The sequence below is a fragment of the Falco rusticolus genome, chromosome 2, assembly GCF_015220075.1.
Source record: "Falco rusticolus isolate bFalRus1 chromosome 2, bFalRus1.pri, whole genome shotgun sequence".
Taxonomy (NCBI): Eukaryota; Metazoa; Chordata; class Aves; order Falconiformes; family Falconidae; genus Falco; species Falco rusticolus.
Window position 1 is genome coordinate 80,379,028 of NC_051188.1, and position 285,991 is coordinate 80,665,018.

Sequence of the window (285,991 nt, forward strand, 5' to 3'; positions counted from 1 at the left end):
AATTCAAAACTGGACAGAAGCAAATGGGTGAGGGGTCATATGCTGCAAAGGGAAAGATACTGAGCAGGTGACTAGGATGCTGATTGGCTTTATAACAAAAATTAATCCTAACACTTTTTTCTTTATTATATACTTAACAAAAATGTTGCTGTAAGTATTTTGGAGTGGATGTTCCAGCCGATGCTGGGGGACATGTGCCTGCAAAGTCTGTCCCTCTGCAAGGACTGTGTGTTATGTGTCACTTTTCATTGATAGTTTACAGTAAGGGTCAGAGAGGGGAAAAAAAAAAAAAAAAAAAAAAAAGGGGGAAAAATGGTTCAACTAGTGACTCTTCACTGCCCACTGCAGCATGATCTGATCATACCCAAACAGCTCATGCCAGTAGACATCTAACACCCTGGAGGAACAGAGTGCAGCACAAGCTAACTTCTGGTAGAAAGCAGGGCACACCAGCCTGTGCAAGTGTCTGTGCTGCGAGCGGCCACGTTATCTCATGTAAAAAAAGTTCTAATACATCTACACGGCACAGAAACATGCAGCGTACATACGTCCATATGGAAGACACTGTGGATCCAAATTATGTAAATTCCCTTTGCCATCTCTAAAAAATGAGCAAATGTATCTGACAATCAGACCCTGTGGCTAGCTGAATTTTGGGGAAGGCCCCCTTTGGAGGTGCCCAAGAAGAGCTAGGAAGTTTTATGGCTAGGCTGGTGTCCTGCACTCTGCGTAGCAGATGATACTGGCTTAAACCCGTTGCAGGGGAGCAGTGGATTTCCTTGACCAGGAAGAAAAGTTTTGCTAATCTCTCTCCCAGCACAAGGCAGCATTCAAGCATTCAATCCTTCTTTCTCACCCTGTTCCCCCAAATTCTCTTTCCATCTTGCAGGCTCTTCTGATGTACATCTGATAAAGCCGCATAGCCTGTGGTCATTACATGGCTTTGCTACCCTGCTCTCTCTGCTGAGTCAAGCATGTCCTGAAGCAAGGCTGGGACTGCCACCTGGGCCAGGATGGGACATCCCACCAGAGAGCCAACCCCACCACGTGGGCAGCCAGGCAAGTGAGGCAGGTACCCCCCTGCGGTACTGACAAGTCACTAGGGGCTCTCCTTTGGTGCCTTGCAGGGTTATCATCTGCTGCTGGTCTTACAAGGGAAACATCAAACATGCCACTTTTCTTTTTTCTGGAAAAGGTCTGGTGGGAGAAAACCCAGTGATTTTTGTTTACATTCAACAAGCACACTAGCTCAGGGGTTGTGTACTGCATGAAATCTTACATTTCCATTCAGAAAGAAGTGCCTACAAGGAGTGATATAATTGCGGTATGTGGGTAACTATTTACCTATATGAAAACCAGTGGTGCGAGGGTATCTTTGGTATCAAAGTACAACTGATCGAACAGTGCTGGAGAACCTGACATCTGACCCCTTTCTGTCCTCGTTTCTCTTACTCTAAAAAGTGCCTTACTCACTCAGCACCCTACTCATGTCAGCATGACTCTGTGGGGAGAGAGACTCTTCAGGTCAAGGAAAGGTAAACTTGAGCCATTCAGTACTGAAAGTTCTGTGACACGTCCAGATCCAAACAGATTATCAGGCACTGACTGCTGCTCATGGTTTCTAATGAGGCTAACCACGGGCATGTAACGTGTCAACGTGGTAAGAGGAGTAAAGAGCAGTTAGAAACAGATGGGTTCCAAAGCTATACTGCAGGTCATCATTTTAACCCAGTTTGGTTTGAATTCTTAAATTTCAGTGCTGCCTTTTAAGAGCTCTGTGACTCTAGATCTATCCGGGGTGAAAATTGTGGGATGTCCAGAAACAAAAGTCTGACAAGGAGACTCTCCTCCAGTAATGCTGTCAGTGCTTGAAGCCACAGTGACTTTATTTATTTATTTTTACCCCGAGCAGCTATAGAACCAATGTAGTTGTACTGATATGATAAGAAGTCAGCAGAGCTTGTATGCAATGAAAACTAGAGGACCTTAAATCTAATATGCAAAACCACAGAGAACTCTCAAAGAAAAGTGGCTGTAAAGTGAAGAGAGAAACAGTTCAGTTTCAGATGAGGTTTAGAGCCATTATTCAGAGCTTTATCTAGCGTGCCCCCTACCCCCCCCCTTTTTTTTTTTACCCCAGCAAATAACAGCACAATTATAACAGAATAGAAAATCTCTTCAGTATGCTCATGGGCAACAAGAATCTTTACAGCTTTGCAAAATTCACAGATAGTAAACCCATTTTTTGCCACAGACCATTGCAGGAATAATTACAGGAGAGCTACAGGCAAAAGATGGAACTGGAAAATCCTACCATCCTAAAGTAAACTTCCTGTCTCTCTCTTCCCCCTTTGGAGGCTGACCAGAAAATGAATCTTGAGCACGTATGTAGGACTGTTTCCAGTCTCAGTGACGCTCAGAAGATGCACTCATAGGCCTGGTAGGGGTTCAACCTGAATCTGGAAAAACTCTCCATATGTGAGGCAGGAATTAGGGTTGCTTGAAAAAAGAACAACTAGGATGGTTGTTCTATGGTCTATGTAGGTGCCATGTTATCATTTTCCAAGTGAGTACAGGAAAATATATACTGTGCAACAGGGCAGAAAGTACTAAAGCAAGAGATTATGCTATGCTATGCAGCCAAGTCACCCTAGGGATGCAAAAAAGTGTCAGAATAATTTTAGGCTCTTCACTAGAGAAGATTCAAGGGATAATTATCCCTTGGTTTAAACCTGGATGCAGCTAATGGTGTCTCTAGTGTTGTCTGGATTAATACTACTGAGAACTGTTGCTAACCTGCCAGATTAAAGTACATGCTGTTTATTATAGTAGGATCCAGATATTCTGGGAAGTGAAAATCAACCTATTTTTTCCCCACACAGCCACTGAACAAATTAAATGTGTGGATACATTGAAGCTTTGATTTGGTAAAATATAAGAATATTATAATGCTCTGGGTTTAGAAATTAACTTTGGATCAAGTGATTTCTTCAAATCACATGAAAGGAATCACAGGCATATAAACAATGCTTTTGATCTGAGAGGGTCAATCTTTGGGAAACTGGCTGTTGTGGTGTGTTTAAAAGCTAAATTGCAGAGTGGGCTTTGAAACTTTTCACATCTTTGATTTTTTGACAATGCAGAGTTTGGATTCGAGTAAATGGAGAAAGATGTTTAGGAAAAGGCTAAGGTCAAGAGAGGAGAACAACAGCCACAGGATAGACATTAAGAGTAAACAGCCTATAGCAAGACTGATGGCTTGAGATTAACGAAGTGCAGGAAGAAAGTAAAAATTACCAAGAATCAAGCTGAGGTAGGTGTTGCAAAGAATATTAATAGAAATAATAAGAAAACCCCACCAAACAAAACCCAGCAAAAACAATATAAAAAACTTCAGACATCAGGAAAGTGAAGAACAAGGGCTGTCACATGGTGAGGGCAGGATGGAAATAAATACGACCAGTTTGTCACCAAAAGGAAATTAATATTTTGCTTTTGTTCTCAGCAGAACCAGTGAGGAATACAAGTAAGGAAAAGCAAGGTCACTAGTGGGAATGGGAGCAGAAGACTATCATTTCTCAGATGAAAGCAAATTAGAAATTGCTCAGCATGCTCATTTCCAAGAAATGTTGGGAACGGTGGTGTCTGAGGCAGGTGAAGAAATGGCACACAAACTCTGAACATCCTGCCTCAGAGCAAAGGCAAAACAAAAATAAAGGAACTGTTGATCTGACCTTACAGTGCACAAGAGTTCAGGTGGTTTGGGTTGTTTTGTTTTAATGGCAAGTATGATGGGAGACGTAACAGTATTACAGCAAAGCTCAACACTCCTTCATCGCAGTTACATGATAGCATGCTACCCTGACAGATGTCTTGGGAAGACTGCTGTTTTCCCCAGCCAAGGGAGATGCAGTGAACCTACCTGGAGTGCTGCAGGGTATGAAGTTGCAGTAGACAGAAAACGGCAGCTTTGGAGCTGAATGAGACTTACCAGGGCAGCCAGTGACCATCTGGGAGGAGGCAATGAGTTGGGCTGAAGGGGGAACAGGGATGCTTTCCTAATTACTAGGTGTCTATCCTAAGAATTCCTGCAAAGCTGCCCAGGACAGATCTCTCTGTGACACTGGTAAACCCAGAAAAGAGAGAGGTGCTGCACCTTGCACTTGAGCAAAAGCGAGGTGGGAATGCAGAAGCTAAGTCCTGTAGTTACAGGTGACTCAAATTTGAGCACTTAAGTCCCATTAGTATCTCATTCATGTGGTTTTGCTCTTGGGCTTGAGCTGAGGGCTGGCAGAATTTCCATTCAGGAGTATTTTAAATCTGTCTTTCTCCCTCTCTCCCATAAAAGTGATTTTAGAAGGCTAGAAGGATTTCTTCTGAGCCATAGGTTTTAAGCGGCATTGTGCTTCAGGAATCCTTTATGCAAGAGTCTGAAAACTTCACAGATGTGTTTTACATTGTTTCACATTTGACTTCATCAGTTTTGAGATTGCTCTGGAGGATAAACAGGTGTCAGAACAGGGTACTCGCCACAGAGGCCATCATCAATCCATGAGAGCCCTTACAGTGTGGAGTTTCATGGTTTGCATTCACATGTTGGCAAATGTGACAACACAGCTTTTTCCTTTTCCAGAAGGGAGGAAAGCAGTCCTAGCATTTCACCCACCTGACCATATATGACAGCAGAGTGGCCAGTCCTGCTGGGTCTGAAAGTTCCTGCCTGCTGTCTCTGTTGCTCAGCATTATACAGCTCAGCAGGATCTTAAGGCTTGCAGAAATGGCTCTGGTTTTCCGTAACAGGCAGCAATGCCATGTATGATTTGCCTCTGCTCTGTTGGCTTTTTTAAAAATCTAAATGGTAAGACTATTCCCCCTGCCCGTGCCAAACATGCTCATTTTCAAGGCTTCAATTAATTCCTGATACATTTCAAAGACGACAAAATTATCTTTAATAGCGAAAACACTCTGAGATTATAAAATGGTTCTCTCTTATTTTTTCTTACCTGAAAACACATCTTCTCTAGAGAGAATATAATTATACAAAGAATAATAAACTGTCTGTATGAGAAAGACTGAGGTGCTAGTTCAAATGATCACAAATGAAGCTCAGCTGGTCTAACAGAAAGTTTCCGGTGATGCTGATGAGAGCTGGGGCAGCCAGGCATTTGTTTCCTTCAGAGAAGTGTGAGAGGCTTATGGAAATTCTTTCTGAGCAATATTCTAATAATCTTAATGTCCAAACTGTGAAACAGCCAAATTGTATAAACCAGTGGTTGTAGACCAGGCCACTGGTCAGTCTTAAAATGTCTGGAGGTGGTACAAAAAACAATTGAAAGCGTTGTGTTTATTTTAAGTAAAATAAGATGTAAACACACCAATGCATTCCAGTAAGTGGAAAAAAGAAGTGAAGAACAGGAAATCGGCACATTTTAGTTTTGCTGGAAATTAAAGTCCTTGTAGTAAACCTGTCCAGATGCTCAGATGTTGATTTTTTTGCTTTCCAAAGACTGAAGAAGCCTTTTAATTAAAAATTACTGAGCAACGCTGGTATGAGTGTCCAATGAGAGAAAACTGATTTGGGTTGAAAAATTATGTGGGATAGCCTGTTGCTTTTTGTAGCATGTGCAGAGGAATGAGGCAGAGCATGTTTATGTTCTGGCTATTTAAAGTCACCGACCCTCTGCTGTTATAGATTTGCTGCAAATCAGCTGTGATTTCTACAATAGCAAACCTATCAACAGCTCAGCTGCAGAAAACTCTCTCCAGACCTTTACCATTTAGCGTCCAAATGTTACTCAGCAGTTAAAAAAATGAAGCAAACCCCAACCCCTCACACACAGAAGACATGTCTCCCGTGGTATCAGCAAGTCTACGTCATGTCTCTGATATTTTGAAGAAGCAACTTCCTCTTGTGTGGGTTTGTAACACACGGTGTAGAACAGTTGCAAGAAATAATATATCCATCCTATTGTTCCAGAAATGTGAGTGCTGAAGAGATGATTCTGTCTTTTGTGGCTCACAGGAGTTCTCACCTTCTGAAAATTATTGGAGAACTGCAAAGTTGGTTTTTTTTCTTTCCATGTAACATGAATAATTCGGGAGGGAAAAATATCTCTCTTTAACCAGAAGTACAATAGCTGCCACAGATGACTGTGTGGTCCAGAGTGGTAATATGGATTATGAGAACTCAGTAACATTATTATATAGCTGAACTATTACATAATTTACACAGGTTCAGGTGAAAGTAGGTAGAACTGCCTTCAGCTTGGGGAGGCATTAGCTTTAATGCCTTGGCGAAGTTGAGCCCTGGCTATATCCTTATTTAATAATACATATGAACATTTTCTTCTAAAGTGATGTGCTATCGTGCATACATAAATATTTAAGATGAAATGTGAAAGTTGCCATTCTTTCTGGAAGGCCTACCATTGTTGTGATAGAAATACTCCACTTCTACCGAGCAAAGACAGGAATTTTCAAAGCCAGAACTTGTTTCTACAAAGCACCTGGCAAGTAAAGACATAAAACCATTCTTCTCGGTGACTGCCGTGAACTGTAAGTTTGCACTTGCACAGCCTTTTCCTTAGCCAGACTGCTTACATTTCTGCAAGCTCATGCTGGATGCAAACTAAACAGCACTTGTATTGTCACTCCTTACCGGTAGGTACAGGGAAGCACTGACGGGTTCGATTAGACAGAGTCACGGAGTAAGTCTGTGAAACAGGCCGGGTCAAATCAGGAGGCTTTTACCTGCTCCTACCATTCTGATTTACAAGAAGCTGCAGCACAGATATAACACTTAAAATCCCCCAGCAGGCATACAAATAAGGATTCATATAGGTGATTTTCTGTTTAGATGCTCGACTTGTCACTATTGTACTCTGCTGGGCAGCAAGTAAAACTCTTCGCTTCAGTGTACAGGCAAGAGAGCGGGAAACTGTGCAGGGTCTCAAGACAGCCATGGAAGTCTTCAAGAGGACAGGGAGGAATGGGGAGACAGTGCAGTTCTCTCAACAAGACACGTGGTTAATTGTGGATCACCTAATTCTGGATCAACCTAAAGTGACCCCTAAAGGGAGGGGAGAGGGGAACAGCCGCGGAGAGCCAGGAGAGCTGTGGGTCATTCTGGTGAGCAGCTGAGCACAGCACAGTGGGTGCTCGGTGGGGAGATCTCCCACTTTGTCTCAATCAGTTCTGAGCTCTGCTAAATGCCTTTGTCCTGCTCCAACTATGCCATGTCTGTGCTTTAACTGCTTCATGGTAAAAACCCCTTTCACGCCTCACGTTAAAAGACGGGAAGATGCCCAGCAAGATGGTAGTTGTTCTCTAATGACCCTGAATCTCCATTTCCTGAAACAGGGAAGAGCCGCTGAATCTAGGATTACTCTGTACCTATTAAGTGGACAAAAATGACCGATAACCCAAGACATGGGGTTTGTGTCTTATAAATAACTATCATGGGACATTGGAGATTACATTAAGCATTAGAAAGACTCAGGTCAAAACAGAGTAGGCACTCTGCAGGAAGTACTTGTTTTGAAAGGCAATTAGAAGAAGTTGTCAGAGGGATCTGACAGATCACAGCCTGATGCTTCAGTCATCTTGATGGAAATCTGGCTTCTTGCAGGTCTGGTTTTTTGCTGCCATCAGCAGATGAAGGCAGAAACGGGAAATGTTTAGGATCAGTTTCACCCAAATTTGAGAGATGAGTTGAAGACACAGTGGTACTGAAGTTCCCTTGTTTGCCTCCTGCTTTGGGAAAGATTGCAGTCTGCACTGGTAGTCACTGGTTTTGTTTGACCTGTGGAGCAGTCAGTCGGCAGGTGCATCCTGCCCAAGGAATCAGCACATCTGTGGCCTGGGACTGGTCACAACAGAAACTGCCTCTGACTTAGTACATATGCACATGGGAAGAGGTTGGAGGTAGGATCTGCACATCCATGGGATGCAACGAATAGTAGATGTTGGGAGGGGCTGAAGAAGTAAAAGGGAAAGGGTGAATAGCAGGGGACATAAGGAAGGAAGAAGGGGATATTGTGTGACGAGCAGAGAGCAGTGTTGTAGGATGCAAGACCATAGAAAACCAAACTTCCTCAGCTCTGCTTCTCGCAGAGCAATGTTTATTTTCCTTAATGTCAGCTCAGGGAGCTGTAGCTACACAGCCTGTACCTCATTAAGGATTATGACTCAGAGGCGCAGCAAAATTGAGGTATTTGGTCTCTACCATTGCCGAGTTTTGCCTGTGTGTGCAGAGGCACCAGCCTAGCTCTTGCAGAGTTATGCTTGTCTTGCTTGCAGTAGGGTAGCAGGTTTGGAGCCAGATACAAGTTACAGCATTTCCATCTTTCTAGGAGACTTGCCACATACATTAGGAAAAGAGACTTTCAGGGGCTTGTTCAGAACAGTGCTAGGTCTATAGCCATGCTAACACCTATCGCACAAGAAGGGAGCAATGAGCTTCTGGCTTTTTTTGAAGAGCACAAATGATACAAGTCTTTTCCTCCTCTTCTTTCCACAGTCTTCCTAGCTATTCAGCTCACATTGCCCTTTTCAGCTGGTGAATGGGCAAAGCATATATACTGTGATTTTTTCCCTTCAGCTCCTCAGAGATGTGACTTGACACAGCCAAAGCCCTGGTGCCTGTGTACAAGGCATTCCTCAGCTTTGTCCTTTGGATACCCCTTCTCTCTGCTGCTCTTCTTGCTGGGACAGAGAGCAGTAAAGTTGTCTCCTCTGTGCTGAAGGTAGTTCTACCTTCACCAGGGGCTGTCGGACTGGGGTTGCCAAAATTCCTGTTTGTAAACTTTTCTGTGATTTAAGCTACATGCTCTGAGGAGAAACACTCTTGCTCAGTGGCTGCAGGGAAGGTCAAGGTAAGTGGGAAGCTGGATTCCTCTGCCCCCTTTGCTCGTGAGGCAGGGACTGTCCAGTGATAGCCAAAGGAAAGTTGGTTCCCCTTGCCAAAACTCTGTTGAGATAGAAGAAGATGGAGAAGGTGGTATGACCACCTTCATATTCAGAGCAGGGGGTGTGCAGCAGGAGAATTTGTCACTCCCCGGGTAGCTAAATGGTGCTGTCTGGAATGCCAAGGGTGTTGGTGGGCTCTTCTCCACGTGATCTGCTGGGCTGTGAGAGCAGGGCTGCCCTTAGAGGGCTGTTACCAGCCTCCTGTCCCCATTCCCTCCACAGACAACAAACTCACCCTGAGAGCTGGTGGCAAATGACCTCCCCCTACACAAAAGCCACCAGCTTCTGTCAAGAATTGTCCAGGCAATCCGTGTACAGTGCAGTTTGAGGGCTGCCTGGGAGTTTTGCTTTTAGGCTGCTTGCTCAGCTGCCAGTTGGGGCGACTGCCGCAGCGCACCAGGGCTCAGCCTGGTGCCCAACATGTCTGTGCCTGAACCACTGGCCTGGCTCCTGCTCTGGCCCTGCCTCGTCCCACCAGCCTCCCCCTCACACGGTTCCCTTCCTAGCTTCAGCTCCTGACTTCTGGCTCACACTGGCTCCACTTTTATCCACCCGTCACATAGCGTGCAGAGACTCTCAGGATTATTCCACCTGACTTCTGCTCTGCTTTCCATCTCGCCAAGCCCCTGGACATCCTGCTGACTGTTGACCGTAAGCTCCTGGTCTAGTTGCCCACTTCCTGGATGGGAAGACCTCTCAGGAAACAATTTTCTAACCACAGTTAACTGTTTAATCCAACAAAGGTTTGTATACTTGTGGGGGGAGCAAGGGCTACTGCATGTAAGGGAGTTGTAAACAAGGTGGGAAGGGAGCAAGGGATGCCAGAACAGGAAGCAGAAAGGAATGGTTTGTGTGTCTTTGCTGCTTGTGTGTAAGAACACACACCTGAGTCAGACAAAAGGTCTGCCCAACCTAATAACCTGTCCTCAGCTCTGGACAGCAGTAGATACTTAGGGAAAGAGCATAAGACATGAGGCATTCACAGATTTTTAACATGGTAAACAGGCAAGTTCTTTGCAAAACTGTGAGCATTGCTGTGGGTTGCCACCTGGCCTTCACTCAAACATTTCCACTGTTACTACATATTTTCTTCAGTGAGTTATTTATTCATTATTAGCAGTACAAATTAATGCTGCGGTTTTGGGGAGGAGTGACCTGCTGCGAGTTAAATTTTCTGTAGTCTTGTTTCCTGCAGCCAATGGGACACACAGAGAAAAGTATTACAAATGTATATAACATGATACAGTGCCTGCACAGACTACCTACCTGGTCTTCAGGTATCAAAAATGCTTACATTTCTTATTGCCACTGTTGTGCTTTTACAACATCCTGCTCAATCTTTATAGCCTTACAGCAATCACTGACACAGCTTTTGAATCGAGGCTAATAGAGGAAAACTTGTGGTGGCTCCACCACCCACAACTCACCAGTTGTTTTAAGATAGATTTTTAATTAATTTAATTAAGTAAATTAAATTTAATTAATTTAATTTAATTAAGATAGACACTTATGGAGTTGTCCATTCAGTGCTGCAAATATGCAGAATTTGGAACGTGCACATATGATTTACCAAGCTAGTTGAACTAACTCATTAGAAAAACAAAAAAAGGTAATTATCCTGCCACAGAAATGACTTCTCTGGAGAAGAGGACCTACCAACAATATCACACCATCGGATTGTTTTCCCTCTACTCAGCCTCACAAAGTCAGCAGAGGGTTATTACTGACTGCTATGAGGTCAAGGTTTCAACTAGGAAATTTATCCAAATCATAAGCTTTCTGCAGTAACTAGTATTACTTAATAAAAATCCACGCTTTCTGCCTGTGTATTTTAAAACTACTTTACAAAGGAGGAAGACGCTGTGCAGCTATAGCAAAATGAAAGAAAAAAATACTCCCACGAGTGACAACAGTGAAATTTTTCAGACACATTTTTTCTTTTCTCTGCTGTCCATGCTTGAAAAACAAAGCAGGGAAATCGTCTGAAGAGCCTGGAATAACAGCCAATTTTAATGCAAAATCCTCCATGTGGATCTACTGGGCTGTAGACAGTGCAACCCATACTGCCCTCAGAGGAAATGTCAGAGTAGCTCTCACAGCTGCCTAGCCTTCCCAATTAAACCCTCCGCAAGACTATGCATAAGCAACCTTAAGCCAGGAAAGTTAAATGGTAGTATGTGGCTCTGCAATCTAACAACAGGCTTACATTAATATTATGAAGTTATTGTTTACATTGCAGTAATACCCAGATTCTCCAGTTGAGAGCAGAGCCCCTGCAGCACTGCTCCGTTGTAGATTAAAGTTCAATTCAGGCCCTGGGGAGCGTGCTTTCTAAAGTACAAAAGAGACTCCCCGCTGGTGTACAGAAGGAAGTTTAATTGCCTTCTGCTCAGGTGTGCTGCACGACCCCTGCTGAGGGCATAGCCCCAAGGAGCTGGGGCAGAAAGGGGATAAATGCTAAGGGCTTGAGCTGCTTACATACAAGCCATATGCATTTTCTCCTCCTTCTTTATGCATCAGCTATGCCATCCCACCTCATCCACCTGTTCCTCTGTGTCTACTCTGAACCTCCCTTCTCCAGCTACCTCACACGTGTTCATCATTCTTTCTCTTTATACATATGCTTACCTTCCAAAGGCATGCTCTCCTACCGAGGCCTCCTCCAAACAAGATTCTGTCCCTTGCCCACAGTGGGAATCCTCTCCAGCTGACCCCTCTCCCACCAGAGCTCCTTCCAGCAGGGATTTTGTGGCAGTCAGGGCAGGGGCTCCTGTATCCCTAGGGAAGCGTTGCGCTGACCCCAACACCAACATGTTTTAAGGACTCAGGACTTGTAGAGGAATGAAGCTGGGTTAATGAACATTGATAATATGCAGCTGTGTCTGGTTCTGTTGAGAGGTCGGGCAGCCAATGAAGACAGAGCAGCCAAGGAGGAGAGTGGAGGAAGAAGGAGAGAGGGAGAGAGAGAGAGAGAGGGAGGGAGAGAGAGAGAGAGAGAGAGAGAGAGAGTGGGGGTGGGGCGGGCGGATGGGCCCTGGGTGAGGAGAGACTAGGAGAAGGCAGCAGAGGGACTGGCATGAAGAGCATGCTGGTATGAGATGGTAAAAGACCTTGTTGTAGCCGGTTAGTTTGGAGAGTGCTGTAACAAGGACCCATGCTTTGTTCTGAGATACAGGGTTGGCACCTGGGGCAAGATTTTGCGTAATAAGCGGGGAGGAACACGCCCTCATCACCATGGATTGCTGCAAATCATCTATTAATTGTGCTGAATGAAAAGTAAATACCATGACAGTATTGCTCAGCAGGCTCTCATCCTGGGAATCACAGCCTTTCTAATTGAGAAAAAATAAGGGAAATAAAAGGGGAGTTTGACTTTTGTTTAAAAAAATAAAAAACCTTTTTTTCTTTTCCCAAATTATGGAGAGCTCAGACACAGCTGCTTACACAAGCAGTAACCCCACTGTTTAAATGACAAGTTAAAGCTCCAGGGCTCAGCAGCCACGGCTGCTTAAAAGTACCACAGTGCTTGATTTTGATTAATATGAGTTTTGCAAACGGAGCTGGTAGAAATGTCTTATTCCCTGTTCTTTCCTTGGCTGCTGATATATAATGCTGTAAACTGACTGGTTGGTTATATTCCTAGGAGAGAGAAATAAGATTGGTAAGAAAATATCCCAAAATATATCAGACTGTACTAGGGAAGAAAGTGAGCTTCAGTTTGATACAATGGGTGGAAACGTTCCTTCTGAAAATCTGACTGTTACCACATTTTTGTCTGATTTTGTAAGAAGTGCCTAATTTTTATCTTCCTAGGTGACACAACATGACTTTTGCTATCATCCCAGCAACCCAGCAAAATCCTAGCTACCTTTTTAGCGCTGCTCCTTACCTGCTGTGACTCACACAAGAGCTGCTCCTCCAGTATTCTTCACAATCAAAGCTAAAAATAATTCTCTAAAGAGACAAAGACGCTGTCAGATAGGAGTATTTATGAAGCAATGGGAGTTTGTTCTGTTTTGTTCCTTTTCTTCTTAAATTTTAGAAGACTCACTTAAGAGAAAGAGCTGATGGGTTTGTACACAGTTTGCCTGGGAGCAAATCAATACATTTAATTTGATTTTGAACCTTGCTGCACAATCAATAATGCCTCAAGTCTGGAAGCAAATCTCATGGAAAGTAACTTCAATCTGAGATTTTAAATCAGTATTCCTGAAATTCAGATATGAAATCCCTCTTCCCCCCAAAAACCATTTGCTTTTGACTGAATTCATATTAAGAGGAGGACTATACATGCTAGCTAGAAGAGGCCAAACTCTGGTACTGTTCTGAAAAGCTACAAAATTAAGGTGTAGAAATAACCCAAGGAGGGCAGCCCATGCTTTGGTAAGTCCTATAGGGTATTATACATGCACATATACATCATGTGCCAGTGATGGTCACGTGTGTTTGCCCAAACCATTGGGCTCTAGACTCCGTAGCAATCTGCTTCTACATGCCTTGGACGGGGAGGAGAATAGGGGCAGAAAACTTCTCCTGTTCATTGGATCTCCACCCTGATTTTTTGCAAATCAAGGCAGATCACGGACATGTTCACACTCTGCATGACTGGGCAGTGCTGTCAGTCCATTTTACCACGTGATGGCATTGTCCACATTACTCACTGCAGGCTAAAGATGTATTCACTTATGCTGGGACTGGATTAAGCTACTGGCCAGTCTCTGCAGAAACTTTTCTTCTTTTTCTAAAACACCAGTTTATCAAGCGTTTTAGCCTTCCCTTCACCCTTTGTCCAATTTCATCTGTTCTCTCGTTACTAACATTATGGTCTGTTTAGCCCAGCCTATCTATTTGTGACAGGTAGGTATCTGAGCAATTCTGGGTTAGTGCAAACTGCCAGGTTTACCTCTACAAATCTGGTGGATGTAACAATTTCAACTGCAGACCCTCCCCTTTGTTTTTTGAAAGATTTAACTTTCTGTTCAGATATACTTGAGAAAAATCTCTACAGAACACTGAAATTTTACCAGTGATGGTCTGCATAGTTCTGGGTTTTTCCTCACACACATTTGTGATTTCAAAGGGAGCTATATTTAATGAGGATGCCTTAGTAAGGAGCTGCCAATATTTTGACAAGCAGTTCTCACAAAAATTTGCCCCTTTAACCTGTGATAGACCCTGCTAAGCTCCTCGAATGGTTGAGTTTGCACAAAGGAGGGATTTGTAGATTATAAACCACATGGAGTTCTGATTATGTAGGGTGAGCATCTCTACAACACAACACATCTTCCCAAAAATCTTGTTAGAACCATGCCTTTTTGGGGAAAACCCACTTAACTTCCCCCACCCCCTAAAATAAAGCCCCACAGCTTTTGTTTTTTCAATTTTAAGATTGTCAGAAGTAGGAAATTCACCATACCATTGTGACAGCTTTCTAACGGATTGCCAGAAATGGGAAATCCAGCATTAATACAGCTTCATAATGGTTATCTATCCTCACGTTTCAGATTTTGCATGTCATTTTTAGTTTGAGTTCAAAGCTTCAGCTAGTCAATTGGACTTTTTGGTTTGCTTATCAGATTTCTGTTCCCAATGTAGACAGATATTTACAGCCTATGATCTAATTACCACTCTCCTTATTAAGCTAAACAGGCTGAGCTACTTGAGAAATCCCAAATCTTATTTATTACCCAGTCATCAAGAGCTGATGTATAGGAAACTAAAGACACGCTTCTTGTCATGTGTTTGGTGTCTTGATTAATTTTGTCTTCAGGCATGATTTTGTGCTAAACCGATGCTTATTTAGGTCTTCTTTTTTTCTCATTTTTTTGTTGCCAGCATATTATGCCAGCATAAGTTGTTGCCACGTTGCCCTCCTGAATGATTCTGTCAGGTTTACTTCCTCTGAAGATAGGTCCTCCTGCTGCCGCAATGAGGCCACCCTGACTGCACGGGTTTCTGTCTACGTAAAAGTTGGAGCATCAGAACTGAAACCCTCAGCCCACACCACACTTGCTAGGTGTGCATCACTTCCAGAGCCATTGGCTATCCGTGCTTTTGTTCCTAATTCAGAAATTATTTTCACTCAGTAGCCTCCAAATTCCCCAGAAGTCCTAAGATTTCTTAAGTGTCACGTGAGGCTGTGATGCTAATGCTGGTGTGCACTGCTGCAAATGAATGGCCTGTTCAGTTTGGAAAGCTGTATGATCTGAGTTACAGCACCAGGCTCAGCCCCAGGAGAGGAAGAGTGCTACTTCTGTGATCTCTGTATTTGTCTTGGACAGGGTATTGGTTTTCTTTTTCTTAAGAGTGAACTTCCCAAAAAGTATTCCCTTGGGTAGTCTGGTCGCTGTTCTGAAAGCAGACTTTACTATTTCATGGTTTCTGTTAAGTAACCACCAACAATTTTATCCCATACCGCTCTCCGCTGTCTTTGATCAAGTGTCTCATCAGTTATTTTTTGCTTCCTAATAATGGCTTCTGGCTGTGCAGAATTCCTGCAGCCTGTGGGCCTCTGTTCAGCCCCACCACACAGAATACTGCCTTGTCTCCTTGACTGCCAGGACAACCTCCCTGCCTTCCTCCGTGATTCGTTCCTTTCTGCCTTGAGCTTGGGAAGCCAGTGGTGTTCAGAAAGCATCTTTTGCCCTTTCATTTAATACAGACTTTATCTTAATTTTAACTAGTGGGTGAATTCAGGCAAAGGGCAAACCAAACTGCCATATACTGTGTGTATTTGTTGTAAATATTTGTGCATTTTTTCCAACACATTATAGAATATAGCACTACCATGCAAAGTGCTTAGTGCATACAAAATGGAGAAGAAAGAAAGGGACAAGTGGACAAGAGGGAAAATGAAGGTATTTTCTTTGGAGAGAGTTGTAATACAGAGCTCCTTGGAGCTGCCTCCCGCACTCCCTGCGCTGTGCAGTGGTCGCACGCATGGCAGAGATTACAGTTGTCACTGTTGGGCACAGCCACAAGATCATAGCCAAATAGGACCTGTGATTGCATCAGTTGCACTTAATTCCATTTCTTAATTTAGAGGAAGAGAAAACAACAAGAACATGACATTCCCTTGCTCTTTCTGACAAGGCAATTACACTGAATTAATCTTTCTTAAGACCTGTCTTAATTGTTTCTGGTTTTCTGCAGTACATTTCAAATCTACTGTGTTGCTGGCTTTTTTTTTTTTTTTCAGACTACTTTTCAGACTACTTTGAACGGCAGGTTTTGAAAAACAGCAGCTGTAAAATTCAATGCTGCTAAGGGAATAGTTAGGTATATCTATATATTATGATCATAAATGCATATGATCTTCAGACAGTGAACATAGAAAACCTTTATTTCAAGATTGCAGATATTTCCTCTTATCTCAGTGACATTTCAAAGCATAACTTAAGCAAAACTCCTCTCTTCTGTGTCACCCCATGCTAATGGCCATAAACTCCCTGCACAGGTACAGCACTTCACAGTACAACATTGCTGGTGAAGCTTTGAAAACCTTTTATCCACCCAAACCCAAGGAGCCCAAGCCTGCTGGGCCTCCTAATCACAGTCAAGGCAAAGGTTCTTATTGCTTTAATAGGTGATGAATCAGGCTTGCAAGGAGCAGGTATGAGTAAAAAACCCTCCTTACAGCAAGGTAAAAACCACCTCCATACAGACACCCACTGTGAGAAGGTGTCTGTATCCCCCCTCCCTGATAAGCAATGGCTGTCTATACGGACCAGTGACAGGGCCAAGGTGCGGAGCACTGCTCGGTGACACAAGGCAGTTGCCAGCAGCTAGAAACACAGCAGAGAAGGGTAGATTCAGTACACAGAACATCCTTGAGTGAAGTTAGGATTGCCTTTCCATTTAACTAGGAAGGTGGCCACACTGGGGAGGCTTGGGAGAATTTACTTAAAATGCCATCAAATGGCACAGGATGCGTTTTTCAGGTACAGGTGTCCCACTGTACTTTACAATCAAATAATTAACGCCCACTGAAAATGCGGAAGACCATTCCAAGTTTAGAGGGAGGTAAATAAACATTAAGATGTTGGTGTGAATCATCATTGACTTAATGACTGCTATCACAGCAGAACCCAGGAGTCCTGAGTAATTAAACCCACGGAAAAATATAGAAAGCAGAATAGGTTTATTTTTAAAGTCTCCAAAGAGTAACTGAAAACATCCCTTCAATGTCTTAAATTCAGAGCAAGGCAAATAATCCATACTAGTAACAGACTACCTTGGGATATTTTTGCCTTCTTGTTTCTCCCTCTTGGCAGAATTTGGGCTGATCTCATGCCTTTTAATGAGCTGTCTCCCAGTTGGAAATGGCAACTTCTACAGCTTTTCCCAAAACCCCATGTTCAGATTGTTTTATGAAACACTCTAATCATCAGTACTTTTTCTGTGAACAATATATAGTATGGAATATATTGTAAAGAAGTAATATCTTCTTGATCTGAGGAAAAGAAAATCAGTGTATTAACTTCTACTCTCTACCTTTTTCATACTTTTAACAGTTAGTCCTATGAGTGGAAAGCTGGTCTGCACACACATGAAACAAAAGCAGGTTGATATATGACATAAGGACAATGTTTTTTGTTGTTGTTTCAGGATCCAAACCAGGATTTGTGGTTTACTGCCACTTAAATTAAGTTGGGAGAAGCTGATGGCATCACAGCACCAGACCTCTAAGATGACCTTTCAGAGTGCCAGGAGCCATGGCACATTGCTCAGCTTCACTTCAAATTGCTCAGCCAGGTGGAAGGCACAAGAGGTTGCAATCGATGGTTCATTTTGACTAGTTTCTCTCTTGCTTTGTCACACCTCTTTTCCCAGATGTACGACACAAATGCAACTGGAGCGGCCAGCCTGGGCAAGGCCACGGCTCCCTGCAGCACACCACAGCAGGTGTGCAGGCTGCTGTGCTACCTGTGCATATGAGCCTCTGCTTCTGGGCCCCAGCTGGCTCCCTGGGCTGTGTTTTATAGCCTGTAGGCAAGAAGCTGCCTGGGCTGCCTGTGAGGTGGGGATGCAGTTTGCTCATGCCCAGTCTATGTATTTTTTCTGTCTCGAAGCAGAACTGCAAGCCAGGCAAAATGTACCTGCATATATGCCAGGGTGTGTGTACCTGCCTGTATCCTACCTTCAGCATTTCAACAGTTAGGGTTTTAAAAGCTCTGCTGCAAGAAATACTCCCATGTCAAATTCTGTATTAGGAAAAAAGCCCTTTTTTATAGGCAAAAGTTTTTCATGGATGGGAAATTGTGGTACCCAATAATTCTAATTTTGAATCCATTGTCATTTCAATCATGATTTAAGACACAGTTTGATGTTCACCAATTCATATAATCCATCTTAAGCTTTTTTTTGGTCCATCTTTTTGCTCTTTTCATTTTGAGAAGTTGATTATTATTGCATTAAAACCATTACATAGGTAATTTTGCAATCTTATATAGTTTTACACTACTTCATATTTCTTGCTGGGAAACAGAATCTGTATATATACTTAGTAAAATAATTACAGACTTTACCATACATTTATCCAAATGCTTAATTTTTGCATTCCTAATGTACTGTGTGATATAATGTCAGTAAAAAAAGAAAATTAAATTGATACTAATTTGTGCCAAGCACTTTTGATAAAAAATGGAACTAAAAAAAAAAAAAAGTGGGAAGTCAATTATTTCATATTTGTGATTTATTTGCTGTAGAACCTTCTCTGGTACTTGCCTGCATTTAAATTATTAAACAAAGGAAAGACTACACACTCTTTTCATCTAACTTAAAAACCTCAGAAGGTATTTTTCAGATGTTCTAATTGCTCAAGTAATTGGACTTCTTCACATTTTAAGACTACGCCAAGACTTTATTCAGTCACTGGGTAAGAATATCTTTCAGCTACATACCTTTCAACTACAATACCTACAATATTCCAGTACTGAACAGCTGCTGATTTTAGTATCTTGCATGTGTTCTTTTTTTTCTCTTTCATGTTTTGATGATACTGTCTTTTTATGAAATTCTGTTGAGAGGGCAATCTAATAGCAGCAAAGTCAAAGTATATTGCTTCTTTTACTCTTTAAGGGTCATGCAGTCAGTGAGGCAAGTTTGGAAATCTCAGCTCCTGGTATCACTGAAGGCAGTAAATTTTAAAGATGCTTTGTTGGAGACATCTGGTTTTAGGCTTGGTTTAGATATGATAACCTTCTTTTTGTAGTAGTTTATCAATAATTAATGTTTTTATGGTGACCTCCTCCCATCAGTGACAAATGTATTTGGTGCAAAAATGCTTAAACCTCACATACTTGTAGATAAAAGAGAAAATTTTAACACAAGTAACAATAGTCATTGTTTCAAATGCACCATAAACAAATGGCATATGATTCTCCCTTGATGAGCGCCCATAATGTATATGGCAAGGCACTACTATGATGCAAGATGTATAATTCAAGCAACATTGTAATTTTTCTTCTCCAAATCTCAATTGAAATTAACTGGTGCACACCCTAGGTGACTGTTAGAAGTCTCTGGTCTGGTCTGGACTGATATCTTGCACAGCTCGGTACGCTTTCGTCTGTTTGCTAAGGTGTCCGCATCCATCAGTTACTGACCCATCTCACCAGCCTGAGGGTGGCTTTGGTTTGTGGTGAGCCTGTTACACATTGCCTGCATGTCCCTCAAGAATCCAGCTAGCACTGACTGGAACCAGCACAGCCAGTCCCATCCCAAGGACTGCCTCCAGTTTGTTACTTCCAAGCACCTATTCAAGGCATGCTAAGTGCTGGTAGCTGGTGTGTGGTAATAAGTGGCCGGAGTTAATTCCTATCTCCTGGCTCTCCCTGCATCCACATTTGGCATGGGGAGTGTCCAGCAGCGCCCAGTGGCAGCATCCACTGCACTTCACACTGCAACATGGGAAGCCCCATGATTATCAAAGTCAGCAAAAAGTCTATAAATAGTGGGGCTCCTGACGTTGTGCTGCCTGCAGAAACACTTACAAGTTATGTCTCATCCCAAAAGCCACACATCAAGAAATATGCATTATTATTGTTACTGAATCTTGCCCCGGACTGTGTTTCAGAAAAAAAAAAACAACCAACAAGAAAGCAGCAACAGTTTTCCAGTACTCCAGTGCAGTAAAGCACTATGAATCTGAGGCATCATACAAGGCTTTGTGCCTTTAGTGATGATTGGTTTGGTCCCATCATCCTGGAGAACACGTGAAATAGTACGGCTGCGTGTATCCTCCCATGATGATTTCAGAGGCTCAGTTTCCCCTCAGTGGTGTTGGCCAAGACTGAAGCAGGATTCATGTGTGGGACACTGAATGTTGTCATGCAGCTTCTTGCAAGTATCTTCTCCATTCTTCAAGTGATAATTTGATGAATCCTGACTTATAAATAGGGCTGTATAAAAAAGGTCTCTGTTCTTAGACCATGTGCCTTGTGGGTGTGTTACGGAAGGGAAGGATCCTTTGCTTCTTGCAGTGCCCTTAGGTCTCTCCTAGCACATGCCATGTCAAATCTACAGCTTTCAGCTTCCCTTCTGGAGTGCTAATACACAGAGATCTTCTGGAAGATCCATGAATATTGACTCATCCTTCTGATTAGATTCACTCTGTAATGTAGAGCTATTTCCTGGGATGGTTTCAGCTGGCCTCTTGTTCTCTTCTGCCTGTCCTGTTTCTCTCATAGTGATTCACATGGTGTTACCAGTGAAGTCAACTCTTAGCTATAATGCTACTCTACTCAAAACCTCTTGCCTGTATGTTGCTTTGGATCTGCTTGGTTTGAGCTCTGAAATGTTAACTATGTCTTTACCACCAGATTATCTATAGGAAGCATATTAGAAACAAATTATTTGGATGGGGGAGGGTTTCTGTCTCGAGAAGGCTGTTTAGGAGTAGTTCCCCAAATTCAGTCTCTGGTTTACAGTGCTTCTTCCATCTAATTACTTTAATTACTGACTTATAGATACAATTTCAGAGGTATAAGTCTTACTGTGAAGTCAGTCAGAGCTCTTGCACTTGGATTAATGGAAATACTATTTCTAAACAGAAAATGTTTGCATTAAGAGCGCTTTCTAATCTAGACTCCAGATTATCAGTCCCACACTTACTCTGCTATAACAATCTCGTCATTCTGAGTGTATATATGGGAGCAACCACAGTGATAACAGGTTTTGCAGTCCCAGTCTCCGTACTGAAAGTTGTGAAGCACCTGTTTTCTTTGCAGCAGATTTTCTTACTTGTGCATTACACATAACCAGAACTTCATGGATCCCTGGTTCTTTCAAATAGAGGTGTTTGGTTTTTTTTTTATCTGGCAGCAGAGACAGTCTGCTTCTTATGATGATCCACTTAGATCTGCCTCAGAGACTCCCTACCAGTAATTGACACTTTTCTCTTCTGACACAAGTGCATCCAAACGTTTCTTCCCAACTGCAGATATGCTAAAGCACTGCTGATGACACTGAATCTGCTGTACCTTACTCTCATTTCCATTTCTGGCAAATCTAGGCTGTAACATGACTGTGGAACTGGCATTTCTCAGAATTTGTGGTTTGTGAATGTAGATTTTGAAGCGACGATACATCAGCCATGGGATTTCTAAGGCTGTGTGAATTATAAATGCCTTTCATGCTCTCGGGGTGGGGGGTGGGGGGGAGCGGAGAGGGACATCCACTGGCTCCTTTATTTTCTCTACTTAGCTTTGGAAATGCAACAATTACATTGAAACCTGCAATAAAGAATGTATGTACTCTAAACTGCACAACAATTCACCACTGCTATGTAAACCAGAGCATCACTAACAGACGTACAGACCAAACATACTGTGACATTCAACTTTCTTTTTGGTGATGTCTTGAGGAAAAGCTCATGTGGAAAGATTAACACAGACAGAAAGACTACCATACAAATAAGCCTGTCTAACGGACATGTTGCCACAGCCTTGCATACTAGCTCCCATGTGGCTTTGGGGGCTTATCTAATACCCTTAGCCTATGACATTAATTGATGGCACAAATAGAGTTTGTGTTTCTTCTTGGTAATATTGCTGTAATGCTGACTCTGCTAGCATCACCAAACCACACCTGAGAAACCAAGGAGTCAGGTCCATAGATCAGGGATTGTATACAATGATGACAGATAATATTGGACAATCTTCTCTGGCTTCATCCATACATTAATCAATCAAGGGAAATTTATTTTATGATATATAGAGCAGCACCATTAAGTCTTTGTCCTTTTAAAACCATGACTATTGAGTTTCGGGCTGGCAAAGCCATGGATTACTCCAGAAAAGCATTCTGAAGTATATCAGAACCACAGTAGGAAAGCATATCTCCTGCCATGTAATAGCAGCTTACTGAACTGCAAATGCTTCCAAAACCAGAAAGAAGCAACCTCTTCCAGAGGTAGGAAATCAAGTTTTCATCTATATTAGGGATCTAGCACATGGCAGTCTTTTATCTTTTCATGTTTTACATGTTTATACATAACAGGGCAGCCTGCCAGCAGCTCCAGCCAAAACCAGCAGCAGCAGCTTAGCTCCAAGTGGGTAGGTTTTTGCTGGAGCAGCGCATGAAATAGGTACGTTGGTTTGTCAACATTTGGTTCCAAGTACGGAGGCACTGCCTACAGTGCTGACCAACATTACAAACATAACAAAACTGAACGGTATGCGAGTGCCACAAGAGCTAGAAAGCAAGGTACTGCAGTTGACTGAGAAGCTCTCCTAATGCTGTCCTGAAGCTGAGGAATCTCATTTGCATTCATATTTTGGCCCCCATCCACCATTCTGGCAATGCAAAGGAAAATCGATTGACTAAGCTTCCAGAACTGCTTTAAAGACACAAATAATGTCAAATCTCTTTCCCACATCCATGGCAAATATCATAAAATTCAGAATTAAGAATCTCCAGTAAACTGAGCTCTGTCTCTTTCATCCTATGTGTTTAGTAGGGTTTTCATTACCCCATCTTACTTCTTTGTATAGATGTTTCCTATAGGTGAACTCAATCATTCTCACACTGTGGTCTGGGAACCACGTGCAATTCGTAAGCTGTCAGAAGGTGGTTGGTGGAACAGGCCACCAAAACTCAGTATCAAATGTACATGCATCTTCCCACACATGCAAGTGAGAAAGCAAGAAAGTTCACGAAAGGAAACCTAGTAAAGGGATACTTAGAGCTGAACCTAAGGTGGCTTCTCTTTGGAAATGAAAACCAGTGTGGATGCCTACAAGATCCCTCAATTTTACCCGAGGTGGTTATGTAGCCCTTGGACCAGATAAAAGAGCACAGGCCTAAGTGTTCTCCAAGGTCCCTTCCAGACCCACACTTCTGCAGCCACACAACACAGCACGTGTGGGATTCATTTTACCTAACACTCAGCATCTACAGTACAGATGTTTACACTCGTCACGATCTAACCCCAGCTGGTAATGTAAGCACCACACAGCCGCTCGCTCATGCCCCCTCACCCAGAGGGATGGGAAGGAGAGCTGGAAAGGAATGTAAAACTCGAGGGCTGAGATAAGAACAATTTAATAATTGAAATAGAATAAAAATGGAAGAACAATAATAACAATGACGACAATAACAGTTATAATGAAAAGGGGAAGGGAAAGATTAAAATCCAGAGGGAAAGGAAGAAAGGACCACATGGTGCACAAGGCAACTGCTCACCGCCCGCCGACCGATGCCCGGCCAGTGCCCCAGCAGTGACCTGCCCTCCCTGGCCACCCCCCAGGTACATACATATACCAGGCACAGTGTCCCACGGTATGGAATGCCTCTTTGGGTAGTTCGGGTCAGCTGGCCTGGCTGTGTCCCCTCCCAATTTCCTATGCCCCTCCAGCCTTTTTGCTAGCAAGGCCTGAGGAACTGAAAAGTCCTTGACTTGGTATAAACATTACCTAGCAGCAACTAAAACCAGTGTGTCATCAACATTGTTCTCACATCAAGGCCAAAACGCAGCACCATACTAGCTCCTAAGAAGATAATTAACTCCATCCCAGCTGAAACCAGGCCAACACTGAACTGGGGTCCCTGCATTATCAGGGGAAACAGGCCTTGCTAAGAAAGCGAGAGTTGCTCACGCTTTTGAGGTTCTAAATATACTGCTAAGTGAGAGGTTAAATATATACAGCTAAGAGGGGGCTAAATCAAAGTAGTGTTTATCCAACATTTTCTCAGATTCAATTACATATAGGACTGTGATCCTGCTTTCCTTGTACAGAAAAAGTCCCAGTAGTGTTAATGGGTACTTCTTCCTTAAGATGTACAAGATACAGCCCTTAGATTACAGGGGAAAATATGTGATTTCAACATCAGTAAAAAATGTTTCGTTTAGGTTCAAGTGCCTTGTGAGAAGAATAGAACTAAAATTCACCTCAGGGCGTCCGAAGATAACAATTGAAATTTCAAGAGAAAGTATAGGGATCTGTAATTACAGCAAAGAGAGTATTGTGTATTTGCATTGTGCAAGGTTTTGTTCTTTGCTGAGTAGCATGACCTATTTCACAGCATCATGTAATTTTTGTATTGGAAGACTCTTCCGTAAAGAAATAAAACTAATTTTCCAGTGGAAAAGAAAAAAATCTTATTTTCCTTAATTCTGCCCAATAAAATAGTATGTTGCATTTTTATTCATTTATTTATTTAAACTTCATAAGCCTTTTGAAAGATACATATGTGTAAAGCATACGCACAGACTTATCTGTTGTTGGCAGTATCCAGTTTCATTAAGTTTTTATTCAAAAATTGTACGAGGCATCAGGAAAAGCCAAATTAAATTACACTTGGATTTAATATGATTTAAAGTTCATCTCCCATCACAATGGCAGTTAAGCACTTAGGCACCTAAAGTGAACAGAAGGAATTTAAGCTGCCTGCTGTACCTCACAACTCACAGTGGTGCCTAAGTTTTCTGCTTAATTTTTGCTTAGCTGCCTGAAGTTTTTTCAACTATGCACACAGAGATGAAAATCTAGGGATGTCACCTCTGGATAAAATGATCTGGCATTCCTAAAACAGGAATTCCTGTGTCACAGTTTCATAAGCAACCCTGTCTATCAGACTTTCCCAGTCCATTCCTAATGGAGACCAACACTACAACTGAGAGAAGAAAGAAAATCAAGCTGTAATGGAGACATCTGGAAAGGAACTGTTTATACAAACTCAATAGCTTTTGAAAAGCTGCCCTCTTAAAGTATGCACAGTTAGGCACTTGAAATCAGCAGTCCCTCCTGAAATTCCTGCTATATATGTATTTTTAGCTTGTGGCTTCTTTATTATTTCCAGTCGTATTTCTTCTACCATACTGGAAGTATTCAGAATTATGGTGATAGGACTTTTTTTAATGCTTGTATAACTCAAAAATGACCAAGTGAAAGCTGAATACACTTTCCCAAAGGAAAAAAAACCAAAAAGTTCTATGCACTAATTTCAGCTTTAACATTAATTAATTTTCAGGTAATTGTTAGAAAGCTGTGTTCATAGTACAGGTTTCTGACTATTTGTCAGTATCAACAGCACAAAACTACAGAGAACACAACAAAGCTGAGAATACTGTAGTAATGATTACAAAGGCAATGTTGAACATTTGGTAAGCTAAGCGGATATTCAGTTAGGTTGGATTTAAAGCATTAACCTCTTCAGGAGATGAATTCTGGCTTTCTTTATCGTCTGTATCACATGCACATTAATGCATTGTGTTGGCATGTGTTTTTTGGTTAAGACCTCAAATTAATTGGAGCTTAAATTCAGGACAGGATGTGTCAACACTAGAAAATAACAGTGTTGTTGCTATATCATGCTTTTGCTTAAGTGACCAATGCTGTTTACCTGCACTCACTGGAGCATGCCCAAATTTTCAAGTAGAGATGAGACCCAATTCAGCATCAGCTTTAAGTCTCCTTGACCTTTGAGCAGCTGACGTTATCGCTGCTCGTGCAGTACCTGCTGTACAAAACTGCAAATGGTTGCCTTGCTTCTGCTCACTCCAGAAGTTAATTGGGGCTTCACTGCAGATGGGAAGTAATGAGGAGCTGCCTTTGGACAGAGACGTTGAACATGACTCAGACACAGCTCAGTACTGAAAACTAACATGGAAATGTCCTCCAGTGATTTCTAACTGATGGTTTGAGAAATGAGAATGAGATTTAGGGAGGGGGGCTATAGCAGGTGCAATGGGTTCAAAAATGATAGATCTCAAAAAAAAGAGTCTCTTCAGGTGGAGAGAAAATCTGCTTCTAACTATATTTGCATTTTCAGAAAAATTGACAAGTGAAGATCAATGTAAGAGACTTTCTTTCCAGCGGATCCTGTAGACCTGTTGGGGTGATCTGAAACAGCTGCTTTGCTGATGCTCTTAAGTAGATTTCACCGCTTTGATATGCCTTAATGTGTCTTGGGCTTTGCTTAATAGAAAAGGCTAGTAGTGCTTTATTTGAAATTGTGCTTCATGCACATAGCAAACACTACTATGCTTCCAGGCTGTGGAAGAGCTCATTTTAAGCCTGGGGATGATAATGTACAAGTATCAGGACAGTTGCTCTCAATTTCACTCCAGAGGTAATGGTCAGCCCTTCACAGAGCTCTCTTACGAGCTGACAAAGAGAAGATGATATTTGCCAGTAAGATGTCAGAACACAGCTGAGTAGGAAGGTGGAAAAGAATTTCTTGGCAAAATTTATAGGCACTACCTTTTGGTTTTGTTTTTTTTTTTCTTCTTGCCATTTCTGAATTCACCATTTTTATTCCCAAACTTTAAATGTATTTCTTTTCTTTTTTTTCTTCTTTATCTCTCTCATGCTAAAATACCCCACGAATGCACCACCCTTTCAGATTTTAGTTTTGATCACTTGATTATTATATGCACAACACTCTCACTGGACACTGCAAGCACGTAAGCACTGCAAAGTAGGACTGCCAGTACATTAAAAAAATACAGAATTTATACTTTGCTGGAGCTAAAATCTGGATAGACCAGAAATGGTCAAGGCAAGCTTAACTGTCCTCCTGTTAGTGATACAATCTGAAAAGCCTTCTGCCTGAAGAAATTATGTTATGCTCTGTTTCTGCAGTCAAACAATCATAAGCTACTTCTATTAGGTCATTTCCTTGAATGAGCTATTTCTTATTTGGAAACAGACTTGTGAGGTATGCTAGAAGTTCACACAGATAAAAAATGGAAGCTGTACTCTATGTGCATCCTTGTGCAAACCCAGAAGTTGCAGAAAAATAAGCTGCAAATACCTGCATACTATCAGTGTGGAAAATGAAGACAAATGAGAGGCTCAGTGCTGGGACCCTTAGAGGAACTCTAAATTGCCTTTGTCCTGCCTCAGTTCTGAGCAACACGAGGCACTGAAATCACCTGCGACTTTCTCCAGGAAGCCACAGAGACTGCTGCAATTTATGGCAGCCTACTATAAGGCTACACCAGCACAGAGGACCAGCCAAAGGTTTTGTGACTAGCCAAGCCGGTGTGGGCTGAGCAGCACTAGATAAGGCTGATCAGAATGGCCAGTAAGAGGCTGTGCTAGAGGAGATAGGGAGAAGAAAAAGCAGCACATGCACCTGACATAAGGGCTGGATCTCTGCTTTGAACTAGACCTCATGTACAACTGGAAACCAGTAGTGAGTTCTGCAATGATAGGAAAAGCACAGCAATCAAGGGGTTTAATGGCACTTTGAGTAAACACAGAATATACAAATTTAGATATTACTTGTGTGTACTTTTCTAAAGTAGGTCATGTTATGATGTTCGGAATGTCACGTAGCGCAGGCAAAAAAGGGGAACATTCGGAACCTCAGTAACTGTTAAACCCACTTTGCTTTAGAGGTCTCCTATAACTATTGAGGGTAGTATTTGGTTTACTGTGATGATCCAGTGAGCACTGTGACTGCTGTCTGTCCATGTTACTGCCTAACATTAGATCTCCTCAAAATCCATATTCTGGAACCAAATAAAAGGAACTGACTTCCAGAGGTAATGAACATATTCACAGTCTTGAACAAAAAGCTTTGAGAGCTGCAAACCCCCACCATCTTGGAAAGTAAACCCAAGTGGCATCAGTAAGGTGTTTGAAGGGTAATGGTAGATACTAGCATTTGAAAATGTTCTTGCAACTGTGAAGTTCTGGCTTGTTGTTTTTTTTTTTTTTAAGTAAAAGATTAGCACCTTCCAAGCTTTGATGCTTCCTCACGCTGCACCCTAGAGAGGAGAGGAAGCCCTGCTCGGCATCACCCACAGAAACCTCACCAAGGCGAATTTCTCCGGCCAGGCCAAACGCAGCTGCTGCAGCCCCTGCACGCAGTCCTGTCACACCCTGAGGAGAACCAGAAGATTCCGAACAAAAACGTTACCTTTCAAGATTTATTTTGAAAAGCAGACCAAACTTGTGATCCCTTGGGTATGTTCTGACCTGCTTCTTTCTGGTACTTGTAGGAACACCAAGATACCGTCGGTCTATGGCGTCATGTTTGTTTGAAATCAAACGGCCGTGGTGGGAGCCCGCTCCCTTGGTGAAGCGCCGCCGTGCCGGCCACCCCCGGCAGGGCACCCCACACCGCCCCGGGGCGGCCCCTGCAGCCGGGAGCCCCCACCCGCCTCTTTTCCCTCATTCGGACCCGGGACTGCGTCTTTATTTATGAACACCGTTATGTAGCGGTTTCCTGCGTTACCGAGAATTTCCGTTATCGATTCCTCACGGTGCCATCTTCGCCCTTCTCCCACACGTATCCCCCCGTCCCTGCGTACGCACCCGGGAGCGCCACTGACAGCCCGCTCACAGCCCCGCGGGCGGCAGCGCCGGGCGCCGGTGGGGCCGGGCCCGCGGGGGGGACGGACGGACGGACGGGGACGCGCACCTCGCTGCCGCCGCGGCCGCGGGACGTGAGCAGCGCGCGCTCCCTCAGGGCAGCCAGCGGCAAAGCGAGCCACGGCTCCCGGGGGCGGCCGCGCCCGGGCAAGGCGGCTCTCCCTCCTCGCAGGGGGGCCGGGGGCAGGCGCCGCCGCCTCTCCCTGAGGCGGGGGAGCGGCGTTTCGGCCGCGGCTGAGCAGGGCGGGGCCGCACTGCCCTCCGCGGTCCCGGCGATCGGGTCCACCGGCTCCCCTCCCCCGCCCGCCGCCAACGGCCAACGGAGGAGCGGGGCGGCGGTGAGGGGCGGCGAGGGGCGCCTCGGGCGGGAGCGGCGACGCCCCCTGGCGGCCGCTCGGTGGCGGGGGCGCAGGCGGCAGCTGGGCGCGGGGCGAGCGGCTCCTCCGCATCGCGTCCCGCTGAGGTGCGGCGAGAGCGGCCGGCGGGGGGTCCCGGCGCGCTGGGCGGGGCGGGGCCGGGCGGGGCCGGCCGGGAGGAGCGGCGGTGGCTGCTACCGCCCCCGCTATCTGACCCGACCTTCCCCCTCCCCTCCTCCTCCGCCCCCCGCCGCCCGGCTCTCCTGCCCCCAGCGGCCCGGGAGGAACTGAACCATCGCCGCACAGGAAGTAGCGGCTGCGGGGAGCAGCGGCGGCGACAGCTGGGGCTGCCGCACTCAATGAGCGAGGCTCCCGCAGCCGCCGCCGCCCGCCCCGCTCGCCCCTTCCCCGCCTCCCGCGGGCAGCGGCGCCGAGCCAGCCCGCCGCCGCCGGGGGGGCACCGCGGACAGCAGCAGGCGGAGGCGGGCAAGGCCGCCCGCCCCGGGCTGGAGGCTGAGGCGGGCAGAGGCAGCTCCGGCTGTTCCCGAGGAGGCGGCGGCGGGGACCGCAGGTTGGTGCCGCTCCGCCGGCGAGAGCGCGGGTGCCGGGCTGCGGGGGGAAGGCGGCGGCTGGCCGTGCCTGGCAGCGCCCCCGGCCTCGGCGCCCCGCACGCTGCCGGCGCGGACGGCGGCGGGGGCTCCGCCGGGCGCCCTCTCGGAAGGCCCCAGCGCGCCGCCCCCCGCTGCGGCGGCGGCAGGAGGAGCCGCACCGGGCCCGGCTCGGTGCGCCGGCCGCGGTGCCGGTGCGGTCGGCAGGCGCAGCCCTTTGTGCGCCGGCGGGCGGCGGGGGGGGGGAGGCGAGCGGGCCGGGCCCGACCTGGGGCGGGGGGGCGGCGGCGCGGCCGGGAAGGGCACGGTGGTCCCGGCGGCGCGGGCGGGCCTCGGCCGAGGGGCACCCTGCCCTCCGGGGGGTGCGGGCTGGCGGCTCGCGGCCGGGAGGATGGCAGCAGGGCTCCCCGCCGGGCGTGAGGGGAGGCTGGGAGAAGGATGGGCGAAAAGTGGGAGAGTGGTTGAAAACAATTAAAAAAAAATAAAATAAAAAAATAGGAGGAAAGCCCGTTTCTGAAGAGCCTGGCTGCACCTGGGCACACGGCTTGCGAGTGCAAAATGGAGAAGAGCAAACCCTATTGATCTGAGAGCGGCAACCAAACTGGATGCAGTTGTGCCTGGATTCTGTTCAGGTGATGCTGATGGGTTTAATAAGCCACTAACCTCATGTGTAGGCATCTAAATCAATAAGCATATCGATTATCCCCTTATAGCTTTTAATACGCTGTATTCTGAGGGAACTTTTGTGTTGAGACTGATACCTATTTGATGCCGCGCTGGTATGTTCTTCTCATGCGATATCTTTTCCTCTTTGAATCTTCATCTGCCTTGAGTATGCAGAGAGCAGGTGTTGAATGAGAAAGCGAAGTGGCAGTTTGTAGTCATCTTGCTTTGTTTGAAGATGTTCCTCCTTCAAAGCAATATTATTATAATCTCATTAACTCATCATGTTATCAAATTAATTTCAAGTCCAAAATAAACTTCATGGCCTTTCCTGCTCTAAGGGAAACAGGCTAGGGTCCAAGATTGCGTGTTTGCCATCAGTGAATTGCTGATACGTACAAGCATGTTTGGGAGTGAAGCCGTAAGCTCTCCACTTGTCTTGGCAGTGTTTATTTTGCGGTGACGCTCTTCACTTGAGGCTCTTTGTTTGAATTACAGATCATTGGGGTGAAATTAAACAATCACAGATAGGTACGTGTATTTGTTACAGTTTTTTCTTTTTCAAGCTTGATTCTACAAGCAGCGAAACCTGTGCAGTTCAATTCATTTTCTTTCGAGACTGTAGCTGTATATGAGATAATGAAGTTAAATGGAGTTGTTGTAACCTGCAGTGAACTTACTTTGCTGTGGTGAGTGCTGGGCTGTTACAGAGCTCCTTGTGCTGTGGACAGGTCAGGCCCTTGAATTGTACACATAAATGTTCTGGTCTTACCTGTAACTTTCACAGGAGCTTTAGCTTTTGGTTCCCTTCTGTGTACTCTGGTCGTCTTCCCCTTCACATCTATTGTTACTGAACCTTCATGATTAAAATTATGTACATTACGTTCAGTAATTTTTTCAGCCTTTTTTAAAGGCAGTCTTATGTACTTTAAGAAAGTGTCACTATATATTTCTCTCTTAATTCCTGCCTTCACCTCTCCACCCTTATATATACAGTTGGAGAAAGCAGGACAGAGGATGGTTGGTCTCCCAGTACAGCTTGAATTCCACAAGCACTAGAAAAACACCTGATGAGATCGTCCCCACTGAGCACAATTAAAATGGCAGGACAGCTTATCGAAGCTTGGTACTGCAGTTTTAACAATACATTGCTGATAGCTCAGTGGAGGATATGTGAGTTGCACCAAACAAGGGCTGGAATCAGAATGAGCTTTAGTTGAGGTAATGTTGGTCAGAAATAAGCATGCTATTTCCTCTTCTCTGCGTGATTTCCTTTATCTCTGAAGAGATGCATTAACAAACAGGACAAAATTCCACTTACAGGGAACTCTACTAGTACAAAGTCTGTGTTCTTTTCCCAGCCAGAGCCAAAGCTTTCTGCTCTGTGTTAATCTTCTTACAAAATGAAACTGTTGCATAGTCCCTTGCTAGCTTCATTTTTTTCCCTCTTCTGCCTCTGTTTGCAGAAAGATGCATTGTTTTCAACTCCTAAATGGTATTTTGTTCACTTACAGAACTATTTTAGAATAATTGGTTTTGAGGGTTATTTTATAGGTAACCAGTGTGAATCTTTATTCTGTTTATTGCTGTTACCTCTAATGAGTTCACCTATACTAAATATATGATAGCCATAAATTATGGTAGGCTGCTTCTGTGCTTTATGCAAATACAAAAAAAAACCACCCCAAGAAAGGTTGCATTCAGTCTTGCTACTTTGGCTTATAAGATCGTAATTCTTGATAGGAATGGCTAAGGTACTGACAAAGAAATGTAGTTATCATCTGTAATGGCTAAAAATGCCCTGTTCTTTCAGTGGATTTTTTTAATGTTAATACTGAGTGTTGGTGCGTGTGTATTAGTCTGTTTATAGTCAGTGCCTGAACAAAGAACAGGTGTCTAGGCAATTGGTACCTTGAGTGTTACAAGATAAAGAACAAAATAAATGACAAAAAGCAAAGGGAACCCAACATTTCACTGTATCTCAGACTGTTCCACTCCCTTCTGGTGCTGATCCCATAGTAATAAGGGGTTCTCTGTCTAAGCTTGTGTTTCAGGGTAATACCTGGGAACTTTTGCTTGTGGGTAGCTCTTAATAAGTAATTGATACCATCCTTTTAAGTAAAACTAAAAGGAAGGGAAAAGCAAGCATTAGATGGCGTTATCTAAATTTCTTGTTTAACTACGATGTTAACCAACATAAAATGAGAAAAAGAATCCCAAGGCCTCTGCTGTGTGCTTGATGAAGATACTCTTAAATGTGTTATGTGAAAATCAGTTTGCCATCTGATGCATGATCATGTCAGAATTCCAGGAGTCAGTACCTAAGTTGGGGACTGATTATTGCTAGGACACAGGCACATATAGGTAAAATCGGGATAATCTAGGAGGTGTTTAATTTCCTGGTGCACCAAACCAATAGTCTGTTTCCTGTTTTGGTTGATTAATTGCAGAAGTCTAATTTTCGCATGGTTCAAAAGGGAACAAACCCTTGCTTACGTATTTTTTTTTATGCTTCTAAAATCAGTGGATACTTATGGTTTACCTGTGGAATTTCCTTGTGCCTAGGAGTGTGCAAGACATGACAGTGATGAGAAGCTAGGCACTTACAGCTGTTACACACAAGTTATAGTAAAAATGAAAGAAATGCTTGTCTTTTGTGTAAAGACCAATTAACGAGTGCTACCTTGGATCTAGTCTTTCACAAGAGCACCTCCTTGTGCTGTGTCTTATCTGTAGCTGTCTAAGTTTGCAGTGGATAGACAACTGTGCAGTGTAGTAGGCAGGACGTTCATTTTGGGAAGCAGGAGGCTTGGGTTCTTGTCCTCATCCAAATAAGTATTAGGTGTTGTAAAAAGGAACAGAGTGCCACAGGGACTCTTTTTCTGCCTGTAAACCCATGTAAAAACCCGAACAGTTTTAGGAGGAGAGTGTGGTGACAGGCTGTGCCAGGGTACCATGGTGCATTACCAGGGAAGTTCTGGGAGGAGGTTGTGATACCTTCCAGGGAAAAGGCATGGAGAGGTGTATTGAAGTGATTTATAGCTCAGATTCTGTGAGGGTGCTGCCCATCACCCGTCAGACTAATGGCCAAAGAGCCGATCAGTCTCGCCTTTGTTTCATGCCTCTGTTTTATGAGGGGGTCAGTATAGTCTTTGCACCCTGAACTTTCCCCTAAGTTGTTGATCTCTGAGACATAAACCTGGGGAAAGCTGGGAGTGGTGGTACATCTGCTTTCTGTGTGCTACTGGTAAATCAACCCAGCTGCTCATGTTGCTTACCCCCACCCCCTTCCATCCCCTCCTCTGTTTGCTATTCTCTGGCACGCGGCTTCCTTCATATATTTTGTAGGGAGAGCTGGCTTGTAATTTTGGGCTGCCACTTCCCCTGGGAATTGGGGAACTTGGGACCTAGGCTCTGTGAGGCTTGCTACTGCAGTGCTGCGTTTTATTTGCACACGCATAGTTGCCAGTTCCTTGGTAGAGAGCTAGGATGAAATAAAGAAAAGAAGAAACTTTCTGTCCCATTTTGGATGGGGAATGAAAGCCAGTGTACTGATTAGTCCTAATACTATTGATTATCTTGCAGTAGTATCGATAATGTGGTGTTTGCTCTCCAAACAAAAGATGTGTTCTATGTCCTAAAGAGTTTAAAGAACCTTTGAAGCTTTGTGTAGTGGAAATGGTAGTTCTGTCAGCCACATCGGCCTTCACCCTGGATACGGCCTTGTTGCTTAATTGAGATTACTGCTGTAGTTTGACTCTGCTCAGAAAAAAAATGCTTATCCTTGAAGCAGGTGTTGAGCTCCCTATGTTTTATGAGAATGAACGGGCATGTAGAGGCCATAAATGTTTGGAGGGAAGTGATAGAAATTTCCTTTTTGGAAGAAGTGGATCCAAGTGTATGGCAGAACGTTTAGAATCCAGCACCTCCTTTCTATTGTGTATTCATGGGGAAAAAAACCCCACCCTCTTAAAAACCTTTACAATGCTTCTGCATCTGTGTTGAGCTCTTTAATGGTCAGGTGTAAGTGGTATGACATTGACCTCATTCTGTGTGTAACACCTCTTCTCTGTGCAGGCAGACTTGCTCACTTGCTGTAAAGGAAGTGGTATTTCAGTGAAATTTTTAGTTGCTTTTTTCCCCCCCTGTTGTTCTCATGCATTAGCATTACTTAGGTAATTATAGCGTGCTTGTTAGGAGCTCTGACAGCCTAAACTGAGTTCTTTGTCAAAAATGCAGTGTTTCCCTTAATTAAGAGAGACTAGAAACAGCACCTGAACCTATTAATTAAATAGTCAAAGTTGATATCTATTTAGGATGTATTAATGAGCAAAACAAAATACATTTCTGATGGAAGTGTTGCCCAGAGTAATTGAGCTTCTGTGAGGATTTTTTGTGTAGAAAAATAATCTATTGGTGCCGCAACTGTCACACATGCGCTGTTGTGCAAAATTCATGTGAGATCTTTCCAAATTCTATGGTACTCAGAACAATAGCCACTATTTCTTCTTCAAAGCTCTTCAGAGATGTTAAATAATCCTTGTGACAACCCTATGAAGTGAGTATTGTAGTAATTTTTTATGGATGGCAAAACAATTAATCGGCATTGTCTCCAACTGCACTGCAAAAGTGGGATTTTCAAAGTGCCTGAGACTTGGCCTGCACTAAAACTTGTGGTTGTGTGAGCAAGGGGTGGGTGAGCGTGTCTTTCTGCCTCTTCTAGCTGTAGCTGTGCTGATGAAAACATTTTTGCAGATGCGCAGTGGTCATCGGCATGCAGGTGCGTACATCAGGCTGGACCCTGTGTGTCCTCATAAAGGATGGATTTAGCTTGTTCTGAATTATTCTGCCCGTGTTACTGGCATCACTTCTTGAAGGAGAGATGTGTGGAGCTGTTGGCTGTGCTTGTGTCTGTAAAGTTCATCCACGTGTGAAAGGTGGGCTGCTCAGACTGACTTCTGAGCTCAGGTTTGCTCATTTGTGGGATGAGGTCCTGGTCAGACTCTTCCTGCTGGGCTCTTGCCAGGCTGGGGTTTCTCAGGGTTACGAGTTGCCTTAAGGCTGGGCTCCTAACTCCCTTTGATCTGAAAAGGCTGCAGACCCAGGTGTTTCCTCCACTATGTGAACACTGGTGGTACCTGCAAGCTGAAGGAGGTCAAGATTACCAGGATGTGAGCTCCTGTTTGGGTCAGACCAACATTGTGGCTTTACTGTGCAGCCTAGCTTTGGTTGCTGAGATATGTGTGTCTCTTCTTCTCCTCCACCAGCTCTGCCTGCTGCCCTTCCAGGAATTATAAATGCCACAGCAGATGGCTTAGGGAGGCAGTGTCTCTAATTACTGTTGCTAGATTTGCCTAAGCTTGACTCTGTACAAAGAATGCTTTTTTTCCCTGGATATTCAAAGTTGTTGGTACTTCAAATGCAGATTCGGTCTTTTCAGGGGAACATTGATGGTGGAAATGTGTGCGTTATGTGCTGGTTCAAAACCAGCCTCTTTCTTCTTAATACACTGATGGTTTAGTGCTACCAGTTATCAGTCTTCTCCCATTGGGACAGCTTTCAGGTTCCTGGTAGGCTAGACTGCTTATGGACCCAAAATTTGGTAATGGCTGACTCACCATTAAGTAACACAGCTGTAATCAGTTTATTTGATAAAGGTTTTACTGCTACCCCACCTGAGCAGAGGTGCGTGGCTATATGATTGACACATGCATCTTTAATGCCTAATGCAAGTGTCCATCTCACGGTGGCAGTTGTGATTGATTGATCCAACGTTACGCTGCACAGTGGTACTTTTCTGCAGGCCCCTCGCTCCAGATGCCTTCTTGCAGCCTTGGGCTCTACCACTGTGTTTGAGCTGAACTTCTCTTGCATCCATCCGTCTGGTGTCTGTGGCCCTTGGGTTATTAATCATATAGCCAGCCTGTGCTTTAAATTTGAGTTGAGAGGACTGACACCAAAGGGAAAGAAAGGTTTTCATTTCTTGAGGTCAGTGAAGGTGCTGTGACCCAAGCCGTGCAGGCTCGCTGAGCAGTGTTGTTTTTCCTTCTGGTGGTCACAGCAGAGGGTGATGCCTCTGGTTCCTCAGACAGCTTCCTGGGGTTGCTTGCGGTACAGAGCGTTGAAGCTGCTCTCTTCCTAGGGAGTATGAGTCTCTCATCTCTATTTCAATTTTTTTTATTCTTTTTAAATTCACTTTGCCTCTGAAGTACTTTTGGCTGAAATTACAAGCAGCAGTGGGAATTTGGGCTAGATTCCAGATTTTTTCTCCCCCCATTTCCAATGACTATCTTCATCACTGGGATCATGGGATTGAGGTGGCTCTCGGTAATTTGTGTTTTGAGGTTTTTATCCTGCCTTTTGCTTTCCTGACCAAGCTACAGCAGGGTGACAGTGCCGTGCATTGTAGCAATTTCTGCTCATAACTAAGTCTTCTAAAACTTGCTAGTGTTTTTCACGTTGAATTTGTGTGTGGTGTCACTTTTATCTGTGGAGAGGGCAACTGCTTGAAAATGCATGTTTCATATATAGCTAGCACTGCAGCAAAGATGTTTACGTGATCTCTCTTAAGAATTGAGATGGCTTAGTCTGAAATGTGATGTAGTCCGAAAAATTCAGTTTGCTTTTTGTCATCTCAAGTTGAATTGGTTTTGATGGCAGAGGCTGAACTGGCTACCTTATCTCTCCAGTTGCATTTCCCCCCAGCATCTTTCTGTCATGATACAAAACCTAGGACTGCCAAATGCTGCTCGATACCTTTCAAGCTTTCCTGCCCAAATACTCATCAGAAAACATTCAGTGAGCCCCCTCCCTGTACTCACTCTGAAAGGATTGAGTTTGCATTCATTTTCTAACAGCCTTACAGTAGCGTGCCTTAAGCTGAGCTCTGAAAGCAGTGGCACTACTTCTGCCTGGAGAAGTGCCTTGGCTGAAAACCACTAGACACTGGGAGGTTAGGTAGCAGCAGGGTTACAACAAGTTTTCCTTGGTCCTCTGCTTTTCTCTAGCCAACACTTGCTGGCTGCTGCCAGGGACATGTCGAGATGGGGTGGACCTTGGCTCTGACCTGGTACAGACATGCTTGTTTGCTGCCTGGGTTCTGCTCAGCCCTAGAAAAAGCATTCAGCGTTGCATTTGAAATTAAAACTTTGGTTAAAAATGGCATTGCTTCAGCTTGCTTGTTGCAGCTGTAGCCATGGCTGTGAATTGAGTGCCATCACTTAATTCATGGGAAAGGTTTTTGGAGTATGTAGTCTAAGAGTGTAAGCATACATACATGTTTAACAGACATATCTTCATTATGATCTTTATACTGCTAGCAAGCTCTCCTGGGTGCAGCTGTGCCTATACCAAAGCCCTCTTGATGGTACTTTTTTTTAATGTATAGCTTTTGCTAGCAACTTAGCAATAAGGAAATAAGTTTTACTGGCTGAAAAGTTTAATTTTAGTCTGTGTACTATAGTTTTTTTATGGTATACTCCAGTACACTGCTGGAGTAGTATATTGGCTTTTCAGTAGCAATATCACGCTGGAGAAAGAGCTGACTGAAGTAGTGGTGATATTAAAGGGAATTTTATGTATTAGCTTGGAAAGCAGGCTTTGTAGCTTTCCAGGATCCAAAGGTATCATTAGCTTTCCTGGAAAAAAATTAGTTTCCTTGTTTTGCTGTTTACGTGATGAACTGGCATTCACAGCATTACCTTGGTTGTATTTCACAGTGAAAAACAGATAGTGTTCATCACTGAAATAACAGGACCTGCTGTATGCAACCCACTATGAGCCTTACCTCATTCAGGTAATCTGACTGTACCTTTGTCTACAGCAAAAGAAAGTGGTACGATCCTTTTCTTTTTCTCTTGCATTGTTTTTTTTTTTCCTGTCAAATTTTTGTGTCCTAAGCCTTAAATGTTTTCAACAAATGCAGTGATCTCAGCATTTATCAAGCACCCCTATTGTGGGTCTGGTTTGAAGGTTGAACCTGTGGTTTTCTTTCAAGGCGTTATGGGTGGAAAGGCAGTACTTTTAAGTCTTATCTGCACTAATTCTTCTGAAGCCAATTCAAAGGTGTCTTGATGGATCCCAAAGGAAGCTGTGAACTACTGGGAAGGTTTATCTATGGGTAGCTTGGCTTGCTGAGCCTGAGAAAGGCAGAGGATGTGTTTTTGTATGAAGGAAACAGGCAGAAGCTTTACTGCACTTGGTGTTGAGTTTGAAGTTAGTGCTGGTTGCTCTTCACACCTGCTGCTGCGAAGGAAGGCACGTCTATTGAGGACATGATTGGGTTTATAATGGGAGAGTGAAGACTTGCTTTTCAGTGAAGGAACATACAAAAAGAATGTGGGTTTCAGACTGGTTTAATGAGCACTTCCTTAGTTGATTTGATTTATTTTAATAAAACTTTGCCTAGATAGCTTTTTTAATTGAATATTTAAGGAAGTTGAAAGCAGGCATTTTACTGTCTCTTTAATTTGTGCTGATACGTGGTTTAGCATAATTATTTTTTAATGTCCCTTTTAAAAGTATGGTGCCCTCATCCTTTTGACCCTCCTCCTTCAAGAAAAAGTGGATTTAATTTGTTTGAAGAGAAAGGTCTACTGTATCACAACTCTGTGACAAGGAGGCAGGGGCGGGGGGGGAGTGTGTGAGCTTGGTGAAAAAATTGCTGGCTTTTAAAGTGGTGGGTTCAGGCCAAAAAGCTTTTAAGAATGGTTTGAAGCTTACTGTGGCATCTGTAAGCTCCCTGAACCTCAGGAATTCAGTTCTAAAGATGAACCTTGTGGCATTACAGAGATGCTTATTTTAGGTCACCCAGTAAAAACCAACTTACAGCTTTCTTTTTTTTTTTTTTTTTACCCCTGCTCTTCCAGCAGGCCTGTCCTTTTCTTGTTGATTGTCATTAACTTTCCTGAGACCTGGGTCCCTAAAGAGGGAACAGAGCCATATTCTTGTGTCTTCAGGCTTCTGTCTGATCCAGTGTGGGGAGCAGTAGAATAGTGGAGTAGTCCTGGGAGGGAGCGTTTTGGTTGCCACAGGGCAGATAAAACTGGCTGCTTACCGCCTGTTTAGTTGGCTCCTTGCTCCTCCACAGTGTGATAGGAATATCAACACTGAAAAAAGCTTGGCAGCACCTTTTCTAGTGGGATTGCAATTTAGTCTGCAAGGAGTCGTCTGCTGGTACTCTTAATCTCTCTCTGAATAAGATCAACCGCAGCAGCCTCAGTTTTCGGTGATATCATTGCCTCCATTCATTTGTGCCTTTGTTTATGCTGGAGTCTCTTCTTTAATGCTTTTCATTAATGCAGCTACGTTAGCCAAACATCTAAGGCGAAAGAAGGCCTCAGGTTTGCCTGTATTCCTGTCAAATACCTGTTTTGATAATAACCAAAAATGTAGTGCTTCCACTTAACAGTTTGAAAACTTGAATGAGTTAGTCTTCGGTGGTTGCAAAAAAAACCCAAATATCAAACAAAAACCCAACACGCAACCCCAATGCCAAACCCTTCTCTTATTTCTGACCTGAAAAAAAAAAAAAAAGCAAACATGCTAGATGGGTATGCACGCACACTCCTGCAGAATGGCTCTACTCAGCATGAGCTGGACTAGGCATGCAACTGAAGGCATCACTTTTAAGAAACACCTTTTCCTGCAAACAAAGCTGTAAGAAAAATTGAGTGAAAAAATTCACAGGGATGTCTAGAAAACATTACCAAATGGAAGGTTTACAGGATGAAGGTTGTTCTATGTGGAGAACACCTGACAACCTGCTGCAAGAGGAGAAGGGAGTGAACTGCTCTCCGTGCCCACTGTAGAGAGGACAAGTTAGGGATTTAAGATGCAGAAGGGAGAGCTGGAAAGCTTTGGGAAAAGCTTTCTGTTGCCAAACGGGAGTTGTGAAATCTCTGTTGCTGGAAAGAACTCAAGAAGAAAAGATCCTGGCAGATGCCTGTAGGAAGGGTTGGGCTTTGGTGCTCCTGCAGCGGGGACTGGAGTGCTGGGACCCTGGTGGGAAACGCGCCCTTATGAGATGTGGGCAAGGGGCAGGGAGGAACCAGGGAACTTAAGTTCTGGCCATCCCTCCTCATCACTTACGTTACCATGCAAAAAATGGGCAGAGGGGGACATGACAAGAAATCAGTGGTCATGGTGAAGAAAATTTAAAAGTGATGGAGAGGCTTAGCTGTGAAAGTTTGGGGACAGCTTAAGTTAGGTGACCTTTTGAAATCCCCTTCACCTGTGCACACTACAGTTTTAGTTTGGTAGATATTCATGCTGCAAGCCTGCTCTGCTCTAGGAGCCTCACATGCTGTGAATTGCAGCACAGGACAACACTGATCAATCTGTGTGTCAGACAAAATCATCCCAGGAAGGATACTGGTATTTTTGGTTTTTCTGACAGAACATCCTTTTAGTTGATGGCTGCTTCGTATCTTCCTCTTTAAGTATATGAAACAATTCACTTGCTGTCCATGTGTGTTTCATGCAGAAGGTGGAGCAAAGCCCTGAAGATGTTGACTTTAGAGATGAGCCTCAAAACTGGAGCCTGAACCATAAAGACCTTGGTGCCTCTTTCCTTTGGTTTGCTATTCTGTTAGCTCTTTGGCTCTCGGTGAATTTCTGTGGCACAGGATTAATTCCTGAAGACCAGCCAAAATACCTTGGAGTTGCTCTGGCCAGAAGCGGTAACTACCAGCAATGCATGGACGGCAATAAACAAAAGCTGAAAGGCTGGGTAAACCTCATTCAGAAGCTAGCCAGTATGTGCCTGCAGAATTTAAATGCAGGCTCTGGTTTTCTCTACAACAGAGTACTGCTTGCCTTTTTGATATTACAGCCATTGCATGAAGCTGGTGGGTGCTGAAGTAGTTTTGCAGAATGATAAGCAATGAATTAAAATCTGAGTCAAATTCCTGGCTCCCTGTACTGGCAAATGCTTCTCTAGCAAGTATTAGAGATGAAGTACCAGAAAAATTTGTGGACTGTGATGGTCTGTCACTCTGTATGAACAGAAAAGAAATACTGTCTGGGTTTGTGAAATGCTTTCTTTTACATGGTATGCCCAAAATTGTTTGGCAGGATGTATGGTCTTTGTGTGTTGGTAAACCACAGGCAATCTAGGATGCTCCACACAAGAAACTTCTTGTTCTTTGAGTTCTCTCCCTAGCAATGGACAGTGCGTAACCTTGACAATGCTAAGCTGTCATCGACTGTGTCTGAAAAACCTCATCAGAAGTGTGTTTATCTTTAATATAAATGAAACACAACGTACCTCCTTAAGACCATGAGGAACTTCAGTTTTCCCGTCACTGACTATGGATCGTGTGCCTAGGTAGCAGAGAGAGAACTAAAATAAATTGAGCCTCTGTTGAATGACTCAATAGCTGTTGGGGGAATTTGTAATGTGCTGCTTTTTAAAATGCCATATGCTCTTATGAGAGGGGAGACCTGCTGTCTTTCTGCCTTAATTCCAGGACAGTGTTAAAATGGGATTCTGTATGTTGGAAGCATTTTGGATGTTACTGTTTGCTAAATGGACCCCATATCTTAGAAAACTCCATCTTTTGTAGGTAACGTAGTATTGGAGTTCACAAATCTGACGTAATCTGGTGGAGTTACACCTATGAGAGAGGGTGTGAACAGCAGAGAGCCATACTTGCGTTTTGCAGTATGCATTTTCTCTGGCTAGCCAGTGAGTCTCCGTTAGTTATGTTCTTCTAAACCTAAGAATAATTTTCAATTTGTTATACAAATTAAAAAAACACTGCACTGATACCGGCCCTCCCTGCAGGGGTGTCTGACAGCAGTTGTGTTCAATAGGTCATAGCAGCACTGACCATGTGCAACTTGGTTATAAAGTGGGGATTTTTTTCCCCTCTGATTTTTTTTGCTTGAAACTTTAGCTTGCAGATGTTCTCTGGAAGAGTGTTGATTTCTTCAGGCAGGTGAATTTGTGCATCTCCAGTTTACCTTGATCTCTTGGTGTAATTTTCTCTTGTTCATCTCCACTTCTTCATTATTTCATCCACTTAATGTGGGTTTTGTTAGGCTCTTTTTAAGCATTTAATTCAGTTGCCAAATTAACAGTAAGGAACAGGTAAGTTTAATGCTGCGTTGCATGGCAGATGAAGTATTAGCAATGCTTAATCTTTGTGTATTTTGGTTTTGTACTTCCACTGTAATTAGATCAGTTTTTGTTTGTTGTACCTCTAAACATTTTTCTTTTATACTAGGCATATTTGGGGAAGGGAGGGGAAAAAGGAGGAGCATTAGGGGAGTTTAACTGTTCCTGGATTTTCTTGGATTTACCTTTAGGTAAGCTTGTCTGCCTTGGGGGCTGTGGTTCTTTCCTTCCTCAGTCCATTGTAGGATTAGGTAGGTAGCCAGCAAGCCTGAATGTAACATGTCCATGTTCGGGTAGATGCTGCCGTTATTTCAGCTATGTACCAAGCCAGCAGGTTTTGGAAAGGGTCTGGGTTGAAATAGAGGAGGGAGTAGGGGTGGGGTGGGGTGGCTGTGCGGGTTCATCTGTTCAAACCGTCACTTTCTGGGACTGCCTGTGCCTGCTGTGCTCCAAATTCCTACAGTGCATCTCTCACAGCCTTGCTTACTGCTTCTTGGGGTCTGTCTTTCACATCTTGAATTTGCTGTTTGTCAGATTTCTTTATTTCCCCACCGTGAACTCTTGGGGTTGTTTCTGCTGCTTCTTCCCCACGGTACCCTGCTGAGGCACTTTCCGCTGCCCTCGCAGAGGGTGGGAGGCTAGGACTGCTCTCCGGAGGGCTCTTGCAGCCATTTCTTAGCAGCTGTCCATTTTTTAGGATGGCAGTATCTCTTTTTCTCCGCAGTGCGAGTTTTCTGCTTCAGGTCTGGATTCAATCCTGATTTATGTAGCGATCCTATCTTAAGACTTGTTCAGATGTTAACGTAGCACAGCCAGCTTTGCAGTTCTTGTGATGGAAGTGATAGTTCCCGTGCATGGAGGAAGCTGTGTGAGCTTGCTGAAGACCCTGGTTATATTGGCCAGTTCTTGACTGCAGCCTTCTTAGTTGTTTGGTGAAGGGTTATTTTGGGACGAAGAATGTAATTGGGTCAAAAATCAAACTTCAGCCAAGGATGATTTATTTCGTATGGGTATGTTTTGGTTGTTGGGAATCACTCACAACAGAAGTTGGAGGAATTGAAATGTTCAAACTAATTTTTACTAGTGGTCTTTCCTGTTGGCAGTAATTGGCTTTCCTGACATGGTTTCATTTCAGATTCCTGAACACTAATTTCTGTTTCATATTAAACATATTTTTGACTGTCTTAACAAAAATGCTTTGGTGAAAGTAATAAAGTCCAAAGGTGGAACAAAAACATTTCCTTTTGGCTTAGTGTTTTTTCTGTGGATCAGCTGTGGCTGTGTCTTGTTTTGACCTATTTCATTCCTGGTATGAATTTGAAATTTCAAGTCCTGCCAGTGAGTAAACTTAATAAAACACTTGGATAAGGTAAATTTGGAGTAATTGGAGTACTTGGAATCTTAAGCCATGCCACAGTCACCTTTGTGCACAGGTCATTCCCATCAGTAATCGTAGTGGCCTTGGAGAACAGCATTAGCAGCTCCATGCAGGTAGAAAATGGTTTCTGAAAGTTTGCGTATCAGGTATTTAATGTCTACAGTTAACATCTTCGATACCTAAAACCTGAGATTTTTAGTTCCTAGTGTACTCTTCTATATTGGAGCCTGATTTTGCTCTTTTCTTAATGAAAAGAAACTGTCATGATCTCTCATAAGGCGATAGCAGGGGATAGTATTGTTAATCACTTGATATATTTTGAAAGCCTAGTGCTTTCATGCTGCTATCTTCTGGTTGCCTTCTGCGCAGCTCAGCTTTTAATATGTGCTCTTCCTCTCATGGTTGCTGTTCTCAAAAGTTTCTTCAGTTATTTGTTGGACAGATACCATGCAAAGTATTCTAAATGTTTCCTCTGAGAAAGCAACTTTCTTTTCTGCACACTGAAACAATGTGGCCATCCACCAAATGAAGTGGCTGGAAGGGGGTGGGATGTACAGGCTGGGCTAGTTCTAAAGCTAGTTGTAGCTTCCCTGCTTTAGTTACATGCTGTAGACACTAGTGGGTTGACTCAGGTATCTGAACATCTGATGTCAGTTTGGGCATCCTGCAGGGTATTTCTCCTGGCCTGGAGCCACCACTCTCAAAGGGTATAGGTTTTCCAGTGGTCTGGTGTTACATCTGCAAGGCCCTTGTGGATGTTGTGGATTTACCTTGGAAACATCTAAAAATGACACTTGCTGCCTGCGTTTAGAAACTTAGATCTTTTCCATAAGTGTTGGTAACAATTTTGAGGAAAAACTTTCTTCTGCCTGTTAACCTAGAAGCCTTCATTACTGATGTACTTTTCCTCAAACTTCAGTTGTCTTTTCACTTTCTTGCCTCAGTGTTTGTATTTAAAGCCAAAACCTTTAAGTATCAATAAGTAGATACAACCAGATGTCAGTGTGTGGATTCAGCTGGATACTATTTGACTCTCATGAAGATGTAATTTCATAGCTGTAAGGCTTCTTAAAATTACTCTCAATTGAAGATGGAGTAATCTGTAATAATGTTGCATGTATTCAATGCTGTAAAAATGCAGGTGCGTAAATGTATGAATAGTTTGCCTTCAAAGACGGATACTTACAGGATTGCAAGTGCTATAAACCTTAATATTTTCATTGTTGGCAGGATCAAGTTTTTTATTATGCATTGGTTTCTAGGCTGCTGAGCAAAGTAGTGTCTGATTGTTTGCAGTCATCCTTATTCCTGGCCCACAGCGTCATAGCCGTTTCAATGAAATAGCATGCCTCTGCTTTGATGAAGGCAAAATGAGTAAAGTAGTTATTGGTACAGTGAGGTTTTATTTTTTCCTAGTTTCCCCAGTGTCCATTAGCACAGTACTTCCAAACAAATAAAGTGAAATACTATGTGATAGCTTTGTAATAACTCTGATACTCTCCAGAAACAAAAGAAAATCTCTCCAGAGGGTTTCCAGCTTTGGAAAAATATTTGTCATGTGAAAAGCAAGGCCATTCCCTAGCAAAAAGTACTTGCATCTCTGTGCTTTCCAATCCTGTTATTCACCAAAACACTCAGGTACATGTTTGTCCTCTTGATTTTCAAGATTCTCATGTGTCTTGAATGAAGCTGTTTTATTATCAGTCATAAAGAATATTTTGGACTTTGGCCATAGCTGTAAAACCACCTTCGAATAGAAAATTAGAACCATCTTGAGCTGTGGAAAGGATGATTAGTGACGATACTAAGAGAGAGTGCAGCCTCTGAAAATCAGTCACATCAATGGTGCAAATCCAGATAAAGATTCATGGAGTTCCTGAATGTTGTTGATCTTGGTGTCTGAATGCCTATCTGAAATGAAGGTGATGCAAGCTACTTGGTCGCTAAGCATTGAGTTTTTTATTAAAACTCCTTGTATGTAGGTGCATATAAAGGGTCTACACTACGGAGATTCACTTGGTTTATGTTTTGAGTAAGCATTTAATGTTTTAAATACCTTTCCAGGAGGGAAGGCATACAGTAGAAGGAGAGAAGGTGTTTTTTTAGTATATATTCTCTTTCTCTTAGTTTTTTCCATGTCAAGAGGAAGACAGGAGCGTAGCTGGCTGTTTTTAAGAATCAAGCAATAGGCAGAGCTCTAAGCCTAGAAATAAATAATTAGAAACCTTCCTCCCAGCTCAGTAACTCATGCCCATCTCTGTAGTAATGCCTAGCACTTCAAATGATGTTTAATCCAGGTTATCACGCTGCCTGAAAAGCAAACATCCTTTCCTTTGGAGTGCATCAAATGCTGGTTGCAGTTGTAATTCCTGTGTCCAATCTCAGAAGGTGTTAACTGTGTGCTTATTTTTACTGTTTCTTTGTCTGAAAATCAATGAGTACTTTGTGTATGGGTCAACATACATTCTAGTCATCAGTATGTGAACTGAAAAGCAGAAAGCCTTACTTGTGACAGCGTGTTATAACACTGTAATGAAATAGGTAAATAATACTATAACTAGTGCTTTGTAAATAGCTCAAAGGGTGTTTGAGGATCGTTATCAAATGCCACTTTGTGGCACAACAAACCACTGGCCGTGGGGCTGAGTGTGTTTCCAGGGGCTGGATGTAGCTTGGGTAGGAGGTAGCAGTGGAGCTTGTGGTGCTGCGGTCGGGGTTGGGCAGCAGGGCAGGACGCTGGATTGAGAAGCCAAGTCTTGTACTTGGTGAAATCCACCTGTGAGACATTACTTGTTCCTTCTGACTGTGAGAAATATGCTTATATTGACTTGTGCTGGTCAGTAAAACTTGCTGAAGTCTATGACAATTTTTTTCAAATTCATCTGCCTGCATATGGGCGGTGCCAGGGCTGGCCGCGGCAATCCAGAGGGCATTTGTATGTTTGTTTTACCTGTGCGCTTTACCCTGATTATGTGACTTTTCCAAATGGTATTTATGTTTTAAGCAACATGAGATTGCGGCTGGCCCTTTGAAGGATGCAAGTGGTGTTGTGCACACATAAGGGTCAGTACGTACTTGCTGTTCCTCTTGGGCGTGCTCTGCACCAGCATGGGCTGGTGCCAGCCATTTTAGCAATGCCTGCCTAATCTTTTGACATACTAGCGGCGCGTGTGGCTGGACACATCTGGCAGTAGCAGGGTGTGCAAACATGCAAGCATCTGACCAGCTGTCTCTTGTGCTGGTGATACTGTGGGGTGCTTCATCTGCAGAAGAGCCCTGGATTAAGGAGAATGCCTGAACATTGAGTCGGCTGTGCTGTTGGAGCAGAGGTGAAGTCTTGTGAGCTGTGTGAGGTGCAGGTAGAGGTGAAGTCAGGGAGGCTGCTCCTCTGGCTGTACCTGGGGATCCTGGCCCCATCTGGGCAGCATGTGGTTCCTCTGCCCCTGGAGCAGCAGCCCTGCGGTGGGGCAGCCAGCAGTGCTTCTCAGGGACCCCTCTGCAGACCCAAGCCTGCCTGTTAAGCAGCTGCAGGTCTTTGGTGCTGCAGGATTATTTGTGGTCTAGGAAGGGTGTTGCAACCTTATTTCTCACTTTACTAAAAGTGGTTTGGGATTTGATATTTTAAAGTGTTGATTGTTTGGGGGGGGCGAGGTGAATGGGGAAGTAGTAAAAGAAAAGCTGTAATACTGCAAGGTATCTCCTCTGAAATGTATGAGAACTTAATCCCTTTACTGCAGAACGCACTATACTTAGGATGTCCTATCAACGTGAATTTTTTTCCCATGTGCCAGTAGATATTTTAATCTTTAATTATTCATATTGTTTTATGGGTTCTGTATCCTTGAAGCAGCAATTTTTTTTTTTCTTAAATCTCTCATCCACTTAGAAGTCTTTATGTATGAATTTGTTTCCTGGGAGGATAATGAGACAGCTTTTGCCTCCCATGATATGTGGAAATAAATGCATGTGGTGAATGTAGAGAGGCTTTTCTTTTCTTTATTCTTTCAGTTTCTTAGCAGGGTAGGAAGTGGCTCTGCTGTTCCATTTTAGCCTCTCATGGCATCTGGGAAATGAAAATGAGAGGAAACCTAACCCCATGCTTAGGCTGACAATGGGGTGTGAAAACAGGCTTCTGACATGTAGATGCCATTGACTCTCTTTCTTGCAGCTTGAAGGCAGACGTTCTTATAGCAGGACCTAGATCTGTCAAATTGAAATAAGAAAAAGTCTTTTCTCAGGATCTGACTGTTCATTTCTCTCTTTCCTTTGCCTGCCTTTGTGTTTAGAAATTTTATACAGAGGAAAAAAAAAATATATTAAAAACAGGCTTATTTGGATAATGTTAGTTTCTTAGTCAGATGTTGTGTGTTCTTTTTTTATCTTTGATTTAAAAAATCATGCTGTGAAATTAATCTGAAAAGCAGTAGGTAGATTAAAAAGGAAATACTCTTTTTTTTCACACAAGTAAATGGAGCTCCCAGGAGCAGAGCGACTGGAAGCAGGGGTAAGTGTGCACACGAGAAGGAATAAATCTCTTTGACTGTGCTGTTTAATGCTTAAAAGGCTTTCTGCATGGGGCGTGAGTAAACTGCCAACTGTCTTTAGCATTTGGGAAGATTTATTCCCCTTTCCTTGAGTCATTCTGGAGTCACTTGTGTATATCTATACATTAGCAAGGTTTCTTCTGTCTCTTTTCCCAATACCTCCAGAGTGAACATTGCTTGGGACTAATTCATGCAGCGTGGGGGTCGCAGAGCTCATCCAAAGTAGTATTACACGAATTGTAAAGGGTCTTTGGGGAGTGATGGGGGAGGGGGGAACATCTTCAAATGTCTGTCATTATTTGTCTTTGGTTTTGTCTCCTGGTTTTTAAATCTGGAATGGAAGAAGCTATGTGGATGGAACATAAATGAATGCAAAAGGGGCTGTACCAAATCCCCTGTTTTTACTTCCCTAAGACTTTTAGGAGGCTTATTTTCCCTGAGTTTGAGTTTTGCCCATGACTTTTTGTGTACATGTATAATGCTCTGTGCGTATTCTGCCTTTTTCTGCCTATGATAGTTGCAGCAAATGTAAGCTTTTGTGCAATGTTCATCCATATAGAAGTTTCTGGGTTTGTGTATTCTGCTGGGTATGATTTTTTTAGAGGAAAGATAGAAGTAAACCTGAATCTGATCATAGAATGGTTTGGGTTGGAAGGGACTTCAAAGATCTCCTAGTTCCAAGTCCCCTGCCCTCTGTCCGCCTCCCCCAGCAAGTTACCATCCCACACCTAGCAGAGGTGAGAGAAGCCTGGCAGTGCTGCCCTAAATAAACTTTCTTGCTGTGTTCAGAGAGGCTGATTGCTTTCATTGATAGAGCTGTAAGTGAGACAAACCAGCCTGCTTTAAAGCTTCTGTGGATAATGAATCAGTACATTTTGGTCTGTCCTGTATTGTTTACCACCTCAGCTACTCTAGACTATAAAGATCTGAACTTAGACTGTTATGTGGCAGACACTTTTAATTTGGTTATTGTTATTTGATCCTGTAGTTGTTGCTTAAAAAAGCCAACAGAAAGAGCCCAGAGCGATAGGACCTTGCTTCCTGTGCTTTTGTGTATCTATACCTGGTGTCTCCTTTCCTTTCGCGTAGATCACAACGCCTGCGCACATCTGATCCCCCACAGACCTGGTATCCAGGTAAAGTTTCGCTGCTGTACCTTGTCACGGAGCTCAAAACAACAAAGTAAACGAACAATGGCTCTATTGATCGTGGCAGCGTGCAATGGAATACAGTGACTTTAGAAGAGCATCTGTTTGCCTGTTTCGCTTGGACAGGGGATCACTAAGTGTAAGGATTTATCACATGGAAGAATCAGGCTGCGAGTGAGTGTGGCTGGGGGCATGTCTTAGGTTTAGCATTTTTCTGGCTTATTGTTGTGTGGTGTTGTGTACTGCCTACACAATGTGAGGCTGGTCAGAGTACCATGTGGTAAGCTGGACCTGGGTTCTCTGGTACAGCGAGTTCTGTGCTTGGAAAACTCACCCTTGAAATACTCAGTGACCTAAGGAAACAAATAAAAGTTCTTTTTCCCTCATGGTCGCTCCTTGCAGACTCTCTAGCCCCAGTCTCCTGCAGAATTGGTTTCTCTTCCTGTGTTTCTTTTCTTCCTCCAATGGACCTTCAACTAATTATAATTATTATCATACCATAATAATACAATTTTGTGCATCCTTTTTCTTTCTCCTTTTAGGTTGCTTTTATTCATTCTACTTCATTACTGGTATGCTTTGTTTCTATGTGTCTTTTTCTGTACTTTCTCTTCCTTTCTTTTCCTGCCCCTTTTACATTCCCCAGCTCCTTCACACTCCCTCTCCTTGGGTTCTCAGGTCACAAGACACAGGTAGAGGGTGTAGAAGTGATCCCAGGGTTAACCCTCTGTCACATAAATCTGTATGCAAACTATAGCTTGCCTCCAAGAAAAAACTTCCAGACTTGATTTAGAAAATGGTTAGTCATGAAGACTGTCCTGCCCTTGGTAAGTTCTTCTGGTGGGTGGTGATCTTTGCTAAAGTACTTGTGACCTGAATCTTTTTTAATTTCATCCAGAAGCTGGTGGCTCTGTGTTTACCAAGCTTTAGTTTCAGCAGTTGAGGTTTAATCTGCCACGGAACTTGTTTCCATGCAGGGACTTAGGCTGTGATCAGGTTTGTAGTTTTGGGTTTTTTTTCTTTAAGGTTGAAACGGCTGTCCTTGTTGGGTTTCCTGCTGAGGACTTGTTTTCTGGTGGTTGAAATTGTTTGGGAAGCTTTCCCGTGCACGCTTTTCAGTCTGTGAAAATAAGAGTCCTTGAACTACTGAAGGCAGAACTGGACATGGTGGTGTGGATGTGTGCAACCCTGTCTCCTGTTTGTATCAGCTGCAGCAAGTCCCTGTTTCTTTCTCCTGTTCCTTCCCATGCTTCCTGACCACCACCCTGCATCTTCAACATCTCTGCTCTCGCTTCTTCTCCAGCCTCTCTTAAGGAATTTCCTTTACCTGCTCTGCTTCCCCTCGCTCAAGGACTGTCCCAGCTTTCTGACGATATGCATATTTTCCTCTTCGCCATTTCCCCAGGGGCTAATTTTCATACCTTTTGGGTAGAGGGACTGATGGGTCTAAAAGCCATTGAGCAAATATTGGAGGACTGTTAGTATGCCTCTACTCTTTGGACTGGCTTTGGAGGAAGCAATGATTCCAAGTCATGAGACTCACCAGGCTTGGAAATGAGCCACATACATAGTGTCCTCCCTTTGTTTTCAGTGGCTCAGTATTTAGAATTAATGAAAAGCTATCTTTTTGTCTTTCCAGGTGCCTGTTAAGGCTTTTGTGGGGAAAGCAGTCCATTTGGTCACCTGCAAGAAGAAAAACAGTGGGGAGAAAGAAGCAATAGGGCTCATACACAGGACTCTGTATGGTTAAGATCTTGATAGATAGGCAGTGTGTAATAGTTTGTACTACAACAGTAAGGTCCCATTTTCTTCAAGCCTTATAGTTGGCTGGGCTTGAAATAAGTATTTGAGGCTGTTGATTTCTCAGTTCACAAAGGTAGCACTGGAAGGTATTTGAGGAGAGTGAGTGCTTTTTTCCCACCCTTCAGTCTGACTGTCGGACCAAGCCTCTTTGCGGAAAGACTGTTGCTTGCCTTGGAAAGGTCGTTCATGTATTCAAATAACAGTGCACAGGAACAGAAAACTTTCAGAGCAGGTGTCCAGAGATGCAATAGAAGATATCTGCTTGTCTCTTCTTATATCTGTTACCACAGAATCTGGTGAACGAGTCTCCAGTTGCCAGCAGGAGAAAAGTTACAGTGAACAATAAATCGGAGGTCCACTGGGAGCATCCAAGGCATTGTCTTTCACGCAGACTGAAAGCTCTTTTGTGGTGTGTGAAAAAAGAACAAATAAGTAAAACTTTATTGTGCTACTGATGGGACGTGTGAAGCATTAGGAAAAAATTAAAAGCTTGGGTTACTTGAAGTTCTCGCTGAAGTTAGATCTTTATCTCTGTACTGACAGAATCAAGAGCAGGTTTTATTTACTTTCCAGAGAGAGGAGATGATCAGTCTGTCTGGCATGGGAATACAAACCCACTTTTGTTCCTCAAAGTCTAAAAATTGTTTGGTGGAATAGATTATATTGTGTGAAAAGCCCTTGGAGCATATGCACATTTGTGATTGTACCTTTTCATTACCTGGTTCTTTGCCTTTTCATGGAGAGTACAACAGTCCTGGAGGTGAGCTGTTACCTGTCACTGAAAATGTTGCACATAGGGAGACTGTAGTAGTCCAGTGGTAAATTAGTGTTTAGTTGAACCAAAATGCAGTTCTGTTCCATAATGTTTCTCTTCCCATTAAGGCAGCTTGGAAATAAAGTTTATCAAAGCTGGAGTTACCTTGTACATTTTATTATGGATTTAATTTAACTGGCCTGTGAGCTGTAGAAGGGCAGGATGATGCTGATCAAGTCTTTGTAACTGAAAAAAGCCAGTTAGGGAACAGTGCTTATTTATTAGACTTCCTCTTACAGGCAAGAGTACTTGGGAGCTTTATCTTGTGTGATGAGTAAAGAATTCAAGTTATGCAGGGTTTTTTTTAGTAATGATGGTAGATCTTCCTATGAAAAATTCCCTATGATAATATATTTTAGTTAAGGATTGTTCTGCATGAATACTCCTACGCAGACAAGTATTTGCATAAAATTTTCCATAAAAGTGAAATAATCCAGACTATGTCCACCTGATGGCTTTGACGTACCTCTCTTTGAATCGGCAAGTGTGCATGGCAGCTTGATTTTTTGCAAGGTTAGTGAGTTGTGGGCTCTTCACTCGTTGTTTGGGCTCTGGTTTTCACTTTCCAGTGCATTGGAAGCTTTCTAAGGACACCAGACTTTTGCAAGTGTGAGCTCAAATACCAGTTCCTGTGATTCTTTTGTCCTTTTCAGTTTCAGGTTTTGGGTTGCCATCAGGCAGCAAGGTGGAACCATTGCTTGGTGGCACAATCCTGAGAATCATTAAGGTATTTAAGCTGCAGCATGTGCGTGTGTGGTTGGGCAGCCTGGTTGCTCAGGCTGTTCAGCTGCAGTGGTGCTCACCTGATGCAGGTGGCGGAAGAAGTTGCATTGCTGTTTTTTTGAATGTCCTTACCTGCGGCAACCTGTCCTGAAGATGTTTTTGCATATGGAAATGATCGTGGCCTGATTGGGAGAGATAACCATGGAGGACAAGGGCAGCTGCTGGTGGGAGCGCAGCCTCTGCGTGCTGAGGGTCAGCATGGCAGTGCTGGTGCTGGTCCAGGAGCTCTGTGAGGGAGCACACGGACGTGATAGCTCGCCTCTGCCTGGCGCTCTGTGCAGCCATCACCGCCTGGGAAATTGCTGGTATCACTGCTCCGGATCCATTGCTTCCCAGGGCAGCATCAACTTTTGATGTGAAGAGCTGCTTGTCAGTACGCTGGAGGGCATTAGTGCAGCAGTGGCTCCAGGAGTGTCTTGGGGTCTGATAATGCCATTTAGCTTTGAGCCTTCCCTTTCCCAGCCAGGCTTCCTGGTGTGTCAGTAGAGAATTGGCCTTAATCTTCTTGGAAATTCACTAACTAGCAAGAGACCTGTCATGTCAGGATCCTTAAACTGGCTACAGTATCTTTGTCAACAAGAGGAAATCTACTTCTGTAGAAAGACGTATTTTTCTGTGGTTGCTCTGGGCAATGCCTTGTTTGCCATTGCCCTCACCTTGGTGCTTCCCAAGCAGTTAGGTTTTTCTTCTAAGGCAGATGGCAATTTTGAGGATTAAGGAGAGCATTCATGGCAAGGCTTGGTGCTGCAGTCTTGAGGGCTGCTTTTTTTTGGGTGCTTGAGCTTGTCTGTGAGAGGAGTGGGAAAGGGAAAAGGTGGAAGCCTCATTTGGCGGAAGAGGTGCAGTAACCTCTGCAACGCGCTGAAGAGGCAGGAAGACTGCTTTTGCAAATTGCAGCAAGTACATAGGACTGCATAGTGGCCCCATCTGGAGCCCTCCGCTCCTGTTTGAGGGTTCTTAAAGGTTTTTATTAAAAAAAAATATAGAAAATACTTGACATACATTTTGAATTGATTCTTTTGAGAGGCTACTGAGTGAAGTTAACAGTGCAGACTTCAAGCCAGTGGATCTCAAGTTGCTGCAGAAACTTTCCTCAAACTAGTACAGCTTTCATGAAATACAGATGTAGATACGTCACAAGCTCATTGCCTTTGGGTGCACATGATTGATACTATCCTTGAGAGAACTGCATAGCTATGGGTTTGTCTTGACCTTTGCCACGTGATAGAAAATGTTTTCTGTCTTGCTGTTACTTGCATTGTTCAGTAGCAAAAGCCTTAGGTTTTGCCTTTGCAGCATTTTGGAGTTGAAAATCCTGTGGATTTCCTAAGGGAATGTGCTTGTTTCTTACGTGCTGTGGGATGTGCTTGGCTGAGGATGATAATTTTGGCCAAGAATGCTGCACCAAAATGTTTTCTACACAACGGGCTCCTCCTGCAATCGCATTCAGCAGCTGTTTCCTCATATTGCTATCTTCTGCAGTGCTGTCCTCTGCCAATTCTCTCCTCTGTCCCTAAGGAGAGTACACACTGGTGAGCTGATTCATCAGCCCAGTGATTAGCTGTGCTCAAATTAGTCCTTTCCCCAGGCTTCAGAGTATTGTCCAAACATGAACAGGAATGGATGGTACTAAGGTATCAGTGTACAGCTCTGCTCAGGATTTATCCTTGGCATTTCTGTGGGTCCTGTTATCCCATTTGGAGGTGGAACCACTTTTGTTCCCTTTTGCAGGCAGCTGCCAGATCTGCTTAGTCCATTCCCTATATTGACCTTTTTGATTACTTTCACCCCTGCCCCCCAATTTGGCTGTTTCCTGTCTTCTGCTACTTGAACCCCTGGAAGAGAAGCAAACTGCCTGATAAAGAGATTTTTTTTTCCTTTTGTTCTGCAGATGTTTCTGCGCTCTCTGGGGAGCAAACACTGAGGTCCCCCAGAGGATTTATATCTAGGTGATGATAATCTGAGTGTGTATGAGATCTGGTATCTCTCAGACTTCAGTGGCTGCTAAATGGTATTCGGTGGAGGATAGGTCAGCATGCACATCCAGTGCAGGAACTGGGAAAGCACAGAAACAGGACAAGAAATTAATGGGAAACTATTCCAGTCTGTAGAAACAATTATAAAGATTTGGGGGGTGTGCCCCCCCCCTTAAAATATTGTTCCTCACCTCCCTCAGTTTTGGAGAGCCCTTATAATCTCTTCATCTCAGGATGAACCTGGATGTGAGGAAATGTTCCCTCCATCCCTTGGTATTTCTTTTGTGTAGGATCTAGGTACCCATCTAGAACTGTGGAGGACATCAGGGATCAGGGCAGCAGACTTCTGTGCATGTCTGTAGCAGAGTCCTTGTATGGGAGGCTGATGATGTTTCACAGCGAGGTGGAAGGGGGCTACATTTGGGAAGTAGTGGGTCAGATTGGACTTGATTATCTTAAAGGTCTTTTCCAACCTAAATGATTCTATGATCAGCAAAGCACTTGGTGGTGTTACCTGCTGGAGTGCTTTGACTGCTGTGGGACCCAAGAGGACAATTCTGTAAAAAAGGTCCAAAAATTTATCATAAGGGCTGGAGCCCTTGTTATCCACCCTGCTTAGCTGTTGGCTTGCCCCCTGACTTGTTTTGGACCAAGCTTGGCCTTCTGGCCTTTTAGCAGCATCAGTCTAGTTGTAGAGTAGTGCCTCCAGTAGCAGTGGCTGCATTGCCCAGCAGGATGCATGCAAAAATAGGAGTCCTACCCTTGCCTTGAACTGTTAATGTGGTTTGTGAATCAGCATCAAGTCCATTGAAGAGGCAATAGGCTTCTACAGCCATTTGCTCTGAGCCCATGGAATTCAGATCCTGAGAGGCTGATTAATACTAGCTCTGTGCTTGATAACCTCTGGGGTTTTGAATGTCATGTTTGGAGGAGGAAGGGGGAAAATACAGCCATGCAAAACATTCAAAGGACTATATGGTATGCTTTTCTGTCTTTACTAGCTGTTGAAATAAATGTGGTAGTCCCTGTTTTTTCTAGTAGTGGTGATTATAAGCACAGTAACAAAAGTATATATTGTAGGGAAGGAAAGGTACCTGTCCATCAGACTTCACCTGGAGCAAAAGTTTAAAGACAAACCGACTGCGCAGGCAAAGAACTGTACTGCAGTATGGCCTGTAATACTCATAATGCTTTTTAGCAGAAATAGTCTCTTCCCTGCACTGCCAATACTGGGCTTTGTCTGGGATTTTGGAGCTGCTCTGTGTGGATTCTTCTCTGCAGGGGAGTAGAATCTCTTTGCCAGGGGAGTTGTGTCTGGCTGTATCTGTGTTAACTATATGTGCAGTGCAGTAGGAACAGGCCAGGAGATCAGATTTCAGTTTTACTTGTTTTGTCGACTTAATATTCTTTGAATTTGAGTTAACCTACTCCTTAGACTAACCATCCTCCCTATGCGTATGCTGCAGAGCTCTCTGAAGGAAAGCTGTCCCGTTAACCTCTGCTCTTTGCACTGTTGCTCCAGGAAGTGTCAAATTGCCACAGGGAAGATGCTAGCATGTCATTGCCCTGTCAGTAGTGTCTGTGTAAGCCTCTTAAGTGGGAACAAACTTTATTTCTCTTCCCGCTTGCTTGAGTGACCTATGCAACCTGCTGTCTGGATCCCCTCTTGACTCTTGAGATTACTGATGTCAGAGATGGGTGTTTCTCACCATGGGCTGCTCCAGGAGCACACCTGAAAGACCAGACTCACCTTCCTGGACATCCTGCAGTTTAGGGAAAGAAAACAGAAGTAAGAGCTTTCTCTGAAGTTTTGCAGCTGTTTTTTCTCTGGCCTTAGTGGAGAAGCTTGGTCCAGTAGAGTGCCATTGCTCACCAGACATGCAATGGCCAGAAGTGGGCACAGAGCTTTTGTGTGAAGAGCCACAGTCAAGGCCTTCTGCCATCTCTGCTGTCACCGAAGGAAACTTTAGCAGCCCAGACCTTGCGCAAAAGAGTGACTGTCATCTGTAAAGTCTCATGACCCTCAATTCCTACCGCTAGTGGTGAGCTGATGTGGGGTGAGCTAGTCTGGTTTGGCTGCAGTTATGATCAAGGTTTCCAAGGCTGTCTTCCAAACATTTTACCTCTATGTTGTGGAGTTATCAACGAGATAGCCTGGGCCTTTGCCCTCTGTGGATCCCCAGGCAGTGTGAGCAGTATTGATTCCGGCCTGGTGCCTGGCCCAGGACTGTGTTAAGTAAACAGTGGGGGCAGTCCTTTGTTAGTCCTGCTGGCTTCCGACTATGGGAGGGTATTTCCAGGCCATGGCCTCATGCTTTGCCTTACTGAGGGGGAATGTGCTGCCTGGTTCTGCCAGCGCAAAAGGTGAGACACAAATACATCCAGTGCCCTGTGAGTCACAGGCAGCTGCTGTGGACACTGAAGATGTGAGTGAACTTTTTCTGAGGCTGTAATTTCAGCCACTGACATCTGCTTCAAAAAGTTGGAGCACACAGCTGGCACTTACCTAGGACACTTACCACAGAGGAAGACTACCTTGATCAGTGGCTGGGAACAGAGAGAGTGGAACAGGGGAACAAAACTACACACCATGACTTACTAGTGGGTGAATGTGTCCATGCTGAATAAAAAGCAAGGGATTTCCGATGGACTTCAGATCTGCTTAACCTGCCCTCCCCATGTTTGCATGCCTGTACATGCACATGTGTATACTGTATTCCTGGTGGCACTCAAATCAACCACTCCTTTTTGTCCCTTCTGATTAGTCTTGACAGTATTTTTGCTGGACTTCCAACCCTTGGGGGCTTTCTCATATCTAGGTTTGTGCCTGTTACTGCTCTCATGTTCCTTTGAGGAGACCCCATCTGTCAGAGTGATTTGCCATTCAGAGGAAGGGGAGTGGGCTTGAGGGGCAGTGTCTTTCTGCTTTGCTGAGGTGGGGAAGGGATGACAAGTTTGATAAGATCTGAACTAGCTGCTGCCATCTCAAGGGAAGAGGTTGGTGAGGGAAGGCAGTGGTGCCTAGAGTTTTTAGGATGAGGATAGCCAAGGACTATAACAAACCACAGAGGTGTCCAGTATCACAAGTGTGCCTTTGGGGGACTAGGCCAGGATTATTTTTGTTAACATTAACTAGAAGGGCAGAGACCTCTTCTAGACATGATAACAGAAGAATTCCTGTTAACCATCACTACATGGAACCTGTTATGATATGTCTTCTTGGCCCATCTTAAATACTTCGGTAGAAGCTATGTGCGTTGGGGGGGGATGTGTTAGCTGTTGCTGGGGTTGACAGCCTTCCCCTCACTCCTGCACTGCTGTGCCTGCTGGTGGCTGCAATCATGAGGGAGGAGCTCAGAGTGAAGATGAAGGACTTTGCAGGAGCTGCTACCTCACCAGGCCCTCTGCCCATCTGGCATTGAGCTGAAACAAAACCCTTCAGGTCTGCTTTGAGTCTTTGTACCAGCACAGGGTCTCCTTCCTCTCTTTTCGCTCCCCAAGTACCCCCTCAGACTAAAGATACTGCAGTGGGTTGGCCTGTTACTGTGTACATTGCCCCCCTGCCTCCAGAAACTTCAGGATGCCTGAGGTTGGTGAATAGGGGCTGTCTTTGCCTCTGAGACCCTCCACTACATCAGCGGACCTTATGGAGGAGTGAGAAGTTTGGCTCTTGTTGTAGGGATATAATGCAGGGATCTGACTAGTTTCCCCAGGTTTGTGAAGACAGATTTCTGCAGCGTAGTGGGAACAGCAGGAGATGGAAGGCAATATAAACTGATAGGTCTATTTTTTTCCCCTCCCGTAAGGGACAGGTGAAGTGCAGCTCTGAATAGGATATCCTACCATGCATGGTAATTACCTCTTTGCTGTGGCCAGTGCTGTAATGCAGTAATCTGCCCTGCAACCTGCTCAGATTTGCAGCAGGGGAAGGCAGAGAAGCATGGGTGGGACAGGGGGAAGGGGAGAGGCGTGGTGTGGAAAGGAAGTAAGAGGGCTCCCACAAAATGTTGCTCCGTTGGGTTTTTGGTGAGGTGGCTTTTTTTTTTTGGTGGTCTGCACTGAAGGGAGAGCTGGTTGGAAACACCTGGTTGCCTTTGAGGGCATTCTGTCAGTTAACTGTTGCGAATCTGCTCTATGCCATACAACAGTCCACCTGGATCAAGGGGACACGAGGGTTATGTGCTGTGGGGCTTGGCCTTCCCCAGTGTAGTGGCACAAGTCCCAGTCAGGGCCTTTTTGGGCTGTGTTGGCAGAATATGCTGTGTGCAGGTGTGCTTGGTCAGCAGGGCTGAGCAAGGCTCTTGTACGGTGCAAGGAGCAGAGGGATGCTTTCTAGTTTAGCTGCTTGCCATGCTATGAGTAACAGCAGTCTTCTGTCCTTGTGGAATTGCTTTTAAAGGTGTGACAGCCTTCCCAGTCAGACTGCTGATGTTTGGTTGGCTCTCTGCAGACCCAAGATCGGTGCACTTTAATTCAGCTTGAAGGCTCATGTGCACACATCATTCTTCCCTAGCAACTGGTACAGAAAAGCAATGCGCTTGCCTGAGTTGGAATAGGAGGTGTTAATGCAGGAGTTGCTGCTGTTGGCCATGGGAGAATGGACAAAGGGAAAGGGTCCATTCCCTGAAACATCGATGCTTCCCTGTAGGATTTACTTGCAGAGTCTGGGAATGGGAAGCATAGAGACTGTGCTGTCTTACAATATCTGCTGTGTGACAGGCACTGCAGCTGAACCAGAGAATCAGCCTGTGCTGTTATTAGTTGCCCCCATACACCAGAAGAAATGTTGAAAACAAAAGTCAACTCATCTAATAGAAGAAGACATTCTTTCCTTTCTAAGGGAGGAAGTGGATGAGGCAGACTGCTCTGAAGCAGAGCCATCACAAGAAGAGGAGGAGGACGGGGTAAAACTCATAAATGCGGTGATAACCCAATCCTTATCCCTGAGCAAGCTGTGGGATATGTGAAAATATTTCAGCTGTCATCCAGGCAACATGGTGTTACCTGGCTGTTCCAGTGCTGGAATAATGGGGCCAGTAGCCTGGAATTAGAGGGTAGGGAAGCCAAACAGCTGGGATCCCTTTCTGGGGAAGGGGTCATTAACAAGGCAATTTGAAAAGGGGCACAAGCCCTCAGCCTCTGAAGGCAGCTCCTGTCACATGTGAAGGTATCCCTTCAAGGAAGATGTTATATGTCACTCGGAAGTGAACCGTCATGGAGAGAGTTATCCAGTACTTGAGGAAGCTAGCTGTGCTGGAGGTGATTTATGATGACCTGAACAACAAGCAGTTATCCAAAGACCCAGGTGTAGTCAAGTGCAGATGGCCCATGTGGCAGAAGCTTATGTGGAGCGCGCCATCATTGTATGCCAACTCATTGGCAGTAATGACCTGGAAACGTGGAGAGGGACAAACGGGATGAATTGGCTGGCCACCTCCAGCAATATGAAGAAAGTATCTCTTCTTCTTTATGGGCCTGTTTCTTGGCTGTGGAGAAACTGTCCAAAAAACTGTCCTGGGAGTTCCAGCAATTCAAAGAGGGTATGTCCTACTCCCCACTTGTATGGACCATTATCTCAGCTATTAGGAGCAAGTGCTCCTCTGCGCAAGAGAGGGGATATAGTGCGTACACACCATGGGCCACCCTGTGGTTTTATCTGTGTGACCATGGAGAGGACGTGAGGAAGTGGGATGGAAAATCTACCTCAACTCTAGAGGCATGGGTATGTGAGCTGCAAGGAAGCACAATCACAAAAAGAATGCAGGCAGCGATCGTGCTACCTCACACGCCAGGCATGCACATGCGCATCCTGGGGTAGGGTTGATGTACCCAGAGATCTGTTCGAAGGCGTCTGTAGCAAGGGTATGTTGTTCCCATGTTCTGTGGCCTTTAAGAAGGCAACCTTCATCCCCTTGATCTTTGTGGCACCCATCACCAGTCCTCTTGCACTTGCAAGTCAGCAGTCTTGCCCCTTGGTTGGCTAGCTTCCCCTTGCCACTGGAGAAACCTTGTTCCCCCTTTCAGGATTGCTTGATGAACGGTGCTGTTTCCATGTGACTTAGGTGCTACTGTGCTGCTGTGAGCGTGATGGGGCTTGATTTTTGCCATGGCAAAGGACATTTGGAATGAGTACAATACAGAATAAAGCTGAAAGTATGCTGAAGGTGGCATTCAGCAATGGTGAGGAAGGCAACAGAAGGCAGGGCAGGTATTGATGAAAGAGAAATGGCACAGAGGCAAGAGAGGCCTCAGTGGAAGGCAAAGCGGATCACAAAGAATTGAGAGTTGGTGGTTAACATCACCTACAGAAGTTCATTACTTACAAAAGTGCAAAGGGTGCTACTTAGCCCTTTGTTTAGCATGAGGTATTCCAGGTATTGCATAAATTTGTGGCAGTTGAAGAGTCTGCTGTGCTTGTGACGTGCTGGAGAGCTTTCCAGGAGTGCAGCCTGCCTGTTGCTGTGAATGCTTGTGTCATGAGCAGGGTTTAGTGATGCTGTGGGTGCATCTTCTGATTTGGATTCATCCAAAGGGAACCTGGCTTGTGCACGCCAAAATCATCCTGTGATCCAAGTTGCAGAAATAACAGGGCATTCCCTTCAAAAGCAGACCGATGCTGTGGATTAATGTGCCATTTTAGATCGGTTGAGTCTACAGCTTTCCAGATGGCTTTGATGCTGGCTATGACTAGGACTTAGTGATATTCTTGCTGGACTTCTGTGCATTTTACAGCTCCTTCATAGGAAGGGCAGATGCTGGAGGTCTTGAAGTCTTAATTTCTCTGAAAGAAGCTGTTTTTGTGGATGACGTGCTCTTGAACACAGCATGGCTGTTCCCGGTGTGACCTCGTTGATCGTTTATTTGGATGTGTCCTTGTGAGTCTGGCTCTTGTTAAGGAACCAGCTGCTGCAGGATGTCTGCAGGGATCTGTTCATAGAAGCACATCAGACAGTTCTAGCGCTGAGAAGCGTACGTGAGCAAGTCTGTATCTAATTGCAAAATTGGCCTTTCAGTGCACAGGTTATGTGTGGTCAGTTTGACACCCAAGTACTAAAAAAGCCATAGAACAGCTTAATTTGAGCATTAAATAATATAGCAAAAGGGAAGATTACCAGAGCAAACCCCATTTCATTCATAGTGCATGTGTCTGGACAAACTTTTCTTCACATGCTTATGCTGGAATTAAGTCCATTTTGAAAATGGGACTTTTTTTACTACATTTACAAAAGTGTAGACAAATTGTCTAAAAAAGAATTGTCATGTGAACTTAATGGCTTTTAATCTACAGAATAAGAAATTGGATATGCTGTCCCTTCTCCCACAGATGTACTTCCATTAAGCAAACACTAACCTACTAACCTTATTTTGGTTAGTGTATGTATTTTTTGTCTTGTTTTTAATAACCGGAGAGGACGTACAGCATTTTTCTCTTTCTGGGGTTGCTTCTGTTGCCTTTCTTTGGGTTACTTTACAGTGGTAAAGAAACTGTTTTTTGATAGAGGAGGAGCTGGAAACAGTGAGAGAATTTCCTTTTTTTGTGAACTTTATGTGACTACAAGGAGAGGATTCTTGAATTCAAACTAACTATTTCCTTGTCTTTAGTTTTCTACAGAAGAATAAAACAAAATTGCAGCTGCATGGGAAACATTTTAATCAGTAGGGAAAAAAGTTCAAAATTGGATAGGAGAGTGAGGTGAGTTTGCTCAGTTAAAAGCCTTCAGAGCAGCTTGTTTTAAAATTGTGTAAAATTGACCTGAAGTCTTGTTGGCTTCCATAGTGCAACAGGGATGTAGCGCAAGGTCTTAAAAGATAAATATACAAGGGTCAGTCTGGGGTAATTGAGGTACATATATTTTTAGCTTGTGAAGTCTATATTTTTTTGAAAATCTGCACCTTCGCCTTGTGACAAGTTACAGACTCAGGTGACTTGCACTGTATGAAAGTAATAATAACCTGCCACTGACCATACCTACTCATCTGATAGCAGTGTTTGTGCAGAGATGTTTCTGGTATAATTTCATACTCTGGAGTCCCTCAGCTGTTTGTTGTTTACCCTGGGATCAGAGAGCTGTCCATGTGTAGGTGATGCCAGTTGGAAAAACACTTGGAGGATATGGCTGAGTGAAGAGACATGCCAGCCTTGTACGTAGGGATACTTGAAAGGAAGACAGAGTCCTTCAAGGTCAAAGGAGAGAGAAGTTTCAAGTTTATATACAGAGGTATGTATTATCTTTCCGCACCTCTACCTCAGCTTTTGCTGTTTGATGAGTATGTTAAGAGAGCTAGCATAACGCAAAAATCTAAAATAACTGTGGGTAGATAACAGGTATCTTTCTGGAGCAGGAAACTGAAATACTGTTAGCTGCAAAATATGAGTTTTCTTCCCCAAGTTTGTGGATATAAGACCCTCTCTTAAATTACTTTATTTTTTCTTTTTTAATGAAAGTATAGTACATCTAAGAGAGCCTTCCTTGACACAGTTCTACTTTTCCTGTCTGTCTGATGTATCTCTTCCCACATAAATAACCCACACCTTTGATAATCTGTGTCCTGTCTCTGAAAATAAATCTTCAGGTAATTTGCATAAGATCAGAGGCACAAGGTTATTGGAGTGAAGTAAATACATTGGAGGTAATGGGGCAGGAGTCTTCAGGGCATGAAGGTCACAGCTATAAGGAATGAGAATAAGGAAGAGATAAGAAATCTTTTATTGCCTGAGTACTTGGATGACCTGAGCTGTGGCAACAGGTTTTGTTGAAGTATGGTGCGTCCTGGAGTTGGGAGTGGTTGGTTTAACAGCTAACTCACAAAGAGTCTTGAGGGTTTTTTGGGTGTTAGACAATTAGAAATACTTAAAGATGGCAGTTTTTAAGCATGAGTCTGAAGTGTTGCATCTAAGCAGAATGACAAAAAGATTATCCTGAGGAGTTTGCTTTCTGGGTTGATTGGTTGGTTTGGGTTTTGTTGGGTTTTTTTGTTTGTTTTAAGCACCTCTTTGAAACAGAGGAAACATTCCTCTCTGTATACTCATAATTCTTAGATTTGAATGGTTGGTGTGATGTACTTGTTGCAGTGCTTAGGTAGGTAGGATTCATAAAGCAGACTTTCCAGTAGATTATATTTTCTGGTAACCTTCATCAGAGATTCTGCTTTCTTTTTTTTTTTTTTTTTTTTTTTTTTTTTGTATACATAAAGGATTAAATATAGAACAGCTCAGGTGCTAAAAATAACCCCTTGCACTGACGTTTACTTTTTTTTTTCTTTAAAAGAGACCTTTTGGATATTTAGCAAGATGCTTCATATTCGCTCAGAATAATTTTGGTTGCAGTGATTTTGAGGGAGAGACAAGTCAGCTGATCTTAGAAAATAGCTTATTTTGGTTTGATTTGAGTGCGGTGTAGGAATAGAGCAGATGCCAAGGAAGAGACTTGATGTGGGTAATGGAATGAGAAGTTGATTTAATTACTGCAGCTGTAGAAGCTGGGCATTTACAATCTCAGAGATTAGAAAAATGCTTAGTTCTTGTTTATGGGTAAAAAAAAACAAACCCAAAAAACAAAGTATCTCGATCAAACCCTGAGAGATATAATGGATCTCACTGAAAAGGTGGTCCCTTGATAGGAAAGCTGCTCGCACTGAATGGCTTCAGTTACAGTCCAGGATATAGTAGTTCTAGTATCCTTTTAAGTGTGAGATGAAGGAGGAAGGAGGAATGCATGATCTTCCAAAGTTATCTAATCTTAGAAGATGAGATTTTCGTAGTGGGAGAATGATTTACTTCAAATGGATTTTGAAGTAATTCTCAATTTGCAGATGATCTGCTGTGAACATGACTCCTTGCACATAGTGGGCCACTTCATTACGTTCTGAGTAGTCCTTTGAGATCTGTGGTGTGAGAATGAACTGGTAAGTCAGCACATTTAAATCAGTTTGATTAGATTATTACTTCAGTGTCCTGTCATGTAGAACTTCAAAATTTATTACTTCAGTGCCACACTCCTGTATTTACAAACTGTGAACATGTTTCAGTATCCAGAAACATTGAGATCAGCCCAGGCAAGTGTGTGCTACCCACAGTCTGGTGCTGCCAGAAGTAAGTTGTGTGACACATGGGGAGGAAGGGGTTGGGGTTTTTCGGCATCTCGCAGGTTGTGCAGCACCAAGCATCCACTGGTTTATGGCAGTTGGAGCAGACCATTCCTGCAGCCCACCAGGTGTTTCAGGGCCATGACCACATCTCCCTTGCTAGCCATAGCCTCCCCTTCTCCAATGATGAGCCAGGAGCACATCACTTTGCCTTTCTAGTGGCATTGCTGTGGCTTCTTCTCCCTTTGGGCTTAATAACAGGTCAGATATAAATTGCAGTTTAGACCTAAAAATAGCTGGCACCTGCTTCAGTCATGCTGGGCCAGGGTGAGCTGGGGCCCTGCTGTGATCCATGCCAGACCTGGGGCTGGGGTGAGCGAGAGCGGTCTGGTGAGGTTTTCTCAGCCTGTTACAGGTAGAGCAGCCCCAGCCACGGGGAGGAGCATGGACAGCCGCTTGTCAGGGTTGTTGGCTGGACTTCTGCAAGATTAATAAAACACCCATGCTATATCACCCCTTGATTGCAAGTATTTCCTTTTTCCTCTGCCGCGTGCTCTTCTATTTGCCCTGGATTTTTTCCTCTGCGCTTAACCAGTAATGTAGCAATTCATTCTCTTGCTGTGTTTGACCAAGACCAAGCTAGGACAATGTAAAGATAATGCATCCTCTTGGGAATTACATTGTTATTTTAGATTACAACTAGCTCAAGCTTCATCAGGCTTCTGGAAATCTATTATTTATGCATATTAATTTAAATGCTATTAAGATGGTATTAGAATTTTTTCCTTGGGTAAACAAGGGAAAAAATACATTAGTTCAAAGGTCTAGTGCACAGATTCTCTTGGAGAAGGTAAGCTAGGCCTTCTCTGCCTTGGCTGTTAGCTCTGCAGACTGTATTTTTATTTTTAATGCTTTTTTAGCCACTGTTCCTTGGAAAGGAGTATGCATATCTATAATTTCTTTGATATCTTGAGGAGCTGATGCATCCAAACTTACCACATTGTTCACTGCGAAATGGCTTCATCCATAACAAAGAGTGGGTTGTTTTTCTGAGGATATGGGTATATTTAACTGTTCTTTCCTTGTTTGTGCTACTGAATGAAATATAGCAAATTCAGCTAGTTTCACTGTTGCCTTATTCACATCTTACCTGCAGCAGTTCAGAATTTTAAAGCTTTCCTTATGCAGAATGGTAAGGGTTTTGGGCAGGGAGTAAAGTTTTAATTAGTTCAGTTTCTTTATAATAGACTATTTCTAACATGCTATTCACTTTTAGTAAATTTATTAACTAGATTGCTGTTCTAGATCCTTTATTTCACTTGTATTTGAATTATGAATACTGAATAAACAGAAATATGTGTAATTAGTTTAGTCTAACCCAGGGGGAGTAAAATAACTACTGAGAAGGAGGATCCCTCGGCTACAAGTAGCTGCCACGCAGGCTTGTGCCCAGCACTACGATGTGGCTGTCTTCTGCCATTTGCTGGTGCTAGCACTGGTAGCAGTAGGTGCTTTGCAACCAGCCTTCAAGCTTCCAAGTTATCCAGCATCAAGGCAGAGCATGAGGTGGACAACAGTGTCCTGATTTTGGACAGTGAGGCAGATAAGGGACAGTGGTGGAGAATATTTTTAACCAAGCCTGCTTGACTCATGACCCTGGTGGCAGTATCTTGCTAAAAGGGTCTTAATGTGGACAGGGAAGGGGTGGGGGGATGTATGTGCTCAGTTCAAGGAGAAGATGTGGGTCTGGCGTGCTGGGCACATACAGGTTGCTGCGAGTTTTAATCCTGATGTGACTTAACAGTACACCTATAAGTTTTCATTTTGGAGCCTTACAATTCGAGGCCAGTAAAGGAAAGGTATTTCTGCCAAAGACTTGCTGCAATTCTCAAATCCCGATAGGTAACTCCTTCCTTTTAACTTCATCTGTAAATTCCAAAGTAAATGATTGATTTGGAGTACCTAGAAAGTTTGGTTATGGAAGATCAGAGCATGAAAGTTAGTGATCAATTGCTTCTCGTTACTGGGTAATTATGAAGAATTGTGTTTTGGGATTTTTCTTTTTCCCTGATGAGGCAATTTAAAGACCTACAGCTCTAAAAGCTATCTATAACTCTACTGCACACCAAAGAAAACATCAGAGTAATGGGATAAAAGCTTGCATAGCCCCAGCTGTGCAATGGAGGCTTCCCCTGGAGTGCAGTGCAGGGAGCCTTAGCCCCAGGGTTTGGGGCAGGGGACAAAATGAAGCTGGCAGAGGACCGCTGTAGTGAAAGGAATGTGCTGTTATGAAGGTTGGCCAGAGGAAATCAGTGGAGGGTGTTCGCAACTGTTCTGGGTTTTTTTAGGCTTACAAAGTGGAAGGAGGAGGGAAATGAGGAAATTCAGAAAAAGACTATTGCAGTGTTTAAAAGAAAAAATATCACTGGAATTACTCTGAACATGACAGATGTTATATATTGTTGTAGGAAAAAACTATGTTTACAATTAACCATTTAGAAAAATAATTTAGGTCCTTTTTCAGAGCTTACTTCTTCCCAGAAGCCAGCAGATGAGCTTGCATCAACATTCAAGATGTATTAAACAATTTAATTTCATTAATAACCAACTAAAACCCAAGCACAAGGAAATACAGAAACCTTGCCTGAGCCTACTCAAATTCCTCTCTTCTATGCTGTTTTTTTTTTATTTAGGCCTTTAATCAGGGGTAACTCATGGCAAAACCTCAGAGGTAAGTAGTCTCTAAGAAGCTGCAGATAAATTATTAGGTTTCTGCAGAGTAAAGCTGCCTGGACTGTAACTGCAGTAACATTTCCCAGGACAGTGTGCGCTTACTTTTTCTGACGGCCATTCCTCCATCAACTTTGGGTTATCATAGGGAAGATGGTCTTTAGGCAACGGATTGAGCTGTGGGTCAAGCAAATAATCAGCAGACTCAAGAAGACTGAAACTTCCTATGGTGAGGAAGAAAACTGACTGGAAAATGGTTTCAGTAGTTTTAATACATATTACTAAAAAAACCCTGCAAAAAACCCAAAAAAAAAACAAAAAAAAGAAACAAAAAAAAGAGAAGGGAATTGAATGTTCCCTGTGTGAGTGCTGAAGGCAAAGTTGTATGTGTCCACTTTTGAATCTTGTATGTCTTAAATGTTGGAGGTCTGCGAATATTTTCAAAGCTGTGGTATCAAAGTAGCTAAAGGAGACAGTTTTGGAGGTTATCATATTTAATTCAATGCAAGAGAGAAACTGTTTAAGTGTTTAAAGGCATGCACTTGCATTAGTATTTAATTGGAGGACTTTTTGAAATTGAAAAATACATGTGTACTTAAATGTACTCTTTCTATCCTCAATGTATTGCCTAAATCTGTTTGTTCAATCTTAAAAGACATCAGAAAAGGAATTCTATACAACTTGCAGTTTCCAGTTAATAGTTTTATATATATACACACACACATATACATATGTACACACACATAAGTATTTTTATAAAAGTGGGGAAGACGAGGATCCTAAATGGGAAGAGCTGCTTTCTCTGTCTTTAGGACTCAAGTACTTCTTACTCAGGCACCAGCACAATAAACAGCATCAGACCAAAACTTGCTTTCAAATCCTGTTCTCTTCCATAACAGTACCCTACTGTGCTTCAATATCAAACCAGAAATTACTCTCCTACCAGTTGCAGTGTTTCATTCTGGGAACTTCGACCTCAGTTTTATCAGTTCTAGTAAAATCTCTGCATGAGAGATGCTATACACAGACATTGAAAAATCAGAGATCCCTTTGACAGGCCATGAAGGCAGCGTTCAAAAACCACTTCCAAGACCAGAGAACGTACTTGTTCCAAGGAGCAGCTTAGTTTGAGTGATGCAGTTTGACGAACAGAGCATGCCACAGTTCAGTTCTACAGATCTCTTTCTTGTAAGATTTTGGGAAGCAGGATGAGGCACTATGCATGGCTTGCTCAGCTTTTTCTAATGCACACTTTTTATTGCCGTAGTTGCATGTGAGGACTTCAATGTAAACAAAATGGCTAGCATTATTATTTTAAATTAGGAGATATTTGTTCACCTTTTAGGTGTGCAGGAAGATTGTGGTAACTATTTACACTTTCCCCTATAAATCAGCTTCCCCCTTCCACCCCACCCTGATAGCTCACGCTGCATGTACCATCTTCCTCCACCAGCACTGAGAGCTGAACCAGCTGCTTTTGGTGACAGTTGTATAGACCCTTCAATGCATGTTTAGATGTGACAGTTACAAAAATGGTTGGAGCTGTAGGAAGTGTAGTGTGTCATAGTGTCCTTCTCATAACAAGGGCCTCCTTAGAGCACATAGGTTTGTCAATAAAAGCTTCTCCCAGAGCTTTGCTGTTGTGAGAGGCTCCAGCCTAAACTTATTCCTGGCCAACTGATACCTGTTTCTTCTGGCATCAGCAGCCTTTTTTGGCTCAAATTGTTTATTTTCCTTCCTAGTGGTTACCTTTACTGTCTTACAGGGAGCAATTGCATCCTCTGTAAATCCCCCTGGATCCCCCTCCTGTGCGTCCTGGTCTCCATGCGTGCTGTCAGTGCTGGAAATCTTCCTTCAGCCTCCCGTGTTTCTAGTGCCTCTTTTTTTGTACACAGGCAACCTCTCTTGTGCTGTATTCCAGGTGGGATTTTAGCAGTGCTCCTTATGTAGTTCCCTGTACTTCCTATCTCTGTTGGAAGCGTTTCTCTGAATATGTCCCGGTATTGCATCTGTGTTTTTTACAGCTGCATCTCAACAGTGACTTACAGCCATTCTGTGCTAGGATGGGCTAGCGTGTCCAGGCCCTTCTGGTCCAGGCACTGATCATCCTCCAGTGTTTAGCTGCAGCTTGTTCATTTCGTCTATGCAATTGTGCATTCTGTATTAGTGACTTTATCCCACTCTTACGGCTCCAGTCTTTAAGGCCATGGTGCCTGTTGTATAGCAACTCAATACACCTTCATGTTCAAATTGCTTCCCAATTTTGTCGTCTGCTTGGTTTTTGTATGCAAGCCATTAATCAATGAAGCAGAAGACTGATTGCTGGGGTTTGTTTAGTAGCTTTAGTAACTTTATTTTCATTAGTAACTTTGAAGGTGTCTGCCACTTTTTCTTCCTATGTTGTCTGTCACCATCTTTTGGGCAAGGTCTTTACTGCTGTCACACTTCCTCTACTGGTCTCCAACTTTGCATGTTTAATGTGAAACCACATGGAAAAGTATTTAATAAAGTTTGTTGAAAATCCAGATAGCTGAGACTAACTTATTTGAATAAACTCCCTACGGCAAACCTGCTGTGTCCTGACGTCTTCGTAGCTTCACATCCTTACTCTTGTCAGCCTGCTGAAATCTTATGTGCTGTTGGTGAGTTCTGCAGCCTTTCTTCTATGCAGCAAGTCAAACCAGATCATAAAAGTACTGGCACTAAAGTCTTGAAATTAATCTACGTCGTCCGCCCTTATAGAGGTGGTTCTCTATTGGTTTGAATATAGTTGACTTTTAATTGAGTGTTGAGCAATTGCATGTGTTGTTTTTGTTGGACGGTTTTGAAGACAGTTTAAAAAGGTGGTGAGTATTTAAAATGCTTGCCTGGTCATATGTTTTCCTTTTCTGTAATGGCAGCGGTGGAAGATGCTTTAGGTTCCAAAAAGCAGCAGATGTGTTCTGACATAAAACTGGCCTTGGGCAATGTGCCAGCTCGAGGGACTGGCAGCCAGTGATGTCATTAACTGTATACAGACCTGAAGTGGAGCTGGATGGGTGGTAGCTAGCTGAATGGCTAACTGGCACTTCCTAGTATGGTTTGGTTTAAACAACGTGTTTACACAAAGTTTTCTGAAGTAGTTTGGAATTGAGCGGTTTTCAAATTGTATGATATCCAGGGTAAATATGTATGGTATGAACCAATATGCCTGGTCTCTATTTCTGTTCCTTTGATAACGCGGTCACAGAATTCTTCTAAGTGTCTGAATTACTCGGTACTGGTTACATCCCATGGTAGATACCTGCTGGGGCATCCTAATAGCTACCTACATTTTCCTGTAGACCTTATGTCCTGGTTAAAATAAGTTGTAAATGAAGTAATCTGTGGGAGAAGGGCATTTTTTGTTCTTGCAGCTTTAAACTTTGCTAAAGGTAGTGGTAGGTTAAAGAAATGCTTTCTATTACGTTTTTGTGATACATCTGACTTGTTGAGCAGATGTTTGAAGAATATCTTTTTTTCTTCAGTGTTTTATTTTTAAGGAAAAAAGGGTTTGCAGTCTGGTAAATCTGAGTTTCTTTGCGGGTTTTCTTTTTTTGAAGTTTGGTTTATAGATTTCTGCCCAAAATTTCAATGGTGTTAGGCTTGTGAAATTAGATAACAGGCTTTAAGCAAGCCACCTCTGGGTAAAGCACATCTCTAATTACTGAGACTAAATTATGTGGAAAGTGAGCTTGTGTCTGAAGTAAATCTCCAGTTCAGTAATCTAAAATTAAATAATGATTAACTTAATTGCTTCAGGATCATAAAACCATTCTTGATACAATATAGGGATTAAGTGTGTGTTTTGAGAGTGGATAATTGCTTCTACTTCATTTTCAATAACTTCTATCAAGATGAATATTTATAGGTATAAGAAATACCTTTTGTTAATGCTGATTAGTAAAGCTAGGAAAAGTAGGCTGGTTCTTGAGCATGCAAACCCTTTCTCTGCTCTGAACAGAAGCTGCAGTTTCTCTACTAAATACAAATTGAGAACACTTGCTTTTAATTTCATAGATGTGTGCCAGTTAGACCCTCTGAAAGCAATAGTAGTTAGTACCTGTGGAGCAGTGTAGTATCCGTACAGGGGAAGAAGGATTAAGTAGGTTTTTTCCCCCCAGAGAAAAGAGAAAGATGGCCAGTATTATATAAGAGGAGTTTGAGTTAAAGAATTTGTGACCTGGCTTAGCAGCTGCATGTTATTTGCATTGTATTTTGCTTCTAAACAAAATATTTTTACCATCATTCATTGAAGAATGTCTTTTTTGCTTATAGGCAAATGAAAAAGCAAATCTCTTGAAACATAAACAGTGGTACTTCCCTGGAGGAAGGAGGTGAGGATTCTCCTGTTGCTCTGAGTGTTGCCAGGTGCCAGAAGGTGGTCCCCAGTGGTGGTGGTAAGAAAGAAATCTTCCCCCACATTTCTGTATTTGTTTTGTCTGTAGCAATAAGATGCTTTTAGGAAAAAAATGCGGGTGCAAATCCTGTTCTTTTCATAGAGCTGTATGAGTTGCTGGGAGAGGCATCAAAAGTCTCCCACTCTGTGAATTTTAATTTAGGGACGAAACCAGCACTTCAGATCGTTGCTTGCTGTAGTGTTCTCTCTCCTGTTCTCTCCTGTATGCTGTTATCAGTTGTTAGTCATTGTAGCAAAAAGTTAACCACAAATAAACCTCCAGAGGACTCTAGAAATACTTAACTATTATGTCCCCCCTAAATGTAGAAGGGGAACTGTGCCTTTACAGTGCTTTGAGGACCTTCTTTACAAATTTCTTAGAAATCTCTTGAATGCTGACTCTGGGGTCATCTTAGGCTGCCTTTAATATAAACATCCTTAAATACTGTCCAGTAACCAAATATGAAAATGTTAAGTTGTAGCAGCAAACTTTCTTCTTTTTGCCCTTTTTTGTAGTGTCTCCTACAAACAGTGATAGCAAAAGTGGGAAGCTGATGAGACCCCACTGAACAGGGTTTTTCCAGGACAGGATCTTAAAACCCCAGAGTGGTCAGTGTCAAATGTTGACATTTTAATGATGGTCTCTGATACCCTGCCCCTTCATGGGCTATTAGTAGCTTTATTTTTTTTAATAGGAAAGTAATTTAATCTTGGTGATTTTGTGAAGACCCAGTGTGTTGCTTTAGTATTCTAATAACCTTTTAAGGCCTGTTATAGGACAAGTAGTCTTCCAAGAAACTTGCATTTCTGTGAGCTGTTTCTCAAAGCTCTGATTCATAGGGCAGTTCGTGCTGGATCGGCCACTGTCTGTGTTCAGGGCATGTATTCTGACCCCATGCAAAGTTACATCCCTTTTGAAGATATACACTTTCCTACTATAGAGGAAGATAAAGCATTTAGCCCTGATCATATAGGCAAATAACCACTCTCTGCGAGCTCCAAATATTCCTGGATCAGAATTTTACCCCCTAAATTAGTTACTGCAGCTGAAATCTGGTTAATGCTGACCATCTACAGCTTTGGTGGGTAGAGGGTGACCCAGCAGGTTGATTCTTGAAAGTAGCCTTGTTACAGTGTCATGGTGACCAGCTACTTTCAGAACTGGTTCTGCAAAATGCTTTTGCCCAGACTCAATACCATTGATGGAAGAGCGGTATCCCAGACATACACAGAAGCCTGGTTTTATGTGTTTGCTGTTTTGTAGCATATTTTTTCAGCTTACTGCAATTTTTGCTTTTCTTCTTTGTGTCTAAGGCCTAAGGAGCTAAAATATACTTGGGGGCAGGATTTTATCAATTGTGAACAGCTCTTGAATTTTCCAACTTTGCTTCTGTTCAGAGAAGAGAGAACTTGGGCTTCTCATACCCAAGCTTGTGGGCTACCAAGCCTGGTGCCTGTGCCCCTCATGTAGTCCATACCTGGGTGTCTTATCTCGGGTTGCTAGAACTTGCAAGGAGGGATAATCTGAAAATGAAATGTTCCGAGTGAAGCAAATGGCCATGCTGGAAGCTGCATCAGTTTGAATAATCTCGTGAATAATTCCTTTAGCCTTCACCTTCTTGATTGCTTAGATGAATCCTGAGCAGGTTGATACATATTGATATGGATTAGAGAAGTTGTACTGAAAGCTTTTCATAGTCCCAGTGGATGCTGCTTCTGTGGAACAAATCCCCATTTCAGGAACCAAAGCACAACTGGTACCAACAGGCACACAGTTGGGGAGATCAGGGACTGAGTTGCGGGGAGGCCAAATTACGACAGCACTTACTATAGCAGCCATCCCTTCCCGTTGGAGTTTATGCGTAGGCAGTCTCTATAGGTATCATGTGCTGCTGTTGTCCTTATTGTGTGTCTTCATGAGGGGATTTTTCTTTCTTAGACTTGCCAGTGTTACAACTGTTACAAGAATTTGTAACAATTGTTGGAAGATTCAGTTTTCATATAAAATTAGTTAGGGGCCACAGAGAGGAAAAAAAAAAATCATCTTTGCAAAGCACTTGTGGACATAAAGGGTCCAGCAGGCTAGACCAAAAAGCAGCTCACGAATACCGTCATTAATAGCAGTCACAATTTAAAGAGTTTTCTATAGTTCAAGCAAGGAAAAATGTAAAGTGCATTGGAAAATGGGTTACATTCGCTGTTTTCATACTTACCAATGTGGAGGCTGTGCCAACAGGCTCTTTCAAAGCCTGTAAGACAGAGGCCTCTTCGCTGTCAGACTGATGTTCTGAAAAGCTGCTACCTGAGATATGATCCCTGCTGTTAGTCTGATGCAGCGTGGTTCTTAAGCTTAGAGTCACTTTTGCACAACATGTGGAAATAATGTTCTCTCCTCTGTTTTTGATAGTGCACTGAGTTGGGACACTGAAAATGTGAAAGGACTAGTTTTCCTTGGTAGTCTAGAAACGCTTGAGAAGGTCTGGGTGTGTTAAGGTGTGTTGTGGCATGGAACACTTCTGAGAAAGTGTTGCTTTGAACTCTTTCAGGATGGGGCAAATATTGTTTCCAAGTCCTTCACTGTAGTATGTTTCCTCTGACTACAGAGCCTATGTATGAGACGGGTACCAGAAGACTGGTTCTCCTTGTTGTGACTTTTATTTGGAAGAAACAAGCATAACAACTGTGTTCTGTGAAGCAGTGAATCTTCTTGATCTTTGAAAACACTCAGACTGTGCCCCACTAAGCTTTCTTCCCCAGAAATCTTAGGGGAAGAGCAGCTTTATCAGATGATGCTGGCTATGCTTGTGCCTGGGACTCAGTGCTGTTCAGCTCTGTCAGGGTGGTCACAGTTCTGGGACAGCACAGGAACCACTTCCAGCTGGGGGTATTAGCTGGTGGAAATCAAGGACCAGGGACCTATAAACTGGATCTCCTAGGGATGGTTATTTTGAGAGGAAAAAATAATCCAAATTAAAAGTGCTTTACAAGAAGCTGTAATGTAATTTACCCTTACTTTTATAATTGTTTTAAAAATGTCAGTGTTGCTGTGGGAGCAGTCCTTTTCATATGTGTTTTTAAGTTGTGAAGGCCACACGTTCAGGGCCTTTGACAGTATTTTCCAAAACAACTGAAAGTACAGATGGGAATACAAACGCTCTTACAGCATGTGTTTCGGGATGGTGATACTATGCTTCACTAGCAAGGCCAGTTTTGTATCAGGGGTTCACTTGCCCAATCTCTATGCCTGTGTCTCCCTTCCTTTTAAGAGGGAGCCTCCCTTTCCACCGTGGTTGTGGCGTTCAGTTTAATGGGAGAAGTAGCCTCCTGATGCACAAGAGTGGCTTGGCCTGAGACAGAGGATTTTGAGCTCAGTCAGCCCAATATATTTGTGATTGAAAATGGCTGGCAAACAAAGGACACCCCTCTAAGAACAAGCCTCTCTCTTGCTGCGATGTAAGAAGAAGAACAGAGAGGAGGAAGCTCAGCACAGTGTGAGCTGGTGATGCAGCTGCTGGGCTATTGTAGCAGCTGCTGGTGCCATAGCGTGGCAAAGAATGGGTGTACGTGGCAGAGCTGGCTGGAGCGTGGGCTGCTTACCTGCACCTCAGGACCTGGCTGCAGCGTCTCTTTTGCAGGTGTCTTCTGGATAGCTGTCAAGGCAGATACTCCTTCCCCCGACTGTGTGAGCTTTTGCCTTGTTTAGTAAGAAATCTTGTTTAGTAAGAAAATGGGTACTTTGGATCTCTATTGCAATATAGTAGCAAAATACCTAAGCATCTCCTTGTGTAGTTGTTTTTCCTGTACTGAAGATATAGCAATGCCACTTGCTATTGTCATGTGTGCCCCAGAAGGAAAACATCTTCACTGTTTATGACTGTGGGCCAGCCGTAGTGCTGGGACATAACAAACTTACAGCCCAGTTGCAGGTGCTGCTGTGTCAAGGCTGTTCATCCCTCTGTGCTTACCACTACCAATTTGTCAGCTTTGCTAGGTTAGCTGTTCCCCTGGTGTCTACCAAAATTATCTATTTGCTAAAAAAATTCTACACAAAAATTAAAAAAAAACAAACAACCAAAACAGTTTAGCTTAAGATATATCTTGTTGATACAGACCTGGGATGAGTAATAACTGTAAAAGCAGTTACATAAGCAAACCACAGGACATGCTGACCTTAAGTGTGAGATAAGTGAGCCTCTAGCAGCACCTAGGAGTAGGGACTTGTGCACACTAAGTCGAACCAGGCATAGGATAAGCTCCCAGTTGCCTGGAAGTAATGAACTTTGTTGCAGAAAAATAATTGAAACATCACTGCATTAATAAGAAGTATTACAGGTATTTCCAAAATCTGGTTTATAATAGTAAAGGTAAAAGGAATTTAAATAGAATGAATCAAAAGTGATTCATGTTTAATGGGCTTGAAAGTGAACAACACAGGCTGCAGACTCGAGAAGCCTTTATACATTGCTGAGTAAATAGCACGAAGGTTCTTGTTACATGTCTTTGTTGGAGAAATATTGATTGTTTTAGATTAGTTCTGGTAGTTAGACCAGTCTGCTTGTTTGTTTATTTTAAATGAAGCTAGCTCGGTTTGATAGGCTCATTGTCTATAAATATGTCCTATATTAACACATTGCATTGAACTGCACACAGTTTTTGATATCCTTGAATATCTGATCTTTTTGGCGTATAATTGCAGATGAGCTTAAGGGTTATTCTGGCACATAAAAATGAATCGTAAGAGCATAAATACTGCTTCTCGAACCATTACTCTGCTTGACTGAGGAGCTTTTGAAGAGCAGTGCCAAGCTAGTAGTGGTGACATCCAGAATTAGAGTATGGCACACAGGCTCTTTTGAATATGAGGCCTTGGTACAATAAACACCTCTGTTTACTAATTGGCTTCTAATTTTTCACATGATGGGGACCAGTTTTGACTTGGCAGTTGAGTTGTTCTGAAATGCTGCAAGCTCCAAGAGAAACTCGCGATTTCCCATTTCACACTTCTTTCAGTATTTTCTTTCAGAAAACAGCCTCTGCTCCCATGATCTTGTGCATCTCTGGCAGGAGTGGAAATGATACAGTGGAACGTACAGAGATGTGGAAATTCCCATGTAGACATCTGCCCACCTGGCTTGGGTTATAATCACTAAGAAATCTTCTGTGGTTAGATTAGTATCTGTGCTGTGGCACCTGTGGAACTGAGAAGGTACAGTGTCAGAATTTTTTTTAATGTCCTTTTTCCTACAATCGGGTGTAGTTTACATGAGATGATGATAAAAAGAGCAGAGAGCATCTGTGAAAACTCCCATACTTTTGCTATCAGTTGTGGAGCAGCCCTTATGCAAAGTAGCAATCTGCATTTTGCTGGTGCAAGGGAAGCATGCATTTCTAGTGGGCTAGTCATTTCAAGGATCCCTGCAGCCTTCAGTGAAAGGATATTTAGGTCACCTCCCTCTCAAACGTTGCGTTAAAAGGCTACTGTTCAGAAGCTGAACAAATGAAACTAAATTGCAACAACCCTAACCAGTCCTGGATTTCTGATCTTTGTTGGCAAGATCTTTCAAAGACTGTGTGTGTCACCATGAAGGGTTCCCTGCTCTGCAGAATTCATAATGGTTTGAGTTAACAATATATGCTACAAGAGGCCTATTTTAGCAATAGGACACCAAGCTAGCAGGAGATGGAAGATCTTAAGAAATGGGGAAATCTTAGATGTTTCTTTTCAGGTCTTTCTCTTATGTGGATTTTGAAAATACATGGGCTGTATGCAGAGTGGCTGCTGTTCAGTTTCCCAGCTGAATAGCCAACAGCAGCCTGGATTTCAACAATAATCAGACTTCCCACTTAGAAGTTCATTTTTTTTGAATGGGTGAGATATTGTATTTGTAAAGAGTTAAGGTTGTAACTTACGAAGATTTCACCAAGTGCAAAAGTGCACATTCACATGCATGCAGTTCAACTTTGTGTTCAAAAAGTGGTCTTTTTGTAAGAGAGAAGGGTTTTTTCTTTTTGTGGTGGTTGGCTTGGGAGATTTGGGTTTTTTCCCTTGCTGTCTGGAGAGGCACAGGTGTTCCATTTACACTGAAAAGTGTGGTGTATGGCTGCTGCCAGTACTGGTATTCAGGCCAGAAGGGGCTGGTGTGATCTTGTCTGAAAATGCAGAACAAAAAACTTAGTCTGGCATGTATTGTTTTTGCTATCAGTCTGCTTGATAGTCTGCTCTATCATTTTAGAAAAACACCTGCTTTTGTGTATATGCAAAACGAGATCTGACCACAAGGATAATTATGAATTCAGACTGATAACAGCCTTGTGAAATATTTGTCAGTGAAATAATCCCAAAGAAGTATAGCTGTTGTGTTTAGGTAAGAACACACTGCTGATGGCAGCCAAGGTGACAGGAAAGAGAATAAAAGCTGAATCCTGTACAAGGAAGAAGCAGGGTGATGTGGGCCCCAGCTCTGCTGTACAGTTCTGCCTTTCTTGCTTTCTTACCCTTTGGATTTTGAATAGCAGACTGCACACAGCACTGTACGAAGCAGCATTGCCGTGAACATCCTCTGCCACCACTGGATCGAGCTCCCTGGTGCAGTTCACGCTGCCAGTATGGCTCGTGGGAGCTGACTGAGGAAAAGTTTGGTTGTGTTCCTGTTGGTTTTCCAAGCCACATTTTTTCACCTATTATTCTTTCCTGAATGCAAAACTATGGAGTTTTACCTTAAGCTGCCTTGGTGACAGTCAGTCACCCAGTAGAATGCCTACTGCTTCTGGTTTTAGTGGTTTTACTTCTCTCCCTGTCTTCCCTGTGGTGGAGATCTTTCAAACTCAGGTAATTCAGGAAACGGTGGCTGTCATCTTGCTTCCCCCTGCACGTGATCCCCACCTCTCTCATGGGTTGAACCCAACTTCCACCTGGGTGGAAGTGCAGACTTCCTATAAAGAAATGTTTAGAGGAGGTATTGTTGTCCATGTGACAGATGTCAGTCTGGTGACAGTAGGCTGGTTGGTCGTTCTCACTTGTCACAGATCTGTCAAGAAGACTGGGGACCATAAAGTTACAATTGAGTGGCATATATTCTGCTTCTCAGTTATCTTCTAGAGCAGCCTTTCTCCATGGCTGGTGAAGTGTGAGCAGTTAGCGGTTTGGAGGTACGTTTGTAGGGTGAAATAATGCAAATGCTTTTCTGGGGAATTTCTGGATTTAGTATAGCAGAGTGCTTGCAGGGGAAAACTTACCTGCTGCGTCTCCTCTGTTTTGCAGCTGTGATTCTTAGAGTGTGGATAACTCTGGTATCATCTGGGGCCTTTGCTTTACTGTGTCATTCATTTATTTAATAATAATTTTATTTAAGCTTTTCCATCTTGGCAGTACAGACTGTGGTTGCAAATGCTGGAGCAGAAGCATGGGTCGTGAGCAAGTAGAGCCAAAGTGCAAAGTCTCGCATCCGTCTCCTAGCCTGCCTCAGGAGAGGGTAGGAGGGAGGTGGTGGGTTTGCTATAGGACGGCCCCAAGACCCTGCTTGCTTCTGCCAGGTCACTTGAACTGGTGCTCACGTGTTACTGTGGATGCAGTCATAGAATAAATCATATTGCTGCTCTTTTGCAGAAAGTAGTGTTTTATGCCTACAACTTAAAGCAGCTTGGCACTTCTTGGAAGATAGACTTCTAATTTCTTCCCAGTTAGTACACAGTACTTCAAAGAAAAGCTTTGAACTTGGGTAGGGGCTTGTAGGCATGCATATGGTGTTTGCTGAGACTTCATTTAGCAGCAGTCAGAAGCTTCTTGTTCAGCCACAGCACATTTGCATGTTGACACATCTCCTGGTTGGCGCTCTGTTTCTTATGTTTGAGGGTTGATTTTCCGCATAATTTTCCATCCAGAAAGCAAAGTATATCATTCTTCTTATAACACTTATCTCAGATGATTGCAGATGAGACTTTTTTTGTTTATCCTTTATTTTGCATCCCTGCTTTAACAAGTAAGAAAACCGTGCCACAAAGCATTTTCCAAATTCACACAATCCATCTAGGAGATGGGTACTTAAGTTTCATGGCTTGGTGTGTGGATGTGCTTACACTCCTGAAATTTCTTTTGTAGTTATTTTTATCTGAATACAAAGGATGAATTCCCACTTGCCTTGAAAATTCAGCCACTTGGAGTGAAGAGGAACATTTTGTCTAGTGTTAGAAATAGGTAGACACTACTGAAGTTTTTCTTAATCATCAGAGACAAAGACTGGCAACATTATATAATTATGTAACATTGATCTATTCAATACAAGTGGCCTATTACTCAAATAATTCTGTACTATAGGGCTTCTGTTAGATAACTCCTTTTCTGTTTGTTATGTAAGGGGTGGTATTATAGAATCAGTGTTTGAATACCAGCACTGTAATTTTAGAATAGCTTTTATAATAGAAATACCAAGAATGCCAAGTAAGCCTTGCTCCAAATACAATTATTGCAATACCCTAATTAATTTTTTTTTTCAAATGAGGCTTCTTGAGAACTGCTGCTTTGGTTTTGCATTTTATTTACAAAATCCCAAGGCTGTCCTGTGCCTAGTCATATTCCATTATATGCATTTTCTGTAAAAAATATTTTGCACTGCATAAATGTTGATTAGCAGTCTTGAAAACTGGTGACTGAGCTTCATCTGCAAAAACATTTCAAGTACCAGTTTACAGACTTTGGAACCTTCTTGTCATCTTTGAACTACATGTGTATTTTACAGGTTTTGGGGTTTATTTTAATATAATTTTATTTCCATAGTTGAGAACAAACAATGTGAGTAGTTGCAAAATGATATCGGGGAACATAATCCATAAAAATTCATTTGGAGCTCACAAACTGATTATCCTCAAGCAAGGAATTAGTTGGAAGCTATCTCCTTCAAGATGTTGATAGTAGTAAGACTTTTATCTGTGTAGCTTGAGAAATGGGGTAGAGCTGTAGGTGAGGTTAGAAAAGGTTTTACAATAGACCTGGACTTTGTGCAGGATGTAAGAGGGCAGGAGGACCTGTTGAGTTGGTGCATAGAGAGTACCTGAAATTCTCCTTTAATTCATGAATGCTGTGACACTTCTGTTCTGGCTAAGAAGCTGGTTTCCACGGGACGCTATTCATCACACTGTCTGGAGTATGTTGTATTTATCTTGTCTGTGCTTTTAAACTCGGAGCAACTTTATATTCTTTTTCCAACCAGTTCTGCTCAACTTCATACCAGATAAAGTCTCCTATTTGGCTGTGATTTTTAAATTCACAGCCTCTTTTTCCTTTTTGGCCAAACAATTCCAAGTATTGTCTGTTTCTTAGATACAACAAATGGAAAATTTTTACAATCAGAAGTGTTTTTGTACTGTCTCTTTCCAGTTTATTGAACAATCCTAAAATCTCTGTGACTCTACTTACAGGGCAGCCAAAGGTTTAAAAGGAGCTAGTAGCATGTTGTAGCTTTCTGTAGTGCTGCTGCTGAAGTTTGGTCTGAAAATGGGAATGTCAGGGGATTGTGACTACCACTTCAGTTTGTCTCTGGCATTTAAGCTAGATTTTGTCTGGTTTTTTTTTCTTCCCGTTTCTTTTGGAGGCCTAATTCTTACCAGGTGAGGATCTGTTAGCCAATGCAAACTGCACCTGCATGAAGGGCTGGGTTGGTGTAATGGCAGGTGAGTGGGAATCACACTCTTTGGTCCAACTTTTGTGTCCCTGTGTGGATGTGGCCTCAAGTCTCTCTTTGTCTGGACTGCCCAGATCATGGTGCAGAACAGCTGGATGGGCCCTTGAGCCTTAATCATGCTGGTGGCATGGTGTTCCTGCTGCCCGGGTAAGGTGTAACTACTGGCACCTAGTTTCTTTCCTCTTGAGGCTTTGGTATCTCCTTTTTGTTAACCAAGCCACTGGAGTGTGCCTGCTGTGGCTTAGGCCTTCCGAAAGCCCTGAATTTGGAGCAGGGAGAAAGAGAAAAAAATTCTGTTGCCTTGGTTGGGTAGAGCTCTCCCCTGAGACCTGCAGAGAAGGGGTAAGGGCAGTGGAGTCCCCAGACCCCTCCAAGAAGAGCAACTGGGAGCCTGCTCCACAGCTCCCTGCAGAGTCCCTTTCTTTAGCCTGTGCAGGTTCAAAGATGTCCCTTATTGCGTTGCAAAGGCAAGTGGTCCTTCTGCACCCACAGTGCAGTCCTTGCAGGGCAGACCAAACCCTTTTTCTGCTGTGACATTCTCTCAAGCCTTGTTTGCCCTTCGTAGGGAAGGGACAGGCTTTGGTGGGGTGGGAGGTTCCTTTGTGTTAAAATCCTGGTTTTGTTAAAATCTTTTGTCAGCTCTTAAAAAAAACAGTGTCAAGCGGCAGTGCTGAACATACGTACCTCGCCACATGAGCGAATCCCGCTGATTGTAGCCTGGTAATTTGCTCTAAGCAGATTACTGGATTAGAGCAAAAGCTTGGTTTGTCAGCAACACCACCTGACAGTAATATTTATTGAGAAGTATTACCTATTTTAAATATTAGTTCACATATGCCCCAGTCATACCTTCATTCTTGAGGTAAGGAGGGCTTTTTTAGTTTGGTGTTTTATGAAACCATGTAACGGAGAGGACACCCAGCTGCTTTTTTTTCCTGCTACTATGCAGGCAGTTTTAGTAGTGGCAGCACTTCCAGATTTACCTCGATGTGCTTTTGTCATCATAATCCTCCTCCATGTCAAGACTGATTTGCTTTTCTAGACAAGACCCACATCGTCCGTTTTTGCAGTTCCATTTCTTCTCCTCCTTTTGGGGGGTTTTATTAATCAATAACAAATCAGGAAGATGTTGATAACCCAGTCGGGTATATGCTTGCTAGCTGGGATCTGTGCTACACTCATCGCCCTGGCTTTAGCCTATTACTTGTATTGGTAAGTTGGATTTTGTGCTGTGATTGCAGTGGTGGCTTGTCCTTTAAAATGCTTTTTTGGGGTAAGCTGGAGACTGGTGGTCCTTTTGAACGTGCTCTCGAGGGCTGATGTACTTACTAATGTGTGTCTGGGACAGATACCTTCCCTGATTTTGGCTGATGCCCTGCTTATTTGTCATGAGATTCAGTTTTGCTGCAGTTGGTGGTTTTGTATGTTTTTATTCAGCTGAGAGCATAGTGGCTGAGGATGCCATAACATCTGTCGGGTAGAATGGTGATTGTGTCTTTCTAGTTTGTTGTGAGAGCCTTTTAAAACTGTTTTTCCTCTTATTTCATGCTCTTGCTTAGCATTTTTATGGCTGTCTCTCTTGGCATGCAACTTCAAAATTAGTCTGTGACAGGCTTACTATGCATTAGGGTGTTTGTAGGACACCTGTGTCTTCAGCACTTCAAAAGAAATGTTTCAGGCAGGTGCAAATTGAGGACTGCTGTAGTTCCCCCCTACCCCCGCCCCTTACCCAGAGCTCAGCAGGTTGCTTCCCCTTGGGGGCACGCTGGGACCTGGGAGGGTGGTGGCATGAAGCAGTGGGACAGGGAGCCTGGGCATACCTGTTATTTTTGCTGTGCTGAAGGAGGATGCGGTGATGGGCCTGCGTGGGTTTGGGAAGAGGAAGAGCAGTGCAAGGGCTGCTTTAGATTTCTGGGCTGGCTTCATTCTACACATCTCTACATATGTCCAAGACATATCGCCAAAAGATATCTTGGAACTTCTTAGAACTCCGTCTGGAGCAAATAGCAACATTTAGAAACTGGAGTGCAATCTGTTGACTAGTTTTAGTGGAAAAAATTATATGTCACTTCAACTTGTAAAAGGGAAAGCCTGCTGGAGTTGTAATTAATATGGCTACGATTGGAAGACTTTCCAAGGGGTGTGATATTGCTGAGATCAAGTCTCCAAGTGGGTTGCTGAGAACAAGCGGGTTCTTTTGTTTGTTTGTTTTGTAAGCTGATGAAGAGATAAATAAATGAAAATCTGTAGGGTGATCATCGTGGCTTTGTTTTTGCCAAGTACTTCCTTCAGGCAGTTATGCCTGTGCTATTTACAAGCTTACAATCCTTTGTGTGTTTATGCACATACTTCTAATATGAATTTATTTAGGTATAAAACTTTACAGTGAATCTCTGCAGATATGTAAGCTCTCAGCTATACAGTGGGGCAGCTGAAATTGATATGTATGTCAATACTATCCTCTTCAGTCCTCAAAACGTTCAACAAAATGAGACATATGTATGTGACTTTAGTTTTAATGTTGAAAAACAGGGAATATAGAGCTTAAGGATGTTAACAGCTGTGCTGTTAAATGGTTCTTTTACCAGAGAAAGTACGTGTGGTAAGTATATGTGTGAACAAACTGTAGTTCTTAATTAATTCTGCATGTCTTGACTCAATATTGGGGTGTAGTATATATATCCAATATCATTTATGCTTTTTTATTGATACAAATATAAATGTATGTGTTATACATACGCATCGCATGTATATCTGTCTTTTAATTCTTCTCCTAGCCCCCTCCCCACACACCCCCCACCTCCCCGCTTTTGTTCACTCTTAAAATTCTTGACTTGAATCCAGGTCAGATCTGTTTTGCAGGAGAGATTACAATTCCGCACACAGCAGGAATTAACTGGTATTAGGTCAGATCCTCTTCTTCAACAACCTCAAGGTTCAGGAGAAAATTAATGACATCATCTACTTGTTTGTGAAAAGAAAGATCATTCAAACCTCTCTGATTAGATACAGTTGAGATGTAAAGGGAGTACCTCAGAGTGCTTTTTTGGCTTTGTTGGTTTGGGTATCTTTAACCCTTTAATTTATTGATGCTTGAAAAAAGCTGACTTTGATAACAGTTTATTTTTTTAATGTAAGTCTGCTTTGTAGATCTTGAGAGACTAATTTTTATTATCTTTTTTTATTTTTTTCTTAAATGAGTTAGCTTGGCTGCTGCAGTTCTCTTAGAATATCCTCAGAGCTGGGGTGATTAAGATCAGAGATCACCAGTTCAGCAGGGAATCAACTTTGCATATTGGGAGATTAACTTTTTTTCCCTGTAATTCCATCTGTGATTGTTTGCCTCCCTGGACTCTGAAGCACCCTTATTAGCTTGCTGGACAGTATTTTGGTCACCTTCTGGGCTAAATTTAGTTTGTACTCTAAGAAATTCATCTAAGGAAGTGAGGAGTCTTTGTTCCTCTGGGATTTATGTGGCACCCTGCAGGCCTGGGGCTGGGTCCCTTGCTCCCTGGTTGAAGCAAGCACACCACTAACCTCAGAAATGACCCAGGAAATCTAGCATGGCCTTTCCATCTGCCGACCCCCCCCCCCTCCCCCGCCACCCCTGAGAAAAAAAGACCCAAACAAATTGCTTAAATATGTGAGGGCTGGTGCTCGGGCAGCAGTGAAAGATGTGCAAGGAACCACCACTGTAACAGTCTCATGAAGTTACAGGCAACTGTTTAGGAGATAGTCCAGAGCGCTCACACACTCTACCCATCTATGTCTCCTCACATAGGCTCGTTGTGGTATCAGGTATGAATACCTCACAAGATACACTGCAGCAATCCAGTGCAGAATCTGTAGTTGCAAAACTAAAGTCCACAGAAATTACAAGAGTGTGAGACATGACATTTTCTTTTTTGGTCAGTCCTTACTGACTCAGGGAGTTTGTTTGGTTGAATTCTCCCTACAACAGGAGACCCTAAGGGAATTGTCCTTTTTCACCAATCAACACATTGGTAGCACGTAAATAATGGATGTATCATTCTGTGTATACATGTCATCTCTTAACACCTTATTAACACCCTTAACATAACATTCCTTAACACCTTAACCTTATGGGTTAAACACATAATCTTCAGCTGTAATTTTTTGTGGTTTTTAATTGACACATTTCCAGCTACAAAATGTTTGAATCAAATGCCTTTTCCTTTCTTTTTCTCCTGTTGCTAAATCTGCCTTCCAAGTTTCAGCTTCTGGCCACCAAAAGAGCTCAAAATATTAACATGTATTTAGTTTTTGATTAATTGGTGTACTTTTTATTAGAACTTAAGCCAACTTTGTGATCTTACCATGTTCCTAGCACTGCTTTGTAGCTTGAGTGATGTGTCAAAACACCTGAACTTGCCATGAATGTTTTGATTTCATTAATATACTTAAAGCTAAGAGCAAAATAATTCAGATCAGAGTTTTGGCTACTGTTGTATTTTGTACTGCAATAGTTTAACATTTTTTGAGGCAGATTGAGAGAGGGGAGGCCTATGCTAGACTTGCATGTATATTCCAGCAGTTTTAATGAGCTGTGTAGTTTCATTGCCCATTGATTTTATTTGCTTATTAATTTTTGTAATTGTGCTTTGCTCTCTTTCAGGTGTTTGAAGCAATAGTTTAGCATGTGATCTCTAATGAGGTCTGTCTTCATCTTCAGTTGGATTTCATTAGTATTTCCCATCATTGTATTTTTGGAGTGAATGTATTGTCATTTTAGGCAGAATAACCTGGAGGTTCCTATAATTTTTAGGTGCTGGAGGGGTGATCTGCACACAGTGGGGGCAGGTTGTTCCCCTGTTGGTGGGCAGCCCGGAGCCGCTGGCCCTGGGGGTGGTGAAGTGCTCCGGGAGGTGCTATGGTGTAAATGCTGAACTGGTCAAACATGAGCTTTAAGCCCTGCTCCTGGCAGTTTAGTGCTTGGTCTGTGTTCATTTTTTTCAGAGTAGCACAGCAAAAGACTGCATGGTGACTGCCTATTGAAATATTGTTTTAAAGAAAGATTGACTCCCAAGGGAGATAAATAGGCAAAAATAAGTAGCCAGGTTGTCCATTAGCGTTCCTGCGCCAGTTCCCTGACCCTGAGGGGAGCAGCAGGGCAGGTGAAGGGCACCGCTCTGCTGGTGGGCCCTGCTGTCCATGCTGGCTGAAGGGGAGAGCGGGCCCTCTCGTGGGTGAGGAACTCTTGGGACAGAGATTTAAAAAATATTTCATCTATACTTAATATATGACTAGTGTATCTAAATGCTAGTCCACTTCACTGATGCTTGTCTCAAAACGCTGGGGGAGAGGAGCATTGTGTGTTGGCTGGCAGGTTGTCAGGGCTGTGACGTGCAGCCGTCTGCGCCGCTGTTAGGGGAGGCAGAGGAAGAAGGGGCCGGAGCCTGGCGGAGGAGCGGGTCCGTTCTCCGGGTGCATCTGTACAGATTATCACTTGACACATGAAGCGCGACATGATGTATTTCTATCTAACATCTATTATCTGTGGATAATGTGCCTATAATATATGGGCTGCTGTGCTTGAAATACCACCATGTTTGTGTAAAAGCTGCTGTGTATGCTCAGCTGCTTTATTTAGGCAGCTTAAACTGAAGCATTGAGAAGATAGGTGTCCTACATCGGCTGATACTTGACTATGAGATAAGTGCCTAGAGATTAAAACGGCCAGCGTTGCCTTAGCGCACCCGTAGCACCAAACCATGCAATTTTAAGAGTGTAGAGTATTCAAATCAGGAATTTGTGGAGAAGTTGAAGTCTTGAGCAGGGTTCTCAATGTAGATTTCAGTGGGTTGTGCTGTGACTGCTGATTGTGGATCTGCAAACATGGAAATCTTGAATATATAAAAACTCATTATCCAAAGACTTTTGTGACTATGCCTATGTGCAGAAACCATGAGTTTATCCAGGCTAGCATAGCATTGCTGTGTGTTTAAATTTGATGACCTGAAGAGGTTGATCTTGGCAGTTTTTCAGCTTGCTTCACTATGGAAATAATATTTTGTGTTGTGCTGTTCAGATGCATTTATATATGTCCCTCCACTTAGTGATATGTTTTGAACCGACTGAGGGGTTTCCAGCCACGCTTGGCTGGCAGGGGGCAGTGAGGGTGTCTTCAAAATAACTAGAATCCTACAAGTTTCACGGAGGTAGCCAGGGAGAAGAGAAAGGGGCTGCCTAGAGCCTCACCTTAGGGAAACGTGACATAAAGTTGGGTGTTTTTTTGATATCTGGGTCTCTACATGAATGCGAGCTTGCAAAAGCATCCACCAACACTAAAATATAATTCTGTAGGAAACCAGGGTTTTGGAACTACTTGCTAAATTTCTTTCTTCAGCAGGGCAGCATTCTAATGATGAGTAGCTGGCTACTCAAGCTTTTCTCTGCAGCCAGAGCAACTGTTAATGTATAAACTAAATAGATACCTATATATTGGTTGGAGCTTAGGAGAAACATAAAACGTTAAAGGCTGGAGGAAAGACTGGAAGAGCAGCCGTCAGTGCTGCAGACTGTTTGGTTTTTTTTACCCTTGAACACAAACCAAGTTGACCTTAGGGACTTTGCTGATCGTGCCCGTTGCAGTGATTGCTCTGCCACAGACCTCTAGTCTGGAGAGGAAGGCACTGTTCCATTTCACTGGGGATGTGCAACAGTGCAGCTCCACAGGCACTTGGTCCCCAGTGGCTGATTTGGATGCCCTTTGCAAACAAATGATGTCAGACTGATATGAAAGAGATGTGACTTAACACTGAAACTTGGAAGACACTGTGAGAGAGACCCATCGTTTTAATGCTAGCAAAGAACTTGAGTAGAGAAGCAAATGCTCTAAGTAATACTTAAACTTGCATCTGTCTTAAGGATGAACTTGCTTCAAATCAAATGTTAGATTTGGAGAGCTGGTAGAGGGAAAAATGAATCTGTGGCTGAGTTACTTGATAGGCCATGTCTATACTGCAGCTGTGATGTGATTAGTTTTAAAGGAGGGGTGAAATGCTTCCGAGAGTAGCCACGGCAACATAAAGCTCACTGCAGGCTGCAAAAACCACCTAAAACCACCTAGGAAGTGGAGTGAAAACTCAGGCAGTTTGGTCTTAATTATTATTGCTCAAAGTGCGTTGCCTGCTTTCCTGTAGAGCTCACTTGATAACATTTCAAGGAGGAAAGAAGTCTTAGATTGGCTTCCCATGGTCAAATATGAGGTCTTGGTATCTTTTTTTTTTCTGTAGACGCTGTAATTATGGGCTTGTAATTTTACAAGCATTCATTACAAAAATAAAGATAATAATATAGACTAATATAGTTGGGTGGGACCTCTGGAGTGTGCCATTTGTGTTTGAGGCGGCTTTCAGCAGGTCATATTTCACAAATAGGTTGGGTTCCTCAGGGCTTTGTCCAGTTGGGTTTACAAAATGTCCAAGGATGGAGTTTCCTCAGCCTCTCTGGACAACTAGTTCCAGTGCTGCACCACTGTTCATACGTTGTTAATACAGCTAGGAGCAGTATGAATCAATGTCATCTTTTAATGTCTGGAAAGAGAGAAAGGAAGCCTTGGTGAGGAGTGAGCTTTGCTGTTAATTCCTTTCAGAAGAAGTTCTGGGAATGTGAGGGGCTGTTGTTGGTGAGAAGGTTTTGATCTTCCCAGCGTTTGTGTTTGGGCTCTTCTGTGTTAGACCCTTGTGAGCTCTCACTGGGTGAGTGTGTTCCCTGGGAGGACTTAGGCCCCTAATACAGAGAGTACACCTGTGATGGCTGCCTTCTGCATGCCCATCGCGATGACTGTGGAGTGGATCCGGTAATGTCTGCCTTTGCACTGGCCATCTTTGGTTGTGCAGCCAGGCAGATGGTGAATGGCTCTGTCAGTGGTTGGGCTTTGTGACATGGCATCCCAAGATAACTTCTTACGTATTCAAAATCTGGGGAACCGAGATGCCTTCTTATTAGTCTGTGTCCAGAGATGAGTGATAGGTCAGCTTTTCTGGAGGCTGCTTCTTTGGAGAGGCCAGTTCACAGTGCATAGCAAATATCTGAAGTTTGGTGGCCTTGAAAACAAAGTAAACCTGGAGGCAGTCCATAGGTTTTCTTTGTTGATGTCCTTTTTGCCTGGAAAGTAGAGAATCAAACCATATGCAGGTGTCCATGGTTTGGCTTTGTCTATGTGAAGAGCTAATCTCTGATCCTGCATTTGAGTCTGCCAGGAAAATAGACACTGTCAGCATCTGGGGTGGCTCTCCTTCTGCTTGTTGTATGGTCTGAAATATATGTTCATTGGTAATTATTCAAAGATCATTTCTCCCACATCACTGTCATGCATGTATTCTGTTCACTTTCTCACTGTCCAATTTATTTGTAAAACTAGAAGCTGAAAAGCAAAATTGTGAGATGTGTATCAAAGATCATCAAATGCTCACAGGAACTGTCATCCAGGGAAAGTTTGAGGAGATTTAACTGGCTGTGTATATGGAAGTAGGTAAGATGACAAAAAAGCATTCTTGATACCTACACTCTGACGGCATTAACACAGATGAGAGGGAGAATCTTTGCGGAGAGAAGTAGCTAGAAATGATAGTATGACATGTCAGGGGAAAAGAAAAGTTGTTCTTAAAATACAATAGTCCTTCAGAAATTTTTTAGCAGAAAACACAGCTGCGGAAGTGGCTTGTAATGACAGAAAATTGAAGGGAACTGGAGTTCTTGGGAAATTACTGTAAAAATAAAACTCACAAACCATTAGGATACTACTTTGTATCTTGTGTTCAGAAATAGCATCAAATGCACTTTACTGAATAGACCATCTTTCTACTTGGTACACATTGCCATGGCGAGAGGAGAATTAAAACCAAAACCTTTGTCTTGAGAGATCAATAACAGAAGCTGCACTTCTGAAAACGACCATTTACATGGAAAAGGAGACAAAATAAGTCAGGGATATTTTAGGTTTACTATCTTCTTGATGTGTCTGAGAAATTTTTGGATTGACCAATTGCTTTTGTGATTGCTTTGCTCGTCTTCTGGGAGTGGATCTGGTGGAAGGAAGCCAATACGCAGGGCAGAGCTGAAGAGAGCTGCACCAGTGGGTGTGGATGTGTGTGGATGTGGCTTCCTTCCTGCGCCCAGCAAGTGAGGAAACAAATAGCCCAGTTTAGAGTGTTTTCTAGCAGTTAGTAAGTTTCTTCCAGCCAACTAAATCCAGGTGGTGATATAGTGGCATTAACTATATCTCCATGGCATGGTAGTAGCTAACTATCAAACTGATGTCCGAACACCAGATAGTCTTACTCTGTGGGTTCAGGAAGTAGGGTGAAAAATTAAAGTAATGAGGACTTCTTCTGACACATAAATAACTCATGTTAGTTGCATGTAGTAAGGGGAGGGAAATCCCACACTAAATATACTGGCATGGAGATGGAGAGTGATGGACAGAAGACTTGTTCACATTGTGAGTTCAAACTAGGTTGCAGGAAGGAGCATGGTGTGGTGGTGATGTCTGCTTCCCTATGCTGTTTTGTTCCTGTATTCCACCTTAGTCCTTCAGCTTTTCAGCTATCTGCATTTCAAGGCTACTGTCTTGCCTTTCTTTTTAGCTACACCTGAGAATCGAGTTCGGGCATCCTCCCTGCCTTTGGCTCCATAGGGATGCAGGGAAGCTCTTGTTTTGAGGGACGTTTGTGCTCTTCCTGTGCAGTTCTTGGACTGGACTTACTGTTGACCTCATTAGTGGCAGTTCCATGTGTCAGCCTTTCTGTTTTGCGGTTGTATGGCTCATTCTGGAAAGTGTTCCTCCGTTCAGGGGAGTAACTCCAAGGGACAGCTGGGAGCTGTGCACCTTTGTCACTGAGGAAACCATACACTCATCAGGAAGCAGGCGACGTTTTCAGAATGGTGCCTTTCTATACTATATTTAACTTGTACTTCTTTAGACCCTTTGCTATTCTCTGAAGATTACTGGTATTATGAAATTTATTTGGACTATCTAGAAAAAAAATCTTAATATTTTAAAGATGTCAATGTGGCTAATTACTTTGTTGTTTGCCAGTTCAGCTAGCTACTAGCTGGCTGGTGCTCTGGCCACTTGTTGTCAGCAAACCTCTCTTTTCGATGAGGGTGGAGGCATTCTGAAACTTTTAGCAACTTAAGATTTGTATAAATCGGAGCAGGTGATTCAAGAAAGGGTGCTCCAGCAAACTGTCTGGCAAATTGTAAATCCCTGCATTGAAATGTAGAAATACAAAAGTTTCTCACTGAAATAGTTATATTTTAACCTGTCTTTTTAAAATAAACAAAACTTTTTTTAACCTGATTAAACTTTGGGACTTGGTGAGAGAATTACCAGATACAAAGCAGATGTTGATCTCAAGTTAGAAAGTAGGGAGTCAAGGTGATGACAAACTATATAGCTGTTACTCTTCAAATACGTATTGGTGTTTTCCCCATAGCATTCATTTTTAGCACTTCAGAAGTGTTGCTTTTGGCATCTAGACATAAATCTGACCAAATTGTGTTTTGTGGTACCAATCATAATTGTAGCTTCAGATTTTTGTATTCATAAAAATGCATTTTCACCTGTGCAGGCAAACTATCTGGCTTAATAACTTCAGAAAGAATGAAAGGCTTTGGAAGGCTATTGAATTATTCTGAAAATCTATTCTGAACAGTATTACTCTCACTAAAGAGAGTAGTCACAGCCAGAATGTGTTCGCTTTAAGAACAGAAGTCTATTACAGGGGAAAAAAGACATTAAGTACCAGGGAAAGTCTGGCCCTATTAAAATTCAGGGACCTCATTTTTTCCCACCTGTATTTTATTTGGAGATTGCAAGAAGCTCTTTCGTTTTTCAACTCCCAGTCGGGTTTTCAACTTTGAATGAACTAGTTGAAATGAAGAAAATAGTCTTGCTGCACCTGCTAGCTCTATTGAAACCAGAAGTAATTAAGGCAAAATAAAATCTTTCTTTGCGAGAGGAATTGAAAATGCTTACATTTGAGGGGAAAACACCAGTATCAGCATTTGCTCCATGGGAAGGACTGAAAATAATAGAGTTGCTAGATGCAGAATGTGATTTCCCGGTGGTTAAATCTTGACTTGACCTCCAGATAATTGGGGCAAAAGTTGTCAGGTATTCAAAACGATAAAAATGCCCTTTTTTCAGCTATATTGGGAAGTCATCACTGAGGCAACTTACGGTTTCAGCTATTTCTGTGCTCGATTAGATGTTTGTAATGGATTATATATAAAGTGTTGGTCTCAGTCCTCTTTCATAATTTTAGTCAATTGGAGTGTTTACTTTCTTTTGATGCGTGGGTTTTATTGTTTGGGGTTTTTTTTACTCAAACTAAAAACCTAGGTTGTATTTCTGTCTCACAATACACACTTACATTGTTGTGTTTGCCCGCCTTCACATAAAGTGAAGCGGGAGTCTGTAAGGGGGAGTCTGGGGCCAGCCTGGGTGCAAGGTGGGTTACTGCGCTTCGGCCCCTGCTCTCTGAGCTTCTCCGGGCCTGTTGCAGCCATGAGAACTGTGTCAGCACCCAGGCTGGTCGGTGCAACAATGCCTCCCAGTATTCAAGGTGTTTGTGAAGCAGTAACAGTAACCTGCAAAGAGAAGTAGGAGAAACCAAAGATCTATCACAGATAGAATTTCTCTAGCATTTATGAAGTTAAATGCAAGCCAAGAAGAATCTGTTCCAAGCCAGTTAAAAACTAGGAAGAATTATTTCTTTTTGCCTGTCCTTTTTGAAAAGAGTATATACAAAATGTTCATTTTAACTTTTTTGTTACTCTGTATTGGATAATCTGTGCCTGAGCTCAAGAGGAAAAATTAGCTGGCATCAATTACTTTTGTGGAAAGGGAAGAGATTAGATATTCTTGCCACGTGACCTGAAAAAAAGGAAGATTCATGCTTCTGTCAAAATGCAAATTTTACTACACATTTGTGAGATTGGAGATACTGTATAGCAATTGCATAGGTGTGCAAACTGCAGTGGGATGGAATAAATAATGAGCTGATTTGAGAAGAACGTTGATTATGTCCAGCCCAGCCTTGTGGCATTACTCGTAAATCGTGGAGTCCGTACTCTCCTGGCTTCCACTTCCCACCTTTTCTATGATTACAATGCTTATTTTCTATGGACAGTTTCTTTCCAAATACTAGCATAATTGCTGGGTTAAAATTAAATTTCTTCAGGCCTACAACTGCTATCCTGGAAATTGCGGTTATGTCCTGTGCATGTTTTTTAAATATATAGATAGAGAGATATATGGGGGTGTGTGTGTGTGTATATACATACATATGTAAGCAAAGTGATTTTCAAAACCATGCCTATGGGGAATTCTGCCCTACTGTACTTGAAACTTGCTGTCAGCTGAGGAGCATTGTTTGGGGGTGTCAGTATGGTGCTACCCACCAAATCTACAAGACCTCCAGAGCACCCACATTGTGAGCACTAAACCAGGCTAAAATGGGCTATCCCCTCCACCCTGCTCCTTCCAGGGAGAGGCATGTTGCCCAGAGGTCTGGGGTCCTCTGTCACAGGGAAAATGGACTCATTAAATGGATCCGATGGACCATGGAGATTTTTCCAGCCCCAGCCACGGGAGTGGGCATGTGTGTTTTCAGCCACCTAGTCCCACAGCTTAGCAGCAGAGAGCATGAGCAACACAGGCAAGCAGGCCATCGATAGTGCCTGGGCAGGGGTGCTTTACATCTGCAACATCCTAAAGCTGTGTGTTACCATTAAGGAAAAGATTTCTCATGCCTGTAGCGTAATTTTGGGAGTAAGTCAGAGGCATGCAGATAGTGTGGTTATTAGAGGTTTGTTGGCTGGTTTTGCATGATGAGCATGCAAAACTGTTTAAATGTCTTGTGGTGCTGGTGGTGATTCTGTCCGTTGCAAGTGCAGTGCTTAAATGATATGAGAGCTGCTGCCGGGCTATGCAGTAAGCTCCATCTATCTAGCTGTTGGATTTCTCAAGTATCTGTTCCCTTGCATATAGAGGTTAAAGAAATGCACAGTGTTTACCGAAGGTGCCACTGAAGTAAAGTCCTTTCTTAGATATCACTGATGAGCAAACCTGGCTGGGAAAAGAAGGGAGCGTTTAGCACCAAGGGCATCCCAGTCCTGCTTGGCAGGTGTTGCAGCCCAGTCTTGCCTGTCATCTGCCACACTTGAAATTGGGCAGGACACCCTGCTGTTGTGCTCAAGAATGAAATTACAGAGAGCAGTTAGCAGGACAGAAAATGTTTGGCTGTACTTTAGAGAACTGGAGTGGACCTATTAGACCTGCTGCAGCGTGCAGAGTTCTCAAAGAGCTGCTCCCAGCCAGCTTTTGCTCTCAAAGCCTGTGCAAGCTGGAAACTTGAGAGCATTTTTCAGAACTTGAGGCTGACATACGAACTGAATACCAGATGGGCAGGCAGTGCCTGTAATGCTGTGCACAGTGCTTGAATGGCATAAATCTGCTGTGGCACGCAGGAGGCCTCTTGTACAGGCCTGGGAAGTTGTCGGTGTGTGTAACAAAAAGAGGAGAGTGTAACATGAGAGAAGGAATAGGGAACTGAGGAGCTACCAAGAATTAGCGTCCCGTTTCTCCCTTGAAGGAGTTTTATCTGAAGTGGCAAAGGAGGGAGAATAGCTGCCCCCAAACAATCAAAAAGGGCTGGGGGAGGTTTAAAAGGTCCTAAGAGAAGGAGCAAGACTGGCAGGAAGTGTTTGGCAGCCGTTTCTGAGTGAGTTGTATCTGTTTGGAGCCACAAGGAATTTGCAAAACTGAATAATTGTTCCTGTTTATTTCTTAAGTTATACAAAATATAACAGTGTTCTAGCTCGTGTGTTTCAGCATAAAACATCTTGCTGTGGGCTGGTATTTACCCCTGGTTTGATCCCTTTTTCTTTTAAATTGCAGTCTTGCTTGTCTTCTCCCTTTCCATGTAAGAGCCAAGTCTATTCCTGTTGTGCCAACAGGCTGGTGGGAACATTGGTCTGGTCCCCCTTGCTCTGGGTTGATGGCTCATGTCTCTGCGTGTGGCTGCAAGAGGAAGGTTGGCTTCTGTAGTGCTGCAAAGAAGGGCAAACACACAGCCCTGTATAACCCCCAGGAAGAGCTGTCCAGCATTGGGGAGGGGTGTGGGACCCCCATTGCACTCTTGGGTTAGCAGCACCCTTTAGTGGGGGAAGCTTTAAAATGAACTCTGGATCAGCCTTGCATTTCACCGAGGGATATGCAGGGAAATTAAACCTGTATTGTGTGAGAAACTAAGATATTCCTCCTGTCATGCTGAGGTTTAACAGGCTAGGCTGTAGTGGACATTAAAACGTGCGTGTTGACTTGCAGTTTAGCTTAGCTTTGATGCTTACTCAAATGCAATTTCTTTTTGGTTCAGGAGACAAGAATTAAAAAGCTCTTAAGTTTTTGTCCCTAACTGTTGAATTTTCCCCTTTCCACTAAAGGCGAAACCAGCAGTAATGTGTGTCTACCTGCTTTTGGCTTTCAAAATAAAGGCTATCTATATATGCCAGGTAGAACAAGATAAGTTATGGGGGTGCTTGTTCTCTTGATATCAAGCAGGTCAAAGACAGAACTTGAGCTCAAATGCTTGCAGTCGGATAAATCTTTGTAATCAGAAATATTCAAGTTTAGGACAAGGTTTATTAAGGTTCTACAAGGACACTCTCAGGTTTTTGTAAATATGCATATGCCCACAAAACCCATCTGTATCTACAAGAAATGAGGCAAACTTGCAAATTATCTAATCTAAATGTAATATGCAATTAAGGGTTTTGTAATTATAGCTTTAGGAAAAATTAACTTTAAGTGTTGCTTATACTGAAGCAAAAGTGCCAGACTGCAGACTGAACGATGACAAATGGCATGCGTGTATACAGGGAAGAAACAGCATGCAAACACCTACAAGCAGTTGTAAATGACATACTATAATAGAAACTATCCTGAGTTTACTAAACCATAAGGCAGTGTTTGTCTTCCTGGAATAAAATACATGCACAACCAGGTTTTGAAGCAGTGGGACGCCTTCACTGGAAAGCTCAACGTGGAATCCTATGGCATCTTGCAAGTATGGTGAGGCTGTTCTATGGAAAAAGTGATGTCAGCCTAGCTCAGTGATACTCAGCTGTGACATCGAAGTTGTCTGGTTTTACCCAGTGAACTTGCAACAGAATCCCTCTAGTTTCCTGGCTGTGAACGGAAAATATTTCTGAAAATACCATGTGTCTTTTCATCAATGAAGAGAGAATGCAGTGAGAGAAGTTTCTCAAGCAGTTCTGCTTCCTTGTCTTGGTTGTCTTGCAGCCAGCAGATTTCTAAGCAAGTCAGGATTCGTTTCAGTTATCTGATCCATTTGTTTAAGTAGAGGCTGAGTTAACTGAGTGTATATGCTGAGGAGAAATTGAATTTGTGCACACTTGGTCTTTTTTTTAGTATGTGCCGAGGATGATAAAAGGAAGTGGTTGAAATTAAATTTGGAAGATAGCCATTTTAATATTGCTTGTGTTTTCAGCTGTAATATTGTAGCAACAGGTTAGGAAAATTTAATTTCATCTCTAGCAAAGGCATAAGCACAGTGCTCTCCACAGCTGGTGAGGAGGCTTAATCACGTCAGTAACACTTCATTTAGGGTGGGGAAGAGGAGAAAACTGCCCCTCAAGTGCAGTGATAGGTAGTATGGAGAGCTCTTTTATCCCCTTCTGGTTCAGTCAAGTTGTTTTGAATGTCTTTCTCTCCTTTGTTTACATATTCTGTAGTCTTCTGTCTACAAAACACAAGTTAAATAAAAAGTTATCTTGATTTTTAAAATTTCTTTTTAGAGCAACCCATGTCTTGATAGGCAGTTGCCCTACATTTTACAAGCAGGAAGGAGCCCTGGGGCTGAAGTCCCAGTATGGTGTGGACCTCTTACGGATGTTCTCCATAGTGTGGGGTGTTGCTGTGGCAGGAGGTGCTCTGAGCCCATAAAGGCCTCCCTTAGCGGGACCGTGCCACAGTGCAGCATTTGTAGGGTGGAGGGATGACCTTCCGTGGTCACTCCCCAATGGGCCTCACTGGTACGTGCAAATTATTCACATATGCATCTTATTTTGTAACCTGCTATCTCCTAAAGTTTAACTGGTAAACTTACAGTCTTTTAATAATAAACCAAAACATTTATAGAGTGGAGGAGGCATGAAGAGGGTCTAGTGTTTCTGTTGAGGATGTGCGCTCCTCACATGGTTGTCATTGTTCTAAGTGATCATCACATCATGCTTGGCCTTAATGCCTACACTTTAGTTATGGCAGAAGAAAACTAAATAACTTCTTCGGGACCTCTCATTCTCTCTCAAACAACAATGAATGTCAGAGCAATATGTGCAGCTTTTTATTTTTTCTAAATTTTTTTTAATTTCAAACCTTGAAGTATTGGCATCTCATTAGGATGACGAGTCAAACAAAAGGCTTTCTATTTGATGGAAATACATTAATCTAATAAAAAAATCTCTACAGATACTGAGCCAGTCCTATTGGCAGTAGCAGATGTCTCTGATTTAATGGACTTTAAGACCAAAATAATGAATATATTTCAGAGAGATAGTGGTGATAATCTTTTATTCTCACCTTTTCTAAGAACTGGCTGTGGTGCTGTTTTAAAACCAAGATTGACAAAATTCCTAGGAATAAGTTCTCATCTAATTTCATAATGGTAACTCAGTAACATTTTTTTTTGAGCTCATATGCCTGGTTCTCACAACTTAAACAAATTTGCGTCTTTGTGACCTAAGTTTGGCTTAAGTTCTCTTCCATACACTTCAATTTTAGAAATTCATGACAAGCAGGATTTTTAATGAACTCTGAGTCAGCCTTCCGTTTCACTGAGGGATGCGCAGGGAGATGAAACCTATATTTTGTATAGGTGTGTGTATATATATAAAAATATATATACACACCATATTTATAAACCTATATTGTGTGAGAAACAAAGATAATCTTCCTGTCACACTTAGGTTTAAAAGGCTAGGTCTGTAGTAGACAGTTTGTAATGTTGTGTGGGACATGATTGAATAGTTGTCTATTTTTACAGTGTATCTGGAGGATCTCTAGTACGGACTGTTCAAATGGATAGAAAAACCGTTATTACACCTAATTTCCTTTTATTTGCTTATTAGCTATACTGACTCACCGGTGTTGATCTAAGCTATGTTTTCTAGCCTACTTAGCTGTGGTTGCCAGTGGTCCTTGTAAAATTATACTTCTGAAATAAATCGGGCCCAAGTGGAGACTGGTTTTAGTGGTGCCATGACGGAGTGGACAGATCCTTGGGTTGCATTTTTGAAGTCTGGGGCAAAGCCATGGGTAAGTACTCTATCCATAGGTTTTACATGGCTTATGCATAGTGGGGGTCAGGCTCCCAAATTCCTCATCCCAAAAAGAAATGTGGTACAGTGCAGTTAGTGAAGACCATCAATTTTCTTACCTTCTTCCTGAATATTTTCCTGTATTAGAGGTATTTGCTATGAATATATCACTACACTTTTAAAAGCTGGTTAGCTACTGCACTTCTGTCTCTTAGCTGGAAAAGTAATGCATATTCTGCAAGGAAAAACTTTATCTTAGACATAACTGAGGTAATTACTTCTAAGCATTGAACACAATGCATAAGATGATCAAAATATTTTTGTGTGGTATGTCCCAGAAATGTCCAGGAAAATAATTTGCTGCCCCTGTGGCAATGTAGTACTTCTGAGAAATGCTAAAATAACCAGTCTGGGACAGTACTTTTATTTATCAAACAAGTATAAGTAGTGGTGTTGAAAGCTTTCCTTCACATCTTTGCCACCGCTGATGGGTAGCTGGTTAGTATTCTTGAGTTTTCTGATCTTGTGAGGGGAGGTGAGCAGAAAGATGCTTATACTAATGATTTTCATAGCTGCTTTTAAAAGAGAAGTAGCCTGAGTCAGTCATCAGAGAAATCTTGGAGGGTAGAAAGTACACTGAGAAGAGGTGTTTCTTCCGCTCCTGGCTGCTGCTGTTTGTATTTGTTCTCCTCATACAAATGAAGAAGTTCATGGAACAGTAGTTCTCACTTTGAATAAAAAAATAGTTTTAAATTTTTCTTGTGTGGTTTTGATGAGCAGAGTTTATAGAATTCTGAAAAACGGTGAGGAAACTTGTTATGAGACATGCTCAACAGAATGCGTTTTTATACTGTTTCTGACTTGCAACATTATTAGCCTTTCTTCATAGATAGGATTTGCCAAATTTATAGACACATCAAGGAGGCTTACAAAGCTCAATCTGAAAAATACAGTATTTTAAAATATGACGGTAGAAGGTAGAATTCAGTATTTTATGGGTTTCACTCAATTCCTCAACTTACGGATTATGAGATAGGTAAAATACCAGAACTCAGGATGGGGCCAACATATTCAGAACTAAAGATGTCTGTGACTGGTTTAGTAAGTAGAGATACATATGGTATGGTAGAGCAGATGCAGCAGGAAAATGACAATAGCACACTCAGAAAACCCGAAAACAAAAGACTAGAGATGTAAGTACTGGCTGCTGCAGTTCTTGTTGTTGTCAAACACATTAATTCTCACTGGGTTGGAATATTAGGATCAGTGGACCGATTTCTAATTTCATGCTTATATTCATGTAAACCTCATGAACTTCAGAGGGATTGTATACGCGTGACAGCAATAAATTAAAAGCTGTGAATTCTATATTATAGAATGATTAATGGCTTAATTTTTAATTTTGAATTCTTCATAAATAACTACGTGTTTCATGAAATGTCTGTAATGTGCTTAGTGCATGTTGTGCACCTGGCGTTTTTTTAAAACCTGATTTCTTAATGAAATGAGGCTGATGCAATCATGCTGTCTCTGTCATTCTTCCTTCTAATGGCTTTTAAACCTGTGGCATATTTCAGCGGCGTTCAACAGAGAGATGGAAGTCTCAAAGCAGTTTAACTGTTAGGGCCCTCATGAATGTAGAAAGCTAAGTAAAGCAAAAAGGTTGTATTCCTCCTTTTGCTAGTATCTTTTGGATACCAGAGAATTCATGTGACCATGGAGCCTCAAAACACAACTCTGTACCCAGGTGTATTTGGTTTGTGTGGTGAGGGTTATGGTAGCTATGGGGCTACAAGGGTGGCTTCTGTGAGAAGCTGCTAGAAGCTTCCCCCATGTCCAATGGAGCCAGTGCCAGCTGGCTCCAAGATGGACCTGCTGCTCGCCAAGACCAAGCTCTTCAGCAATGGTAATAGCACCTCTGGGATAACATATTTAAGAAGGGGAAAAAGTTCCTGCATAAAACAGCAGCTGCAGCTGCTGGAGAGAGGAGTGAGAATATGCGAGAGCAACAACTTGAGCTCAGTGCAGAAGGAGGGGGAGGAGGTGCTCCAGACACCAGAGCAGAGATTCCCCAGCAGCCGATGGAGAAGACCATGGTGAGGCAGGCTGTCCCTGCAGCCTGTGGATGTCCACGGTGGAGCAGATACCCACCTGCAGCCCATGGAGGACCCCATGCCAGAGCAGGTAGTTGCACCCAAAGGAGTCTGTGACCCAGTAGAGAGCCCACACTGGAGCAGGTTTGCTGGCAGGATTTGTGACCCTGGGAGGGACCCATGCCAGAGCAGTCTGCTCTTGAAGGACTGCGCTCCATGGAAGGGACCCCTTCTGGAGCAGTTTGTGAGGAACTGTAGTCTGTGGGAATGTCTGAGAAGTTAATGGAAAACTTTCCCATGGGTGGTACCCCATGCTGGAGCAGGGGAAGAGTGTGAGGAGTCCTCCCCCTGAGGACGAAGGAGCAGCAGGAACGATGTGTGATGAATTGACTGCAACCCCTGTTCCCCATCCTCCTGTGCTGCTGGAGGGGAGGAGGTAGAGAAAAATCTGGAGTGAAGCCGAGCCTGGGAAGAAGGGAGGGGTGGAGGTAAGGTGTTTTAAGATTTGGGTTATTTTTCTCATTACCCTACTCTGATTTGGTTGGTAATAAATTAATTTTTCCTCAAGTTGAGTCTGTTTTGCCTGTGACTCTAGTTGCTGTGATCTCCCTGTCCTTCTCTTGACCCATGAGCCTTTCATTGTATTTTCTTTCCCCTGCAGTTGAGGAGGGGAGTGATAGAGGGGCTTTGGTGGGCACCTGGGGGTTCAGCCAAGTCAAACCACCACATCAAGAAAGCCATTGGATCTCTGCCTCCTTGTCCTTTACTTGAGAGGTGTATAAACCAGGGAGGGAGCCCAGAAGGATGCAGCGCACTTAAGAACTTTTTCATCAGAGAAGATAAAAATCAATACTATGGGGAGCAGTCTCTGACTTTATGAAAGTCAAACAAGCCTGCGAGGTAAGGCGCTAAAAGGCAATGGAAGTGTGCGGTTTGGTTTGAGCTGGGCTTTACGCTACTGCTGTCCTGCAGCGTGGCTGTGGAAAGCAGGCACTTGGTGAGGATGTGAAAGCAGGGAGAGGACTGAAGTTGTCTGCAGTTCTCAGTGTGGCTGCACAGGAGGAAATGGAGGTTTTGTGGTCAAAGGTCAATGTTGTGAAGTTACAAGGTGCTTTAGGAAAAAAAGGGAGAAAAAACAGATTTTACCAGCAGGTCTTTGAATAAGCACATGATACCCGTATACTTTAAACAAGAAAAAATGAATAGTGCTGAGACTTGCTGTCTTAAACTAGGGCAGATATTTACTTCCTAGACACTTCACTTAGCTGATCTTAACATATGTGTCAGATGCAGAATGTTGCTTCTCCTTGTTCCAGCAAACACTGATTTCCCCAGCCTGACTGTAGGATTCAACAAAACAGCTGCTGGACCACCCTTTACCTCTTGGCCTGTCCTTGAATTGCCTGCCTGTCCTACCTGGGCAGGAATGCAGAAAAGTAAAGAATTCCTGGGTTAAGATTAACTTCTAATTATCTTAGAAGTCAAATACAATTAAGTGAGGGATTAGCAAAAGGGAGACTGGCAGATTCTGTATCCAGCATTGAAACTGGAAGGATCAGACAAGATGACTAACCTATTTTTTAGTTGATCCCTGTCCATTTAAAGAGGAAGTGCAAGGAAACCAGCTGTGCTTTATGGAGCAATCTGGCAAATGCTGTCCTCACAAGGTGCTGGAGAGGAACCAGCTATTCCTTGACTGCTGTTCTCTTTACCCTGTTTCAATCAATACCAGTAAGGCTTGCAGTCCCCAGATGCATAGGAGTGCAGTGAGCCCAGGTGCCTGAGCGGCTGTGCTGTGTCATGCAGCTCTGGAATCCCACCAGAGCAAGACTCTTGGGCAGGCCACTGGCAGAAGAATGATAAATTCTGTTTTCCACGTGTAGAGCTGTAGAAGCAAGATGCTGCAGTGTGTCCAGCCTTGGTAAAAGGGGATGTGTCTCTTTGGGTCTGTGATACAACAATGCTCTTAATGTAAGGGACAAATGCTCCAGACTTCGCTTAAAGCAAAGAGGCTATGGAAGTGGAGCCAAACTATTTTATTTGAGGATAATACTTGACATTTCTATTTTTCCTCGTGCCATTTGTACGGTTCTTAGGCTGTTGTCTGGAAGGGGGCAAGCTGTGCACTGAAAGGCAGTAAGTCTAATGACTGTGTTAAGTATGGTCATCAGCAAAGCTGCTTGCACATGGCTGTAGAGAAGGCAAGTAGGGATTCAAAAATAGGTAGGGGGGTGGGGGTGCCACAAAGAGGGAGATTGTTATTTTCTAGTATGTTTGAACTGTGTTTTGAGAGAGACCAGGTGAAGAGAATGACTCTGATCTTGCAAGTGAAGAACTCGGTGTTTAATGTTTGGTGGTACTTAACAGAACATGCCAATGGAAAAGATCAATGAGCCCACTGCTGTGTTAGGGAGTCAAACACCGAATACCATGGCCATCTCCCAAATGGTACATCTGAACACTGGTGCGGTGTTCCAGCTGTGAGAGGTAGCTGTACCCTACAACCCTTTGGGGAGGGGAGAGGAAGGAGGGCTCCACTTGCTTCATTTTAAACACAAGTCTATGCTTCCCAACAACTCTTCTTAAAGTAATTTGTTAGTGGAAGAAGTTTCTTCCATTCTTACAGGAAAACACTGAGAGTAGATGATTCATCATGAGCTTCAATAATAGCTTATTCAGCTTGCATTGCTCTGTGGTAGGCACAATACTGTTTGTAATTGAAACGGGGCCTTTTTTTTCCCCATCTGTAATGTGCTTCTGAAGTGGTAGATTTACTAATGATGCAACTAGATTTTGATTGTGCAAAAGCTAGACGCTCTGTGCCTTGAAAGGCAGTACCTGATTTGCAGAAGAGACGGTAGAAAACAAGCTTTCACAAGGGAAATTGTTGAGTTGTATAAATAGCACTATACTGAGCATGCGGCAAATGAAAATGGTTTGGTTCCTCACAGCTGACAGTACTTTTATTTTCAGGCATCTGGAACTTCTGCATGACCTGTGGATGCTTGACTTGTTAAAAAGTATTTGTTCCCATCTGCTGGTTGGTCTGGTCATTTGCAACCCTTGTAATAGCTAAGCATAAATACTGGCAGGAAGCTTTGTCTGTGGCAGAAAGTCAGGGTCATGCTTCTGGTTTTATTGGGTGAGACATTGAGGCTGTGGTTTGACAGCCTGGTTGGCCTAGTTGTAGGGCTTCTAGTACCCAAGAGGTCAAAAAGGCCAGTGCCAGATAACACAGGGATTGAAATAAACTCAGTCTGGTGGCTTGGTAAAGACATTTTATTGGGTTAACGTTGTACTGGCAGCATTCGTATTGGATCAGATTTGACTCTCTAAGCTACTGTGGCTTTCTGCTGGTTCAGATGTCACCTGTCTTTCTGCACCTGGTATAGATATGGCACATGTTCAGAGTTAAGTGTTTTGGCAATTTCAGTGGAATCAAGATTCTTCACCAAAGCCCTCTTCAGATCAGTTTTGCCCTGCTACGAAGCCTAAGATTTTTCTACTATTTTTACTTCCCCCGCCCGTAACTGTCAAGCCACATTTCCATGATCAAATATACCAAAGCGAGAAGTTATTAAACTTGCTCCAGCACGGGTTTTGGATGTGAGAATACCTAATTTCCATTTCCATGCCTTAGTGTTTGCCAAAGTGATGCCCCGTGTGACCAGCCCTGCTCTTTTCATTCCAGAATGCACTGCTCCCCAGTGAAAAAAAATTCACAATGAAGAGCCTGCTCCCTGGACTGACTGCTGTACTGTTCCAGTCAAAGCAAATGTGTAACCAAGTCCCTGTAGCCCCCAGCAGCCCTCTCTTGGTGCTTGTTGGGGGGAGCTATGTACAGAGCGGTGCCTTTGAAGGCAGGCCAGAAAGGCATTGGGTCATTTATGCAGCTCCAGAGGCTCGGCATGCCATTTATTGGGTGCGGGGGGGGGCTGAAGCTCCTGTTGCAGTTCAGGGACAGCAACCCCTGAAGGGACGGCAGTCACTGTGCAGCTTGTTTACTGATCAGGGCTCGACTGCTTCACTGTGAGTGCAGGGTTCTGTGTTCTTCCCAGCATTAAGTCCAGTTATATGATCTTTGTTTGAAGAGAGGTGTGAGATGGCATCTTTGGCAAACAGTAATCTTCTTAGTGAGCTGTAAATTGTAAATAATGATTCCTTCCTATTTTGGGAAATTTTTTGCACCATCAGTGGTTTATTGTGTTGAATAAGGCAGGCTTGTTCGTATTTTGAATATTGTGAATATTGTGTAACCTGAATAAGGCACACTTAGAGAGCTGGGTGTTTATTGGGTTGGGTTCCTGTTGCTGAAGTTGCATGGACTGTTTCAGGGCTTTTGCTTTGCTCTTCCTCAGGGCTTGTAAATCCGTTCTCCATTTGATTCTTTTCTTTCTCTTTCAGGACGGTTATTCTGAGTGACGGCCCTTGCACACGCTTCTGAGTGGTTATCATGGGCTTCATTGCCTTTCTGAAGACCCAGTTCATAGTTCACCTCCTCATTGGGTTTGTCTTTGTTGTGAGTGGACTGATCATTAACTTCATTCAACTATGCACACTAGTCCTCTGGCCCATAAACAAGCAGTTTTATCGCCGAGTAAACTGTCGCCTTGCCTATTCGCTTTGGAGCCGTGAGTATGCTTGAAGGGGATGTGAGGGCTGGAAATGGGAAGGGGAGTGTTCTTTGTTTCTCCTTCTGTTAAAAGAAAAAACCCATATATACACAAGTATTTATATACACACAGTTACATGAGTTAGAGAGGAATGGTAAGTTAGATATACTCAGAGCAGTTCAAAGCAGCCATCTTCTCTGAAATACTGGGAAAACATACAAAAGTCAACGGACTGATAAGTATTGTCACTCCGTTATTCAAAAACGTAGGAAATAAAGCTTCTCCCCAGCCTTACTTGACTGGTAGGAATTGCAGATCCTGTCTCAATACCATCTTCATCTGGTATCAGAGCCTGTACTAAGTGATGGGGAAAGGGGAATTCACAGACTCCTTCAGGTATTAAGCGTATGTGCAATATTTACCACTTAAGAGCCCAAGTAAACTGTGTCCTCTGCAGAGAAAGACATATGCGGGAAGTATCTAGTGTAGATGCCTGAACTGTGTGTCAACTTCAGAGTCCTGTTATGCCCTACAGTGTACATCTCTGGCGTCGGTGTCTCCTTTTGTGAGTAATTTGTCGCTCTTTCCTTCTCTACAGTGGGTGCAGCTGCTTTGCTTTTTCTTTCAGACCTTTGCAAAACCTCCTCTGTGTGGATCACTTTTTTTTTCTTCTCCTCACACAGTTTAACAGGGGATTAGATTTCCAAAATGAATGTTTAGAAGGTCCCTTAGTCCAAATGTCACCTCCTGTTTCAGCAGTGAATCATCTAACTTGTTTCCATTCTCCATCCCCTCCCGGAATGCATGACCACTTACCTTAGTGCTCAGCTCAGCATCCAACTCCCACTTCGAGTAAATGAGTCACCTGAATAAGTACTTAAATTACAGTTAGGCAGTCCACTAACAGGCACCCACATTTCTTAAATCATCGATATGAAGTACTACCAACAAAAACCCTCCAAAGAATCTAGTTTATTTTTTTTAAAGCTTGTTGTCCTTCCTGTGCTTTTTGTCGTACCTATTGAGAACGTTGTCTGAGTAGCACAGGAGAAAGGAAATTAGAGTGTGGCAGACAAACTGTTCAGGAGAAAAGGTAATGGGAGAACTTACAAGTAGAAACTTCAAAATTAGCTTGGTTGAAGGGAGTTGGGGCTATATGGGATTATTTATTTTTTTTTTTTTACTTACAGGAATTTTTTAATGTGTTTTAATAATGTAGAATCCGATGTCATGCTGAAAACTATTGTTGCACTAATAGTCTGGCTTTTCTGAGCAGGTGAGCTGCTTGTGCCTGTAAGGCTTGTAGGTTCAGACCCTTGATTTCTACAGGTTAGCATTGTACATGGAAAAATTACGTTTTAAATGCTGTTATCTTCTATATGCTAGAAACAACCTATGCTATTGTTCAAAAAGGTTTGGAGAAGCTGAGTAAATAATTGGCCTGTACCTAGGATAATTCCTCATGTATAGCCTATTATAAATGAAATTACTGAGAAATTAAGCTACGAAAATTAATGTAAATGTTCTGTGGGATTGCAGAGTGCTGATGGCCTGCGATGGAAGAGCTGACAGAATATGCACTTCAATTGTGATTTATAACGAATTAAGTAAGCTGTGTTAATGCAGCAGTTCATGTGTTGCCATTCATAATGAAATATATTTCATTATGTGGAAGCCTTTTGGCAATGAACCTGTAGGTTGGTGTTCTGTTCTGGATGCTGTGTTTTGCTTGCTTCCTCCAAGCTGTTTAGTTTTAGGCTGAGGGTGTTCATGTCAGAGCTGTCTGTAGCAGAAGCTGCTCTGCCTGTCCAGCAGAGGATTGGTGTGCAGGGGTAGATACACAGGTGATTGTGTATCTGGCTGCGTACTATAGCCCACTGAAAACCAGCCTCTATTCTTAAAGTATCTCTTCTCAGATACATAAAGCACAGCTTCAGGAGGGGAAGAGATAGACCCTATCCAGTGTTTGTGGTAAAGAGGTCTGCTGGGCTCTGGCCTCAGTGTAAAACCCTTTGCAGTGCGTCAGATTTGTGATGGGTAGTCTGCACTTCAAGCTCTCCTATGTCAGCTCCTTTCAGATGATTCATGCCTTTGGAGAGCACGGCGCATTTGGTTTAGTCCAGTTGCAAAAATAATCTCTCATGTTAGTACTTGAAACTGAGAGGTGTGCTGTGCCTCTTGCTTTGTTTTCTGGGTGGTTTGGGAGGCCCTAAGCCGCCCTGCTTTGGCATGTGGGAACCCTGGCTGCAGGAGGGAGTTTCTTGTAGCAAAGGTGTTGCTTGTCCTCTACTGGAAGTATCCCAAGCAGTGCAAGTGTTACCATCCCTTCGTTCAGAAGGATGGTCTTGCTGTAGCATTGGCAGGATTGGTGCCATGCAAAATAGCTGTAACCCACACACACAAAAAAAAAAAGGAAATGAACCCACTCCTGGTTATAATTACATCATCTATCAGTACACTTGTAAAGGACAATCTGTTTCCTTGTATGAATTCTCTGGCTCATCAACCCTCATTTCTCAGTATGAACCCTGGCAAATCTCTCAGCAAAGCTTCTTCCACTACTTTAGAGTGAATGGTACAAGAAGGGCTCTGCAGAAAGTCATCCACACCTGCCTCTGCAGAATTCTTTTCTTGACTTTTGAAGAAGGAACACACCCATTTTATTTAATTTTTGGTAAGAAAATGCAGCAACTGTAGCAGGCACTGGAGATGCTCCTCCTTGGTACGTAGACAACAACGGAAAGGGAAAACCACAAAGAACCACACTGTGTTTGGTACCGCTACTTCATTCTCCTGGCCACTGACTTGGAAGAGCATAGCTCTCAACTGGAGACATTCTTGGTGTCCTCTTTCCCCTTTTACTGAGCCAGGATGACCAGGGCAAGAAAGGAGAGTGATCCACATCATTTGCAAAGGACACAAGAGCTGGAAAGCAATGATAGAAATCTGTAGTTGATACAAACTATTATTCTGTCTTTCCTCTGCTGTATTTCCAGTTGACAGGGTTATGCTGTCTTGATCAGCAAGCAGCATAACTTTGTCATGCCTCCAAATGAATGAATCTTGAAAATTAAAGAGGGGAATAAGCTGGGGTTAAGTGGTCACATGGGGAATACAAGTGAAAAAACTAGTGCTAGAAAAGCTATGTATCTTCAGGAGACCAGGACTGATTTTCCATATCATTCACCCAAATACTATTTGCCTTCTCTCTGATGTGGTGCAAAATTGGACTCTTACTTAGCAGTATGGATAGATTACCCTGTTGTGATCCCACCGATCAGAAGTCCTTGTGCTGGAAGGCGCTGCCCCATTTTGCAAAACCACAGTCTCCCAACGGGAAACTGAAACTTGACAGAGCCCAATGTAGAGAACCGCGGGAGTGCCTTCCAGTTTTGACTCTACAAGTTTGTTGTAGTAATGTAAGAAGAGTTGGACTTTTTAATTGCCATATTTGTGCAACCAGATTTTGACTGCATCCATATCTCATTGAAATGAGGAAATACCAATGGCTACAGTTTGCATGGAAACAAATCTTCCTACTGGGAGAATGAACTATTTTCATACCTTTTATAGTTGTCCTATAATACAAGCAATGTCTTCCATCTGTCTTGTTGCACTGAAAAGAGAGAAATAGGCTAACCATAGCAACTACATTCAGTGCGTGTTGAATTTAAGTGGAAGGATTTTCTTAAGATGAAAAAAGGGGAGGTGGAAAATAAGAGAGGGTAATGAAGGAAATGTTCAGGGTGAAGTAAGAGACACGCTAGGATATTGAAAAGCTGGAGAAGACAGAGAGGAAAGGGCTTGTTCTTTCTTTTGCGGTGAAAGGACACAGTTTACCATTCTTGTCTTTGCCCAGGTATTTTGATAAATTAGCTCAATTCTCTGCTGCTTCCGACTCTGTGTTGATGACCATAATACAGAACAATTAGAGTCCTGTGTTCTAATATTAAAATCTGTTGCAGAAGATCTATGGCACTGTATCCCTTTAAAAGCCTTTTATTGGTCTGTTTACCCCATAAAGCTTGTTTCATGTTGAGTAAAAACATTAGGCTGCATCTATGCATAATTTGTATTCCACCTGGGAGAAATGGTACTCATTTAGTGGAGCAATCAACGCTCAACTGTCTGTTTACAGGCACAAAGTTCTGGGTTTTTTTCCAGTTCGTATTTGTAATATGATGCCCAAACTCGTCACTGGTAAAAATATCCATAATGCACGTATCTAGTGCCTGAAGTACTGCTTAGGGATGGTGATGTGGTCTGGTCTATACCCATCATTTCACCTTTACTTGGTTGGATTGAAAAAGTGACAGTGTTGTTGGTAGTCAGAAGAGACTAGGCACTGAATGGGGCTGGAGGTGAAATGCTTTAAGTGGCACCCTTAACTTCTCTCTGTCTTCATGTTTGTTAGAGTTGGTAATGCTGCTGGAATGGTGGTCAGGCACAGAGTGCACCTTGTTCTCAGATGAGGCCACGGTGAACACCTTTGGGAAAGAACACGTCATCATCATCTTGAATCACAACTTTGAAATTGACTTCTTGTGTGGCTGGACTATGACAGAGCGCTTTGGCGTGCTAGGGGTACGTGGGGACCATGAGCATTCCCTTCACTGGAGGAGAACAGGTCTATTTAAAACTCATGCATATACAATTTCTTTGCATTTGAGTTTCCAGTCAGAACTCGATCAACTCTTTGTCATTTTAACTTTAATGTCTTTGTTTGATCTTGTACAAATCAGCAAATGACGTGTTTGGATTGTTGTTTTTGTTTTTCTCCAAGAGTTCCAAAGTTCTTGCTAAGAGAGAGCTACTATATGTGCCTCTAATTGGCTGGACGTGGTACTTCCTTGAGATTGTTTTCTGCAAAAGGAAATGGGAAGAAGACAGAGATACAGTTATTGAAGGATTAAAACGTTTAGCTGATTATCCTGAATATATGTGGGTAAGTGTGGATTTCCTCCTCTAGTATCGACTGCTACAAGTGAAATTGTGATGGAGGTACTCATGTGGTACTCTAGTCTTATGTACCAGGAGGAGGTCTGCTTACGATTTCTTTCAAGTGTTGTCAAGCAAAAAACTGAGCTCTGTTTAAGGAGATCTTTTGGGATGTGCTGGTAAAGTATTGCTCTGTTTGCCTGTTGGTAAGGGAGGCCATTTGGGAAACAATTTAGAAGCTTGCATAGATAATCAAATGCTTGACCATAACTGATATATTGGGCTTTTGTGCAATACTTGTTAATATTGTCTGAACTTATTTTACCTTAAAAAAAAAAAAAAAAATCAACATTCTATATTTGACCACTAAATCTATATAACCTTAACCTACATTTTCTGAGGTAGGCTAAAAAGACACATAAACAAAAAAGTCTCTTCTGGAGAAGTCGGTGAATTTTGGGGGGGGGGGGGGGAGATGCACAGACCATGGATTTTTATAGGAATTTCTTGTTAATATGTTCATTCATCTGTGAAGTTACTGGTTTTCCAAAAAGTCTCTATGAGAACACATGGCAAGCTTACATCTGCTTTTGTCGTTTTTTATTTTGACGTTTTTTGAAGTCAAGGGTGAAACATCTATGTTTCATAATGTGCAATGTTGTTAGGTTTTACTGCAGCAACACAGCAGTATAACCAACCTATTAAACTTCTTCTAGCTTTGAATGCAAATATTTTGATGAATTTATTGGTTTGCTTTTATAGCAGCGCATGTAACATGCAGTTATTTGGCTCATAAAACATTTTAAGAGGCTTTTTGTGTATTTTAATTGATTTTTCAATATTATCTAGTACAGCTTGTTAAGATTAATAGTGAAATATTAAGCCTAAGCCTTAACTAGTACATTGTGAACATATAATTTGTGACTTTCTATCATTACAAGGGTATAAAAAATAAGAATTTGGAGAATGTATTTTAAACTACTTAATTGCTTGAATATATAGATAGGACTTACATTTAACATATCCTCCTGATTAGCGTTGGAAAAGAAAAAACCCTACCAATTAAAAAAATCTCAAGATTGTACTTTGGTTGCAGTTCTGTACTTCTTAATGATTCTACGATTGAGGATGAAGGACTAGTCTCTGGGGAAAAAAACCCAGAAAATAGAAATGCAAAATGTAGTCAGCATTGATTATTTAAATCAAGACTTTCTGCTTGGTAATTTAGATCATGATTAAAATTGACTTGAGTAAATCAATTTCCTAATTTTTGTGCATTCCAAATGCAACAATTAGAGCTGCTTGCACAACCTTTCATCTTGAGGTCTTTCTCACACGTGCGTTGCAGTGCCGTCTGTACCTTGCTCGCATACTTGGTCCAGAAGGATCACTGCACCGTTGAGTTGAAGAGCGGTGAGAATTTGGTATAGAGGAGAGCTTGCGTTGCAGACTGGGGTTGAGGAGAGCTTGCGTTGCAGACTGGGGTTGTGATTGCCGTGTTACACTCTGTACCTTGTGCTGTCCTTGCCACTTGATGGTGGTGGTTGGTCAGGTTTTCCTAATGAATGTGCCCTTTCCTAATGAAAGGGCCAAATGAAGGTTGCAGGACCAGTTCCTATTCTCTCACTGCACTCTGGCAGGTCTAACTCTTGTGTCTATGGCTTTGTGGTTTTAACATTCATTTAACTTTTGTGGCGCACAGCATGTGGATACACTATAGAGAAAAACTCAAGCATCTGCAGTACTGACAAATAGCACACGTGCAGCAATGCTTTCGATAAGTCTTTCTTTTGAATTGCAATGTTGCAGCGTTGCACGATACTGAGAGTATTAGCGGCCTGCCCTTCTCCCCCTCCATTGCTTGCCTGGGATGCAGAGGTTTGTGTGTTCAAATGCAGCAATATTTCCCTTGCTGGCACAATGGGAATGATGTCCACCTTTCAGAAAGGCATGAGATAAACAGAAAATCATTTTCTCCTTTTGGCTTTGTATTGCTTCTGGTCTCCCTCTTAACTAGAGCAGAGGTGATAGAGAGGCGGGAGAAGGGCAGATCGATGTTTTATACTGCTTGAAGTCAGTATGGGAGGATTTAAGTCTTTAATAGTTACTCAGGATACCACAGATACTACAAGATAAACAAGGTAAAAGTTTCAGGGAAAGGCACCATTTTTTATGAACACAACTGATACAAATGCAAAAAAACCCCACCACCAAAAAAACCCCACCCAAACAAAAAAAGCCACAAACAGAAAAGCTTTCAGACAATTCTCTCTGCAGACGGGTAATTCAGGTGGTACAGTACAAATTTTAAATGAGGTAGCTAATGATTAATATGTTTTTTCCAAAAGTGGTCATGTACTGACATTTGGACTGCTTTTTATGATTTGTTAGAGTAGTCTTATCACCAGCCAGCCAAAGCTTTCAGGGTTTTTTTTCTTTAAGTAAATGTTTCGGGTATAACCATTTGGACTCTTTGCGCCTTAAATTTGGTACTGATGTTGTTAAAATTAAATAGAATTGTAAATGAGTTTTGAGGTGATGCTTATGCCTAATACTTGATAAACAAATTAGACAGTTGAAGTGTGTGTGCATGCATGGGTGTATGTTTATCTTACACAACTTTTCAGTATTCTGCTTGGTTCCTTTTGATCTCAAGATATCGTTGGGTTTGCCTTTTGTCTCGTATTAGTTTCTCCTGTACTGTGAAGGAACTCGCTTTACAGAGACCAAACATCGTATCAGTATGGAGGTAGCTGAATCCAAGGGGTTGCCTAAACTGAAATACCACCTGTTGCCCAGAACCAAAGGTTTCACCACTGCTGTCCAGTGTCTCAGGGGAACAGGTATGGGCAAGCTGCTACTTGTTCTTTGCATTAATTGTAATGTGTTGTTTAGTATACTCTGTGTAGTACAGTGTAGTATACTCTGTTCATTATGTCCATTACAATTACTGAGTTGGCAGTAATAAGCATTCAGCATGTTAACCGTTAATTTGTAAATTGCCACATCGTTCTGATACCGGTCTTAAAAAAAAAAAATAAACCTTTCATGTATGTCATTGTTGCTTAGTTAGTTCATCAAGTTGTCTTGTGTTTTGATAACACACATGCTATGTAGATGGGAATGTCAGGTGGCCGATACAGATAAATACGACATGTAAACACAAAGTAGTGAAAGACTCTGCCACCTGACATCATTAACGCAAGGCTTGCAGAAGGCTCTGTTGCCAACGCAAGGATGCCAGCAGCACAGTTGCTGGAATTGCTGCTATAACAGCCATATTTTCTTTTTTGCAACAGTTTCAGCAGTGTATGATGTAACACTTAATTTCAGAGGAAACAAGAACCCGTCTTTATTAGGAATTCTTTATGGAAAGAAATATGAAGCAGATATGTGTGTAAGGTGAGCATATAATGATGGAGGTGAGCCCTAAGATGTATGCTTTGGCTGCGTGTATTCAGTGTATTCAGATTTTACAGGGAAATGTCCTTTCCTGTAGTCCCCTTTTCCTTGTCCTTCAAGTTTCTCTACAGGCCACAGAGACCCCCCTGTTCCCCCCTGCTTCAGCTGGCTTTTGTGTGAGATCCCATCATAACCACCCAGCGAGTCAGATCACTGGACAGGCTTTTCAGCCTGCGTGTGACCACACTGTCGTTCCAGGGTTTCCCTCTTCTGTGCAGTGAGGACACTTGTCTGCCTTTTCCCCTTCTCTGCTGGGAACAGAAAACCAACTGTTCTGCCCCCTTCCCAGTCCCTGCAAGCATATGCATAGTATAAATAGCCTGTCCAACTTCTGTAGTTTCTTGTAGTAAACAGTGTAAAGCACCATAGCGTGCTAGTTTCTGTCCTTCTCTCACAGTTTGGTGAGCTAATTAGAAGTTAAATAATACTGAAATTCAGACATTGTATGAATGAGGTGGGACATTCCTCATGTTCCTCGTTACTCTTCTGCCTGAAGGAGTAACTGCTAACACCTAACTCCATGCAGCATGTACACATGCTTGCTTTTTCTTGTTTTCTCCTTGCCTTCTGCTTTCAAGGCTTCCTTGTGATCATAAAAACTACCAGCCCTTTCTGCCTGAATTTTCTTTTTTGTCTCTTATGTTTGGGCCTGACAATTGTCCTGGTGGTTCTTTCCACAGTTGTTCTGACAGTTAATTTCTGCTTCTCTGGGGACTTTACCCACACTTTAGAAAACATTGCTACATGCTGGCAATGAGGCTGATGTTTGGTTTTCAAAAGAAAAACAAAAAAAAGCCTTGCTACTTCCCCCCACACCTTTCTCCTCTGGCCTCGGGTCTGTGTGTTGCAGATGCACAACACTGACTCTGTACATAGTCCTAATGAAAGCAGGTGTGTCTTACCAGAGCCTCCAATGGTGAAGGACTTTGTGGGGAATCAGACCAATTATCCATTCTGTCAAGGTGTAGCAGCAACAATTCTGTGGAAGTAATGCTGTGCCAGCGGAGGCAGAGTGCTGCAGCCCTGATGGGGAAGGACATACGTTCCAGTTCTGTTCTCCGATACTGCAACTTCCACGTTTTAGTCTTTTGGTTGGAAAGAAGGCTGTGGAGGTGATGGGGAGAGAGATCGGGTCACTCATTTGCAAGGGGTTTCATTTTGATTATTTACAGACAGCATAGCAGCTAGCAAAACCGCTGGTCAGGCCGTTAGTTGCCAGCTGTGATTCCATACTGATGGCAGAGGCATGTGGCATGTCTAGCTAGATCTGGGGTATGCATGCATGGATGTACAATCTGCGTAATTATACATTGAAGAGTGGTTGCATTCAGTTAAATATCTTATGTCTTGCTAATGGACGTGCAAGTTGGTTTTATTTGTTGGTGTGGTAGTGGGAGGAAAGGAGAGAAATGTACTTTTTAATAGTTGTTAGAATAGGTTTGAGTTCATAAAATTCTGTTGAGGATGATGTTGCCAGGTACAATTACTAATGGTACTCGATTAAACTAATGGCTATGTTCAGATAATTTAGATGATTTTAAATATGTTTTTGGAGTGAATCAATGTTCTCAAGATGCTTTTCTACACTTGAAGCTTTTTCTCTGTGTTGGAGGGCAAGCTATGAGAATAAAGGAACTTTTTAACAGTCTGTTTGTTGAAAATTGAACATATATCCATCATGTACCAGCAGACTTAGATTAGCCCAGAGAAAGAAAGCCCGTAAGCTTTTGTTCTTGGTACATGTGTATGCAATCACCTGCGCAGAGGTAAGAAGATTAGCTTTCTGCAGAGGATCCAGTCTTTCTCCTGACCTGGCTCCAGAGGAAATAATCGGTTAAACCACCAAATGTTATTGCTGTGAGTACCCTCTAGCGGTGACAGCAATACACTGATAGCAATACATTTTACCAGAAAGCTTTCGGCAAATTACTTTTTACTGAGCTTTTATTGAGCATTATATGCATTAATTGAGCAGCTCTTCCTGTTAGATCTAATGATAGTAAATCTGTAAAATCTGGTGTTCAAATCTTTTATGGGATGCAGAAATTATTAGAAGTGTGCTTGAGTATCTTCCCACTGCTGCTGTAGACTCGAAGGCTTTAGTTCATCCTGTTGAAGTATATTACCTGGTTGAACAGGAGCGAGTCAGTTGTATCTGGGATCGCTGTGCCTAGAGCCCTTCCAGAGGTCACTCATCTGTTCTTAGCGCATTGCTGTTAGAGGGCCCTGCTACAGTCCAAGTGTTGCCAAAATATGTTCAAGCTGAGGGCAAGGTGTGTGCCTACCCTCTACAAACTGAGCAACTTATTTCTGAATTAATCCAGGACTGAGATGTGTGCCACAGAGAAAGGAGACAATACATTTGTGAGCGTGTTAGTGGCCTATCTCAAAAAAGAAAAGAATGCAGGAAAATGGTTGGCTCTTCACCACTAGGAGGAGGCTCTTAAAAGGTGCCTGTTCTCGGTGAGGTCAGGTCAGTACCTGGAGCTGGGCATAATTTTTGTATGCACCCAGAACTGCATGCCTCAGTCTGGAGGGCTGGAGAGGAAGGAGAGAGGCGTGCAGTCACAGACCTTTCCCTTAGAGTTGGTACAAAGTGAACTTTTCATCACCCCTCCCATGCCTTCCAAAATGGGGTTTCCACTAACAAAATGTAACAAACAATTGTCCTGGGGTTTACCACTTGCTTGTCTTTTCCCAGCTTTGGGTGCCTCAGTCTCAGCTCACTGGGAATCAACCAGTGGCAGACCTGGTGAAAGGAGAACAGTGTTTGAATGGGAGATGCTTGTTTTGCTAATGTGCTGTGAAACTGATAGGAGCTTGTACAGTTTATTCCATCTTAGGAATCTGAGGTTTTAGGTGGAGAATCGGGTGTTCTCTTAAGTCCCAGTTCTTCTCTGTATTTGGGACCTCTGCCATCAGTGACAGTATTACCTGTAGTTTATGTCCTTCACTGAATGGAAGATCTTCTCTAGTAGAGGTCTAACATCAAATACCTGGGCTGTCCATTAATTCTTTTTTTTTGGTGGTCTTTTTGTTTCCTTTTTTAATCTCTCTACTATACTAGGAGATTTCCTCTGGAAGATATCCCTCAAGATGAAAAGGAAGCTGCAAACTGGCTTCATAAGCTTTACCAGGAAAAGGTAAACAGCTTTGCTTTGCTTTTCTTTGCTTTTCTCTCTTTCGGGACTTTACAGGAATAGCGTATTAAGGCACTGAGTAATGCATACTATTCCACTGGGTGAAGAGGAGAGATGGAAATATTATGTATAATTAGGCAGCCATCCCTCAAACTGCTGGAAGAAGCAGTACAGAAGAGGCCCTTGGCCATGGAGGGCTGACTAGTAAGTAGGTCTTAAATTGCTGGGAAGCACAACAAAATTCAGAGATATGCCTGAGTTGCAGAAGACTAATAGCAATCCACTCTCTCTCTACATTCTTCAGCTCTTAGGTCTCTGTCATACATTTCTAAAAGCTCTGTTTTTCCTATGGATGTTTTTAGGCACTCAAGAGTGACAACTGTCTGTCAGGGACAGCCAGTCCTGGCTCTTAGCTGCAGTTGTCTTTTGCTTTTATTTCTTCCACTGTCACTTTCCTTCTGCCTCCTGGTAATACCTCTGCAGTGGTGTGTGACATGGTACAGACAGTCCCTGGGATCTGCTGCCAGGGACTGGTGTAGCACATAGCCAGCATGCCTTCAAACAGCTCAAAGCTTTTCCGTGTCTTTTCTTTCTTCACCTTAGATGGTTAATTTCTTGACCACAGATTTAACAATTCGGGGGGTGGGGGGGGAGAACTGTAATGTTGCCCAACCCTAATCGGTGGATTGTTGAACTTGAGATATGCATCTTGGGTTTTGTGTCGCTTATCTTCGTGGGAAAACAGAGGAGCACAGAAACTTCAACTGTGCTGCAGCATTGTCAAGTTTAGGCTTAGTCTGTAGGTATGCAGCAGTTCTGAGCTTTGCTTTGTTAATTTTAACCTAATTTGTTTGAATACCTAAGTCTAATTCAATTAAGGGGAGGTCAGTTATCTTACAAAGAGCAGTAACTATCATCATCTCTTCCCACCTCCCATTAGTAAACGTATCAAACTAGCTTGTGGGTCAGCATAATATGGGATTAGAGAGCTTAAATAAATGTGGGATCCTTGAGTCCCACCTCCTGCTGTCAGGGATGTGCCATCATGTAATTCCCTTGTGAAAAGGCCCTTAGATGCAGGAATTCCTTCTGACATGGCCCGGCTGGAGGAGCAGACCTTAAGGTGTATGTTACAGGGGCGATCTTTGCTCTGTTACACAGTAAATGCAGAGCTAAGCAGATGCAGCACAGAGCATTCCCTTCACTTGGTGCCATTCCTCAGGCAGAGTGGTCTGCTCTGCAGATGGAGGGCTTCGTTGGCTGTACCTCCGTTCAGCTTTGGTGTGAGGTGTTGGCCGGGGAGGCATTACTTGCATCTGTGGATGTTTTATATATTGATCTTATGGTGGCAGCAGTATGTTGTAACTGGAATCCTTAAAGTGCTCTTCCCCCACAGAGGGTGTGTCCTCAGAAGGCTGTGTTATTGGCAACACCTTGCAGGTCTTAGCCCTTTGTAAGGGAAGCTAAAAGAAAAACAGCTGAAGTGGGGAAAAATAATAGCCAAACTTCAGCCATCCTCAGTAATAGTTTGGAAACCTTACAGAATATTCTTACAAACTGAGGGAAAACTGTGGGCCTGCTGTTCCTTTGAGCGATGTTTCATGATTGCATCGCTCTGCAGGCACAGCTGAGGATGCGGCTGCTTTGTTGACATTTTGGGGTAATGGCTGGCATAGTGCTGTCTTTGCTGGTTAGCTTGTGCTTTGCCTTCCTTTTCTGGCTGTATATACAGCATTTTTCTGCTGTGCTTCGCTAAATCATGCTGACCTTTCTGGAAGTAAAAACGAAAAGAAAAAGCATCCAGCAGAGAGGCGGGTGGTGTCTGAACCGGCCTCTGGCCTGACACTGCCCTGAATTCCAAAGCAATTAAGAGAAGAGATGAAGGTATTTGGTAGTGGAGAGGCTGATATGGTTTCAGTTTCTGATGGTGGCCAAGATTGCCTTCAAAGGGCTAATGCGGTAGTCTCGGCAGTCAACAGAAATGTTCAAATTCAAATAAATGACAGCAGATGGAGATGGATGCTGCGTGCTCTTAATAGGTATTTGCCACAGGTACTGTCCTTGGTGTTGTCCTGGAATTGACTAGCCTTGGATTGCTTGGTGCTAGCATTATGAACCAGTTTTCTTCTGTCTTCTCTTTCTCCCAGGATGCTTTGCAAGAGATGTATAATCAGGAAGGCATATTTCCTGGCCAGCAGTTTAAACCTCCTAGGAGACCATGGACTCTCCTAAACTTCCTTTTTTGGGCCACAGTTCTCCTCTCTCCTCTCTTCACATTTGGCTTTGGAGTTTTTGCAAGTGGATCACCTCTCCTTATCCTCGCATTCCTGGGACTTGTTGGAGCAGGTAATAAAAACAGAGAAGATGCTATGCCCAGAGCAGCATGTAACTAAGTTCTGTGTATTAATTGATAGGAATGGGGCTTGCAGAAGAGTACTTGGAGCTTGCTCTGTAGTCTTTATATTGTATAGCATTTTTATTATTTCAAAAGCTTTAATCCAGGCAGGCTTGCCTTCATGTTGTAGGAAATATGTATAGCAATCAATAGCAAGTGATTCTTGTAGCCTATTATGGTGCCTGAAGGAGAAAGTACTTCTACTGCACACCTTGTCTGTGAATAAAAAAACACAAACAAACCCCCCCAACCCCCACCAAAAACCCGAACAAAAAGTCCCACCCAAAACCCAAAGGAGGGTGGAGGGGTTATGCTTCAGTATTGATACTACTTGTTGTGTTAATCATCATAGAAGCATTAATTACATATTTAAATCTGGATTGTCCTTTTTTAGTGGGGTCTGACCTGTGATCCATGTACAGTCCTATACAGCACACTGTTGGTCTGTAGTCACTAGTGTCTTCAGGATTGGGTTAACTCATGTTGGCTCTGCTTGTGTGTTTAAATGTAACTTCCTAAATCCTTGAACTGGTTTTAATATGCCTCCCGTTTCTCTGTTGTGTTTTAAAGCTTCCTTTGGAGTTCGTAGACTGATAGGAGTAACTGAAATAGAAAAAGGCTCCAGCTACGGCAACCAAGAATTCAAGAAAAAGGAATAACTGACGGCTGCAGTTCAGCACATGTAACCAGACTATGGTATCCAATTAACTTCAGTTAAAAAATGACAACAAACACTTAGAAACTATCTTTTTCTTAATAACTGATGACTAATATTAATGAATAAAACTTGAGCCAAGAATGAAGAAGTTGGAGGCATCAACTGAAGAGAACACATCAACTTTCTGGCTGTTTAAGGATTACTGTAGTCAAACTATGGGAGAAAATCTGGGTTGGGGTGGAAGAAACAACTAATTTTTCTTGATTTGTTGGGGGACTTGGGGGTGGGGGGGAGAAAAGAGGGCATTGGCCATGGCCACATGCATCTTCAGATGACTGAATACACTGGTTTCTGTCAAGAGCACTACACTCACTTTTACAACAGGAGCCATTGAATGTTTCCTCTTGCTAAAGCCAACGTAATGTTTGTTGATTTCCAACTTTTTTTATTAATAAGCCAGAAAAAAAAACCAACCCTTCTTAAATTAACTGACAGATGTTCGTTGGGTTAGAGTCATTTTGGAAAGGTTGTGTTGTCATGGCTACAGAGGAAATCCTATTTGTATGTTACACTGATACTTTTTATTTTCAGGCAATGTCTTAAAACTTCCGTGATGTGAGAGAATGGATAGCGGAGTTTGGAAGCAGTGTGTTATTGATCGGCACATACCATAGAACAGATCCACTAGTATTAAAACAGTATAAAATTCTCACCATTTCTCCTGTTAACTGCTCAAGGCTGTTTAATTTCAAAATAGTACTTCAGTCTTGAGTGTTGTTTTCCCTGTTTCACATCATACATGTATGATAATTATGAATCTGTTTGGGCCTGTTTTGTTTTCTGAATTAATGGTGACTGTGCGATTTGGAGTTGTGCAAAGAAGGAAATTTATCCAATTGTCCTGATGTTTTCTCTTTTTATTTCTGTTCTCATCTCTCATCACCGAAGTCCAGTTCAGCCAACCTCTCTCAGTAAACTGGAAGGCAGCAGCAGAAACAGGCGCAATAATTTTCAAAACATCTTTTACAAAACTTTGAACAGGAGAGGTCTGTAGTGATCAGTTTCAAATACTGGCATCTGTTGAACATGTAATGAGAGTTTTGACGTTGACTCAAATGGGGCCAGGATCTTACCCTGTGTGCTGTAATAACAGGGTGTGCTGCACTTTCTACTTAGTCGTGCTTTAGATGTTAATGTGAAGTATATTGCAAGGTGAGCTGTGCTGTAAAGCATTAGAAAGAGTACGGGGTCTCTTCAGGGATTTTAAATATCTTTAGTTTTGCTTGTTGACCTTTTGGTTTTTTTCACTGAAATTAGAGATCAGAATAATGGCTGTACCTCTCTGGGTTTTTTTTCTTTTTTTTTTCTTTCTTTTTCCCTCTTTCCTCTTTTACAAACACACATTCTGAGATTTTTGTAGATTATTGCCGTATGCATAGCTGGAGAATTATTTGCAAAGAGAGGGGAACTATCTGTATGTTCAAGTCTGAAGGCCACAATCTGCATTTGGCTACACTCAGAAGTTGGTGAAATGGGCTGCAGATCTACAGCTGAGGGCAGAAGCTGACCCTTGGGGTCTGTATTTTTAACCCAGCTGCAACTAGAGTATTTAGCTCACTTTTGTAAAGAGCAGACCTTATCAAAGCACTGGTCGTTATTTTAATCTTCGCTCTAGTAACCAAGATAAGAGAGTAATAATTTACCTTCTTCTCGGAGCTATTCTAACTGTTGGAATGTAACCTCTTCTCCCACAGGTTTTTCTGCTTTCAAACACTGGAAGAGCAATTTTGTAACTTAGAAAAATATTTTACTTGGGGTCATTATTCACTGTTCTGTCATGCGCTTGATTTTTATTTGTGGTCTTTTCAACAACAGGATTTGAAGGATGACCTATGTTGTCTGATTCCTGTTAGACTCATCCTCACCAAATCATTGTACCCCTAGCCCCAGCATTAGTACGTCATCTTTGTCCCCTCAAGAAATCTCCCCTAAGATAGGGGATGCAAAACTGTTGTTAATGTTAGTGGAATTTGGAATAATATGCTTTGGGAATTAAGAACAGAGCCCAGCCGTGACTCTCTTTTCCTTACTGGATTTTTCTGTGCTACTCTGTCTTTAAATATGGTTAGATTTCCAAATGCTGATAAAGGTAACTGACTTTTCCCTGTTTTTTAACCGGAGGACTAAAAGCAATGGGCTTTTCTTTCTTTTCTTTATTCTTTTTTTCTTATGTAATTCAGTAATGGATGTAATTCTCGCTTCTTAGAAGGATGTTACAAATGCTGTATACTTGCTTTCTGAAGATGATGTTGAGCATGTATAAATTGTACTGGCTTAGCAGAGTGAGGCTTGCAAAGCAGGCTGACCATTGACTATGTTTTATACCTACATTTTGAGCGGTATATTAATGGGCATGACAAGAATTTCACAAAATAGATCCTTTAATGCTGAGAAGAGGGGAGATTGTGAAAGGATTTCTCTCTATGGAATTTTCTCCTCTTAGTGCATGTAACTCCCTATTTGGAATCATGGGATTAGTGCATGTACAGCAAGGGGAGAATAATCAACATTTCATATTTTCTCTTCATAACTTACTGGTCATGCTTTCTTTTTGAAAATATAATAAATACATCATCAGTTACTTAAATTTTGCTCTTCTAAACAGACATATCAGTAACTATTTGGAAACCTGAAATATACAGCAATGCACAAAACAGTACAAAACCAACACAAATATCTTCATTTTGCATTTTATCCCCTCAAATAGGGGGTTTTATACACACATGCGTGCACACATAACACAGAGTATGTATAAATTAAAATGACTGGAAATAGCTGAAATTATTGTCACTAATGAAGATTATTAGGTGGCTTGGATTGGAAAAGTGAGCATAGATTTTATATCTTATTTTCTTCTGGTTTAATAGAACATAGCTTGTATATTTGACTACCAAGCCCTTTTAAGAGCAATAATAAACAAAAATATATCATTATTTTCGTCTTTTGCTTTTACAGCCATGCTAGGTTTAATAAACTTGAAACTGTAGGAGCATTTTCTCTCTCCACCTTTCAAAACTTTCATTTATTGCTTGATTGTTTAGACTAAACACCAATTTTCTCCAGTATGGACTTGCAAACTGACTGCCATGGAGTTCAGCATTGACTCCAAAGATAAACGGTTCTCAGACTGTTATGGACAGATGCTTTGCTCTTAGCCTTGGCAGCACTTGTCATTGTTGTGAAGAACAAAGAAGTTGCTCTCAAAGTGGGATTTGCAGTTCCAAGGTAGCATCGCGTTGAGCTGTCTTAAGAACATGGTGAGAGAGCTTGGAGACTGCTGGCGTTGTGGCATCCTTCAGTTAGGAAGGCACAAGAAGCTGATGCTGAAGAATGGCTGGATAACTGGTATCCAGAAGTCTTGGCTCAGTAGGGATTACAGTTCTCTATTGCTCATTGTGGGCTGAATCTGCTCTTGCAATTGACTTTGCATCACTGAGCAAAATACCTGTCTCTGGCACAAAGAGCATGGGCAATGTTCCTTTGTTCTGCTTTAATTTATCTCGAAGGGCTCTACACTTAATTGCTGACCAATGAGTATGACTATTACCTTTGTCCTAATTGCCTAGTATCCACAGAAGTGAGTGTGTCTGCTAACTTCCACACGATGCCACTTGTCTCCGTCACTGATGTCTGTGTATTTGCTTGCCTCTGTTTTCTGCAGATGGTTCCGTTATGACCTCTTAGCTGGAACTTGGAGCTTTCCAGTTCAACCAGTCCTATAGAAATTCCCTCACATAACTGAGGTTTTTTTTCCTCCTGCATTTTGGCGCTGGTTGATGTGCTCAGTAGGTCTGAAGTGACACGCTTGTGTTTAAGCTGCGGTAGGTGATAGTGCAGCTTTGCTGCTTCAGAGCAAAACTTTTATTGGGAAAGAGAAGTCCTTCCCAGGCCTCCTCACATAGGCCTTCACTACCTAGTAACTGGTCCCTCTGGATTGATGATACCAGTGTTAGAAGAGAGCTGGGACAAGGTCTTTGCTAATAGCTGGAGTAACTACCAAGCAGAGGTTACTGCACCTCAGATAATTGCTAAAGGTACAGCTTCTGACGGGGACTAACCCAAAACCTGGTTTTGCTTCATGTACGTTTTGATTAAAGAAACATAGGGCTGGAAGCTTTTAATAATGCTGAGTTCACACTACACAGAGCATTTTGGATTGAAGGCAGGTAACATTCACCTGTTTTGGCATCTTGGAAAAGTGTGTATTAAGAAGTCGTAAGGCCAAGATTGGACAGACCTCGCCCAAGTGTTGCATTCAGATGCTGGAGGCCAATGCAGATAAGAGTGAAGAATCCATTCCTACATTTCCTTTGAAAATCAAATGCAACAGCGTAACTCAGCATCTCCTAGATGCCCGAGAGCTTACGTTTCTTGGTGTGAAGTTCCTGGTTCGCAGCAGATGATTACTACACGTTCTGGTTTATGCCTGTAGAAAGAAACCCATCCCTATAATGGTAATGCTGAATTTGTACTTTGAGCTGGTTTGCCACAGCTACTTGCTTCTGTATTTCTGAAACTGTTGACTGTAATGGGCTGCTCCAGTGCTGCCAGTGCTGGGGGAAGCCGGGATTTGAAGCAGGTGGCAGCTGTGCTGAGAGCTGCAAGGTGTGTCGCTGAAGGAAGGTGGAACACTGCAAAGTGCATCGCTGGAAGGAGGAAGAACACCAACAGGTCTGGCCAAATTCTTGTCCTGAGAAAATTGAGTGATTGCCAGGAGCTTTGCAAACCAGAGATGTGTGTAACGTGAGTAGGCAAACTCAGACTCTAATATGAATGTGAAACCTCCCTGTGACAACTTGCAAGGTAGTCCTTGCCACGCGGGGTCAGAATTTGTTTTAAGGGCTTGTTACAGTTAGCAGCTCTTACTCGGCCAGGCTTCCCCCTGTTTATCTCAAAGACTGCGTTTATCTGATTGTCTCGGCAATCTCTGCATCAAAAGCCTTGCGGATTGTTGGTTTTGGGTTTTTTTACTTGCTGTGGTTTTGAGGGAAGACGTCCTGGAAGTCAGTGTTACAGGGTCTGCACCACATTTAGTAGCCACCAGAAAATGTCAGGAAAGTATTTCATACTTCGGAATTGGGGAGACAGTGGATTGGCATCTGTAAGACAAACATGTCACGTTTCTCTTGTCCTCAGCCTCTCTAGGTTTATGGAAAGCTGCCTGTATTTCTTAAAATGTGATACCTGCAGTTACAAGCCATTCCTTGGGTTTTGAAACTGTGAAGAAAATGAATTTGTGCACTTTCACTGTTGAGAGTACTTGAGTGCAGCTGATTGTCTACTTCTACAAAGCTTTACGTTAGCAGAAGCAGTATCTTATCTTTCGAAGATGAAATTACTTTAAAGATAGACACTTTAGCAGAAACCAGATTATAATAGGACTTCTAAGACATAAATTGGAAGTATTCTTTAGCGTGAGGGCTACCACCACCAATTTGCAGTCTTACATAGGTTTTCTTTCTTTCCTTTGATTATTTTTATTTTGGCCACTGTGCATTTTCAAGGAACACACACTAATTTACTAGTCACACTAAAATCTAATTTGCAAAGGGAGGAAGAGTGGGCAGCAGAGGCTAATCAGGAATGAATTACTTTTTTCCCCTAAGGATGAACTGGTTCTGTGGAGCTCCTTTATTATGTGCATGTGCATCTGTGCAGAGAGCCAAGCCGCATCCCTTTGTATTATTTTGCTTCAGCTTTGTCAGAGCTGTACCTTGTGACAAGTGAATGCTACTTGCCTGAACACCAGGCAGCCAGTGTCAGCTGGCATGTCGCTCACTCCTAAAGATCACCAGCAAGTACTGTAGCTTTAATGAAAACCTCTCTGAGAAAACACCGTTCTTAACCTGATTGATTTGTTACACTTCCCTCCAAATGACAAGTTTGTAAGTACTAGATGATCATTATTAGCCAAATCTAACAAGTAATAAAACTGTAATACAGGGTATGCATTTACTGTGCATGTGTATATATTTTTGTACATTTTTACAGTTATTTCCTACACTTGATTTTATGACGTTCAGAAGAGGTGCATCAATCTGGTTAAAAATAAGAAGCTATTAAGAAGACCCAACCCTGTCACCTGCTGTAGTTTCTACTAAGTACTGTGCCCAAACAAATACGCAGATTTACAGTGCTATGCAAATATTACTTTGTAAGTTGTCTCTTAAATTTTGCTTTAGTTCACGCTGTTTTTACTGGGCTTTCAGAAAAAGATTAACGCAAAAAACTCATCTTGTAAAATAAAATAGCTTTGGCTGTGTAAAAGTACTGTATATTAAGAATTTCATTCATGCTTTCAGTTGCTTATTTTAACTGTACATGATTTTGTACATAATATGCTGGCATAGAGGGTTTTTTAATTGTGCTTGAATGAAAATGGATGACTGCCCGGTGTCTGGTTTTGGTGATATTACTGAGAAAGTAGCTGATAATGTAACTGTTAAAGGAGGATTTCACACAGATGTGGGTACCCCTAGCTTGCTTTAATCACAACTCAGGGCTGGGCCACCACCTCGGTAGTTGGCCGAGTACAAAGAGATGCAGCACAGCTTAGATACACTGATCAGATCATTAGTCAGTGTCCAAGGTTTTTAGGAGTTTCCTTTGGTCTTACCAGCTCTGGAATCCATCACCCGATCCTGTCCCTGTTGATTCATCTATTTGTTCCAGTCTCTGCCTTGGTTTCGGGGTCGTCCTCAGATCACGATCTTCTTTCTGCCTGCTTTAACTCACACAATCCTTCAAGCACACTTAAGTCTTTGAACAAGCAATGCCTGTTCATCTATATTAATTTTTCTAAAGCTGTCTGCATTTCAGAAAGCACCTGCGTAAACAAATTGATCATCTATTGCTTTTCTATTCTCCTACTGATTAACTTGACTGGGTTTTAAACCGGCCTTGGATTAGGGCTATGCAAGGCCTGAGGCCTGGTTATGCCGGTTAGCAGCTTCAGCACTTAAAGAAAATGCAGTTTGAATCAAGAAATTTAAACGACTGGGAGATCTGCATCCTTTTCCCATTTGCTACTCTGGGTTTTGTACCTAAATATGTACTAAGGGCTATTTTTCTTTTTGCTTTGGTGGTTTTATTTCCATTCATGCTTTTTGGTCTCAGTCCTGCAGACTGATCCATGTGTCTGCAGCAGTAACCTGGGTGGATCATTATGTCGGGGCTGCAGGTAAAGAAAATTTTAACCCTCTGCCGTTCCCTGCACTAAGCCCATCATGGAGAGCTGTGGCAGGACAGTGCATCACTGTAGCATTTATAGAAGCAGTACATAAAAGTTTTACATGGCTCCTCCAAATGACTGGGGTGAGGGGAAGGATGTTCCTTTCCTGAGAATCCACCAAAGTAAACCCAAAGCTGTATGATCTGAGAAGCTGAGACTCCAGCAGGGTAAGCTGGCTATATGGATAGATGCTGTAGATTAAAACCAGTTTTTCAAATCTGACATCTTCTAAGTTTCTGTGTTTCACTGGAAGATGAAGACCTCTCCCCTTCCTCAGCTCATACACTTCCACCTGAAAGCAAGACCCACTGGAAGATCACTTGGCGTTGTTGCTCCCTTCCCCATACCTTTATCAGAAAGCTGCCCCACAGAAGCAGATCTCTACAGTTTTTGCCTCTAGTATACCCCCGGCCTGCCTCTGTACATGCTCGGTCCCAGAAGACATCAGCTCTTCAGGACACTTATGCCCATAACAAATGACAGATGTGTGATAATACCACGTTCCTCTGTCATCTTTTTGCTAGACTGCAAGCACAGAGTTCTTGGTTTCTCCTGTTTTCCCTTCCCTGATCCTTTGCTCCTTTGAATAGTTTAGGTTGTGCTGAGCTGCCTTAAGATGACACATCAGCTGCACCATGCGTCACTCGAGGGGCAGACCTTTTTTGTGGAGAGGATGGGCTCTGGTTCTATGAGTACACAAGTAGAAACCTCTTTCCTGTTACTTCCTAGTTTGCATAAATGCAGGTTTTCTTATCTCTCCATTGAATCTCCTCATATCCATAACTCATTTTTAGAGGCCAATGCTTTTGATCTGGAAATATTTATGCTCTGTTTCAGGACTATTTTTTTCAGCTTTAAGGTGAAAAATATGGGTTGAAGTTTTTATCAGTGCAGCATAACAAAGAATTCATTTGGTTAAGGTGGTCTTACCCTTAGTTACATGCATGCAAAAGCCAAGCCATGAAAAGCAAAGCCCCAGCTGATGGCAGAGCTCTGTTCCTGAATGTCTGTTGTCTTGCCATGCGCTACAGCAGAGACGTTCCTGTTAATTCTTTTCCTCAGAGAGATCTGTCTTCTGTCATTGCCTATCCGCCTGCCCTTCTGCAAGTCCTCTTCCCTAAACTGCATTCTCTTTTTGAACCAGTCCGTGTCAGACATCACAACTACACGTACTGGACAAGCAAAGCAGCTGGCAGTGGGCTGAGTGGACAAGGGCAGGTTAATGGGGCAGCGTGCCACCACAGCGTTGGACAGCCAGTGCTGCATAAGGTAGCTGTGGAAATGGAAGAAAACATGTATTGCTTTGATGAAGGCACGGGGAATGTTATGTGGTTTGTTTCTGTACTAAGCAGTGACCTTTAGGTTGTGGGAGTTTCTTACACACCCTCTCTTTAAATTGCAGACCCAGTAAGAAGTTGACTGTGGTGGTGGTGGCAGCACTTTCTGGGTGTAGTTCTTCTAGGTTCCTTGACCTCACTTACTGCACCCTTTTTCTTCCAATAGGGCATTAATATATTTGGGAAAACAGCCTGAAATTCCATAAAAGCAGTGCTGTGTTCTCAACACCAGGTGCAATCGGCTGCTGCGCTGGGGTTGAGCCCATGTTTCAGATGTGCTGTGCTCCTGGCTGCAGTTACGTTGGGCAGAGGGCTTTTGGGGGGAGGAACAGCTGAATGCACTTTGTACATACTTCTAAGACTGGAACCTGTTCCTGAGAGGGTTGAGAGAGTCCATCTATGAGACAAAACTTTATGTAAGTGTAACAGATTTTATAGGTAGGCACAAGCTTAATAACTGTGGTATGGGTTAAGGAAGTACTCTTCTGAATTTTGCCACCTTATGGATTCACATCCATGAACCTAGAATATTTATATATTTCTATCTATCTATCTATATATTTATATATGTATCTGTCTATATAGATAGAGATCTGTCAGAAACCAATACCCTCTGACTGGATTCTTTTAGATACCACACATATGGAGGGCGCAGTGTTTCATTCCCCCTGTGCTGGTCTGCCTGACTCGGGGAGATGTTTGCACTACCAGTTGATCTGCTCAAGCGCTGATAGCTGTTTATCTAAAGCAAAGGCCACCCTCTGGTCCCCTCTGTGTTGAGCTAAAGTCACCTTGCTTTGCAACAGCTGCAGTCAATCACACCCTGTGTTGTTCCCTGAGCTTCACAGGCACATCACCCTTGTCCATCTCCACTGAGCCTTCTTCCCTTCTCTAGGGCTTTATTGGTCAGCGATGATGATATCATATATGATATCAGTATATCATATGATATATGGTATCATATCAATATATTGTATGAGATAGATATATATAAATATCCCCTATAATGCCAACGTCTTTATGTTCTTGCTGTGATAAAAGCACGTGCCAAAGGGGCAGGGCTGGGGTGGGCTATATGGTGAGCTGCCGGGGCTGGAGCTGTGCCGCCTGGGGGGGTGGCTGGAGCGAGCACTCCTGCTCGCTGCTGGAAAGCCAAAGCACATTGCTTCCCAAGGCGTTTGCTAGAGCGCAGACTACTAAAAAGCAGGTGCCACCTTGCCATCTGCGGTAAATGCCTCTGCACAGACACGTTGTAATTTTATTTGTGGAGAAGGCGGTGCAGAGCACAGTTGACTCTGATGACAGGTTGTTTTTCTTTTCTTCACTGTGGCTTGTGATGTGAGCTGCCTTTGGGTTTTATCTTGCTGATGTAGGGCAATATTTGCAAAAGCTGAATTCAGCAGTGGCCTAGTTGTCTTGTGACATCTCTTGTTTATTTGTCCAATGCAGTTACAAGCAGCTACGTGCTAGTGCTTGCTCCATTTATGAGGAAAATCAGTAAAAGAAAGAAACTAGGCAGGGTTTAAGAACACATATAAATCTCCTCCATGCTACTTCTTGTATGCTTCCCGTCAGCTCAAAGCTCCTTGTCAAAGGTAGGAAAGTGCTACACTCCCCTTTTTTCCTCCCTTTTAATTCAGCTGTAGTAAAGTTATATAGTCAAGATTAGGGCTGGAAGCTGCGTCTTTCAGTTGTAGACCTCTACCATGCAGATACACTTCTGCACGCTCTCATAGGCTGCTGCTTCCAGTCCGTGGAGAGAACGCTGTTGTGGTAGGGGTTTGGGCTTTCCCCTGGCATTCGTGTTTCGTCCATCACCCTGGGGAAGCGTGAGCCCTTTCGTGGTGGTTTCCAGAAAGGACAATGCTGCATCTTATTCCATCTAGTCAAAGCTCTCCACTTTACAATCCAGCCAGGCAGGACTTGTGGAGCAGAACATGGGCCTTGCAGCTTGTTGGGCCATCACACATTTCCATTTACGTGGTGATATTTAAGACTATGAGTTTATTTGAACTAAATCCTGTTTGGACCATTGTAGTGACTGGGGTATGTATAATTGTCTCCTCAGGCATTAGCAGCCAGAAAATAGCCTCGTACAGCTGATACGGTTCCTCTTACGTCTTTGTAGATGGGACAGGATGGTAGATGGAGGATTGCAGACCTAATGACCACCTGCACTTTCCCTCTGCACAGCAAAGCTGTTTTGCAGGTTGCGTAAGTGGCGTCCACCGTGCCACAGAGCTGAGCCGATCTCCAGGGGCTTCTTGGGGAAAAATCCTTCCCACTGCAGTTACTCCTTTCTTCACACAACCACTGCTAGCGTCATGTTTGAGCAAATGAGACCAGCTTGTTTTACACACAAGTGGTCTTTCTTCCAGCTGCAAGGTATTACTTCAAGCAATTGCACTAAAATGAGGCATTAGGAAAACGTAATTGATGCTGAACGGCCGGACTAAGCACTCCATTAGGTGTTTTTACCGGTTTTGCTGCTTTGTTCCTCCCATGTTACACCCAGCGCATAATCATGTAATTCCCATCATTTGCAAAGTTTTATTCCAAGTCTCTGGTATTTTAAAGGCCTATATTAACTGGTTTTGCCTTTTTTTTTTAATTTTAAAATTGAAGGCTTTCAGTACACAGCATTTGTTTGGGTTATGGTGGCATAGTCTGCCAGAAGGATGGGGAGGCATTGCTTGCTCTCTCCGCCAGCCGGTAGGTTGAATGAGACTCACTAACTGAACATGATAAAGAGTTTGCCTGGCAAATCCCATATTTCTTACCTGATAAATTTAATATTAATGCCTCACTAAAGGATGGAGAAGACCTAAAACTGCTGAGAAATGCTTCTGTGAAAAGGCCTTTGAATATTATGCAGCTGTGAGGTATGAACAAGGCGCAACCATGTGCTGCGGAGTGGAACCCTGTATTTTGGGGGAAGGAAATCTGCTCAGACCAGTGTTAGTTCCCTGTCAGATGGGAATAAACAAACAACACTCTCACCCCCAGCCCAGAACCACAGCAAGATGGGAAACCTGCAAACTTGTTATTTCCTGATACCATGCACTCTTTTGCTGGCAACCATACAAGACAGTTGGCCTATCTAAATTAAATATTGAACATAAATTATTGCTGTTAACTCAAATGCAATAATGTGGCTAGGGAAAACAAATTGCACTGAAGCAATATGGTTTTTTCTTACTCTCGAAGGGATCTCTCAGTGGAGCAATCTCTGGAGCTAATATTAGGTCTGGGAATGTCATAGGAACTAATAGGATTAGGCACGTGACTTCCTTTTCAGTCTGACAGGAGCCAGGTGTTTAGTTCCCTTGGGCTTCGCTGAGATTTCAGCACAGATTCAGAAGCGGCACCCAAATCATCATTACACCCAGATTTTCCTCTCCGGCTTTCCCCCAGGCAAGGAGAGATTTGTTAATTCAGCCATCAGAAGGGTAAATGGCCTTTCCAAGGAAAGGCACTTGGTGTGCAACCTGTGACAAAACAGTGCTTGCTCCCACTCAAGATGTAAACCAAAACTGAATAGCATAACTTCATATAGTACCGTCATTACAAAAATGAAATTATAGCATTGTGCTCCTCCACTCACAAGAGGATACCTGATCTCATTTACCAACAGCCCGTTTGGTGGGGGTTCAAGCTTAGTCTTACTCAGCTTCGGTTTGGTGCTTAGGGCTTTCTGTCTTCAGGCACAGCTGAAAAAGACTAACAGGGTGTTAAAGGTAGTGAGGGATTGTTTGCAGTGCCACCAGGGGACTCCGGATATAAGTAGCATGGCCTGTTAACAAGGTAGTAAATATTTCTAGTTGGGGGCAGTGGTGGTCAGAGCAAGAACTGATGAGAGATCTCATTGTGCTTTCCCTCCTGTCAATGATATCTTTTATTTTACAGCTGTCTTAGTAGCTTTATTATTACAACCACCGATGTCTAATAGGATGGAACCCTAAAATAGAAACCTGTGGCGGAAAAAGCCCGTGCTTTGTGGATGTCTCTGTGATCTCAAAACTTATGGTGCTGCTGTGTCTCCAGTTGCTCAGTCTTTCTTCACTGTGAAATCACATATGCAATGAAATTAAAAGGTGGCAACCAGCAGTTTAATCTCCTCTGCAAGGGATACTGTTATCATGTAATTTAGGGTATCCAGCCTTTTCTTCAAATGTGAAGGCTGATCATTTGATGGTGGTGTAAGAAAAACATCTCCTAATGCAACTCACTCCTGTGAATGCTTCAGATAGGAAAACCCACACTCCATCCCTGCTCCCGCACATGAAAACATCTGACATCTTCCTAACTACATTCCAGTGCACATGTAGAAGTTGTCCTCCCTCCATCCACACTCAACACGATGAGTTAGGTTACACCCGTCATGTCACCACAGAACACAGTTCTACTGGTCCAGAGCAGGAAAAAAACCAAACCCAACTCTAAAGTGGAGGATTCTTATCTGAATATTTACTCTAGGCCAGGGGTCTTCAAACTACAGCCCGCGGGCTGGATACGGCCCCCCAGGGTCCTCAATCCGTCCCCCGGTATTTACAGAACCTCCCTGCCCCCCCCCCACTGGGGGTTGGGGGGGGAAACCAAGCAGCCGCAGGTGACCTCCTGCCACTTCATCCACGCGCCGGCCCCCTGTTTAAAAAGTTTGAGGACCCCTGCTCTAGGCTTACTGTGATGGCTTTCTAGACCTCTTCTTCAGTCCTCATTATTCTTGTAATACTTCCATTTTGCCACCCAGGGATGATCTGCCTAAGGTAAGCTTGCCAGGGAATCTCATTTCTAATTAATACTGAATTTTAATTTAATAACTAATAGCTTTTGACATGCTAGTTTTGAAATGAGCTTTCCCTTGATGAATTCAGAGAAGAGTATTTAAATAATGGTGTAACTCACTTTAAGATTCCCCCCCTCCCCTCTTTCCATCAATTTTTAATTATACATTGGACATGTGAGCTCTTCCCCAGGCTGGTGTGATGGACAGAGATCCTTCAAATTAGAAATGTTATGGTCTAGCTCTTACCAACTTCACCCATACTCTTCAGAAGTTAGTCCTAAGCAGGAGGATAAATGAAGAGAAGTAACAGCCCATAACTACTCCGTTACGGTATGTTTGTGCAAAAACATAATTGGTTGGTAAAGGTTTATTTCATTAATGTTTCCTGTAATGTATATTTTAAGTGAGTTCTAGAAATGACCACACATCCATGACGCTAAGAGTGTATTAAGTGAAAATGAATAGAGTCATGAATATCTGCCGGAGGAAAGAGCTGTCTTTTGGCCAGTCTGTACCGACCCCAGCTGAGGGTGTACAGGTGCAGGGGCCGCAGTGTAGAGCTGTTAAAACAACTTAACTAACAGTGACTGTCTCACAATAGCTGCACACTTGGCAGGGCTGGACAATGTGAAAAAGGGGGCTGGTTCAGAGGTGGGTGATGTAGAGAAGCAGTGTCCATGAAATGCCGGAGAGAGCACTGGATGCTATCAATTTGGATCTTGACATTTGAGACCAGTTAATTAGCCCTAGTGCCACCCTGCTGGCAGCTGAATGTTTGTATTGCAGGTTGGGTCCAGGATTGACATCCTGAAAATACTCCAGAGCTACAGGAACTCCTGGGGTTTGAGGACCTCCTCTGTCTGCTGGCACCTGACCTCGTTTCTGTCCACGCTGGAAGTGTGCTAGTTGAAAAGTTGTTTGGATTTATTTGAGCAGAGCTGTAAAAGGCTCTGAGGTCACTGTGCTATTACTAGTTAGTTTCTAAAGTTTGGGTGACTCAGGAAATGGATATAAATGACCTACTAGGGGAGAAGAAAAGGAGGCAAGTATAGTGGTGGCTTGGCCACCACTTGACCAGGTTGAATTCCTCTGGTCTTCGGAATTAGCTTGGAGTAAGAGCTGTCACGTCCACTTTTTCCTCTTCTTTCTTTTGTTTTGTTAGTGTGGTATAGGGGGAGAAAGCACAGTCGTTTGCTAATGTTATCACCCTGATAATGATGTTCATATGTTCATACTCAAAGTTCATGCTCAAAATTTCATACTTTGAATTTGTTCTCCTTTACCAAGGTGGATAATTGTAACATACTCAGCATTTGATCTGTGAGTTCAAATGCCTTTCTCCTCATGCCTGAAAGGTGAAGCTGCCTCTGATAACTCAAACATGCTGCCTTTTTGTAGCAGCTTCCCTGGATGAGTAGAATTTTTGAGAGCTATTTGAAGCAAGCTGTTTGGAAAAGGAGGAAAGTCTGTCTTAAGAGATGCTAGAGAGAGAGACATTGCCAGGAAAGGAAGTTTCTTTGAGTCCCAGAAGGCAAAGGCAGATGTTGACAAGATTATGCAGATGGTGTTGGAGAAATAGCATGCTACTGATTTTCCCCTCTAGGCTAGGTAGCATCTTCCCCTCCCTGCTCCAGCTGCTCTGCCCTGGCTTGCTGACCACTTTTTCTGTAGACTCCTTCTTAAATGCTTTCTCTTTTCTTTTCTCTCTGCTTCTTCAGGCTGTTAGCTTTTCCTGAGCCTTCTGGAAGGTCTTTGATCCCATGTTTCAACCTAGTCCCTCTGGTTTGTCTTGGTGGCCATTTAGGGATTTTTGAACAAGGACACATGCAGCTCTTCAGCAAAGTTATTAGCTCTTCCTTTGCATTTCCCTGTATTTCCATAATTCTGGTAATGGGGGCAGTTCACACAGCATAGCATTTCTGCTGCAGAAACACAGACACTGGATGGAATGAAAATGCTCTTGAATACAGCTGGTATGGAAATGGGTTCCCCATGCTGGTTTTGTTGCTATTAGATAAATTTTGGTCATTCTTTCCTTGGTCGTTACTTTCTGAAATAAAAAGCCAAAATTCTGATTAGTACGTACAGCTAATGATTTGTGGTTGAATTCACTTTACAATATTACAAAAGAACTTCCCAAATGTAAAAATCTTAACAATTTTTTTCTGTTTCTGCAGGTGGCTGTGAATTCATGAAGTTAGTTAATTAAACCAGAATTTCCGAAGGAAAACTCATTCAGTTAAAAATAATCAATCGACTGCATGCCAAAGTGTTTTATTTGTTATGACCCAGAAATGACAAACAGTTAAGTATGCTTCCAGCATTAATTTTTACTTTCTTTCATGCACAAATTTCATTGTAGAATGTATCCACCATATTTTTACTCTTGTAGTACAGTAAGGTGAAAAGCCATTGCTAAGTTGATATCAAATGCACAGATCAGTAACTTCTGGTTTCAATGTTAGGATCACCTTAACGAGTCAAAGTCTAGGCAAAGAAATGAAAGTACTTAAGTGTAGAGAAATAACTTCAATTAATTATTTAATGGGACAAATACATTGTGTCTCATTTTTATAGTAGTTTGATTAACAGGAATCATCTGAAAATACATCTAAAAACACTGTCCGTTGACACGGGTTTGTGTCTGTGTGCCAGCGCACTGTTCACTGCCAGGCCACAAGCCGGCGGCACTGGACTGCGCCGTTTGGGGCCGGTTTTCTGACTGCTGCCCGCAAACTGACATGAAAACACAAACTATGAATTTGCATCTATGTCTGAGTCCTTGCATTCCTTTGGGAAAATGTTTCCTTCAGTACTTCCATAAAACTTAGTTGCGCTTAATAAGTAGATTTTTTAATTGCAAACACTGTACAGAGTGAATGAAAAGAGCAACTGCAGGCCATCTCAGTGGAAGCCCATGAACTTCAATATCAATTTCTCCAAAAATATTAATTACTAAAAGTATCAAGGGAAAAGGTAAGAACGTCCTACAAGCAAGGATTTATCTTTAAACCTTATTGGAAAAATTCATTTGAACTTTTCCCATATATAGAAGTTGATGCTCATCTTCCAGAAGGATTTCCATAGAAATTCCTTCTGAATTTTTCGTTCCAAACCTTGCTACTGTCCAGATGGTGATAAAGTTGAACATTCAAATATTCATTCTACCGATGAAGTTTCTCTTCTATAACCATTTTCAGGTCCAACGGGATTTGAACTTCTGGTAAAATGCCACATGTGTAAGCTATCTCCTACTATTTCACTCACAACTGTTGATCTGCCTAACAGGCTCCGTTTTAAGCAGCGGTGGTAACATGTCAAAGTCAGGGTGTTGTTCCATGAATCTCTCGGGCATAATCCGGGAGTAAGCCCTCTCGGGGAAACCAACCCAGTCTGTTAAGTGACATTGTTGCAAAACCGAGTAAGAGGTTGGGCACAGTGTAACTGGTACTAATTTCTGTGCCCGCATTGAAAAGCTCTGGCTTCAAGACTCTCCATGCAACTGAAAGTTGGCAGGATGATGATCTGAACCATTTAGATACTGCACCGCGTCTGGCTGGGGTGGAGTCAACTCCTTTCATACCAGCTCATAGAGTGCTGTTTTGAATTTGTGGCTATAATGGTGGTGTCAACACACTGAAGTTTTTGCTTTTGCTGAACAGAGCTTGCACAGCATCAAGTCCTTCTCTTTTTCCCAGTCTTCTCCTCCAGCAAGTAGGTTGAGGTGGGCCAGAGTCTGGGAGGGGACACAGGGACAGCTGACCCCAATTGGTCAAAGGGCTTTTCCATACCATATAATATCATAAGGTCATGTTCAGCAGTAAAAACGAGGGTAGAGGAAGAAGAACAGAGAGTTTTGGCTTCCAGGGTGGCTGTTATTCAAACACTGGCTGGGCACTGGTCTGCTTGTGGGAGGCAGTGAGTGATTTCCTTTGCTTCACCTTCTGTCTCTTTCCTTCACCTGTTAAACTGTCTTTATCTTAACCCATGTGTTTTCTCACTTTTATTCTTCCCCTTTTCTCCCCCTGTCCTGCTGGGGATGGAGGAGTGAGTGAGCAGGTGCGTGGCTGCTGGTCAGGGTCAGCCCACCATGTGAAACAGAAAGAAGTATTATAGTGTGGTCAGATGTAGGATAAAGCTATCTTTTTCATGAAAAATCTTTATTTGGAGGTCACCAGATGGGAGCAGTGGGATATGTAGATTAGAGAGAACAAGGAATTTTACATTCATGTCTGTTACTGCTGGCAAATCTTGGGATCCTAGGATCTACCATAATGTTCCTGGGCCTCCATTATCTTGAAGGCACAAAACTGGAGAGAGGGAATCAAATTACAGTGTGGACACTACTGGTTTTGTCTTCACCCTGGTCAAAACCTAGTATAGGAATTTTATTTTCCTCCTGTCACAGCCTTGCCCACTAAGGATCTTTTCCCTTCCTCAACACCATTCTCTGTTTGTCTTCTTTTCTGTCTCTGCCTCCCTAAAATAGGACAGTTGATACCATCTTCAAACTCAGAAGGAAGATCTTCAGACATGAATTTCCCCTGGTAATGGACATTCCATCAAAACATAAGGCAATTAGGGATACAACTTAACAGCTTCCCTTCCTTTTTCCTACTGTTCAAATGTTTGAAAGAATTTCAACACGGGTTGTTCCAGTAGGGACCTGAAGATCGACATCATATTTTAGGATTTAGTGTTACAACAATGAGCCAGGGCTTAATTAACCTTCTCGCTCTTTGGGAGACCTGAGACAGAGGATCCAGTTCCTCACAAAACCACTGCTGCTTCTCTTGCAGTTATTGAGCTCATTAATCTCTCTGACACTGTGCTTAGGACTACAGCTATATTTTATTTTGGTCAAGTTGAAGTGCTAAATATCTTGAAAAGAGAATGAAATTCCTCATCCTGCCTTGCAGAAAATATCATTCAAACAAACCAGTAACAGAAGAAGAGCTCAGGGAAAAAGAAAGAAGTGGGAAATCAGGAGCAGAAAAAGGTGTGGGATATGTTGACTTCTGTTTGCTGGACACCTGTGCTATGTGGGTTTGTGCTTCAGTACACATGAAATATGATAGAAGGGGACAATGAGAAATTTAAGCTTTTGTTTACATTAAGCACTGCACAATATAGATGTATGGCACATCTGAAATCAGTTTATTTCTCTGAAACAATCCCCACCTTTCAAGTCAGACTGCATTCCTCCTCCAGGAGGGAGAGTTCCCAAAAGCCATAGAAACTGCCCATGAAGCCAGAGTAACCCAAAATGAGCCATGTAACATGCTTCATGTTATACAGATGGAATTGCCTGATGGTAGTGACTATTGGGTATATAAATCTCTTAAGTCATCAATAAGAAGAAACATTGCAGCAGAACATTAACAACTGCAACCGTGCAAAATTTTGATGGAGAAAATTTTAAGTTCTCTGTTACCTTATAAACCCTATTGCAAAGAGAAGTTGTGAAATAAAGGGAGAGTCACCTGGCTGCAAGACCAGAGTGACTGATATACAAAGTAAAAGTTGGAAGAATAAATGCCAGCTATTGCCATTGAAACAGGTAATGATGTGCAGTTAAAGTTAGCATGAAACTTAGAGTCTGCATTTCCAAATGTAAGGAGTGAGCTTGTGCGCCTTGTTTTGGGAGAGTCCATTTTTTTCCAAGGTGGTTTTCCCTGCTAATGTGTTCTCATGCACCCAGAGTCCTGTTCCCCTAAACACCCACCTAAGGGAGCCAATGGTGTGTGCTACAGCCCTGTTTAGCCAGCACACCTCCGATGGCTTTGTGCAGAAGCCAGATGGTGAAGTAGGGATGAAAAAAAGGGCTGGTGCCCTTCTATCCACATCAACCTGAAATTTGGAGGAAGCTGAGATGCACAGAGACTTGGAAATGAGAAAACTCTTCTTGATCTAGTAACACATGTGCCGTCTTTTCATGCGGTCATACAGATGCCTCTTAGATTAATCTGCTCCTTCATACTGCACCTCAAAATCAAGATCCATTCCACTGGTGACCTACCTGGGCATTGAGCTTATTGCTATAATAGAAATGATAATGCTGGTATTTAGGAGAAACATTTGTACAGGCTCTGGCTGGCTACAAACTAGCTCAGGTTCAGCTCCTCCTCTCCCACTGATTAATCATTTAAAGTGCAGGTGTAATTATGCTCTGTTAATGTGACTAGGGAAAAGTTTTAGGTACCTGATAGCCAACAAACTGAAATGATGAAAAGAATTTGCTAATTGCTTTGCTAAAGAGAAAGTTTTGAATGTGTGATGTAATTTTATCTTGCTGTGCACATAAGGTTGAAAACTTGGAGGGAACTGTAGCACCATGATGGCCTGATATCTATAATATGATTGGGTTTTGTGGATACAAAATTATCATCCACTTAAAACATATATGATTTCCAGTAGAGACAGACAGTATTTTAAACATTGTTGGTGTAAAGGAAAGAAGAAAAGGAAAATTCTAATTGCAATTAAAGTGATCCTTTTTTCCCTTTCCCACATTTTCCCCAAAACCAAAATTTCATCCATTTGTTTCAAAATGCAAGGTAAAAGTACAATATTGATGAAGTGCCAATTTTCAAATGCTTTATTTTTTCTCTATATAGTTTACCATAAAAAAATCCTAGTTTTTCTCAGACCAGTCAGTTTCACTTCCCAGTCAAATTCACTTTCAAGTATTTCTGGCATTTAAACGCCTGAGAACACTGTGAAAAGTTGTTTCCTTAGTCTTCCAGGTCTTCTAGGCTATGTTAATGTGTCTGTCTCTCTCTTTTGTGTGTGTGTGTGTAAGATGGTTTAGGAATAAACCACAAGTGCAGATACATTTGCTTCATTCACTTTCAAAAACAGCTAGCAAGCTTAGGATGCAGCACTGGGTCCATTTAATAAAAACAGCTATACTGCAACTACAAAAACTAGATAGGAGATTGAATGTACATGAAATTATGTGGTGATTAAAAGTTTAATCCCAATGAACTACTGACCTTAGCTCTAATCTCTGACAAAAGGGGACAAGTGCTCTACAGTAAGGGGAGATCACTGGAAGACGTTCCTGCTTATTTGATTTGGGTTCGCCTGTTCATGCCTGTGCTGTTTAGGACTGTGCAGGATGGACTATTTGACAGATGCATGAAATGAGTTACTCTGCAGCTTACTAGAAGGAATTTATTATTTTTTAAACGTGCATATAACTTTTTCTTTTCTGGTTCAGTAAACCCTGTATTTGCCACATACTTATTACTTACACTGTAGAATGATGTATGTGCTGTCATTTTTAAAATAAAATTGTGCCATCATACATCTTGACTCTCACAGCACTAAAACAAAATAAAAAATAAAACGTTAGTGTCTAGCTGCTCATCTAAACCTGAAAATCAGATGTAACATTTTATTGTGCAATATAAGATTATTAAACTTTTGGACTTGTAAGGAATTCTGTATTTGACTGTGCCAAGGAAACAAGTCTTGTTACAACCAAGGTGAAAGAGAAGTTCTGTGCAAATGCTGCTGAATTCAAAGAATAGGAAACATTAATCCCCAAAGCAGAACAGAACAGTAGAGATATAACTGGGAATATTCATCTGCAGTACGGAATGAAACATGTTACAGGGATGTTGTAATTATTTTTGAAACAACATTATAAGCCCCGGAAATAGGGTTAAGGTTTTGCTGAAAGAAAATTCTAAACAAACTGGTTTCTGGAAATACTCAAACAGAACACTCAAACCACCTCAGCACAATGTCACTGTGCAATAAACAGTTATGATTAATACACAGATTATTTATAATCCTACCTTAGATTACATTTGGTTTTACACATGTACATAGTGTTTTTCATTTTTTTACCCCTTATGGCAGACTACTTTCAGTATGCTCTTCTGCATCTTATTTACTTCTATTTGAGACAGTAAGTCAATATCCCCTGAATTCAGGATTCTTGATTCTGAAGATGACCAAGGTAAACAGTAGAATCATTAAGAACAAAGGAATAGGATATCAGTCTACAGTAAGACAAGGGCTAATTTTATGAGTACTGAAGTCTAATACAATTAGACACAACAGAAGAGTAATAGCATATTATTTCTAAGCATTAAAAAACCCTACAGTACAAACCCTTAAACATTAAGGGCCATATTCACTGATATACTCCAACTGCTATGCATTGCTCTGGCATGGAAGTATGATTATGCCTCCTTTTCAGGAACCAGTTCTACACTTACATCTTACTCGCCTCCACTTACTCAGCTACCCATGCTACATGCTCTTTTCTCTTCCCTATAATCCTCCCTCTGAGCTCACACTCCAAACGCACAACTCTCTGTCCTTTCTTCTTCGTGGTTTCCATGGTCCAAGAACGTAACTCATGAATTATAAGGCCAGACATCTGTTGCCTGACTCATTATGACCTGCAAAGCCTATCTTGAAGATGGCTTGCAACAACACTGTAAAAGTAAAAACTAAAGCATTTGAGGCCAGTGGAAAATATGGTCCCTAATACACTTAAGTCCATTGAACTACCAGAGCTGTAGGCTCCAGCAGCCATGGGAACAACCTAGGCTCTGAAGCACAAACCACATGCTATCGAGCCCTGTGACTATGTTCCTTCTCTTTTCCCTACCAAGGCAGAAAAGGAGAAACAGTACCTCTCCATGCTACCACAGGGGATTATTCAAAGGTGACAAACACAGGCTTAAATCCATTTGTGAAAATTGGCAAGGCATCTGTCACACAAATCCCTTTTCTTCTAGGCCCAGAGCAGCCAACGCCACAGGTTTGCCCTCCGGCGCAGGCACAGCCCAGCCATGGCACAGCCTGGCAGGCCCCTCTCCCTGCCCAGCTGCCTTACAGGCCTCGGGCCACTGCCCGCTAAGCCCACCAGAGCCTTAAGAAGCCCCGTAACAAAAAAAAAAAAAAAAAAAAAAAATTCAGGTCGCGCACACCGGGTGTCAGAAAAAATTCAGGTCGCGCACACCGGGTGTCAGTGAACAGGGCAGGCTCGGGGGGCTCTTTCCCTCAATCACCTCAGCGCACCCGGCAGTGGCAGCCCCCCTCCCAGCACCCTGGCGCTCCCGCCGGGCGGGAAAGCAGGAGCCGGCCCGGCCGCGGGGGCGAAGGCGGGCGGGCCGGCCAGGTAACCCTCTCGCCGTAGGTCCGGCCACCGCAGGCCGGACGTGACGCCTCCGCCCCCCGAAGGCTGCCGCGGCGCAGCCGACCGGCCGCACACCGGGGAGCCCAGCCGCGCCTCGGCGGCCGCACGGCCCCTCCCCGCCGCGGGGGGGGGAAGCTGCGCCCCGCCCGCTCCGCGCAAGCGCGCCCGCCGCCCCCCGCCCAGCGCTCCCCAGCCCCGCGCTTCCCCTTTATTTCACCCGTTTTCCGGGTTAACCCCTGTGCAGCCGCGCTGGGCCCGGCCGGCGGCGCCCCTGGCCGGCGGGCGGCGGCGCTCCCCGGAAGCGGTAATGCTCAGCCGGTGATCCAGGAAGCGGATGAGCTCGCCCGCCTTCCCCTCCGGAGCGGCGCTGCGGGGACGCGGGGAAGCGGGTGGGGGGAGGCGGGGGGGGGCGCCAGCAGGCCCCGAGGCGGAGCGGCCCGTCCCAGCCCCCCGGCGCGGGGGGAGCGGCGGCGGCGTTTCCATGGCGCCGAGCGGGCGGGGGAGCCGGGGCTGAGGACCCCGCCCGCTCATGGACTCCGCCGCGGCGGCGGCCGCCGAGGAGGAGGGCAGGGAGAAGCCCCCGGTGATCTACACCATGGAGAACAAGCCCATCGTGACCTGTGAGTGCGCCCCGCGCCCCTCGACGGGCCTTAACGGCCGCCGCCGGGGCGGGGGGGGCGAGGCGAGGCGCAGCGGCAGTTCGGAGCGGGGCGCGGGGCGCTGGCCGGTGCCCCGGGCGAAGGGCGGCCCGGGGCGGGGTCCGGCGGCGGGCGGGCCCGCAGCGCCGGAGCCTGGGGGCTGTGCGGGGCGCGGGCGGGCGGGGCGGCAGGCGGGGGGCGCGGCCGCCCCGGAGCGGCGCCGGGTGCCCCGGCCGGGTGCCCCGGCTGGGTCCTGGAGCTCGGGGCTGAGGGACGCGGCACCTGCAAGGGGCTCTGGTGGCCGGTTTTGTCTCTTTAGCGGCTTGTCCCCCCCCCTTGGGTTTGTTTCGGTGTGTTTCAGGACTATAGTAAATAACAAAACCGAACGTCGTGCTTACAGGTCCTTAGGAGAAGAGACTCAGATACGACAATAAATCTTAAACCCCAGACTTCTTGCCAGCAAGCTTTGTGTACTTTTGCTCTGGGTGAGAGAAGTCGCAAGAGTAAGGCATCCTCTGTGGTGAGGAGAGATTCCCACCGACGTTATCATTCAGTCTTTAACTGCTGTGCTTTGGTTTCATCTCCGAGACAGTTTGTTTAAGAAACTGGATCGCATGGTTCTAGTGATGAGTATAGCTCTTTCAGGTGTTGGAGGCAGGCAGCCGGGACATGCACACTGGTCCTGATGTAAAACATGAGCTCCTGTGCTCTGACAGGTATAGAGAGTTGCAACAAAGCTCACTTAAAATGAGCATGTGAACTAGGCTGGACATGAGGAAGCATTTCTTTGCCAAGAAGGTGGTCAAACACTGGAACAGGCTTCCTAGAGAAGTGGTTGGTGCCCCAAGCCCATCAGCGTTTAAGAGGTGTTTGGACAATGCTCTTAACAACGTGCTTTAACTTTTGGTCAGCCCTGAAGTGGTCAGGCAGTTGGACTAGATGATTGTTGTGAGTCCATTCCAACTGAAATAGTCTATTCTGTTCTAACTACATCTGTAATGCTCTTAATAGAAAAATAAGGTGAATGAGATCAGTGTAGAGAATTCTGCTTTTTGGTTTTTTTAAGCAAGAGGTAACCAGTAGACTGTTCATTCTTAGTCAAAAGTATCTTTATCAATGACATAACAGACTATGTATTTGCACTTTATCAGTAAAACACTGGGAATACTTTAAATTTGTGTTAAATAGTTTATATTTCACAGGTTTGTGTTGTCTTATTACAAACTCAGCATTTATTGATGATTAAGGTCTTAGACTGACATTGGTATTTAGAAAAAATATCCAACTATAACCTCATACCTATATAATTATGGAACTCCTGTGTGTGTGTATATTTTTTTATTCAAAGCATTTTATGAATGTGCTTTTTTCTTTCTTAAACTTTTGATGCAGTTCATCAATTGAAGGCAGTGGTATCTGGGTTGAATCTTCTGTACTAATCTACATCAAGACTTTTGAAATCCATTTCACTTCAGATTTGAAGTCAGAAAAAAGTACATGTTGGAAACATCTGGAGGATATTGTTGCCTCCCTTGTTGGTGTTATGCTACTGTTCAGGCTGTGGTGGATCGCTTTTCGGATTTGCTGGCTTTATCCTGTATTCGGAATTGGAGTGTATGTGTGTGTGTGGGTTGTGCACATCAGTCCTTACTGTTCTTGTATGATTTGAGTAAGCAACATATCTTTCAGTCTGTTGAAGTACATGCAGTTTTACCTCAGGCTTGCTTTTTTTGTTCAGTAAGTGCAGGAAAGAACTCTGGCCTCTGTAAGGAAATTTTCAGAATTCCAAACATGGAGTTTAATCAGGTTTTAGTCAAGCCCAATTATCTGATATTGAAAATAATATTAATTTTGGTTTAGCTGTTTTAGTTGCCTTTTTTCTCCATCCAGAGAAGAGAAGTGCTTAAAGACTGTAGTAGTATTTCTAACAAATATGTTCAACAAAAATGACTGACTTAAAGGAAAGTTCTTCTAAGCGTTATATTGTCCATGATTTTTAAGGAAGTGAAGCTTGGCCTTCCAGGGAAGGAATTGTTGGCTTGGTATTGGTTTGTTGGAAAACACAATCAAAGCCGTATTAGAAGCTGTTTGACAAATAGTTTAATTTGTTTTGTGGTTCTGATTTCAGGCAGTTGGAGTTATTTGGGATAACTGCCTCAGCTAGCAGGTGCATGAGGGCAAAACAGACCTGCAAGGGGATGGCTAGTTTTTTGATTATATGAAGGAAAAGTGTCGGTGAAGTGAGGTTGTGTCTCAGAACAGAAGTATTTTCTTTTGCTACAAGATTTAGATTAATCTCTGTCAGGTAAACAATTATATAATGAAATATTCCTGTTAACTCTTAGGGTTTATTCTTAATGAGGAAGAACTGAAGAGAGAGTTTTGTTTGGAATTAAATTTATTTTCAACACTGTGCATACCAAAGATGTTTTGTAAACACATGTTTTTGTCTACTTGAAATAAATTTGACAGTGCTCTGAAAGGAATGCTTCTCTGGTAAAGAAACTTATGCTTTCAAATCTGAGAGTTAGTCTGTATTGTACCAGCACTTATTTGCTGTATCAGTACAATCCTAATTCAGCACTTTACATATATACAGGCTTTGGCCTGTAGAATAAAAATGGCAGATTCCATGTGGCTTGCATATTTGATGCCAACTGAAATGCAGGTTTTGTCATTACTCTTTTCATCTTAATACTGTAACTCAATGATTTGATCCTCAATATTTGTAGGTGCGCTAGCCTTGTATTTGTGATATTTGTGTTACTGGCAAAACGACATAGTTTTAATAGAGAGTTTAGATTAATAGAGTTCAGCTAGGCTGAATTAACTAGATTAACTGAATTAACTAAAAAGTTCTAGAGACATTTTCTCTAGTCAAACAGACAACCGTATTTTCTAAGTGTGGAAAAAATAGTATATTCATGGAAAGGTGCTGTTTCTTTAAGTTTTTTTCCTTTTTCTCAAGATGGCAACATCCTGTGTAGTATTAAATTATTTTTGTCAGTTAGGACTGAGTGCCATGATGATTCCTTTCCAGATTAGTTCCAATCATGTTTTCATACTGTAAGGCTTACTAGGTTGTAAACCCCACTGTGGAGTTTCACTATCCAGCTGTGGTTATGCTCGCTCTGGCACATTACTTTAGAAATTCTCAGTTCAAGTTTGTAGCAATTTATCTTCATTGCTACCAGAACTTGTATGTTTTACAAAGCATTTTGAGTCGGCTTCTAGCTTTCTCACTGCTCTAGACATGTTATTTTTACCATAATTAATTGTTTTTTATTTGAAGAGTGAAGAATTTATTTGCATTGGACCTCTTGAAGTTGAGTAGTTTCTTTGCAATGTTGACTTGACAATGCAGATTACTTTCCTAGGAAACCCAAACAATGTTGCTTCCTTCTTGTGAGTTCAGTTTGAAACTTTAATTAGAGAAAATCTTCGGAACTAATGTTCTTGCACATATATATATCAACCAAGTGTTGTGTTGAAAGAACTTGTCCTAATGTAGTGGGTTTGCACTTAAATTATTAGTTCTGTTATCCGTGTGAAGAAGCTGAAGACAATCCTGCTACATGAAGTAATTGATTTTGCAGAGCGGCCCTACCAAGCTATTCTTTTAGAGTTATCTTCATGCAGTTGTTGAATATTCCTTATTAGCTCTTGGTATCTGTTTATATATTGTGTGTGTTCATATTTGTTCTTACTGTTGATACTCTGTCTTAGTACAATGAACTTCATATGTAATCTTTGGAGAGAATGGGATGCATTGCTTTCATCTGGTCCATGTTCAAAATGTGCTGTGATCCAGCAAGAGCAAAACCATCAGCAAATCGTTGTAGGCCTGAGAACAGAAAATATTTGCAGGTATCTACAAAAGCAGCATAAACAGAAAAGGTTAATAAAAGTAAAGGGGGGCATGGAAAGAATTTTGTATCTTGGAGTAAAAAGAAACAGTTGCAGTTAGAATATTGTTCTGGGACTGGAAAAGTTCAATTCAAAAGTTCTGTTACTAGTAGGTATATGTAACAAAAAACGTGCCAACAAGAAGTGGCAGGTAACCCAAGTAATTAGAATGATTTGCTGCTAGTGAGACCCTTTGAACAACTGTATTCTATAAATGCATTTTCCCTGTTGTCAAATAGGACTCCTGTCTGCATTGTAAGTCATCACTATTGTGTAGTTGATACAGTATTATCCTGTACTTAAATACCTGCTTACATATGTCATGAGAAGTAGCATATTCTTAGTATTATTAACCCCTGTTTTAAAGATTTAGTAGTGCAGCAGTAAGTAAAGATATAAAGTTTTCCTAAAAGGATTTTTTTCTGCAGGCTACTAGTGAATCAGCTAAGATGTTTTATATAGCAATTAAGCTGTCTTGTGTCTCAGTTTTTTAGACCTCTTTTGAACATGAATCTGGGTTGCAGGGGAGATTCATAGCAGAACTTTTTACCAGTGGAAAAATAAGTAGGATCAGAAAGGTTAGCTGTGACTGATACTTGGGGATAAAAACTAAACAAAAGCATAGTCTTGTCACTGAGCTCTCTTAAAGGTATTTGAAGCCTTTTATCTCAGTTGACTGGGTCTATCATTGGTTTCAAAGGAAAATGTTTGTCTGCTTTAGTCATCTGACCTCAGGGAGTTTTCATTTTACACTGCCTGTGTATTTAGTGTGTTGGGATAATTTCCTCTAGAGGGAAAAAAATGAATTGTGGGATATTCAGATACTGCAGTGACAATATCTGTAAGTACGGAAGAAGTTTGGAAAGTGTTAGAAAAAAATAGATTATTGGGGATTTTGGTGTTTTTTAGGCAGGCATCAAACAAAAAAAGTCAGTATTTTATGGTTCTTTTGTATCAGACAAATTTTGTATATTTGTGGCCCTGCTCTGGACTTGCTCCAATAGATCCATGCCCTTCTTATGTTGGGACTCCAGTGCTGAACATGGTACTCCAGATGGTGTCTTGTGAGAACAGAGGGGGAGAATCACCTCCCTCAACCTGCTGGTCACCTTCTTTTGATGGACCACTCTCAATCCATTCTCTGCCCAACCTGTATCTGTGCTTGGGATTGCTCTGACCCATATGCAGGACCTTGCACTTGGCCTTGTTGAACTTTATGAGGCTCGTACAGGCCCACCTCTCAAGCCTGTCCAGGTCCTTCTGGATGGCATCCCTTCTCTCCAGCGTGCCGACTGCACCACACAGCTTGATGTTGTCGGCAAACTCAATCCCACTATCCATGTTGTCAACATATTAAAGAGTGCTGGTCCCAACACCAGTGCTTGAGGAACGCCACTCATCACTGGTCTCCACTTGGATATCAAGCTGTTGACCACAACTCCTCGAGAGCAACCATCCAGCCAATTCCTTATCTGCAGAGTGGTCCATTCATTACATCCATCTATCTGCAGTTTAGAGACAAGGATGTCGAGCAGGACAGTGTCAAATGCTTTGCACAAGGCCAGGTAGACGATGTCGGTTGATCTTCCCTTATCCACCAGTTCTGTAACCCCATCATAGAAGGCCACCAAGTTTGTCAGGCATGATTTGCCCATGTTGGCTGTCACCATGTGTCTTAGCATAGTTACCAGAAGGATCTGCTGCGTGATCTTGCCCAACAAAGAGGTGAGACTGACTGGTCCCTTTTAGAAAGGGAAAATTTGGCACCAATAGGATAAGTTTTTTTTAAAATAAGTAGTTTGAAGATTCATGTGATCTTCTGGAGCTGTATTTACCAGGATATTCAGTCACCTTTGCATTATGCTGTAGCCTAAACAAGGAATGTTTTGGCATTAGATGCCCATTTCAGTTCTTGGCTAATTTCAGAAGTTTTCTCTGGGATTAGGTTTATGGTTAAGAGCTGCTCCATAGACACAGAGCCTGTCCTTGAATAAAAGTTATAGACATTCTTTACTTGGTTTACATGGTGGATTTTTACAGCCAGGTTCACAACCAAGACTCACTTGAGTAAGTTTTGTTTCTCTTTTGCCCTGACCTGGCGATCTTAACATTTTGGATGTCAGTTTGGTGGACGTCAAGTCTTTGAAGGTCATAGAAGTGTTTTTAACTTATGCTGTTTGATTCAATGTTTGATTTAGGCTTATCATAAAACCCTTTTAAGGTTCTGCTGCTTTATTTGCATTTGATTTCTGGACAGATAACCTGTTTGTCGTAACTTGTTTGTGAAGTGTTGAAATAAGTGGCAAAGGGCATACCTCTTGAACTTTTTAATGTGGAAAGGAAGGAAATGTGCTTTCTCCTTTCTTCCCTTCTTCCAGAATTGTTTCTTCTTAATGTGTATCATTTGAAACATTACTGCTTTCTATTACTTTGTTAGTTAAAGTAATTGTTACCCCTTCACATGCAGAACCACCCTACACATGGAGTGGCATCACTTAAAGAATTACTGTGTTTTTTCTGTGTTTGGTGTGTGTGTGTGTTGACATCCAGGTGGGGAGCAGATTAATTCAGACATACATGGCGTAAAAGCTGAGATGTGTGCTCCAAAGGCTGTGGATTAGCATTTTTTTCCCTATTCTAAAGAATAAATCAAGTATTAAAATAAACCAATAAAAGATTTACTAGGTTTATATTGTAAATTAGAGAAGTTATGGAATATATTTTAAAATAGTAAAAAATAGGTAGAACTTTGAAATAGAATTAGATTATTACTATTTAATACTGTTTATCTAATACAATTATAAGATTAAAATAATATAATAAAACACAAGATATGTAGTTCTTACTGTGTTTTAAGTGATAAAGGATGACACTCCCCAGTTATCATCTCTACTTGAAATTTAGGTCTTGTTCATTCTAAAAGAAGAAAACCCTTCTCTAGAAGGCTGCTTGGTTTTAGTTATGGTAAGATTCTAGAATTACTTTCCCATATTTGCACATCTTTCTCCTTTTCAGCTGTATCTGATCATCTGTTACACTTCAGCTGGGACTGGCTTTCCTCCATCAACTGGCTTCATTAGTCTGTCTTTTTTTTTTTTTTTTTTTTTAAACCAGAAAACAAAACCCCCAAATTAACCAAACAACAACAAAATCCACCCACCCCCCACCCCAACAAAAAGTCAACAAAAAAACTACAACGAAATCTCAGATTTCTGTGCAGACTTTTGGGGTTTAAATTCTAGAGTTACTTGTGGTTTTGAATGTTTAATTCAAATTCATAGAATTTAGTCAGATACAAGCAAAAATTCCTGTAGTGGTGTGGTTTGGTGTTTTTTTTTTTCTTTTTTTTTTTTTTTTAAATACGTTAGAAAGTGGATCATGGATGCAGCAACTACTAATGCTTTAGAGGCATATATACAGAAGAGAATGAGACTTCTGCCATGTTTAAGGTCTCTTGAGTTATAGGAATCTTGCACAATACCACTCCAAAACTAGAGTGATTAAGAACTAGATGATTAAGGATTGTTATTTGTGAAGGTTGTGCTTTTACTTGTCTACTTGCTCTGAGATACTCCTTCCTGCAGTCCTGTAGCAATTAGTTAACAATTTAATGTGCATGTCACCAGTCCTTACCAAGTCCTTAGTCCTAAACAGTCTTGATGTTTGTCCTGTGTCAGTGCTGTGCTAGTGTTGCCTGCTGATAACTTCATTTTTAGTGTTCTTCATTTGAGTAGCTCAACATGCTGATTACAGTAGATGCAGCGTCTAGTTGAGCAGAACCTGAAATGTTATAGTCCTTAGGGTGTTTGTAATATACGTTAGTAGTGTTTGGTCTGTGTTCAGAAGATAGCAGATCTATTTTGCATTGAAGGTCTGTTCTCTAGGATTAGAAGAAAAGAGAGGATCGTCCTGCCTTGATCATAAAACACATCCTTACATGTATTTTATATGCCCTCAAAACCAATGCAGGAGGAAAAATTGACTGGCTTTAAAACTAATATACATTCCTTAAGCTGATAATATGATGTGGTTGTCTGGAACAATAGAGTGCTTAAATATTATTCATTTAGTAGTTCCTCTGTATTCTGGAGTAGTCCTTTTTTACTCAAGATGTTGAATTCTGAAACTTTTTTGTGGCATACCTTGCATTTTTAGGTGCAGTACAGAAAGAGTACTTTGTTATGCTCCAGAAGTAAAAGATGTGATTCGTTCTTTCAGTCAGGCTCCAAGCTTCATGGGCTGTCATTTTGATGTGGTCATCATGCTGTTGCTAAATCGCTGAGCTGTGTTCCACTTTCTATGGGCAGTAATGAGTTGCTAATCAATAGACTGCTCTCCATTGCCTGGCTCATAGAGATGTTGTAACTTGATATAAGGCAGCATTACCAATATGACTAACACTTATTTCAGTAGTTGTTTTAGGTATTTGTTTATAGTCTTAAATAAGATCTACTATGGTACACTTAATTCAGTCAGAACAGGACAAAGGTGAAGAGTCAAGAATAAAGTGCTTTCTGGACATTTAAAGCTAAAGCACTAATAGTAGAGTGGGGGTTTTGTTTGTATTTTGCTTTTTAATGGTTCCAGGAAATCGAATCATTGAATAATAGCTATTGTGGCCAGGCATCAGAAGAGCTGGCTTTGCTTATTCTGGCATTTAATCATACAACTAAATATATATTTTTTTTTTAATTTGTTGCACAGTGATAGAATTACGGTAGTGGCTGGTAGTCAAAATAATGTATGTGAGAAAACTGGGAAAAGGTGAGTGGACTAGAAAAGGGTTTCAAAGATAAATTAAAGCATGCTAAGCTGCTGTGGAGGTGATGCCTGGCTGTGTGCCAGAAGGTGGGATTGCGTGGTGGGAGGGAGAAGAAGGGATGTCAGGTACTTCTGCAGCTCTCCCTTCCACAGGAAGGTAAAAAGATCTTTCTGTTCAGGCTGGGCTGTAAAATGGCAGATGAATGTAAAATGGAAACAGGTGGATAATTACCGGGAAATGGCAGAATTGCTTAGAGGCCTGTTAAAATTTTAATTGAAAAATGTAGCTCTTCAGCTCAAGAGGTCCTGGGGAAGGGTGGAGTGTGGGGAGGAAGGGCAAGAGTAGCCTCCGTAGGAGGAAATAAAGGATTTCTTAGAATTAAATTGCAGTCTGTGGTAGAGGAGAATGCAGCCAGCCAAAGATGAGGCAATAAGGAGGAAGTACAGGGAAGGGAGCAATAGCTGTGGTGGGCAACATGCAGATGAGAGATTTAATAAGTGACATTGTTAAACTAGCATGGTCCAGCTCATTCTCCCAGATTTAGACAGTGCACATGACATAACAGATTTTAGAACTATGTTCGAATTCAGTGGCAAATATATTTTTTACCTTACTCCCTTCTCATTTGAATGTGTCTGTTTGCCAGACATCAAATGCCATGTCTTCTGTTCAAGTATCATGAAAGACTGTTTGGGTGTTTTGCATTGGCTAGTATAGTTGACGGATCAGTTTGCATTCAAACATGTCTGACAAAGTTTACCATTGCTTTGCTCAAAGACGCTGATAACCATCAGAATTGGGAGAGCTGACTTTAAGCCTTTCTCTTCCTCATGATGTCCTCCTGGTACCCAAAGGAAAAGAATTTAAGAACTGATATTCATAGGCTACTGATAGTGTATTTTTTTTTTTTTTTGTATGGTAGACCCTACGTTTTGTTCCATCTTGTACATAACTAGCTGCTCCAATGGTATTGTATTTAATGTAGTTGTCCAAAGCCCAAGTGATTGATGCTGGACACAGACGTTTGCATCAGCACAGGGCCAGCTCCAGGGGACCTGCACAGTGTTAACAGACCTGATGTTTCTGAAGGCAGCAAAAGCAGTGTGGTGGTCAAGGAGCTGCTTGGTATTAACAGCAGCCCCAGAATAATGGGGAGGGAGGAATCAAACCCAGTAAAGCACAGAACATGTGCTAATACTAATTTTGTCATGGTAGGCCCAGCTACAGAAGGGATGTGAACCACTGTCTAACCAGTCTTCTGGTTTGTGAAGGCTAAATTCTTGAGGTTTTTTTAAATATACTTTGTTTACCCAATGACTCCAGCTCAGGAGTTGCTTGTTTGGTTTTTAGAGTTGGACCAGCTGTATGGATGATACTTTCTTTGGTATATGGATGATGTATTATGTGGAAAATCACAATATATAACAGTATATGTGTTATGTGCCTTGTTAAAGTGTTGTATTAGGACGTGAGAGCATGTGATTTAAAAAAGTGTAGTTCAGTGCTAGACTCCAGTTTCCACATAGCCAATGAAATAACATATTTTTATTGAAACAAAAAAACATTAATAGTATAGTTTATTAATTGCTTTTCTGTGATTTGCACATGATAATAGATCAATGCCTTTTACTTTTAGGTGCTGGAGATCAGAATTTATTTACTTCCTTATATCCTACACTTTCTCAACAGCTTCCTAGAGAACCCATGGAATGGAGGAGGTAAACTTACGTTTTATTCTGTGATGCTATTTCAGTGTGTGTTTTTAGACTTGGGTATATTTGTATATTTGTTGTGCTCTGAGAAGCTCTTGCCATGAATTGGATTGAATATAGCAACTGACTTGAGGAAAGGAGAACTTATCAATGTAAGTGTTGGTGTTTCAGGATCATCACTTCCATACTTCAGCTATGTTGACCTTTACCTAAAGAAAAATTATATTAATGCTGTGTTTCTCTTTGGTTTTGTGATTTATGAGTTTGTCTTGGTTTGTGCTTTGATGTGCTTTGGCAGCCATGTTCTGAAAGTGACAGGCTTTCTTCTTAATGAGAATATAGGTAGAACATATGTAGCATTAGATGTACTTTCCTGCAAAAACTTTCGTACAGCACACTGTTTTCTGTTTAGGAAAAATATTTTGGGAATTTTCTTATTTGGATTTTTTTACTTTTAGAGGTTCTACAGGTACAGAAAATCTTTTAATGAAAGCTGACAAGTTTCTAGCTCCTGTTCTTGCAAAAAGGAGCATCTCTTTTGTTTCAAGTGACACCAAATTGTAGTTAACTTTGTACAAACCTCAATAAACATAGTTTGTGATTTTCCAGTACTAGAGTATTTCATTGTATTCCTCTTCCCCAAAATACATGTTCATTTTTGTATTCTACTGCATATGTCTTGTCCACTAATTTCAGGTTTTAAACTTTGTAGGTCTTACGGCCGTGCTCCAAAGATGATTCATCTAGAATCTAACTTTGTTCAATTTAAAGAGGAGCTATTACCCAAAGAGGGGAATAAGGCCCTTTTGACTTTTCCCTTTCTTCATATTTATTGGACAGAATGTTGTGTAAGTAGGAAAACATCATGAAAAACTGAATATTCGGATTTAAAAATGAAATTGTTTTGATTTTCTGCTTGTGCTTTCTGGTATTCGCCACTTGCTTTTTATGCTTATTTGAACAATTAAGTCTGCACTGCATAAGCATGCATACCCAATATTATTGGAAACAAAACTTCGTCAGCTTGAGTACTTTTTGCCATAAGCAGTATTTCTTTGTAATGTTGCTTGACACTAAGAGGACAGGCTTCTGAATAACCTGTTTTCAGTACTTTGTCATGAAAAAGCCCAGGATCTGACAGTATTACTGCGGTAGCACAGCATGCTTGTTTCATAAGCTAGAGTATTTCAGTTAAGATTTAGCCTCTTGAAAATATCATAAGATATGTATTTTTTCTGTAGTTCATTTTCCATGTGTGTCAGGTATTGGTGTATGTCAGCAATTGAAACTGGGCAACATTTGGAAAGTCTTAATCCTGTTTATCTACAGGTCACTGCTTTTTGGTTGGCCTCTGTTACAAATTTTCTGGTTGAAGGACAAAGGTGACATCTGATCTGTGACCAATCAAAAAGTTTCCAGAACGGCCTTAAGAGTTGTAAGAATTGATCCATTTAAAAACAACTCAGAAGCCAAAAAAGTGGCAAACAACGCTTCTGTGGTTTTCTTATTTTTATGAAAAAGCTTTTAAACAGATTAAGATTTGAACAGTGTTAGATGGCAGAAATATCACACTTCTGTTACCATATGAGAATAAAGCAGTTCAGCTTTGTAATTTCAAACATGTTTTTGTTGTAAAGTTCAAGAATGTATAAAATAAGAATTTAAATTATGTTTAAAAATATCAGTTTCAGTAATCTAAAGAATTAACATATACCACTAGAAATAAATTAAATTCAAAGACCAAAACCTTACTATGCTTCACCTCATTTGATTTCTTTCAGTAAGTGTACTTATTGTCACTAATTCTGTTAAATATGTCTTTCTGTTCGTCTTTTGTTGGAACAAAATTGGCCTTATGACTTTCTTATTCAGAATGTCTGTTTGATTCTGATGATTCACCAATTCTCATCCCAGGACACGGAAGTGTACAAAACTACAGTCAAGGATGACATCACCAAGTGGCAGAATGTTCTCAAAGCTCACAACTCGGTGGACTGGCTAATTGTGGTAGTTGAGAGTGATGCCAAGAAAAAGAACAAAACAAATATCCTTCCCCGAACCTCTATCGTAGATAAAATAAGAAATGATTTCTGTAACAAACAAAGTGACAGGTAAGCGTTTTTTTCTTGCAGACATTTTGACCTTTTGGCAAGTGTGCTGATTTAAAAATTCGACTCCCTATATAACAGGTTCCTTGCTTATTTAAGGACTTCTCTTGATGTTCAGCATTCAGGTGATGGTACCATAAGACCTATGCTTTGAAGGAGACTGATGCAAGCAGTAAAGGGAGAAGTTTATTCCCGGATTTGTGGTGGCTTTGAAATGTGGTTCAAAAAGCTTTCAAGTATATCTTCCTGGCTAAGAGATCTTTAAGGGGAACAGTGAAGTAATAACCAGGGTTCAGAACTTCAGAGTTTTTTTCGTTTGCTTAGGTGCTTGCAAAAATGTTACCAGAAGTACAAGTAATGGGAGTGAGGTGAGAGGGGAATATGAATATATGAAACTGTTTCTGCTTTCATTAAAGTCAATAAAACACACCAGTCTTAATTTGAAACCAACTTTAGTAAATACTATCTTCCTTATTCTGAAATATTGCACAGAATCTATTATATATTACGTTTTTTTTTCTTTTCACCTGAAGAGTTAACTTTAAATGGGACATTTTCCCCCTAAAAATGAGTGACAGGATAAACATTTGAAATTGAAAAGAATAGATGGAAGCACTCATTGTACCTCAGTGAACTGACAGTGACTGGCAGGTCAGCATGTTATAATGTTCTAAATTGGCAGCGCTTTTTTTGTACCTAGATGGTATTTGGTATATTACAGGATTATTTGGGCAAATAGTTTGAACAGCTCTGATTCAGTTTGCTTTTGGTTTCTAACTGATTGATTCGTTTGGTTTAATCATTTTGCTGTAGGGTAAGATGACTTTTCTAACTAGAAATGGTGTTTTACTTGGATGGAAGATTTTCCTGCGTTTAGAGATACCAGTGGTTTTTTGGATGTTACTGAACTGTTATAGAAAAACTGAGGAAAGAAAATGCTCTAAAAAACCTGACTTATTTGTGAATTAACGGTATCTGATTTATTTATGAGAAAAGAAGTAGAATTTTCACACTTAGGATGTGTAAAAAAACCCACTCAGATAAAGTAAGAATATATTATGGAGGATTATTTTAAGTGACTTAGGAAGGCTGACTGTATGAGATCTAATGTATCTTGATTTGTATCTTGCATAATCCTTGCCAGGAGTAACTGTAATAACCACCCTGCTGGCTTGTATTGCTAAGCAGACTTTTTTTCTTGGGCAGCTACAACATTACTTGTGTTTAAGTAATTGTAATAATGTATCCATTATTCTTCAAAAAAAGTAAAACTTTATAGTACTCATTTTGTGGAAAACGCGTAACTCTTCTCATAAACTGTATCACAGACTTTACTTATGCTTAGATGGAAAGTTTTTTAAGTCACCAAAACCCAACCAAACAAAAAAACCCACCCCAAAACAAAACCCCAGCCTACCCACCCCAGAACAAACATAACCCTCAACCTTGTTTTTTTCCTCTTATTAGTGTTGAATGAAAACCTAAATTTTGTTCCCTCTGAATCTGTCAGGTATGCACAGTATTCCACTGTGCGTTGTATGTTTACCTCCTCAAAAATATTTTTTATCAATCTCTTTACAGATGTGTGGTACTTTCTGACCCTTTGAAAGACTCTTCCCGTTCTCAGGAATCTTGGAATGCCTTCCTGACCAAACTCAGGACGTTGCTTCTCATGTCTTTCACCAAAAACTTAGGCAAGTTTGAAGATGACATGAGAACTTTGAGAGAGAAAAGGACTGAGCCAGGGTGGAGCTTCTGTGAATATTTCATGGTCCAGGTAAGAGTCTCTTTTTACTGAAGAAAGTACTTGAGTCCTAGTTTTAGTAATGGCCTTTTTTATTGTAGTTGGCTTTCTGGTGCTTCTAATGCTCTCTTCATTCTTTGAGGGTTGGGTATGAAATACAAAGAATGGTATAAAAGCAGCATTTTTAGATCTTGTTTGCAGCAGGCTCTTGGTACATTGTAGTGAACTGCTGTTACAGAAGCAGAATCTTTGCAGGCCTGTCAAAGTTTTATGAATCTCAACTGAAACAAATTGCATCTAGAAAGTATTGCTCTTGAATTTTGGGTAAATGTCCTATTACTCTGCCTGTGCAAAGACACTCAGGCTTGTAATTTGTATTTAATATAAATGTTGCTTTGCTTTCTCTGTTTAGATTATTATCAGTATGTATGGAGGCGATTCTTAGAAAAGTGCCTGTTTTGAAGTACTCCAAATAAAGAATGCCTTAAATTCCCTTTTTTTTAATATTTCTAAATATATCTCTCTTTCAGCTAGTATAGAGAAAAGCAAGAAACTACTGTTTGATAGAATTAAAGGTCTTGATTCCTTTGAAATTTTCTGGTCCCTGTACAGTCCTGTTCTCCACACCAGTTCCATCTCATCTTCATGTTTCCTTTGACTTCATGCACTACCTCTTGTATACGTTATATCTAATTCTCAGACTTTTCCTACTTACCACTGTGGCTCTCTTCTCTGCATACAACTGGTACTGCAGTTTCGCAGTGTAAACAGAGGGGAAAAAGTTGTAACTATTAAGGGAGATGAGTCTTTAGCAATTTCTTTTCTTTCTTTTTTAAAAAAACTTTTAATAGATGTATGAGCAATATCTTGTAGTGAATCAGGATATGGATACACAACAGAATTTACTGGCAAAGCAGTATGACTTAATCTTCTTTTGTGAATCATCCTGTGTTAGGAAGAAATAGTGCATCTGCTACAATGGCAGGTTTTCCTAAATGTGTGAATACTGGAAGGGGAAGAATGTTGGAAAAAGTAGTTCCTGGACCTCTACGTATGCTACTAATTTGATACTACATACAGGGCTACAGCTTGATATATCCTCACTAGATAAAGAGGAGGGGGACAGGCTGTTACACCTGTCATGACTAATACCAGTAACATGCTCCTTGTATTGCTTGTGTGTCAAAAGGAAGAACTGGCCTTTGTCTTTGAGATGCTGCAGCAATTTGAGGATGCACTAGTGCAGTACGATGAACTGGATGCCTTGTTTTCTCAATATGTTGTCAACTTTGGGGCTGGCGGTAAGTGTCTTAAAATATTAAATATGTTAAGTGTATTAACTTCTTCACCATGCTTCTGCTAAATAACCCAGTGCTTTGGGTAGCATGTGCATGGGAGAAAAAAAATGTTACTTTGCAGTGAAGATGCACTAGGCAGTTGGTACTCTTGTTTTGTGCTGTATGCAAACTCAAGTGTACATCAGTTATAGTCTTACTAAAGTTTTGGTTTTCATCTCTGAAGCTTAGAAGCAATTTCTAATGAAAACTTGCATTTTCATTCTTACTCGATGATTGCTAGAAACTGAGCGCTGAAACTAATTACCTGAGTGTTGAGCTGGCTGAGATACGTTGCTGCTTTCACAGTTCACTGTTAAGTTACTCATGAGGTAAAGAGCTTCCTGGAGAAACGTATTCAGTTTTGCCTCAAATTACATGAGACATTTGGTAATCGCTACAAAACTGAATAGAAAGATGTGCTTAATCTGCAGTACAAGTTTAACTTTCTCTTTAAGAAAAATTACTGTGCAAGAAGCATCAAATAACTTAAGACTTTTAATGAATTAAAGCATATGTTATTATATAACAGCTTTAATCAGGTATGTGTTATGATTCTAGTGAAAATATGGTGCAGGAATAATTTCAGTGAAATGTATTTGTACTGACTGAACCTGATGCTATACCTGGAAGTGGGGGCACATCTATGCATTATGGCTGAGTAAGAAATACTTAAGTAGATAAAGCTTGTTTTGAACTTCAGCTAGGCTTAATTGCCAAGAAACACATTACAAACTGATTGCCACTATACTAATAACAAGTAGGCAATTAGGGAAAAATGCCTATGGGGTTTGAATGTTCTGAAATCCAGTTATCTACTTAGCTGTGGAAGTCCTGTTGGTTTTTTGTTTTGCTTTTCATGTTAAGAACTATGTCATTTATTCATATGATAAACTTTAGAAAGAATAAGCCAGCTCACAACCTTGGGAGGGAAGAAGAGGCTTTGATAGAAAGCAGTGGTTGATTCTTGGATATTAACTTTATTTACTTAGATGGTGCAAACTGGCTGACATTTTTTTGCCAGCCAGTGAGGAGCTGGAATGGTTTAATTCTGCGAAAACCAATAGACATGGAGAAGAGAGAGCTAATTCAGAATCAAGAAGCTACTCTACTGGACTTGCGTAGTTACCTATTTTCTCGCCAGTGCACGTTATTAATCTTCCTGCAGAGGCCATGGGAGGTTTCCCAGCGAGCATTGGAGCTTCTTCACAACTGTGTGCAAGAACTCAAGCTATTAGAAGTGAGTCAGTGTAATATATTCCGTTATGTGAATGATTTTATCCAATGATGATCTAACAAGATTTTTGAAGTGTAGATGTTGGTGACCAGAAAACAGTAAGCGCTGGCTGTGAGTTATCATATTGATGCTGTAATAACAGATTGTAACAGTGGTACAGTTGAATGTTCCATCATGAGGATGTCTTCCGAAAGAAATTTGGAGACATCACATCCAAAAACCAAACCTGTATTTAGTTAAACTATTGTAGTCTTCACCTGGAAAGTTAACTTCTTGAGCTGATAGGTAACTTGTCTGCTTCTTGCCTGGATTTATTACGAGTCTCTTATAGTTCCTATCCTTTAAGTCAATAACAGTGTTGCACTGAAGAAAGTAAGGCAGATTGGTTAATATGCTGATATGCACAGTAGTAGTCTGCAACAAAAAGCAGTTTTGAGCTAGAAAAAGTGTCTACAGTAGGGCTTCTTTCTGCCATGCAAGTTGGATAATGCTTTGGTTGCCTTTTGTGGTTCATTCTTTGTGATTCCTTTTGGTGCCCAGTAACGCTGTTAGGCAGAGACATGTGTAATGCCAATCTCATCCAGTGACAGAAGGGAGAGATAGAAACAAGTGACAGCGCTCAAAGCTTTTTGTCATGTTCCATGCCTCCATGCTTTGCCCCTCCTCCCTCCATACTTTAGTTTCTGCTGATGTTTCTTAATCCTTCTAAAGAGGCTTTATCAGGGATGTTGTGCACTGATCATCCTCCACAGATGTCTGTGAATTGAAATATATCTTTAAGAGTATAGTGTGCATGAGAATATTTCTGGATTTCACCTTGTGACTCATCCATGTCCTTAATCCCATGGGTGTCTGGTTCTCTGTTAGTTTTATCTGTGCTATTATAGCAGTAGCTGCTGACTTTTGCCTGTCTGATATTGTGGTAGTAAGTTCCATCATTCAAAACAGAATCCATGGATTTCAAACCAGAAAAATCTACTTCAGATGCATAGCCGACACTTTCATGTATTCTAAAACTAACATGTAATTCCTATAGATAGTATATTTTATGGTGTGTTTTTTTTTTTTTTTTTTTTTTTTTTAATTTCCAGAATAAATACATGGACCCTTCTAAATCTCTGAAGGTACTTCCTGCAGTTCCCCTTTTACTCCACCCTAAGTCTGTCCTGTGCCCCCAGTGTTTGGGGCTCTTCTCTGTACTGTCTCTTATTTCTGCTCTTTTTTTTCTTGCTGTGGTGATCCAAACTGAATGCAGGTGTTCAGGTTGTGAGACAGTGACAGTTGTTTGTGCATAGCATGTGGTTATCCCTGTTGTGATCCTTTCTTTTAATGTAGGAAAACCTCTTAATGTGGCTTGACAGCACTGAACGTGTAGCGGAAATCTGAACTACTCTGTTTTTAAGATCATTCTTTTCCTGAAAATGCTTTCAGAATTCAGATCTCTTCCCCCCGCCCAGTGCATTGTTCTTGGATGTTCAACTTTCCTATCACATTAGTCAATTAGCTAGTCTAGTTTATTACGGATTTTGAGACTTTCATAGTCTTTCTAAAAGGACTGTTTTTATATTGTTTAGGTCCAGGATTTTGAGACACCATTATCATGACTATATTCCAGATCTTTAGTTATGCTCATCTTTATCTCAATTCTTGAAATAATCCAGTATCAAGCTCTTTCTCTGTCATGTCCTGAATGATAATCCCTTCTTGGTGTGTGGTTTGGTGGGGTTTTTTTGATGTCTTACCCTTTGTTTAACAAACTTCTTATTGTGAAGGAAACATACTGATTTTTTTTTTTTTCAGGTTTTTAAATCTGCTTCTTAGTGTATTTTTAATTTCAGTCTCAGATCTGATGTCTCTGTAGGAAAGTAGTAGTATATTTACATATTTTTTTCCTAACTCTGCTTTCCTTAGGCTTAATTTCCAAAGTTTTTAAATTTTTCCAAGTACTAGTACCTATTAGTCCTCTCTTCCTTCTATTTCGTTATCAATTATCAAATCCAGTTAATATAAACAGTTTGGTTGCTTAGCTGTCTTTGTTTCGTGAAGTAATATATATAAATTATTTAGGAGGTAGTGACAGTTGGCGTGGTTTTTTTGTATTGGAGTAAGCTCTTCCAAGAGGCTCTGCTATGTTGTATCAGGAAAAGGATTTTGCTGAAATATTTTCTCATCTGACTAATACTTATTTCCCAGTTAATTTTTTCTGTTCATCTTCAGGTCTCTGTTCCTCCTGGAGCTTTGGATTGTTGGGTATTTTTGAGTTGTTTGGAAGTCTTACAGAGAATAGAAGGCTGCTGTGATAGGGCTCAAATAGATGCAAATGTTTCCCACACAGTTGGTTTATGGAGCTACGCCACTGAGAAGGTGAGCAAATGATGTGTTGCAATTGTGATATTACAATTTTGAAACAGACCATTTGTTTCTGTGGAACAGATTTTGCACTTTTTATTGTGGAATTTAATATGGGGTTCTGTACATTGTCTTTAGTCTAGATGAGGCATCTAGGTTTATATCCACATTTTCTGCTGTCAGATGAGGCCTGGGAGTAACTAGGGTGTGTTCACCTATTTGTCTGTCCCCCTGGCTCTTTCACCACTAGTTTGATAGTGACTGGCTAATTAAACTCCAGAATGAACTCAGTCCATGTTGACTGAGAGAAGGAACATAAGTTTCAGTTACAGCAGCAGAAGCTGCCCAGATATGGATGCATTTACCGTCATAAATGGAGATTACAGCAATATGTTTGCATAGTTCATTGTTTCTTCAGTACATTAGTATGGTAGTAATAGACCCCTAGCTTCTTTGAAGGTGTTACCATTGGCAGCTTGTGAAAGAGGCAATTAAGTAATAATTTGCAATTTTTCAGTTACCACCCCTTACCATGAAGTAGAAGTTGTAAAGTAGCCTTTTCAGTTTGATTAAGCCCCTTCCCTAATTATATGAATGCCCGTTTGAGTTCCACTTACTCCATTTCTAAGGTTGCTACTGCTTTCCACTGTTGAAAAACAGTTTAGAAAGATGACAAACTCCAGAAACTACTAAAATAGTGTACTGTGATCTTTGTGGATGTTTTTGAAACCAGTGTAAGCTCATGCTCTTGTTTGCATAGCCTGTAGAATATCTCCTATTTATTTTAATTATAGTTTGCTCGTATGTCAGTAGACTTAAGAATCTTCTAACTGACTCTAGGAGGTTCTTGTCTTACTAAGAAAAAAGCAGAGAAAGACGGTTTCACTTTGAAGAGTTACTGTTTAAGAAAAAAAAGTGTATGTATGTGATCAGAATAAAGGAAACAATTCTTCGTGTAAAGTGGTGATGGATGCATCACGTTCTTCCCGTGCTTCTTACACATTTCTATAGAAAGTTTGTACCTGAGTTGGAAATGTTCCTCCCATTCACAGCTCTTCTAACACAAAGGATAAAGGGAAAAATTGTAGGATAATGAGTAGGAGTGAGGTGGAACAGACTGAATGAAATTTAGCAACTGGTGACAAAATTAAGTGGAATTTAAAAAAAATAAGTTGATGGCCATCCCCATTTTGTATGGTGAGTAAAATGACAAGCTGAGACCTTTTTTCTTTTGTAGGCTTACCATGGTACTTGATTGAGTTATTGTAAAAAAATTAACCAATTGACCAACAGAACTGAACTTCTTTAAGACAGTATCCTCTGCTGACTTCTGGGTATCAGGCATACCAGCTGCTGTCAAGGGGTTTTATGGCAGTTGTGTGTATTTGTTTTAACACTGTTAGAGTCATAGAATCATTTAGGTTGGAAAAGATGCTTAAAATCACAGCGTCCAACTGTTAACCCAGCACTGCCAAGTCCACCACTAAACCAAGTGCCACATCTTTTGAATACTTCCAGGGATGGTGACTCAGCCACTTCCCTGGATAGCTGTTCCAGTACTTGATAACGGTTCTGGTGAATAAATTTTTCCTAATATCCAATATAAACCTCCCCTGATGCAACTTGAGGCCATTTCCTTTTGTCCTACACTTGTTACTTGGGAGAAGAGACCAACCCACACCTTGCTACAACCTTTCAGGTAGTTGTAGAGAGCAAGAAGGTCTCTCCTGAGCCTCCTTTTCTCCAGGCTAAATAACCCCAGTTCTCGCAGCCGCTCCTCATAAGACTTGTGCTCCACACCCTTCACCAGCTCCATTGCCCTTCTCTGGACACGCTCCATCCAGCACCTCAGGGTCTGTCTTGCAGTGAGGGTCTTGCAAAACTGAGCACAGGATTTGAGGTGCAGCCTCACCAGTGCCCAGTATAGGGGGACGGTCCCTTCCCTAGCCCTGCTGGCCGCACTGTTTCTGGTACAAGCCAGGGTGCTCTTGGTAGTCTCGGGCACCTGGGCACACTGCTGGCTCGTGTTCAGGCAGCTGTCAACCAGCACGCCCAGGTCTTTTTCCACCAGGCAGCTTTCCAGCCACTCTTCCCGAAACCTGTAGCATTAGCTATGCTAATCATCTCTTTTTCAAGAAGGTTTTCACCTGAATACAATACTTGGGTGAATTTGCAAGCTTGTCTAATCAGTGTACTTGAGACTGCCAACATTTCTTGATTATATTGTTTTCAAAAATAGAATACAAACACAGTTATTAGAAGTTATCTTTGGCAGTAACTGCCAAACATCTCAAGCTTTTTCCATGTTTATATGGAAAACCAGAAGGATTTATTCCTATGAAGTGTTATGCATGTAGGGATGTGTATGTATATGCAAGTGTTCCAATGTTATTTGAGTCGTTAACTTATATGCAATTTAGTTCTTAATAAAATTAATTTCTACTGTGAGAATAACAGTTAAATTTGAAAGGTTCTCTACTTTCTTTCCATGGAGTGTCTATAATACAGATCTTACAATCAGTGTAATATGACAGGAGTGGAAATGTATTATAGGAATGATGTAACAGAATAAAAGGAATTGTGTATTGATTTTTGTAGCCTATTGAAAACAAGTGTATGGTTTCTCTTACAGTTAAAATCTCTGGGTTATTTGTGTGGACTTGTGTCAGAGAAGGGACCCAATTCAGAAGACCTTAACAGAACTGTCGATCTGTTAGCAGGGTTGGGAGCAGAACGCCCTGAAACAGGTATTACCAGGAATGTACGCATTCTTTCTAATAACTGATTTTTTTCTTAAACAGATAGCATTTAAATCCATACATATATATAAACATTGATAGAACTTTATCTCTTAAGAATTCTTTTAATGTGCGGCTAGTACTTTAAATTATCAATGCATCTCCTTACTGTTGCAAGTATTTTTCCATTAATGCTCCATTTATCAGCATTTAGGTAAGTAGTCTTGAACAGTATTGGTTTTGAATAAAGTTTTTAATACTTTCAGATGAGTATTAAAATTATTTGAAAAAGAAATGGAGCATCCTTGATCTGATGCAAATAGATAACCTGCAACTGGAGCTACAAAGTGATATTATTTGAGTTGAAGTGATTATTTGAGTGGCTGAACAATCAAATTTATTTACTTGTTGAGGATTTTATCACTTGGAAAGATATTTCTGAAGGGAAGAAGCTTTCAGATGTTAAATATGCTAGAACAATTAGTGTCTTTGAAGCATTAGCTGACAGGCTGAAATTCACTTGCTTTGCAGGTATGATGATGTATGATTCTTAATTTAGTGCCGTGGTGCCTGTTGTGTTTATTTCAAATGGGGGCTTTTTTTCATCTAGAAATATTGACACATATTTGGTCTGGCAAAAACTTAAATTCAGCAAGTAATTTTCCTTTGAAGTACTTTGCTTGAAGTAGTAAAATATCTTCAAATTACACTATACTTCTGTCATGTTAATTTGTAAATGCAGCAGCGGGGAGTTGTGAGAATATTACTTTTGGCACAATATGGTATTAAGTACAATTGTGTGTGTTTCTAGGTTGAACAAATGTTATGAAATACTGTTTGGAGAAGTTAGTACAGTAACTGTGTTGCTGCTTGCCTTTACCCTGCTACCCTGAACATTGCTCATGTATGCATGCACACACAGGCAGTTGTGAAATAGCCTTTCTTGATCTTATTTTAGAGCCTGGGGAAGAAACTCATGATCTGTCTCTAAGTGTTGATGATGTTTCCCCATAAAATTATTTTAAGTTTTCTCTCCACTTTCTACTGAAGGAAAAAGTGAGGTGGGGTGTGTTATTAAAATAGGAATGTATTAGTAAGTGACACCTCTTTTTCTGCTTTTTTCTAAAGCCAATGCATCACAGAGCCCTTACAAGAAACTTAAAGAGGCCTTATCATCTGTAGAAGCTTTTGAAAAACACTACTTGGTAAGTATGAGTTTTGGTTACTTACGTTAGTTTTGTGTGTTTATGTTATAGATTGAATAAAGCCAGAATATTCAAACCTGAGAAGATAACACTGAAATGTAAATCTGTAATTTGGTATCAAAGGTTGTTGCTTACACACTGAACACAACAAAGCTGATTTGTTTTACAGCTGGAACCCTATATGGGCTCCAAGTTTCAAATATTTGAATTAACCTCCAACTCATAACTGTAAATATTGAAGTTATTATCTCTAAGAATGTATACTTAGTTATTAAAAAAGCCAATGTCATGGCTATCATATTCCGCTATCCCAAATTCAGAATTAATTGAAGCTTCCCCAGAAGAATATTGATGCATGGATTCAGCTTCCTCTTGAATGGTTTAGACTTGTATCTTGCAATGGGTGTTACATGTTCTAAGTTCTTCTGATGAGATTTTTGTATAAACTGTGGGTCACCTGTGAATCATAAGGTTGGAGCTGTTACAGATTAAAACATTGGAATTCTCATTGCGCTTTAATATGCATGATTATTTCCTGACAGCTCCCTTATTGAGGAGCCATTGTAATGATCTTCTGTTTTTTTTCTGTAAAAGATTGTTAAATAAACCAAAAAAACCCCTGACTGTCCTAAGATTGTGTTTGATTTTGGGGGGGGGTTGGTTTGGGATTTTTTTTTTTCTCCTTAATAATTTTCCTGTGAAATTTCTTATATTTGCAATACTACCATTAAAGTTTTCTGGGAAAAAGTTGGATGAAAACTGAGCAAATTTTTTTTTTTTTTTTAATCTGAGAACTAGGTGGTAGTTATTTTTACAAAACTTTATTGAAAGAAAAAGTCTCAAAAGATTTTGTCTGAAGATACCAGGTTTCATTTTTATACTTCATTTCCTTGCAGGACTAGGTGGATAGCTGGACCAAAACTAAAATCTTTAAAGTGCTAGCTGCTCTTACATACTCAGTTCCAACTTAGACCTGAAAATCTCTGCTAAATTCAGCAGTAACTTTCTAAATTTAAGAAACTAGGTGGGATCTGCAGAATTTGCCAATGAAAGAACGGCTATTCCTGTTTGTATTTCTGACTACACTTTTATACAACAGAAATGTAGATTTGGATATACTGCAAAAGATTGTTTCCTATGTCCTTGTCACATAAATATATAAAATTTTTATATAACCATATTTTATCCATGTATTAAGTGAAGAAGAACATGGAATTAGTTAAAATTTCCAGAGACAGCAAAGATAATTTGTATTTAAAATTTTAATGAGTCTGGAAAGTAAAATGCAGCTTTCAGATGTGTTGAAAGGAAGAAGTGATGAGCTTTTGTTACCAGAAAAGGCTTTTTTCTCACTCAATGGCTAATTTTCTGTAACAACTTCTGAATCTTTTGCAAGGCTGTCAAATCTTCTACCAGCATGTTGGCTTGTGCTTTAATTTTGGAGGAACACAGGTTTTCATTTGTTATGTGTAGCTAGTGTCTAAGACTTCTCTGGTTATCCTGATCTGTTAAGGAGTGATCACGTAGTTTATTGTAGGATATTCTTGCGAGTTCTTAACAAAAGTTATTTTTCTAGGTTCTCCATAAGTAACATTAAAAATGGCCTAACAGAAGTTTTGGGAGCTCATTTGAGGTCACTTCCCTGCCCCATAGGAGTTGATGCTTTCTGACAGATACTCTGCAAAATATTTAGGCAGTTGGAAGCTCTTAAGCAATTTTTTTTTGGAAGGATCTTAATATACTAGGTGAAGAAGAATGAGCTTCTCTGAAAGGTTCCTGACAGTCAGAAGAGGCTGTGGGTTTGTAAATATAATGTGAAATGTTTTATGTATCAGACCAGAGATTCTTACATACTTGAGAAAAAAGTTTGGTGGCGGTATACAGTGCGTGTTGTAACTGCTGATTTTGTGAGAAGGATTTGTCACTGTTACTACAAGCTCAAAGCAGGGTGAGGAAGGTGACACGACAGTGTGGCTACGTTGGAAATTAAAGATGACTGAGGAACTTGAGTTTGGGATTGCTTAGTTTCAAGCAAAATTCCTTTAAGGCACTCTTTTAAAAATACTTGTTCCGATTATAACTTAACATTCTGTGTTTAATTGTATGTTTACATACTACAAACTTTCAAATACTTAATGGTATTATGCACAGCTTTAAAGTGAAAGAATCTTTTACCACATTCTGTGTGTAGTTTATTTGGTTTTGAAGTATTAATTGTGAGTCTGAGGCAAGCTCTAATGTTGTTCTAAATATGTTACGTGTGGCGTATGCTGGAATGATACACTCACAGTCCTGCAATGATAATCTAATGGCATATAGTCACTGAGAAATAGGTGCTTTCAAAAAAAAAAAAAAAGACAGGAGGATTAAAGTGTAAAGAATTGCTTGAAACTGCATTTCGTCTATTATTTTGGTGGTTACGACTTGCCTTATCTAATTTTTAATAGGCTTTTTTCTTCTGCTACATCTGCATAACACAGATATGGGATAATGACCAACTGCAGAGAAAGTGAAGATGACCTGAAAGTGCCCTATATTGTGTGCTGGGGGCAAGGGGAAATCTAAAAAGTGACTCATTTTGTTGTAGCAATTTAGTTACTGGCTATGAGTTTGTGTGAAATACCATATAGCTATTTAAAAAATATATAAAGCTTATAATAGTTTCTTTTTTTTTAAACAGGATCTGTCCCATGCCACCATTGAAATGTACACAAATATTGGAAGAATTCGCTCAGCTAAGCTTGTGGGAAAGGACTTGGCAGAGTTTTATATGTAAATGAATATTTAAAATGTCTTAAATGCATTAGCTTTGAAAAATTTAAATATAATCCTTGAGGAAAATACACAATATTAAAAAGGAATTTTAAAAAGTGTTTTTGAAAATGTAAACATGCCCTAAGTTTCAGGCTGTGTTTCAGCAAAAAGAAAAAGAGCACCAGCAATCTTTTTATATCAAGCCCTAATTCTCACTCATATTTTAGTACTCTTGCCTTTAACTGTCCTATATGTTCTTTAGTGGATCCTTCTAGGGAGAAAAGGACAGTGGGGGCGGGGGAGGAGCGGGAGGAGGAAAGAGGTAACTTTGCCTTTACTATGGCCTGCTTTAAAACATGGATTCTAACTTCTTTCAAATTTTATAGTTAACTATATGTGTGTCAATATAAACCTAAGAAAAGCCAGGCGATGTGTTTTTTGGAGAGTAGTCAGTTTCATATTTGATTGTAAAATGTTTGTTTCCCGCGCTGTGAAAATTATAGTGGTTTTATTCCGAATTTCCAAATATATTTTTTTGTGTTTATTCCTGCTGTTAAATTCCACTAAAGGAACCTCCTGCATTGATTTTCTGTTTAATTTTATTTTTCTTACTTGAAGGGTTTGGGAGTCCTAAGTGGTTTTTGGGGAAAATATGTTTGGGTATGCTTCTCACCTATGTTGACTAAAGCAGTCTGATCTAGCCACAACAGATTCTCCTAAATTAACCGAAGTTTTCACCTGAGGGAATAATACTAGGTTTAAATACTACCATGGAACTGCTGCATAGTGATAAACCAATATTTTCATTGAAGCATTTCCCTGCTTCAGAATTGCTGAGTAAGCAGATTTTTAGTTAACTGTCAGAAGCTTGAGATGGCTTTTGTTGCATTTGTGGGAGGTAGCTTCACCTCACTTGCTCTGACTTGGGATAGATCTGTATATGAAGCCTTTTGTTGACATGGTATAGTTACTGCAGTTCTTCTTGCTTAAGTGATATGCTGGTAATATATCAAAATATTAGCCTAATGGTTCACTGCATCTTGTTCTGCATTCATATGCAATGTTCCATTCCCATCACCACTTCTTGAAAACGTGTAGAGATTTCAAGGCTGCAAAGGTTCTTATATCACTCTGTACTCACTCCTTTATTTTAAAGGAGGAAGAAAGGTCCGCAGAAGGCAGAAGTGTATCTTCAAGGAGCACTGAAAACTTACCTTGCCGAGGGCTGGGCATTGCTCGTCACACATACAAGAAAACAGTTAGCTGAATGTCAGAAACACCTTGGACAGATAGAAAAGTATCCTTTAAAAGGTGGAACCAGAAAAATCAAGACTGGAGAAAATGGTATTTCTGATTATTTTTTTTGACATATCTGTTAACTTTTATTTAACAGTAAAGACTGTCAAACATCAAACAGCTGAGTTATTTCTTGTTTCCACTGTTGCTGCTCGTTTGGGGAGGGTTGTGTTATTTATTTTTTAATTATTTTTTTTTTAACATCTGGTTTGCTTAATACCTTTTGCATATGGTTGCTGCTCTCTGTTTTAAATACATCAAGGCTCTAGAGGGTGATGCAACATGGATAGCATGAAGTTTGTAATTACTTGAGCAGATACCACAGAGGGTTTTTTTATGATTGTGTTTGTACTTCATCATTATGAAAGTTTTTATGTGGTACTGTATTTTTCATTTGGTAAATACGACATTATAGTGTCTTCCTATATTAAGGAGCTTAATTTCTGGGCTTTCTATAGCTGCTACTACCTTTTTCCTGTATCTCCAGCACTCAAAATTATAAAGTGTGTCTTATGACTTGATTATGGTGAGTGATGCTGTAACAGCTGGCAGATTCTCAGCCAAATAAATTCAAATATAGTAAAATACTCAAGTTATTTAGTTCTAAATGTTGGGCAGCGTAATGCAACACACTGGGTCTTTAACTTACATGCTGCGTTTATCTATTGCCAAACAATGAATTTTCTATTCTCACTAATTGTTTTAGATGCAGGAAGATTGCACAGGTCAATGATATTTTGGTAGGTCTGCAGAAAGTAGAGATTTTGCAATACTCTCAGATGATAGTAAGTCTCCCATTGTTTCGTTTCTAATGGAAGTATGTGGTGATGATAAAAGCAGGTCTTTTTAAAAGATTAGAAAAGCAGCGCCTGAATTCTCATTTTCAGTCAGATTTTTGAATGTTGTAGGTTTCTGCTTCACATTTCCTTAACATTGTTAGCTATCTTCAAACAAGCAGCCTTTTAGCTGGTGATAGTCTTTTAACAGAAGATGAACGCAGAAGCTTTTGCCAAGAAATACTAGATTTTGCCAATCAGCAAGCAGAGAACCAAGGTAAGTCTGGTTCTTAAATACTTAAAGCTTAAGCTGTTGTAATCTGATCTTTTCCTAAAAGAGGAAGGCTTTTTCACATGGGTTTCACTACCCTGTGCATAACTTCTGAAGTAACATGTTTTTTTTCTTGTCATCTCCGTAACATTTATAAAATTTCTGCAATAAATAAGAATAGTCAGAGGTGAAAGGGTAATCAATATTTTCATCCTGGAGAGTCTTTGTTTTCCTTCACGTATCTGTTTCTCTGCTTTGACAGCTCATAATATGTCTTATGGGGTGGGTTTTTTCAACTGCTAATTTATCTTTGGCTCTACATTGCTGGTATGCAGATAGCAGCTCTGTGATGATACTTCTTTGGTTTTTTGTGCTAGATCTGTACCTGTCCACTTGCAGCTTATTTTGACCATCCTACCTCTTCTCTTTATTCTTTCTGCTGCTTTAGTAAGACCTTGTCTTCAGATATTAATCATAATTCAAATTCATACAGAATACTTCTTGTAGATCTAAGGACTATTCATTTTTATGCAGAATTTTTTCTTGAATGGATATACCATAAATAATATCTTATTTTAGACTTGCTTCGTACTGCCTCAGTGTTGGATTTTGGAATCTAGAAAAGAGAATGAAAAACCTTCGTATGGTAATGCTGATGGCTCAAGGCACCAGTCCGATCATTAGTTTCTTAAACTTGTACTTGCCCTTGACTTACGTGCTCTGGGAATTTTGTCACTTTATGCTATTGTGTTTTTCTAGAACACTTTATATCCTAGTGAAATGTTAAACTTCTGCTTAGACCCTGTATTTTAGTTTGGTTGTCTTTAATAGCCAGAGTACTAAAACTGTAGTAGTTGTAACTGTTAGAAAACAAATCTCAGCATCTTTAAGTCTCATTTCTATGCAAGATAAAACTAAAATATTAAAGTATTGATTTATTGTGAAAAGTCATTTATCTGTTTAATTCTAGAGGTTAAATTTTTTAAGAGAAAAGATTTGTTGATCTCCAGCAGCATGGGAGAATAAAATCCCTGATTTTATCTTTCCAGGTCAAAAGGTTATATTGCCTATGCACTCCTTCGCACAGTTGAAAACTCTACATTTTGACCCTCCAAATGCTGTTGTCCATGTGGGTGGAAAGCTGTCTATTGAATTGACTTTGCTGAGCCAAATGCCCATACCTGTCCAAGTGGATCAGATTGCCATCCATGTTCACTTCAGCATTGAAAAAAATAGTTACAGAAAAACAGCTGAGTGGCTCACTAAGCACAAAACTTCCAATGGTGTTATCAGCTTTCCATATGAAATTGCAGGGTTTCCTTTGTCAAGAAACAACTTGCCGGCACTGGAGCTATATGAAATGTATGAACGGAGTCCCTCGGATAACTCTTTGAACACAGCAGGAATTATTTGCAAAAATGTGCACATGCTGCTACGAAGACAAGAGAGCAGTAGTTCGCTGGATATGCCCTCAGGGATGACTTTAGAAGATGGGGCTCATGTGCTGAAATGCAACAACTTAATACTGGAACCAGGAGTCAATAGAATAATATTCAATACTCAGGTATGTTTTTATAGTTGAGTGAATGTAGCACTCATGAAAGAATAACTAAAACACTGGGTGAGGAAGAGCACAGTGCTGGCAAGTGGTACCTGTATTGCTTCCTGTTACAGTCTGGGTGATGCCGTTCCCCTTGTAGCTTTCTTTTTGTTGTTCTGGATCTATATCTCCCTTGAAAGAAGGCTGGTTTGTTTGTGCCAGAATGTACAGGTGATCATCCTATTTGCAGTCATTTGAGTCAGCCTTCCAAAACTTGTTTTAAACATCTTGATTATTGCTGCCAAAAATTCATATACAAAGTAATGTACTGCTCGTGAAGTCTGCCTTCGCTGTTGAGCTCATTCAGAATAATGTTTAAAAATGTTGATGGGAATGCATTTTCTAGCCCTTAATAAGTGACTGTGTGGTTAAATTTCATTGATAGCCTGTTCTTCAGTGTGGAGGGTGGTAGAATATTTTTTCACTTAGTGGATGTAGTAAACCTACCTGCAAGAATTATGACAAAGTTAAGCTCAGCTTCAAATACTTGAATGTAGAAGATGTCAGAATTAAAACTGCCCCCACTATTCATTTTAATCACATAAGGAATGAAAAGACAAGAATGTAAGGATTTTTCTGCTACAGGAATACTAAATTTGCATGAGCAAAACCAGTGAAAATAGTGTGTCACCACGTAAATGCCATCATTGAAAAATGCATTACAGTCCTGCTTCTGCCATATAGTGTTATATATGAAACTTTCTCAATTTCTGACTTACACATGCATTCTAAGCTAGCTTAATACTTGGAGTAATCAATTTTTTCCTCCCATTCTTCCCCCAGCAAGCTAAGTATTCCTAGTAATCACTGAAATATTTAAGGACAGTAGTACTTATCACTTCTGTTCACATTACATTACTATTAGATGCATAGTAGCTAGATACTAGCATGCCTTGAGTACCAATCCCGTTGGTTGGTTGTGGTGATGAGTTTTTTTGGTTGGTTTTGGTTTTTTAAAGTGCCACTCATTCTGTGGCCTTGTACTTTGCTGATCTGTGGTTTGTTTGCTTGTTTTAATGAAATGTGGAAAGGCATTTACCTGCCGACTTAGTCCTAGGTAGTGAAATGCCAGACATTTTCAAAAGTGAGACTTCACCATCTGCTTGGCATTCCAGGGGTAGGAGCTTCTGGCCTCAATTATGTTGTTCTGTTGTTTGGGTTTCTTTAAGGACTTATATCTCCCTTCCCATCTCTGTAACCTTCACAGGGAAGTATTTAGTAGAGTTCAATACGACAGCAATGAGTATCAGAAAATCTGAGTGAGAAAATACTGAGAAACTGAATTATTAACAAGAGGTGGGGCAGAACAATGAGGAATGCAATAGGTCTTTCATAGCTGCTTCATTTTATGAGCATTATCCAGCCTGTATATTGGAAAGGGTATGGATGCTATGAAGAAGGGAGAGTGTTTTGCAGTCACATATGGTATATACACCTGCTAGCTTTGCCATTTTCCAATTGATTTAAATTAGCTTTAGTGCCTTTTTTAAACTAATTTTGAAATAAGAATATACTTAGCTGCTTTTGATGACTAAAATTTGATAGCTAGACAGAGCTGGCTAGGAGGTTTCTTTAGCACTTTTAACCTATTTTAGGTGCTCCACACCTGAGATTTTAACTTTCTCTTTTTTCCTTCTTTTTTTAATTGTTAATTTCTGTCTTATCTTAGGACTTTGCTTAGCCTGTAGAAAGCTTCACTCTTACATACTCTGCCTTTCAGTTCCTCCAGTGCTGAGGCAGAAAGCACTAGAGAGGTGTGCTTGGTACATGTGATACATATGCTGTAGAAGCAGTGGAGATGGCAGGTATCTCAAGATGGAAGTTGAGTTCAAGTCTCTGATGATATGGCAGTAATGTCATTTGAACTACTTACTGACCTAATTTTTAGGTTTCTGATTCTTTCAAAGGACTGGGACAAGTCAATTGGATTTGGAGATGTGAGCGGTCTTGGTGGCTGCAAATGTACTTTCCTGGAAAATAAATTAACATGTATGTAGAATTAGATTTTGGGTGAAGGAGCCTTACTAGAAGAAAGGTGTTGGAGACTGAGCAGGTATTTTGGCTTAGTGGTATCAGGAACCAATCTGAAACCACAGAAGAAGAGATACAGATGAAAAGATAGATATAGCTCTGCTTTAAATTTGCCCTGTTCTGCATGCTTCTGGTGGCTGTTGGAGGATGGGCAACCTGAGGCCTATAACTCTCCTACTTGCCCAACCTTCCTTTCTTGAAAGAACGAACTTTGCTTGGGAAGACTGCTCAGTGTGAATCCTACTTATCTTTGTACAGTTGATCAAAGCATGACTTGTCTGTCCTTAAAGGGAAAATCTGAATATGCTACAATTTTGGCAGCGTATTCCTAGATAACATGGTGAAAGCTTCTCTAAATTTGGCCTGCAGTATTTACAAGGTATTTACTAAAAATCCATTATCATTGTAGTAGTATACTGTGTCACTTCTAGTGGATTACATGGCTGGCCAGAGGATAGAAGTTGCCGAGAACTTGCTTTCTAAATTTTCTTACAGTGATGCTTAATCGCACTGTTTTGCAGAGAGAGGAATGACTGTGCTTCTATGGTGCAGAAGCGGTTTGATTCTTTCTGTAGATTTTAGACTAACAATTAGTGTTACTTATGCTGATTAGCAATCTTCCAGTGTTTTATCAAGCTTTGAAAGAGATCAGAAAGCATTATCTAAATTCTTCAGACTGATGTTCCCATCCCATGTTGAGATTTAAAGTATGTATATCTGTATTATGAAAGACTTTACTCATGCTTTTCAACAGAAAATATTCAGGTGGTAAAATTCAGTGACTTTAACATCACAATGCGTAATACTGAATTTCAGTCAGGATTTGATTTGTAAATAACTGTGTAAGTGAAGTTTGAATGTTAAGTTGTTACAGCTTTTCTCCATAACTTCTAATCATATTCTTTAGATTGAATTATACCCAGCATCAATATTTATCTGTTACACTTGGTAAAATGGCACATGGAAAAAGAAAATATTTCCCATTCCCTAGCAGTAGTAGCTAAGAGCAAATAGAATCAAGAATAAATATACTAGCAGATGTTACAGATTTGCTTTTTAGGTTATCAAAAAAACATCCAGAATGCCATTATCCAGGGTAAGGGAAGAGTTTGATATTAAATACGCATGTGTTACTTTCTTTGTAAGTATTTACACAGGGTATGGGTTGGGAGCGTGTGAAATCGATAGTTTGAGCTGAAAGCCATGCCTTGTATAAATGTTGTAGGATTTTTATGAATGTTGGCCAAATAAGCTTTACTGCTTGCTAAATATAATTTCAGTACTTAGTAAATATAATTATATTTTAATATATGTGGCCCTTGGGGGGGGGTGGGGTGTCAACTAACAAACAAGAAAAAGCACCCCAGAATAACAATTTGACAGCATAGCTACTATATTAATTATTCTGACTATTGGTACTTATGTTTTTTTCTTGAATCAGCCAGTGCTCTAGAGCTATCTTAATGGCGTAAAAGGTGCTCCTTTGTGAAAATCTTACCACTTACTCAGAGAACAAGTCTGTCATTTTAATTTACAGTTGCAAGGTATCTGATAAAAATGAGCTGGATACATGCTGTTCTCTAGTAGAGGGTTTATTCTGTAAGTATTTCCTAAACTGAAAGATGCATTCAAATGTTTTCTTCAAAGGCCAAAGAACCTGGGACATACACACTCAGGCAGCTGTGCACTTCAGTGGGGAAAGTACAGTTTGTCCTTCTTCATATTTACCCAATTGTGCAGTACGATGTATATTCTCAGGAGCCCCAGCTAAAAGTGGAACCGATGACTGGTAGGTACAGTTGCTATGCTGAAGTTGTTTTGGTGATTTCTGTTATGCTCTCATGGGACTAGATAAAGCGTTTTCTGGCTTGAATATTATTCAGAATTATTTTGCTTTGCTCTTAATTTTGAGTCTAAAATAAATTCTTGGTTTTCAAATTATCCATCAAGTATGCTATGTCAGTGATGGCTAGTTTTCAACAACTAATTCCAGTGCCTGACTTTGGAACATGTGTCACTTTTGAACATGACTTTGAACATTTAGTGTCTCTTAAATTTATCAGGTATGATTTGAGCTGCCACAGTGATTAGGAGAAGTGAATATTTAAATTTGTAATTGCCTGAGCTCTCTATTGATTAGTTCTGTGACACTGCTGTCTCTGGTATTTAGAAGAAATGTGTAAGAACTGGGTTTCTCGACTAGACGTGATAATGTGAACTTACTAAAATTTAATAGTGAATACATCCATTGGTTTCATGGACAGCTGGGCATTATGTGTTGTGGAGTTTATTGAAGTTTGTGAATGAAGATGTATTTTTATATACACTATAGTTCTATAGTATAGTTAATAGTGATTTTTGTTTTCAGGCTCTTAACTGAGGCAGTTGAGGAGCTGATACGCCTTTGGTATATCATTCAAGTTACATGGGTTGCAGTGTGTGGTGAAGGAAGGACAGGCATATTGGGCATTAATCAAATTAGATACCCCTGTGAAATTGATAGTTGTGATTCAGATATTTGAGAGTCTGTGTGCATACTGGCATTCTTGTTATGTCGATTATATAAATACAGCATGTGGGTATGACTGGCATTGTAGGTGCAAAAATACAAAGCTGTCTACAGCTTGGGGAACTTAACAACAAGTTAGTAAATTGTTCGGGATTGTTGTATTTCACCGAATTCTGTGCTCCCAGAGCTACACAGTATGTGAGCCAGCTAATCAAATCCGTCCAAGAAACAGTGGTTCTGGTCGCTCAAGTTGAAACAATCAGTTTCTCCACACCAGTGTATCTGAACTAGGTTTAATGTGTTGAATGACGCCAAAGCCCTATGCGTTTAAGTTACCCTAACGTGTGTGAGAAATTGTCTGGGAATATTGCTAACAAGCCTTACTAGTGCATCGTAACTGTCAACTGATGAGTACTGGAATCTGTTACCAATTTCTGCCACCTTCTTCAGATAGCCTTTTGGCTGGCATTCCCCAGAAGGTGAAATTCACGGTGACTACTGGTCACTACATAATGAAGAATGGGGATACTTTGCAGCTCAGTAACGCAGATGCCATGCCTATTCTGTACCATCCGGAGAGCAAGGCAGCGATCTATTCCAACACCAGGGGTAAGCGATGAAGTAAACATTAGTACTCTTTGAAATGGCTGAAAGTTCAGTAAATCTGCACTTACAGTATTAAGAACACTGATGCTGTCTTTTTCAGTAGTCATTATTAAGAACAATTCTAGGGACTTGCAGCTGAGTACTTCAATGTAAGAAAGGTCTTAAATTTTCATCCTCATAGTAGTAGTATGAACTTTTCAGCAAACATAGCTGGACAGCTTTTACTTTCATTGATGAAATTCAGTAGCATGGTGAAACTGCTGCTGAGGTCAGTGAAGGACTTCCAAGTGAAGGATGGTGATTTTTTTTGTGCAGTAGTTGTAAGTAGGTTTTTACATAGCGCATTATGTAAAAGGAACATTTCCCTTGGCCAGTGTTTCATTTAGCAGATGACATCCTAGTTCCCTTTTTCCCAGAGCATAAGTACTGTATAGTCTCCTCAGTTGCTCAAACACAAGCAACTTTGACATAAGTGGGAAGAACAGTCTTAACAGACTTGATGAAATTAAGGTTAAAATAGACTATACAGAAGCACCTCATGTAGCATTTTAAAGATAATGGTGACCAAGAGTACTGATGTGTGTGGTTCAGTAAGTTGTAAGTTTGAAGTGAAGTTATGAGACTAAGGAGATACAGGATGTTCTAAAAACTTCAGTAGGTGTCATACGATGGACTGAAGTAGCTCTTCAGCTAGTTTGAAGCTTGTTATCAAATTGCCCTCGTAGTTCTGCCTTAACACTGGAAGGGACTATTAGACAGAATGGGGTTGCTATATTCCTGCACTTTAAGAAGAATAGAATGTTACTATTGGGAATTTGTGAACAGTGGTGGTATTTAAGATCCGCAAATTACAGATCATTTGATTAGGTTACTGCGGAGTTATATAACATGGTTTCTTAGTGCTGTTTTTGCAAACATGGAGGTCTTGCAAGGAAATGGTTATGACACCACATATTTTGCTGTGACTTTTTAGACTAGTTTCATTATGTAGTTACAGATTGAAATGAAAATTGGGAAGGGATGAATGGGTTTTAAATCTACTCCCCCCCCCCCCCCCCCCCCCCATTCTACACAACTATAGAAAAGATCTCAGAATCATCATTAAGGATTCAGTCTTCTGAAAAGATCACAAGCATCAGTTTGCCAGTGGCTCCTGCATATCATGTGATTGAATTTGAACTAGAAGTCATGTATTTGCCATCAGCCACAGAAGCAGCAGTGGAGAAAGAAAATACTACAAGTAAAGAAGATCACAGAAAAAACAAAGAGAAGCAGAAACAGGACAACTGCATGGCTACTGTTGACCAAAAAGTAAGATGTTATTTAATGTTTTTATTATGAAATCTATTTGATCACAGGGGCCTGTGCTTCACAAAATAGAAGTAGTGGTGATGGGGCGGGGGGGAACCTTCTTGCATTGAACTAATTTTCTCTTAAAAGGTGTACATGTAAAAATCATAGCAAATGTTATAAATGTAAAGAAAACGTAAATATAAGCAGAAGTACACACTATGTTTACTACATTGCCAACTGTTACTCTGGCTAGTAATCTGAGCTTTAATGTTCTAACACTTACAGTTTATATAGGATGAAGGTTAAGACATCATGCCTTTATAAAAGGTGGCATGGTGGTCTTTAAATTCTCCCTTCTGAATCATGGGAAAGATATTTCTTCCACTTGCAAAGAATCTGTGTGCTGTGTTGGGGTACTTCACACTGTAGTGTTTAAAGCTGTCACATTATTTAGTTGGAGGTAACTTTTCCTCTTAATTTTCATTATGAAGGGTCAATAAAAGGGGTAGTATGGGAAGAAGCTCTTCAGCTGACAGTGAAATGATTTTGAAACCATCACCTTTCAAAGTGTTACTCAGTGTTAAAACTGACCAAATGTGCTGCTACATATCCTTATGTGTGAAGGGTTGGGTAAAAAAGAGCTATTAAACGAGCACTGCTAAAATGTGATGTGGCAATTCCACCCCCACCCCCAAAACCATATTGTTAAATATATACGCTTTACAATTAGAAGAATGGCAGCATCCACACTTAAGGAGAAAGTTTCAGTTGTGTGCTGCTTCAAGTTAAAACAAATATACATTAAATACTATTTTGAGCTTGTGTTTAAACAATAATAGATCTTATAGTGATTTATTAGATATTGACCTTTTACCAGATTATTGTATTGAGATGATATTTACATTGCTAGTGTCCTTTTATCTTTTTTTCTTCTATTCCCCTTCTTTTATTTCTGGTCTTCAGGAAAAGCTTCTTTGAGATTTCATCCCACTCGCAGGAAAACAAAAGTGTAATATTTTGTCAGAGTAGCTTTTGATACACTGTTTGTTTTTTTTTTTTTTAAATTCTTTTCTTCTTCCCCCTCTGGATGCATTAGACATAGACTTGCTGAAAGAGGTTTTGCTTAGAAATGAGAAGAAAAGCAAAATCACTATGCCAAAGACCATTAGGAATAAGAACTTTGTTCCTTTTTTCCTTTAGGTAACCATTGATTGTCCTTGGTCGATTTACTCCACTATTATTGCATTAACATTCTGCATACCTTTTAATGCCAAGCATTCCTTATTGTCAGCTGGCAAACGGTAATGTACTCGTTAAGTATTTATTGTTTCTTTCTTCTTACAGAATATGGAGCTGGAGTTTCATAAGTAATATTTATAGCAGCCTTTAAAAAAAAAAGTTGGGCTTTTGTTATTTTATGCAGCTTCCCATTGGAAGCTTGCACACCTTTCCTCTAGTGTTGTTTCAAAACATTAAAACAAATCCATGGTTTCAGCTATTTTGGAAATAAGACCACAAGATAAACCAGGCTAGCCTATTTCTGTGTAGTTACTTGTTTTTGTTTAATAAGTAAGAGGATGTTTTACAGCCCTGTTTCTACAGACTCATTGGTGAAAAGATGGAAAGAAACAAAGATACCTGTCATTCTGTTATTGCTTAAGCTGTGCATTTGAAGACAATTTTATGGACATGTACTCTTTTAATGTAACTATTCAACTTCTGTTGAACAAACCGTGTCATGTTTTTCAGGAAATATGTGCAAGTCTGTGTACAGAATTTGTCAGAACTCTGTTTCCAGCTTTCAGACAACAGCCTAAAAAATTCTGCTGATTGTACAGATTTGCAGCTGGTACCTCTCAACCCTGAATCTCAACAGGTAAAGATTTCATTTGGTGGTTTATGAGCTTGTTGCCAGGACAGCTAGATATGAAAGTCCTTGTTAGTGCAATTATTAACACTTCTGCATATAGGTTTTGTAGTAAGTAAGCCTGAGTTATGTCAGACCTTTGTAGTCTTCTGAGTAACTTCGATTCTTACAGATGCTTTATAAGGCGTTTATACCTGCAGATCTCAGATGAAATTCTAAAACTTGCAAAGATTATTATATAAGTTTTCAAACTTGTCTGTTTGCCTCATGTAAAGTACTACGTACCTGCTTGACCAACAGCTGTACAAATGTAGTATCACAAATATCACTGTTAAAATTTAATTTGTTCCTCTTATAACTGCAATTTGTCATTAGGTTTTAGGAAAAAAACCCAGATAGAGACTGTTTTCCAATTTTACTATTTTCTGTTTTTTCCCTATTTTACTGCAGTCCAATTTGACTGTTTACAGCTGTAAACAAGTTGCAAAACAGTTTCTTTCAGCCTTGTCTGAACACGATACTAAATAGGTCATTCTTGGTACCTAGGAAAAGTATATACAAATTTTATTAATAATCTTTATTAAATTTGACTTTTGAATAAACTATTTTTCGTCATACTTGAATGTGAAATGTTCACTTTTGAAACATTGATTCTGACAGTGAAGTGTATCCCTACTTTTAATTAGATGTGCATTGTTAAAATGATTCACTCGTAGTTGTTTGGGATGCGTATTTTCCCTAATGATTTAATTAACACTAAATAGGTAATTTTGTTTTTATAAACTGTATTAATGCCAGAACAGACAAACATGTGTATGTGCATTTCCACTTCTTTCTCAAAGGAAGGAAGGAACTAATACTATAAACATTCTCTTTCAGGTCATATACAGTAAGCAATCAATATTCTTTGTATGGGAATTGAAGTGGACAAAAGAGCTTCCTCTCTCCTTGCAGTGCCTGTTTTCAGTCAGCTTTTGTCCAGCTACCTCTAAAGAACCCTCTCTTACCCTGAAGCCGTTCACTTATGAATTCCAAGTGGAAAATTTTTTTGTAAGTACTCTTCTAAGTATAGCATATGTTAACTTGAGTATGGCTTCCTAATATATGGAAAGTCAAGAAATATATTAAAAAAACTTCTGTTTACATAATGAGATTGATGCCTACTTAAAATCATTGGAAAGCCAGTTTGTTGAATGATAGAATTGAAACCTGATGCAATAGAATGGAATCCTATACTTGCCACTGGAATGGGAGGGAGACACAAATGACATAATGCTTACACAAATGTCCTTGATCTTGTTTTGTTTTTTGTTCAGTGTTTTCACTTTGTGGCATGGAGACTGCCCTTAGGTTACTGAGCTGCTGTTTCCCCTGCTGGCTTGGGACTGCACTCTCCAAAGCAAATTGCAATGTCCTAAAAATCTTTGCTGTTGAAAACATTTGAGCTGTTTTTTGTAGTGCTTAAGATGAGCTCCTCTAATGAAATACTTAAGGTTTTCTAGGCCATTATATTGAACATTTCTTCTTTCCCTGTATGAACAAACTTTTTATTCCTTTGATCAGCTAGGAAGCTTATAGGCTAGATAAAACTTCCTATTAAAGGAATTCTGTCAACGTTATTTAATCACATTTCTAAATTCAGTCTTGTGTTACCTTTTTTGATGCTTGGGTAAAAAGTAGCAACATGAGAAGACTCTAATTTGGTTAAATCTTTTTGTCTGTTTTCAGTGTTGCTAATGTTTTCTACCTGCTTATTACAAACTAGCACTGAGCAATATTTTAGGTATTTGTTTACCTACTGGCATGTAACGAGCATCGTTGGCACCTATATCAGCATCTTTCTGGAGTTCTTAAAGAGGACTAACCACATTAAACAGTGGGGGTGTGGGGCTGTGGCAGAAACTTAATTTTGTAGTAATTAAAAAATAGCTTTTTGATAATGTTGGTATCATTATTCTGGGGACTATGATGGTTAAGAGCGATGAAGTAGTTCCCCTGTATTACTGAAGATTTGAGTGATGTGTCTGGAAAGCGAGGAGCCAAGTAACTAATAAATTTTTTTTTAAATAGTAAGAATATTGGTGTCCTTTTAGGACCATTGAAAGGTTGAGTTAAAGCACAGAAGTGGAGGGGAAAATGGTGTGCTCACACCTAGCATCAAAAATAATTGAATCAAATTTGGTTTGATCATATTCTCAAACAGAACAAGATAATAAAGTGAACATTACTTATAACTGAATCTTGCAATAAAAATTTAACAGGATGTGGATATTAAAAGTAAAGTTTGTACTGTATCAATTTTCCAGTTCACATTTTAAACAAAAGTGAAACGCCCCTTTTTTCTTGGTAACAGCTCTGTTTCCTTCCTGACAGACATTGTATCATGTGAAAACTGAAATTTTCCCACCATTGGGGGCAGAGTATTGTAAAACAGGCTCACTCTGCTCTTTAGAGGTGTCAATCACCCGACTTGTTGACCTCTCAGAGGTTGACAGAGATGAAGCATTAACAGAATCAGATGGATATTGCACAACAAAACTTATGTATGAAGGTAAGAATATTTTTCTTAAGCATATTGTCAAAATTTCCCATTAGTTTTGTCTTGATAATGACAAGTGCCAAACTTTCTATGGCATATATTCTTGTATTGTGAGTGTGGCTGCTCAGTAAAGCAGTTTTTGTTCTGCTAGACTATTTTTACCTCATTACTCTATCTTTGAGTGGAACATAAATGCTGTACAGACTGGACAGATACTCACTCGAGGCCCAACAACGGTCCCTTTTTGTGTAGGGCTGTTTTCTTACCTTGCACAGCTCTTCACACATAAAAGCTTGGTGGGCTTTTAGATGTTGCTAAAATACTGACTTTAAAACTGCTCTAAAACTATACTGAAGGTTCTCCATTTTTCAGAAAAGATCTTCATAGAGTTTGCTCTTTATTCTTACAGTTGTTGACAACAGTAGCAACTGGGCAGTCTGTGGAAAAAGTTCTGGAGTCATATCTATGCCTGTAGCAGCTCGAGCAACTCACAAAGTCCACATGGAAGTGATGCCGCTGTTTGCTGGCTATCTACCTTTTCCTGATGTCAGATTGTTTAAATACCTCCCTCACCATTCTGCTCACTCCATGCAACTCGATGCTGGTAAAGCTATCTTGACTACATGGCTACTTACAGAAATGATACTGCTTCTCCTGTGTTCTTATGTAAAGAGAAAAGCAAGGCGAGGAAGTGTATTGACCTCTATATCGTAGATATCTTTGTTACTTACCTTCACTTACAGTTTTGATTTGAAACTTACAAAATTTCGCTACAAGAACATTGAAATTGGGTTGCAGCCTTAATTTGTGAGGAGGAATAAGTGCATTGTTTTCTTATATTTCCTTTAAAGATTATTGTGCAAATTAGTTGTCACTGGATTTATCATCAAGTGAAAACTATTTTATAACCCTCTAATCCTTCAGTTTCATTGTCTGTAAACTGCACATCTACTGTGTCTTCATTAGCTTTGAATTTTTTCCCTGGTTTTTGAAAGGATTAAGTACGAACTAAAAGAACTGCTGAAAATTTGTGGCATATAAACCAGGTCAGATGAAGAGTTTAAATTACCATAGCCACCTAGAGTATTTATCTGTACTGTGGAGTAATCCTAGAGCTGTAGTGACAGTTCACTTGTACGAGCTACTTACCATTTGTCAGCAGAGCTCCAGGAACTGCCAGCATGCACCCTTCTAGCCTGTGACAAATGTGAGGTATTGCTACTTAAATTTTCCTTAGAAACCATTATAATTCACTTTGTTACATCTGCTGCTGCCCAAAAGCGTGCACAGACTGTTACCTCAGCAGAGATGATCAGTCACTGTTAACATATGGTAAGCTGACTGTGCGTCTGAGCTCTGAAATAATTTTGAAGTTGTTTAGTCACTCCATAGAATAAAACTTGTGGGTTTTTCTTTTAAACAGATAGCTGGATTGAAAATGATAACCTGTCTGTGGACAAGAATGTGGATGATCAAGCTGACAGCAGCAGCATAAGGAGCAGAGGTAGCTTGCATTCTGCAGCTAGCGGGGAACACAAAGGTTTGCCAATGCCCCGTCTGCAATCCTTTTCATCTGGTCAGGTCTTCAACTGCAGCACGGGTATGCAAATACTTGTCATTCCCAGCAAGGACGACCATGTTCTGGAAGTCAATATCACGTGACAGCTTGGCACGAAAACAAAACCCTTTAGAAACTGGATATAAAAGCACTTTAAAGGATTATGACCTGATTAGTCTTTGTTGTAACATTCTAACTCTAAGGAGACCTATGGCACTGAACATGTACCGGCCATGGAAGCACCAGACAATTGTATCAATTTAAATGTACAGTGAAGCTTGTGTCAGCTAGTTTATATTGCCACTTTAGTATGTTTTGTGTAAGCTACTGGGTTTTCTCCTTTCAGTCACATCCTGCATCACAACACAGGGCAACAAAAACAAAAAATCCAGATATTTGGACCACTTCTTTAGTTTCGTCTGGCAGCCGAGAGATTTGTTTCATGCTTCCTACATATTTTAGAATTTAGATTTGGATGATATAATTATCCAAATTTTGGATTTTTATGTAATAATTTACAGGCTTTTCCACACATGTGCCAGAAACACAGCAAAGCATACAACACATCCACTGGTGTAATAGTTGTTTTTCTGTTGTTTGTGGGGGGTTTGTTTTATCATTGTTAATTCCTGCCATTGCAATTTAATATTAAACTTCCATTGTTTGCATATTTAGATGCATGGAAGAGCTACTGCTATGAACAATCTTAACTGAACAAAATTCCTTAATTTTCTGAGGCTTTCTCCTTCACAGAGTAGACACTGTGATGTCACATATTATATGATTTTTTTTGTGGGGTAGGGGTTGGGTCATCCTCTTGCATAGTTCTTACCAAAGAAAGATATTGATAGAATTTAATAATAAATTATTTGGCTTATTAAGTTCCCAGATTAATTTCTTTTATTACCATTTCTAAGTGGCTTGGTTTGCTGCCCCAATTTTTAAATTGGGGCAAAAATTTCAATATGATGCGATACTTGAACAGTCAACCTTTCATCATAAAGGCTTAGGGTAATTATTACTGATTAGAGGCCAGACTTCCGCATTCATGATGGAAGAAAGAGGTTGGTTTGATATAGGAAAGCTTGCAGATGTAGAATAATTGTGAAGCAAAGCTAAAACATGTAACTTAAAGAATTTCATTATTTATATCTGAAATGTAAATATGAAAAATGTAAAAAAAAAAAAAGTGTAATTTTTGTGAATGTTGCAAATCCACCTGTGACTGGAAAAATTACAACTCCTTCTGACGTCCTGCTTCTGATATTGAAACTTGTGCATTTAATGTGAGAATGACCTTTTCTAATTGCAGATCTATAATGGTGCGTTGTCAACAGACTCCACAGAAGAAAACTGTCCTGTATCAACTACTTGTCAGTAAAACTTAAGTGAGGAACTGCTCATTAGACAAGTTCATTGTTGGTTTGTTTTTTTTTTTCTATACTCAGGTTCTGCTAAATTATAAAGGGGAAGAAAAAAACCAAACCCTCTTTCCAAAAAGAATCGCAATTAAGTTGAAAAAAGAATAGGCACCCTGCACTGGTCTAAACTTTTTTTTTTTTTTTAACAATTATTTTAAAAAAAGTTATGTCTAAGTAGATGTATAAAGTAGACCTGGTAGCTGAAAATGTTCTTGTTATGCATCTTCTTTCTGTGAAGGAATGCCCTTTCTCTGTGGAAATCATACCATTTTATTCTGGATAAAACCCAAAGCATCATTTAGCGCGAATGACTGCTGGGATTCTTTGACTGGAAAAGGTAACAAGTTAGTGACTTTGACACTGCAGGTATTATAATTAATTCCATTTTCATGGTTGGCTATTAAATCATTTTTCACATTGTTCTGTAATATACTGTTAAACACATTGTACTAAGATTGTTTAATGAAATTGTAAGCGTTACAGTTCTAAATATACATGTTTTAAAAAGAAAACAACTGCTCTGCTGCTGTGACTGGGCCGTTTTTCTTTTGTTTGAAGGAGCGACTGTTTCATCTATTCTAGACAGAGCTGCTTTCACAGAACAGTGTCTTCTAAGCTTAAACGAGGGGACAGAGCCGGAATAGCGAGCTGAAGCGTGGTTCTGGGGTGTCTGGGGGGGGCTGCCGCTTTCTGGAAAAGAGGTGCCCGCCTGCCGGGCTCGCTGCTGCCGCTCGGGGCCGGGCTCCGGCCTGAGCTCCCGCCCCCGCCTCGGCTCCCCCGGGCGAGCCGCGGGCCCGGCCGCGCTGTCCTGAGGGGAGGGACGAGGCCGGCTGGAGAAGCGACCACGGCTCTGGCAGCGGAGGCCGGGGAGCCGCGCGCTCCGTGCCACGCACCGTGTGCGGAGGCGGGGACACCGGTACCGCCGCACGGGCTCCGCCGCGGGGCCCGCCTTTCGGGCGGCACCTCCCCCCACCTCTGCCTCGCGGGGCGGGGCGGGGCCGCTGCCGGGGACGCGGCCGCCCCGCCCCGCCGCGCCGCGCCCCGCCCCCCCCGCCGCGCCCCGCCCCCCCCCCGCGCCCCGCCCCCCCCGCCGCGCCCCGCCCCCCCCGCCGCGCCCCGCCCGCCGCGCCGCGCCCCGCCCGCCGCGCCCCTGGCGGGAAGCTGCCGCCGCACCGGGCGCCTGCGCGGCACCGCCCCGTCCCCGCTTCTGCGCTGCCGCCGGCCGCTCCACGCGGTCCTCACGCGGGGCCGCCGCCATGAAGTTCGCGTATCGGGTGAGTGCCCGGCGGCGGCCGTCCGCCCGGGTGGGACGGGCCCCTCTGCCCCGCTCCTCTGACCGCCTCCTCTTCTTCCCTGCCTCCCCCGCAGTTCTCCGGCCTGCTGGGCACCGTGTACCGCCGCGGGAACCTCAGCTTCACCCGCGACGGCAGCGCCCTCGTCAGCCCCGTCGGGAACAGGATCTCTGTCTTCGACCTGAAGAAGTAAGCGGGACCTGGCGTCTGCTTCGCCCCTCGGCCCGCCTCAGGCCGCCGGCCTAGCGCTGCGCTGGCGCCTGCCGGGGCGGGGCAGGCCCGGTGCTGCCAGCACGGTGTTTTGAGGGGGCGGGCGTAGAGCTTGCGGGAGGCCGCGGGGCTCGGGCCGGGGGCGGCGGGGCGGCATGGCGGCAGCCGGGGCCGCGCGTCCGCCGTGCGTGGGGGCGGGGAACGGCGCCCGTGGCACGGGCGGGCCTTCAGCCGGCGGCGGCCGGGGCTCGCTAGAACGTTGGTTTGCCTTTTGAAACGGCCTGGAAAGGTTCTGGTTCAGCGCTAGGAGTTGGGAGAAAAACTGTCGAGGTGGTGCGCGGCGCGGATTTTCTGTACGTAGGTCTGTGGGGAGAACAGCGCAAGTATGTAAGGGCGTGTTTTGGAAACAAAGGGGGAAATTTTTTTTATTTAGTCGTAAGGTTTCCGTGTGTGCTTCTGCCTTGTACTCCCTCTTCTGTATGGCAAAGCCTAGAATATCGTCTGCCTTTCCTGGTAGGCCAGAATCGTGATTGATGTTCGGGATGCCGGTATTCTGGTCGGGAGCCCATCTCTTACATAGTAGGTGTTTATGGGATTGTGACAGCTAAAGAAATTGTGGGATTTCTGCATCTAAGTTGATTCTGTGGCTCTAACATAGGTATCAAGCCATATTTCATTGATACCAAGGATGATTGTTGTTTTTACACCCTTGTACCTAGTTTACTGTTTCATCTTTTTCTTGCAGTAATAAGTGTGAGACATTGCCATTGGCAACACGGCTTAATATTGTCTGCGTGGGGCTCTCTCCAGATGGAAGACTGGCCATTCTGATAGATGAAGGTACTTTCAGAAAGGAGGCATTTTGTTTTATAAAAGAATGAAATAAAAAAATACAACCTTAAGAGGGGAAAGTCTGTATTGCTACGTATTCAACCTTAATGCAAATTAGGATTGCTCTGCTTTAAAAATTATGTTAAGAATTTCTGGGGAAGATACGTTTATCTACAGAACTGAAAAATAACTTACCTAGAGATTTTAGGTAGTGACTTGTAAGTTTGATTGTATTTTTATTCTTAATAAGCACGCTATCTTGAAAAAAAGTTTCTGAGGAAGTACTTCTGTGTGCCCTCCCTCCCATTTAAGGAAAGAAACTAAGCTTGCTAGGCATAATGGTTTCTTTGGGAACTCGGCTATTTCCATGATCCTTCTTTTTCTGCCCTTACAGAGGGAGCTGCCTTGCTTGTCAGTTTGATTGGGAAATGTGTGATACATCACTTTCATTTTCACAAGCCAGTTCACAGTGTCAGCTTTTCCCCTGATGGCAAGTAAGTAAAGTGTGTATGCTTTAGAACAAAACAACAGAAACTACCCCATAAACTAGTTGTAGTTATGAAGCCATTCTGACCAATCTGGGGATGATACCTGTTGATGAAATAGGGGAGATTTTGAACTGATCAGGGTCACTTTATCTGTAAAGTTGAGAGGGCAAGAAAAAGCAAAGCCTTGGAAACAGATACCAGCAGGAAAATTGCCTGTCACAGATGCTGTCTGTGGTGGTACTGTTGGAAACAGATGTGCTGCGAATCATCTGTTCTTAAGGGGGGAACAATTGGAACCACAGTATTGCGTGATGGCAGTTGTGGCAGTACAGAGTTTCACTGCTGACTTGGTTTAGTCTAAGACAAGTGTACTACTGAAAGGCAATTCTCTGAATCAAGTGCTGCTTTTCACGTCCCTTATATTTTAACTGCATGGTCACAGATACAAAGTGAGGTGGTGTTAATGTTAGAAGGGTTACGAAGATGAGAGGAAAAGTTCCCCTTTTAGCAGCATTCCTCAGTTGGATTGACTTAAAGTGATCTTGAATGAGCTTTTGCTTGAAAGTTGGAATCGCAGTTCTGGGTTAGGGAATTATAATGGCAACAGGACCAGATAAAAGAATATGTGTAACGGGTGCAGAATCTTTGTGTTTCTGAAAGTGGCCAATATATGGAGGTGAAGAGAGGTTGAAATAGAATATCTTGTTTTGATTGTTTGAACTTTTCCTTCCTTCATGGGTATTAGAAATAAATATTTCATTATTCAACATAAGTGATTTTTACTGAAGTTTTTCTGTCTTACAATGCGTTATGTTGGGGGATACTATCAATATGCAAATGATTTTTGGTTTTTCATTTGAAGGCAATCCATATTTATTAATGTATATATGAGTAACGTAGAAACCTGTTAACATTGTTTTGTTGTATTGCAGTCTTGTACTCAACAATTGTTTGCTTTAACAGCTTTATGTGCAGTTATGCTTTTTCCCCATGTATGACAGGAAATTTGTGATTACAAAAGACAATGTTGCTCTTATGTACCATGCTCCTGGGAGGAAACGAGAATTTAATGCATTTGTCCTGGACAAAACTTACTACGGTCCCTATGATGAAACAACTTGTATTGACTGGACTGATGATTCCAAGTGAGTTGTTAAGCACTATGTACCTGCTCATGTTGTTAATATTTGTATGCATGTTACAGTCCATCTTTCCTCTAAAGTATTGTACTAGCTTTACAAGTTCTTTTTGGCTCTTTTGTTTCTCATTCTATCTTGAATTAAAAAGAAGCATTAGTCAGACTAAAAAGTATAAAATATGCATATACTGGGGATCAGCAATAGATTCTTGCTTGAAAATGCCTAATGATCCATAAAAGCAACATATCTTAGGTGTGTGAGCATGCCTGGCCTTTTGTATGTATTTAATCTCATCTACCTTTGCTAGAGTTGCCAACCTCAGTTTACAACTCCTGTGTGTGTAAAATCACTTTTGAAGTAGTGACTGGTATCTTCCTGCTCAGAATGCTTTCCGCCCAGTGAAGAGTTTTGCAAAGTAGTTTTCTAATTGAAATTGCATTTTCTTTTGTAGATGTTTTGCAGTAGGGAGCAAGGACATGTCTACATGGGTGTTTGGAGCAGAACGATGGGCAAACTTGATCTACTACTCACTTGGAGGGCATAAGGATGTAATAGTAGCCTGCTTTTTTGAAGAGGACAGTCTAGATGTATGTATAATCATACAACATTTTTGAATTTTAATATTAAAATAGTTGAAGCAGAATCTTATCTACAGATAAGGATGCTGACTGTTCTGAGTATATCTCAGAATTTAAAAAATACCTGAGTAACATGTCTCTCAACTTCTCTGCTGTAAACTCTGTGGAGTTTACAATTCCATGAAGAAGTAAGCTTTAGAAGGAGAGTAAGTTACTTAAAATTGCTTTCCAATAAATTTACAGTTTAAAATATAAAAAAATTAATTAGGTATAATACTAACTGGTAATCAAATTGCTTTTGGTCTTTTAAAAAACTATTTGAGAGCAAGTGAAGTAAATCACCAGTTCTCAAGTGAAAATTTGCAAATGAATTTTCCAGATCAAAGCACCTTGAATTCTGGAGGACTAAGTAATGCATTATCCTAATATTTGACTTGATAATCCTTCTGTAATTCTATTCATAACAAGACAGCAGAGTATGAAACACAGGCGTTACCTAATGTTTGTGTGTTTGTATTCTAGCTGTACACAATTAGCCAGGATGCAGCTCTCTGTGTGTGGCAGTGTGATACAGAGCTTGATGGTCTGAAGCCCATACCCCCTAAAGATGCAGGTAGGGAAAAAAATGCAGCAAAAGATGATGAAGAGTTTCTCGAAGAGCCGAAGGGTGAAGAAATTCATGGAAAGGCCAATCCAAATGAACAAGAGACTAGAGAGAAGGTTAAATATTCACGCGTTGCCAAGTAAGTGATTTTTAAGTTTTCCAAGGACAAGAGTTGTTACGGGGATTTACTATATTGGGCTTTTTTCACCCTTTGTCACTCATTCAAAGCAGTATAAAACTTTGCCCAGGATGTAATAATTTACTATAGATCCCATTTTAAATAGTTTCAGTAGAGAACACATTTGTTTTACCTTGACAGGTGGTCAATACCCTTCACCTTCAGCGTAACAACTCAGTGTAATTTTAATGTATAAGAAATACCAACTTAGGATGTACATGTTGTTTGAAACTCAGAAAGTGTAATGAGATTTTTGTACAGTGTCATTTTAAGTCTAGAGGCTTTGAGCTCTTGCAGGAAGAGATTGATTGACTTCAAGAAGTAACAGCAACATTTGGTAAAGGTAGCTCATCAGCTTCTTTGGTGAACTACTTGAAGATGCCTTCCTGAAGGATCTCCCTATTTCTCCACATCAAAGGAGATCATAGATTCATAGAATCATTTTGGTTGGAAAAGACCTTTGAAATCATCTAACTATTAACCCAGGACTGCCAAGTCCACCACTAAACCATGTCCCTAAGCACTGCATCTATGCGTTTTTTAAACACCTCCAGGAATGCTGATTCCACTGCCTCCCTGGGCAACCTGTTCCAGTGCTCGACCACCCTTTCAGTGAAGAAATTTTTCCTAATATCCAATTAAACCTCTCCTGGCATAACTTGAGGACATTTCCTCTTGTCCTGTAGCTAGTTACCTGGGAGGAGAGACCTACCCCCACCTGCCTACAGCCTCCTTTCAGTTAGTTGTAGAGAGCAGTAGGAAGCCCCCTGCATTTCCTCCAGACTAAACAATCCCAGTTCCCTCAGCTGCTCCTCTTGAGACTAGGATGTGACTTATAAAGTATAATCCAGCTTCAGGATGGTCACAACATTTAGCTTTGCGTGAAGAAGGATAACGTTTTTAGGCAATCTCTTGTCAGTGGAGGGAGGGAGAGATGGGATGCATGTAGGGGCCGACTGGGACACCGAACATCAGGTTTCTGTGCTCAGTCTCTGACTGTGAAGGAGACATAGCGCACCCTACCCCACCCTAGGTTGGAATTAGCCTTAGTGAACATCACTTCCATACTGGAGGTATTTGGAGTGTACAACTGTTGGATAATGTTAGATGCTCTTTTATTTGTCATGTGGTGCTTACCTGTTTAATTCCTGTGAGAGCTAGAGCTACAGAGAAACCGAGAAGACCGTCTTCACTAGACGTACAGTATTTACAACTATTGCTTCAATTCCTTATTTTGTAAAAGGACCACATGCAGAGGGATAGCCAGTGAATTCATGAGAGCCATCCATACTGGTATTAGATGATGGAAAGGAAATGCACAGTGCTGTTCCTCTGAGGTTAACTTTTGGTCCTTTTATTGCATGTGATCAGATGTCACTTCTGATAATGAGATTACTGTAGAAGCTGTACACATTGAGCAGAAGAGAGTTAGCTTCCATTGGCTATGTCAAGTATGTGTATCTTTAGGAGTTCCTGGAACTACTGCTTTTTAGTTTTATTGTAGGATACCTTGATCAAAATACTTGACCTATACTGAAATGCAGCTCTAACAACATACTTCTCTGTCACATTTGCTTTCCTTCTTTCTTATTTCTTTGATACCAGGTATTTTTTCAATAAAGAGGGAGATTTTAATAACCTGACATGTGCAGCCTATCACAAGAAGACACACCTTTTAGTCACTGGTTTTGCCTCTGGAATCTTTCACCTCCATGAGCTTCCGGATTTCAATCTGATCCACTCCTTGAGGTGAGGTATGGGGTTGTCATTGTTACTTGGTTTGATTTGGGGTGTGTGTGGGGCGTGTGTACATTTTTGGGGGGAGGTGTCTTGTTTGTTTGACTAAGAACATACCATGTTTAGTAGTGAAGGATGAAGAATTGTAGAATTACTTAGGTTGGAAAAGACCTTTGTGATCATCAAGTCCAACTGTTACAATCAAAGCATGAAAATCTTAAAACATGAGTATCTATTTAGTATCTGTAAAGGCAGAATCATAGTTAGACTTTTGTAATAAATACCATACAACTCCATTCCACAGCTTATTATGGAAAAGTGAGATCTGAATGAAGAACTTCTGAGCAGTTAGTTGTGGGCCTTAGATTTCTTCAACACTGTGCAGTGGACTTTGTTTTCAGTTACTTTATAGAAAATTGAGAAAATACCTGGAAAAAAATTGTGTAAAATTATCTGTAAATTGTCTCTAAGTTAAAAAATAAACCCATAGTTCTTTTCCATCCCTGTATGATGCTAGTGAAGGAATGCATCATTTCCCTGTACAGAAGAAATATTTTTTTTTTCTTGAATGTAGGGGGTTTTATTCTTTGCTATCAAGTATATCTTTGAGATATAGATATGTTGTCTTCATTCTGAATAAGGCTGTATTGTCTGTTTCATGATTCTAAGTATAATAAAGGAAAGAATTTGTCTGCAACTTGTGATGTTACAGTGATACAGAAGTTCAGTAATCAAAGAACTTGCTTGAACAGAGGTAATAAACCCTAGATTTGAAGTTTTATCACACAATGCGTGAAAAAGCGAGTTTGTTTATTGGGTAATTCTCTTCAGTATTTCAGACCAAAGGATAGCTTCTGTTTCTATCAACTGTACGGGGGACTGGATTGCCTTTGGATGTTCAGGTTTGTAATTTTTTTTTGTCTGTTTCATGGAAAAATTAGGAATGTTGTGGGCATGCAAGCCCCAAATCCTCTTACTAGTCTTGACCCCAAATGTTAAAGTTTTGTTAATAATTTATAGTCTCATCTCTCTAGTGTCTAAATATAGTAATGCAAGTATCCTTTATTAATTTATCCTTACAAAATTCTTGTGATTTAGGAAAATATTTTGTTGACAAAGGAAAAAGTATGTTTCATATATGAAAACTTAGCAGAATTAGGATAAAGCCCATATCCCTTGCACTTTATAATATACTTTCATTCTGGGTCCAGTCTCTTCCTTTGCCACTTGTTGCGTGTGCCATTTTACAAAGCTGCCTGGATGTTCCAGCATTCCCACTCGATCCAATAATGATTTGCATGGTAACCAAGATTCAACTTCTATATGCAGCCCTGCTTTTCTTTCCATCTCATTTATCAGCTGGTCGATAACATTGCTGTTGTAATACTCAGAATGTTAATCCAAGTAACAGCACCTGGTTGTTGAGGAAAGTTGCCTTGAACTTAAAGGGAAAGGGCTTTTATTAAGATCGATAGATGTGTAGTGCAACCTGTCTGCATCAACATTTTTGGATTTTTATGGTGCTTGCAGTTAGGTCTTTTCTGGCTTGCATTTGCAGGATTATTGTATTCAAAATACTGATTAATACTTCTGCATTTACAGGTTTGGGTCAGCTCCTGGTGTGGGAATGGCAGAGTGAGTCCTACGTGCTGAAGCAGCAGGGACATTTCAACAGCATGGTTTCATTAGCGTATTCTCCAGATGGACAGTACATAGTAACTGGAGGGGAGGATGGGAAAGTGAGTAAGGCAGTATTACTGAAATGTGAACTTAAGTCTTAATGGCATAGTAAGCAGCTTGGATTTTCATTTTATGTACAAAACCATTACTGTACCTGATACATTTTTTTTCTTAATATAGACTAATAGTTTTTTGTCTTCACTTTTCCTAAATGTTTTGAATTTTCTCTTTAGAGCGTATATATTTTGATTTATTATTACTGGTATCCTTTGCAAATTGCATCACTTACGCTTTTTAGCAGATGATTTTTTAATTATTATCGATGCAGTCACCATAAACACAAAAAGGTCTAATTCATCAAATGTTAATTTATGTATGCTTGTGGTGGTTCCATGACCTTTCAGGTTGAGAGAACTTCAGTCACCCATATTCATACCCCTTTAGTAATTGGTTTTTATGTGAAATTAATTTCACATTATTTATAAAAGTACAACTCCTACTAAACAGATTTTTCTGAAATGTGCCATTGCAGAAGCTTATTATTTAAAAGAAAAATTAGCTTCTCATGGATGACTTGTATTGAAATGATGAACTACATGTACAGGTACCCTTTTTGTAAAGATGTTTTGTAGAGTAATCCCACAATCTCGGCACGTAAATGGGACAAAGATAGTATTGTATTTCCTACCAGAACTGAATGTCAGGAAAAGACTTGCCACTTCATGGTTTCTGCCCAAACTGACCAAATCCCAGAAGTCTTAAACTTCTGATAGCTAAATGCATAACATTTTTGGTTGGCAGGGAGAATATTGATATATCATCTCAATTGTAACTTCTGGAATGGCTTCACAGTTGGTTTTGAATTTGATACTTGTCCTATCCATAGACACCACAAATCTTTGTAGCCCAAAATGCTCCCCAAGTGCTATAGCTTTCCTTGAAAATTAACTTCAAGATCTTTTTGTCAATCTCCAGTTAGATTTTCATGTTGTATATGTATCTTTAGGGGTTTAATGATAAGCTGTGGCCTGTTTGCCTCACTTTCACAGAATTCCTTGCTAAACTCCTTTATACTGTTGCAGAGTTGTAGGTCAACTTTTCTTTGCTATTTTGCTGCCATACCCTTTCTGTCTGAATTGATGATGGAGATTCTAAGAAGTCTTTTCTTGTCTTTTGCAGGTGAAAGTGTGGAACACTTCAAGCAGCTTTTGTTTTGTCACTTTTACAGAACATACTAGTGGTATAACTGCTGTAACTTTTACTTCCAATGGTTATGTCATTCTGAGTGCTTCCCTAGATGGAACAGTGCGTGCCTTCGATTTACACAGGTGACTCCTTATAAAAGCTTTTGTGTCTCATTTAGTCTTCAGCTTTCACACCCCAACTGTGTGAAAATCACAGCAGACTGCTGATTGCTTGTTTCCATTTGCACAAATGTGAGTGCTGCTTTATTCATTTTTTGATTCAGCCTTTCATTCAAATTGAGATAAGTCATAAGGATTCCTGTCACTCCATCCAGTTCCTGTGAAGAAAATTCTGTAAGAACTTTTCCCAGAGAGGCTGGAAATCCAGTAAGGTTATTGTTTGGCTCTACTCAAATGGGGAGAAGGTAGCTAACAAAGTTTGCCATGGTTTTATTGGTTGAGCCATTGTCATATAACTGCATACAGAACAGGATATGTAAACAAGCCCACGTTTCCTAAAGAACGCACATATGCTATGTAATAGAAGAAAGCACTTCTGTTTGAGTGGTTTTGGCTGTTACTTCTGCAGAGTTGTTGATACCTTTTTTGAATCTTGGAATCATGCTGAGGCATTGCATCTAATTTTATACAAAGAATATTTTTTCTATAGGTAGCTTAAAAGACTTTACAAGTATAATGAAATCCTTTTTTATTTTTATTTACAAATATATTTGTAAAACGTGTTTAAATTTACCTAAGATGTCTTCATAATTTATTTTTGTATTTACAACAGATACCGCAATTTCCGTACCTTTACATCTCCACGACCAAGTCAGTTCTCTTGTTTAGCTGTGGATTCCAGTGGAGAGATTGTGTCAGCTGGTTCCCAGGATTCCTTCGAAATATTCATCTGGTCAATGCAGAGTGGGAGGCTGCTAGATGTAAGGACTTACAATATCAGAGGACTTGAATTTAATGTAGATCATGACGTTACTAAGTAACTTTGGGATTAGTTGGAGGGTTTTAACAGAACGTGTGGGGTTTTATTTCTAGGGGTTTTGTTTGGTTTTGTGTTTATATTTTTCTGTTATATTTATATTCAAGAACCAGAGTGACACTATGTAACTCTCAGCAATTTTTTATTTATTTTATGGAGGCTATCCTGGATTTGTGTGGGAAATAGTTTATAGAATTTTTGAGTGATGAGCTCTTTCTGGCTGGTGAAGTTATAGCAACAGTGCCGAGCTGTCATATGAGCGTATGAGAGTCTTTCATGCTGGCTGTAGTTGTTCAGAGATGTTCTTTTCTACATATTTTCTGCAGGCAATGAAGAAATTGTACATGCTTTAAGATTGATAGAGATTTTGTGGACAGTTTTGCTGGAGCAGAGCAGGGGCATGATTATGTAGAAGGTTTTTATTGTGTAAAGTGAGAATATTAAGTTAAATCGCCACCATCTTGCTGCTATTTTGAAATGATTTATTTTCAGCATGAACGTAATAAAAGAGGGACCCAGTACTTCTGAGCAAATCAAAGTCATTTGCTGTTTAATTTTTAAGCATTATTGTGCATCTTGTACAAGTAGATGAACTCAGCAATTCATGTATATAATTTGGCATAGCTATTGAATATACATCACTATAGTAACTCAGAGTATACTTGAGTGCAGTTACTTTCCTTGATTTATTTTGAGAGGAGAAGGAGCTCCATGCCGTAAGAATCTGTATTACTCTTATTCACTGTTTTTATAAGCATTTTTCCTTAAATGTTTTCAGCTGCAGGACATCTTGAATTCTTTCTGTGCTTTTTCACAGTTGGTCTGATTGTTCTGATAAGCTGGGGTAGGGGGGAGCGCAGTTTTCCTAAGTCATGGTCTCTAAAGAGGCTCTGTATGCATAGGAGTGGTTGCAGATGCCTATGCAGCCGTAGTACTTCTGTGAAATGCTTTAAAACTTCTGAAAATTAAAAGTTGACATCGCTGGTATGTATCATGCCAAATGTCCAAAAGTCACCTCAGGCATGTGTGGACAAGTTAGGCATGGTTTCATTGCTGTATGTAGAGTTTACTGAATGCAGATTACATGAATTTCAGGTTTTTTCACCTAATTCCATGTTATCTTTTCTTCTTTTATTAGGTCTTATCAGGTCATGAGGGCCCCATCAGCAGTTTGTCCTTTAACCCCATGAAGTGTGTTCTAGCTAGTGCCTCTTGGGATAAAACTGTCAAGTTATGGGACATGTTAGACAGCTGGAGAACTAAGGAGACGCTAATACTGAACTCAGATGGTAACTTCATTTCATCTTACATCAAATATAAAAATATTATCAATTATATTTCAAGAATGAACAACAGAACATGTCAAATACAGACTCACTCATTCTTGGTAATGAAAACTGAAAGTTGAGGTAGTCCTGTAGTACTTGATTAACAGTGTAAGAAATCTTTTTTTTATTTAATACTAGCTCTAGCTTTATAATTAGCTAAAAACTTGTATGCTGTCCAGAGAAAAAGCAGGTACTTGTTACTCTTAAGCTTCTTTTGGTAGTTGAGATGAGATCCTAGAAAAGTAGAGGGTATTTTCTTTGAAAACATATCTGACTGCATATTTAACCGTTAATTAAATTCTTTTCAGTTCTTGTTGTTGCTTTCCGTCCTGATGGCAAGGAGCTTGCAGTTGCTGCTTTGAATGGACAGATAACATTTTGGGATCATGAAAATGCAGTACAAACTGGCTCAATTGAGGGAAGGCATGATCTTCAGATGGGGAGGAAGGAGCTTGATAAAATAACTGCCAAACAAGCAGCCAAGGGAAAGTAAGTGAATGAGATTGCAGTGAAAAGAGGGTGCCACACTGGCTTGCTTTGGAATTGTTTCTTTATATTTTGTTTTTTACATGAAGGTTTCAGAGTGTGTCTGCTGTTCAAGTGCTGTGATCTTGATGCTGGAATTTAAAAGACTGCCTGACTTGATATCTGGAAGGATTCTTTTTGTCTCTTGCTGTGTTAACCCACTGATCAGCATCATTCTGAGCTTGTATTCTTGTTGTCAGTTATAGGTTTGAGTTGCCAGCATAATAGTAAGCTTCTCATGACAAGTTGTTCATTTGCTGAATGTGACAGGTTTTTAGGTGGTTATCTTGTTGTGTAAGTACTAGTATGTAACTATTAGTGTGTAGAAACTGTGACATTTTTTTAAAAAAATCTAAATATGCTGTGGGTTTTATTTCATGTTACTATGCATGTGAAGTAATGTTTAAAGGCAAGTTGAATTTGTGTCCTGTCAAAAAGTGTAATGTCAAGTGTAAAGTCATGTGTTTCATTCTTCTCTTTTTCCCTTGAGCCCTTTTTTTTTTTTTCATATTGCTACCTCTCCGAACAAAATGAAAAAAGGAAACAATGACTTTTTGGAAAAAAAGTGGTTTTTTGGTGGTGAGCTGTCAACCGGCTCTTTGAAACATGCCATGACTTTGTTTTTTCTCTAGCTCTTCTGACCATCCTTAGCGTTTTGTAGGGTGTAGTTGAGAGCTCATTCCTGGAACTGCAACTCAGAATCAGAAGTATGGAAGTACTTCAAAAAGCTGTTGAAGTTCTAAACTGTTTGTGATTGATAGTAAAGCCCCAAGTATTTGTGGTAAATGGTTTTGTGTGTTAAATACATGTTGTGTGAATGAAGTTCTCCTCTTTCTCCATGGAATGGTTTTTCTTCTGTGTCCTTATGCTGTAGTCATGTCTTTTAGCTTGGATGTGGTGGTGAAATTAACTGCTTCCTCTTTTTTTATTACTAGATCTTTTACTACTCTGTGTTACTCGGCAGATGGTCAGTCTATTCTGGCAGGTGGATTGTCAAAATTTGTCTGTATATATAATGTCAAGGAACAGATTCTTATGAAAAAATTTGAAATCTCATGCAACTTTTCTTTAGACGCAATGGAGGTATGTGACCACAGGAGTCAGGTTTTTTTCATTCCCCCACCCCTGTAAGACTTTGGGTTTGGTATAACATATCGTTAAGCAGGATTCATGAATGTTTCGTTAAGCAGTTTCATTTTCTTGGTTTTGTGCAGGAAAGGGGTAAGTAAGTACTTCTCAGAAAACAAAATTAATTCCTGATTCTCAGCTAACTAGTCTTGCCAGGCTGTGGTGTGTTTGTGTTGAATGAGCAGAAGAACTCCTATACATGGTTAAGTCAGTTGGCACTTAACTTAAAATTGAAAATTTAAATTACCAATATTGTGTACTGAGCTAACTTTCCCTGGGTGTCAGTTGCTTGTGTTAGCAAAGAAGTGAAGGATTTTATTGCAGACACAGAACATCACTGACCTTTAGAATCACGGGTTTCTGAATATTGCCAAATGCAAAATTAAATTCCTTTTAAAGTAAACAGTGAAAAGCATCAGAAGGAAAAAATTCCAGTAACCCCTTTTTAACATCCCCTCACCTGAAAGGATGATTGTACCAGCGTTCATGTCAGGCTGTATTTGACTGTGGTTCCAAGTATATTTCTTTGACAACAGTGGTTTGGGAAGCAGCCTTCATTTCTCTGCTGCCCTCTGTTGTGCTAGTGTAGCTCAACATGTGGCTTAAAAGAGGATAGTAGAAGTGAGCCAGATGGAAGAATCCTGGAGGGGATGGGTGTGTAGAAATGGGGGGCAGGGAGGTCTGTAAAACATGGTTTGTGTAGCTGTCTGGCTGCACAGCCCTTACATTAGCACAGTGCAGCTATGGAACCTGAAGGGGAGGAGGAGTGGGTATCTGAGGAAACAGTGCATCTATCAAGTAGAGCAACGTCATGATAATGTGAAACCACAGTCTAAATTGAGCTGTGCTGTTCTGAGGCAGCCTGATTCTCATCTGTGGTTGGACACTGTTGCCTGCTGTTGTGAAATTGTCAGTTTTCTCCATGATTTTGGAGAAGCTTTTGGAAGAAAGTGCAAGGAACTAATCACTAGATAACTCCAGAATGTTATGGAGAATTTTCAGAGGTTTGAGAGAAGATTCAGTGCAGTGAATGGAACTTACATGTTTTTCTAGGAGTACTTGGATCGGAGAAAAATGACTGAATTTGGCAGCATGGCTCTGATTGATGAAGGGGCTGGAGGTGAAGATGATGTTGCCATTCCTCTTCCCGGAGTAAAAAGAGGTACAGCTTTTGGCTTTGCTGTCTTGTTACCAGTTGTGTGGACCAAAACCTTTGACTTCGAGTCAATTCCAGATAAGAAGGGTTTGAATTGTTCAGCTCAGTTTTAAAGTTAGCATTGCCTGAATGTTCTGTAGCCACAGGGTTCTGTTACACAAGTGTTCAGCTGATGTAGGGGTGGATCCTTTTGCGTGGTAGAAGCAACAGGAAACAGGGAGGTACTGTGGTCTCCTGGCTGTGGAACCCAGCAGTCCTGATTGAATTTTCAAAGAGCAAAATTCAGTCCCACCACTTTAACTATAGGATCTCTTGGACATGAGCTGTCCCTTACTTAACCCTGTCTTTAACTCTGCCAGGTTTTGGCATGGTCAGCATTATTTTTCAGTATAATAATAACAGCATAGTTAGAGTTGATAACTAGACCGTGAACTTTTGGTGAATATATGAAATTACCACTGAACTTCTCTTTTAGGTGACATGAGTTATCGACACTTTAAACCAGAAATAAGAGTGACTTGCCTGCGATTCTCTCCTACAGGTGAGTATTGACAATTAATGTAGGATTTTTTTTATTCCATATAAAAAGCAAAAGAGTAGAGCATTGGAGGTGTAATAATGAAGTACAGATGCCTTGGAGATGGTCTCTCCAGATGTTACATGGTGCTACTAGGTTTGTAATCTAGTTTCCTTTATAGTGGGTAACTAGGAAACCTCAAGTGTGCATCACTTTCAGCTAGTATTTTTACAAGCATTGTTATTGCTGACAGGTTGATAAATGATGCATGGCTTTTGGTCTTAACCACTTCTTGTAAACAATGAGGAGTCATCTGTATAACATTACTTTTCTGTTTCCATCCTAGAAAACTCAGCTTTGCTCTTAAATACTGTTATTCTCTTCTAGGACGAAGCTGGGCAGCCACCACCACAGAGGGTCTTCTTATTTATTCACTGGACTCTGGGCTAATTTTTGATCCTTTTGAGCTGGATATTGATATTACACCCAGCAATATACACAAAACACTGCATCAGAAGGAATACACTATGGCTATCATCATGGCCTTCAAGCTGAACGAAAAGAAATTAATTCAGGAGGTCATGGAGGCTGTACCTAGCAACGAAGGTGAGTGGATCTTCCATGAAATTTGGCTGAGCTAGCTATAAGCAGAGGTGTGTATGACAAGTAAGTTGAGGCGTAAAGGGTGGAGTTTAGCTTTTGGAGGTGTGGGTTGAGGAGGATAATGTTGACATTTAAGGACTTTCTACTGTAGGTGAAGAGACTAAAGAGGAGGGGATGGTTTTTTTGTAAAAAAAACTAGACTTCTTAGTGTTGGCTTATGTTTTAATTTTACCAGTCTACTGCATGCTCATCTAGTGACTTCCGAACGTGGAATTTAATTAGGTCTGGATATACAGGTAAAGTTTTTGGATGCCAGTTCTCAGAAGCAGCTGATGTTCTAGAGGTGCACAGAAAGTTTAACATGAGTTAGCAGTGTGCCTTGTGATGAAGGCAGTTAACTGATGCTGGGCTGTACTATCAAGTATGTAGTCAGCAATTTGAGGAAAGTGGTTAGTCTTCTTTGTTGAGCATCTGTGAGACCGTGTCAGGAGTACTGTGACTAGTTTTGGGCTCAACAGGAAAGACAGGCATTGATACTCTGAAGCATCTGGTGGAGGGCTTGGAGAATGATTGGAGGGCCAAAGTGCATGACAGCTGAGGAGCAGCTTAAGAGAGCTGGGTTTGTTCAGTCTTTAAAGAGGTGGGGAATATTTTTACTGTCTTCAAGTGCCTAAGTGAATGTTAGAAAGAATGCAGAACCAGACTTGGAGTTGCACAAGGATACAACGAGAGGCAACACGGGAAATTCCAACTAGATATTAAAACCAATAGTATTATGTTGGGGGTAGTCAAATACTGCAGCGGGTTGACAAGGGACTCAGTGGCGTCTCCATCCTTGGAAATGGTCTGTACTCAACTGGGTAAAGCTGTGTGCCAGCTGCTCTAAATTAGTCTTGCTTTGGACTGCAAAAATTTGAAGCCACTTTGTAACTGTCAGCTCTTAGAAGTTTTGTTCCTTTAGTTTATAGTGTTAAATTCATCCCTGTAAATGAACGTGAATGTGGCCCTTATAGAGGGCTGTGTTCACACAAACCAATCATTATTAGTTAGTCCAAGCTCTTTCTGACAAGACAGAACTGCTTTCATAATTGTGACGACCGAAACAAAAGGAACAGCTAAGATGTCACTTAGCTTTGGAGAACATTTACTGAAGTCATTCTCTAGCACCCTTTTCATCATTTTGATAAGCAGTGTTCACATTCATTAGCTATTTATGGTAGACACGACCTTAAAAATAATCTTCCAGTAGTGTATTCTACTTAACTTTGTAACTCCATTAACAGTTCTGTCATAGTAACTTTAAAGTGTATTTTCTTAGCTTTACCTCACTGTTACCGCAGTGAAAGGACATAATTTCCTTCCAGTGTTTCATTTGTAAAACATAAAAGGTCCTTTGGAGGATTTTCTTTCTTTATTCTCTAGGCAGCAAGCCTGATAATTATGCATGTCAGAGTGAGTCATCTTTTGCATACCTAGGTTGCATAACGGTGTTTGCCTCTGTCTGGCAACACTTAGTTTTCTTTTACTGATGTTAACCAAAACTCCGTGTACAGGCAGGACTGGGTAAGTAGGCAGGCACCAAAACCTCAGAAGCAGAGGATGAGGCATGGAAATGTCAAGCGTTGTAACCTGCTGCTAACAGAATGAATGTGTGCCTGTTTCTTTAAAAGTGAAAATCTTTTTTTCACAGTTGAATGTTACATAGGCCAGTTGGGGTGACTGCAGAGAATAGGAGTTGGTTATTTTTGAGAGAGGATTATATATAATGAGGTCATCATAGTTACATGTGAGGTTATTTTGAATGCTTATAAATTATGCTTCTTTGTGCTGTGCGATTGTTAACAGCATTTAGACACTTCCTCTGTGAGCAGGTGACTTGGCTATCTTTTCTTAGATAAATTAATGTAAAGTCAGAAGCAACAAGATTTCAGTGAAGTCTAGTCACACAAAAAGAGGAGTAAAGGGTGAAAGTAAAAGTTCAGAAGAAGAGCTGGTAGGGAGAGTATTCTGTTAGGAAGGGAGAACTTGAGGTGGGGGTGTGCAGTTAGGTTCTTGCTTTTTAAATACAGTAGTGATTGGAAGGCTCAAAGAGGAAAGACTTGTCCCCTGAGAGACTATGGTAGTGTACCCCAAAATATACAGTATTAAATACCAAATAGTTGCCAAGATAGTGCTTTCTTCTTCCCCTTATGCTTTCCTGTGGTCTCTTTTATGTTATTCCACATAATAATTCAGCTCTTGTGTCTATGGGCTTTTTTCCTTTTTTGCACAGTTGATGTTGTTTGCTCATCGCTCCCAGACCTGTACGTGGAGAAAGTATTGGAGTTCCTGGCCTCTGCTTTTGAGATATCTTGTCATTTAGAATTCTATCTTACTTGGGCTCATAAGTTGCTCATGCTGCATGGACAGAAACTGAAAACAAGGTGAGACCCTGTGAAAGTCAGCATTTTAAAATTTATTTACCTGTCAGTTTAAAGTTTTTACTTAACATTTACTGACATTCTATATAATGTGTATACAATAACTAAAACTACTTAATTTTTACAACTACTTTACTAACAGTAAAAGTTACAGTTTGGACTCGATGGTCTTACAGGTCTTTTGCAACCTAAGTGATTCTGTGGTTCTGACAGGTGCCTATGATAGACTTGGAATGCATAGTAGGATTGGTGAGGATAAAGTGCAAAAGCATTTTTCAAATGTTACAGGTAAAACTTTGCATAGCATGCTTAGCCTATAAATGCATAAAGATTTCAAGAGTGATGGTAGGATTTTGGCAATTGTCTTTTTAAACAATTGTGCGTATTAAAATACAACTGAAAAAGAATGTGCAGGTACTGACTGCATTTTTATAGACTTGTGATTATAGTATGCGTTCTTATCTTGTTAGTACTCTGTTTTCCTACATAGTTCTTTTCAACTACCTGGGCCTGGTCTGTGAATTACATTCAGCTCACCCATAGTACAGAGTTTATAGACTATGGGAAACACAAACAGGCAAATTTAGAAATTTAAAATGGGCAAAATGCAAGTAATCCAAAAAGGAGTCCTGCAGGTTAAAAAGTGTATCATGTAACTCTTGCTTCAGCGTGGGTATTGATGTTTCAGTTACTGATACGACTAGAACAAATTCTCTCCTTTTGTTGGCTGTTGAAGTAGAAGAGAGTGATTTAAGACAAAGTCTTCCTTGTTCAGAAAGTTTTGTAGTTCCTGGAAGGAACCGTCATCACAGCAGCAAGCAGAATTAGTATTTTGAGTTGCAGTGTGAACATTAGAAAAAATTTATTTCCGGTGAGATACTACTTGTATTGGGTATAATCATTGAGGGCAAAGTCAAAAGCAAAGAGCTTTTGTTTATTTAGTATTATCTTGAAACATTTGTGTTGAAATGGTAACATAAAAATGTTGAAAGCATAGAAAAGTTTTAGATTTCCACATGAAAATACAAATGGCACTGCAAACTGCCTGTTTTCTCCATTCAAGGTCAGTGAAGCTGCTCCCTGTGATTCAGTTCCTTCAGAAAAGCATCCAACGTCATTTTGAAGATGTTTCAAAACTGTATGTATCACTATATTTAAAAGTTGAAATCAAAACCCTGTACAAAAGTGTAATGTGGGGGATGATAGTGTGGTATTAGAACTTCTGAAGTGGTGCTCTTTTAGAGGTGTTTTTATTTTAGGAGGAAAATGGAATCTTGTTTCTGACATGTTCTTGTCTATTTTTACAGCTGTGAATGGAATATCTACAATATTAAATATGCATTGGCCATTTCGCAACAGCGGGGCATGAAACGTCTGGCGGAAGAAACATCAGCAGATGAAGAAGACTTGGATTCTGACAGTGATTTTCTTATGCAAGAAGTTCGTAAAGACAATTTTAGTTCTTAGTTACTCTTTGTGAGAGGGAGAGAACCCAAGACAGTAATTTTAAGCAGTGGTATTCACTGAGAACGAGTGGCCCTCATAGTGGCGTAATTTAGCTCTTCTTAACAGTGTGGATGGGGTTACATGTGAGTTAGTGAGGGAAATGTAGGGTAGACAAAGTGCCATCCATGGTGTGTTTGGTGTACCCTTTGGCCACAACTTGACAGCATTGGTTTTTTGATTAATTGATTTCTTTTTTTTATTATTCCTGATTTCAAGTAAGAAAAAAAAGTTTTCTTGTATCAGTGAAGTTAGGAGTATGGCTTGAAGAAGTGCATTCTGTATTAAAAATGCATTGTACATAGATTAACTATTATGAGTTTTGTAATGCAGTCTTGTCATACTTAAAGACTTCCCCCCCACCCCCTTTTTTTTTTTTTTTAAATAATTGTAAATTGGAGGTCTACATACTGCTTTCAACTGACTTTCAATGTTGTTTTACTTGGTTTTAATACATACATATTACTGGAACACTGTTTTCTTCGTTCTGTAACTTCCAAACCTGATGAAGTTTATGAGGATGGTACACCCATAGCAACAAATACTGGGCTGTACAACTTTTGCAGAGGTTAGTTAATGATCTGGAGATACTGTAGTAAAAATTTGTTTGGAAATTACCAACTCAATAATGTAACTTAAACTGTAAGAGGATATGTTACAGATGTTTCTTTTTCTGACAAAAGCCCTTTCTTGTCTTGTTTTTTTAAAAATGTTTATTAACATATTAAAATCTGAAACTTGATTTCGTTGTTTCTTGTGAATTGGTGTGAGAATTGGCTGGTAACGACAGTGAGGTCCTGAATACAAAGAACTGTATCTGTGCTTGTAATACTTCCAAGCCACATGTTATGTAAGGGCTTTGTTAGTGAAGATACTGCAATGTGTATAATAACAATGAGCTAGAATTTTTTTCCCCAGCATGTTCTGTTTTTCTGGATTTGTTTTCTGTTTACTTTCCACTTTTGGAATAGAGGAGAGGTATGAAGATGAAAAACTAAAAACTGCTGAAGAAAAAAATAAGTCCCAAATATATGACAAACACATACAGTTAGTTTGTAGAGTTTCAGTATATAAAGATGCACTTGCTACTTAAGAAAAGCAAATCACTTTGCTATGTTCTATTTACAGTAAAATGTTTAAAAATATCTTCAGTTGCTGGTTCCCCCTTACCATGCCAACGGTAAGGTCATGCCAATGTTTCAGTGTCTCAGAGGTGTGAAGGTACGGCTGGGTTGGAGTGATGCTTGTGGAAGATGGTCGGTGGTACTGTGATGGGATTTGGAATTGCTCGTCATTCTTCACCCCTCTGCTGCCTCCTCCTACCGTGGTCGAAAGCAGGCTTCCTTCCCCTGGGTGGAAGGAGGAGGCATAGCTGGGTAGGGAAGTAGTAGTGCAGGAAGAAGGCAAAAATCCATCTTGGGATACTTGTAAAACTGAAGTGCTGAAGCAAACATGAAAAACACAATCATGTTATCTAACCTATAGTATAATTGTTACTTTTAAATCCATTTTTAATCCATTTTACTGTTTTTCATAGATGTGTCATCTTTGCATGCCTTTTGAAAGACCATATTTTCCTGAAGTATATGACCTACAGCAGACAGGCTGTAATCATTCTGGAATTGTTGCAGCAGTAGCCTTGTAGTCTAGAAAGTAGGGGTTGTGCTGTTTTATGAAGTTGGCTAACTTGACCTCTGAATTTGTGTTTGTCTCTTGGGTTTACTGTATTCCAAAACACAGAATATAGAGAAACTGTGGCCTTTTAGAACAACAGCTTAGAAACATGTTATTTTTATTCTTTGTGTTCAAAATGTTTCTGAAGACAAAAACTTCACAGAAGTGTTTTAGAAAGTGCAGGAGCCTTGAGAGGAGACCAGACCGAGGGTAGTGGAGCACCAGTTCCTGTATATGAGATAAGGCTCTGTTCTACTTGCATTAGTCATTTTGCTTGAGCTATAGTAAGCTTTTAGGTAATCAAGACAAATTTTATGAAAGCCAATACAATTTTCCAGTGTGCCCTTCCATACTTGTAGGGAGAGTAATGAAAATTAAGTATCGGGTTTTAAGTGTGATAGGTCCAAATTCTGGCTTGATCACAGTGCTTGTCGGCAGAATGTGACCCTGGCAATGGCCTGTGTGATCCGAGAGGCAGCTCCGCATCCCTGCCTTCCTGCAGGCCCAGACAGTGTCTGCAAACCGGCATCTTGGGATCAGGTGTTGATGCCCAAATGCGTTTCAACAGGACTGTCTTTCCCATACGTAGCTTGGTTTCCTTAATAAAGGAGAGGAGGAGAAAAAAAAAAAACAACAAACGGGGGAAGAAATTTACCAGTGATGAAACTTGGCACTGTTTATTGTTTCTTTTTTCCTTCTCAGTTGAAAGCAATACGCTCTGTCACGAGGTCCTAGAAGGAAAGAAGTGGCACTGCCCTGTGTGTGGGTTGGTTGAAGCTGTTGTTACAGGGACCTCAGGACCCTTCTGCTGCCCTTGCACCGGTGTGCGCCTCCCGTGCTGAAAGGCCCCTGGTGCTGCTGGGCCTGCCTTCAGAGCGAGCACCCAGGGTTTATCGACGTGGGCGTTTTACTTTTTTTTTGTTTGTTTGTTTGTTTGGGTTTTTTTAACTGCTACTGTTACTACTACCAAGTGCGGTTAGGGAAGGGGCCTCCCCGCCTCCAGGGGGCGCCGGCGCCGCCAAGGCCGCAGCGGCCTCCCGGCGCGGCGCGGCCCGCCCCCCCCAGCGGCCTGCCCGGCTCCCCGCGGCCATGCTGGCCTCCTGCGGGCCGGCCCTGCGTACCGTGCTGCGGCGCCCTGCGCCTGGCGGCCTCGCCTTCTTCCACGGCTCCGCTCCGCGCTGCCGCGCCCGGGTCGCTGTGGTGAGTAACGGCCGCGCCGCGCCGTGGGGGAGGCCCCGGCGGCCGCGGGCGGAGGGGGCCGGGGCAGCGCAGCAGCCTGAGGGGAGCGGGGCGTGCTTGTGTGCCGCCTGGCGGGGTCCGTCCGCCCTCAGCCCCCGCGTCGCGTCCTTGGCGGCGGGACTGGGGGAGGCGGGGGGTGGTGGGCCCCGGGGGGCTCGCCTGGCGTTGGCGGCGGCCGGAGAGCCCTGGGAGAAGCTGTTAGTGGGAACACGGAGCTGTTCAGAATGGAGCGGCTTGGCGGAAGCCAGGGCAGGGGTAGGAAACGCGTCGAAGTTGGCTCCTGTGTAGTTGTTACTAGCCTGGAGTTGAGTTACAAAGAGCTGAACTTGAAATAATTTCTAGCGTAACTGAGGGAGGTGCTGGCAGTATGCAGCAAAATCTTTAAACGGGGCTATGCTCATCTGCAGGAGTGAGGTAGAGCACGTTAAAAATGCAAAAGAAAGCGGGGAGCTGGAGGAGCGACAGATTGTCACAGGAAAATTGAGGCTGTAGGTGGCATCCCCAGTGCACACCCTGCTTTGGAGCTCCGTGGGCAGGCTTTGGAGCTCCAGCTTTGTGTGGTCTTGACAGCATAAAATATAAAGAATTAAGAAGGCATTGTCTTTGTGAAGAGATCTGTTTGGGGCAGAGCTGGCTCAGCAGTGGGCCAAGCGCCCGTCCAAATGTCTAAAAGGTAATTTACTGGGAATGCTGTCAATTTTAGCAAATCACAGCTTTTTAAATAGGGGGTGGAAAACAAATGCTGCTGTTTACATTAGTGACAAATTTCTGACTAGGGTAGAAGACAGATTTTTCACCAAGCAGGTACTGAAGGAAGAATAGCATTTTAGTCCTTTGGTTTCAGTGAGTTTCAAAAACATTTAAGAAGCATTGCTTACAAAAATAACTTTAGCACAGTTGCTTGTATGTTTATTCAGTCTAAATTAAATGAAAGATAACAAGTTGGAAGGTAGAAGGCAGCTCTTAAATATCAGAGCAGTGACATTGTTACGGGGATTGACACAGGCAGAAGAACTGCATGGATCTTACTCATTTGGTGAACTGATGGTAGGATGTAGGATGCCTGTGAGAGCAAAGGTCTGGGTGTTGTGATCTGACAGCCCCTTGTAGTCCAATGTTATTAACTAAGACAATTTTAGTTGTGAGTTTCTCTTTATGTGTCGGTGATTGAAAGCTTTTAAGCTTCTAAAAGCAGAAAAAAACAGGAGGGAAAAGAGTAAAGTTAATAAATGGACTCGCTTGAACTGGATTATTTTCTTTCAAAACAACCAATCAAACAAACAAAAAACCCACAAAGATACATATATATATATATATATATATATATATATATATATATATATATATATATATACTTTCAGAAACTAGATAATCCTTTTGGGATTTTCTGGTTTTGTTTTGCTCTTACAATGTTTTAAAAAAATGTTTTATCTCCTTGCTTCTACTTTATGAAAGACTCTCAGCCCACACAAGAATAACTGATTGCTTTGTGCTTTTTACTCTCCAGTGTGTATAAACAAACTGAAAATATTATTACTGTGGTAATAAGGAAAAGCATGGCTAATATAGTGTAGTTGGATTCAAAGTGATTTAGCTATTAATCTCAGACACTGATCCTCAGACAAAATACAGCAGCAGGTAAAATAGTTTATCTGAAGTGCCATCTCAAACTGCACTTCTATCCCACTTCTGTTTGATAGGCATCTGGCTGAGAAGGCATTTCACATAGATACGGACATTTCATGAATGACATGACACTCAGAATACCCCATTGTGTGCACGATAAAAACATACCTAAGGATATCATGTCAGTTTATTAACTGTAAGGAATAAATGCACAAGCCAACAGTTATTTCTGAGACCTGTCTGTGGTGGTTGGCTATAAATAGGAAATGTCAGTTCTGCATTATGTCAAATGGTGACACCAGTGCTAATAGCATGATGTGGACTGGCTTAGTAGAGAGCTTGTTGCCAAGTTGTTTTTTCTGGGGGGTGAACGGAGGTTTGTTGTTGGTTTTTTGTTGGTGTTTTTTTTCTTTTTTTTAAATCCTACAAGGCTTGTGAAAGATCCTCTAGGAAGTTTTGTATCACCTGAAATACTCTCTTGGTTTTCTTATTGCAGGTGCTATCTGGTTGTGGTGTCTACGATGGCACAGAAATCCATGAGGCCTCAGCGTAAGTTGCTTTATGAAACTGTAGGCTCCAAAAAAGTCTGCATTATATTACAGCAGTCTGTTGAATTCAGTTTTGCACTCTCTGGCCATCAAAATTGCCCTGAAAGATGTATGATGAAGCTTCACAGTTTTCTCACAGCATAATTGGGAGCGCAGGCTGTCTTCTTGCAGTACTGTGTGATTGTCCAAAGATGCATGCGATGCGAGAGCAATGAGTTTGAGAGATACTGTCTTTCCTTCAGAAACAGAAATGCAGAGTTCCAGAATCCATCTCAAGAGAGTTAAGTAAGGACTTAATTTCATAATCACTTTGCGTTTCTGTTCCTGGGTCTAAATGTAACACTAGAACTGTTAATACTCAAGTTGAGTTATCAACTCTTAGTGTTAATCGCTAAGAGATGTTTCACCTAGACGTAGATTAAAAGTACACATAGGTAATCTGAATCGTGGGACTCTTGCATAACACCTGGGGACCTGCAATGAGAAAGGAAGTTTTTATTGTTCCTGATTGCCTGCATAAGAGTAGTGAACAAAGAAACCTATCTGTAGTTTGCCTCACCCTGCCTTCAAGCTGATTTTCTGTTCTGCTTTGCACTTTGGTGTTACATCCAAGGATTTTGCTCCTGACGTGCTCAGTATGCTTTGGTAGGATGTGTGTTTTTCCTCTTCTTTCAAAATCAGGTGGTGGAACATCTGTAGCAAGACTTAGGGGCCAGATAAACACTCTCTTACAAGGTTTTCAGTGTGTTTTATCTCCATTTTTGTAGCATACTGGTACACCTTAGTCGTGGGGGAGCTGAGGTTCAAATGTATGCTCCAGATGTTCCTCAGATGCATGTCATTGACCACAGTAAAGGGCAACCAGCTGAAGCTGAGTCAAGGTAAAGTCTGCATTTAATGTGTTTTCCATGACTACTGAGCCCCAGTCTCTTAGCCATTCTTCAGACACAGCAGCCTGTAAATGCACTTGCAGTGCTTTGCTGACTGGTTTTAGTAGCTCTATGCTAGCTAGTATTTTGATTGGAAAGAAAACATTAAATGAGTTTCCTGGACTTGATTATATACAGTTTCTTAATGCCTGTGTTTCCCAGTAGTAGTATTTCAGAAGCATCAATGGCTTCAGTTACTGAGTACCACTGTTCTTGCTTCCTCCCTTACTCCCCCTGCCCTTCCTCTGCCAAAACTTTCTTTGTGCTCTTCTGTGCGCAAATGCTTAAATAATCTCATTGTTTTATTTCTGGTTCTTCAAGGAACGTTTTAGTGGAATCTGCAAGGATTGCTCGTGGTAAAATCGCAAGCCTGGCTAAGCTTACTACAGCAGACCATGATGCTGTGATATTCCCTGGTGGATTTGGAGCTGCTAAAAACTTGTGAGTGCTCACTAAGCATTAGACTCAACTAAATATTCATGGTCAACTACTGGTAATCCGCTATGATTCACACAATAAAATCAGGAAACAATAAAATCAGGAAACAATAAATGGCCTTATTTACTACAGATATAACCACTGCTTAATAAGGAAAACTCCTTTCAAAGTGTTAAGAGTTCAGCTGTGCTGTTCATGATGGTTTCCAGTGATAATTCATATTGGTGTCTGGATTTTAGATAATTCATAAGAAGTCCTTTATCCCCTACCTTTGTGGTGATTCTTTGTGGGCCTGGGGGAAGCAAAGGTAAAACTTCATGGTTTTAAGTGTACCCAGTGTTATACTGTTTCTTTGCATACCAAAAAGCCCCCTCTTACATGAGAAACAATGAAACAAGAGCTAGCTTAAAAAAAAGAAGTAAAAAAAAAAAAGTTTTAAAAAAGTGTTAGCCATGTGGAATAATTTTTATCTTTTTGTTGACCTGCCACTTTGTTGGCTTTGAGAAACCTGAATGTTATTTCCCTTTTCTTCTTATGTATTTTTCTTCTTTGAAAACATTGTTCCACTTCTTAGTCAGTAATCCTAGAAAGCTGATTAGGTAATCTTGCTTTTAGGTGTTTATATCAGGTAAGGAACTTTCTGATACATCAAAGCCTTAGAAGTGAGTCATTTTGGCTAAAGCATTGATGGTCAATGACAGGCTTTTCCAACGGCCTTTCAGAAGCTATGAAGTTTGTGATGATCCTTGAGAGCCAGTCTCGGGGCAGGCGGGCAGATACCTCTGTTTGTAGGTTTATACTGAGGTATGTATAAAGTTTCTTGTTGTGGCAGATCTACCTTTGCTGTTGATGGGAAAGACTGCAAGGTGAACAGAGAAGTTGAACGTGTCTTGAAAGACTTCCACAAAGCGGGCAAACCTATTGGGTATGTATGTTAGTTGGAGGGGCATTTGATTGTCTGAGCATGGAGGCAATGTATGTTTTGTTGATGTGTGCAGCTGTTATTGTTGGAACTAGAAAAAGCATCTTCCATTCTGTATCAGTTGTAGCTTTTTCAAGATGCATGTGCATGTAGATGTTTGTAAGAGAAGAAGCTAAGAAAATGCTGAGTGGAAGTTGCCTTGTGATGTCTTTCAGATTTGTAGGACCATGTCCATTTGAATCTTTATAATTATGACCAAGTTTTGAAAGAGTGCCATTGTAGAAATGCTCTTGTAATTCCTTTTGTTGCAGTCTTTGCTGCATTTCACCAGTGTTGGCAGCAAAGGTTCTCTCTGGTGCTGAAGTGACTGTGGGCCACGAAGAAGAGGAAGGTGGCAAGTGGCCTTATGCTGGGACTGCAGGAGCCATTAAAGAACTGGGAGGAAAGCATTGTGTGAAAGAAGTAACTATATCCTTTCTTGTTAATTTCCGCGTTGAGACAGTTCAGTAATGTGTTGTTACAGTAATGGGTATACGCAGGATCTATGCTTTTCCACTTACATTTCAGTGGGAATACACAGTGTATAGCAGATAGCATGTAGTACAGTGCAAGATTAGAATCTTCTGTACGCAGTTGTGTAGATGAAATCATTCTCAGTTATTGCCATAGAACTCCATTGGACACCTGGTAATGCAGTAAATACTGAGTCAGTTTGCACATAAAATTTGCATGGATTACAATTGGTCAGTTCTCTTTGAGATTTTTTTTTTTCCTTTTCCTGAAGGCTAGTGCTGTAATCAGACTGTACTCGGAGACATTATATTACAGTCAGTACATTCGTAATGAGCTTTATAGGTTTTCTTGTGTTTCTGAGCATTCCCACAGACTGCTCTTGCAGTGTTTGTAGTTCTGGCAAAAATAGCTTCTAGTATCTTGGATGACAGGTTGCAGCTGCCTTTACAGCTGGAGGATGTAATGTATTTGGAGGTGCTTTTTTATAGAATAGTGGAATTGTGAGGTTTTGTCAATGGTGGTTTATTTTGCAGACAGCATCTGCAAGTGAGACATAGGCTGTATTTTCCTTAACTCCCTTTTACGAAGCCCACGTGGATACAAAAAACAAGGTGGTGACTACCCCAGCATTTATGTGTGAAACAGAATTACATAATATCTTCGATGGGATTGGGGCCATGGTAAAGAATGTGCTAAAATTAACAGGAAAATAAAAAAAAATGCAAATGTTTAAATTTAGAGTGTAGTATCAAATATAATATGGATCAATGGAAACATTTTCACTTGCTTGTCCTGTTCACACTCCAGTGAATGCTGATATGAAGCTGATTGATTCCCAGCTGCAGGATTTTCCATGCCCTTTCTGAGAGAGGGGTCTGCAGAAGGGCTGATGGAGTACAAGCAGTCTGGCCTGAGACACAGAGCGATTTCTTGAGCTTTTTCAGCTGGAGAGAGTTGTGTTGATGTATTCTGAAGCAGTCCTCTTGATGCACCAATGTCAAGTCATTTTGAGGAGGGCAAAAAGAGGCTAAAGGTCCTTTCAGAAGCTGAGGGCAAATATGTTACAGAGATACAGCAGATGCCGTGCCAGTATATCTACTGGATGAAGAATGGGAGTAGAAAGGACTTAGTGTGTGGTTCAAGGTTTATGTGCTTAGGTCTGTATCTGTGATATGAAACCCTGTGACCTGTCAACAGAATAGACGTCTTCCACCTCTTAATTTAGCTTGGTGTTAATTAAAATATTGTTTTGGTTTTCTATTTCAAAGAATCCTGCTTTCACAAAGGAGCCATTCTGAGTATCAGTCAGCAGCAGGATACATCTTTACTGCCACAGCACTAGCACTTTGAAAAATTTATCCATTGGCCCATTATTACTAGAAAGGTCTTGAAGAAGAAAATATCTGCTGATGTGACGCACAATTTGTAAGGATAATATCCATGTTAAAGTAGTTGTATGACTAGTAGTGGTTGGAAAAACCAATCTAAAATTACCCTCACTTTCCCTGCTTTAGGGTAATAAAGCTTTCTCCAAAGAAGTATTATTGAATGTCTGGAATAATGGTGTATAAATAAATAATTTCTGCCTTTATCTCATCCTTGTCCCTTCACTTTTTTTTGATAGCTGCCTTTGATAACTTAGACTGGTTGATACATTCTAGCAGTTTATCTGCTTTTCAGTTGTCTTCAGAGCTTTGGGCATTTTTTGCATATAGAATCCAGCAGAGTCTCTTTCCCCCCCCCCCTCCCGCCTTCCAAGTTATTTGTCACCTTTCTATTCAGCAGGAAGCAAAAACATTTCGCAAACTAAAACAAGCAAGCAAAAAGACACCCCTTATCTTGTATTAAGGTTTCTTTTACATGACAGACATGCTGAAGAGAACCCATATTTTTAAGGGAGAATTGCGTGCTTTATAAATGAAATATACAAGCCTTAGATTGGGTTGGAGTATGGTAGGTATCATCTGTGGCTGAAGACTTGTTAGGGATGTGGAATAGCTTTTCTTCATTGGGCAGAACAAAGGGGAGGAATGAAGCTCGAGTCGGAGGGGTGGGCATGCTCAGCTTGCTCAGTGTTCACAGAATAAGTGTTTTTGCTTCTGGAGCCTCTTGGTATGTGATTAATTTTTTGTCACTAAAAAAAAGTCACATTTGGATTTTAGAAGATCTGAATTTGTACTTCAAAGATGGCACTGTTTTCTTGTGGGATTCCATAGAGATCTCTTGTGCAGATCACCAACTCCATTGTGGTTACAAAGAAATCATACACAGAAACCACATCTGGTAGCAAGCATGGGTCCTAAAGTGGAGTTTGGACGTATTCTGAAACATTTTTGCTCATGTGTTGAATTATTCATGAAGTTTTCAGTGTCAAGTTGGTAAGAAACAATTTAGAACACTGCCACTGTGTAATTCAGTGCAAATAATCCGTAAGCTTTGCTTGTATGTAAGTGGATGTTTTTAATAACCAGTTTTATACACAGAGGCTAGGCAGAGTATGGGAGGTCCTTTTCATGTAAAATGTAATGATATTTAAAAATGTGTATCTTTCCTGCCTCTGCAGGAGTTTTAAAAGAAATTTTGTAAGAAACATAAAGTATCACAAACAGGGATGATACTGAAATCCCCTAGGTACAGGGAGAACAGCTGCTACCTGTGTTAATGGTATCTTCTTCTGCTGTAACAGTGATCTAAATTGAGCTCAACTCTTCCCATCAGGAATTGTGAGTTAAATCTTTCCATTAGTTCCTCTCACCACAGCAAGGTTTTGTGCATGTGTTTAGGGTTTCTCATATCTGCAGTTCCTAGTAAGTGCTGCTGTGGTAACATAAAGCTTTCTTAGATTGTGAGTCTTGTGTGTCCTGAGGAAAAAGGTGATTTTTTTTTTTTGAAGAAATTGCTATTATCATGCAGTGACCAGCAAGCTGGTTGCCAGATGGTCCTCTTTTTACAGTCCTCTGACATTCTTCCTTGAATCCAGATACCCAACTAATGAAGACTGCTAATAATCCGCTGTGTAACTTTCTAAGCAGATGGCAGTGATAGTCATGTCCATCTCTGACTTGGTGACTTCCAGGTTGGATTATCACAGTAGCACAGGCTTGCAATCAAGTATGCAAATTTAAAAGCTCACCTAATTTGACATGACATCACACCTGCTAAATAACAGCAATACTCTGAAATGATCATCTCGGTGTTGGTGACTCTTTGGGGTCTGGGGCTGGGAGTTGTAACAAGAGTAACTAAGGAACCAGCTCCTCCTCAGCGCCTGCAATGTTTTTCAAGGTAGTTACAAAAAGTGAGCTACCCATACAGTGTTGTCAGTGGCGGGAGCTTGAGCATTTAGTGAGAATGGGACAAGCAGCTGTGCACTGGGGAAATCAAAGACAAAATTTTATTTTCAGAAATTACCACATTTTAAAGCATCTTTTCACCCTTTTTTCTGTCATTCAGACAATGTTTTTTAAGGGAGAAAGAATCACACACCAGAATTGCCTTTAATTTTTTTAATTCTAATTTCACTGCTGAGTATAACCTTTGATGCACACATTTTTCAAGTGTGTTTTTTTTTTTTTTATTAATAAAAGATTGTTTAACTTTGGTGGAAGATGTACGATTGTAATCTTGGCTTTCAGCCATTGTAAATTTGGAGGGAAATTTCATGTGCGTTCAGAGATTTGATAGAGATATTTGTCTGCCAAGCTGGGTTTTTCATTTCCTTCCATAGGGTTGTTTGGAGCTGCTGAGGGGTTTGCTAGTTTCAGCCAAGTGATTAGAAGTTTATGATTAAGATGTTTTTAAAACACTATCAGAAGTGAAAGAATGTGTGTTCTTCAAGCCTCCACAAGGAGGCATGCAATATCTGACTTATGGATCCTGCCATTTTTCATCTTCAGAAAGCATTTATGAACTTTTTCCTACTGAAAGGGAGGGGTAATAAATGTTCTCCCCCCCCCCCCCCCCCCCCAGTGTTGGTTTTCTAGCGATTTGTTGGGGTTCACTTGTGGGGTGTGGGGAGGCGTTGTTACTCTCAGTTGTGTTTCTGTCTGCCCCATTTTGCCCTCATTGGTGCTTACACACAATAAACTGTTTTATGAAATGCTTCTCTGTGGATTGTCGAAGTGTTCAGAAAACTGGCAGCGGTGCTTTTTTCTTCTAAAAGTAGAGGTGAGAGTTTTTACCCTTTGGTTTGTGGCTATGCTGGAGATGTGTTTCGATGAGTGAGATGCCAGCAGGGGGCACGTGGTGAAGGATGCTCTGTGCAGGTTTTCTCTTACCCAGGCCAAATAGTCCAGCTGCTGTTTGCTGTGTGATGTTGTTATGTTGATATTTTGGATTCATAGAAGGAATCAAACAAATACTGTTTACGACTCGTTTAACAAAAAAAAAAAAAAAAAGGAAATTCAATTCCATCACAATGAATGCATTTGTCCTGCTGTTTTGCTAAGACTCATTCCTTCAACACAGTGACTTCCTATTTATCCCACTGAAAGCATAATATCATATATACTTAGATTAAGCTCTAAAGCCTTCCTGTGATATAATTATCACTAAAGAATTAGGGAAACTGTAGGATAAAATCATGAAAGTACACAGTGGGGGTTGAGGGGGGGGTGGGGGTTTGGGTTTTGCTTTTTTTGTTTTGGGTTTTTAAACAACAATGCTATTATAGCCAAGGTGACCTAAAAGCAAGGTTTGCAGGGAGGGACTTTTATCAAGCCAAGAAATACTGCTGGAAGGACATACACTGCTTCTTGAAGGGTCTGTGCGTTTGCAAGCTAGTGGTATCTTGTATGTGTATGTATGTATGTGTTCTGTCTTTTTTTTTCAGTGGGAGCTTAGATAATCATCTTATTGCAAATAATTGAAAGTTGCCTGCATTCCAGGGCTTGAGTCTCTAATTTGAGCTGTTTTTCTTCCTCCTTCCCATGGCTTGAAGTGGCTGAGGGGAAGCTTGCTTGTGGTGTGGGTCAGCCTTAGCTCTCAGAAGAATTAAGGAATTGATGTTTAGTTATCTTTTCCAAGGTGATTTCAGTGGTGGTCAGAATCTCTGCAGAAAGATATAGAGAGGGGAAGAGAAGGAACTAAACTTAAACAATCCCAGAAGTTGAAACAGAAGGTGCAGTGGGGATTGCATTACCCATAGAAAATGATTTGGTGCTGCCTATTTAAAAATAATCACCTTCCATGCATATTTTCAGTATTTTTCAGTACCCTTTGTTGAACTGCTGAATATCATGCTACGTGAATAACTACCGCCAGGCTTAGCTGAAATAATGGTGAAAGTTCTGCATCAAGCGTATTGCATTCATTCCTTGCTGATGATCTATATGGGCTGTTTCTCCATCATGTAGAACTGAAAGGAGCTCAGTGGAAAGCATTAACCAGTTAAACTGGCCTCGCTGTAAACTTAGGTAAACTACAAGATGGGCAAACTAACTTGGTTTTGTCTCTTAGCAGTGTCACTGTCAAACATGAAAAAATGAAATGGCTTTTACAAGCCAGTTCTTTTGCAAGAGTAACATAGAAGGACCTCTTAAGAATTTCTTTAATGTAGCAGATAATCAGCCTATGGTATGGGCCACCAAGGTGCTACGAGTGCGAGAAGTGGAGATTCCTCCTTCTTAAATGTGCGAGTTGTTATTGTGCTCCTTAGTTTTCAAAGCTATCCCTCTTGTTCACGATGAAACTCTGAAAAACAGACAAGTATGTGCTGCTCATGTTCTGCATGCCGGGTGAACTTTAAGACTGTCACTTGCTGTGTTGCCACCCAGGCAAGAAAGGAGAAATCAAGGTCTGCTAGTCATTCAAAGCTTCACTTGCAGTCTCCCAGGAAATCGGAATGGCGGTCATGTGTTACTACTGGGAATGGCATTAACTGCGGCTCTGGGAAAATATAATGAACAGAGACAATTAAGCATCCTAAGTGCTGCTGCAAATATGAGTCATAAAAAAGTAGGGTTGTAAGCAACACGTAGAGGTCATCTAGTCTTCTTCCCCCATCCTTCATTCCTCGTACCTTCATCTGCTCATGTGCTTACTGTGATTCGTGCCAGTCTGCACAGGCAGGGAGAATCACTTCTGAGGGTGAAAGAGGCAGACAGCTGAGGAAGTTGGGCATTCCTTGTGGGCATCAGCCAGCACGGTGTCTGCTCTTTAAACTTATGACTGGGCTGTCCCTTCTGCATCAGTGAACCTCTGTTCTAGCCCTGCATACCCGCATAGAAGTATTTAATTATTCATTTGCTTGCCCAAGAAATCCAGCTGTATAGTCACACAGCTTGCACTTGTGGCTGGAGGTGCTCATGTTGTTCATGTGCCTCAACACCTTTTGAAAAGTGGAGGGCTGCCTAAGTGGCTATTAGATTTTAGAAATCACACAGTCCTTGAGATGAGGGCAAGCAGTTCAGACTTCTGGAACCTGTGCAGATGCCACCTTTTGGACTTTGATTGTCTAACTGTAGGAACAACTGGAATACAAATAAAGAACTCTTATAGACAAAGTGATTGTTCTCATCAGGGTGGGCTTTGGATTTTTTTTAGGTTTTTATTTTTTATCAACTTTTGTTTTGAAAAAAATACATGGAATTTGAGACAAATATTTGGAGGGCAGGACACAAGACAATCCCAGTATGCACAATTCTTACATTCGAGTCTTTCTGTGAAGTGGGATCCCAGCTGTTCTGCTAAGCTGCTCTGTACCCAGAGTAGCGTTAAGTACCAAATGAACTTCACTGCAGCAGCAGCACAGGCTGTGCACAGGATTTTGTCTCTTCCCCACCATGGGGAAAAGGCCCTTTATGAAGAAAAATAAAGGTAACTATCTCCTTTACCTCAATGGATACCATTTTAAGCTCTATTTTATTCTGTTCCCATCCTTGCAAAAACAATCCTGTCTTTCCTTTGGAAAGAGGGTGGAACTGTTCCCAATCAAAATGACTTTATGTGTGTCTTTATGAGTCACTTCCCCCTGCTTGAGGGCTCAGCCAGAAGCAGTGGGTTGCAGCCACCGCTGTTCACCAGCCTGGATGATACAATGTGGACACAGTTCTCCAGAGGCTTCTCAGTTCTTTAACAGGGTGGCTGCAGCAGCTCTGGCCAGAAACAAAAGTTCCGTACTTCTGTATGTTTGGTATACAGGATCCTTTCAATCTTAGTTTTACACAGGGCATCTGTGCTACCTCTATCAAACATTTTCAGAACTAAACCCGTTTAATTTGCATAGGTATCAGTTACAATTATTCTGACATGGTTTTAATTCTTTTTCCTCCAAAGGTGCTGTTTTTAAAGAAGTAACATTGTCACAGTAACAATTAGCTATCATGCAGTTCTAGCTTAAGAATCCACCTTTTGTGTGATGATCACATTTACCTTGTTGCGTTTCATGACAAAAAGAGAAAACACTGAATTGAGCCTTCTGAAGCCTCTGTCTTACTTAGAAGTGTATTTTGTAATAATACATCACTTCCTTCCTCTATGTTGATGTTTTATGGATTTCCATCATCTTTCTCAGTCAGCTTCACACTTCCGCTGAAAAAATACTACGTTTCTAGTGGAAAAGAAGTTGTTACTGATAGCTGATGACACTTAAGAGTAAAAACAGAAGCTAAAGTTCTGCAGGCTCAAGTTTCACAAGGTTTCCATCCTTGCATTTCACAAAATGCACACGTCTTCCTACTTCCAGTTTTCATCTGACAGAGAAGGTAATTGCCCCTTCTTCACCTCCTGTCCTTCACCTGTTGAAGGACAGCAGGTGAGATCTTAGGCAAAAGATCTCACTAGGGTCAATTATAATATGACCTTGAAGTTTTGTGAGTCTTTCATCCTGTTGTTAAAGCAAAACCACAAAATCCAAAATGAAATATTTGTGCTGGCAGCACTAAAACGGCTCCAAGAAAGAAATGGAAAAAAAACAGACTTGCCACCTCTGGGTTTTGCTGCCTTTGGTTTTGTGGAACACCAAAATGCAAGACATAAACACCTAGAGCTAGGTCTGTTTTCATCTGTCAGTGTTTCTTCCACGTGGCTCTGGAACAGTTGTCATGCTAACCCTACAGGGCTGTTCCACCCAGTGAGGTCCTCTGGCGAGGAGAACTTCCCAAAGAGAAGGTTGGTTTCCCCAGTTAAAAGTGCCAACCCCCTAGCGTGACCAGGAGGTAGAAAGAGAGGGGAAGCACAGCCAGACATGGCGCATCAGCAGAACTTCTGGAGGAAATCTGACTGTATCCTGAAAAATTAAAAAAGAGAAAGTTGGCATGTAACTGGTGGCTTGATAAGAAGTGTATCTGAAGTTTGTGTTATTTATTTTACATGAAAGCATTGATGGAAGATAGTTTTAAAAATAATATGGATGTTGGTTCATTTTCAAAATTCTCTTTGTATGTGTATCATCTGGAAAAAAACAGTCTTAAAGTACTGTGACATCATTTTTTTCTCCTTCATAGAAAAGGCGCAGACAGCAACAATGAATACAGCTTCCCTTTCTGAATGACTGAGAATACTTGTTTGCAATCCTGATAGAACAACAGCAACTAAAAGAGTATAAAATACACTGCAATTCTACCTACTCAGGGCCTGAGGTAGGCATTGTGATTAAGAATTCATAAATAATAGTACTAATTATTAAAAAGTCTAGGCCACAGACACTTCGGTGGTAGCAGCACCACGTACCACTATTGGTACATAAGCTCCAATGTGGACACAGGGCACAGATGGTACTTCGACCTGTGCTAGCGGTAGTACATATAAATAAAAAAAGATGTTGAACCCCTGACTTAATCAGTAGAGAATTTTTTCTGTAAGTGTTTACATTCAAGGCCTTCTCTGGGAAGATAAGGCTGCAGATTGTTTTCTATACCAATTCTTAGGCTGTTTGTATTGCTGTGGTATCAGCTTGCAGTATGTTGCTGCAGTTAAGGTATTGCTAGTAGGGGTGCTTCCTCCCCCTCTTCCTGGAAGGAGTATGTGGTATTAATGTGTAAAGAGCAAATAAACATTGGGTAGTCCTCAGTAATGCTTTGAAATAAGTGTAGGATTATAGTAAGTCTCCTGGCCTCTTGTGACCTCTTCCAGGCCTAGGCACTTTCATTTTTTTCCCAGAAACAAATTAAAACAAGTTTTGATTGACCCAGAAGGAGTGTCACAAAAACCCCAGAGTGACAGGAAAATAAGGCTTTTAAAAATAATTAGGAAAAATAATTAATCCAGCATATTGAGCAAATAAACAGAAATGAAGCAGAAGTGAAACAGATCAAAACTGTTCCTGTTTTTATATAAAAATAATAAATGTCAGCTGATCCGGTTATGATGACTGCAAAGTGTGAGAACTATTTCTGCATACAGTGTCTTTGTTCACAGCAGGTCATTTAACTTTTCTAAGTCTGTTCCAAACTAACAACTAATACACAACAGATTAACTTTCTCCCTTTCTTAAGAAATTGCTGAAAATAAAAAAAATGGGTGCTGTGGTGATGATTTTCTTTAAGAGAAGTTGACAACAGAAAATATTTTTTCCTTTTTGCAAACAATTATGTTTCAAAAGTTAGGCTTTTGTTCTTTATCCCCCAGCCCCTCGAAATCCAGCAGCACAAGAACCTTCAGGTGTCTGAAGTGTGTGATTCGGTTTGTTCTCCTATAGCAAAGCTGAAACACTTCCCCTATGTCCCAGTCACTGTTGTGTTCTGTTTACTTTTATAATGTTAGAATGTGGTGCTGTGTCACTGAAGGCGTGTGATATCATCTTGAATTTAACTGCATGGTTTTTAAACACCTTTAAGCCAGCTAGAGGAGCTATCTTAGGTCTAAAAAGGATATTTCCTTTAATTTTTCAAGTTGTTTATTGCTCATGATGTACAGAACTCATCTTTTCTGTGTGGTCATGAGATAAAACGCCGGAACATTTATCTTCCTTAATTTCTACTTGAGTTTATTGCTTCTTAATCTGGCTGTAACAATGCACTGTGGCTATATTTACTAAGTTAACGGTAATATAATGATTATGTAATGGATTATATCTTTCAGCTACACTGAGTAAAATACAAATTGTAGCTATTGATTTTTATATGACAAAATGTTACAGGTTTGATACCGATTTGAGGTTTTATAGAGCTAATAAGAATAATTTGGCTTACAAGCAGGATTTTTATGGGAAGATCTACTGATGATGGCATGTTGGAGCTAGAGAGCCCTTCTGTATTGCATTCACTCCAGAAGTGTTTATAAATGACCCTAATGCAGTTACTTCTCTGTAATGGTTAAACCTAGACATTAGCATCTGCACTGTATTTCAGAACTACCTTTGGATGACACCTACTGTAAGTTTCCCAGAAGAGCTCAGGGGGAGTCATTAATCATGTATTTTTAGGATATTTATTACCTTATTTACCCAAAAGGACCCCCTAAATCTCTTGATCTGGTAGTTCATTCATACTGAGGTAATTTACAGAGGCCGTAACTCCCAGAACTGAATGGCTTCCATGTCACTTTGTTTTCACTGGTTTTTATGTTGCCCATAATGGTGACTTGCTTTATGGACTGGAGACTGCTGGCACTTCAGTATTCTTTCTGCAGTCTAGGTCTGTCTTATTGGTGGATATATTTCTCCCTGTCTGGGACAGCTATGTTTAGCTAGACTTAGTAAGACAGAACAAGCACCATAACTCTGTTGGCTTTCTCTATTCAGCGCATTTTACCAGTCTTGCAAATTCAAATTAAAGCACTGGATAATCACTTAGACACTTAGCAGGTTAAGGAGTATTGCCTTACCAGAAGGGGAAGGTACCTCCTCAATGCTAGATGGAGCTGGAAAAAAACACAAAGTTATTTGTTTGAGCCTAGAACAGAAAAAGTGTACTGATAATTGATCTAAGGATTAGTGGGGTTTTTTTTCTGAGAAAGAACACATTTATTAAACAAATCACAGAATTAAATCAAAGACGCTGCACTGCTCCCAAAAATTGGATGATGAAAACAATAATCCTGCATTTTCAAAACACTTTGGTTTTGAAAACTGCAAAACATTTCACTTTGAAATTTTCTGACCAAAAGTATTTTACTTTAAAAGCATTTCTCTCTTGAGAATTATATGCATAAACCCAAATATATTAAAGGGTTTATATTCCTTGAAAACAAAATTTTCCTATTTTAAGCAGAATTAAATGTGTGTGGTTGACCATAATGCAAATTTCCAGCTGATTTATTCAAGCAAGACACCTTAAAAAACTGATTTGTAATCACATGTATTCCCTTTTTTAAATCTGCTTTTTCAGTTGGCAACTGGTCAGACCCAATGCCCCATCATTCTGCTGGCCATGCTTGTAGGTAGTTCAAACATGTGAGCTCTGCTGTTGGCATTATTCAAGCATGTGTTACGGTCTCACTCATTTTCCTAAGGAAGAAAAATAATTCTTGTTGCATGTGTCCAGCTTTGCCACCAGATCCAGATCTTCCAGCTCCAAGGGAAAAGGTAATTAGCAACTGCCTGTCTTTCATCTGAAAGGTTATATGGTCTGGACTTTGGATCTAATTGCCAGAGATGAAACTGATACTGCTTCACAGACCCAAGTGCAAACAATGAAATATTTTGTTCCTCTGCAACAAGGTGAAACCAGGACAGTACAAACTGATAAATAATCAAATGGTTAAAAGCTGGGGAGACATCATTCTTCATCAAAGTCTCCTGTGAAAGGAGAGGGAAAAGGCAGGTGGCTTGCCTTTAGGAGTCCTACTTCTTCTGTGGAAATACTGTGCTGAAGCTTAACAAAGATGCACTATCTTTTTTCCTTCTCACTTACTCTTTACTTGTTCCAAAGCAAGGAACAGAGTGAAACTGAGTGAAGATTTGCTTTAAAAATTGAAGTAATCCCAGTCAATGGCCATATATGGCTTGTCAACAAGAAATGTTGCCCTCCCTCTGAACTAAAAAAAATCTTACCTGATACAATGAGTTTAATTTTAGATTTCTGTGTTTTGCTGGGATGATCCCCAGTTTGTTTGTAGATGCAAGAATATTCAGCTGCGTCCAGTAATTGGACGTTGGAGAGCTTTAAGGAAAAGTTGCCATGCTTCACCTGATCCCCAAAAAGACTGGTTCTGCCATGGTAACGTTTGTCCTGGGACGCCAGTGAATCTTTCCCATTGTGAAAAAAATGTACCACGACAGAGTCTATCTGCCAGTAGAGCATTGAATTGGAAAGGGTCAGCTCTCTGGGAGAGGTGGTGGTGCAAGGCAAAATGACAGTTTCTCCAACAAATGCATGGCATGTAGTGTCTGGTTGACCTGGAATAAAAAACAGAAAGCTTTCTCAGCGTGCAGCAGAGCCAGGGACACCAGGTTTCCTGTAGCTTGGTTTCATCACATTATTATTGCCTCTCTTTACCCTGCTGCTTCTGCCCACCCTGCTCCCAGCCAGGCAGGAGGCAGCGTGCGCTATGCTGAGGGCCATAGTTATTCTCCCAGTAGCCCAGAAGGTCTGTCATTCCCACTTCAGGTAAACGATTCTTCCAAGGCCTTGAGGAGACAGTTTTGCACGGGTGACCTGGACATCAGGCAGAGATGTTACCAACCCTACCAATCAATTCCAGCACACACAAGAACTGGGGTGAGGGTAGCCTGCTGGGGAACAAACAGGCGGACAGGCAGGGCAGGAAGCCAGATCCATCTCGCATGCTGTTCGTTTAATGACCTTGATACTAATTATTTTTATAAATTCTTCCAAGTTAGTTGAAAGTATACTAGAACTTGCACAAAAGGGAGAGTCTGCCACTGTCATGTAGGACAACTCTTACTAGATTGTGGTGTTGTGTTTTCTAGGGGAAGACCAGGTTCTGGAAGAAGGTTTCTATATATTTATAAAGCATAGACAACTAGGTATTTTCAGCACAGAATGTGGCCTTAACACTTCAGCCAAACCTGTTTTATAAAATGATTTTATAAATTAAAATGCAGATTAATTGATTTGGATGGAAAACTCATCCCCAGCAGGGAGCGTAACAAAAGCCGCATGAGTCTGCAATTGAGGCAAGAAGAAAAGCTAAAATTCACTGTGAAACAACTCAATCTGTTTTCATGGCCAAAGTTCTGCGAAGCATAAGGGGTAAGTAATCAGGCTGAATATAGAAATAAATGTTGTTGGTCACAATGTGGTCATTCCTGTGTTCTAGGTCTGCACCAGCTCTGTGCATATATTGGACTAAAGACCAAAGAGAATCCCCAGTTCCCCCTTGAAGTCACTGACATCAGCCAGGGCTCAGCTTGTTACACGCTTGGGCCTCTGTTTCCATATTAATCAGTGTCCGGTTTGAGGCTTGTTTGGTGTCACACCGTGCCTATCCAGACAGACATAAAAGCAGAAGGAAGAGTAATTGAGAAAGCTAAAGCGCAGAGCCAAGTAAACGTCTTTGATTATAACTCAACATCTGCTTTCCTTTGGTTTTCAGCCGAAAATCCCAGTCCACTTTTGCCCAACAATGTAAATTCTTAGCTGAAAAAACCCACGTATCCCCAGTGCTATTTCTGGTCGTTGGTGGAAGGAGAGTCTCCTCACTGTGTGGAGAGCTCAACCATTTTCAGAAGGTATCTGCTGCTGACCAGGTTTTGCTTCTCAGAGGGAACGTGAATCACAACAGTATGCAAGCAAGAGTCTCTATTTATAATAAAGCCGAGTCTCCGCTGTACTGTGCCCTTACTGGCACAGCATGTACGACCCTGTGCTCCCCAAGGAGACTGCCTCAGCCCTGCAGTTAGTGGCACACCCAGACAAGGCCATTAGCTGTACCCAGCACACCTGGATGGCCACTGTCACCTGAGGAAGGGCAGGGAGGGGGGCAGGAGCCTGAGGCCCATCCCCAAGCTGTGTGGGGCTGGGGAGCCGAGCAAGGCTGTGCTCAGCAGGGTCTCCCTGAGGCAAGGCTGAAAGTTGACTGTAGTTATGGTTGGCCACGGTTAACTAGCCATGCTGGGGAGATGAGTGTCCCTGAGGCGGCTGTAGGTGTTCTGTAAGCCCTGGAAGAAGTGAGCCTCCAGAAGAGCTTTCTGGTGGGAAGAGTCCTGTCCACAGGATGCCATTAGGAGAGAGCTTGCAACGTATGGGGTTGTGCATGGATGAAGAAAAGATGATCCTGAAATCAACAAAACTTGTGGCTCTATTCAGAAAAATAGACAATAAGCATTTGCTTAGTGAGCAAAAGAGGGAGAGTGTTGGTCCTATCTGCTGATTACAGTCACTTCTAAATTTGACACTGGTTTTAGAAGTGCACCTGTTTGGTTTTGGGCTCTTTATTCTTTTCCTGAAAAGACAGTGGTGCCCAGCATATCTGAGCTTAGCATAACTATTCCTTTCCTGCATGATACAGTGTACAAAGCTTGTAACACTTGTGATGACCCTATGAAGACCCACAGGGTCCAACACACCCTGCCCTACATTGCTTTCAGCTGGTAAAGCCAGGGCAGCAGGAGGCAATAAAGGAGGCACAGCTGACGTTGCCTGGGACAAGAAAAAGTAACTGAAATTAGTTGTTTAACAGACCCTACAGCTGTATGAGGTCTTTTGTAGATGAGAAGAACAGAATTCTAGGCACAAGTCAAAGCAGCACCCTGATGGAAGCTAGCCTTGAGGAGCATAAAGTCATGCTAAAGACCGCTGATGCTGTGCTAAGCTTTTCACTAAGGCTATTGATGCTCCAGGAGGTGTGGAAATCAAGAGCAGCCTGGCCAGAAGACTGAAGCAGCTGCACAGCGAGTGGTGGGGATGGTGGCAGCCGCTGCTGGGGTGTGTGAAGCAGGGTGAGTAGTGCTTACTTGATCTACCTAGTAAGCGTTGTGTGTGGAGGATGCTGTTCTCAATTTTGGAAAAAATGCACGTTGGCACATAGCTTTCAGTTGCAATTATAGGATTGAAATGTAAAGTGAGATGAGTTTATTTTGTGGATTTTTTTTTTGGTGTGTTTTAAATATTGCCCAAATGTTTAAGACTATTGAGGTGAAGTTGAGTGTGCTAATTTAACCAGTCGTTAAGATTCCTGTAATGAGAAAACACTGCTACTTCAGTATCCAAAGCATGGTGCAGGGAAGCTCATAAATACTGGGCTTTTTGGTTTCCCCTTCCTTTCCTCCCCTTGAAGAGGATCTAGGGTAATCATTTTTGTTTATTGATTATATATTGCTTGTACAAGAGGAATCTAGGATGCCAGTAGGTGATCTAGAGTTTATGCCTTGTGGAAAGCTCTTGAGTGCATCTCTCAAGTTTGCTCTGGTGATACTAGTACAGTTCTGACAGAGACAAAGTGGTTTATTAGTGGAAGTGATGGGTTAAGCAGAAAAGTGTTTCGGTGTTAGAAACCAGGCAACAGAGAATTTCTTGTTTTTCTGAGTACTTATGAGCCCAAACTGAAATGGGTTACCCTGACAAGGTAGTGTTGTGTGGTTCCTTACAGGCTCATGTCTTGCCTACATCCAAAAGTATTCTGGGGAGGGTAGGGGGTTGTTTGCAATGCCAGTTGCTTGCTCAGAAACACTGAACTTGAATGCCCTTATTTTAGGGGGTGGATGGAGGGGGAAGAGTCAAAGGGTAGTCACTGAAATGGCTTTGCATGCTTGCAAGTGCACTCAGCTGCTGAAAGAGCACACCTTAAGTGGCAATAGACTTTTCACACTGCTATGTGGAGATGTGTGAAAATTTTCCCTAAAAATGTCAGTTGTGCTTCCAGAAGTGAGAGAGAGACTAATTCCAGATGAAGTGTAACCTCCTGAACCACCAAAGCACCTTGTAAATGCACGACACTTCTGGGCAAACAGAGGAGTCTTGACCACAGACAGAAGTCTTAATATTGCCCAAATTGAGCCTCAGATAAGGAAATTACAGGGACTTGCCCCTGCAGCTTGTATAAAACTCCCTTACTGGCATATACTAGTGTATCCCTTTCATAGGGAAGATTGTATCTAATCTATATAATGTCAGAAATCCAACTGCTAGAACATGGCAGAGCATGTGCAAAGATTCAGGGGGAGAAACTGCTGCTGGGCTCCAGTCCTTTCACTTACCTGGTTATGCCTATAGCAAGCCCAGCTACTTAATGAGTTTAAATACAAAAACAGATGCAAGGCAGTTGGAGGTTGTAAAGGATGAGATTCCAAGTAACCCTTAATATTATGGAAATGTTAGGGTATTTTTAAGGATGGGGGGAGGATAAACTTCACATATGTGGTCCTGAAACACCTTAAACCTTGAAACTACTTCCTTTCAGATACAGAGGTTTATCTGAAGGTTATTACCTGTACTTGCAAACCTTGGACTGTGATGAAATATATTCAAAGCAAAGCATGTGTTTGTTTTGTTTTGCTCCAAGATTCTCAGTTTTCAGTTTGTGTATTCACATATAAATACTTCCACAAACTCCAAGATGTGTGTTACAGTATATTTACCTCTGGGTAAAGATGCAAGCAGTAAGCAGGCAACCATCCAGAGACCAGTCTCCCTAATAAAGTGAGAGAGAGAGAAATGGCAAATGCTTTGTTAGAATGCTAGAGCAGAGATCAAAGACCTTTTCTCTGGCGTAACTTATGCCCTGTTTCACAGCTTCATCTGTCAAGGGAGTTTGGATACAAAGCTGGATGGGTTAGAAACTCTGTCTTGTTTTGTCATCTAGTTTTGGTGTGGATTGTATCTCCTGTCTGTAGATCTGAGGTTTCTCAAAGGTTGTAATGGGATGGGGCTTTCAGCTGCAAACACCAGACCCATACTTCCCACTTGCATTCTCATGTGAACAAAGTTAATTGTGTATGCCTAGTCATAGTTTGCTTTTGAGATTATTTTCTATTGACAATTAAATTAAATTCCCTCTGCCCCCAAACTTCAGTTCTTCGCAGCACAAGAAAAGTGTAGCTTACCGTTTCATTTTTGTGCTTTCCTGGCCCTTAGGAATCCCTCCCCGTTGCGAGCTTCACCAGGCGCTCCAGCTGCTACTTCTGTCTCTGCAAAAGAGTGAAAAGCTCTTAATTTTTGTTGCCGCAAGCATTTGTCCAGAAGAGGATAGGTTATTTACTAGCATTTTGTTTGCTGTGGTTCAGTCTGTTTTCTTTCACTCTATGTACACAATACAGCGTATTATTATATACACTTTGTGTATACAGTATACAACAGAGTGTATTTAAACTCTGAATACACTCCTACAATATGCAGAGTGTATTTATTTTCACATGTAACATGGATGTGAATCACAAGCTGTGCTCTGACTAGCCTTGAACTTTCAGCCTAGTGAAGGGATTCTTGTTCTACAGCCAGCTGAGATCAAAGAAGGCAGTGAAACCTCATGGTTTTATCTATTTATCAAACATGTTTATGGTTCATGTGTTTATCAAAGGGTGTAGACACCATTCCTCAGAGTACCAAACACCACCCAAGCTGCATATCTACCAACAAAATGCAAACATGGCTAATAAGCCTATATGGAAAATGCTGCTTAAAAGAGCTTCTTCTCTAAGGAGGCTGTTAAATCAGGTACTTTCTCAAAGAAGGTAAAAAAACCCAAAACAACCACTCCAGAGTTGGGGTCAGGGGGAAGAACGTGGGTTTTGGGCTTCTTCTCCTGGTCGTCACAGCACCTCGTAGCTTAAGGAGTACATACATGTGAGTGATTATTCCTCCCTAGTGTGCTCCAGAGATAATGCTGATGGTGGAAGTAGTGGTTTAGCCAAGGTCCTTTTCCTGCTGAGGCAGCTCTGTCCGGGGAAGCTGCTGGTGCTGTTGTCCTGCCTAGTGCTCCTGGTGCAGTGGCAATTCTTGGGGTGAGCAAGACCCGAGAGCTGCATTGCTGTTTCTCCCTCTCTCCCCATGGCCAAGCCCTGGTTATGCTTCACTTACCAGCCCCTTCATGATACTTAGTGCAAGTCATCTGCTGTCTTTGGCTTCTTTGGCATTAAAATCGGTGTGTTCTGTGTGTTTGTGGTGAACTTCTGTGGTTGCCTGCCTCCCCGTTGTAATGGTTAGTGTTTCAAGCAAGGGTATAAATTGATGCAAAGTGAGCTTATTCCGTGTTTCCTTCCTGCCTGCCTTTTTCAAAGTGAACTGAGGTGCTTATGGTCACTTTTATTTGGCTGACTAGTTCTTCATGGTGGCCCGTGGAGTTTATCCTCTGTTTCAGCTTTGTACCACTCCACATAATGCTGCTCTGCAAAATTACCATGAGCAAACTTCTCTTGCGCTCTGGTTGGATAGTGGGGCAAGAGTGGGGTGGACTGGGGGGGACTAGAGCTCCACAACAACTTACTATTAGGCAGTAGCAAGGTCTCTCACCAGGCTGAAGGAGGAAAGCCTAGCAGGTGGTGCTCTGTAGTGGTACTGTGGCCGTGCCCGCTCTCCCCATAGGTAACGGGATCCTTATGATATCTCCCTACGTGGAAAGAACTAAAAATTTGGTAGGTGTGGCCAGCTAACAGGTCTGTGTAAAGGTGCAATAGCGGCAGACAGGAACAACCTGAAGGTCAGAGCCCCTAGGGGTGATGTCATCCTTCTGAAGAGTCAGTTGTTCTCTAACAGTTTTGATTCTGACTCAAGACCCACATGAAAGGGGTTGTTCCAGCCCAGCCAGCTTGTTTGCGCCTCTGACTGGTAACTCCCACAGAGTCCCTGTGGGGTTTCTGGTTCTCACAAACACCTGTACAAAAGTCTTGGACTTGGGAGGAAGTGGGATCAGAGCTGAAATACCAAATCGCACGTGAATGTTGAGCTCTCCTGCCAACGATGTGCTTTTGTTGCTTCCCTACTGAATGTTAAGCTTGTGCATGAAGAAGGAGCAAGGCAGGTCTTGTTTTAGGAGACGTTATCTAACTGCAGGAATGCCTCAGACTAGTCCAGCTGGAGCACCTGACCCTTAGTTTAGCTTAATCCAGTGCTGTTTAGTTGAAATAACATTTCTTTCTGGATTGAGCTGACTCTGCTTGAAACAGAGACGTTTACACTGAGCCTCCAGAAAGATTGTTCTTGGTATGCTAAAGGGGACATCTGTTCCCATCTGTGCAGTTCAGCAGGTGTAAGATATTTCAATCACCACGTGGATCAGCATTTAAAATAATTCATTTCTCTGTGATATTTCCCTCCATATTTTTTTTAATAATTATTTTTAAGTGCTGGTTTCAATGAAATGGAACTGTAGGAAAGTAACAATTTTTTTTTCTTTGTAACTTTTTAAAAGTTGATCCATTTACTGTTCATTTTAAACTAACAAAGGAATTATTTAGGAATTATTTTTCAGAGGTTAAAACAATTGAGTAATGTTGTGCAATGAAGAATCACTTCCTGAAGAATTAAAATACAACTTTTTAACACATTAACATACCTGGAATAACTAAGGCATGTGATGTAATTAAAGCATATGATTAAATTGCGAAACACTGAACTACTTGGCAATGTCTTGTCACATGTGCGAGGCCATTTACTGAACACACTGGCTCAGCCTGCAATAAAATTAAATTAATCAAGTAGGCAAGTAACCAAATGTTCCTGCTGCCTGTAGAGTAGCAGGACTTCATGTTCCAAAGTAAATTGATTCAAATTGTTCCTTTCCAGTGCAGGATGGGTAGGGGTGGGAAAGGGTCTACATGCTATTGTTGAAGGCTTCATGCTTTTGGAGCACTAAAACTTTCCCTCTAAAATAAAGAAAGAAAATGGTATTTTCCATGAGTGCTCCGTTAACCCTGGAAATAGCGTTGCTGCACTACATTAAGGACATTCTTTTGTGAATAGCTCTGCTGGTCAGGATAGTTGGAGTGCCAGGAGGAGAAAATGCTGTGGGTAGAGGTGCTGTGCAAGAACATGTTCTGTGCAGATGGGGTTTATTTTGTTGGTTGGTTTGTCTGGGTTTTTTCTGTTGCCATAAACCTTGCTCTGAATTCTGTGGGCAGCAGTTAGATCATCGGGGATGGTGCAGCTGGAGCGTGACTCACCTGTGATCATACAGTGGGCAGCAGTTCTGGTGGCTGGGCGGCTGGGTTACGGTACCAGGAAAACCAGCTGGTTTCAGTGATCAGTCCAGCAGTGCCTTGTAGCCACAGTGCACCTGTATGCTTTCACTGCAAGGAACGGTCTGTTTGGGATCTAGGCCAGAAAAGACCCTGGAACTGGAAATCTAGAGGAGTGTGAAAGGCTGTTATGGGACAGTGGTCTGAAGCAGGGTGGTGGCCAGGGCGAGGAAGGAGATGCTGAGCTGGAACCCTTTTGACACGGAGGAGGAACCTACCTCTGTGTGGTGTCTAAGTGTAACACCGATTTAAAAATCGTTGTGAACTACATGGACATGACCATTTGGATGTTATATTGAAAGGACTGATTTGCTTGTTAGCTCTTCCACTTCATTTGCCAGCCTCCAATACTGGCTGAGTATCACAGGTAATGCAGCTGGGCACTGAGTGAATGAATGGTGATACAAGTTGGAGTAGGCACCACTGGCTGTTAAGGACACTGGTAATTCAGAAAGGATTAGCCAAAACCACCTAGCAGATGAATGAAGGCCACTGCCAAGAAGGAAACAGCTCACTGTGCACCTGGCAAAGCATTGCAGCTTAGTCACTGATAGTTTCTTCAAGTATTCCCCCCCACCCAGCCTCATACGCCTTTGGCTTTTGAGAACAGATTTATGCCAGCTGACCGTTGTTACTGATGCTTGTAAGAGGACAGAGGGACCTTTCTCCCCAACTTTGTGAAATCCTGAAAGCACCCTGAGCAGAGAAGTGTTGCCTTACTGTTCCTTATCCACGTCAAGGCAATTTTCTGTCACTTCTTTAAAAGCTCTCTGCTCTTGTAACCATGCGGTCCTTTTACCTTTAGGTAAAAGCTAATAGCTAGTAGAAAGCTAATGAGTGATCTTGCAAGCGGAAATTACGGTCTGGCTTCTTAGAGAAAGTTCTTATGATGCAACAGTCTGTACTGAAACTGCATGATTACTTCTGATCTTATCTGACAGCAACCTGTAAACAAAACGAGGCATCATTTAGAGACCTGTCCTGTAATTAGTTCAAGGAAAGATATGTAAGAGGTCTCAGTAAGGGACATGCAATCATGTATCCAAAAATGATGGTGGCTTTCTCTTTTAGGGTTTTAGATTTTGAAATTAATTACCCTAATTTGAAAGCAATTTTCTGGGGATTTGTGAGCAGGCCATGTTCCTGCAGCTAACCGCTGTGTGATTCACCCTCTCCGCTCCAGGCAGTGGGAAGAAGTGCTCTTTGCCTGCTGGGAGACTGTCTGGAGCTTCAGGCTGCAAAATGTGCTGTAGTGGCAGCTGAGTCTTGGATTGGATCCTTATCCTCAGGTGCACTGTAGCAAACTTCATGCACTTGTGAGGGTGGCTGATCTGGTTTTCATGTTTGTTTGTTTCAGCAAAGTTTACAGCTGTTTAAAGCTCTCCAAACTTGTCCTTATCTGCTGTGGACTGGAGTGTTGTGTACCCTGTCCGTGCTCCCCTTCTTCCCTCGCCGTGCTCCAGTCGCACTGCCGATGCTGTGGAGGTGGTAGCTGGGGTGCTGGTTTGGGGCTTGGCTATGTTTCCCCATGCTGCTGGAATTTCCCACTGCCTGTTTAAGGCTTGTCGTGGGCCACAGTCAGGCTCTGGGGACTGAAAGATTGTTACCAAATGCATACCTAATCTGAAAAGTTGTCCCTTTTCAGGGGTAAAGAACGACTGAGTAATAGTGCATGACTTTCTACCACTGTAAAGCTGTACCCCATACAGAGTATAGCAGCAGGAACATACACGCCTTGCCCTGGATTTGAATAGATAGTTTTGGAAAGAGGGAATTTATCCACGTGTATAGAAATAAAACGTGGAAGGGGGGAAACAGAAATTACAGTCTATATCTGATCAGAGTTTCCAAGATTCAGACCCAAACATCTTCCCAAAGGTTTGGAGGAAAATGGCAAAGCTCTGGATCTGTCTGGCCAAGAAGGGAGTATGTATAGCTAGCACATTTGATGATAAACTGGAATGCTCAGGAAATTAGACTTTATTCTTGATTTCAAAATAACCTTTCTGAATAGCTCCCAGACTAAACCGAGGTTTTTTGTGGCTTTGCAAAATGGGAAGGGTTTGGGTGGCTCAGGACTGATGCTAAATGTGGAATGTTTCATTTCAACTTTCAGAAGGAAGAAAGCATGCCCTTGGCATGCAAGTGAGCAGAATTCAACACTGATCAAATGATGGTCCTGTGAGTATTTAGTGGTTTCACATTGTTTGGTCTGACTGAATTCTCAGGCAGTCAAGATACATGCCATCCATACTTCCAGCTATCATTTCTGACGAATTTTGTATCTGTCATCTGCTTGATTCCCTTGGGTGCAGGTCAATCCAGGGACTAGAAGGGTGTCTAGATCCCAGAGGGGATTGCGTCACTGCTGCCTGTGGGGTCTGTTAGGCTGTTTTATGTGGCAACTGTCCATAACTTTCCGTAATGGGCTCTTAGCCCGTTTTCTTAAAATGTGCTTTATGCTTCATGTAACAAACTTTTGTGCTAGATTTAGCCAGTAGATTTTCAAGAGAATGCTGCTGCTGTGTAGGGTGGCTGGGCAGTGCCTTTCATTTGCTTTATTTCTGTCGGAAAGACTCTTCACTTCGGAAGCAGTTTCTGCCTAGCAAGTGTTCCCAGCCTCATTTATCCCTGTCTTGTATGTCAAAAGCCCTCTTGGGTTTCTGGGGGCTGCAGATTTTGATGCTGTCTGGGTAGGAGCTCAAGAAGCTCAGCCTAAGTGTATGGCGTATCCCACCCTTTGCCCGACCTTGTGCTTATGGGGTGAGACTTACTCCCTGTGACTAGTGGTGTGCAGTGGTCTCATGCCCTTTTATGAAACTTCTGAAGAGAAACCAAGAAGTCATTGTTCCTTTTTGTGATGTCTTTCTGACAGCTCCCCCCAAAGTTCCTCTTTCTCTCAATTCCTTTTTGCTCTTCTGAGAGTTTCCATTGCTCTTTATCTGCCAGTTCCAACAAAATGTGGTGGTGTTTGGTTTTTTTTTCTGTTTTGATGAATAAATTATTCTCAAGAATAAAGAGCTGTGCTTTCAAGAGCTTGCAGTTACATGAAAAAGGCATAGGTGTGGGGTTTTTTTGGTTTGCCTTTTAGAAAACTGTAGCCTTAAAGAAGCATCTCACAAGTGACAATGCGGAAAGAGGCAAGGTTTCCTTCAGCTGAATCAATATAGTGTATTTTTTTCTGACTTCAGAGGCAGTTCCTGTCTGTATATCTGCTTTGGGTACTCTCTGGATGATGATTTTGTTTACTGTTGATTAACCTCTGAAGACAGAGGTATTGCAGAGTAAAATATCAACATGAAATATGGACTTTAATTTTTCATTCTTCACTGTGCATTTCTTCTTCTGGCATGTGCTCACTGACTCTTAAATCAGTGGCTTTACTTGATTCTGGAGCACTCTATTAAAAAAACAAATAACTAAGCTGATCCTTAGATTCACTTACGTGAGGAGTCCTGGAGACATTATTGTTAACTGATGTCAGTAAAAACGTTTGTTGAATTAATGCAACACTGACCAATATTAGTATTTCTAAAGTGGATGATTTGAAGCTAGTTGGGACAATGACACCTGGTCTGGAAGACAGATATGATCTAATTTGGGTTACTAGTACTACTTTGGAGTAGAGACCTCAACACCTGTGAAAATAGCTCCCAGTAGGTGCCTACTTATTGCCATAACCTCTAAAAAGCTTAGTTAGCCCTCTTACTGCCTGTGAGTGTGTGTGAGGTTCTTGCTGGCCATAAGCTGAGGTTAAACTTTTGTAGGCTGTATTGTGGTAGATGATGGGTGAAATAAAGCTATCTCACTGCTCTTCCTCTGGCCCTCTCAAGTACCTAAACATTATTTGTTTTTCCTTTAGCCAGTATGCCAAGCAATATGAATTCTTGTAATAGCTCCTCATAAATGAGATACAGGCAAGAAGAACCAAAATGGATCAAAGTACATGGGAAGTTCTTGCATATTATGGGTGTGGTTGACAGGTATTTCTGTTTACTCTTCCATGTCTGTCTCATGGCCTTTCTCTCCCACTGTAGTTATGATTTGCTTTAAAGGGTTTTGTGCCATCTGGGTTAGAGATTCCCTATGTGAAATAATTCTTTTTCATTGAAGGACTGGATCATCTAATGCTGTTAATCTGTTACTTGTAGAAATATCCCTACAATGAAATGTTTCCGCACAGATCAAATTTCTTTGCAGCTCCATCATTCAGTGGACTCAGGTCCTCAACTTGCACCTACATTGGGAATCTCATGATTATTTGAACTCTTCTTTGTTACTAAGCTCCTGCACAGGGACAAGAACTCCCTGGTACATACACAGTTACAGGCTTCTCAGAAAAGCAGGCTAAAGAGGGTATTGCTGCTAGAAATCATGGAAAGCACAGAGCCGGGCTAGTGGCTGGCAAAGAGATGGGTGATACAGGGTGCTGCCTGCTGCTATGGAGGGATGGGCATCACAGAAGCAGTAACTGTAACTGTCTCTTGCTTCCCAGCTCCAGCCAGCCACCAGCTGTCTGGCTCAGCAGGGCTCTTGGTGACTTAAGCAAGAGCCTGTTTTGCCTGCATTCAAGCTGGGCCTGCTTGTAAATGCTGAAGCAGGCAAGTGGTCTGACCTTGGCTCTCTGCCTAGCACATAGGTTATCTCAGCAGTGTTTGATCTCTCCACTGCTTACAGTTGGTAAGTCTCTGAAAGCTCATGAGTGTGATCCCTTTCTTTGTTCTCCATCCCACGCGTACAGTGTCTTGGCAAAGTGCAGCTGAAGGTCTGTAAGCCCTAGGGGGGATATAGCTTGACAATAATCGATTTACTGAACAAAAAGCAAGAACAGTATTGAGCATTTATACTGTGAAGCTCCAATGCAAAAAAAAAAAAAAATCTTTTTAAAACTGTCAAGCTGTCAGTATTTAGTGTAATGATTTCATAAATGTTTGTGGTAATGGCTTTAGCTGTGTCTTGCTAAATATATATTATCCATTGTACAAGTGTGTGTTGTTTCTTTTCCACTTCAGTCAGCGGTTATCTTTCACACTGAGGCAGGATTATAAAACCCCCTCGGTAAATGTCATCAGTCCAAAGAAGGGAAGAGGAAAACTCCCTCCCTTTGAACTTTCAAATTCATGTAGTGGATAAAGCCCAGTCACAAGGGAAAGGGAAAAAGGGAAATTCTGGGGTACTTTCCTAGGAAGCAGAAGGGAAACTATTTCAGGCTCAAAAGACCGCTTTGAACTGATAGCATAGTCAATAAAATGTCTTTATTACTTTTGTTCAAAGCCTTGTCTAAGAGGAAGTATAACACACTGACACCAGAGAATTTCCATTCTCCAAAATTACTTTCCACCTCAATACTGTGAGAGCAGGGAAAATCCTGGCCTGCAGATGTTTATTTTTGCAGGGAACAGTTGCCAGCAACAGGCTCAAGGACTACCAGTTGCTTTTCTGGATTGTGAGTCCTCTCTCCTCTTAGCTATTTCTAATTTGCACACTGTAGAAACCACCTTTCTTCAAGACCAGGTGATGTTAGTGATACATATACACGATTCTACCAAGATAAAATAGTCAGTTTATTTTTTCTCTATCAGACCTGTTACTAGGCAATACATCTCCTCCCTGATGTGTAACCCTACGATCAGTTAGATCCATATTTCCTGACAAGTGAGAAAAAGAAGAAATTTGGATGAAGTTCAGAAAATATTTATTATTGCCTTCTAGGAAGGCGTTAAGTATTCATCAACAAAGCGATGAGCCTCACAGGTAAATGAGGCCAATTAGTAGCCAGTGCTGTTGTAGTTGTTGCGTTGGATGTGGAAACACTGGGAATGGTGGGTCTGAAAATGGAAGCTCAGGATGCCAGGGTGAGAGGAGGAAAAGAAACTGAGGTTAACCAAGGTTGGCACAACTTGCCTTGGCTCTTCCCCAGAGAATGTTAGCTTGTGACCAAACTGACTGAGCCCTGAGCCGGGCACCTTGCTTGTGGCTTGTACACCTAGAAGACAAACCCTACATTACTGGCTCCTCTAAGTGACAGGAGCTCCCTGAGTCAAGTCCTGGGTTTTTGTACGAAGCTACAAAATGCAGTGTATAAAACATGGCTTATAAGCAGCTGTTCATCATGAAGTCTTTATAGTCCTGGAACAAATCCTGGGTCTGATCGATGATATTAATTAACTCACTGATGTCACAGCTACTGAACCGAAAGAAACTAGTCTCTGCTCTGCCTGAGCTGTTGTCTCTAGAGTATTGCTCTGTTAAAGCAAAAGTGAAGGTATCTGGGTTTTATTTGTGGTTTGTTTTCTTTTAATGATTATAAACAGACCTACAGCTGCAGTTTGTGAGAACTTTTTGAAGAGGGAGGAAATGTTTATAGAACAGCTTTCCCAGAGAGTGATTCACAGCATGTACCCAGTACCACCTGCGTCCTAACAAAGTATCGCTGATACTCCTGCATGTTCTGGATCACACCTTTTCTTATGCAAGGAAAACCAGGTAAGTTTTGAGTGAATATAAGTAACTAAGAAAAAGAGGAGCTATTCTCTTTTCCGGGAGCCCATCTTGGCCTTCTCCATAGTTACCTAGTGAAAAGCACAAAGTACTCATGGAATTCTTTGTACTAGTAAAAAGATTGAGTCCTAGTAGTTCAAAGACTCTTGAACCAGTGACAAAAGTAAAGCTAACAGTTGCCAAATACAGTGCAAGCTTAAACCCACCCCCGCTCCTCACAATGGAATTGCCTTCCCAACCCCTGCTTTTTTGAAAATATTTAAAAAGCTGAAGCCTATACGGTCTTTTAAACCTAGCTGTTCTAGCATCAGAGCAGAAAGTTTCTAGCTGTATGGCTGTATTACAAGCCTGAGAATGTTGACGTCCAATTAACTTTCTGTCCATCAGAGATGGACGCAAGTAGGATCCTAAATAGGGGTCCCTAAAAGTGCCTGTAAGCACTCCATTTTTTTCTTCTTTTGCTAAGCTGAAAATAATTGTTCCAAGTGGAGAACAGTCATACACAGAGTTAATGGGATGTACATACAATATACAACACAGTTGTGTTGAGATACTGAAGTTATTTTGCTCAGGTGTTGGAGAACTGTAGGCTATTGGCTTGATAGCTGACATAGACTTACTGGCTGTCTGAAGCAAATATCTTGAACAATCTAATTTTGTAAGTAGGAAAAAGAAGAGTGGGGACCATAAGCACTCCCTGTAGGCCCTGTACTCTGGAATGTTTCTCAGTCACCTTAAAGCTCTCAGATTTTGTTGTTTAATACTTGGTTCATATCCAGTTCAGCCAAATTATTTTACAATCTGAGCTGCCCATCTGAAATATCTTAAGACTGATTGAATCCTGTCTCATTCTTGTCCCATCAGCCAAAGTACTTTTTCTGTTAGTGCAATAGCATTCCTTTATTTTTTTTAGCTCCATCTGTAATTGTGACCACACAGGGAAGTGCTGGAGGCTTTTCAAAGAAACAGACTTGGGGTTTGGAAGCAAAGAAAGTAACTCCTTTTTTACAAAGCACTGTGAAAAATCACTTTGTGTTTGCTTCCTATAGATAGGTTTCTATTCAGAACTGTAGCAAAAGGAAGAGGTGACATCCTTCCGCTTACCCTTTTCTGACAACAGTACCCTATTCTTCCTATGGCCATGTGTATGTACAACTAATTTGCATGTGTTGCCTGCTTTCTCCTTTAGGTATATGTGGGGATCTTACTGCAAGTTATTTCATTATTGTTAACTGTACATGTGTCTTGGGAGAGAGGGGTGTGTGTGTTTTCCTCTTTCTGTGGTGGTTCAGTGTCTTGACTTTCCTCTTGGAGACTGTAGGACTTCAACAGAGTTTCTTGTGAATGATTTTTAGGTGAGGGCTGTATTTGGCTGAAGTGCTGCTCTTCCAGAATTGGAAGATGGATCCTCAGCTCTGTTTGGGCTATGTTTTTCAAAAAAATCCAAATCCACCTCCTCCCATTCCTTCTCTTCCCCTTCCCCCAGTGGACTACTTTGCAGTAGAAGGGTCTCTTCCCGTGTAAGAAAGTGGAGGAGCAGTGTGAGATGGAAGCCACAATTTCTTTTGCTGTCACATTTCGTACTGCAATGTCTTTCTGTGACTTCATTTTTATATTACAAATCAGCACTGGAAGCCTTGCAAGCTCTCATCTTCAGGGCATAACTGATCTCTTCTCCCCCCCCACCCCACCCTGCCCCTTCTTCTCCTTTGACATTCTGCTCCACAGGCTTATGCACTAACATATTTTGAACTGATAATGTGTTAGACTCCATGCACTTCTCAACAGTGACTCTTAACAGCTCTATTGCAGCTGAGGCAGTGAGAAAACAAGCTTAAGTGTTCAGACCCAAACTCTGTTGGATTCAATTTCTGTTCCAAAGCAATAGCTCCTGGTAATGGGGCAGTAATGTTGCCTCAGAGAAGTTTAGAGCTGTTAGAAGCAAAAGCCAGCAGAAACCACTGTCCTAAGCCTAGGAAAACCTGAAGAAACCACTTTTCAGGTGTTGGACTAGACCACATGATTCCTCTTCTCCCCTGTAGCACAGAGGTGACTTGTGCCAGAGATGGTGGTGTGATTGAGCCATGCAATGTGGTGATGGAATAGAGGCAATGCAATAGGACGAAGAACTCCAGGAGCATGCAAGATGTAGTTAAGGATGACCTGGGCTAGTCTGTAGTGGCAACCCAGTGCTAGGGAAGGCCTGAGGTGGAGCTGTAGGAGCTGATTCTGAAAAAACAGGTATATTTAACTTATGTACCCCTCGCCTCTGATCCTCAAAGTTAGCAAATGCTAACTGCTATTATGACTTGGGCAGCATTTGTGTCCCTGCTCTGGCTTTGCTCCTAATCGGCTCATGTAGGCAGTAAAGCTTTACTTTGTGCAGGACTACCAGGAGTTGTGGATGCTGGGGAAGTACAAGTGCAATGTGTAAGCGTGGTCACTATCTGAGATACCCATGCTATCCCTCAATAGTGTTTTCTGTTGTTAATGATGGAGATGAAGAACCAGGCTAGATTTGTATGATCCAGCAGGGCACTTCTTATCTGGGTAAGAGCTGCTGAGTGCAACTCTCATGTGTGTCTTAAACACGAGGAAAGAAATAACTAGGACAGAGAGACTAGGAAGTCCAGCTGATGTTACTAAAACAGCAATACAGATGATATTACAAAGGATGCCTGAAGAAAAGAATGTTACTAGCAGTCAAGTTGGAAATGTTTTGCATAGGATGTTGAATTCCCTGGTAGAACGAGTGTGTCAAAGGAAGACAAACTGTTCTTCCATAACTGCTGGAAGAAAACTGTCCAAAAGTGCATGGAAAGGGCAAATGAATTCTGGCATGGATTCTCTGATTTCTCCTACTGTTAACACTTTTGCTCTCTAACACAGATTCTCTGGACCCTTACAAGAGCTGTCTTTATAGGGCTGTCTTGGTTTTGTCTTCTTTTTTGCCTTGAGAACTGTGCTAACAGAATCTCCTCTGGGCTTGCCTTTTTTTTCTTTTTTTTTTTTTTTAATAGTCAAAGGGCTGCAAGGCATGTTGGAGAGAAGAGGGAGGAAGTAGGCAAGTGCTTTTCTTGATCACATAAGCCTTAATTTTCTCAAGAAATTAGTTTGTGAAATGTTAATTGCATCTTCACCTGACTGGTTGATACTCATCTTTCTGGATTGTGAGACAACAGAAAATCTAAGCCAGTCTTTGAACTTAACAAAATAAAGATAGCAACCCACTGTGCGGACTGATTATAGCTCCCAAAAACTATGTGGGAGGTAAGTCCTAAAAGTTGCTGGTTTTCAGATCATCTTTAAGTTGCTTTTTTAAGGTGATACAGTTCAGTGATAGTGGAGCTCTGGTAGCGAATTGCCTCATTTCCTCAAGGGGAGCTTACTTCAGTTGTAGCTGTCTAACCCTTTCACCCATTACTATGTCTAATACCAGAGAGCAGAAAGCTTGTCGCTTGAGAGTAGAACATACCTGCAAGGAAGCTGTAGAATTGAGAATTAATATCTGCAAGCAACCAGACAGTGTCAAGCTTATGAATGCTGTCCAGATGTCTGGTGTTGTAGTAGCACCTGATGGTCGCTTGATAGTGTGGGCAGTGGGGTCATCTTGAGGGTTGTGGTGGAGATCACTTTAGATATGGCCCTGGGCCCAAAGAAAGTACCTTAGTGATGAGTCACTGGATCAACTTTGTACAACTTTGCTGTAAAGGCAACTTTCTGGCCAGGTAGGCAGGTTAGGAAAGCAGTGCCTGGACAGCTGTTGTCATCTCTTTTGTGTAACCAAGAGTCCAACAAAATTAACCTTTCTTCGTGACAGAGATGCTGTACAGAACTCTTACATGTTTATGCTGTTTTAAGCCTGTTGATAGGTAAAGACTTGAAAAGAAAGAGGAGCAGCTTGTGCAAAACCACAAGCTTTCATGCTGTGAAATGGAAGGTCAGTCAGACCTCTCTGCAGTCCTACGCTTTCAATATAGGAAACCCCCTGTGAAAGTTTAGGTAAACTTAGTTTTACAGTGTATTTTCAACTGGTACCAAACTGGAAGTTGAGGGTGAGAAATGCACATCCCAAATAAGGCTTGCAAATTCAGCAGGGCATTGCACTGGTCTGCAGCTTGGTCTCTAGGCTTCACCTTTCCCCATCGAGGAGGTAAGCTTTGTGACTGGATTAGGTTGTCAGCCTCGGGAACGACAAGTACAGTCAAATGACTTTGCAAACAATGAACTGATCTAAAGCAAAATCATCTGAAATTTTGTAGGGACTTAGCCCTTTGTGACGGGGCTCTACACGGAGCCCTGGGTTCTGCACACAGCAGCCTCCTTCAGGCACAGGAGGCAGCCTCCTAGGGTACTGGTCTGCAAGGAGCAGCTGGAGTGCGAGGAAGCAGCAGTTGCCAAGGTGGAAGGATCAGCAGCTGCTGTTTGGGGGCAAGGGTGGGAGAAGATGGGGACAGTTTCTCTGCCGCCTTACTTTACCCTTTCCCATCCCTTCATCCTCCCCTTTGCTCTGTAGTGGCGGGTGTGACCGAGCCCTTTCCTTTCCAAAACAGCAGCATATAGCTTCAGTAGTGCTGTTGGGAAGTCTTGACAGTGCTTTAGCTGAGGCACCCCTCGTGTGACAACTCCCTGCTCCCACCACACACACTTATCTCCCTTGAATGCCTACTGGTTTCCTTCCATTGACTAACATGCTGTGAAATACCTTCTGATGGCATCTCACGTTAGGATTTTTTCCCTAGAATGATCCATGCCCAGTAGCTTCTTCTGCAAAGGCTGAACAGGCTGCAGCACCACTAGTAGTTCTGGGAAGTTGGAGGAGCTGGTTCAGTCTCTACAGTGCCATAACAGATACAAGCTCTTCTGCACAGTAGCAGGTGCCAGTGGGCACATCTATTTCAGCACCCTTCAAGCTCTTGGCTTGCGCACAAGTGATGAAGTTTTGTATCATGTGGATAATCGCTGTTCTTTGGAAATCCAGGAATATGTGGGTTGGAGCATTACAGTGATTAGGTCTGTGCCACTGATTTTGGAAATGCTATTAAGCATATGTGTTGTACAGCAGCAAACTGCTAGTTGGGCACATGATGTACCTTGGAGTATAAAGGGCACAAAGATGTGCCATATTGTTCCAGCAACATAAAAAAAAATAAGTTTCAAGATGTACAGGAGTGCAAATCTCTGATAACATCACCTCAGAACTCTGCATCCTTGAATATCTTCCCCAAGAATGTCAGAGAACCAATTTAATTTGGGAGGCCACCCATAACTGAGGAGATGTTATGACTATGTAGTTGTAGGGCAATGCTCCTCTGTCAAATGTTCTCTCAAGTGTTTCTCTGTCCACATATCCTAGAGCTGTGACATAAATGTTGGGGATCCTAGTTGTGATAATTCTTAAATAATGTTCACTCTCAAGATTTTCTGATAGTCTCTGCTTTAGTGTTCTGTTAAGGTGCATATTTACCCAAATCGGAGACAGAGGCAAGATCTCCTTAGCTTTATGTCATACCATGCTCATTCTGAGAACTCTAAACACCTGTGAATAACCTTGCTTTCTGTAAGTGAGAGCAAAACATGTGAAATACCAGCTGAAGGGACTGAAAGTGTTTCTGTACATGTGAGAGATCATTTTTTGTCTTTGGGTTTCTCTAACTAAAACGTCCTGTTACAGTTGTTTAAAAAAAATTACTTCATTCAGTTGTTGCAAGAGATCCATTTAAAATCATAAACCAAATACTTTAAAATAGTATTTATCTATATGCAGAGTATAGAGACAGGACCATAAATGGCTACGTTATTAGGCACCTTGTAGTATGCTGTGGATGTTTGGTTGGGGTTGAAGGGTTGTCCAGTCTTGCATATCTCAAAGTACTTATGAGTGTTCTTCTGATACAGCTAAAACCTCCTAAACCACAGTATTATTCAATGCACATCTGTTACCACTAAACAAGTGTTTTTTTGCTTTGCCATCAGATTCTAGGGAAACAGAGCCTTCTAGACAGATGTCTAACAAAGCTGTGGCCAGAAGGATTTTTGTCACTGTAATATGCCCCTTGCTTTTAGTCTTGGCAGGTGTAGCAGCTAAGCAAGTCTTCCTACTGCTGCTGGGAAGAGACGTGCTCCCTAGGCCACCCCTGTTTCCCACAGCTGAGCTGCCTGAATCCACTGGAGGTGGCCAAAGCCTGAGTTCTGAGTGTTTGTGGTAATGTATAACAAGACTTGGGGCCCCAGAAATGACTAAGCTCGGAGTTAAAACTATACAGAAACTTTGACTTGGAAAGACAGGATTCCTTTTCTCATTTGTATTTGTTTACTAGTAAAAAGAGCTGATGTGTTCAATGAGAACTTAAGTTGATTGTGTTTTGGTGATGGGAATGTGGAGACTGCCCACTGCTTACCCAAACCTGCATCTTGCCATTTTGGTTGGGGAAGTGGGGAGAAGTGTTTAACAGGATTTGCTGCGCAGCCTACTGCATACCTAACTCTCACAGGAAAAGGGATGTGATGTCCTCAGAAGAGTACCAAGCGCTAACTGATTAACTGTGGTATTGTACTTAAGATGTCTGGCAGCCGCCATTAAACTGAGGACTCGCTATAATGCAGGCAAACAAAATATTCTCTTTGAGTCTTTAGAGCACTATTATATGGCATTAAACGTAACGGCTGGTCTTTTTGTAGACACAAATGTCTGCTGTTTGTGAGAGTATGTAATGGAACAAGCTCTCTTCTTTTTCTCCTCTTGCTGACACCTTTGTGGAGAGTTGACTAGTAATTATTAGGTGTGATTGGTACTGCACTTTAACCGGTAACTGTGAAAGTAGAAGCTTATGTGTTGAACAAAAGGGAGAAATCATTCACAGAAAGCACTCAAACTATGTAAACTTTAAATGGCCTAGTTCTGAAGCACTTCCTCTGAGCACTCATGGAAATTCTAAATGTTAACATGCTGATCTCATGCCTGCAGTTCAAAGCCCTTATGTTCCCATCCTACCACCAGATGGGATTTGAAGAGCCTCGTTAGTTATGTATCTTACAGTGCCTCAGATTGAGGACCTCAGAGCTGACCTTGGCACTTCTAGGATTGTTTATTTAGAAGACTGAAGTAAGAGTGCCGTGTGTTGGTCTTTCATAATCTTTCATTCCAGTTGTAAACAGTCATTCGGGAGATGAAGTTGAGTGGCAGCTGGAGAAGGACAATGAACTCATTAGAGCAGTTCTGAAGTGGAACAGAGCGGTTTTTGGAACTGAAGAAACCCTATTTCTCAGCATTGTTCGGGGGAGGCAAAATACCTGAGGATTATCTTTGCAGCTGTACAGCACCCTAGGCTCTGGAGCTACCCAAGATTAAATACCTGGTTTAGGCCAGGGCAAGTAAGACACGAGGTGATTCTGGGCTGCACCTTGCTGGTAGAGCTGATGGTGGTCTTGGCCATGACTTGTGTTACTTCAGCTGTGCCCTGTTTCTTACAGCTGCTCCACTCCAAAATCTCCTGTATCACGGGCTGCAAATGCAAGAAGGGTTGGAGCAGACACAAGGACTATTTCTGGATAGAAACTTGTTTATGCCTCTCAGCATAGAAGAAAAGTAGGGAAAAGGGGAACCAAGACAATAAGAGGGAATTCTAATCAAGGCTATCCTAACTCGGATCCTTCTCTCCCTTCTTCTGAGGTGTGGAAGAGATCTGTAGTTGGGGTGAGGTAGGGACACACTGCCAACCATGTCAAACCAGCAGGGTTGCTCTTAGATCAGCCCGTGCATGTCACTGCATCAGGATCAAGATGGCCAACTTCGGCTGCGAAAGCAGTATCCAGAAGATGCCTGCAAATTAATATAGGGGCTTCCTACCGCGACCACCATAAAACTTGCAGCTGTAGTGAGGTACTCAAAGGGTGAAACTAATTGTGTGGAGAATAATCTTTCACAGAAGTTTCCCATGAGGAAATTCAAAGATCCCCCAGCTAGAGCTGTCACACAACCCTGATAGCTCTTCAATTAGGTATTTTGTTTGGGTTTGAGAAAATTAAGGCTTCCTCCAGACTGATGAACAGACACTCCATATCATCATCTCCTCTCACTTCTTGGGTTTTACAAATGCCTCTGGGCACCTTGCCCCCACCCCTCCACCCCCACCCCCCTTGGAAGTCCCAAACACGTATTTCTGGGGGTTGGAGTGGGGGGTAGAGGGGAGGAATGTGGTTATTAGGTGAATTCCTTCGTCATAGCTATTTAAGAGAGAGTTCTTCTCTGGATAGTAAAGTACATTTGGGTTAAAGAAGGAATTGTCACCTTTCAGGAAGTAAGAATTCATGGTAACTGCAAGATAAGTGTGTTTTGGGTGCAGTTCGGTGTCATTTGCACTGTTTGTTTGTGGTAAGAAGAAAAGGAAAAAAGAAGAAAAAGACAATGCCACCTCCTCCAAAGATGGGTAGCTGGAACACACTGAGTCTGCAGATGTACACGGCAGTCAGTTTACATGCATGCAAGGATGCAGAAGGCAAAATGCAGCAACTCCCTGTGCACCCTGTAAATCTGCTCTTTCAAAAGAACAATCAAGTTTAAGCTGGGCTGCCTCAGCAAGGGAAATGTGGGGAGTTCTGGATTCTCTTCCCTTTCCTGATGTAGACATAAAATAATCCTCTTCACAGCAATAATGTCAAGGATCTACTTGGCTGTAGCTCGGAAAGCTCTCTAACTGTGGTGACAGCTGACGTTGCTCTGGCAAGGCTACTGAGAAAGGAGCTGAAAGCAAGTTTGTTTTTACAAAAAAACTTCTGGTTCAGAACTTAAGTACATGGCAATGTAGAATACAGGGGAACTTGGATGTCAGGAAATGACGAAGCCAGTGAAGAGATTATACTTCAAAGGTGCTTAGTCAAGAAATACATTTGGACCCTATAACTAACTTTATTCATAAACTGAGGAGCAAATACCAGTCTCCATCTCCTTGTACCTTATCTTTCCAGCAACCTTGCAGGGAAATTGTAAGTGAAATAAAATAATACAGAGACCTGCGTAGTAATATACACACAAGGAGGTGTGAGAGGAAAACACCTGTGTGCAAAACTAAGTTGTAGAAATAATTTTAAAAATTAAAAAACGCTGGTGTTATCTGGATGAATAATTTGCCTGTTTTCTCCATCCTCCCCACTCTTCATTAAAGTTGTAACTCTTCAATTACACCAAGCAACAGGTAAATTTCATCAGCTCACTTCATTTATAGAAAAAAGTGAAATGGGGGTGAAACTTTACTAAACTGCAGTAACTGAAACCAAAATACTTGAAACAAGTCCTTGCAAATGACAAAGTCCTGTGGTTTCATACGCTGCAGGTGCTCTTTCAGGATGCTACTGAGTGGTCTTATTGTTATGCTGCCTTAATGCCTGCTGTTCGGTAGGTGGGCTGGGTGCCTAGGTGTTAACTGATTCTGCTTTCCAGGAGTAGATTGCTGTATGGATCCTGTAGTCATAGGTTTTGGTGTAAGCTCTTGATGCCCTTGTAGATCTGTGCAAATGGCAATTTGCTCCTCTTGGAGCCTTGCTTGCGCATTGTCCTCTCTGCTAACAGGGCAAGTCTTTTGCTGAAAGGGCACAGTTGAGCCACCTCCACTTACACTAAGAGTAAAGGGTCCAGAGGATGTGGTAAAGCAAATCATACATGAATATTTTGTATACCTACATTTTCTGGAGTTTAAACACAAGGCTGACGACATGGGTTCAAGGTCTCCCTCCCGGACATGCCTGCAAGAAGATGGACACTCAGAGACTGGCTGAACTGTGGCAGTATCTGTTGCCGAAGCTGGTGCTATGTTGTAACTAGAAAAGCCGTGATGGGCTGAGCTTTTCTGCTGTGTGTGAGGGAGTTTTTCTTCCCTGTGGTTGCTTTGAAAGCAAAACCAGAAAGTGGTAACCCACAGATGGAGGATTAAAAAAAGTACTTGGCTCTGGGACGTTAGGAATTCTTAACTGAAGCAAGAGTGCAGTCACATCCCTTGTAAGAAGTTGCATGACTTAACATGGGCAAACTCAAAGCAAGTCTTCTGTGCCTGGAAATTGCCTAGCGTGGAGTTCTTGAGCTATTTATGCATTTATTGTTCTTAAACTGTTGGTGCTGGGGGGCCGGGGCAGAGTTGTTCTGATCAATCTACATTCCTAGGGGCTGATAGGCACATGGAGACCTCTGCAGTTTAGGACTCGTATATATTCTAGTCCTTCTAGAATAGATTATATTTTCTCTAGTTTGTGTTTTTTCTGTAACTTTCTTTACCACTCATCTCTGACTAAGCAGACATCTTGAAATACATAATGACTAAGTGGTACACACTTTCTTCCTTCAGTCTTACTGGGCACTTCCCTGAAGGTACTGTCCTCGTGCCAGTGATTTATTTTATTCTATTTACAGATGACTTTATCAACTAGCATAGGGAAGGACTGGTAGAAAAGTCTGGTGGCTGGAATAGGAGTTTAGAAAAAAGAAAATACAGAGACAATAGAGGGAAAGGCAGCTGAGAGAAGAACTAAATCTGGAATTGGCTACAGCCATAAAATAGAGATTCCTTTTAGTGGTGCTGAAGGTGGCTGTAGTTTTATTTGTTCAGTACTCTATGTGAGCAGGAAGGAAAACTTGGAGAAAAATACCCAAACAAACAAAACAAATCCCAACCTCCTACTTTCAAAACAAAGCTCTCCTTTCCACCCCCAGCAATAAACCCAGTTAAAATCCCAAGTCAGTGTAAGTTCTGGTATGCCTCTGCTATACACCGCAGGTAGTAGGGCTGCCTCAGGCCAAGGCTGAGCAGGCACAGTACCCACGCAGCCCTATGCCGCGCTGACCTGAGCTCCTCTCCCAGGCCGGGAGCAGCAGAGCCCTGCAAAGCGTGATGAGGAGCTGCAATTAGTAGCTCCCCATCAGCACAGGGCATTCACTCCTGTGCAACACTACGTGGAGACTACAGCACTTCTCCAGACCCTGTTAACACAAGCACCGCTGCACCATGCCTTGCTGTGTGGTTAAGATGCACCTGAAGGTGCTGAAGTGCTGTCTTAAAGGCACATGGGCAGACATGAACTAAAATCAATGACTAGAAGTCCCTGAGGCTCAGATTCCAGGTAAATCTGCAGTGTGTGTACATTCCCCACGTGCCTCTGAAAATTGTCGGTGTTCAATGAGATGTTTCACTGAGTATATATTCGCATGCAGTCTGCGTGTGTATATATTTAATGGACTATGGCAGAAAAGTATCTTGTTCAGAGGATGGTTCATATTTTTTCCTCTCCTCCCCTCTTTTCTCTCATCTGTTGGAACAAGGCTCTGTCCATTGACACGTGCCTGCTCTATCCCCTTGCCTGGACTGAACTGCCACCTTCTGTGTCTGTTTAGGAATGTTCAGCTTCCACAGGGGGCGGTGGGCTCTATAGGGTCATTGTCCTGAGTGGGAGTGAAGGCTGTAACACAGTTCAGAAAAGGAACGTAGCTAGAGGAGTGAAAGAAAGAAACCAGCTCAACTTTTTCAAAGGAGTCTTAAATGCTGATCATAGAAGCATAGAATGGTTTGGGAGGGACCCTCAAATATCATCTAACTGCCCTGCCTTCCACTAGCCAATACAGCTTCCATTAGACCAGGTTGCTCAAAGCCCCATCCAACCTGGCCTTGAAAACTTCCAGGGATGGGACATCCACAACTTCTCTGGGCAACCTGTTCCGGTGTCTTGCCACCCTCATCCTAATGAATATCTTTATGTCCAATCTAAATTTACTCTCTTTCAGTTTAAAACCATTGCCCCTTGTCCTGTTGCTACAGGCCCTAGTAAAAAGTCTCTATCTGTCTTATAAGCCCTTTTGAAGTGTTGAAAGGCTGCAATAAGGTCTCTACAAGCCCTTCTCTCCTCCGTGTTAAACAATGACAACTCTCAGCCTTTCTGCAGAGGAAAGGTGTTCCAGCACTGACTGGTTGTGCAGACCTCCTCTGGATCTGCTCCAACAGGTCCACGTCTATCTTGTGCTAGCAGTGAGCTGTAGGTGTCATATACAATGATAAGGTGGGGAACCCCCCCCTAAAGAGTTCACTGCACTGGGGTGTGTGTGTGACTGTTGGTTTTGGGTTTGGTTTTTTTTTTTTTGTTGGTTGTTTTTTTGATAATATGTAGGTTTTTTCTGTAGAAGAGTAAAATGTCATCCATATTTGTCTCATGCCCCTTGTCGCCCCCAGAGTGGCTTCTCCAGCAGACAAAATGTCAAGAAGTGGTGACTGTTCCAACAAAAAATCAGTTTCTTGAATGTAGTACGTACACCTATACAACCTTATTTTAGGACTTACACTGTCTCCGGTTATGAATCGGAGCCTGTTTTGTAGTGTTCATCTTGGTAAACATTTCAGAGGCTGATCTGCATGACAAGAAGAGGTCTGGGAGATGAAAATTTCCTACCACCTCCTCCCCCTTTCTTGAAATAACTAATTAATTTCTCTAGAAGGAAAAATCTGTGCTGAACTCTGCCTTTAGATTGCTTTCACTTGTATTATCAAGCAAAACTCAAAACAATAGGAAGCTTTTTGATTTCATGAAAACTGAAATCTACAGCTGTGTGGATTCACTGCTCACTTAGGATTCAGTTTTAGTCAACTGGTGAAATGCTTCTGTTGATGTAGCCTTCAGAAAAGTAAAATTGTCTGGCTCTTGAGGGATCTGAGTTGCAAGTTCATACAGGGGTCTGAGAAATTTGGCTTCATGACATCAGTTGCTTTGTACTTTCTCAAGGTGTTTCTCTTCTACACCTCTCTCCCTATATTATCTTGGTGGGTACAGTTCCTTCTGAAGAAGGGACAAGCTATCAAAAATAAAAATAGATATTTTTTTTAAATGGAGAAGTTGGTTTAAATGCCCTGCTGTAGGGACTGCTATGTACGTCTGTGGTCTGTTTAGTTTTTAATTTTTTTCATCTAACATAAACCTTCCATCAAAACTCAAAGGCAACAAATTCATCTGAAACCTACTTGTGCAACAGTGTCTTGTTATTGTCTTTTTCAAAGTCCACAGATACCGTGGTAACTCATAACTGGGGCAAATCCTCGTATGCAGTTGCTTGTCTTCTTTTTTTGTCTTTTCATGCTTTCACTTGATTTCTTCGCTAGCTGCAAACCGAGACCTCAGGTTTTGTGCAGCACAGGGGTTTTAGCTGCTATTACATGCTGTCAGTTTGTAAACAGCTACCTTCAGAGCCTGAAAAATTATATAGCGTTTTGGTGTGACTAGTATGTTGAGTGCCTTGCCTGAGCCTTTTCTCTTAGCTGACGTTTTGAAGCAGTAAGTGTGGTTGATTATTTTCAGCCCAGTGTTCATTCTCTGAACTTCACTAAACTGAAACTCCCCATTTGGTCACTGGCACTGGTGTGCCAGTTTAATGACTAAAAAGAAGCAAAAAGATAAAGAGCAAAAATAAAGGCAAAAATGTACTCCGCGAGTAAATTAATTGGAGACGCCTTTTGGGGTGTCAGGTGAAAGATGCCTTTTGTTATAGGGGTAGCCATAGCCTTGCTTCTCAGTCTAAGTGTGCCTTAGCTGGCAGTCAGGGAAGGGGAGCTGAGTTACAGAGCTGAGATGTTTTAACTGGTAAACGCCTCAATCTGTACTTTTCCCCTCCAGCAAAAAAGAAAGGGGGGGGGGGGAAGAAAACCAAACCATGATTGTTTCTTTTTCATTTTCCCCATGTCCACATCATCTGAAGCAATTGTAAAAGACCTTAGCCAAAAAGCCATAGCCCAGATACTGCAGTTTTAGCACTTTCTAGTATAAGACAGAAAACTTGATCTCTTACTTACCTGTGTGGAATCTCTCAGTATCCTGCCTGAATGTGCTGAGATTCAAACGTGCTCAGGAGCCTTTGCCTTGAAAGAGGAAGTGCAGAAGCCGGGCAGGATGTGGAGCAATGACTCAGATAGCAAAGGCTGCATTTCTTAACTAGCTGAGGAATAAAAGGAACCAGTGACCGTGCTGCTACAGTGTGCTCAGCTGACATAAGAACTTGCTAGCTACCACTCTACCAATAGTAAAAGCTCAGGAGCATTCAGCATTTCACTTTTCATCTTTCCCAAACTTTAGCTGCTTATGATAATGCAGCATTCTGGTATTGCAGTCCTTTCTAGGAGGACTATCTACCTTTTGTCTGATAAAATGTTTTACTTTCTTTGCACAAATGTGCCACTTGAAGATATTCAGAATAAGGATTTTGGTAATGCTTCTGAAATATCCCTTGCCTCTTAGCTCAAGCAGGCACTTGAGACTTTGCCTTTGCCTAAGACTCCCTGACCTGATGCCCTTCCACCAAGGGTACTTCTTCCTTGTTCCAGACTTTCGCCCAGTCTCTGGGACCTGGAATTCTTGAAGGCCAGTCTTGTTAGTAAAGACAGGTCCCCTGCCTCTTTCAGCAGTGTGCCCACAATTTCCCTAGCCTTCCCTTCTTTTTGTCTCCTATGTATGTATAGAAGCCTTTCTTGTTGTCTTTGGCATCCCTGACTGGATCCAGTTCCAGGTGGATTTTGGTTTTCTTAACCATGTTTCTGCATGCTTGGTCAATGTCTCTTTATTCCTTCCATCTTACTCACCTTATCTCCACCCTCTGTAGGTTTCCTTTTTCTGTTTGAGTTTTGCCAGGAGTTCCTTGTTCATCCATGCAGCCCTTGGCATTTTTTTTTCTTACTTCCTACTCATTGAGGTGGACCGAACACAGAACACAAATATGTTGAGACAAGCTACCAAGCTGACATCAAATCCTTAAGCTGATTCATGTACTAAAGACCATTTCCTAATGGGTTGTTGGTTTTCAGTCCCTGGGGCTGCTCATCTTCAATGTTTGGAGGTGTTCAAATGATCAGTGCCTTTTTCATGCTGCTTTTAGCTTGTATATATGTGCTTTCGGTTTTTTTCTTCTCCCTTCCCCTGCTCCAGTTTGCTGTATCCTGCATGTTCATCAAAAGGCTTACAACAAAAGCAAAATACAGTCTCCTTTTCCACAGAATACAGCAATCCTTCTTAGACAACTTCTTAGCTTTGTTACAAAGCACAGTTGCCTACACATCTGCTAATTCAAACATGGTGAACCGAATGCTTTCCAGAGTCAAAGCCAGACTGTTTTCGCTACGTATAGGTGAACAGATGGAAGAAGGGAGGGTTTATATGATTTAGTCTCCAGTATCTGGAATATAAACTTGGATTCAACTAAGTGCTGCTGTAGACTGAACAAGGGACCTGTGCAACTTCCTTTGGTGCTACGTTAGCATGCTGTAACCTTGCGATGTTCCTATCGTAGTTGTATTTTTCCCTCTGCTTGTGTTTATAGTCAGAATGGCTTCGGACCCAGCTGGCAGAGTACTCCAAAAAGCGAGTCACGCGTTTTTGACTTATCATTAATATTGATGGCCTTACTTGCTGTTATCAATACATTTGAATTTTTCTTTTCTCCTAACTCCCCTTTTGTTACCAGATGAACCAAATAATACAAAGAGTCTTAAGCAGGCTCACTTCAGAAGGAAAGTGCAAACTCCACTTCGCTTGCTTTCTTCTGCTCAGAATGACAAGGTTTTGTGTGGGTAAGGCAGTGGAGACCAGCAGTAGCTGTAGCTTACCATGCTCATCATATCTACTTCATTTTGCTAAACCTTATTCCTTCTTCAATCTAGGTGGAAACAAAAAGGCTGCTTATGCCAGGCTGGTGCGCACTTGAGAGGTGCATGTTTTAATTGCAAGTTTGGATTTGGCTGTAGACTGAGGCTTTCTGGTCTGTGAGACACATTCCCGTTTGTGACTGGTTTCACTTGTTTCCGCTCATTTGAGGTAAAAAGTTATATGGCTAGGGCTCCTGCCCCAGAATGATGGCAGACACAGAGATAGGAAGAAACATTGAGAGCTCTTGCTGACTTTTGAACCGTTTAAGCAACTGCTGAGGTCTTTTCATGGTGCAACCAGAGTACCAAAAATTGAAGCAGCATGTTCATTTGCAAATGAAGAGGCAACAGTCAGCAGTGTTGCTGTCCAAGATGAGAAATGTTCCTTTAAGTTCTGCCAATAGGAGATGCTTGGCAAGAAATATGCATTTATGCCTGAAGCGTAATGACCTGAATGTGTAGGCAGAAAAAGGAACAAAAATTCAGCCTGACTGTGAGAAAGGAACAAGGGTGAAGCTGATCTTTTGCTATTTTTGACAGTCTGATCACTTAAGCAACGAAGATTTTAGGCTCATTGATTAGCTGCTTGTTCCTCTCTGAAGTCACTTTTCCCATTAATTACTGCTAGTATTTACAGAGTATAACATTCCAGAAACCAAAAGTCCTCTGCAATCTGGCGATCTCCAGATTACCCTGAAGTGGGTGGCTGCTTGAGTGCTCAGAATTTCAGACACTTGGGAGGGAGAGAGAATTCATGGTTTTTCGGCAAAGGCGTTCATGATTGTATTTGCCACGAGGCTTTTGGGCTTTCCTAGGGAACAGCAGCAAGCACTGGGAGGCACTGAAAGTGTAAGTTGCTCCATGTATCTCTGCTTCCCTCCCAGCATAAGTGAGACATCGAATAGACTATTTCAGTTGGAAGGGACCTATAACAATCTCACCTGACTGCCTGACCACTTCAGGGTTGACCAAAATCCAAGGCATATTTGACTGACAGGCTTTCGGCATTGACAACCCTAGGAAGCCTGTTCCAGTGTTTGACCACCCCCTCTGTAGAGAAAGGGTGTCAAGTGTGAACCTCTCTAAAATCATAGAATATCTTGAGTTGGGAGGGACCCATAAGGATCATATAAATCTAACTCCCCTCTCCTTGCAGGACTATCTAAAACTAAACCGTACGAGTGTCACCCAGACACTCCTTGAACTCTGACTAGTGTGGTGCTTCCCCACTTCCCTGGGGAGCCTCTTCTTTTGGTGCAGCTTTGAACTGTTCCCATGTGAACTATCACAGGATTCAAGGGAGAAGAGTTCAGCTCCTTCCTCTCCACTTCTGCTCTTCAGGAAGCTGCAGGGAGCAACAAGGTCACCACTTAGCTTCCTTTTCTCCAGACTAGACAAAATGACATGTGCTGGCCTGCCGGGTTAGCTGAGCAGGGCAGGGGCTGAGTAGGCTGGGCATGGATGCCTACCCTTGCTGCAGCAAAGGGGAGCTGGACTGGTGCTTGGCAGATCCTTATGGTGAACAAACTGTCGTCACCGGCTTGACTCACCCCCCAGTTGTATATATTGACCTTCTCAGCTTTCCTAGTGCTGCCCCATCTTTCTAGCCCTCTGAGCTAGTGAAAATGCATTTTGTTGTATTTCATCTCCCAGCACTGGACTCTGGCACATCTCAAAGGGTGAAAGTCTCTAAAATCTATTTCTCTCTGCCACTTGTTTTTTTCTTTCTTCCATTACAGCCGCTGTTACACTGTCCTACCCTGGGCTGGCCAAAACAGGGCTCACAAGCCTGTTTGGAGGGGAAAGCTGGACTGACGGTGGGGAGTCTGGTCTTGTGCATGGGGCTGGTTCAGTAATGGTAGGGAGAGGATTCCGCTCTGTCTAGAAACATGCGGGGAGCACACCCACCTTCTGACAGGTATTTCACATTCCAGCCAGCTTATTTGCAACTAATAATAATTTGCAAATAATAAAATATTCGAGGATGTAACTGGGTTTCTTTCTAGCCCTAAGAACAGTATAAACCAAGCACTGAATGCCCACCCTGTGCTCTCCGTCAGAGGCATGTACTTGGGAGGTTCACCATAGTCACAGTAATGCTGTCTGCAATCCTTCAGAGATGTAACTAATCAGGCTATTGTTAATTATAGAAGTGGTTCCTTCATTTAGGCATGGCAGCAAAACCATGAAATCCAAGAGAAAAAAACCCCTACAACTTGGTTTATGCAACACTAGGTAACACTGTGTAGTATCTTGAGCGAGTTTTGCCAAACCTAATACAGGTATTTCTAAACGTGAGCAATGAAACTGTTGCACCGAAGAACACAGCCTGCCATGATCAACACTCTTCCTCTAGACCTTATTTTTGCGTTGCTGAAGGGCACGTTTGTTTTGCCACTCTGAAAAGAAGCTGCCTGGGCTATTCCTATGGTTTGTGTTTTAGGGTGCTTTGCAAGGAGACTCTCAGCTCTGCTTTCTTCTGATTCTGTTTGCTGCTCTGCCTGATGGTCTAAGTCTGTGTGCCAGCCTTAAGACCTGCCTGCCATCTGCGTCTTGCACAACTGCTGACGGCCACAGCAGCTTGTGTGTCCCCAAGCCTTGCTTCCCTTGTTCAAGGCAGGGCTAAATGAATCATAATGCCTTTCTTAAGGCATGCAGGTCTTTTTTCCATTGATGCCTGTGACAGCTTGGTTCACGCCTTTTCTAAAGGGGAGATCTTCTAAGGTTGAATGAACCATTAATGTGTGTTAAGACAAAATGTCCTGGTTTTAGCTCATTACCCAGTGCAGCTCCTGCTCTCTCAGTGGCCATGGCCACGGTGGGAGTGCTCCCCTCCTCTGCAGGGTGCTCCAGTCCAGGGGGCAAAGGAACTCCCATTTCCAGTCTTGATGAAACTTGAGCTTTGCTGAACATAGTACTGCAGCTCCAGCTGCTCTTGCTGGTTTTTATTGTTTGTTTGGGTTTTTTTTTTTTTCAGAGGGCTTTTGGAGGAATGTTATATTCTGTAAATACTAGCAGTAATTAAAATGCCCATTTTGCTGATGCTAATAGTGGTAAAATTTAGTTCAGCAACAGCTGCTATGCTGTGAGTGTCCAAAGGCCCTTATAGCCCAATACCTTCTCCGCGGCTGTGACCCACATAGGGAGCAGGGTAAGCAAAGACCAGGGAAGCATATAGCAGTACCTCCTCAGATCTCTCCCTGGCCTTCACCTTAGAAAGAAAGTATTGACTTTTAGCTAAGTTTCGTGAGGGGAAGCATAATTTTTCCTAGTGTGAAGGTTCAAGCAGCCTCTCATAACTATGTAATGAAGTTGCTGGTGTTCTGCCAATCTGCAGGGAGCACGATCTCAAGAGGGCAAACAAGTATGTGCTGTCTTGGCAGTAAACAACAACACTAGCTTTGACATGTTGGGGTGTGGGGGCGATAGGATACCAATCTTTCCTCCCTGAAAAGTAAATAGTCTGAACAAAAGCAGTGATGTTGGAATTGTGCTTGCATTCAGTCTGTGGCAGTCCTGCCACTTAGACAAGGAGGTCATTGTGGGAGCTACATGCTTTCTCACTCATCTTGCAAAATCTGACTTGCATTTAGCATGCTGCTTTGTGGCACCTTACCTCTGTCCAAATACACTTTGTATACTGCTTTGTTGCACTTCTGTGCAATTACACTGGCTGCTTGCATGGAGTTTCCAGCTGGCAGAGATATGTTATACAATTAATTATTTCCAGGCTGAGTGCTCTATCCCATCCCAGCATCTGGGTGTGCAATGATTAAGATTATAGCATGCTTTAGAGAACATGTAGTGAGCGATGTATAAGAGCACTGGGCTGTAAAGCCCGACCTTCATGGGAGGGGGTTAGAGTCTGTTTCCAGCCACTTAAAGCAGCAAAATTCTTACCTGGCTTCTGCCTAGGTGCAGAAGTTCAGTGGTTTCCTCCCAGCTGTCTGGAGCAATGCTGCCTAGAGACTAGAACAAAACAAAACTCCTTTCCTCCCCTGTCCTCCAACCCCACCTCAAAGGCTTCTGAAAAGTATGCAGGCAGGGGCACACCTCTGTGCCTGGGGTCCCACACTGCTGTGGGGTGCTCAAGCCTGAGCACCTGTGACCTGGGGATGTCGAAACCAGTTTTAATGCAAAAGCTGGTTCTTACTAGTGGAGTTATTTGTGGAATACCTACTACTACTGTTTCCCAAGACTTGAAGGTACACCGATGCGGTAAATGCACCCACAGAAATTGGTGGATTTCTTTTGCGGAATTTTCTGTTTCTTAGGAGCTGTTTGTTTGACTTGGTTTAGAAATAATTTTCTATCCAGATATGTTGTGACGCAATAGGAATTGCTCAGAAGTGAAGCTAAGATGCATTGTGTGAAGCCTGTCAGCAGTCGCTGCATTGCCAGAAACGCTAACAAAAGGCACTGGGTCACTGTGCGCTTGCCTCATGGGTTTTGTGGCTGATAATTCCAGCCAGGCAGAGCAAATGTTTGTTAGTAGGAGCTCTTCTTAAGGAGCTCTTAAAAAAAAGAAGAGAGAAAAAAAAAAAGTTTCCCATGCGGCGCTTCATCTCCAGCGGACTGGCAAATTGTCACTGGGCTGGAGCAGATTAAAAGCTTTTTTTTGTCCTCTTCTTTCTTGCTCCTGCTCTCAGCTGGATCAAATTGTTCCTTGAGAAATACTTTGACAGGCAGCTGCCTGCCTCATGGTAGTAATGAAAAATTCAACTTTAAATATATAAACAAAATAATCTGAAGATAAACAGAACGGATGTGTAGGGTTTGGAGGTTTTGATTTAATTTATTCTTTTGCTTTTTCCTGCTCGAAGGCACTTACTGCTCAAGGCTGAGCTGTGCCCTGGCATGCCAGAACTCCTGGTGGGATGCCTGCCTGCTGAGCAGACACCTGGCACTGTGGCTTGCCCTGGCTGGGGTCCCTGGAGACTCACCTGTCTCCACAGCCACTCCGTCTGCTTCTCCAGTCCTTCAGTTTCTGGGCATGCCCTTCGTGCGCGCTGCTGCCTGGGGTCCGGAGCAGACCTTCCCTGGGGGCTGGCTCCCTGCCTCACCCTGTGTAGGAAGAGTCAATGAATTTCCTCGGTCATTATCTGGCCCAGCCCTCTTGCCTTGTTCAGTAGATCAGGAACCAACACAGGACTGGGTTTTTCTCATGATTCTGATATGAGAATTCAATAATGTGTATCTCAAAGAGGAGAGCAATCCTCTGTGCTGCAGGTAGTGCCAGATAGGCATGGAAATATGAGATGCGTATGGAAAACAAAAGAAAGGGCTTTGAAAGGCCAGGTTTATGATAGACTTCTGGTACTTTGCTGACACAGTGTTTAATGTCACTGGCAGTTTATCAAACTGATCTGAGCTGGCTAATAAGATTTCCAATAAGGTGATAAAGATACTTTTTGTTTGCCTTGTATTGTAAAAATAGCTACTGTGCTTTGGCAATAGCTCAGACATTTTATGTCTTTATCCCTTTAGCTACTGTGACTGCAGTAGTGATGTATTTTAGAAGTTAGGTAAAATAGTAATAGTAAGTCTGACGGATAACAGGATGAATTGAGAGGAATACAATTGCCTCTAGTTCAGCATGATGCTGTGGAAAATAAGTTTGTGCAAGCAAACCTGATTTTGTTTTGAAACTACACTCTCAGCCTCATGAAGGATGATGTGACAGCATAGATCTCCTGGCAGAAGAAATTGGGAAGGAAATGTTAGCAATCACCTTCAGTCCACAATATGGCTGCATTAGTGTTGCTTCTTACTGACACATTCTTAAAAGTTTTCCTGCGTCAACTGAGAGATGTTTTGTCACCTTTTTACTCTTTCCAATTATTTTAAGGGTGGACTTATTTTTGTGTGACAGATATGAAAGTGTAGTCTGGCAGTTTATATGCAATCCTATTCAAAACCAGTAAATGGCTTCTGTTGACTTATGACGTCTACTGGGGTGAATGTGGCAGAGAAGTAGACTTTCCAGTCCAACAAGTGGAAGACGAGAAGAAGGTCTCTGCATGCTGGAGATGTGACTTCAAGCACCGAGTCAGCTACGGCCCTGTGTGACCCTGGGTGTGTGACTTTTGTGTCCAAGTTTTCCAATTATAAAATGGTCCTAAGCAGCACTTCCTGAAATCACAGGAAGACAAATCAGTGTTTTATTGCTAAACAGTTGGGACCTCTTTCAGGCAAGTTGGAAGGTCAGCCTGAGACTCTGTTGATATAAGAGCATCTGTCTGTACATAGAAGTTTTCTGTGCCAGACTAAAATGGGAGGCAGGGTCTTTCTTAACAAAGCACTTCAGTTTGTGGTTAATAGTGAGGTCATGAGTAGTTCCCAAGGGCTTGCATTTTGCAGCATGGGGCATTGGCTTGGATACACTACTTATGCTTGTTAGCAGTGCTGGTAACACATGAACGATTTGAAGCATTTTTTTGTTGTGTTGGTAGGTTATTGTACAGGTTGACATGTTGTCATGTAACTGTGTCTTGAAAGATGAATGAGATGGAGGCTACTGACTGGTCTGTGGCCTGTAATTCCCTGGGCTGCCAGATGCAGGGGCGATCACCTCAAGGAACTTGTGGGTTGCCTTTCCTAATCCTCAGATGGGGACCAGTTTACAGTGATTTCATCCCATGTAATCCAATGAATGTGGTGAAGGTCCTAAAGCTTGCATCACACATAGAAGAAGTCCCAAGAGCCTAACTAACTCCTACAGTGAGTGAGGGGGTCCTCTCCCTGTGGAGTTGGGCTGTACTTAGTTATTCCTTTAGAGGAGTTTCTCTTGCCCTAGAAAAGAGAAAGGTTAGAGAGATTACCCTCATGGGGTAATGTGAACTTTTGTGCATATATGCTATAAATAGGAAAAGGATTCACTTTGCAATTTGGAAAACCAACTAAGAACGTTTATTTGATGCAGTGCAAGGGGCTTTAGAGACAATGTTTGGAGTCAGGGTTGTTGAAGTGGAAAAAGGGAGTGCATTTTTGAGCAAAAGAGAGATTTCAGCTCTCACAGGTGAAAAGATTTAAATAATGAATTTGACTACAGGACGGATGGATTCAGACCAGTAAGTAGCAACACATGCTCTCTCTCGGGGCTTTCCATCTGTGGTTTACCAGCCATGCCACAACTAAAGCCTTTCACTTTTCTGTGAAAGTGAGTCCGTTTCTTAGAGTCTTCCCACAACGCTGCATCAAGTGGTGCTTTCCTGTGCATGTGTTTAAGTTGCTTGAAACATCGTTCATCTGACCTTCTATCTTTAATGAAAGAGAGGGATGCTGGTGTGCAAGTGCAACACCGACCTGGGACTGTGCAATGAGTCCGTTTCAGTTCTGGAAGTGGGAGGGTGCGTTGTACCTTTGCTGTGCTAGGGGTTGTTATGTTGGGTGAGAAAAGGATGTAGCAGCCCAGCGTAAGTGCTGCCTTCAGGCTTTATTTAAGCCTGTACCATGTAGCTTTCATTGAGTTTACTCAAGGTATTTTGTTGTGCAAGCCAAAATCGAGCACAGGTTGTCAAGTCTCTGTGTTGCATTGGTCTCTCCTTGTCTGAGGGCTTTGGAAAGGAGCAGTCATGCGCCCTGAGGGATATGGCTGAAACTAAAACTGTCACTTTGGTTGGGGCAACTTGTCTTTACATGCTGCCAGATTTAGTCAAACATCCAGATGGATTTTATTTAAAATATAAACAGGTATATGATGACAAACTCATTACAAAATTTCTAAGTCCTTTTAATGGTAACAACTGCTATCTAGGATTTTCTTGTCTCCAAAAATAGCTGGAAACCTAAACCAACCGAAACTACGGATTCTGAAAGAGCAGGCTGTTGCATTTAGATGTTATTCTCTAGGTACCATGAAGTAGCCCAGAAGTAAGGAAATCCAACCAGTCTAAATTAGCTTAACGACATATTGCAAAGCAACTGCTAGGTTCAGTTCTTGCATCTCTAAACTGTTACAGCTTCTTGCAGTTGCAGAATATAAAGGTGGAAAACTGTTTTTAGGAAAGGCTTCTGTCAGTTACAGCAGCACCAAAGAGGATGCGCAAAACAGCTTCATGTGATAGATAGCAAGGAAACGTCCACAGGATGACTTACTGAACCACTAGGAAATGGTTACCTTCACATCTGCACAGATGTTCACATTTTTAAGGTGTCTGCATGCTTTCTTCAAGCATGTTCCCTTTAGGGTTCACTGAAGACTAGATATGGACTTAGAAAATAATCTAACATCTAGATTAATGGACATGAGAGAAGACAAAGAAAGGCTGACATTTAAAGTAACTGATGGTACCTTAAGTAATCTTATCCAACAAATGCTGTGAGCTGAATACCCTACCTGAGAGGGTATGTTACAGCTGTAGACTGGAAGGCAACAGAGGACAAAAGAGAAATTAATAAATAAAACAGAGTATTTTTCACAGACATTGAAGATTAGCAAATATGCAATATACTTTTTTGACATTAATAGATACAACACCTTTCTAAAAAACCACAGTTGTACACAGTTAAAATCTAAACAGAAGGCAGGAGCTTAATTATTTTGTTGCAGCTTGGCTGTTTGTTTTTGTTTTTAAAACAGCTTCCCTATCCTGTTCAAACTGGCGAGTAAGCCTAGACTGCAACAAGTGAGAGCTAAACTGCCCCGTCTTTTAAATGCCGTGGAGGCTGAGCCTGTGCAGCCCTCCCACAAGATCCTGGTGTAGCGATGGTGCGCAGGTACCCAACTCAGAGCCTCCTTGAGGGCACTGCAACAAACCCCTAACTGTACTATTGCCCAGTGGTTCTGGAGTCCACATAATGGGACAACAGGACAACAACATTTTTTTTTTTCACTTGATGGATATGAATGCTAATCTTCATATGAAAAATCAATGGCCTGCCTCAGACGCTGGAGAGCCTCCCACACACAGAGCTAGGACAAGTAAGGCTGTAACTTATTCACAAAAATGGTAGAATTTTAGTTTAGCAACTGGTGCAGGAACCAAGTGTCTCCAGGGCTCAGTTTAAACATGGTCTCCGTGCCCCATGACAAGATGGGGAAAATGCCCCACCTAGGCAAGACAGCTAGTATAGATTCCTCCTCCTTCAAAACTTCATACCATCAGCAAAGTTTACTATTTTCAACCAGTTTCTCTTGGCTGGCTCGTGGCTGGAACAGCAAGGCACGTGCACTGGCACAAGGAACTGCACTTGGCTTTCCTGGACATTCACAGACAACACGGTGCTATTGTCTGCACTCTTTCCTGTCTGTCTGTCTTTCCTTCTTTTTTTTGGGGGGTGGATGGTGGGATGGGACACAAGGAGGGGTTCAGTTTAAAAATGTCAGTTTAAAATCCTCCCTGGAAGCCACAGGGGAGTGCTTAAATAAAGACCAGCTGAACTGAGCAGAGCTCAACCACAGGTTTTGTTCCATCCTGAAAAGGGTAAGTCCAGGTAACATTAACATAGCAGAGAGCACTATTTTTAATCGGTCAGGTTTCTACAGCCTGCTCTTTCACACAGTACGTACCAGCTTCTGTCAAAAGTGGAAGTCCCCTTTTTGGTGGAATATTTGGTAAAAAACAAAATGCTGATATCAAGTGCATTTAAAGAACACACATTCCCTTACATTAACACATTCAGTGTTTAACCCTGTCAGAGCAACACCCACTTTTGGAGGACTGGGTCAAAACATTCTACCTAATTCTGTACACAGTAACACACAGCTGGTGAAACCAGACAATAAAAGGATGTGCTGTAGAGAGAAAAAGGTGGAAAAGATCACAAATCTCACTTTGTAGAGAGCCCTTCAGTTTTCTTTCTTTTTTTTTGTTTTTTAGCTGCCTTTCTTCATATTCAGTAGTCATTGTCAGTGTAAAGAGACACAGCAAGAACTTTGCACATTCCTGAAATGCAGTTGCTTCTGCTACTAAAAAGGTCCTCAAAAGTGATGAGGAGAGACTGGGCACTCACCACCTGTCAGTGGTCTGGCACAGAGAAGCTAAGTCCCAGGCTTGCTGCCTTCTCCAGTGCAGGAGCTCAGCACACTGACAGAATATCAGAGGACTGTCCAAAGTGGTTAGCTGGTGCGGTGACACAATTGTTGTGTGGACACAGCCAGTGGCTGGAACAGAAATCCAGTGCATTTTGTTTTCTCTTCTGTTGGAGAAGCTTTTTTTGCCATCTCTCTTCGCACGCTCTGCAGAAATATGTCACTTGTATTACAAGCGATGCTGCCACTGAGATAGGGGTTGATGCTTCTCTTGACACATCTCCAGCTGCCCAAATTGTTACCAGACTTCCCATTTAGACAGGTGCTGTAAAAACAAACAAACTTCTTTTTAGAAAAAAATAGAAAAAAATCCCCCAGAAGTAATCATGTCCTAGAGTTGTTTTTACTATGTAACCAGTGGAACAAGCTCCAAGATGTATTAATGCTGCTGAGACAGGATCACCTGGGGTCAAGCCCTGCCTCTGCCTAGATACCTGAGACACTGAGGTCCCTCTGCCCTTGTGCCACAGATCGAAAATGCCTCTCTTTGTGCAAATGCAAAAAAGTGCTCTCCTGCTAACGTCCCCCTCCCTTGTGAAGGGATGTCAATGTCACCTTTGGTTTGTTTTAGACTACTTCAGTGAAGGGATCCCTCCAGAGAGCAATTCAGAATTGCTCCAGCTCTGAATTTCTCCTCACTGGAGCATCCTGCCCACTGACTGTAATCTCTGTCTGGAAAGACTAACCCCACCAGGACGAAGTTACTCTTCTTTGCAACTTGCCTTCCTCTCAGTTTCCAGAACTTTTTTCTTTGTAACAGCAAAGCTAGTCTCAGTAGGCTCTTTTTGGTTTGCAGTATTCAGGTTTTCCACCCCCTGTAGAACAATTTGACCTTCCTCGTAAAGTGAAACCACTAGAAGCAGAAATGTATTTACATCATTTTTGAAAAGCAAAATGCTGTGGCTGTGTCCCCATGGGTGCACCTCCAGTGTCTCACTCCCCACCTACCACACACAACTTGCTTGAAAATATCAAACAATGACTGAATTAGGCTAGAATTTCTCCAAAAGCCCATCTTTTGCCCTAAGGTAGTACCAGCTATTTCTAAGTAATTTCTGACTGATGCTGGTGTCCTCTTTCATTAAGAAAAAACAGAACAGCAACCATAGAGAGACTGATGGGAGACTTGGCAGCCTGCACAAACCCTCTGTGTCAGCGCTCAACTCCCATTACCCTCAGAAAGGCATTTCTTCCTAACATCTAACTTAAATCTCCTTTGCTTAAGCCTGTTGTGCCTTAAGTGCTGTGTCTGCTGGGTTAGGACAATAACTAATTTGTCCCATCTTCTTTAAGGACTCTTATGAATTCCTTGTCTTCTCCAGCCTAAACAAACAACCAGTTTCATCAGAGATCACATTCCTTAGATCATTCCTATTTCCCTGGTGTTGGTCCAAGTTGCCCTCAAATTGGGACATCCGAAGGCCACTGCCTTCCACAGCTTACATGGCTCTCTTGGCAGAAAACAGCCCTCAGATGTGGGACAGTTTCCAATAGCAGCAAACCACCAAAGCTGCTGTCCCACCTCCTCTTCCACAAACGCTGCGGAGACATGACAAAGCACAGATAGTGTCTGGAAGGCTAGTGTCTTTGTTTTGTTGTTAATGAACAAACCACACTACAGCAGTTTTCAACATAAGATAAATATTTACTCATATTTATGTTAAAGAAGTTTTTCTACTTATGAGCTAAGTCCCAGGACCTAATCAAATGGGAGCTGGTATAAGTAAGGCTGAGGAAGAAAAACCTGACCTTAAACGAACGGCTTGTGTTACGTTAATGCAGCTCACAGGAACTGGAAAAGGAAAATGTCCTTTAAGGAGAAATTCCATCCTCCTTTCTACATTATGCTCTACAGGAAACAGTGTAATGTTTGTTGATGTTTAGCAAACACAAATGTTGGGGATCAGGCTGGGGTTACGTGATGGGTCTGGAAAAAAACTGACCATTAACCCAGTTTGCATGACCACCAAAGAAGTTCCAGATATTGTTTTTAAATTTAAGGGCTAATTTGCTTCTGCTTGATTTGCTTGATTATACGAATTGGGTACATGCACAGCATCTGCTATGGCAAACTGCTTTAACTATTACAGTTTTGGTGAAAACACAGTATTTTCTGCCTGTTCTGCAGAGACACCCAGGCAACAGTTATTTGCTTCAGTAGAAACTATCAAGTAAGATATAAAATAGGCAGATATTTCATCCTCTCTGTACTCTTGCAAGTCCCCTGTGCTGAGTTTGTTTTTCCAAATTTGTCTTGGATTTTTTGCCCCATTTTTATTTTTCCCCCACTATAAATGAAAAATGAATTTGTGAACTAGCTGGCCTGCAATACTGCATTCTTGCTTATAAAAAGTATGAACATGTTGAAGGTCTGAACTGCATTTTTTTTCCCTAGGAAAGGAGACCACTTAATATATACTTCTTTTTAATTGGGTGTATATAGGCTCAGGTTCATAAATATGAAGCAAATGATGTTCCTGCATTCCAGCTAAAGATCTCCTAGGAAGCAGTGCTTAAAAAGGCAGGAAACAACCACTTGGTGATAGGCACTGATATAATATGAAGTGATAAATGGTCTGTGTTGTTCAGACTTGAAAATCAGCATTTAAAACAGATTTTCCAAGTTTGGCTCTGTCTTGAGGACAACAGGAGCTTCAGTGTAGCTGTACAACAGGAGAGGAGGGTGGCTTCAGCCTGTGTGTGTCCCCTGTTGATTAGTTATGTCCTTTAGCCTGAACTGTGGAAGGAACTTCTGGGAATCAAACCCCTCAGGCTGCCTTTTGCAACACTTGGAGAGCTCAGGGAAAGGGCTGACAGAAGTAAGGCTATGGCTTTACGTGCTTGAGTTTGCAACATGCAGCAAGTATAATCCAAAGGCTTTGTGCTGGACCTGAGTATTGCAGCTATGAAGTTAAGTCACTCTTGAGTCAAATGCAGTAATCCATATTTTAATACTTACAGTTGAGTCCTCCTTTGTCTTCATTTGTTTGGACATCTGTTGAAACAAATGCACTGTTTTAAGCATATAGCATAGGTAACTATAGTCTTTAACCAGACAGGATTAATAACATTCAGCAGAGTTGAGGGTTCAATGTGTTAAATGCTCTTTGGACAGCAAAATGCAGTACATACTCTATTTGCTTACAACTTAGGTCACCATTCCAGCAAGGATAGATTTTGGGCTTGGATCAACAGCCCTGCTCCATGTTTTTGGACAGAGTCCTGCACCACTCTTGAGTTGTTTCTGAAGGGAGGACACGGCTCCTAGCACAGCTGCTGCACATGCCGGGCAAGATCACTACCCTGCTTTCTCCTGATATGTTCTGATGCACCTGGGCTGGCTATAGATATGACGAAGAGGGCATGGATTGAGAGCGTGAAAAGTGTGGTTGCCCCCGCTGCCTTTCCGTATATGTTAGCTCTTGTGCACCTGCAAAGTGGCTTACAGTAGGTACTCAGATGTATCACCACATTCAGTCTGGTTCACAGGATGTCTTTTAGAGCCACCTTTTCTACTGTCATGCCAAGCACTGAAGAGTTCTGCACGTGGTCAAATACAGCAATACAAGGATACAACATGTATAACATGGAGTGACAGTGAGACATGTTTTATTTCTAACTCATAGAAAGCTGCTTGATGCCAGGGATGTTGATCCCTTAGTTATCTGGCCAGTGACTATAACGTTCTCAGGACTGATTGATTCTCTGATTTCTGCTTTGGATTCTGCTAAGCATAGCAAGGTACTGACTCCAGTCCTGTTCCATGGAAGACCATCGCCTGCATCTGTCCAGAAACTGCCTGCAGGGATCGCAGCTGAGAAACTATGGCCTGAACAGGTACAAAGTCAGAGTTACTCCTGCATCCAGCAGTTAACTTCTGTGAGGCTCAGACACAATAGCAGAAAACCATAAAGAATAACATGTTCTGGGGCACTACATGTCCTCTCCAGGGCACCCCAGGTTTTTGATAACAGCACGATTTCCTGCTGTTTTGTGCAGGCAGCTTACTCGTACCTTCTAGCAACGAACTAGGTTTGGTCATGCAAATGAAAGACCTCATTACCTGTGTAGGACAGTAGCTTAAAGGACCTCCGTCTCCACAGCCAGCAGGTTAAACCAACTAGAAGACCTATTCCAATGACGATGGAAATGATGCAAGCTGCTTGAGCACCTCGTCCATTTTTTTCCAGGGTTTTGTGACTTTCTGTGCTAGAGCCATTGCTTTGCATCTGCTGTGTGTCTAGAATGAAATAGAAAAAGGGCGTAGTAAAGTGTAAATTTTCACATTTCATGCCAGGCAAATATTTGACCATATTTTACATGCACAAAGAACATTCTGAAGGACTAAATACTTGCTCTACTCATATCACTGTAACGCTGGTGGTATTTCTTCTGAGTCAGGCACATCTCCAGCTTACACTGTCTAATAATACAATGCTAGCTTACTCCTCCCTGTCATCATACTGCACATATCCCTCTTTCACAGCCTTGCGAGACTCTATGTTTGAGCTTGTATCTAGACTAAGTTGAAAATAAATCTATACAGTATGTATAATGTAAATCTGATAGTATTCAGAAAACTGGGTGAAAACCTGTTTCTCTGGAGTTACTGACGAATTTCCACCAATTGCTGCAAACTGAAGCTTTCAAATCACATCTCTATTTCAAGTGTGGTAGGCTTTTAGAAACCAACAAAAAATAGTAAGATGAAGGTCTTTTTTCCCCCAGAATACAATAAGACAGAAAAGCCATTAGGAAACCAATGACAAAGTTACTTAGTTTTCCTTTAATTTGGGATGGCAGCAAGGGTATGCTATCATATAAACACTTTACTGTGCAACTTTTGATTGTGCACACAATTTTTGTTCCTGGAAGCAGTTTACATCCTTTGGCTATGTTTGTGGGATCACTGCCATTAAGTCCAGAGTGTGAGTCCTTGGCATGTTCAGGTAAACTGTGGCTATCCAGCTAGTTACGCAAACAATCAAACCTCCTTGTACCAGGGTGCAGAAACCTACAAGAGAAAGGTGTGGCAGAAGGCAGGACCAGGAAGAGCAATGAAATGGAACAGTCTCCTCCAGGTAAGCTCTGCCACTCCAGATAGCTTCTCTACACAGCTTTTTTTGAAATAACGAAATCCACTGTTGGTACTATAGGTATAACTTTCTTTATAGATTTTTTTTTTTAACATCTCTCTGTTTTTGTGAACAGTTGAGTAGCTAAATACTTGTTTTTACTATTGATCACTCATCAGCAATAAATAACGTATTATACTTCTGCTGTCAGGTGATTTGTTCTATTTGGGCTAATGTTAGCCATTTGCTACAGGTCTACTTTAAATAGCACACTGTATTAAACTCAGTTTGGAGACTGAAAACAGAGCTTTGAAACTAGGCAGAGTAAAAAGCAAACGAGTGCTGTAAAGTAGTTGGCTAGGGATTCAGGAATCATGGATTTGCTGTGCCCTCTGAAAAATAACCTGACTCCCCAAGTCATCACGTTCCTGAGGAACCAAAGGGTAAAGCCCAGTCACTGTCTTGGCTGCAAAAGCTTCTCGGGGCCATTGTCATAACACACTTGATGGGGTGTTCAATGTGGGAGAAGTAAACATAAAGTCCATGGCTAAGCATAACTAGCTTGAAACAAAACCTGAGCCCTTCTCAGTATTTTTTCAAACTAATTTTGAATTAATGAGTACCCCTCGTTAGCGCGTATCTACAGAGACGCACTGCTTGATATTCCTGCTATCTAGAAAACATGAAGTAGCATGAAGGGACTTACAGTTGGCTGACAGATTTTCCCGCAGTATTTTATTTTCTATGGAGCACTCTATTTGCATGTTAGAAGTGGCTTTAACCTTCAGCGTGCTAAAAACACTGTAAGTGCCATCGGCATGGGGTATGATCTTTAGCTCTGATGGAAGCAGGTGGCTGTTATCTGTTTTGTTTATCCAATATACATTGGGCTCTGGGTATCCATTGCCAGACTTGCAGCTGAAAGTCACCTCCTCTCCAGTGCTGTCACTGTTTCTTATCGGTCCGCTGAGTATTGGTTGGCTATAACTAGCTGGACAGCAAGAGAAAAAGAAGTAGTCATTGATATGTTGAAATGTATTGAAAAGACAAAATTTTGGTGTAGGTTCTGAAGCAGAAGTTCTGGGTTTCACGTGACCCTTATGACCTGAGAGGGAAACACCTGCAGGTTTGGTATATAAGCCAGAGAACTGAGAAAATTACTGGAAGGGCAGAAAGCTGAAGACAAACCCAAAGGAAGAAAGCAAATTCTTAAGCTGCTGTCACCCAGTCATGTGCAAAAGCCCTTATACTAAGGAAAACCAAGATGAAAAAAACACCCCACGCTGGATAAACAGCTGCTACAGGTATTCTTCCAGTTTTAGATTCCCTGTCTGTAACACTTAAATTAAGCAGACTTCATTTCAGAATAGGGCTGAAATATGTTCTAAAGGTAAGGGTATGCTTATATCTAATATTGAAATGGATGGACTTGGAGAGCTGGAATGAGGATGTGGGCAAATATGTGCAAGTGATACAAGTTCTTACCTGCCAAACTGAGAACCACTTTCGCCTGGTGAATCACTCTGGTATATTCAGTTTTCTGCAGTACTACACATTTGTATGTACGTTCATCACTCTGGCTGACATTTAGTAATAGCAGAGAAAAATCGCCGTTTTCCAATCCATCCCAGAATAACTGAGTCCTGTTTTTAAAGTGAATACACTGTTCACTTTCATTGTCTTGACCAGAGATCAGTGCATGAACAACTGAACACTCTTCTTGATCATCAGCTATTTGCCAATATACCCGTAGATTTTTTAAGTGCAGTTCTCTTCCTCGATAAATGCAACTCAGTGTAGCATTGTCTCCAAGTTTACTGACTATGATCGTCTCCTCCAGTGCAATAACTGCAAGATTAAAATAGAGAAAAAAGGGAGGTTATGTGGGGAAAATGTCATTATTTTCAAGTACATTCTACCTCATGTGGACTCCAGTATTAGTATTCATAAGATGCAGGTAAGCACGCTCACTTCATAGGCATGCCTACCTCCTGACTTGCCAGTGGCTAATTCCCTCCATGTCTGTTGTTTGTTTATTTTCCAAAGGGATCTTTTTCACTATAAAGCCTTCTGATTATTTCTTTTTCCAAGGGCCAACTGGTCAAAGCATTCCCAGACCCAGGGATACCTGCATGTTTGACTTTGCCCACTGACTGGGACTGACTGTAGGCACATATTCAAGTCCTAATGCTTTAATAATCACTTTTATTTTTATTTGGAAAAATGCCAGATAACACCAGGTAAATCACAAGAAGTGGAAACACCGATAAGAAAAAGAGTGCTACCATTATTGTGAGATTCCCCCAAATTTGAAAGGGGAGTAAATAGTGGTTCTCGAAGTGGGCATGTCATAGCAATCACATTTTATTGCCACCATTGGTGTCACCCTCTCAACAAATATACCTAGCTGGCAAACCAGCGTGCCCAGGTACCTCCATTAATTAAACATTTACAACTTCTCACAGCCACTTTAAGTAGGCCAGTACAGTGTCTGGCTTTCAGGGCACTTTTCCTGGTCTCCAGACATGAGAACAGCAGCCTATCCTCCTGGCGAGCAAGATAGAAGGCATGAGCAGGCTGCAAAGGGATGCAGAAAGCGCAGGTCAGCAAGTCTGAAAGGGCCAGGGCAGCTCTGACTGCAGCCTCCCTGCAGATGAGGATGCACCACCTCTCCTCCACCCCAGCAGCTGAAACCTCTCTGGTGCAACTGGTTACTGAGACCAAAGCAGTGTGCACATTGTAAATGTTGGGCTGGGGGGTGAGAGGGCGTCGGGCATGGGGTTGGATGGGATTGATTACAGCTGGGGGAAGGGATTATGTGGGTGGGTGAATTAGGGAAAAAAAGATGACAGGAGTGAGGGTTTGGAAATCTGGCAACAGTGCATGGTGAGGTGGGAGGGAGGCTCCAATGTCCAAGGGGAACATGTCTTTGTGTTGGTGTGCTGGAATGAGAAATAGTTTATCTACATGTCTGAGTTGCGCACCCTGGCTTAAAAACACCACTGAAGCAAATGAAGTACTTGCAAAAAGGAAGGCAATATGCTCTCCAGACCCTTATCCTCTGCTGGGTGAGACAAGAAGTAATGGGCTTGAACCGCAACAAGGGTGATGCAGCCTAGATTTTGGGAAAGCCCTTGTAGCAGCAGGGAAATTGATGCCCTGGGAAGACAGGGGCACCTCCATCACTGGTATTCTTGAGGAACAGGCCAGCCGGCATCTATTAAGGCTTTATCTGTACAGTTTGTCCTGATTTTGGGGCCAGGAAGTTTCCTTGGTGACTTTGTTGAGGTCCTTCTCAGTGATTGAGTAAGAACAAGAGAGAGCTCTGAAAATGCTTAACTATCACCTAGCGATATCATTTACTTTACCTTTGTTTTGAAAGGCATTTTTTGAACTGTAGTAAAAGACTTGCTAATGCTGGGTACTCGATACCGTGATGTATAATTCTAGTTCTAATATGAGTATGGACTTTATCCAGGCATGTTAGATCTGCTTATCAACAGCCCTTATTACCACACTTCTAAGGCCTTTTGTTGGCAGGCATAAATATGCAGGGATGTCTGCGAAGCAAGCAGAGCAATCTGAGCAAGAACATCTGTAAGTTCCCTTGCTATTCTCCGTACGGAAACTGGTAGATACTTCTTTCCTTGATGCATGTCAGAGAAAGATTTCACACTGAGGAATTCTTAAGTGTCTTGCTGAAAACACATAGATGTTTATATGGTATATATTACAACTACTTTGTGTATTTAGTCAAAAATATTGAAAAGAGTGCAGCTCATTTTGAGATGAAGCGTTCTGAACTTACCAGGTCTCAGGATATGGAGGAGCAGTAACAGAAATCCGTAGCTAAAACAAAAAGCAAACAAGAGTGTTACATGTTTGACTTTAGTGTCTCTGTTGTTTAAATAAGCAATAAACCTAATATTGATTGATTTAGTATAGTAGCAGAAGTAGGTAAATTAGGTGCTACTACTATGTAATGTCCTATTCAGTATTTGCATTTTTGACAGCTGCAAAACTTCTGCTCAAATGACATAACTCTGTGGGTGGGTGGCCAAGGCCACGAATAGCAGTGAGATGCACTAATACTGGAATCGGAGCAGAGGGCATGAAGCTGGTGTTGTGCCTGTCTTTCTTGTGAAAAACAAACCGTATAGACTTACTGGATATATAGGCCCTGAGGGCTACTTGTATCACTGGGAAGGGGAGTGGCTGCACAGGTCTAAATCCAGGTCAAAAGCCCTGCATCCTACCGTTTTGCTGAAACTCAGTGGTTACAGTTTTATCTGGTTAGGAGACACCAAGCAGCTGACCACGCTGACCACCAGTTTGTGCACTCGGTAAAAATGCGTAAACAGGAAACGTGCTGATAGCAGGGAGCTGTACAAAGGTTTTGCTGTAAAGAATTCCGCATGTTGGATTACTCCAGAGGGGCATATTTATGCAGGAGTTTCCCAAGGAAGTTACACCTGCTGGATGCTATAGGAAAAGCCAGTTTAACCTATTTATAAAGTCCAGGCAATTTACCTCTCATCTCCTAGCACTTTACAAAAGATAAATGTGCAGCACTTTCCTAAGAGTTACTTTAAAATAGCCTTTCACCACCACGCCTAGCTATACATTGTGCTCTCCTTCCTCCAAGCCACTGTGGGAAGGGAAAGGAAAGGAAGATGCTGGGAAAGTTTTGGAATGAGAGCTGTGCGGCTGCAGTTGCCCACTTTGATATTGCTGCAGGTGCAATAAGGCTGGACAGAGGGGCACGAGCATCCCCAGTGGCCCCAGCTCACTTTTGCAAGCAAGACTGAGGCCACAGTACTCTGGTGCCCTTCCCCAGTTGTTCTCAACCATCAGCCAGGTCCAACACTGAGCCAAGGGCTGAGACAATGGGCAGACCTGCCCACAGCAGCCCATGTCCACCCAGGAGCAAGCTCCAAGGTCTCCCACCTAGACTGTTTGCTGCCTTCCCTCCAAACCAGCTCTGCCCTGCCTGACCCTCCTCCCTCCAAGCCCCAACCTAAGCTCACTCCCCCAGCAGCCATTTCTCACCTTGCTTTTCCCATCAGCTGTACTTTAAAACATCCCCTCTCTCTTCCAGGCCTCCTGCCCTTTCCCCACAGTTCCCACCCTTTTGTCCAGCTGAGCATCAGGACTCGTCCACCACTTCCCAGGCACAGCATCACTTCTGCCCAGCTTTACTCCCAACAGCTGTCTGGGCAGAACTTGGGTCTCCCACCTGCCCCCAAGAAAATTACGATCTTCCCAAATACATTTGGCTTCCCATAGAGAAAGCAGAGGACATTCCTGACACAAAATCTACCTCCACTTGAAGCCCCGTCTCCAGAGAACAAGATTGAGAAAGTTTAGGGAAGAGTCAGTCTGTACTGTATTACTTTTACATGAAGAAAACACTTTATTTTCCTTTTCTGTGTCCTTTGAAATGGTTTCATAGATGAGGTTTCAAAAGTTTAAGTGGAAGCTCAGAACATTTCTGCTCGAAAACTTACTTCAGGGCTGACTGCAGATTTTCTAAAGTAAGTGTACCCGGACACTCCAGGGAAGTGGCTCGGCTCTGCTCTCTCACTGGCAGTGACTTTTGTTGGCTTTTGCACATTGTCTTGTCTTTCTGTTGGTTTTTTATACTGTGCAGGAGCCATTGCTTTTGTGCCAAGCTTGTAGAGGTCTGTCTTGACAAGCTCACCTTCATGTAGTTCTTAATCTTTCTTAATCCTGTGGCTGTGGGTTTGATTTCTTCCCGCCCAAGTTAGATACTATGGCTATAGCAAGTAATTTGAATTAAATGGAGAACTTCAATCAACTGATCTTTATGGGACGTTTTAGGGAATTTCCCTATGGCAGGCATTCGCTGTTGCCAACAAATATTTAGACAGTCAGCCAGAACTGATTCTCTAAAGTATGTACACAAAGCAGGTCTTGATTTCTTATTTTAATAAATGATGTCACAGTCAAGGTTGGACAGATCTAGAGATAATCATCCTCTTAACTTAGAGGAGGTTGCAGCTGTGGTAATGTGGGGGCACTGCCAATGCACCATGTCCCCCTGGAACAGCTTTAATGCCAAGCTCCTGTTGAAAAAAGGGAGAAACGCTTTTGCCCCAAATCTGCACTCAGCCCCTGTGCCTATCATGCTAGCAGTGAGCGCCACTAAGTGCAGGTGTAGCTGCCTTAGTTTATTAGTTCTCCCTGTGTCCCTTTTATTTTTTAATAAAAAATGATTTTTTTTTCTTTTTCAATTCTTTCCCAACCTTCCCATTCTATACATTTTCTAAAATGCCCTGTGAAACCAGAGAAAGTTGCATTTCTTCTTTCATACATTCTTATTTAGTGAGATTACTGTTTGTACCAGCACCTCAACTTTTTCATGCAGTATTTATTTAGAATCAAGGGATGCTGCTGTTCTGGAGCAAACTAGCCAGAGAAAAGACATCCCGACGCTTGCAGTAACAACTTCGGGGCTTTTTCTCCACTGTTAAGATTTGTTTTATCCCCTGACCTTGCAGCGATATCGCTCTTCTTGCACCTAAACAAGTTATCCGTGAAGCTTTTCTAACGCCTACTGCAAGGCAGCACTAATCCGGACAATAAACGGGGTGGGCCTGCTTGCCTTCTCGCATCTTTGGGCAAAAAGGCTCCTGAAAACACCAGCTAATTGCCCGCAGCCTTCGCTGGCGGAGCACGGGCAGGCGGGGCCCCGCCGGCGCTGAGCGGCCGCGCCGGGTCGCTCCCCGGCCGAACCCCCCGCGGTACGGGCGCCCACGGGAGCTGCCGCCGGCCACCTCCACCGCTGTCCCGGGTGCGGGAGGGGACCCCGTGCGGCCCCTCGTCCCCGTCTCCATGTAGGAAGCCCACCCCCGCCAGAACAACTTCTGCCCGCTGCGTTGCAATGACACTCGGGGTTTGCTAAGGGGTGGGGGGCAGTGGCGCGCCACGCAGCCCCGAGCCAGCGGCCCCCACTCACCCTCGCGGCTCCATCGCAGCGGCGGGGGAGGGGGTGGCTGCCGGGCCGAGCCGAACCGAGCCGTGCAGTGCTGTGCCGTGCCGTGCAGTGCTGTGCCGTGCCGTGCCGTGCCGTGCAGTGCCGAGCTGAGCCGATCTGACAGCCGCCCGGTTCAGGCCGTTCCCCTTTTCCCTCCCACGCCGCCCGCCGGGGATTTCCGCCTTCCGTGCGCGGCCAGCCCCGCCACCGGGCACCGTGCAGACGGGGCGCCCCGCCACCCGGCCCCAGCCCCGCTTCGGCCCCGCGCCCCGGCGCTATGCTCCGAGAGAGCCCTGCCGCGGCCTGCGGGGGTCCCAGAACCCGCCCATCCCCGCTGACCCTTCCCACAGCCCCGCCGGGGGCAGCCGGCAGCGCTCCCCCCCGCCCCCCCAAGCCGTGCCCCCGCCGGGAGGCTGCCGGCGCCGCTCAGGCGGGGCGCCCCTCACCGCAGGCTCTGGGCGCTGCTGGGTACCTGGGGAGTCAGTGCGAGGCACCGGCTTTTGCGGTGGTGCCGGGGGCAGCAGCACCTTGTTGGCCCTGCGAGGCCCTGCTTGGGGTCTGCGCGGATGGGCAGGGGTCTGTGCAAAGCCAGCCAGGAAACCGGGGGCTCTGCTTCTGGAGGAGTGTTGCAAAAAGACATTGGGTTTGCAATTGCATAATATAGTAAAAAACCCTAAATGTGATTCCATATGTGCACGACCACACCTGAAGACGTAGGAGACAAAGGTTCTGACAGAGCTGCGTTGGTGAGGGGTGTTGTAGCAGTAGCTGGCTACTTGAAAGCTGTGGTTCGTGCTCACCGGCAGCTTTGTTACTGGTTCCCCGTCAGTGGCTGTGTTTGGTTTGTTCACTGTCAGGCACCTCAATCCAGCTGGGATTCCTTTGCCAGCATGAACATTGCCAGCACGGAGAGCACCATAAAGCCGTCACTGCCACGCTGCAGTGACAGTCATTAAAAAACGATTGATACGTTAATGTTTTATTTGGTCTTAGTTCTGAGTCACCCTGGGAATGCCAATTTGTCCATGATGAATAAGAAACTCCAGGGTTGTGCAAGACCTGCAAGTCCCGATGGTATTTCCACTGCCAGGCAGCGGGCTCTCGTTTTGGAGTCTTAAAACCAATGTTACTTCAGCCTCTCTGTGTATTGCTGATACATGGCTGCAAATCAGCAGTTTGGGAGGGCAGACTTAAATTTACACTAAACTTCAAGGAAGATAAACATTCCTGTGGAATTACAGTTGAATCAGAACATGTTGGCAGCAGCCGAGTCACATCTTTCACTGAAATACTTCCTGATGGAATATCCTAGTTTGGGGACTACTCGTTCGCTATTTCAGGTGCTGTTTTAGTAACAGACATTTGGTGAATAGGGATGCACATGGAATCATTTCTTTGTAGCTGAAAGCTTACTGACTTTAAATGCTTGTGGCATAACTTTATAGGTGAATTTTTACAGTTCTAGATAACCTTGTTCATTCTAAAATGCATAGTTTGAACGTACCCTTCTGATATTCTTCGCAATGTTTTTTTTTTTCATATGTAATGACTAAGAACAGCCTATTACTACACATGTACCTGTTAGGGTAGAAAGGAATTTCAGGATAAGCAAGAGAGGCAAATGCGTCTCCATAGCCAGGAGATTCTGGGATTTGGAAAGTTCAGGTGCAAACCTCTTCTCTGCCTGCACCAGGCTTTTGAATCTGCATTACCTGAAATCTCTGATGAGTTTTTAATCTATAAGGCAACCTTGTCTTCTGTGTTCTTTCCAAATGGTGTTTCATTAAGGCCCAGCCTCAGACAGGTCCTAAGTTGCCCTTGCCTGCAGAATTCCTCAGAGGGCTTGAAATATAAAGATATTCTTCTGACAGTGACTCCATTTGTTTGGCACACGCTGAACAGCCCTGCAATTAATAAAAGCAGGCTCTCACTGTGAAATCACTGCCATTAGCTGTTCCTTGGGGAGTGCTCCCCTATTTTTTTCCACACAGCCAAAAAAAGCAGTAGCAGCTGGAGTGGAGGATCATTGCAGCTGATGTGGCTTCTTCTGGTTACATGGAATAGCAATATATTTTTATTCTTTTAGATATAGATTTATTAATGTGTAAATTACTATAGCAGGGTATTTAGCTTAGGGTCAGAAATACCTGTAAGTCAGGGTATTTATCTTAGGGTCAGAATACAGACCTCAGTTATGTGATCTCCTCCATACAAGTATCATATCAAAGGTAAAATGAATGATAACAGGCAAGGATGTTTGAAAAGCCTATGTGAAAAGTTTTCATCAAAGATGTGGCTCCTCACCCCTACTACCATAAGCCTATAGAAAAATTCAAGCAGAAAAGCAGCTTTGAAGGTTATCTGGTACAACCTCCACCTCAAAGAAGGGCCAAGGTCAAAATTATATGTCAAAGCTGCTACGAAGATGTGGTTCAAAGTTACTACTGCTGCTTCCACATGGCTCTAAAAATCATGATAAGACTTCAATTTTCTCAGAGAATACTGTGATTTTTTATCAGCAGTTGTCTTCGTTTCCCCACACGTAGTTTTAGTAATGCAAAAATATGCATTTGTTTTATTTTGTCAAAAAAGCTACAGTTTAGGATAGTCAAAAGGAAAAACACATGCAAAGCTGTCTGATCGAGCTTCTAAAAATTACAATGTTTATGACAGAGAAAATCCCCATGTGTGAGGATGCAAAACCTATTCCAGTTGTAGTACATGGATGCAATCTTATGTAGTTGCTGCACTCTCCGTTTGAGACATAGAAATGGCTCAAAGATGATGCGTTCGGTCCCTTGTCCTGTGTGCGTGTGTCTCAGTGTGAGATAAAGGCAGAGACAGCTGAGCTTTTAAAGCGGAGTATTTGTAAAAAAAAAAATCCTTGTTCCTGACAGTTAATTTGTGCTGTCTTATGTGCATCCACACCACTTGACATAAGTAAATTATGTCATTTAAGCCTGTCAGAAGAAGAAACTAACTCCTATGGCTTGTGGGTGGTAAATATGTTACCTATGGACTTTGACACCAGAAACATTGGGAAAAATTGGGGAGAAAAGAGGAGGAAAACAATATTCTAGTTGTTCCAGGCTGTGAGACAGAGAAGTGATCTACATACTAGAAATTTAGGGAGCTGATTGTTTTCAAATGGGTATCACGCAAAGGGAACAGGTACATCTGCAAAACACACATCTTCAGTGGCAAGCTCATTAAGGCAATTATTGAGAATGCAGAGACTGACCAGACTTTGTGAAACATAAAATGTAGACATACCTCTCTACATACATAGAAGAAAAGAGAATCTCAGGCAAATTGAACACCTCTGGGGACAACTGAAAAACGGGTGACATGATTGTATGTGATGTGGAGGAGTTTTTGGAGTAGGACAGCCATGAAAGAAGTGCACATAAAATTAGTAGCAGATGATAACTGTGAATGCTGAAAAGATTTTAGGATGGCTAGAGCATGTCACTTGTTTGAAAAGCAGATGCCTGCATCATTAGCAGCAGTGATGCGGTGTGGTGACAAAACCAAGAGAGGTATGATCACCACTTGGTTGCCTGCACTGAACCCCTCCCCATCATCCACAAACATGCCAAGACAAAACAGGAGGCAATAAGATAACATCCAAACCTAAGAGACAAATATATGATGAAAGTGTAGCAAATTTGCAGCAGATAATGGAGACACAGTTAAAGAAACCACGTTAAAAAGGAGTACCTAGTATATGGACTACCCAAACTTTCATATACCACTTCTTAAACAGGTACATTGTCTAGATGAGCAAAATGATCCAGCTCATGCACTGCATGCAACTGGAGAATAACTTTAACCAGAAAAAACTTGAAGTGATATTACAAACACTGGGTTGGGGGGGGGGGGGGGGGGGGGGCTTACCCCAGAATACAGAAAAATAAAAATCTGCAGCTATTTTCACAGGACCAGAAGAAGTATTTGGAAAACCAACGGCTGACCTCAAGCCTAATTGGTCTTCATCTTGAGTAAGAAATGATAGGTAGTACCCTGCCATTAACAGCAATAGCCTCACTGGCATTAGTTGGGCAGTATTCATTCACTACAAGGGGAGAAACCAGTGCTAAATTCAGGTACAATAGAAACGTAAGTCTACAGTACCATGGAATATATGTCTTCAGCAAATGAATTCTGGGACAGAAAGCTTTAAAATCATCATGATAAAAATTTAAATAGTGGAAGACTATGTAAAAATTAGCGAGCATGTATTTCCTAATAATGGAAAAAACCCCAGTGCACAGGTTCTCTACCAAAATCTAATCAAACTTGCCATGACTGAAGCTCTACTAGTACATGAAATGATTGCCAGGAAAAGGGTTGCAAGCAGAGAAGCATTCTGGTGCATCACACGTCAGAGTGTAATTAAAAGGGTGGAAAATACCTGCAAATGAGATTGCAGTGGAGGGAAAAAAGCAGATGCTGATCATCGGTCTTGAATGTAGAACAATCAAGTGAAAGTACTACAGCCTACCCAGTGTGCGTTACTGGGCTTACATTTTCTCTGTCTTGTTTGGCTGGTGCACTAAACACCTAAACTAACACCTAACTAAACAACCACAAAGCAATTTGTTTACCTTTTGGTATGTCACCTGCACAGAAGATATAGCAGAAGAAGTAGAAATTAATAGAAAGACTAAAAGGAGCCGCAGAACAAGTAAACTGATCTTAGAAAAAGGAGGCAAAAGGCATAATCCAAATCATGTAAATTAGTACAGAAATCAAGAACAGCCTTTTGAAATGAACTGAATGCTGCCCTAAGGATCATTATCCTTTCTTCTTGGAAAATATTAAGAAGTAACACTTCAAGCAGCAGATCACTGCTGCTGTAGAAGAGTGGTCCATATTGAGCATACTGATGCCAGATGAACAAAATCATACTTGAATTAGGATCGTGTGGTCCTCTTGTTCTTCCATCAGTAAATGTATGACTGTGCTGTGACATTTGACACGTTTGACAAATCCTTATGGAATATTCTCTACAAATCTCTGGTTTGTACATTGTGGGGATTTCAGTATGTGACACTAAAGCTAGTAGAGTACAACTTGCAACTGAGAAAAAAGTAAAGAGAAAAACTACAACAGCTCTGGCCGCTTGGGCAAATCTATGTATGGGTAAAGAGCAAAAGAAGTATGAGGCATGAATGATTTTCCAACACTTTGTCTACAGAGAAGCTAGCAGAAGTAACAAATGGAAAGAGAGACACCGTATCTTAGAAATAGAGGAGGAGGGGAGGACAGTTTGCAGGAAAGAAAATAGTTTCCTTGACTAGTGGAGATGTCTGGAGTAAAACAGCAAAGCTGACTGCTGAGAACAGACTGGTGATAAAATGAGGGAAGAGATGTGATTCTAAACAAAACGTTTCGTAATTCTGAGAAGATCCTTTGAGATGTTGAGCTTGGCCTGATGCAATGGAAAAGAACTGCCAAGAAATACACTTGGCAGAAGTGAATGAACTAAGAGAAAACAATAGCTCGTCTGTTCACTTGCTATGCTCTGTCTCATGTTTTGTTGTCACACTAGGCATTTGGGGCATTGGCCAAAAAGATCACTTTTAACATCCAAATTTCAAGGCCGCCCCATGCAAAAGAGGACACTTGCAGCACTATAAAATACCAGTTTGGGGCAGATACGCTCTCTGTGCATGGCAGCAATGGCAACTGATTTATTTATACTTATTTATATTTATATATAATATTATAAAAATTATTATTTATAAATATGTATTTATATTTATTTATTTATATCTATTTATGTTGTTAGAATGGATCCCTGTTATTCACAGTTCTTTATTAGTCGTGCACAATGGGATAGTTGATTTCCTGTTGTTTTAAGAAAAACAAGGGAATAACTTGGCAATACTTTTACCCAATCACTCTGTATGTGTGTGTGTTGAAAAAACGAAGCATTTAGAACAGTATGTAATTGCTGAAAATGTCTCTTGAGCCTCATCTACTTAGTGCATATTGTCCTGCGTGGATCTCCTGTGTTGTGAGTGACCCCAAGCAAAAGAGTGCTTTTGCTGTCTGAATTGCCTTCTGCTCCTTTACTGAGCTATATTTCTGCCAGATATGCTTTGCCCTGATGATTAGCAGCAAATGCTTGTTTGCCTAGGACACTAGATAATGCATCCAAGAAACGGTCGTGGAAATGGAGTTCACAGGTTTTGGGGTGTGAAACGCCTTCTGGAGGATTATTTTCTTATGCCCAGGTTTAATACATTAACCATAAGAACAACAAGAGAGTGGGCACAGCTGAAGAACAAACTAGGATAAAGTCAGGTGCAGATGCCTTTAGCTAAGG

General features: G+C 41.8%; 6 protein-coding genes and 1 long non-coding RNA gene across 20 annotated transcripts; 4 read left to right on the forward strand and 3 right to left on the reverse strand.

Annotated features, from left to right (window-relative positions):
- The first annotated feature begins 29,472 nt into the window (after positions 1-29,472).
- AGPAT3 (1-acylglycerol-3-phosphate O-acyltransferase 3) lies at positions 29,473-123,556 on the forward strand. Of its 9 annotated transcripts, none has more exons than XM_037376709.1 (11): positions 29,623-29,720; positions 30,256-30,389; positions 72,097-72,218; positions 105,762-105,988; positions 110,385-110,554; positions 110,754-110,915; positions 113,598-113,751; positions 114,208-114,310; positions 117,438-117,513; positions 119,658-119,856; positions 120,476-123,556. In XM_037376709.1, exons 4-11 carry the CDS (start codon positions 105,811-105,813, stop codon positions 120,562-120,564), a joined length of 1,131 nt encoding a protein of 376 aa, XP_037232606.1. In that variant the 5' UTR covers positions 29,623-29,720; positions 30,256-30,389; positions 72,097-72,218; positions 105,762-105,810; the 3' UTR covers positions 120,565-123,556. The 9 variants fall into 9 exon arrangements, with proteins under 9 accessions (XP_037232614.1, XP_037232606.1, XP_037232608.1 ...); XM_037376711.1 differs by having other exon boundaries at positions 72,097-72,155; XM_037376712.1 differs by lacking the exon at positions 72,097-72,218.
- A 10,746-nt stretch (positions 123,557-134,302) lies between these two features.
- Positions 134,303-143,523, reverse strand: LOC119143008. 3 transcript variants are annotated; one of them, XR_005102546.1, is made up of 3 exons: positions 143,355-143,523; positions 141,234-141,931; positions 139,112-140,015 (listed from the first exon to the last, which is right to left on the reverse strand). It is a non-coding gene; the product is annotated as an uncharacterized LOC119143008 (long non-coding RNA). The 3 variants fall into 3 exon arrangements; XR_005102545.1 differs by lacking the exons at positions 139,112-140,015; positions 143,355-143,523 and adding an exon at positions 134,303-136,027 and having other exon boundaries at positions 141,234-142,932; XR_005102544.1 differs by lacking the exon at positions 143,355-143,523 and having other exon boundaries at positions 141,234-142,932.
- A 30-nt stretch (positions 143,524-143,553) lies between these two features.
- Positions 143,554-187,903, forward strand: TRAPPC10 (trafficking protein particle complex 10). 3 transcript variants are annotated; one of them, XM_037376719.1, is made up of 23 exons: positions 143,554-143,757; positions 154,080-154,161; positions 154,868-155,003; positions 156,070-156,266; positions 157,845-158,040; positions 159,197-159,308; positions 160,334-160,581; positions 162,796-162,942; positions 165,560-165,674; positions 166,794-166,870; positions 169,551-169,642; positions 170,781-170,921; positions 171,861-171,973; positions 173,017-173,531; positions 177,246-177,387; positions 178,558-178,716; positions 179,795-180,024; positions 181,207-181,307; positions 181,756-181,882; positions 182,753-182,923; positions 184,247-184,424; positions 184,822-185,016; positions 185,836-187,903. In XM_037376719.1, exons 1-23 carry the CDS (start codon positions 143,667-143,669, stop codon positions 186,072-186,074), a joined length of 3,804 nt encoding a protein of 1,267 aa, XP_037232616.1. In that variant the 5' UTR covers positions 143,554-143,666; the 3' UTR covers positions 186,075-187,903. The 3 variants fall into 3 exon arrangements, with proteins under 3 accessions (XP_037232616.1, XP_037232617.1, XP_037232618.1); XM_037376720.1 differs by lacking the exon at positions 184,822-185,016; XM_037376721.1 differs by lacking the exons at positions 143,554-143,757; positions 154,080-154,161; positions 154,868-155,003; positions 156,070-156,266; positions 160,334-160,581 and having other exon boundaries at positions 157,944-158,040.
- A 658-nt stretch (positions 187,904-188,561) lies between these two features.
- PWP2 (PWP2 small subunit processome component) lies at positions 188,562-207,869 on the forward strand. Its single transcript, XM_037376722.1, has 21 exons — positions 188,562-188,665; positions 188,760-188,872; positions 189,639-189,733; positions 190,119-190,218; positions 191,214-191,357; positions 191,803-191,938; positions 192,452-192,672; positions 194,317-194,460; positions 195,280-195,350; positions 196,051-196,187; positions 197,308-197,456; positions 198,106-198,253; positions 199,448-199,598; positions 199,946-200,126; positions 201,098-201,245; positions 202,344-202,452; positions 202,922-202,987; positions 203,351-203,569; positions 205,839-205,989; positions 207,050-207,124; positions 207,294-207,869. The coding sequence occupies exons 1-21, from the start codon at positions 188,648-188,650 to the stop codon at positions 207,451-207,453; spliced, it is 2,736 nt and encodes a 911-aa protein (XP_037232619.1). The 5' UTR covers positions 188,562-188,647; the 3' UTR covers positions 207,454-207,869.
- Positions 207,870-210,220: 2,351 nt separating this feature from the next.
- Positions 210,221-216,974, forward strand: GATD3A (glutamine amidotransferase like class 1 domain containing 3A). The gene is made up of 7 exons (XM_037376723.1): positions 210,221-210,363; positions 212,525-212,577; positions 213,344-213,457; positions 213,827-213,946; positions 214,776-214,868; positions 215,177-215,333; positions 215,963-216,974. Exons 1-7 carry the CDS (start codon positions 210,253-210,255, stop codon positions 216,089-216,091), a joined length of 777 nt encoding a protein of 258 aa, XP_037232620.1. The 5' UTR covers positions 210,221-210,252; the 3' UTR covers positions 216,092-216,974.
- A 4,939-nt stretch (positions 216,975-221,913) lies between these two features.
- On the reverse strand, positions 221,914-255,830 carry LOC119143644 (myelin-oligodendrocyte glycoprotein-like). 2 transcript variants are annotated; one of them, XM_037378103.1, is made up of 7 exons: positions 255,711-255,830; positions 251,573-251,634; positions 232,264-232,347; positions 231,799-231,851; positions 227,311-227,655; positions 226,143-226,178; positions 221,914-223,605 (listed from the first exon to the last, which is right to left on the reverse strand). In XM_037378103.1, the coding sequence occupies exons 3-7, from the start codon at positions 232,269-232,271 to the stop codon at positions 223,502-223,504; spliced, it is 546 nt and encodes a 181-aa protein (XP_037234000.1). In that variant the 5' UTR covers positions 232,272-232,347; positions 251,573-251,634; positions 255,711-255,830; the 3' UTR covers positions 221,914-223,501. The 2 variants fall into 2 exon arrangements, with proteins under 2 accessions (XP_037234000.1, XP_037234001.1); XM_037378104.1 differs by lacking the exon at positions 251,573-251,634.
- Positions 255,831-264,444: 8,614 nt separating this feature from the next.
- ICOSLG (inducible T cell costimulator ligand) lies at positions 264,445-279,904 on the reverse strand. Its single transcript, XM_037378129.1, has 7 exons — positions 279,640-279,904; positions 276,469-276,509; positions 274,146-274,508; positions 273,367-273,651; positions 271,649-271,825; positions 270,545-270,580; positions 264,445-267,850 (listed from the first exon to the last, which is right to left on the reverse strand). The coding sequence occupies exons 1-7, from the start codon at positions 279,651-279,653 to the stop codon at positions 267,840-267,842; spliced, it is 927 nt and encodes a 308-aa protein (XP_037234026.1). The 5' UTR covers positions 279,654-279,904; the 3' UTR covers positions 264,445-267,839.
- Between the last annotated feature and the right edge of the window lie 6,087 nt (positions 279,905-285,991).

What these genes read in the sequence shown, in the direction of transcription:
- AGPAT3 (XM_037376717.1), top strand. Translation starts at nt 105,811, where the DNA reads ATGGGCTTCATTGCCTTTCTGAAGACCCAGTTCATAGTTCACCTCCTC. An exon ending in AGCGCTTTGGCGTGCTAGGG is followed by an intron (nt 110,555 to 110,753) that starts GTACGTGGGGAC and finishes TTTTTCTCCAAG; the next exon opens with AGTTCCAAAGTTCTTGCTAA. An exon ending in CCTGGGACTTGTTGGAGCAG is followed by an intron (nt 119,857 to 120,475) that starts GTAATAAAAACA and finishes TGTGTTTTAAAG; the next exon opens with CTTCCTTTGGAGTTCGTAGA.
- LOC119143644 (XM_037378104.1), bottom strand. An exon ending in GCTTGCATCTTTACCCAGAG is followed by an intron (nt 227,656 to 231,798) that starts GTAAATATACTG and finishes TTTTTATTCCAG; the next exon opens with GTCAACCAGACACTACATGC. An exon ending in AATTAAACTCATTGTATCAG is followed by an intron (nt 226,179 to 227,310) that starts GTAAGATTTTTT and finishes GTTTTTTTCCAG; the next exon opens with CTCCATCTAGCATTGAGGAG.
- PWP2 (XM_037376722.1), top strand. An exon ending in CTGGAGGGGAGGATGGGAAA is followed by an intron (nt 196,188 to 197,307) that starts GTGAGTAAGGCA and finishes TGTCTTTTGCAG; the next exon opens with GTGAAAGTGTGGAACACTTC. An exon ending in CGTGCCTTCGATTTACACAG is followed by an intron (nt 197,457 to 198,105) that starts GTGACTCCTTAT and finishes TATTTACAACAG; the next exon opens with ATACCGCAATTTCCGTACCT.
- GATD3A (XM_037376723.1), top strand. Translation starts at nt 210,253, where the DNA reads ATGCTGGCCTCCTGCGGGCCGGCCCTGCGTACCGTGCTGCGGCGCCCT. An exon ending in TTTGGAGCTGCTAAAAACTT is followed by an intron (nt 213,947 to 214,775) that starts GTGAGTGCTCAC and finishes TTGTTGTGGCAG; the next exon opens with ATCTACCTTTGCTGTTGATG. An exon ending in AAAGCGGGCAAACCTATTGG is followed by an intron (nt 214,869 to 215,176) that starts GTATGTATGTTA and finishes CTTTTGTTGCAG; the next exon opens with TCTTTGCTGCATTTCACCAG.
- TRAPPC10 (XM_037376719.1), top strand. Translation starts at nt 143,667, where the DNA reads ATGGACTCCGCCGCGGCGGCGGCCGCCGAGGAGGAGGGCAGGGAGAAG. An exon ending in AAAAGTGGAACCGATGACTG is followed by an intron (nt 177,388 to 178,557) that starts GTAGGTACAGTT and finishes CACCTTCTTCAG; the next exon opens with ATAGCCTTTTGGCTGGCATT. An exon ending in TTATTGTCAGCTGGCAAACG is followed by an intron (nt 181,308 to 181,755) that starts GTAATGTACTCG and finishes CATGTTTTTCAG; the next exon opens with GAAATATGTGCAAGTCTGTG.
- ICOSLG (XM_037378129.1), bottom strand. An exon ending in CCTCCATATCCTGAGACCTG is followed by an intron (nt 274,509 to 276,468) that starts GTAAGTTCAGAA and finishes TTAATCTTGCAG; the next exon opens with TTATTGCACTGGAGGAGACG. An exon ending in AGTGGTTCTCAGTTTGGCAG is followed by an intron (nt 273,652 to 274,145) that starts GTAAGAACTTGT and finishes CTTGCTGTCCAG; the next exon opens with CTAGTTATAGCCAACCAATA.